The 282,963-nt window shown below is 35.8% G+C and overlaps 31 protein-coding genes and 4 long non-coding RNA genes across 79 annotated transcripts; 20 read left to right on the top strand and 15 right to left on the bottom strand.

The window, feature by feature from the left end:
• Positions 1-81,933: 81,933 nt before the first annotated feature.
• On the top strand, positions 81,934-83,352 carry LOC117243608 (jerky protein homolog-like). The gene has a single exon (XM_033511250.1). It carries the CDS (start codon positions 81,934-81,936, stop codon positions 83,350-83,352), a length of 1,419 nt encoding a protein of 472 aa, XP_033367141.1.
• A 10,878-nt stretch (positions 83,353-94,230) lies between these two features.
• Positions 94,231-96,198, top strand: LOC117243630. Its single transcript, XR_004495484.1, has 2 exons — positions 94,231-94,552; positions 95,580-96,198. It is a non-coding gene; the product is annotated as an uncharacterized LOC117243630 (long non-coding RNA).
• Positions 96,199-115,867: 19,669 nt separating this feature from the next.
• On the top strand, positions 115,868-121,660 carry LOC117243524 (cAMP-dependent protein kinase catalytic subunit PRKX). 3 transcript variants are annotated; one of them, XM_033511090.1, is made up of 5 exons: positions 115,868-117,048; positions 119,058-119,220; positions 119,571-119,834; positions 120,305-120,635; positions 120,991-121,660. In XM_033511090.1, the coding sequence occupies exons 1-5, from the start codon at positions 116,958-116,960 to the stop codon at positions 121,135-121,137; spliced, it is 996 nt and encodes a 331-aa protein (XP_033366981.1). In that variant the 5' UTR covers positions 115,868-116,957; the 3' UTR covers positions 121,138-121,660. The 3 variants fall into 3 exon arrangements, with proteins under 3 accessions (XP_033366981.1, XP_033366982.1, XP_033366984.1); XM_033511091.1 differs by lacking the exon at positions 115,868-117,048 and adding an exon at positions 117,976-117,997; XM_033511093.1 differs by lacking the exon at positions 115,868-117,048 and adding an exon at positions 118,848-118,989.
• On the top strand, positions 121,653-124,296 carry LOC117243523 (sodium channel protein Nach-like). 2 transcript variants are annotated; one of them, XM_033511088.1, is made up of 9 exons: positions 121,653-121,760; positions 121,881-122,556; positions 122,632-122,889; positions 123,003-123,147; positions 123,234-123,311; positions 123,372-123,599; positions 123,671-123,837; positions 123,921-124,021; positions 124,093-124,296. In XM_033511088.1, exons 2-9 carry the CDS (start codon positions 121,973-121,975, stop codon positions 124,266-124,268), a joined length of 1,737 nt encoding a protein of 578 aa, XP_033366979.1. In that variant the 5' UTR covers positions 121,653-121,760; positions 121,881-121,972; the 3' UTR covers positions 124,269-124,296. The 2 variants fall into 2 exon arrangements, with proteins under 2 accessions (XP_033366979.1, XP_033366980.1); XM_033511089.1 differs by lacking the exon at positions 121,653-121,760 and having other exon boundaries at positions 121,780-122,270; positions 122,340-122,556.
• Positions 124,297-125,531: 1,235 nt separating this feature from the next.
• Positions 125,532-126,788, bottom strand: LOC117243525. The gene is made up of 3 exons (XR_004495469.1): positions 126,239-126,788; positions 126,022-126,179; positions 125,532-125,850 (listed from the first exon to the last, which is right to left on the bottom strand). It is a non-coding gene; the product is annotated as an uncharacterized LOC117243525 (long non-coding RNA).
• A 1,137-nt stretch (positions 126,789-127,925) lies between these two features.
• Positions 127,926-133,357, bottom strand: LOC117243649 (carbohydrate sulfotransferase 11). Of its 4 annotated transcripts, XM_033511308.1 has the most exons (6): positions 133,214-133,352; positions 133,060-133,122; positions 131,147-131,550; positions 129,593-129,880; positions 129,269-129,504; positions 127,926-128,807 (listed from the first exon to the last, which is right to left on the bottom strand). In XM_033511308.1, exons 3-6 carry the CDS (start codon positions 131,468-131,470, stop codon positions 128,642-128,644), a joined length of 1,014 nt encoding a protein of 337 aa, XP_033367199.1. In that variant the 5' UTR covers positions 131,471-131,550; positions 133,060-133,122; positions 133,214-133,352; the 3' UTR covers positions 127,926-128,641. The 4 variants fall into 4 exon arrangements, with proteins under 4 accessions (XP_033367199.1, XP_033367197.1, XP_033367201.1 ...); XM_033511306.1 differs by lacking the exon at positions 133,060-133,122 and having other exon boundaries at positions 133,214-133,357; XM_033511310.1 differs by lacking the exons at positions 133,060-133,122; positions 133,214-133,352 and adding an exon at positions 132,828-133,028.
• A 217-nt stretch (positions 133,358-133,574) lies between these two features.
• On the top strand, positions 133,575-136,299 carry LOC117243650 (inactive hydroxysteroid dehydrogenase-like protein 1). Of its 3 annotated transcripts, none has more exons than XM_033511312.1 (6): positions 133,575-133,725; positions 134,087-134,125; positions 134,702-134,918; positions 134,982-135,218; positions 135,371-135,714; positions 135,792-136,299. In XM_033511312.1, exons 3-6 carry the CDS (start codon positions 134,762-134,764, stop codon positions 135,999-136,001), a joined length of 948 nt encoding a protein of 315 aa, XP_033367203.1. In that variant the 5' UTR covers positions 133,575-133,725; positions 134,087-134,125; positions 134,702-134,761; the 3' UTR covers positions 136,002-136,299. The 3 variants fall into 3 exon arrangements, with proteins under 3 accessions (XP_033367203.1, XP_033367202.1, XP_033343137.1); XM_033511311.1 differs by having other exon boundaries at positions 134,087-134,508; XM_033487246.1 differs by lacking the exon at positions 134,087-134,125 and having other exon boundaries at positions 133,577-133,725.
• Positions 136,300-136,765: 466 nt separating this feature from the next.
• LOC117243648 (activating transcription factor of chaperone) lies at positions 136,766-142,631 on the top strand. 2 transcript variants are annotated; one of them, XM_033511304.1, is made up of 3 exons: positions 136,766-136,934; positions 137,554-137,871; positions 141,279-142,631. In XM_033511304.1, the coding sequence occupies exons 2-3, from the start codon at positions 137,649-137,651 to the stop codon at positions 142,121-142,123; spliced, it is 1,068 nt and encodes a 355-aa protein (XP_033367195.1). In that variant the 5' UTR covers positions 136,766-136,934; positions 137,554-137,648; the 3' UTR covers positions 142,124-142,631. The 2 variants fall into 2 exon arrangements, with proteins under 2 accessions (XP_033367195.1, XP_033367196.1); XM_033511305.1 differs by lacking the exons at positions 136,766-136,934; positions 137,554-137,871 and adding an exon at positions 139,059-139,765.
• A 1,919-nt stretch (positions 142,632-144,550) lies between these two features.
• Positions 144,551-147,062, bottom strand: LOC117243646 (probable E3 ubiquitin-protein ligase RNF144A). Its single transcript, XM_033511303.1, has 5 exons — positions 146,467-147,062; positions 145,763-146,332; positions 145,493-145,655; positions 145,097-145,419; positions 144,551-145,011 (listed from the first exon to the last, which is right to left on the bottom strand). Exons 1-5 carry the CDS (start codon positions 146,533-146,535, stop codon positions 144,775-144,777), a joined length of 1,362 nt encoding a protein of 453 aa, XP_033367194.1. The 5' UTR covers positions 146,536-147,062; the 3' UTR covers positions 144,551-144,774.
• Positions 147,063-148,756: 1,694 nt separating this feature from the next.
• LOC117243644 (putative uncharacterized protein DDB_G0282133) lies at positions 148,757-157,894 on the bottom strand. 6 transcript variants are annotated; one of them, XM_033511296.1, is made up of 14 exons: positions 157,734-157,894; positions 154,596-154,917; positions 152,517-154,520; positions 151,423-151,784; positions 151,080-151,340; positions 150,670-150,993; positions 150,443-150,596; positions 150,176-150,363; positions 150,015-150,089; positions 149,860-149,914; positions 149,720-149,793; positions 149,530-149,629; positions 149,287-149,456; positions 148,757-149,214 (listed from the first exon to the last, which is right to left on the bottom strand). In XM_033511296.1, the coding sequence occupies exons 2-14, from the start codon at positions 154,858-154,860 to the stop codon at positions 149,119-149,121; spliced, it is 4,128 nt and encodes a 1,375-aa protein (XP_033367187.1). In that variant the 5' UTR covers positions 154,861-154,917; positions 157,734-157,894; the 3' UTR covers positions 148,757-149,118. The 6 variants fall into 6 exon arrangements, with proteins under 6 accessions (XP_033367187.1, XP_033367191.1, XP_033367188.1 ...); XM_033511300.1 differs by having other exon boundaries at positions 151,423-151,781; XM_033511297.1 differs by lacking the exon at positions 157,734-157,894 and adding an exon at positions 155,878-156,190.
• On the top strand, positions 149,212-150,024 carry LOC117230125. Its single transcript, XR_004492714.1, has 2 exons — positions 149,212-149,382; positions 149,504-150,024. It is a non-coding gene; the product is annotated as an uncharacterized LOC117230125 (long non-coding RNA).
• A 30-nt stretch (positions 157,895-157,924) lies between the features above and the next one.
• LOC117230126 lies at positions 157,925-158,497 on the top strand. The gene is made up of 2 exons (XR_004492715.1): positions 157,925-158,060; positions 158,138-158,497. It is a non-coding gene; the product is annotated as an uncharacterized LOC117230126 (long non-coding RNA).
• A 1,336-nt stretch (positions 158,498-159,833) lies between these two features.
• On the top strand, positions 159,834-164,463 carry LOC117243645 (striatin). Its single transcript, XM_033511302.1, has 11 exons — positions 159,834-160,392; positions 160,985-161,088; positions 161,155-161,340; positions 161,445-161,634; positions 161,752-161,910; positions 162,002-162,122; positions 162,205-162,326; positions 162,503-162,681; positions 162,754-163,091; positions 163,177-163,488; positions 163,565-164,463. Exons 1-11 carry the CDS (start codon positions 160,126-160,128, stop codon positions 163,732-163,734), a joined length of 2,148 nt encoding a protein of 715 aa, XP_033367193.1. The 5' UTR covers positions 159,834-160,125; the 3' UTR covers positions 163,735-164,463.
• Positions 164,464-164,885: 422 nt separating this feature from the next.
• On the top strand, positions 164,886-166,723 carry LOC117243641 (lysM and putative peptidoglycan-binding domain-containing protein 1). 5 transcript variants are annotated; one of them, XM_033511290.1, is made up of 5 exons: positions 164,886-165,183; positions 165,256-165,542; positions 165,635-165,775; positions 165,843-165,970; positions 166,073-166,723. In XM_033511290.1, exons 2-5 carry the CDS (start codon positions 165,366-165,368, stop codon positions 166,311-166,313), a joined length of 687 nt encoding a protein of 228 aa, XP_033367181.1. In that variant the 5' UTR covers positions 164,886-165,183; positions 165,256-165,365; the 3' UTR covers positions 166,314-166,723. The 5 variants fall into 5 exon arrangements, 4 of the variants coding, with proteins under 4 accessions (XP_033367181.1, XP_033367183.1, XP_033367182.1 ...); XM_033511292.1 differs by having other exon boundaries at positions 164,899-165,043; XM_033511291.1 differs by having other exon boundaries at positions 164,900-165,063.
• A 2,392-nt stretch (positions 166,724-169,115) lies between these two features.
• On the bottom strand, positions 169,116-170,605 carry LOC117243643 (trafficking protein particle complex subunit 3). Of its 2 annotated transcripts, XM_033511295.1 has the most exons (3): positions 170,446-170,605; positions 169,717-170,232; positions 169,116-169,144 (listed from the first exon to the last, which is right to left on the bottom strand). In XM_033511295.1, exons 1-2 carry the CDS (start codon positions 170,482-170,484, stop codon positions 169,735-169,737), a joined length of 537 nt encoding a protein of 178 aa, XP_033367186.1. In that variant the 5' UTR covers positions 170,485-170,605; the 3' UTR covers positions 169,116-169,144; positions 169,717-169,734. The 2 variants fall into 2 exon arrangements, with proteins under 2 accessions (XP_033367186.1, XP_033367184.1); XM_033511293.1 differs by lacking the exon at positions 169,116-169,144 and having other exon boundaries at positions 169,659-170,232.
• A 188-nt stretch (positions 170,606-170,793) lies between these two features.
• LOC117243474 (decaprenyl-diphosphate synthase subunit 2) lies at positions 170,794-173,431 on the bottom strand. The gene is made up of 5 exons (XM_033510992.1): positions 172,269-173,431; positions 172,055-172,183; positions 171,768-171,969; positions 171,272-171,694; positions 170,794-171,181 (listed from the first exon to the last, which is right to left on the bottom strand). The coding sequence occupies exons 1-5, from the start codon at positions 172,604-172,606 to the stop codon at positions 171,026-171,028; spliced, it is 1,248 nt and encodes a 415-aa protein (XP_033366883.1). The 5' UTR covers positions 172,607-173,431; the 3' UTR covers positions 170,794-171,025.
• Positions 173,432-173,536: 105 nt separating this feature from the next.
• LOC117243473 (ATP-binding cassette sub-family B member 7, mitochondrial) lies at positions 173,537-180,971 on the top strand. Of its 5 annotated transcripts, XM_033510987.1 has the most exons (13): positions 174,274-174,413; positions 174,659-174,932; positions 176,439-176,672; positions 176,731-176,938; positions 177,047-177,213; positions 177,283-177,561; positions 178,327-178,501; positions 178,569-178,726; positions 178,795-178,958; positions 179,029-179,158; positions 179,262-179,537; positions 179,603-179,877; positions 180,777-180,971. In XM_033510987.1, exons 2-12 carry the CDS (start codon positions 174,675-174,677, stop codon positions 179,852-179,854), a joined length of 2,301 nt encoding a protein of 766 aa, XP_033366878.1. In that variant the 5' UTR covers positions 174,274-174,413; positions 174,659-174,674; the 3' UTR covers positions 179,855-179,877; positions 180,777-180,971. The 5 variants fall into 5 exon arrangements, with proteins under 5 accessions (XP_033366882.1, XP_033366879.1, XP_033366878.1 ...); XM_033510986.1 differs by lacking the exon at positions 180,777-180,971 and having other exon boundaries at positions 179,603-180,189; XM_033510991.1 differs by lacking the exons at positions 174,274-174,413; positions 174,659-174,932; positions 180,777-180,971 and adding an exon at positions 173,537-173,672 and having other exon boundaries at positions 179,603-180,189.
• LOC117243472 (uncharacterized protein PFB0145c) lies at positions 180,888-184,611 on the top strand. Its single transcript, XM_033510985.1, has 9 exons — positions 180,888-181,021; positions 181,270-181,379; positions 181,588-181,739; positions 181,851-182,069; positions 182,140-182,259; positions 182,321-182,556; positions 182,616-182,685; positions 182,775-183,214; positions 183,283-184,611. The coding sequence occupies exons 1-9, from the start codon at positions 180,960-180,962 to the stop codon at positions 184,394-184,396; spliced, it is 2,523 nt and encodes an 840-aa protein (XP_033366876.1). The 5' UTR covers positions 180,888-180,959; the 3' UTR covers positions 184,397-184,611.
• A 669-nt stretch (positions 184,612-185,280) lies between these two features.
• LOC117230191 lies at positions 185,281-189,582 on the top strand. Its single transcript, XM_033487337.1, has 6 exons — positions 185,281-185,576; positions 186,216-186,596; positions 186,677-187,059; positions 187,129-187,240; positions 187,456-187,900; positions 187,986-189,582. The coding sequence occupies exons 1-6, from the start codon at positions 185,528-185,530 to the stop codon at positions 189,415-189,417; spliced, it is 2,802 nt and encodes a 933-aa protein (XP_033343228.1). The 5' UTR covers positions 185,281-185,527; the 3' UTR covers positions 189,418-189,582.
• Positions 189,583-190,916: 1,334 nt separating this feature from the next.
• LOC117230192 (protein-cysteine N-palmitoyltransferase Rasp) lies at positions 190,917-193,614 on the bottom strand. Of its 2 annotated transcripts, XM_033487339.1 has the most exons (7): positions 193,178-193,614; positions 192,917-193,098; positions 192,407-192,838; positions 192,185-192,325; positions 191,900-192,117; positions 191,495-191,829; positions 190,917-191,361 (listed from the first exon to the last, which is right to left on the bottom strand). In XM_033487339.1, exons 1-7 carry the CDS (start codon positions 193,293-193,295, stop codon positions 191,258-191,260), a joined length of 1,530 nt encoding a protein of 509 aa, XP_033343230.1. In that variant the 5' UTR covers positions 193,296-193,614; the 3' UTR covers positions 190,917-191,257. The 2 variants fall into 2 exon arrangements, with proteins under 2 accessions (XP_033343230.1, XP_033343231.1); XM_033487340.1 differs by lacking the exon at positions 190,917-191,361 and having other exon boundaries at positions 191,543-191,698; positions 193,178-193,612.
• A 194-nt stretch (positions 193,615-193,808) lies between these two features.
• Positions 193,809-195,689, bottom strand: LOC117230197 (exodeoxyribonuclease). Its single transcript, XM_033487349.1, has 8 exons — positions 195,611-195,689; positions 195,414-195,470; positions 194,958-195,218; positions 194,757-194,883; positions 194,540-194,683; positions 194,325-194,468; positions 194,057-194,237; positions 193,809-193,974 (listed from the first exon to the last, which is right to left on the bottom strand). Exons 1-8 carry the CDS (start codon positions 195,650-195,652, stop codon positions 193,857-193,859), a joined length of 1,074 nt encoding a protein of 357 aa, XP_033343240.1. The 5' UTR covers positions 195,653-195,689; the 3' UTR covers positions 193,809-193,856.
• A 2,257-nt stretch (positions 195,690-197,946) lies between these two features.
• Positions 197,947-198,914, top strand: LOC117230200 (UPF0449 protein C19orf25 homolog). Its single transcript, XM_033487353.1, has 2 exons — positions 197,947-198,361; positions 198,531-198,914. Exons 1-2 carry the CDS (start codon positions 198,175-198,177, stop codon positions 198,734-198,736), a joined length of 393 nt encoding a protein of 130 aa, XP_033343244.1. The 5' UTR covers positions 197,947-198,174; the 3' UTR covers positions 198,737-198,914.
• Positions 198,915-199,325: 411 nt separating this feature from the next.
• LOC117230194 (transmembrane protein 268) lies at positions 199,326-204,845 on the bottom strand. Of its 4 annotated transcripts, XM_033487344.1 has the most exons (7): positions 204,694-204,844; positions 203,556-204,148; positions 203,049-203,429; positions 202,701-202,868; positions 201,237-201,432; positions 199,835-199,918; positions 199,502-199,611 (listed from the first exon to the last, which is right to left on the bottom strand). In XM_033487344.1, exons 2-6 carry the CDS (start codon positions 204,141-204,143, stop codon positions 199,860-199,862), a joined length of 1,392 nt encoding a protein of 463 aa, XP_033343235.1. In that variant the 5' UTR covers positions 204,144-204,148; positions 204,694-204,844; the 3' UTR covers positions 199,502-199,611; positions 199,835-199,859. The 4 variants fall into 4 exon arrangements, with proteins under 4 accessions (XP_033343237.1, XP_033343234.1, XP_033343235.1 ...); XM_033487343.1 differs by lacking the exon at positions 199,835-199,918 and having other exon boundaries at positions 199,331-199,611; XM_033487346.1 differs by lacking the exons at positions 199,835-199,918; positions 204,694-204,844 and having other exon boundaries at positions 199,326-199,611.
• Positions 204,846-205,147: 302 nt separating this feature from the next.
• Positions 205,148-207,271, top strand: LOC117230198 (tetratricopeptide repeat protein 19 homolog, mitochondrial). Its single transcript, XM_033487350.1, has 4 exons — positions 205,148-205,616; positions 205,731-205,993; positions 206,094-206,401; positions 206,464-207,271. The coding sequence occupies exons 1-4, from the start codon at positions 205,317-205,319 to the stop codon at positions 206,658-206,660; spliced, it is 1,068 nt and encodes a 355-aa protein (XP_033343241.1). The 5' UTR covers positions 205,148-205,316; the 3' UTR covers positions 206,661-207,271.
• Positions 207,272-207,359: 88 nt separating this feature from the next.
• On the bottom strand, positions 207,360-209,173 carry LOC117230195 (protein catecholamines up). Of its 2 annotated transcripts, none has more exons than XM_033487347.1 (3): positions 208,017-209,173; positions 207,859-207,940; positions 207,360-207,787 (listed from the first exon to the last, which is right to left on the bottom strand). In XM_033487347.1, the coding sequence occupies exons 1-3, from the start codon at positions 208,980-208,982 to the stop codon at positions 207,612-207,614; spliced, it is 1,224 nt and encodes a 407-aa protein (XP_033343238.1). In that variant the 5' UTR covers positions 208,983-209,173; the 3' UTR covers positions 207,360-207,611. The 2 variants fall into 2 exon arrangements, with proteins under 2 accessions (XP_033343238.1, XP_033343239.1); XM_033487348.1 differs by having other exon boundaries at positions 207,865-207,940; positions 208,017-209,172.
• A 122-nt stretch (positions 209,174-209,295) lies between these two features.
• LOC117230190 (kinesin-like protein KIF14) lies at positions 209,296-220,805 on the top strand. Of its 2 annotated transcripts, XM_033487335.1 has the most exons (12): positions 209,296-209,689; positions 209,767-210,318; positions 210,402-210,948; positions 211,033-211,260; positions 211,342-211,470; positions 217,372-217,532; positions 217,771-217,971; positions 218,180-218,452; positions 218,947-219,019; positions 219,089-219,258; positions 219,339-219,801; positions 219,874-220,804. In XM_033487335.1, the coding sequence occupies exons 1-12, from the start codon at positions 209,583-209,585 to the stop codon at positions 220,591-220,593; spliced, it is 3,624 nt and encodes a 1,207-aa protein (XP_033343226.1). In that variant the 5' UTR covers positions 209,296-209,582; the 3' UTR covers positions 220,594-220,804. The 2 variants fall into 2 exon arrangements, with proteins under 2 accessions (XP_033343226.1, XP_033343227.1); XM_033487336.1 differs by lacking the exon at positions 218,180-218,452 and having other exon boundaries at positions 219,874-220,805.
• On the bottom strand, positions 212,141-215,447 carry LOC117230199. The gene is made up of 2 exons (XM_033487352.1): positions 214,898-215,447; positions 212,141-212,704 (listed from the first exon to the last, which is right to left on the bottom strand). Exons 1-2 carry the CDS (start codon positions 214,998-215,000, stop codon positions 212,412-212,414), a joined length of 396 nt encoding a protein of 131 aa, XP_033343243.1. The 5' UTR covers positions 215,001-215,447; the 3' UTR covers positions 212,141-212,411.
• Positions 220,806-220,934: 129 nt separating the features above from the next.
• LOC117230193 (pyridine nucleotide-disulfide oxidoreductase domain-containing protein 1-like) lies at positions 220,935-223,420 on the bottom strand. 2 transcript variants are annotated; one of them, XM_033487342.1, is made up of 5 exons: positions 223,248-223,420; positions 223,050-223,185; positions 222,884-222,981; positions 222,680-222,810; positions 222,120-222,598 (listed from the first exon to the last, which is right to left on the bottom strand). In XM_033487342.1, the coding sequence occupies exons 1-5, from the start codon at positions 223,311-223,313 to the stop codon at positions 222,472-222,474; spliced, it is 558 nt and encodes a 185-aa protein (XP_033343233.1). In that variant the 5' UTR covers positions 223,314-223,420; the 3' UTR covers positions 222,120-222,471. The 2 variants fall into 2 exon arrangements, with proteins under 2 accessions (XP_033343232.1, XP_033343233.1); XM_033487341.1 differs by lacking the exons at positions 222,884-222,981; positions 223,050-223,185; positions 223,248-223,420 and having other exon boundaries at positions 220,935-222,598.
• Positions 223,421-223,838: 418 nt separating this feature from the next.
• LOC117230301 (uncharacterized protein DDB_G0284459) lies at positions 223,839-236,983 on the top strand. 5 transcript variants are annotated; one of them, XM_033487592.1, is made up of 10 exons: positions 223,839-223,945; positions 224,060-224,240; positions 225,303-225,368; positions 226,060-226,244; positions 226,566-228,451; positions 233,645-233,871; positions 233,966-234,122; positions 234,222-234,539; positions 234,653-234,812; positions 235,124-236,983. In XM_033487592.1, exons 3-10 carry the CDS (start codon positions 225,366-225,368, stop codon positions 235,962-235,964), a joined length of 3,777 nt encoding a protein of 1,258 aa, XP_033343483.1. In that variant the 5' UTR covers positions 223,839-223,945; positions 224,060-224,240; positions 225,303-225,365; the 3' UTR covers positions 235,965-236,983. The 5 variants fall into 5 exon arrangements, with proteins under 5 accessions (XP_033343483.1, XP_033343482.1, XP_033343484.1 ...); XM_033487591.1 differs by having other exon boundaries at positions 224,060-225,129; XM_033487593.1 differs by having other exon boundaries at positions 224,060-225,224.
• A 13-nt stretch (positions 236,984-236,996) lies between these two features.
• Positions 236,997-252,730, bottom strand: LOC117230304 (zinc finger C4H2 domain-containing protein). 5 transcript variants are annotated; one of them, XR_004492746.1, is made up of 6 exons: positions 252,379-252,730; positions 252,035-252,206; positions 251,783-251,964; positions 251,484-251,708; positions 250,689-251,281; positions 236,997-237,289 (listed from the first exon to the last, which is right to left on the bottom strand). XR_004492746.1 is itself a non-coding variant. In XM_033487598.1 (5 exons), exons 1-5 carry the CDS (start codon positions 252,435-252,437, stop codon positions 251,152-251,154), a joined length of 759 nt encoding a protein of 252 aa, XP_033343489.1. In that variant the 5' UTR covers positions 252,438-252,730; the 3' UTR covers positions 250,831-251,151. The 5 variants fall into 5 exon arrangements, 4 of the variants coding, with proteins under 4 accessions (XP_033343489.1, XP_033343490.1, XP_033343491.1 ...); XM_033487598.1 differs by lacking the exon at positions 236,997-237,289 and having other exon boundaries at positions 250,831-251,281; positions 251,493-251,708; XM_033487599.1 differs by lacking the exon at positions 236,997-237,289 and having other exon boundaries at positions 250,831-251,281; positions 251,484-251,693.
• LOC117230305 (calcium load-activated calcium channel) lies at positions 237,457-238,610 on the bottom strand. Of its 3 annotated transcripts, XM_033487604.1 has the most exons (5): positions 238,429-238,610; positions 238,259-238,336; positions 237,983-238,141; positions 237,822-237,886; positions 237,464-237,745 (listed from the first exon to the last, which is right to left on the bottom strand). In XM_033487604.1, the coding sequence occupies exons 1-5, from the start codon at positions 238,487-238,489 to the stop codon at positions 237,653-237,655; spliced, it is 456 nt and encodes a 151-aa protein (XP_033343495.1). In that variant the 5' UTR covers positions 238,490-238,610; the 3' UTR covers positions 237,464-237,652. The 3 variants fall into 3 exon arrangements, with proteins under 3 accessions (XP_033343493.1, XP_033343494.1, XP_033343495.1); XM_033487602.1 differs by having other exon boundaries at positions 237,457-237,745; positions 237,822-238,141; positions 238,429-238,605; XM_033487603.1 differs by having other exon boundaries at positions 237,457-237,745; positions 237,822-238,141; positions 238,410-238,547.
• On the bottom strand, positions 239,052-244,872 carry LOC117230300 (DNA (cytosine-5)-methyltransferase PliMCI-like). Its single transcript, XM_033487589.1, has 15 exons — positions 244,527-244,872; positions 243,876-244,446; positions 243,418-243,781; positions 243,012-243,338; positions 242,789-242,941; positions 242,235-242,694; positions 241,554-242,165; positions 241,146-241,472; positions 240,924-241,075; positions 240,513-240,847; positions 240,333-240,444; positions 240,068-240,217; positions 239,814-239,980; positions 239,479-239,719; positions 239,052-239,415 (listed from the first exon to the last, which is right to left on the bottom strand). Exons 1-15 carry the CDS (start codon positions 244,645-244,647, stop codon positions 239,182-239,184), a joined length of 4,326 nt encoding a protein of 1,441 aa, XP_033343480.1. The 5' UTR covers positions 244,648-244,872; the 3' UTR covers positions 239,052-239,181.
• LOC117230306 lies at positions 245,692-246,085 on the top strand. The gene has a single exon (XM_033487605.1). The coding sequence runs from the start codon at positions 245,740-245,742 to the stop codon at positions 245,983-245,985; it is 246 nt and encodes an 81-aa protein (XP_033343496.1). The 5' UTR covers positions 245,692-245,739; the 3' UTR covers positions 245,986-246,085.
• Positions 246,829-250,639, top strand: LOC117230303 (major facilitator superfamily domain-containing protein 8). 2 transcript variants are annotated; one of them, XM_033487596.1, is made up of 10 exons: positions 246,829-247,384; positions 247,663-247,828; positions 247,909-248,056; positions 248,127-248,316; positions 248,450-248,538; positions 248,610-248,829; positions 248,911-249,010; positions 249,075-249,209; positions 249,277-249,386; positions 249,472-250,639. In XM_033487596.1, exons 2-10 carry the CDS (start codon positions 247,797-247,799, stop codon positions 249,963-249,965), a joined length of 1,518 nt encoding a protein of 505 aa, XP_033343487.1. In that variant the 5' UTR covers positions 246,829-247,384; positions 247,663-247,796; the 3' UTR covers positions 249,966-250,639. The 2 variants fall into 2 exon arrangements, with proteins under 2 accessions (XP_033343487.1, XP_033343486.1); XM_033487595.1 differs by having other exon boundaries at positions 248,127-248,370.
• A 1,048-nt stretch (positions 252,731-253,778) lies between the features above and the next one.
• LOC117243505 (solute carrier family 22 member 21-like) lies at positions 253,779-272,632 on the top strand. Of its 4 annotated transcripts, none has more exons than XM_033511056.1 (11): positions 253,779-254,195; positions 263,325-263,404; positions 264,799-264,946; positions 265,864-266,077; positions 266,164-266,270; positions 267,950-268,104; positions 268,841-269,030; positions 269,437-269,569; positions 269,644-269,956; positions 270,107-270,291; positions 270,882-272,632. In XM_033511056.1, exons 1-11 carry the CDS (start codon positions 254,170-254,172, stop codon positions 271,056-271,058), a joined length of 1,728 nt encoding a protein of 575 aa, XP_033366947.1. In that variant the 5' UTR covers positions 253,779-254,169; the 3' UTR covers positions 271,059-272,632. The 4 variants fall into 4 exon arrangements, with proteins under 4 accessions (XP_033366947.1, XP_033366949.1, XP_033366950.1 ...); XM_033511058.1 differs by lacking the exon at positions 253,779-254,195 and adding an exon at positions 259,641-259,899 and having other exon boundaries at positions 270,882-271,137; XM_033511059.1 differs by lacking the exon at positions 253,779-254,195 and adding an exon at positions 260,855-260,981 and having other exon boundaries at positions 270,882-271,137.
• Positions 272,633-282,963: the final 10,331 nt, after the last annotated feature.

Genomic DNA, 282,963 nt, shown 5'->3' with positions numbered 1-282,963 from the left:
TGAAATTCTAATTTTTATGGCCTTCACGATGAAATATCTTCGTTGCTTGAGAAACAGCCGCGACCATTAAGAAACACGTGCGATCGAAACACGAAACTGGAAACGAGTAGAAATTATCGAGTGTTTACGATTCACGTCGATATTTCCTCGGATTTCTTTAGAATTCTTGTTCCTTCCTGAATTTCTTTCTCCGGCGTATGAATACCAAGAACATCGAGGAAGGATACGAGAAACATTTGCAAACTTGCGCGATCGAGTCGATGCGATCGAAGAGGAATTTATTTATAGTTCAATAAAATACATTTTCAAAGTGGATTTGATTTTTTGTAACGGAGAATTATTCTTCGGTTTTTCCTGTTGCCCGAATTCCAACATTACGAAACTTCCTTCACGAGACGTCCAATGTTCGCCATTTTTCTTCAACCGCGCCGTGTTACTCGCGGAACAAGCGCGTTATGCGAATTGTCGGTGGTTTTTGCATTTCGTCGGAATTTTACGCGCGACATCTCGCCTCTGACCGGCGAGAACAATAAAACCCGCATCGTTATTATTCCACCCGTTCCCCTGCAACCCTTATCGCACACGCGCGCGCATAATACGCGCGTAAGTTAGCGGCGAGAGTCGGTTGACAGATAAAAATCCTGACGACTGAAAAAAATATTTTTATTTCCACGAGACGATGTTTAAGGATAAAGATAATCGCGATCGATCCACGAAATTTATGGACCTGTACATAATCGTTTGTCGTCGCCTCGATAATCTGCTCTCTGCCGGTGATATATAATTCACGAGCGATCAGTGACGGAGAAGAAGGAAGAAAAGAAATAAGGGGAGATGGCGTAAAGCGAAGCAAGCGGTTTAAGGAGTTTAAGAGTGGTCTACGTGGCTACGATCTTATTCTACTTCGACCACTATTCAATGAAACAGGAGAAATTTAGAAGAAATACCGTGGAATTTTTAGAAATGACGAGTGATTAAGAATGAAAGGAATATCGACGTTAAAAGACCTACTGCTACTGGGGAAAGATTCGGCGAATGCACGTGAAGGTTTTGCATGTATGACGCCATATGGAGATTTAGTTGCGTTTGGTAAGAATGTATATCCTTTATGCTGAATCTTTAACAGTCTAATAAAATTCAAAATGCCAAAAGATTATATGCGAATTGTGTGAAAATTAGAGAAGTTTCTATTACCTTTTTAATTGTTTTATATTTTACCATATTTTTTTCAATAAAAATCCTATTCATATACGTGTTTCCATGGAACACTTCTCAAAAATTCACTTGAACTTCGGCAAAAAACAGAACTCGTCGATGCAAACGCTTCAGCAGCCCGTGAGCCGGCATCGTCACGCGATATCGGAACAGGATGGAACCGCGAACGACTTATCGCGAATAACGCGCAGTAAAACTTATCATCCCATAATTGTGGAATCGCGTGTTCATCGTAGAATGTCGAATAGTTGGAAACGTCCCCGTGTACGAACCAACTTCCTCCCGAGCACGTGTTCTCTACACGGTCGCTAGAAGTTTCCCCTCCCTTTCTTTCCGTCCCATCGCGAGGAGGAACGAGTTTACGAGATCGCGGAGCAACAGGGCCCTCGTTGCAGGGAACGATAGCATCGCGATGCTCAATCGACCGCTCGATAAGGCTCGTGAGGAGGCCGCTGTCGGCAACCTGTTTATTCTAATTAGCGTGCGTCACAAACGGCCAAAGGGGAAGGGAAAAACGGTGGCGGGCAAACGAGCTTGCGTATTGTGTCAGCTACAGGCCGATCCTCGCGTACACGGTTAGTGTTATCTGTACAGCAGCGTGGAATTTTTAAGAGGAAGCTGATGGTTAACAGGCCGCCCCTCCGGCTCACTGGTTACGCGTAATTGCTACGGGGTTTCGTTCGGTTATTCGTGTTTTAAGACCCGACCCAGAGTCGATGTTCTCCCGGAATTGTGTGGTAATTGGCGTTTCGAGGAATGGTTTATGGGAATTGGCGAGATTGTTCTATAAAGGTGGTAATAAGGGTGGAGGAGGAATAGAAGGGTGCAAAGTGTCGGAAGTAAGCCAAGAATATCGTAAAACCGGAGAAAGGGGAAGGTGAGAACCTAAATTGTTCCAGGATATCTCCTTAAAGGTAACTCTTTTTTTCTGTCTTAAAACGGAGATTACAAAAATGTCTGCAAAACTACAAATCGATACCGTTTACCGGTTTTGACGTCAGACACTATTTTCTTTGTTCTTATATCCCTTTCTATCTTTTTTAATAGTTCTGGCTTTTACTTTCGGGTTTGCGAGCTTTGTTGATTTTAAAAGCACACTGTATTTCAATTCCTTCCTTTATCGTCGTTATTCCTACATCACTTTTAACATCGCGCGGGATTTCTTCTACATTCTTCTATTTTTCTCGTCATTTTAACTTTAGGCGTCTCTCCAACCAGGTGCAGTTTTAAACAAAGCGTATCGAGAGAGTTCAGATATATTTCCATTGTTTCGCCATTAAAAATTCGCCAGTGTCTTCTCGATATTCTTCGAATCCTCCATTTGTCCGTTGGTAGTTTTTCTTTCCAGAGTGAAACGTGCTGACGCGACTAAGCCACCGGTCAAAAGCGAGACAACGACCGAACATAAACTCTTACAGTGGTAAACGCGTGCCGCTCAAAATATTGATGTACCGGAAAATATTTCCAAGCTAGAACTGCGCAAAAGGTCTAGAGACGGGGAAGGTACTTCCGGCGCGAGGAAAGTGAATAGCGTCGTGCTCGCGCTCGTTGGCCGTCTCTCGTCTTCGTATGGCTCGTTTGCATGAGTAATTATTAACGTGCCCCGGGACAAAAGACGATTTTCTCTCCTGCGGCGAACCGACGACGTCGCGACACCGGGCATTCCTGGGCGCTCGTCGCGCGCGATTTATGGCAGCCAGACGCGAGTCCACCGACCAACCAGGCGAACCACCGATGTCCACCGCAATGAAAAGACTGGTTGGACAATGGATACGCTGGCCAAAAGAGTACCACGAACGGGGTAAATAGAAATCCGCTTGAAAATTGAACGTTCGCCGCGCACGGAAGCTGGTACGGGCAGTTTCAAGCGCGTATAGTCGCGTGAGTGGCTGGAACCGTCGAGGTAAATAATTTTTTCGTCGGTCTTGCTAGTTTTTCAGAGGTTGGTTTACGAGCTTACGTTGCCAAAGTTGGAAAGGGTGATGAATGTTTTATGGAAAACCAAGTGAAACGTGGCTATTTGCTGGGATATTTTATGAATCGAAAGGTCATTTGTCCGCATTCTGTTGTTTCTTTCTAGATCGCAACTGTTTTATAGGTGTTTGATTATATTGTACACGTGGAATTTAATGATTCTCCAACATAGTAATACGGCTAATACGAGAAGTTATAGCGATAATTGAGCAAATAAAGTACGAGGTAATTAAGGAGTCAGGCTACGGTGAAAGTGCGATCCATTAGGAATGACGTATGATATCGAACGATCGGCAATTACAGACGTTGAAAAGTGGAAGCACGCCATTGAAAACTACCCACACGTTCGCATTCGCCGAATACTTCCATCGGTCTAGCTAAGTCCGATGGTATACGATAATCAAATGTTACGTATAAACCTCGAAGAGCAAATTATAATTTTTTCTCCCCATTCTTCAGATGAACTCTAATTGAGGCGAATTTTTATCGAGAAACTACTTTTTCCCGTATAATAACAAACAAATTCTGATCTTTCAAGATCTCCACTTCGAATCCTTAAATTTTTAACATACCAGGAGATTCTAACATAGCGCTCCAAAATGTACTACCTACCTATGTATCTTCATAACACCACAGTCAAGAAGTTCCACGAAATGGGACGTTTAAGTCATCCATTATGCCATCAACCTGTCCATGACTTTCTATTAACAAAGAAAGGAATCAGCATAATTGCGTTCAAATTAGAACAGAAAGCCTCTCATTCAGTAGGTCATCGTTTCACAAATTGATCTATCTAGTCGACTTCCATCTCCTCGAGCATTGAAATCAAAATATCCAAGAGACCGCCCACGGATGTGCGAGAACGGCTTTCGGAGAAAATTTTGCTGCTGGCTACTAAACGATCGTAACGAAGTTACGCTCGCTCGCGAACGAACAAAAAGAGAACACGGAATAAAGAAAAAGGAAGTGGATAAAAGAACCATCCTCTCGCCGAGTGTTTGAATAGAAAACGTTCGAACGGTCATAAATGGCCGACAGAAACGACTTAATTCCCAGGCCAGGCAAAATACTGTCTCTCGACCGACACGACTGCTCAACGTGTCAAACAGCATAGAGAACGAGAGAGTAAATAGAAATCCGTCGGAAATTGAATGTTCACAATTCACCAGGCGTTTAGAGGCCGCTCCATGTGGCCAGGTATCGAGTGGACGTTTTCCGCACGCGTTTCACCGTCGTCGATCTGCAAAACGATGTTAAGGATGCACGTCAATTGAACGAGCCACGCTCGACGATACACCCATTGTTCCATCCAATGTTTGCTGTTACACTTCCGGCTTTCGTTTTGCGCCTCTCGAGGGCTAGTCTCTGTCTCCGGCACCGGAGATTCGAGCTTGTAAACGCGCCATCCGCGGCCATTTCGATTGCCCATTTCAGCCTCGATGGAGATTCGCGCCTATTTGCGTGAACCGTATCGATGGATTAGGTATATCGAGCATGATACAAAAGGGGCAATAAAAAGTAGAGGAATCTTCCAAGTCCTCCATAGGAATCTTAAATCACACATAGCGGCGATAAAATCTAATTTATTCATCGGGCTGATTTGTTTATTAGATGTTAATGAAAATAATCGATAATAATAAAATAAATCAATGAAATTGCAATGATGAAAATTACGCAACTAAAAGAATAGCACCTTAATATCGTAAAAAAAAGTATTGCAATTTGAATGTTTTATATATCTTGCATCGTCCAGTGATAGAATTTAGAAATTTCCCATATAATTTTTAAGACCGCAAGCAAACTTGGATACGTGAAACCGCGACTGCTAGAATTTTCTAGTAATATCGAGAATAACACAAAGTGAAGATACGTGTGGCGTTTCGAGAGAGGCGTTTCGTTGCTCGCTAGAAGTTAACGCTTGAAACAGGTTATATTTATGAAACAGCGAGTATCTAGGTATCCCTTTCGGTTACTGAGTCTGGTCTTGACGCGATAAGTACGTGTTGAAGTACAACGTGCATCCGACATGTGAGGATTATTACAGAAATAATTCTCACGAAATGGCGAGGATAAAGCCTGCGGGGGTGCACCTGTAGGCCGATGTGTTTAAAGAGAGAATATTCTAATAGAGAAATTGAAGATTCGTTTCGTTAGTAATCGACACGTATTTTTCTTGAACGAGGAAGAAAAACACACACGCGAAAAGTAGTCACGAGAAGTGAAATATTCTTGGATCCTCCGACTTTCTCTCCGGCGTGTGTTTTTCGCCTATTTTTAAACGAAAAGGCATCCCCCAGTCGCGTGACTGCGTATCACGTCATTTTCGTCGGTGCTTCCAACTCGTTCGATAGGCAGCCAGTGAACGTGTTCACACGATGCATCGAAGAATTTCGTGCCGACAAAACGTACACGGGCCTCGGATAGCGGGAAGCTGGCTCGTAATAACCCACTGGGAAACCGGTACCACGGCGAGGCTGGTGGTCCCTAACAGAGGAGTCGGTGCACGTCTCGAGAATATTAGAAGTAGGAAGAATACGAAGTGTTTCGCTGATTACTCGTGCCCCGTTGATCCTATGCCTCCAACACGACCGAACGAATCGACCCGGAGCCGGAACACGATCGCTCGTTTGCATGGAGCCGCTATCGAACGAGCGTCACGAGAATAAACGACGACTTGCTAGGAATTCTAATCTACGATGATAAGGTTGTGCGATGGAAGAGGATACTTTTCTAATACGTGGATGACTACATTACGAGAACAGTGGAGAAAGAGTGAAAATTATTCATGAACGCATCCATTGTCGAGGAAGTTACGAGGGAAGATATAAAAGTTTTGCAAGGAGTTCACACAGTTGTTGATCATTAACATTGTATTGTATTGTTTGGTGAAAAATTTTTATTAAAAGATTCAGCGACAGATACTACAAAAAGAGACGTAAAAATTCTGCGAAAGTGAAATTTGTAAGTAAGTGGAAGTTCGTAACTAATAAATTGGATTTACGTTATCTTTGACGAAAAATATCTACCAACAAATTCATCGAAAAAAGACCTACGAAAGAGGATACAAAAATTCTGCACACCTTGATTTTTCAACCTATGGAGGAAACTGCAATCAGTTATCGATAATTAATGAATATACCGATAAGTAGATGATCAATTAATCGAATCAAGGATGAAATTTTCATCGGACACGACGTATTAAACACGGAGAATAAAAAAGTGTTCAACGTCGTTACAGGCTGACAGTCGCGACTAAAATTGAAACGTGGCGTTAGCAGTTCATCGATCAATCGGAGAGGGAGAGGCGAAATGATTTTCAAAAACGCTCGATCACTGATCGCGACGGGAGGGTGCAACGAATTAACAATTACACCGAACAAAATGCACGCCGGCTAACCAGCCGGCGAGTTTTCAATCGATAGCGTTTTATCAGGACTCAATTCACCGGCAGTCCCGCTCGGTGTGGTTTCGAGGGTCGTCGGCTGAGTGCTTTCGAAAGTGACCACTCTAAATGAGGCTCGTGTTTGCAGTCGGCTCCAAGCAAGCTCGCCTCATATGTAAATGATAGAATAGAAAATCGAGTGGCCCGTTCTTTCGGTCCGATTAATTTCGAATTTTATCGGGAGCTGACGCTTTTCAACCCGATGTCACACTCCAACGCGTCCACGAGCACCCATTCGCCGATAATCATCGTGTGTTTTATTTAGTAGTGACGCCCGTGAATGCGTTGAAACTTCATCTCCAATGCTCAACCAAAATACAAAATTCGTTCCTCCCTTTTTTCGAATTATGCACATGATATTAATTATATCGTAATTAGTCCGTGATCTGCGAATTTCGATGCATTTTCAGGAAATTTATGGGTACAAAAATGCGCAAAATATTATGGAAAAATTTATATACCTTTCCATATTATGGAAAAATATCCAAAGTAGTATATTCATTCTAATATGATATTTAACAAGTAAAACAATAAATCTTTGCTTAAGTTTTGCTTCTTAAATTTGCTACCCAAATTTAATTATTTCTCCACCAAAAGGTGTGAATCACTTTTCCCATACGTTTCAAGTATTCCAGAAATATAACTTTAAATTCAATTTCCAAGAAATCAACGAAAACGTTAATAGATTTCCAGAGAAACGATCGCGGAAATGAATTCCTTCCAAATGACAGATCCAGAAGGAACCAACCACGTGAATTTCCTCCGCGACCTCATTTTCGATTTCTCCACAGCTATTCGAACGAGAACGTCGTTCTCGAAATCGACGTCCACCATGTGTCGAGGCGGGCTTTAATTTCGACTGGGTTTACAATCGGGTGCGAAGAATGAAAACTCTGTGACAAGTGCGAAACGTACCGTTCGGGAAATGAGATTTTTATTCCGAGCGGCGGCACTTCTCTCTCGCCGTTTGTACGAGCGACCATGGTAATTTAACGGTAGGTATTAAACAGGAATTTCAATATCGTTTTTGCTGGTCAACGTCGTCGCCTGGTTGAATCTGACGTCGATATTACCACGGCCAGTTCGTTTAAACGGCACGCTGTTTACGAATGTAATCGTCGGACGAGAGAGGAAAGTTATCTCAATAATAACGAGCGTCGGTGTTATGCGAGATATGAATAAAAGTTTCTGCAATAACAGGGCCGGCTTTTAGCGGACGCTGTTCGAGAAAGTTGCCACGGAGCAAATGAGAATACGTTGATGGGTCTGACGCACGGAATGGTGATTCCAGCTAAAAATCACGTTTCGTACGGTTAACGAGTAGCCTCCACGTTACACCGAGCTCGTAAAATCGGTCAAGCCTACCTACGGTGTTCGTTACGTTGCATGCTTACATGTTTCGAGCCGTCTCAGCGGATGAATTGATAAAAACTTGAGAAAGTTGAAATACGAACCGCGTGTTGTTCACACAATCCGAACATGATAAGTATTTGAGTTTGATTCAGTACATGGCTGTATTTTCTATCGGCAATAATTCTGTGTTCTGTGTGTATGTATCTTCCTAATGTTTAAATTCCTCTTTTAACGATCTTCTTTGATTATTTTCTTCTTCGACGTTCTTGTATTGTCTCCTTTTACTCCTGCAAATCTCTATTTTGGCGTTCTTGCGGTGCTTCTTTCTTTTTATTTGTAAAATTCCTCCGCTCGATATCCTTGCTGCGACTCATCTTTTTGATATTCTTACTTTTGCCTTTTCCTTTGCTTATTATTCTTTTAAAAAAGCGGAATGATACAAAGCACATAGTCGTTAAGGCATCATCGATTCTTTTTTATCGGTGGAAAGTAGCAGTAGCTCGACAAGGGCGCTCGTATAGACAAATTTAGAACTGCAGACGTTTCGGGAGTTGCCTCGTATATTTCCGTAATTAATCAGCATAAATCGAAGCCAACTCGTTTAAAACAACCAAAGTGGATGGAATTCGGCAGGGGAAGCGAGAAAGCAACCGTTCACCGTAAATCTTTCCAACTAATGGCTCGTAAACAGTATAACGCTTCAAGCAGATTGTAAATCACCATTATTATTGGTACCATCCAATAATTAAACGTAATAAGCGAAACGATATTTCAGCAATAAACGACTGGCCCTTATTTCCTCTTTCTTTCCTTGTCTCTTCCGTCCTCTTCCTCCCACTACCAGATATTTCCTAGTAGAGCATATCGAGGCACGGTAACAAGACCACATATCACCGGCAATAGTATTTACATAGATTTCCGAATGCAGTTTGATTTATCGGCCGCGTAAATTGCCAGGCGCCGCAACCAGCCAAATAATCGTTCGCAGAACGAATTTCTCATTTGGGGGGCCGGGAGGTTCCGAAAACCTCGACAGTGTTATGCGTTTCGACGCGGCATTATCGAGAGCATTATTAACGGGGAATCGAATTTTCGACATTGTAATCGGCCAGACGTTGCCCGATTTTATTTAACGTTACGATCGTATCGTAAAATTGGAAATCGGTGCGCGCCCGTTGTTCCATTCTATCCATACTGTGTTCGCGCCACAGCTATATCGGTAAAATTCTATTAAGCTTTTTGCACGTAACGAAACCAACTTTCCGCTGTCTGGAAAACGAGAAAATAATTTCGCGAGGATTTCATAAGCTCGTCATCGTAGCTGGGACGCGTGGGTTTTTGTTAAAATCACCATGGATGAAAAGGAGAAACGAAATAACGAGTGACATGCGGGTCTTTATTTCTAATTATTTTCCTGTGTTTACGACTCGGGCTTCGCGCTTTTCGGACAGTAATCAACTGCGACGGTATAGAGGCTGAGCGTCCTGCAACTTTTGCTGCTTCGTCTTTGTCGTGTTGTGACTCGGCCAATTTTTAATTGGCAGGTAGATACATTTAAACAAGAATTTCAATTTAAAACTATATGTAACTTCTAATTATTTTTACGATCTGCTGGTAAAAACCTGTGTTAACACTGTGCTACGAATATCAAAATCAGCGTTTCTGTCTTTATAATTTCCTCGCCGTATATTAAACAAAATGACTTTCAATTTAAAAAAAAAACTACGTAGAAAGATTTCACTGCGGGATCGAATATAAAAAGGATACTAAACCTTTGCTCAAACCGAGTCTCTAATAAATAAACCAAACCACTCACATATCACGTATAACGAAGCAAAGCCCTGTAAAAAATTCGTAAAAACGATAATAATCCCTGCCTTTCTCCCACACAATCTTACGAACCATCAGACACAAGCTCCATTACCATTACCATTACAGTCACCATCGCTATCGTCGAGGCTAAAATCCCAGCCGATGTCCACGAAACGACACTGAAACCAACCAACTAGACTAGCGTCACTGGACGAGGAAGTGGCGTGCGGTCGTCGCCGCCGAGAGCCATTTAAAACTCATCCTCGCGCGTTTTACGCGACACGATAGAGCAACGACGATACCGCGACCGTGCTAATTAACAATTACGGCGACGAATCGTTTCGTTGGCGCCGGACGGTACGTCTAGCCGCGCGTTTATCGACTGGCCAGCCGTATCGGTAGCTATCATTGCCACTGCGGGCTAACGACATCGTTATCGTCATGACGATCGCGGATCCCCGCGGTGTGTCGCACGCGATACGCTGCAACCCGGCCCGATTTCCGATTTCCTGCCGATCAAACCGGCGAGATCGCTATATACGCGAATCCTGCAGTGAATTCAATGCGTACCATGCTCGATATCGTAGTAAAAAGAGATTTGTATGGAGGAAGAGTGTGACGAATAAAATGTACGAAGAAATGTCGAAGAATAAGATAAAGATTTGTCCTGGTATTTTAATAGAAATTTAAAATCGAGAAAAGAACTATTTCAAAAAGACTTAATGGAAATTATAGAAAAATTGTAAAGCGATCAGTAGCGAATTTATTAAATTTTAATTGAAAAAGAAAATAAGCAAAGATTGGAAAAACAAAAGGAAGAATTACCGTAATAGAAAATTCATGAAATCCAAAATTCTAGAAAAATTGGAAATTAGTTTACTAAATTTCAATCAAGAGCAAGTGAAAAGATCGCAACAACGAGGAAACAGAGATATAGCGACAATTACTTAATTTTCTTGCCCCGAATAATTTAATTTAATTTAATGAAATAATTTGATTTAATGAAAGTCTCACGTGCCAAGATCTGATCCTCCTTACTCTCCGATTCTTGCCAGCAATAAAGTCAAGAATATCATAATCAAAGTGTCATTCTCCGATCGTTATCATGACTCACCGTACCGTTTAACAAACCATAAGTCTTATTACGATAAAAGTAACGAGCGTATTCCATGATTCATATTCCGAGTGGCTCTGGAAAGTACCAAAAACAACCATCCAGTGGTATTGTACACGGGACAAGGAAACACCTGTACGAGCTTTACATCATGCTTTTACGCCCTTCGTAATCTCTGTGTCTCCTCTTTCCCACGTTCTGGCCGCTGAAAACAGGCGAAACGCGAGGCGCGTCGTGATATACGGGAAGGGTCGCCTCGTCTGAATACTAATCCACGAAATAACCGACCGATTACAAACAGTCGCACAACGATGAAAAATCGGCGGAATACCAGACGATTCGTAACTGCTCGCTCTGCCAACGTTTTCATCTGCGACACCCTTTACATCGTCGTCGCGGTAGGAATTCATTATGCTTCTCGATACAGCCGTTACAAGGTATTATCGAGCGTCAGAATTTATCGATGGATGAAATTTCAGGCGTCGTGTGATCCGCGGCCCTCGTAATTCCGCCTCACCAGCTTGATGGCGGCGTTAAATCGTTCGCCTTCTAACGCGACCGTACTCCGTTCCTCATCTTCGTCGCTCCTTCTTGGCATTGCTCGTTCCTCTTGCTCACTCTGTACGAGGCTGTACACCTTACCAGTTTTACTGTCATTCACTTTATCGGCGGGAAATCGGAACACGTTGCCGGGGGAACGAGCGCCAGATCGCCGCGGCGATAATGCCTCGTCTCGCGACGCGGAACGCGCACGGTGGCGGTTACCTGGCTACGGGGGAATGATAATGATGATGGATTGGACGCGACGCTGAAAAACGCTGTTTCGTTCAAACAATCTTGTAGGCCGGAGATTACGGTCCGGCGGGGAAACAGCCGGGAAAAATTGGCGACGTCTCGCGATGAGACGACTTCTTTCATCAATCACGAGCCACCCGTGAAAGCCTTTAATTAGCCGGACTACGTGATTTTTTCTTTCTTTTTCGAACCGTCCCAGGCGACTCGTGATCTAGTCTGTAATTCAGTGTCGTGGACAATTTTACGGCAAAAGAGAAGTGGGAGAAGAGCAGAGGGTCGTTCCTCGCTGGACAACCCATCGAGGTTTCGTGTTTGAACACCATAGAGATTTAGAGTCTGTCTCTGTCTTTGCGGTTCCCTTAAACAGGCCCTTTATTTTACATGGGAAACTCTCATGTTTAAGATACGGATAGCTTTACTATAGAGCTGCTAATAGTCTCGCGGAGAAACACGATTCTGCTTTGATAACTTGTTTCTTACGTGCGTTTTAGACGTTTTTTTTATCAGCGTAATACTCGATACTTTTATGACAAGCTGCAGTTTAATGTGCCGAGAAATGAAGTTAGTCACTCAAAAAGCTGTCGTTCGTAATAACGTTAGATCTAGCCGACTATGTACAGTTGTCCACGCATCGATGCTGTTTGTTGCACAGCTAGTGTGTCGACATATGTACGACGTTAGATAAGACACATTCCGTAGACAGGATTACATTGGAATTTACTATTGAAAAAGTTGCTGACTTTGTGAAGCTTGTATTATAGCGAATGTATTAATTAGTGAAATTAATAAAAGAAGAAAATATTAAATAAGGAAGAATCGTATAGTGTACCATTATTTCACGGCAAGCAGAAATTTGATCGATATCATCGAGTAAAAAGAACATCGGTGAACGACAGCCTTAATTCTCTGCTGTTATCTACTTAAAGCTACATTTACATGAAACAGAGAATGTATGTCTGTCACGTGAATTTGCTGCAACGTATAAACACGCTTAAGTACGGTTTGTACCACCTAGGCGTGTTCTTAGATGCTATCTTTCTTATAACTCATTGTTCCTAATCCGTAGCACTATACAATCACTAAACTCGTATTCTCCAGTCGTGAATCAAAAGCAAAGTACACAGAACCAAAACTGTGTGTATCTCCATTCATGATTAATCTACTATTATGATCGTCGATCGAGTCTTCGTATAATTGTGATAAGACACGCGGGTAAAATCAACAAAAGTAAATCATCATCTTCGTTACATTTTCATTTGGTATTTATACTTTCATTAACTCGTCCTGAACACGAGAGTTGGCTCATCAGCGGCGTTGACTAATTAATTATTTTAATTGGGAGTCGCGGATAAAAATAAATCCGTCGAGCAGGTAGAGGCGGTGTCGCGACAATTATCAGCGGCTGAAGGGAGGGGGTTGTTCGGTAAATCAGGAACACGTAATCCCGCATGCAAATAAGTAATACCTCGTCGCGATTGCTTCGCGTGTTTGTATTTAATTAATTATAAGTTGTGCCAACGGTTTTGTTTGATTGCCTTCATTGAAAAGCGACGACGGCTGCCGCGAAAAACATCCAACGAATCGCCATGACAATCGAAACCGCGTGCGCAGACCCGTTCCCTTTTAATACCTGCGCCAACAACGCATCCTTTTCACCAATAGCTACGTGACCATCAGCCCACCAAACGTGTCCGTCCACGATGAATCATTCCGCCTGATTTCGAAACGTAATGAATTTAAATGTTTACCCGTGACGCGGAAACAAATCGAGAAGCGTCGCGAATCTGCCGATTCGTTATCGGTTGCCACCCATTCCCGATCGTGGCTGCTCCATCCGCATTATTTCGACGCTTTTGCAGGACGATTGCAATCAACCTTGTTTACCTCTGTGATAAAACCGGAGGGCGGAAAGAAAAAGGGTAGACGAACAATTGGACGGTGAACGAAAGTAAAAAGATTCTGGGTTTCGATTAGGTCTGAATACTTTGCCATGAAATGAGAGATACCTTCCGATAGTTTGGAATCAACGCATTAGGGAAAGAATTAGATACCCAGTAATTTAACTTGTACATTGTTACCGAAGCATGCAGTGAGTTGATTTAATTATTTGCTTCCGCTAACACAACTGTTGCACGAAGCTTTACGTTTCGATAAAATAATTTAATGAAGCAAACAAAGTAGACACCGAGGTAAAACAAACGTTATTTTACTTCAAATATGAATATTTCTGACAAAAAGTATCGAAATAAATATCCCTAACTTTATTAAAAAATTAAATAGTCCATTACTAGCGATTAGCTACAATACTTGCAAAGAAATGTAATGGGTAATTTTTCCAATAAGAAAGACAAATTTGGTAATTATACCTAGGTATAATTTCGAATCGTGCCAGCGTAAAATCTGTATAAAATCCTCCATCTGTTATAAACACGCGTCAGTTTAATGAAACAAACCAAAATTTCCAGCAAATTTCCTCCACTTTTCAGACGAAATATTACAAACTAATTAACGCTGTATCATAACCCAGCATTCAAATTTACCTCTCACGACTCAGCTCCCCTATATCAAATCATACACTGGCACAGGAGTCTCGAATATACACGCTGTTTCGTATATAGCATCGGTCGGGAAAATCACCGAGCTGCAAACGCAAAAATCATTACCGCGAACAACAACGACAACGACAACAACAGGTAGCCGCGGTGAACTCCCGTGGCGCGTTCCTATTCAACCGGGTCTCGCGGCAGATAACGGGTCGCGTAAAGCTGCTTCTGTTGCAAACACGTGTCACTAATAAACGTCATCCCGGCATGTGCGGCGAGATTGATTCTATTAATACGAGTAATTACCGAGTGTACTTGGCGCCGCATGCATAATGCAATTTCGAGCCCACCTCTCAGTGTGTCTCACCTCTTGCAGCTATCCCTCTTCCATCGCCTCGCTATTCTCGTCTTTGTGAGCGGCTGTTAGCGCACAATTGTTGCCCCAAGAGCGCGGTGGCTATGTTTGAAATTCAATTTAATCTTCTCGTCATTCATTCTCTCGTTTTCATCAATATCAAAGTCGATATGTCAAGAATGGTACGTCTCATTCAACTTCTTCTTAATTTTATAGAAAATTGCAAGTTTGTGCAATTAAGGCACGAAAAAGAATTCCAAGATTGTGCTGTCACATATTAAGCTTTGTATGTGGAATTAATTGTCCCCCCCCCCCTTCAGAGTTATAGATATAATTGGCACACTTGGTGATGCTTTAACGACGAAGGAGCGTAATATCGCATCGACGACTATTAATGCCTTAAAACTGTCGCGCTGTCGGCGTTTCCTCTGACCATGAGCGTGTTCTCTGAAATACGTCGGATTTGAGCCACTCGAGGGTCGCATTCGAGATTCGTCGTGACGCCTGTAGTCACGGTAAATCGCGTCTCGCGATCTTAAGACGGTTTCCTTTAAGAAGACACCGATACTCTTCCTCGCAAAAGACGCTCCAATCATATTAACCGGGAGTGGTCGGCGATGGACAAGCGAGACGAGGACGGAGCACGGTGGCCAAGAAAGAAGTCGAATTCCCGTGACTCAGGCGGGCAGAGGGAGAACACTTCGAGTAGAAGAAAAGAGACGACGAGACGCGGGATCAGGCAAGTAGGCGAAACAAAAGAGTGGAGGACTGCAGTCGACAAGTTATGCAGAGCCCCTGAAGCGTGCATTTGACTAAGCTCGCCTCCTCTTTGTCCTCTTCCTCCGCATTCCTCTTCCTCCTCTTCATCTTCTTTCGTCTTGTTCCCTTCCATCTTCTCTCTCCCCTTGTCGACCCCACCGAACCCACCCACCGGGTCTGTGACTTTATCTCAGCATAGCAGCTTCTTTCTGCCGGCTGATTACGTATGCGTGAGAGAGACCAGCCCAAGCTTATGAAAGTGCAAGGTGGAGATGGGCCGAACCTTCCCTTTCACCCTCTCCCACGCCCTCTCGGTAAGCCACCACCGTTCCCTTCCACGGCGAAGGTAATAAATAAGACGTATACTCAAAGAGAGAAGAGAAAAGGAGAGAGTGTTACCCGACAAGCGAAACCTGGCCAAGCTTTTCGCGCGAGGCTCTTCTCTAAATACGCGCCGTGGGATTCGCGTCCACGGCTCGCCATCAAACCAACCTTTATTGCCTCGTAAACGAATACATTGCTCTTTGAGGATTCGGATATTCCTGAATCGAGTAGCATCGAATTGGGAAACGACACTCGTGAAAGATATTTTCAACCGGCACGCGTTATCTTCGAATACGATAAAACGGAGGAGTGTGGGGGTTGCATGGATTTTCAGTTATACGAAATATTGGCATCTGATAAAAAACGGATAGCAGACCGAGTGAAAAGGAAGGGTTTTTAAAAGACCGGAAAAAGAATGAGCACGATAAATCGAAATCGCAATATGCGCTTATATAGCCTTTATAACCCTCGTTCGCTGCTTTGTTCTCCAGGAAATTGATTTTGAAAATCCTCCTCTCCCTCCCCTGCTTTTTCGAGGGACGAAAAAACAAACGGGGAAAAATACGAGTATACGAATTCCCCGTCACAGGTGAACAATGATCTGTGGGAAGTTTCGTCGCACAAAAATTCACTCGAGTTTGGGAGAGGGAGATGGGATGGGTTGGAAAACTCGTGGACAACGTTATCAGCAGACGTAGAATTTTAATCGACTTGGTTCGATTGTGGGAAATGGCGTTCGAGAGATTCGCAAACGCATCATCAAACGTCCATTCGTCGAGGCATTTACATGCCAGCGGCCACTCTAAGCCGGTCGTTCAGCTCATTAAAAATTACGACATGCCGCCTGGTGTATCCAGCGGCGTGGGACCATTAACGAAATCGAATTGCGTATCCGATTCCGCAGTCGGATGTCGCTCGGTCGTACACGCGTAACTTCGATACGGGCAGCATGTGCAACATCACGCGCGAACGACTGCGTGTGCGTGCGTGCAAATCGCGCGCACACGCGTCGTATGTACGTAATGCGCCTCACTTTGCGTCGGGACGCGATGCATTTTCCTCGTACGAGGGCCGCATTTCAATATCGACTGCGCTCTGCCACGAGCCCTGGCTAATATACCGAGTCGTATTTAATCGCATGCCAGGTGATAAGGGGTTGGGGTTAGAGCCAAGGGTGCTAGAGCGGTAGGAGCGTGAAGAGAGAAAGAGAAAGGGCGAGAAAGAGAGTTAGAGTGGAAGACCCGAGACCTCGATAATCGTTAATAACTCGACCCTCCTCGCTTCCCGGCTTCTTCCTCTCTAGACCGACGAGCTTCGATCCCGGAAACCCCTCGCCGCTTGGCTGGCTGATCTTAAGAATTCCCACCGAAGAAATCCTCGGATCGTGGCGAACGAACGGCTCCTCCAAGGAAGAAGAAGCAGTCGGAACATACATTCACTTTGCTTCTCTTCTCCTCTTTATCCATCTCCGGAGACGTTGGCTGCTCCTTTCTCCACGATATCCTCCCCCTTTGCTGGCTTCTTCAAAGGTCGAGATATTTCATCCCTCGGAATTAATATGCACCGACTGGTTAACATCCACGGCGAATTCCCAGACAGATACGTGAATCCGGTTAGAGGAGGTAGAGGGATTCGATGGCGCACCTTTATGAAGGCGAACGAACCACTCGGCCAAATAGACTCTGCTTGCTTGTAAAGGGGAACTTGAGGTTTCTGACGCTCGGTTTCTCTGTTTCGGTGAACGCTGAAGAATCGTTTCGTTGGTTATTTGGATCCAACGGTGAAAAAGGGAACTTTGATTTTACGTCTTTTCGGCTATTTCAGTAAAGAACACGCGTTAGTTGGTTTCACAAAGGCTTCTTTTACATATCTTCCACATATCTTCTTACTTCAAGAGAGTATAATTGTTGGGGCTGTTGCAAGTAGAATGATCACGCTTGCTGCTTTGCGCGAGGTAAAGGCCTACAATTTTCGTAACAAGTAATTCGCTTGCAAATGAAACGAGCTGCCCATTTGAATACGCGAGATTGTTGCAGTATTGTACTCGCGAGTGGGCATTGAACGTGAAACACATAATTATAGCGCGTGCGCGGTGATAATGTATCGAGGATAGTATGGTAAAAGTACGGTATAAGTGCGTATATGGATAGTAGGTACAGGTATCTGATTTCATATGCTGCGTATAAAATAAGAATGGGAAGATTGATTTGTAATATGAAGAAGATACTAGTTGCCAATCTATATTAAAAGTAATGCTTCGAACGTTGTACAGAGTGTTCACGAATCAATTCCGAATAATAATTCATGTTCCACGTGAAATTTCTACGCGTTGCTAGACAATTGACAGTGAATGGTCAACGACGAAAACTAATCACTGTAAGGCAATATTTTATAATTAATTCTAAATTGAAAAAAAACAAAACACGTTGATCACTAAAAACTACAAAAAATGGAAACTTTCGATAAAATAAAAGAACGGAAACTTGGAGTATTCTCGGAAAACATTTGGTACTTAGAAAATACATCGAAGATAAAAAGGAACAAATTCGAAGAGTTTATACGATAATAGATCTCGGTAAAGAACAAATATCAAGAAAGATCGAAAAAGATCACTAAACGCTATCTGTGGAAGATGAAGTAAAAAGGGAAGATTGAAAGTAATACAAGGTCAAAGGACTGAAAAAGAAGATCCGTGTTCTTACAACCAAAGACTACAATTGCAAAATCTCGTCTACGAGCAGACACGATCAAGAAGATCATCCAAGCTTTCTTATACCTTCAACGGCTACAAGCTCGCGCCGTTACAACACGATTTTTCACTGCGAGATCCCTTCTCTCCCCTGTACCGGTTAGAACGCTCTGACGATCGAAGAGGAAAGTCGCGGTACGACTTATCCGCGACTCGCGAGCATTAACCACCAACTGTGTGCATACACGCGAACGCGCATCGGCACTGGAACCTAATCAGACAGGCCGCGCATCGTACGGTTCCAGCGAGCGCTCATTTGCGTCTACTTCATAGTTTATGCCGCATGCAAATATCGTCAGGCAACAGAGAGTGCGCGGCCACAATGTAAAGAAGAAGCGGAGAAGAGGAACGCGCTGCGGAGGGATCACGAGCACGTCTCGGCAACATTTCACCGAGATAAACAGGTTCTCCGGAGGAATTGCAATCGCGAAAGGGGAAGGAGGAGGGAGGGGGAGAAGAAAGGGCAAAAAAGATTCGTTAATTATGCAGATTCGACGGGGCGTGAGAGGTGCGCGCGCTCGCAAATATGCGTGCGCTCCTCTGTCTCACGATTCTTTATTATTCGACCCACGCTAACGAACGATGCGGGGATTAACGAGCAATGGACAAACGGTTCCGCGGAGTAGTATGATCGCTCGAATTTCGGGAGATCTCCGCGAAACGTTTATACAGAGAGTCGGAGGAATTCGTAATTCGCGGGGGTGGCAATAGCAGAGGCGGCCTATGGCACCCTCCTCTTCCCAAGGCAAATCATCCAGAATTATTGCGGTCTGGACGAATCATTTTCAACCGTTCGTGCAGGTTCGTCGGCAATTTCAATATATTTCTCGGGATTACAAACACTCGGAGGGACTCATCAATTTTGCATTATCTCACTGCCCCTACCCCTGAGCAAGCTATTAGAGGACTGATCGATCGCCATGGATAATCCACATTACCCGCTCGAGGCTGACGTATAGTATTGGTTCGGTCGGCCCGCCACCGGAACTCAGTTCCGTTTACGTGATCCTGCTTGCAAGATCGGTCTAACAACGATATTATATCAAAAATGGATAAGGTATCCATGATTCGAAATTATTATTTCGTAATATCAGAATCAACTTATTCGTCGCTTTAATTACGTTACAATTTAGTTGCGACCCCTTAACCAAACAAGATTTTCTTTCAACTTGGTGTTTTCTCTTCATCGCGCCAAATTACAACGTCCTTTCGCGCTTTTGCCTCGTTCCAACTGCTTTCATCTCGAACCAGGTTTCCGTAACGCGAGCTATCCTCTCTCATCTGTTCATTTTATATACTTTCTTCTTTTCCCCTTCTTTTTCTCTTGTAAAGACCACAGCGTATTCGGAGTCGCGTTTGACTGCGCGTCGAGCGTGGCAAAAAGCACGATAAGAGAGTAGGGGAACACCGGGACCAACCAACTGGTGGACGAGCAGACACAGAAAAGAAACTTCGTGGTATGGATAATTAACGCGAGCCGCTTCCCGTAACGTTCTATGTTTGCTCGAACGAACGAGAAGCTTGAAAGGGAAGCAAGAGGCTTGGCTGGCTGCTTGACTGGTTGGTTGGTCGGGACGTTCCTTCCCTCCAACCCGCCACAGAGAAATTAGGGATGCCTTGTAAGGATATTTATAAAAGGGTTAATTAAGCGTGGCCGTCTCATCGCCTCTCGTGGCCTACGGCAGAATTGACCCAAGTACACCGTCGATTCCACTTCTCGCCTCGGCGCTGTCTCGTAAAGCCCGCTTTTTAATACGATTCCGCGACTTCTAACCGGCCGTAAGGGCCAAATTAATTTTCACCAATGACCTCTGTGCCTCCGTGTAAACCGAAAGTGAGGGTTCGCGTTTCAACGCGAGAGATTCTGTTAATCGAGTGGGACTCGACGAGCCCCTGACCATCGATGACAACGAACCCGTCCCACTTGATTTGTTTCGATTATTCCCAGCGGGCCGGTGCAAAAATTCGTTAACTCGCACACGGGGACCGGATATGCAGGTGTTTAATATGTTTTTTGAAAGAGGTCATAAAGCAGAGCATTCTCTCGTGATAATTCGGTGTCGGCCCACGAATTGAATTTCGCGAATTACCGTGTATAATTCGGCGCGAAAGACGGTTAAAAGAAGCCGGTTGAAACCGACTAACGATATTAGCGTTTGTACTTACAGCTCGCCGTCTCTAAAGTTCCCTGCCCTGTCGTCGCGACATCTTTACGGACTTCATTTCTCAGGCTCGCTCAGGTAAAGTGCGGGAATTATTTTTCCGTTGTGCTTCCTCGATTCACGATAATAGCACTGCTCATTAAAGGACAAGAAGCAAAAGTGGAAGTCCTCGCAAAAACTGTGCAACAACCCCCCTACTTATATACTTTTTCTTTACATACGTTAAATCGAATGATCAAAGATTCCAATATCAGTGGTCGCTGAACCTATCCGGCGATTACGTTCTTTCTCCCTTGACGTTTTCACCTTCCAAAGGAGCTATAAACCAACGGTCCAATCCAGAAATTCCTGCATGCAACATACGATCGATTGGAACCGCGTCACCGCAAAGGATGTTGATCTCTGTCCAGTTTCACGGCGCTAAGCGCTAATTTGCCGATATCCCGTAGACGTTGCGACATTTTGTATTGACAGATACCACGTTTTTTAACGGGGATAATAAAAGTAGCAAAAGACACATTCTACGTGATCGTTCTGTATCTCGCAAGTCGTGTATAGGAAAGTAAGAGATCGGCAATACGTGTGGAATATGTACTTACATTAGACGCTTGTCGTTGTACGTTACGTAAAAACTGTTTGGCGCCGAGTCGTTAATATGCGTGTCGTACAATCTGTAGCTTTCAGTGGACCGACAAAACTCATTAATAATGCCCACTTAACTAATTTTCCGTCACGGCTCGATGCACCAGCGACCTACTACAGGCCGCGATTTCAATCGGCCGGGAATCTCGTAACCGCTCGGACCACTCCACTTTTTCCCTTCCCGTTTTATCGGCACCGTGCCCCGTCTGGAACGACATACACTTCGCTCCCGCATATTTCAATCGGTTCCACCCGCCCCGTTCGTTTGCGCCTGTCCTCGCGTCGACCAAATTTTATTGCCGCTGAATCTCGTCCGGGATATTATACTCTTCGATCGAGGCAAAGGAATGAGACAGCATGCTGTGCGAGGAATATCGAACGTAACGTGATTTTCGATGAATGATAGTGATATTAAATTTAGCGACTTCGTTCGATATTTAACAGTGTAGTGTGGTCAGCTCAGTTGTGTGCTAAATACAAATTTATTTAAGAACGTACATGTACGTTTCTTATTGCAAATATATAGCCTCGTCGTAACAATCATTAAGAATAATAAAAACCTGTCGCTTCATAGTTTCATTAAATCTACCTTCTGCGATAATTACTCGATATTTCTAGTTCCCAATTACTGTAAGTTGAAATCTATTTTACTAATGCAATTACGTATTTCGCATAAAAAGTCAAAGAAGCAAATTCAAACCTAGTTCGAGATCTAAATTCAACATCGACCACCGAAATCTCTAACTCGACGTACCGCCAAACAGCAGGGGTACGCCCACTCGTGGCGCCACTAATTGCCCCGTCAATTATGCGCGAATTAATTGCTACTGGTATACGGAACAGAACCACGAGATTTTCACCGGTCGATAAATCGCACACGAATTCGGACGAGCACGATCGTCAACGACACGGTAGCTCATTGATCTTCGTCATACGTCACGTCCGTCTCCTTTCCGTTACACTGTCAGCTTCACGGTCACGTTTGATCACGTTTCAAAGCCGCGTGCTTTAATAAAGGAACAGACAGAGCGTTATTCCCTATTCCTGGTTCAAACGACGTTACCGTCCCTCTCGTTCCGTCCGTGAAACGTGGACGCGTTCATTTTCCCCGCCTCCTCGGCCGCCTTTACTCCGGGAAACGACGTCTTCGAGCGCGCAATCACGCCGCGAAGCGCTCGTTACCGGAAACAATCGTCCCACCGACACGTTCCTCGCCCCGGAACGACCGGCGACGCCGTTCGTGGACAATACCCGGCGAGGTTTCAGCCAACTTCGCCCGCAGGATCAGCCATCACGGTCCACTCGGTGGATACGAGCGCGATGGACGAGGCCAGATTGCTCTTTTAACGATGCAAAATGCTGGCTCGTGACACGCGTCGTTTGCCGACACGCGAAAACACTCTGCGTTGAGATGTCATCTCTCTCTCTTTCTCTCTCTTTCTCTGTAGATAATATTGATATTAGCTGGCAGAATGTTGCTTCAGATAGAGCGAATTTGGCTACGAGGATATTGACCTCTTTAAATTAATTAACCGCGGTAAAGGTATATTAAATTAAGTGCGGTGTTACGGAATATTTTTATTGCACGAAGACTGGTAAGTGGAGAGCAATTAAAACTGATGCTTAACAAAATTATACATTTTCGATATATTACGAGGAATGTCGCGTTTCGTCTTTCACTGTCAGAGCCTGCCGACATGATGTCTGGCATGTTACGATATCAATCAAGAGCAATTATAACTCATTGTCGAGTAATGAGTGGCAGGAGAGGTTTCTTTTATTAATATGCGAAATAAATTAATTTTCTGCATTTAAATACGAACAGCAATAAAGAATTCAATAATGTAATAACCTGAGAGGATTAATGATCTGCAATCCGTAACTTGTACAAGAGAGCCCTGCTCTACGATATATTAAACCCAACAAGATTTATTATACTTCAGAAATAAGCAAAATTTCAATCGAAAACTAGAGAAAAATTTAAAAATTAACGTATTTCTCTGGCAGCGACGTGCGTAGAGATTTGACGTGCGACGGGGAATTGGCAGATTTACAATGTCGGATGTAACAATAATTTTTAATTACCCGTTACATCGACGATAGTCGGCCATCGCATCAGGCCAGCGGGAATTGATATTAATTCGTGTGTAACGTCCGCCGTCGCGTAATAAAAGCATACTAATGGAGCGTGTTTTATGCAGTCAGTGTCGCGACCAAATAAACAACAGGCCCATAAAAATCGGCCTCCGCTCTTGGGACATATTCATACTTGTCCTTTGATCCTGGCCACCGGCAAAATGCCAAGTTCCACATATCCGTGATCAAGGTACGAATCGCGTTCGAAGCCAAAGAGTTAACATTCGCGAACCGGAAACACGTGTCGCTGCGCGCGTAAAGGCCCGATCGTAAATGATGAAGGCTTTTCCTTTGCTTACTGAGTTCGGCCTCGTCCGCTTTGAGGCGCGCGTGAAACGAAACTCTTGGAAAGAAAGGAATTCTAATTGTGGCTAGAACGTTAGAGGGAACTTATTACGCTAACAGTTTCCAACAGCGTTTCACCATGTAATTCTTTGACTTTAAATCGCGCCTCGGCTCTTTGACTTTGTCGAAACTCACAGTGAAATGGATCGAACTGTTCGATTCTGGGAATCTCGTTAAACAGAACTTCTCGTGTTTTAACTCCGCTTGGATTCCGCTGAGTTTGTTCTCGAATTCGATGGCGTTTTACGACCCTTACCCCCTCCCCCTAATTAATATTCCAGGAATGCTGTGAAAAGTTGCTAAAGAGATACCTAATTGAAGAACTTTGTGAAGAAAGAATCTACTTTCAGGTACCGAGTTGAACTATTTATTAGGAAATTTTTATTTATTTCGTAAATGTAATTAATATGTAAAGATATATCTATTAGTCAATAAATTTATATTGTTACAACCTTCGATGCAATTTACTAAATTCACCACTTTGGCTTATGAACGTTTTGTCCAAAAAAACGCCTGAATTAATTCCGATGGAAGCTTCGAAAGAATCTTCTGGTATTTACATTCAAGACATGTTGCGAAGACGAAAGAAAGATACTGCCTTTTTATTCGTGAAAAAGAATATGTTGTGCATGGAGCAGACTATATAATTTGAAGCTGATTCGACGCGAGGTCGAAGAATCAGGAGCGTGCGACAAGCAAGCATAATTTAAATCGCAATGACTAGGAACGTCGAGGTACAATGGACTTGGTTCCAACGAACGGACGTTCCTCCATCGTCAATGGAGGCTGAAACAAAAGAATGGTTTTATAATTACATCTGTGCAGGGAAGAATAGTAAATGCTTCTATTCATTAGAGTTCTTTGAGAAGTCGACTTTCGAGCAGAACTGACGGAAGCCACGAGAGGGCCGGACTCTTCAATCAACAAAAAGCCCTTTTGTGTCTTCACCGAGGAACAATTGCAAACCGAAAGTTCTCAAGTTTATACGGCCGTGTTTTAATCGGATCGACGATCCAGTTGCGTGCAACGAATTCCTCGTGACCGTACAGAGGAACGATACGACTTATTGTCACTCAATTTCAGACACGCGATCGCTTTTCCGATTCAATGCACATTCTTTTCAATATCTTTATTGCCACTAAGAAACGCGAAATACGTCGACATTCCTACTCATAGAGAGATTCCTGTCTTACATAGAAACAAATCACTAATTGCATAGTAATTGAATAACAAATAATACTAAGAAATTGGCGGATGACAAACATCTTACATAATTCTATAATTTTAATAGTAATTTGTAAAGTTCACTTGTAGAATTTTTCTTCTTTCCTAACCACACTCATCATTGAGCAAGAAAATTTATTAACGTCCATTGACTTGTAAAATTTCGTCAGCAATATCATTTCTACTGCGTAAGAAGACCTTCGTACACTCATATCTTAAAATCAAAGAACCATTTAGAAAAGCCAATAACTAAGCGAAAACGTGCGTGGAAATTAACTAATGGGAGAATCAATTTCTTAAGGAATTCAATCTTTCTTGAATCATTAGAGCCGATTATCGTCTTAATAAAACTGTATATCCAGCTTGTAATGCGATTTTCAGCCTCAATCAACAGTAACGCCGCTATAAAGCCAGAAGAGGCGAGGGCAAACGCAATTAACATGATATGCCGACATCGGGAGCAATTGCATATGCAAGGAGTCGACCAGGGCCAATAACCAAACGCGGGGACGCGATTAGATCGAACCGGCTGTGTATTAATCAATCATCGATATGTTTGCTAGCCTCCTGTGAAGACGAGACCGCTCTGTTTATTTTGCATCTGTACGCTTTGAGTCGGCCTCGACTCCCCTTTACCACGAATTCCCATTTCTATTAGCAGGCAAGGGATACCACCATCGAGTTCCCGTTTCCAGACATCCCGGTGTGATTCTCGCCTACGAACGTTGTTTCCACCACGTAGACGACGAGTAGAGTTTCATGTACCCGAGGAGAAGAGTTCTCGACGACGTCCGTTTCCCGAATTCGCGTCCTCGTCTGACGAAGCCCGTTGAAAGTAAATCGACCGAGCTTCCTAGATCCAGCAAGATCCATTGATTTATCCATAGAACATTTCGGTCTAATTTCATCCATTTCAGTCCAAGTTCTTGATTCTAGCTCGTAGACCAGAATCGTCGTCGAAGATGATGTTCAAAGGCGAAACCACGCAAAATCTCGACGTCAACGAGGCTGATGGGCAAACCACCTCAATGGCATTCAGACACTCCGACTTCCAAGCGGAGAAACTATGGGCTGTCTCGTGTATTCAATGGAAAGACGAGTAGACGGGACGGTAGTAGTTGATCGTTTCAACGATCGATTCGTCTCGATTCAGCCAGGTTACACGGTCAGACGATACTGGTATGGCGAATCCACGCCATCTATGTCCGCTTTATGCTTGCTTATTTAACCAGGGATAGCCTTTGAGTTCCAATTATACGAGCGACGATAGACCAGTCACTCCGGGCCAGACAGACTGTTTCATCTTGCTATTCCGGGCCTTCCTTCGATATCCATTGGTCCACGAAGCCCGCCAAAATCGCACCAATTACACGCACTCGCGAATTTGTTCGCACGAAATAAACGCGTCCGTTGTCTCTTTTTGGAAGATGCCGACCATCCGTGGAAATTGTATCTCCCGCCGATTCGGCCAATTAATGGTCCTCCACCATGGCTTGGTCATCAGCACGTGCTCTGCACTGCGTTCCTCCTGGATGACGGTGGCCTGTTTGTAGGCTTCAATTCTCGTTCTCACGATGTTAACGACGCAAAAACGCGGCCCCACGAGCACTTTAATTAAAACCCGCTGCGCATTTTGTTAACACCGCACGTTAGCCGACGCGAGCATCGTGTGGTACTTTCTTCGTCGCTCGTTCTTTAACGCGTTCTCTTTTTTTTTACTCCCCTTTTTTTTACTCTCGGGGGACAGCATCGGTTTTTCTTGTGGTTGAGAAGGAAAGATCGATGGTCGGCCGAGTCCAACGGAGGCGGTTAACTGCTATAGGAATTCGGTCAGACCTCCCTGAACTTCACCGGCTAATTAAAACCAACACAGGGAGCTACGGGGCGTTTATTAGATCGTCGATGGAAGCTTTTGTAAGTAACGGTGTTATTGTCATTACGTGGAACATTTGCGGCTTCTTACAAATTTTATTCGATTAATCGAAAGATACTACATTTTGTGGGGAAAAAAGAACGTAGATTCGACGCTCGTTTGTTGTGCTCTGGCTCATCTCATCATCGCGTGTAAAAAGTCACAGTTTGGAAAAGTTATTATGCCTGACATTTCTAAGTAGGTGATGACCAATCCAACTAGATTTAACTTTTCTGAGAGGTGAGAGATTTGAAATTTCCAGGTATGTAGATAACAACAATAAAATCAACGAAAGTCTCTTTCGTTAGAAACAAAGTTCAAAGATTAAACAACTCAATTGTTTCGTCTCGAGCGACGGAAATTTAGTCTAGACTACGTTCCATCTATGAGTGGACGTTAATGAAACGGTAACCGTACACGGTAGTCATTAAGTCATCGTCTACGACCATTACCGTGAAACTGGACGAAAAGGAACGAATACGCGAATGGCCCAGAGAAGATTGCACGCGCGCGTTCAATAAGAAGCTTGGTTGGAGTAATTAGTAGAGATGCCAGGCTACAACCACGGTTACCAAATACCTTTCGAGCAAACGACATAAAAAGCTTTCAGCGGCGACCAGGCAAAGCAAACATCAGCTACAAACGAACATCCCGTTACTATTTTTCTTTACCAGCTCCTCTGAGTTCATCTTCGTTTCTCACCGAATTTCTCGCTAGTTTTCGTTACCTCTCACGCCTTTTTCCCCTACGTTCCACGTTTTTCCCTTATGCTCAATGCCTGAAACGGACAGCACGTGCAACCACTGCAGATCGTCTTCCAAAGAGGAGTGTGGCACACTTTCTCCATCGTCTGTCGTCTTTCAAGGACGTTCGACGAGAATCTAGCAAAGGGAAGAACGATCTTGACGACAATTTTATTTCCTCTTATCGTGGCGCACGTGGCGACGATTTCGTCGCGGCTCCGTTCCCTAAGTTTTCCGAGACTGATATATCGCCACTCTCGCTTTCGCGCTTACGTTCTGATTAATGGCTGGGAGAATGGTCCTCCTGATCGATTTTCGATCAGGCGCTATTCTTGGGAACGGAGTCTGGAAAATTCGTGCCAGAAGGCTAAGAGAGATTTATCGAGATTCAAAGGTGCGAAGTTACTTAAAGAATCACGGTCTTCTTAAAAATGTATAAATCTTCTACGCGAGGAATGTTTCCTTGGTCGCTTAGCTTTCAATAGATCGCAACGTACAAATTTATCGAGATAGATTACTTTTCCGCAATGTATTCTCCAGGTAACACTGTGCAAGAATTTGCGAATGAAATTCTCCAAATTTATAGCGTAACGATAAGTTTTTGTTATCACGGAACAGTCCTGTCAGATTCAATTCTTTACTTTTTAGGTTTATCCTTTGTATTTTATATAACCATAACTGCTGCGACAATTGCTGTGATATTAAGTATTGTCACTTATTTGATCTGCCTAAAATATATTACCCTGACTCTGTCGTTTCTCCCGGCTCGGTATGATATACTAAAATTCACCAAGAAATCTGTGGAATTCTTTCATGTAAGATATAAATCGTATAAAGTACGATCGATGTTTCTGAAGTCCAACACTCTCTTTGGTCTTCGAATCGTAAAAAATAGAAATTTCTGAGAACATAGCGTAACCATACAATTTTATCATGGTCCCAATTTCCTATTTATGAAATGGTCCACCCTAGCCTTCCACCGTCTCATCACGAAGGATCCTACTCCTTCAGATTCATTCCTCAACTCGTCGTAAATTCCTCTGCAACCTTCCTCCTTCCAGGTTCCAATAGCTCGTCACAATCATTAACCAGGTTGGTCAACTGCATCTTTACAACGGTGAATTAAATACGTTTGGAATCCGTTGAAGCGCGAAATCGGCACAGGAGACTCGGTCGGTTTAAAAGCGGAGGGCACGCGAGGGTAAACGCATTATAAACGGACGATAAATCGGGACCACCGTAGATTATCCTTGTACACGAGTCTGCCGGGAGAGAACTTCATTACCGCTTCGTTCGGTCTTGCATAAACCATTTAACTCGAACCTCCGCGGTTTCTAGGCGGAGTCGACGCCTCGTACTAAATCTGCCGCTAAGCGAGTTCCGGTACCAACGACGAGATTTACGTACTCCGGAGGCGAGCGCGTTACTTACACCCGCTCGCTCGTACGCTTATTCCTCCGTGTGTCCTAGCAAGCAGCGAGCACGCCGTGACGTTCAATTTCGCGAACGCGTCAGGGATGAATGTCATGGGAACTGATTTAAGGTGCTACGAGGCTAGGAAGAATGCTGACCGATCTTTCACAGACTAGTTTCTGCTTAGCATCTTGCTTTGAGTAATTAATCATAGAAATTGAGACGTCGTAACAGAAAAAAAATTGTAGTTCCTTTTTCTCTGGATTTCCGGATGAGTAAGTCCTTCTGGTTCAATTTATCTGGAATATTTAGGATTTTCTCTTATACAGTTAATTATTGGAACTGTTAAAATAGGAAAATCACAGTTTTTCTTTTTGTGCAAGTTATGTTGGAGTGGAACTAAGTTATATTCTTGATATATTCTGTGTATTAGCTTCTTGAAAGGAAAAACGATGCGAGAGAGATTCAGTGTTACGCCACTATTGCCCGGAAAGTCCCCTTTGGACGGTGTTAAGGAATAAAGATTGATGCACCTCGTGTAACGTAGAAAACATTGAAATTGAGGAGCCAGAAATAGAGTGAAAATTTCTTCCTCGCGGTTGTCACTGTGCGAATTTTCCTTTCTGAAACATTTGATGCGGTAAATTCCACAGCGAAACAAGAAGTTGCCTTTCGAAGGATGAATCCTGTAAATCTCTTTCCCTCTTTTCAATGTTCCTCGTTGCATGTTCGACTCAGTCGGTGGTTTTGTTAGCTCGAAAATGTTCGTGTACGCGTTGCGGCGCCATTTGGAAAATTGGCAAGCACCGGCGCGTTTTCGCATTTCAAGGGAAACGAACGCGAATAACGGCGTCAGAACCGTCTCAATATGGAGGGGAGGGAAAGGCAATCCTCATTTCCTGAAGGTCCGAAGGCCCATGTAACAAATCGTGATACAGGAAGCAACCCCTTTTAGTACTGAAGCATGGCCAATATCTCCACCCTGCTTAGCCTGTTTCACGCTCCGAGTGGTACAGGGTCATTTCGAGGTAGATCGGTCTACGAAATTGAACGTCACTGTCGTTCCACGTGTCATCTACCTTGCGTTTGAGAATCACCAGACAATCCTCTAACAAGATTATTCCAACACTGCTCTAATATACCAATAGGCATTACCGCTAGTTTTGTCACAATTTCTTATTCAACGATAAATCATCTTTGTATTTTTAACAATATTCCATATGTATGTATATATTGAAAGTTTCTTCATTTTCAAAAATATTATCCATCAATTGCTAGATCTACTTTTTACAATTTGTCCGCTAGTACATTAGCTTATTATCTACTAATTTAATAATTTATACCAGATGCAATATTAAATTTCAATATAATTACAGTTCGTCTGTATTATCTGTGATCCATTGTCCATGAATATACGTGATCCACTATCTACGACTTTGACTCGATGCTATAAAAGCTTATTCCAAAATCCTGTGATATACCTCTCCTTCGAATCTTATATTTAAAATATTTTCTCCCCCTGTCTTCTACACAACCGAGTCGTCATCATCCTTAATTATACGTTGTCAATTTTATCGTGATAATTCTATCATTTTAAACGCTATCGCATATATCATCGTTGAAACACAATTCGAAATTTCTATTCCTCGAATAAATTCCAATATCCCGGCCGTAGGAGGCAATAGTTGCTGCCAATGACCTCTGGGATCCTGTCTGCAACATCAGACAGCAGAGTTTCCGAGAAAATCGGTGTCGTTCTACCGTGACTATCCCGATGTATTTAATTCCCGCTTTAAGACGGAATATCCAGTTTCTCGGAAAGCCGTGTTCCGTCGACGTCAGGACCGACGTCTCGCGGACGAGGGTAGTCACAGCATGTTTACACAATGTCAGCACCCGTGTTTGTCCTCGTCGCCTTGAATTTCCTATTCCCCCCACCATGACGCGCAATACTCCCTCTTGAATCTTGTCGTCGGTCTACGCTCTACGCCATCATTTCGGTGCTTCAAATTGATCTCAGATGCGTATTTAACGCAATAATTGGTATCGTCGCAACGACAGATTGATGGTGTACGGCGAAGCCAAAGAGTCACCCTCTAGGGGAAGATATTTACGCAACGCGTCCGCCGACCGAGTGTTATCCAAACAATGCGAGATATTTCGAGCATCCAGTTCGAAATGAACTCCGTGTGTTAAAAAGCTGACGCTCCGGTGACGTTTGAGCGAAACTGAATGTTTCCTGAACTCATCGAACCGTTCTCTTCTAATCGAGAACCTTGCGACATTCTGTCAGCAAGTGCACGACGATGCATGGCATATTGCGTCAAGATAATTTGAATCGCGAAGAAGTCTAGACTTTTTGTTAGCTTCGTAAAAAAATTAAAACGCCAAGAAAGAGATGTCAATTAATATATTTCAGACAACTGTCAAGTGTGATAATAACGTACTAAAGAAACGTTGGAAAAAACAGATACAAATATATGTATAAGTGAAATGTCTAATGAAAAGTTATCTTGACTCTTAGCAATTAGCCCACAGCAGGTGTAAATTCCAGCTTCGACGAAACAATCAGAGTAATGACTAACATCTTCCCAAACTTTACAGTCAAATATCGCTAGAAGCCCGTAATCTAACTCTAATAAAAGTCTCGCTATCCAGCAAATATTCCTAGAATCACGGCTCCCCTACAACTCCCAAACTCCTTTAGAACTTAACATCTCATCACCCTCCACCTTTGCATACCCAGACATTGCATCAGAGCTGCGCTTTCCATTCTCATCCCGTTAAACCAGCCCCGGTGAGATCGACTAACCATTCGCCGAAGAAAGGCGTCGTCAAATAAAACGAGCACTATCCACGCGCACGAAGAATCTGTCGGTGGAAAATACCGACGCGTGCCGATGTAAAGAAAGTTGAAAATCCTCGTCGTTGGTCCGACGACGCGGGTTTATCACCAGAATGGAGGAAAGGGGGACGTTATCGGGTACAGGTTATCCCTGAAAATCCGCGGAATAGACTCGGTCCGTAAGCCGACTGGCTGCACCAACCCGTAGCCCGTAACCTTAACGGAAAATCGAAGCTGCTTACCATAAAGTCACCCTAAAGCCCAGAATCCCACGCGTCCTTCCGCTTTTTCCTCGGTTCACGGGATTGAAAAAGCGTCCCAGATCCCTCTGGATCGCTCTATACCCGGCCAAGGTTTCGGCCAGTTTTTGTCACGTCGAAAAGATAGCTCGGACGCCGACTAAGGTGCCTTCGACGGCAAAATATCGCGGCCAGACTACGCTCGATGGACCTCCGGTTACATTCTCAGGTAAACCATCGTTTTCGATAAGCACGAGATACGAGAGAGGTTTACGGTGACCGCAACTTACCCGAACAGTAAACCTACCCGTGGGAACCCGGTACGGGACGTTGAGAATAAAGTTCGGCGATGTCGTTGAATTTTGTGAATCACGGCGTGAATGGATTGTATTCGTGCTAAAGTAACCATTTATGATTACAGTCGTAATAAAAACTTTTAGTATACCGTTGTATTTATCATAGCATCTACATATTAATTGATTAAAATCAAGTACATTGAATTTCGTATAGTTTAGTAACACTTTCGTACGACTGCGAAAGTGAAATGTAGAATCTGATAAAACAATGTTTAAACGGAAAAAAATAGTATGTTCCAATACTTTCTGTAGCTGCTGTATAAGATACAATAAATGTACTGTGTAAAGACGTGATAATTAGCTGTCCTTAACGGAAAACCAAAAATTAAACGAGGTATTTAGAAATAATAAAAAAGCTAAATATGATTTCATTAGATTAAAGTTGAAAATCGATGCCGCGAGTTTGGTAAGCAAGGAATTTAATTACGAAAAATACAGATAGAAATGCGCGTATCGTAAAACGTCCGGTAGTTGCCGCTAAAATATTTAATGTCCGATAATGTAGCAACGAAAACTACCAACTAGCGAGACCGGTGGCTTCCGTGCAAACTTTCGTTCACTGGAAAAGCGGCCGCCTGTAAAAACGAAGCTGCTGTTGGAACCACCAATGGCTGAGCGGATGGTCGGTTGTAAAAGTTCTGCGTGCGTGAATGAAAAAAAAAGAGAGAAAATCGTCGGTCGAACGCGTTGCTGGGAAAACGAAGGCGAAACCGGCGGAAAAGTTGCGACTATTTCGTCGGCGGAGCAAGAGCTCGAGAGTTACGTCGGTTTCTACCCTCATTCGTGACTGCCGCGGCTACTAAACCGATGTAATTTAAGTGCAATTACCTAAGTGTCGTTAGCGCACGAGAGAAACTTGGAATTACGCTCTGTGTCTCTTCAACGACTCCCGGCATGCGAGGACGCAGCACGGAAGAATAAACACTCGGTGTGCCTACAGAATTTTTACAGGTCGGCTTCAGAGACCTGCGCTCTATCGAAGAAAATTTCCAAATCCCTCGTGCTTTAGCATGTTCGTTGCTTATAACATGGATTTTGAAGTTGTTGCGTACTTTCAGGTTATGTCATAAGATTACGCGTATGATGACAACTTGAATATGGGGAATGTAAGCTAGCAATTAAACATTATTTCAACTCTAGCTCTCTTGAAAATCGAATCTGCGATTCAAAATGACATAAAATCACAGAAAATTACCATAAATGGTAAAAAAGCACGCATGGAGGTAATACACGAAGAGCCGAGTCCGGCCAGTTGGTAAATATTAATTTACTCCCAGTCCAGTTCGTCTTTTCAGAGCGGCGAGAGAACGTGGACGCGTCTGGCGTTTTCGATTTGACGAGGTCGTCTAATTTCGAGGCACATCTGCGGCGGTGGTCTCGATTCGAAGGGGCTTGCTTCTTTTCCGGAGATAATGAAAGAGAGGGGGCGTGCAAGGGGGCAGGAGAGTGCCGTGTTCAAGAGGGTTGCTGGCTCCTCACGCGTGCACGGAATAATCCCCTTCCAGACCTGGCGAGCGTAAAAAATGCTCGAGAGAGATTTACGTTCGTCGTACAACTGTCGCGAGGATTTCCTCCGCTACTCGACACCGATCTCTCGACGTCTCCTCGAACAGAGGAGAAGCCGTATGGTCGGACGATGCTCGATATGAACGCGTCGAAAAGGCCGTTTTTCCAACCAGCAAACAATCTTTGTATATGTAACGCCTCGCTATCCATTATTGGCCCTCCTTCGAGGACCGTCGAGAGCTATCGAGGACCATCGAAGCCGAAAGACCGCGAGACACCCGGTACGATGGTTGATTTCATAACATCAGCAAACATCGAGCGATGATACAGGCGCGAAAAGATATTTACCGATGTTAATTCCTGACCCGTACGCTTCAAGAACGATTTAATAGAGTTTGTCGAGGAAAGAAACGTTCAGCTGCGCGCTCCTCCCCAAAAGCGTCGTTCTTTATCCACAGGCAAGCCTTTGTACTGTGCATTTCGTCGCTGTGTGCATTGGGATTTTATCCGACTTCTCGAGCAAACATTGTTACATATTAGGGGTCGTGGCAACAAAAGGGACCTCCAGTCCGACGCGTTTCGAGAGTTATGACCGGGCTCGAAACGTATAGAGGATTTTTAAAAAGATATGAGATTCTTTGGTACGAGTATCGATTTGTCTGTTCGTTATTTGTATGTACAAGTCACTAAACTTACACGAATTTACATTATAAATGACGTTTGCTGTGTAAATATAACCGTGAACGAAATGTGTCGATAACTATGTTTAATTTATGTATAAATTATAATAATTTATACATAATTTATGTAACATTGTTTCGTCACCACTTGTCATTTTCTGGTAATTAAAGTCTTCAACTATCCTCGATAATATACAATATACAATGTACATATTCCATGAACGTCTACTTATACAAGTGAGGCGGAGGAAAGATTCTATCTCAAAATATGAAGAGTAACAAAACTGTATCCGAAGAAACTAACAAAACGCATCTAAGAATTCATCGAATCACATATTTACACTCACGCATATACTTGGCTCAACTGATATATAAATGATATAAGCACAGATTGTGCTCAGGTGCCCATAACATCTAATTAATACAGCATTTATGTATACTCCTATACAGTACTGCATTTTCTCCTTGATGACCATAGCGAATCATATATCGTCTAGCGAACGTTTCTGTCTAAAGTATCCTCACAAGCAATACTCATAGTACCCAATAAGGAGAGGATTAAACAAGTATTCGCCTTATTCTAAAAGAAGGTTTCGAAATCGACAATCGACTCATCGAACGATGTACTATATTTTGACAGATAAAGACGGCGATGCGAGAGCGACCGGGGACCACGCAACAATAACTCACGCGCATAGGTATACTTATGCAATGACGCATATACACTATACACCTATCGCGCAGCGTGCATTACGGCCAGGTGCGGCGGGGAACCGGTGTGCTCGTGTTCCTGACGTGCATGGCTCCCCGTGACGCGTGTTTCACCGGGTAGTAGTTGCACTCGGGAGTCTGGTTTACATCTGAACGTGACAAGGCCGCCCTGCGCGCACGGTTTGTCTTTATGCATGGGAAAGTCTATACCCGGAGCCGCGGCGTGCCTAGATCCAACCAGGCATTATCGAACACGTGCATGCTATCCTCGCCTGAATGTCGGACTAATTGCGAGTCGCGCGGGAGACGTACACATAAATCCCTTTGAAACGGAAGCGACACGGTCTGGCCAACGGAAAACTCGTGTAACGAGCGCCGGCCAACCCCCATACTCATAATCACCTGTACAACCGCCAGCAGGCTCGTGAATTAATCAAGCAGCCCGCTGTATTTTTTTTCAGGCTGGACCATGCGAAACGACTCTCTTTTTTCTTCGAGATAGCGCGGCTTCGAGGAATTTAGTGGCTTCAAGTTAGTGATGACGAAGGTTTCGCATTTTTGGAGTTACGACATAGAAAGATTAACTCATGTTGATAACTTAGGTGGTAACTAAGAATGATGTATGATATATAGCATTTATGAATAAATCAGGCAATTTCGCCTGTCGTGTGTAATATGTTACGGTGGAGGAACGAAATCGGCTGGTATTACTGACAGTCAGCTTATAAGTAACTTCGCAAAGTAATGAATTTCCAGTTTCTTAGGCTATGTGTACATTTAGCAGAATTAAATGAACTTCACCCTTATGAACCTTTACCTTTATAAATGAACTGTATATCTCTAGACAGGAAATACTAGTGACTAATATATTTGAATCTAGCCGACGAATTTTCTTCTTATCTAATAGATATCTGTTTAAGACAAAATTGACAATTCGCTATGATAAAGCTGAATTACTTAGAATGTAAATTTTTTGTATCCTTCTTGTTACGCCGCCTAAAACATCTGCACGCCAGCCCGCGCGACCGGACAACAACCGACCTGCGTAACGTCACTTCGACCCCCAATAAACCTAAGGACCCACCATAACTTTCACTTCCCTGCATTGTTTCGCCATATGTCTTCAATCCGTTGTCTTGAAGAATTTCTAAAGCTTAAAAATATGCTCGAAACACAGTCGGTTTTAGAGGTGTCCTTGGGTTTATTAGTCGCCTTTAAAACACGGAGAAAGCGGGTATGCACCCATTAGGAAAATCCGAATAGCCCTGTAATAAAACAAGCTAGGTTTTTCTCACGCACACAGTCATCTACGCACCACGATGGTAGGAGAATTCCTACTCATCCCTTCGAGCAGTAGTGCAGGTCATGACCAATCGACACCGCGGTTCGTTACCCTCACTTTTCCTAACGAAAGTGGAATCAACGAATCCGCGTTCTTTAGGCACAGGGGCACACCCACACCGAACTTTTCTTCCGTATTAAAAAAAAGAGCGACACACAGTCTATCAACTAACGCCTAACGCAGCAGTCGACACATAGCGCGAGAGTCGCATACTTCACGCACATCTTTTATCGGTTCTCGGTGGTGTCGAACATACATCTTCTCTCCTAAACATATCATAGTGCTAAGTCCATTGACACGTTAATTTCCATTATAAGAGCCCTGCTCTAGCGTACATATCTATCGCATCTTCGTGCGACAAGTTGTTAACTATTTATTTCTCTACGTCAGTGTAATCTAAGTGTTGTAAATATATACTTTATAATACTGTGAATCCCAGTGTTATACAAACTCAATCATCCCTTATTATCTCAACGGAAATCAGGGGATCGATCAATTCGTGGTGTCGATTGTTATAATCGTAACGGGGATTTACGACCCCCGTTGACGTCTTTCCTCGCGATTACGTCTCCCCGCGATTGGTCGAAATTACACTTCTGAAACGATAAAAAATCTTGTTTAAATGGAGGAAAAATCAGACGCTTTCCGATATTTTCTTTTATACTTATCAAGAACGGAATACTCGTTCCTTTCTATAAGATATGAGGTGAAAACAACAGCAGAAGGTTGGAGTTTAAAGGAGCGACGTTACTGGGTACAATGAAAATCTGTAAACATTTCTGCGAGGCAGCGCTAATCCTTCGCAAGGTGAAGATTACACGGGCAACACAGTGTAAATCTACATAGCCAAGATCGCGCTTCCATTTTTCCTTTTAACGAAGAAATCGAGTAAGGTGTGAGGAGGATCGACACGTTCTGGCTCGGAGCGCCTCGAAAGATTGCCGAAGGAACTGGGATTGAAGTTCTACGAGGTCTAGGAAGACGAAGAGGAAGATTTGCAACTTCGCGTAGAATCTACAAGAGCGAAAAAAGTTCGTGAATCTCGTCTTCTCGTGTAATAAGCAAAATCACGCAATATCCTCGTGCCAATCAAACATCCAATTGTCAAGCTTAATTGCTACTGTGTGAATTCCTCCATTATAAATGACATTGTTGGAATTACGCTCTCAAACAACACACGATGCTAACTAGCTGAGAAATCTTCAATTAGGTTAAGTCTCATAATTAGGAACCATAAAATCATACTTAAAATTTTTATCGAGGTACCTCGCCAGACAATTAGCGTATATCCATTCTACGGTAGTAGTTAAAGGTTAACGATGACGATAAAAAGTTCACCAAAATCCTCTTTAACGATGATCAAAAAGAGAAACGAGAAAAAAGGATATCGCAAGCCAGCAGACATTAATTAAACAGAACACAGACAAACTCCTATATAGCAGCGTGAAAAAGCGACTCGTCAACGCGACATAATTACCGGAAGCCGCACAAACTTTCACTACCCGGCAACAACAGATTCGGCGATTCGACTAGCGCCACCGAATTACCGGTTCGTCTGGCTGCGTGCTCATTAGGAATTCCTGCAGCTTGTTATCCCGTCGTGGCTCCCGAAATTCGGCCTGTCTCGTCTCCGCTTCGGTTCTACGACGTTTCGCAAACTTCTTATATTCTCGTATGCTTATACATACGTATACATACGCATATTACAAATTCGCGGGCTGATCAGTTGACGAATAAAACCAGCCGCGGCCAAGCATTCCTCGAGCATAGTTCCCTGTGTGTTTCACATCCGTGGCTCTATCCGCGAGCTAGCGAGAGCACGAACCTGACAATCGCGTACCGGCGACGCGGCAAACACCGTCGCCGGCAGACAATCGAATTTCAATTTAGACCCGTCGAACCGCTGCTTCCCGCTACACGCTCGAACAAGCAATCCTTTCCATTAATACGACAATGCCGTCGCCCTCTCGCGTATTTACTTCTGCCCGGGCGTTCACGCAACCGGGAAACAGAGGAGGCCTCCAACGCTATACACGAGGCTGTGCTTTATAGCTGGTCTCATCCGCGTCAAACAGAGGCGAGATCTATTTTCTACGAGTGTCGGCGCTCATCGGTACCCGATCGCTTCCTCTTCGTCAACGGAATACAGATCGAGACACTGTGAATCGCGCTGTCTCGTTTCCATGTTTGGCGCGTACATAAAACGTACCCCTTTCACGCATAACGCGCGGCCATTGCGGCGATCCGCGCGAGTCCCTCGAGGGATGAAAGTTTGCCAGTAACGCGCCACACGCGTGTCTCGCCTGTCCCCTGTTCGGCTTTATACGCGCCACCTGTTTTCCCTTCGTCTGACGCCTGACGGCCCGTTCAGACGCTTCCTGATTATCGTTGTTTAGAATGTTGCTCGTTGGATCCCGTTGTTCTGTAAGATTATTCGGGGAGTGCTGGAAATTGAGTTGATTTTGAGGTACTTCGTGTCGGAGCGCGTGGTGGAGACTGAATGAATGGAGTTTAGAAAATAGATTGAGTTTCTAAGATACATATGCGTGTACGCTGATTGATGAACTATTATTAATTCTTTTTCATAGACGATTTATCGAACTATCGAAGACTAAACTATAAAATTTGCATCAACCAAATCACGATGAAGGCTACATATTGTAAAGGAAGAAGCAAAAATTTATTCGTATTCTTTACCATTTAAGTAAATACAACTTAAAATCTTCACCGCGTTCTTTTAGACCAATCATCGAAGCAACTAATATTCTTAGACAACGTAATATCCAATTGACAAAATAAATCGTGAAAAGAGTCATTCTCGAACCTTCCAAATTCTCCATCGATCCTGCCACGTAACAACGTTTCTGAAGTTTACCGTGGATGTTCCAATTCGAACGCGACGATCAAGATAAGGGAGACTGGAAGAAGCAGCGAGGCTGTAGGCGAGGTGGAAGACAATAGAATTTACATATTCATCGGACCTTAACGGTGCAGCCCTTCAAACGCATACAGCGTGGGTAAACGTCTTCCGCATCCGATGTAAACAGAACATGCTTCCAAGAGGCACTCGCGCCGTAATTCACGATAGAACGATGTGCTTCTGCCTCCAACATCGAAAGACGAGCAAAAACTTCAGCCTCGAAGGAGGAACTGCTAACGTGAAGAAACTGGAAGAAAAGAAGCCGTAACCATGGGTAAAAACCGTGGCCAGGAAATGTTAAAAATGCAAAGGATTTTTTCCGAAACTTGTATGCACTCAGGAGTCGTTCTTTGTACGATTATTTGGTCCAACTCTCCGAAGAGAAGAAAAGATCCATCTACATATTCATCGATTTCGTCGAAGAACCAGCCACCCTACGAACGCCGGCTTTGCAAAATGCCAGTCTTTCATACGTTTACCATTCTTCGTCCGGCTAAAATGAAAACATAACGTGGCCGATCGATGAAGAAACGACGATGGAAGGAGCGAACAGTAATTGCTCTCATGAAAACGATATTAATTGCCACTTGATTCTCGATCAATGTCGTAAACTTTAATTTTCGTATCAACTAACATGCAATTATATCGTTCGAGCGGCACGATAAACGCTTTTCGTCTCTCTGTCGCTCGTATACACATGACACGTTCCCTGGTCTCGATGTCGACAAGATCCGCCGTTACGACGCGAGATCGCTCATGTTCCTGGTCCCATGTTCCTCGCCCAAACGAGAAATTTCCTTTTCTGAAATCTCTATCATAGGTAGTTACGAGACAATCATAAGAGCGAGGATTCGAGGCGATCGTTAACGCGCGTTAAACGGCACGTGAAGTTTCAAATTGGCTCTGCAATCTTCATTTCGAGTGAGCTGATTTCAGCCTTTTGGGTTAACGAGTGCCGAATCATTTACGGGCATAAATGCTACTTTGTAATAAAAAATTCCAGTACAACTACTACCCTGTTAAATTTCTGACTCTCTGCAATAAGAAGGCTCCCACCACGTATTTCTACTTTAATTCACCGTAACTAACGCGCTCCTCTCCCTGGGCTTTCGCTCGAGAATTCGCCCCTCGAAATGTTGACACGCGTTCAAGAATCATCCATGCACAATAGACGCGTCCCGAATCGCCTCGAGTGCCGCGAAAGAACACTTTCCGGCGTCGTTGACGCGAGCAGTGGCTTTTTAATCCGTCTCCGGTCTCATTCGACTGCTCGATCGAAATCGACACCCAGTATTGTTGAAAAGGATCGACGAGCCCGGCCAGGATCATAGTTGAGTCGAACCAACCAACCAACCAACCAACCAACCAACCAGCCAGCCGGCAGCCAGCCAGCCAGGCATTATTTATTATTAACGATATTCATACGCTTGTCAATAGCAGAGATTTCCACTCCGCGCGATGATATCGACTGACACACGGTTAAAGCGAGTGACAAGCGGCTGCCGACGCCGACGCCGACGCCACCGCCGTCGGCGGCCTGCCTGCCTGCCTGCCTGCCCGCCTGCCTGCCTGATTGCCAGCCGGCCAGCGTCCTTTCTCTCTTTTCTACCCTCTTCTACGTACATTGTAAACGTTCGATGGTTTATTTGCACGGGCCTCCCCACGCTACTAAATCGCACGAGCCATCGATTTCGATTAAGCCGTCCAACGAGTATCCCGCGCGTCTGCCCAGATCCACGGCCGCCATTTGTGTACACACGATCTAAACCTAAGAAGTCTGAGATACGTACGTGATAACTTGCTGGTGTACCAGGGCGCTTCGCGTTTTCAAATCGACAACTTTATAGCTTAATTTAACTTCAGACCTTATTTTACATCCTTGCAACACAGTTTTCTATTACCAAAAAACACTTCGATAAATGTTCCTAAAATTTTTCTCATTACTGAAGTATCTTCTTCTTATAATACCCTTGCCTTAAATTTTTTGTTAGTCAACTTCTTTATTTTTATATCCTAGCGTCATTTTTCCGTTACCAAAGAACGTTCCCACCCTTTATTTTCGATAAAATGCTGGTTTATTTGCACGAGCCATCCCTAAGCCGAGAAAATCGCACGAGCCATCGATTTCGATTAAGCCGGCGAGAGAGTGCGTCCGGTCACGACCCAGTCGTCTTTTGTGTGCACGACGATCTGACGCTGGGAAAGCTCCATTGCCTCGGTAAAGAGAAAGAGAGAGATCGCGACCGATTAAGAACACAACGGATCCTCCAACGGCAGCAGACTGTTGGCGAGTCAATTTCACGCACGATTATCTACAAGGTTTTTTTTTTTAAGGGGCGTTCTGCGGTTCCGGAAAGGTCCAGGAAGCCCGATCTTATTAAACTTGACCTGCTCTCCGCGAGTTAGCAAGAGGAGTCGAACGAAACCGCCGTACACGTGCGAATACGCCTGCTCGAGACAATAATTTCTACTGACCCGTTGCCTCCCGTTGCAACGTGTCCCGTTCGCGTTCGAATTTCACGAGCCATCGACTTCAATCAGAAATCCTGTCTACTTCCTTTGAGAAATCGGACAACGGCCAAACTCGATTTTAGACAAGATGGAACCCACCGTCTTTTACCACCTACTTTAGCAAATTTCATGAAAATTATATTTTTAACGCCCTTCTATGGAAATAACTGGACTATGGATATTCGTGAATGCATGGAAAATTTACAGGTGTAAAAATGCACAGGAATCTCATATACAAAAATATTTTAAATATTCGAAGCAAAGTACCCGATTATTTCTTTAGTTCCAATCACAAAAATACAAATTCCATATTGTAGCCATAACAATTTAAAATATAAATTCTTCCTCTGAAAATTATTAATAACTGTCTCCGTATCACACGACTTATTTCTCTTTTCACACTTTAGCATTCTATTTTCCATTCAGTACGCCAGATTTTCTCATACATTTTTATAATTGCTCTCACGGAGTATTCCAACGAGATGTTTTCGTTTCTCAAGTTCCACGGATTTTTCCACTCGTTTCGTTCGCGTTTATTCATCGAAACAGAGTTTTCGCATTAGTTGGTCGGACTCAAAGAGCGCGGAAACAACGCGAATGCCATAAAGCCGGCCTCTCGAATCGAAATCGATCGAGAAGTTTCCTCAGATGCCGGTCTCGATTGATTCCAGACTTCCTTTTCAATTTAGGTCCCGCACCGCACCAGAACTTCTTTTTCCTTATTTTTCATTATTTTCGTTTCAATCTTCGATTTTTTCTGCCTTCCACGCCTCGACCATCGATCGACTCGTTTCCAAGCATGTCGGCTTAATGACTTGCAAACAAAACCTTCCGTACACTCAGACCAAGCGCAGACCAATAATTACAGAGAATACTTTGAGTTTGCCTACTTGGCTTTCACTCGATTCCACGGAAACGAAATCAGAAAACAACAGGAACGTGTAATCGTTCCTCTTCCAGCGTCGATCTCCGTCCGTTTGCCAACGTTCGATAGTAGCGAGCTAATAAATTCCATCGTCGAGCATCGGCTCGATTGCTTGTTCGTTAGCTCTCAATCTCCCTACCTGAGACAGTCAGTCATAAAGCGAGTCGATCAACGAGTGATTATATAAAGAATATCCGATGTAAATGAAACGCGACTCAAACTCGATCTCCATAAATTGTTTCCGTTAAATTGCAATCGGACAATTTACAAAGGTTCTTTGCAACCTGGTCCTTTAGCAAACGACGAGCCGCGGCTCTTCCGTCGTCTCGAGTTTTTCTTCGAGCATCTATCTTGGGAAACGAATATCGTAAAAGGGCAAAGCTTCGTCGATGGTTCGGTTTGCATTTTAATCGATATAGAAAAATCTGAAGCATTTATCATATCATATCATCTGGAGCATAGATTTACAAAAATGCAAAACTTGTAGAAGCTACGATAATTCAAGAATTTTATTTGTCAAATATTTTTAAATGGAAATGGAAATGAAAATTTGATTTCTCTAAAATTTGCTATATTTTTCGAGGTTGTGCTTTGAAGAGGAAGAACGATGTTCGTCATAGGAATAGGATATTTACCAACGATAGATCCACGAGACATAACTGGATCTATAAAATTTTGAAATTTGAAGAAACTACTGCTACCGATCCAATTTAAAAATTTCCTTCGTCGAATATCTAGAAATAAAAGTAGAAATTTGGATTCAGATATGGTTCAATGCCACCCGTCTAACAGAACACGACTCATATGGTACCACTCACTTCTTCACATCCATGGAAAACTCGCATGGAGGTGAGGTGAGTCGATTTGGCTGGAACAGGCACTCCACTTCTCTGAAGTTCCCCACGCTAGTCAGTTCTAAGCAAAAGAGGAACATCAGCTCCATATCGGTTTTCCATCTAATCGAAACGAATAGAAAATCCTGTTCAGTCTAGCTGGCTATAGTAGAAATCATAGAAACGAAGTTGATGAAAAGAGCAAGTTCTTCCCGATGATTTACTGATTTTGGACTGATTTGGAAAAATTCTAAACTTATAAAAACTACCGCCTTCGATTCAATTTAGGAATTTTCAAAATCGAATATTTAGAAATAAGGCTAGCAATCTGGTTTCCGCACAGCTCGAAATCTCTCTCAAAGTTCTCCTTAAAGACAAAGGAGCAACGTTCGTTGTAGGAATCGGATATCGACTCGAGGAGAAACTCGTATCGATACCAAGCAACGCAGTTACGAGACACGGAAACGTCTATCCCGGTATCCGAATCAGAAATTCAAAACAGTAGTGATTCCCAGAAGCGAACAAATGCCAGGAGCGAAGGAAAATCGAAATCGCGCCGGTTTCCGAAGCCAACTCGATCGCGCGGCACCTCGTATATCATAGTGAAATCCATTTTTCTCGCGACGCATCGTTCACTACTGAGCGCATCGTTTCGAAATTCGATACAAAATATCTATTCGCGAGATCCCAGCGAATATATATTTCCCGCCAATCTGTCGGTCTACGTGAAGTCAGTCGAAACGTATTCCCGTTTCATGATGCGCGAACGCAGTGATACCTTCGATCCTTAACAATGCGATTACAGCTCGTACGAAATCAATCTGTCGCTCGAGATCATTGCAGAGCAACTTGCACACACATATATCTTCCCTATCTTTCATTTCTATGTGTACATCTCTAAACTTTTCTGTTTTGATACTGAAATGATTTTAGGAATACTTTATACGTTATCCGCATTTTTAAGTTCTTTTTGGAAGAGTAAAGAGAATTTTGTTGTTTTCCAGAAATAAATTCTTTATATAAACTAGTGTTTTTTTAATGTATTTTACGTTAACTTCTTGTACAACAAGTTTATCCCGTATGTATAATAAATGAATATAATATAATATAATTTAGTACATAAATGAACATCCATTATAGAACCGTAGAAGCTTCGAACGAATAAAATTCGAGTCTCGATTACAACCTGGACGTGGCTCGTTTGTAGACTGGCAGTCGTTGGCGAATGGCTCACCTTTCGTTAATTGGAATTTTACGACTGCCTTTGTGTCTTCCATGGCGATTGTCAGCTCCTGATAAAAGCATCATCGGGACATTGAACCAGATTTTCCCCCTGCCACCGATACCAGTTGCAACGAGCCAGTGCTTTCTCTCCCTCTCATGCCCACCCTCTCTCTCTACCCCTCGATCGGACCACCCCTTTTGTTCGCAGGCAGCGCGATTACGAGTCCTATGAATTCTTGACGGTAGCTGGATGCCAGACGATCCGATAATGAGACCACTCAAAATTCATGTCTACCTCGTTGAAAAGACACCGGGGCTCCTGCATGCACATCCCTCGAATCTATTGTATTTGCAAACGCCGGATGGCGTCTGGCGTTCTAGCAGAATTTTCTCCTTCCAAGAGACGATGAAACGAGCGGCCGTTGCCGATTCTTCGGCAAAAATAAATCAAAACGAAGCTACGAAATTTCCGAATGCGAGTCGTGAGACGAGAACGTAATGAAATTGGGAAGAAGAAGAAGAAGAAGAAGAAGAAGAGGGAAGAAAAACGTCGCGTGGTATGGTACACAGGGTTGTTTCCATATTCGTTTGCTTTTCATCGAACAATGCATCGAGGCAGAAAACCTGTTCTAAAAATTTTCGAAAAATTCCATTCTTCGTGCTCCTTACAAACGGCCAGACGAATTCTCTTAGGAACGCGTTTCACGCGCAAGCGACGTGATTCCCTCTGCCCACTCGAGCTGAAAGATCGAGAGACCCCCTTCTTCTCCTCTCTCACGGACGGACACGTCGGTTTCCCAGTTGCAGAAAGTTTAGGCATACTCGAACGGAGGAACTTAGGAACGATATAGAGTTTCGCCTGCTCGTCCAACAAATCATCGTGCACGCGTACACCGAGCACCGATGCCGGGGACGACGCGAGTTCGAGCGGATCGTGTAACGAGTCGAATCGATGCATTCCGTCTTCGGCTATTCACACTCCGGCTGGAACATTACCCGGGATCGTTTCCACCGATAATACGTTAACAGACGATTTACCGTTTACCCGTGCATTATTTACCGCGTCTACGTACGCGCTAATGCACTGGCAATGGATAGAGGGAAAGTCAAAGAGACTGAGAGTAACCGAGAGGAACTGAAAGAGAAAGAGATACGAGTTACACGGAGGAAACTCGGCGAGTTCGGTTTAGTACGCGTCGTTTCTCGTGCAGAAACGAGCCACGAGACGATGAAATATCTCGTTCCGTCCGGCGAATCGATAAATCCGCTCGCCTCGATCCGAGGCGGATTTTACGGTTGCCAAGATCGGATTATATCAGGCAGCCGATTGCATTCGTCACCGTGCGGACGTCGCGTGTACGAAGACATACAGAAAGAGAAGAGACTCTCGAGAAAGCTCGTGTTTCCAGGAGGAAGTAATGAATAGACGGAGAGAAATAGGTCACAGGCCATTCTATAGCGATGGCCGACACGAAGGGTCACACGGAGCCAATAGGACTCTAATAAAAGGCTAGCCAGCCCTCGACAAAGCTCCATTGTACCGTTGTTATATCTCCTGTAACACGATATCGCATCCTTTCTCGCGCGTACGATGCTTTTCTTCCTCTTGCGTGTATACCTCGTGTCCCTTTCTCCTGGACCGAGCTTCTGCTTCGCGCGCGCGACAGGTGAGCCTTGCACACCTGAGACTCGTAAGAACTATTGTTTCTCGTGTTACCCCGTGGAAAACGACGATTCCAGAAAGAAGAATCCTCTTCTGTTATTCAAATCTCAAAGAACTCTGTTAACCCCAGTATCGAATGGCTTAGAATGAAAGAGGATCCGTATCGCTAAATTCTGTTACCCAATAGACCGATAAACGGAGTTTACGGTTCCTTAATAGGCAAACCCTCATCCCCCACATGGTTTTCAATCAACCGTAGCAAACTCTTCATCGGTGTAGCATCATAGAATAACCCAATCATCGATGATTACCGCAACACCCTTCCAGCAGAGTCACCATCGTGAATGGTATTAACGTACACGTAATCAAGATCCCCTTTTTATCAGTCCGTTCAGCATCCATTCCATACACGAGTTTTCGATACACACCTCAAACGGGACGAATTTCACGCCCAACATATGGCGAACAGCTGCTGTTCACCTAACGCGTGGTACGCGTTGATAATCCTCGCAGAGGATCAGCGCCAACGACCGACAAAATGTGTGGCTTGCGAGCTGAAATCGAAACCGAAGAAACGACTGTACAGCTATTCCAAGCAGAATCGACACGGAACCGGACGATCTCGCAAACAAATTGGAAGCAATATGTATGCGCGTACGCGAGCTCACCGCGACCACCGCAAACCCATAAACACGACACCATATAAAATACAATATTATGTCGCCACAAGCCGTCATCTGGCTGTGACGGTAACAACCTCTTCGAATCCGGCGCCCTGAACCTGATTAATCGTTACACGTGTTCGCAGCGGTATTTTTCTCAACACCGATACCACCATTCTTTTTCAAGCGAGTCTGTGGTCGTCGGTCGGCCTCGATGGCCGTCTGGTCCTCGATATATACGTGAGATAGCTTTTGAAACGAAATAAGCCAATTTTCTCAAATTTTCTAAAGGAACTTGGCGAGTGCGAGCGAAGGAAATGCCTGCGTGCGAGAATAAATGCAAAGATGCATTCTCGAGACTCCAGAATCTTCGCAATGCGCGGTCGTGAATGAAATCGACATACATGATAATGAGATTGCGGATGCAAATATACATTTTTGTAAACATAGTTGTAGAGGATGGGTCAGTTCAAATATCCCTATTATAGTCTAAGTCGCGAGCACTTTATTAAAGTAATGCCTTGGTACAAAGCACAAGTCCTGGTATATAATTAATCGGAATAAATACGCGCGTGTGTCGAGAAACTTCGTATACACTTTGATGCGTCGATATGCTTACTCTTCGATTGCTGAATTCTCTCGCTCGTCAATTCGCTTGTTTATTTACACTGGTCGGGGGACAGTTGGAAAGTTTGAACTCGACCGCGTTTGACGGTTGAAAGTAACGGCGACATTGTTTTGCTCGGAGTTTGATTATTAATACAATATGTGTATGTCCTACGATATTGATGCTCCGAGGCAAAACAACAATAAGATTTGAATTTATTAGCGTGCCGCTACATAGTTAAGAAAATGGAATCTAAATGATGATTTTACTAAATATTGTAGTTTAGTGATTTTGAATATTATATATGAAGTAATCTCTATAAATCTCAAAATACGTATATAAGAGTTTCTTTAAAAAATTTCTCTATCTCTAGATTATATTATCTACTACTTTACTTTTTGTATAGAGAAGGAAACACTACTTTTCAGTGTAACCGGTAAGAGGGTTAAGGCTCTTAAGGACAAACATTTCTTATGGATGAAATACAAAAGGAGAAAATCGTGCTAACAGATACGATAATACGTCGGCAAATATTTCAATTAAAGATAAAATTGTAATAAGAAAAGATTCGACTAACGTTCAGCACAACCCCTCACCAAAACTTTAGTAGAGAATCAAGATTATCTCGTAGATAAATTTGAATTATTTAAGTCTCCCAGAAAGTTGTAGCTACATTGTAGCAGACAGGGTCTGATACGGAGAGATAAAGAAAGGAACAGTTTTCGAACATACCGGCGCAACGTGAATTATACGAGACATGATTTAGCAACATGGTCCGAAACTGCACTCGACTGGAACTACCAGCCATAATATTGCACCGTCGGTGGTTGCTAATGTTCAAGTTTTGATGAACTCCCGCAACACGAGAAATTCAGATACGCAGCCCTCGTCACTCGAGGCTGCAACAAATGTTGGCGTTAAATATCGATTTACAGCTGGACAGAGCGTTTGACAGGGCGACAACGTTTAAAAAGGAGTGAGGTGAACACGAAAAAGTCACGGGAGGGTAGCGAGAGAGCCTGTGCCATGCAAATTCCTAACTTTCAGGCCGAATCGAAAATTCTAATTGCAACGTGTCAGTTTTCCAGGCCTCTATCTTCCGGTTGGCGTGTCATGAAAGGGCAAAAGTGGAAGGAGAGGCTAACAGAGTGAGAGGGAAACAGCATGGAAAGGGTCGGGTCCAGGAAAATCGACGACCGTTCGTGTTTATCGACATTAACATGGTTTGTCCCCTCTGTCAATTTCTGGCTGCAATATCAGAGACACGTTTCCCTGCACGGACACGCCATGGAAGCCCGACAAAACGTCAGGGAAAACGGAAGACGTCTCTGTGACAGCCAGTCAGCCCCGTCCGCTTTGGTATTTTTCCTACCTCTTATTTCGTCTCTTTTCACCCGGCTCCCTATTTTTTCTTCCTTCCACTTTCTCGTCCTTTGTTTCTCTTTTTTTCGGGCTCGGTCGTTTTACTTCTTCCTCCGTGAAAATATCACAAGGCCGAGACTGCATCGTGGAGAGAACAGAGGCAACGCGACGCCGCGACGGGGAGAACAACGGGGTGCATAAATTTCAGAAAATTGTTTCTGCCACGCTGCAACGTCAGGATAAAAGGGATGGAGGTTAATACGGAAGTGTCCTCGCGGTCGAGCTTCCTCGAGTTTTCTTTAACCGGTCGCGTGACTCGAAAATTGGATGGAATCTCTTGATCACGCTCGCTATATTTAACCTTCCCTCTCTCTTACTTCCAAGAAATCTCGTGAAAAAGTACATTTTATCGATACCACTCTCTCCACGATCACCTGGAAACCGTATTTTACCAGGAGAACCAGTACAAATAGAAATAAATCAATCAAACCTGCAATTTTCTCTTTCAAAGAATCATTCCCCTTCTAGCGATTACTAGTTCCAGGTGATTTCTAGTAACAACCCAATCGTCTCAAACTTGTTAATCAACCCTTAAATTACATCCAACAACGCTCCAACAACGCGGCAAAATACAGGAAACGAGTGGTGGACCGGTAATATTCGAGCGACGAGGCGGCAAATCTTCTGCTAAGGTCCTTTGCCAAGGATACACGACTTTCAGTGAGTCCCCGCGAAAGGAACAGGTTCAGAGGGCTGCGGCGACTATCTCGATCGGGTCCGGTAATTTCCTTCTCGCGGTCTGCTTACCGTGCAATCGAGTCGGTCAAAGGCGATGCCCATCGGCCGCCAATATAATTACGCGTCTATCGCGCTTGCATACGCGCCGCTGTAACATTGCGTTTGAAGTCCGGCCGGGATTGCCATTAGCCCCGACCGACACAAGGGGTCTCACCCTGACGGCGCCGAGAGACGCCAGCATCCAACTCGAGCGCGCCTGTTCGCCCGACACGACCGGTTATTGAAATTCTAAAATGATTTTATTCCGAGTGGCAGGTAATAACCTACGCTTCACAGCTGACCTGCGTGAATATTTAATGCTTCATCGTTTAGCATTTAACGCAGATCACTGGATTGCTGCGAGGAAGGCAGCGTATTGGGCCGTTTCGAATTATTTTATACCGAATTAATTTTCGGAGTCACAAGATGTTCAAATTAGATATATAGATATCCTGGAATAAGAATCTATGCCAAAGTGCTTCGAGGGTTATTTAAAGAACGGAAGGGATAGGATCTTTTTCACAAAAATTTTTCAGAGTTTGAAATTCTTCCTTAAGAATGAGAAAAATAGAAAATTGTGAGAAATATGAGAACATCTATTTTTATATTGTGAGCAATTTCTACCTAGGTCTCTAATAGAATTCTTACATGTATTTTAAAGCGCAAACGTTTTAAATATTTTGGTGTAAAATATCTGCCAAAGAATAGAAGACTCTTCCTTTAGAAGAAAATTAAAGAATGTAACAAAATTCTTTCTCGTAAAACTTGATAAGAAATTGGATTCTTTATCTTTTGAAAAGATGAGAATAGAAAATACAAGGAGACTCATCCCTTAAAGAAAAATTAAATAATGGATTAAGATAATAGAAAACACAAGAAAAAATGAACATTCTCGTAGTGACTGATTTCTATGGAGAAGAACGTGATGTTTTTACTAACTTCGCGAAATTTTTTAGCGAAACTAATTCGGCAATTGTAACAGGCAATTGCACCGATTTGTCTTGGAGAGAGAGTTGCTTCGCGTAGTCGCTGATGAAGTTATCACAGTTACAAGGCAGACTAAAATACCTGCGGTTTACATTAGCCACCTGTCCGCTTCGGCATTAGTTCATAATTGCGCGACATTGTCGTGCCGCTGTAACTCCATGCGCGAGGACATTGAACGCCTGATTGGCGTCGAACCGAGCTCTCATGGTTAACGCGCGTGCTACGCTGCGCCGATGAATATTTAAATTTAACGTGATTACGTGGACCGTTTTGCTCTACCTGTCGTTCGTTGAATCTGAAACGCTGTCAAAGGGACGACCAACCACTTCGGCCCACTATAATGCAAGATAATCCAGCCTTTAATAACCCTAGCCGCATGGTATCGGAGAATCGGCTTGCGATTCTCGATGCCGAAATACCGACGGAACCTCTTTCGATAAACTGGATGTTCCACTCTTCTATAAAGTGATTGAACTGCTTAAACTTTGCTTCTTAACCTCTTCTCTCATCGTTCCTTTAATACCTCTTTAATCCTCCGACAGCGCAATATGTAAACCGACAAAGAAGTAAAAACGAAGAATGTAGAACATAATTGTAGCTTTTAAGATACGAAATGGCTAAATGAATTTAAGATATGATATTTTGCGGCTCGCTTAAATCATTCTCAACCTATACTGTTAAACATCGTGATAAATATGGTGAAAAAATAAAATAAATATTACATATGTATTCCATGTGTTTTTGTGTGTATCTGAAAAACTGGAGTAAAAATTACATTTCAAACTAAATTTTTATTTAAATACAACGCATCACTGTCGAATAGGAACCGTAATCCATATCACGAATATGACTCGATATTATACTGAAAGGAGTTAATGATCCAGCAACGAATGAAATATGATTCGAGTTATAAAACCCTCATGATATTCATTTTTAAATAATCCTCGTTTTTTACGCACTTCCAATTCAAAAATTTCGAACAATCGCGAACCGAAATCCAGTCTATTGAGCGCGAGTTAATGTTAACCCCGCGTGTGCACGGGGCTGACAAACAGACAACGACGAAAAAAAGCGAGCAGGGACAGAGATGGACATACACACATAGCAGTAGCCAACGACCCGTCAAAAATGTGGGACACAAACGCGCGGGTCCCTTTCTTTTTTCGCTGCGAATAGCCCGCATGCATCGCGCGGAACCGGGCTTACCATTTACAGGGGAGCCAGGCCTCTGGAAATGATGGCCTCCGCGAAGGAGAAGAAAGACGAAACCATATCGCGGAGGGATATGCGTACAACGCTATTTATTCCCTCATCCTCCACCCTCCCTACATTGGTCCTTCCCTCATCCGTGAAGGTACACACGAGCTCTCCTATCTCCTTCTACCCTTTTCTTCGTTTCCCTTTGCTCGACTCGTACCACTGCACCCCCTTTTCTACACGTTGACCCTCTAGCGCGGATCCAACCATCGTCGTACGTACTATACATACGTTTCAACCGGGAAGGTTTCCAACATCCTGACCCAGAAATACACTGTCCAGAACGCCATTCGAATCCTCGAAAGGTTAAACAGAAATTCACGGACCGTTCCATACATACGAACGGTATAAATTTTCAGGATGGCGTAGTGTCGAACGGTCGTGAAAAATTTTAACCGAACGGCTCTCGAGATCGCGGTAATGGTCGTCGATGACAGTTAGTGGCGTTAACGAAGGTGTTACCGTCGGCATTACGGTGGCCGTTAAGGGCCATGAACGTCAACGGAATTGCCGGCCACGTTCGTTGAAATAATATAAAGGCGAATATCAGAGGACAGTCACAGAGTGAGAGAGACTTTATTAATAGAACGCGGTGCTCGAGACTAACGCTGGAGTAGCTTAATGTCCGCTGTAAATTCGCCAACGAGATTGACTTTACTCCACCGAGACGGGACACTCTCATCCTCCCTGTCGCGCCTCGAAAAAATATCCCCAGAAAGTGACGCGGGGAGTAAAAGGCAATCGAAACGCCAGTCCGAGGATTGTTTGCTTCCGCGAGTCCCCTTCGAATACATTTTCATTCGTTATTAGAAAAGATAGCGACTTCCGTTAAAAACTTTCCACCCTCTTCTGCTACCGACTCGCCGCTTTATTTTCACGCCACCCCCTCGCCTTAAACGAATTCCATTCGCAAATAGACGCGAGAGTTTACCTTCACCGTAGGCTTCCTATTATTTACCCGATTTCTCCTACCGGGCCAGCAATTTCCTTGATTATTTTTCAACTTCCACACGTCCTTCCCCCACCCCCCACCCCATCCGCCCGTTCCCAAGGATGAAAGGCTACTTCCGCGAGGAACTTCGCTTTTTCATTATACGCCCTTCCTGGATTCAGCAAGTTTTACACCCCACTGGCTGGAACCGAGTTAAACTGCGGTTATAAGGTCTAATTTCTAGCACGGTAGAACGAATTATTAACTCCTTCAACCAACAACACGGGGAACAACAACTCTCTCAAAGTTCCGTGGCTTATGAGAACAGAAATACAAGTCCTGTTTTCCTTTGCAACACGCCAAGCTACGTTAAAACAGAGTTTTACTCGGCTTTTTTCTTCCCCTCAAGAATTCACTCTGTAACGGTATCGCGAGACCTCGTAAAAAGTACTCTAGGTGACTGTAGATGCTGTCGATAGCGTTCCCTATTATCGAGGGAACCGTTGGTAGACGCCACTTCGTCGCGTTCATGGAAGGCGGTCGAAAAACAGGCTGGTTGTTATCGTTGAGATTCAAAGTAGCGCGACAACGAGAGAAACGGATCGAAGGGGGATGGTTGGTGGAAAAGGGAAAATTTTCGCGAAAGAAAAGCCGCGAAGAATAATAAGTGAGTGAGAGAGATATTTCTTCGGTTGCAGGGAGGGAGGATAGGGGTGGATCGCGAAAATATTTTTCCAGACATCACTGAATTATTCTCGCGCCAGGGCAGCCCGCTCGACGCCGATAGAATATTTTCTAAAGAACTCATTATCGGAAAAGTTACTCCTTCGTGGTCGGGAGGGTCGACAGCAATGGAGCTACAATCGAACGGACCTCCCTGGAAGATGGTATTAATAGTTGATTCGCACGGAAACGATTGGAATCGAGTCGACCAGAAGTTTTCTATCGAGCCACCAATACCATCCTCTACCCGATCGGTCGAGTCTCTTGCGCTCACGACTGGGAAGCTTCTCAATCGAATTACGGAAACGGTTCTGGCGCGATGCCCAGGCCACCGACACTCTCTTACTCGGAATCTTCCGCGTGATCCTCGACAACGTCCACCTTCGTATTTTTTAATAGTCCCTCAGGAATGCCGGAGCGAGCGACCATTTATGACAGATGGAACCACAAAAATCATGAAAATTCGTAGAAAGCTACTAATACATTTTTGGCACTCGATTTACCAAAGACAAAACGATGAGTGTTTTCTTCTATTCGCATAAAATCTTGAAGTACGTTGTCGTTATTTTTTTAAGATTGTTCGAACAACATGTCATACTCTCTTATGGTCATTAAAATATAAATGACAATAATTTCAGAAAATGTAAGATTTGAATAACTTAGATCATTTTTGGTTTCATCAAAAATATTGCTATTCTGTGAGAATCAATCAAACCTTAACAGCGAACGTCTTAAAAAATCCAACGACATGAATCATCTTAGGAAAACAAAAATCATCTACCATATGCATATTAGGAAACTTCCTTTTCGCATAACTGTAGTGTCTCTGAATGCTTGTACCATTTTATATCTCTGCAGAGAACTCGAAGGAAATAGACTTACGAGTCCTAGCTGGCTTTCAAATATATTTGCTTCCCAACAGTGCTGTAATATAAATGCTACTACAAAGCACATATCATTAAAACATAAAAGGCACTACACCCTATAAATCCTAAAGACGCACGATATGAGGAGATTCTGTATGGCCTGTGAAAAGGGGCATTATTACGAGACGGTGAGATATTGATTTTCCATTTCTTAGGCCTAGACCATCGTAGGTAGCCCATGGTCGCTGCGTACAACGAAGAAAAAAAGGCTTGTTCGACACTACCCTCGTGCTCTTCGCTGTCTGTTCCCCTGACCCCGGTGTGCACGGGCCATTACTTCGCCCGTAACCCTTCTTTAAGCGCGCGGTTCGCCCGCAGACCCTCAGACTCGGTCACGCCCAGCGCTATCTTAACGTCCGTTTTCGGGGTTTCGGTATTTTTAGCGTTACGCGGATAATATACCTGCGCCGTGAACGAGAGAGAGAGAGAGAGCGAGAAAGTGAAAAGGAGTCGGCTCCCGAGCCGCTGCTGATCTATGGTTTCGAGGAACAGAAGGGGCAACCCACCACCTACCACGGAATAGAACCCAACGCCTCGCGTATAAAGATAGTCATCTCTCGCCTCGCGAGTTTACATAGATTACTATTGCGTCGAACGAACCCCTGTTCCAGTCCAAACTTCTGTGGACCCTCTTCATCACTTTGAACTCTACCTGGACTTTGGTAGCGGTACGGTATCGCGCTATGGTATTTCTGACGGAGGGGACTACAGTATGAAACAAAACTGAACACACACATATATCTGACATGAGTAACAACTCATTCAACGTTTTCATACAGAATATATATTAAAATAAATGGAATATGTAGTGTTACGTAGAAAGTGAATAAAAATTGTATGCCACGATTATCATAATGGGATTCTCCATCTTTGAATCGGCGTTATTTGTAAAAAATATGTAGCACGTGCACGCATCTGAATTTCAAATGTAAAAGTGTAGAATCTCGCTATGATAATCGCGACATACTATTCTTATACATCTTGTGCAAGATCTTGTCTTTCCAAGAAACCCACTTATGTTACGTTCGTTAAATATTGGTTAATATAAATATTTTTCGCACATTCAGTTTTGCACTGTGAATTATGTTTGATAAATAGATATTTAATTTTTATTGACTTTTGGAACACTTGATATTGGTTTCACGAGCCTCTGGATTTAACAGTGGCTCGAATACGCTTCATTTCGTATTCCGGTTTAACGGAATACCACTGCTTCTGCACCCATATCCTCCTTGCTATGCTGCAATACATATACATGTATGACCCGTATGGTCAGTATGGTCACTGTGGATATTGGGCTCGAAACGCGAAAACAGGGGAAAATTAGTTCGATAGCGCGACACTAACTACGTTGACAGGCGGCATTAACGGATGATTGAGATGTATGTAGTTTGGAACAGTGTATGGCGTAACTCAGTTTGATCACACGTCATGATATACTCATACTACTACTTATAGATGGTAGAGTTTCGAAGATATAGGAGATTCGTCGAACACTCGATTATATACGTTCAGTAACCTATCATCGAGAAAATTCCTACCGTCTCCTCAACAGAAGAGCGACAGAAATGGAAACAGAAATGCTATGATCCGTACATTCGTTTCTCTTCGCGATATGTAATTTCTTTCCCTTCCAAACTACCAAATCATTGTAACCACCGTACGAAAAGTGGTCGTACGATACCTCTCGCGGTACGACCCCTTCATCAAATATTCACCGTTCAATTTCATTTGCAATTTCGATCTGACTGAAATATCCACAAGTCAGCTCTATATATACACAAATTCGATCCTAAGAAATCTTCTAGTTCTTCGAAGAAATATTTTTCTTCCGTGTATCACCATCTCTTCCAATACCTGCTAGCCCCTTCGAATTCATAATATCAAATGAATGTGCACATATATGTATACGTATATTTACGCGCGTGAAAGAAAGCCGGTTACGAGTCAGTAAATGTACTAATTGATAAGAATAAAATTCCGGTAGAAAAAGATCTATCCATGCTTCATCAAAGTACGCAACCATAGCTGTAAACGTGAAGCTGTGTGCGTGAATAAATGAATAAGGAGATCGCGCGTTGCCAGTCGTTCAACTTTGTCATTCAGATTCAGAGCTCGATTTCAAGGTTCCTGTCCTCGTAGATCGCTATGGAACATGTCGTCGATCCGCACGAGGCAAGAAATCGCGGCAACAAACGCGACCAGCCACTTCGGTGATTTACGAGAACGTTCAACGTGCCAGGTTGGTAATGGGCCGATATAGCAGACCAAAGCAGCCTCAAAGTCTGGCGTCGCGGGACCGTGAAACGGACAGAGTCTTCTTGAAAAACCGCCGCACCACGCGAGAGTGTACACCGCTATCGGTCTTACCACGCTCGAACGCATCCGCGCATCCTGTTTGCTTCCTCGAGCCCGGAGAACCGTATATGTATATATTCTCGGCGGCCAACCCTTCGTCTCGAGCTCTTTCGCAACATTGTACCGATCTACGGTGGTAAGGAATAATGGTAATCGGTATACTAACGTGGGTGGCTTTGTTGCATCAAGATTTTCTGCTACCTTTAAAGCGGAATTTTAGGATTTTCTGTGGATTTTCTCGCGGTGCTTTCAAGCTACGATCTTTTACGTGTCTGTGAATTGTCTCCTGTTACGAAAGTTGAACTCTATATACTTTTATAGATTTTCTGTTGTTACCTCAAATACAGAATTTTAGGTTCTCGTAGATTTTTATGAGTTCAACGGTGAAGATGAAATTTTAGATATTTTTTCAAATTTTATGCAATTACTTCAAGACTGGTATTTTAAACATTGTTATATATATTTTTATTACTACTTTGAAAGTATCGGCGATTGTCAATGAATAAATAGATGCTAATTTCCTCTTCGTACGATGCTTTAAATTAAATCTAGATTTGGTTTGAAAGACTTCGTGAAATGTCACGTCGTTTTGAGAGACAGGAAGCGAGCGAGGCTTCCAAGGATTCAAGTTCTGCAACTAATTTGTACGTCGAACTCGTCCAGGGTAATAAAATGTAGCACATAGGTGGCAAAAGTGCCTGAGGCCTAAGATATACGATACCACGGTGTTGCTTCTGACGTCTTGTAAAAAGACGAAATCCCTCGATTTATACGGTACTTCTTGATCACGGTGGAGATGTTTATGGCCGAAGAAAATGCAGAATAAACATGGAGACGAACGAAATCTTCTCCCAATTTTTTTCTCTCGGTTTTTTTATTGCTTCTTTCTCGCTAGCGCGAGTTGCAGGCAAAAGTTAATTAAGGCAAAGGCTTATTCTGAAAAAGGCGCAACAGCAACGTACGGAGCGACCGTGATCGATCTTGCGTTCATGCTCGAACGAACCGGTGCATCCGGTTCTCATGCCCGCGTAGAAGAATATTCTGACAAACGGCGGCGAAATATCGTAAAACCGTCGATCGCTGATAATTAATAGCGTCGAGGAACGCAGCGGCCCATTATCAATGGGAAGCAATAAATAATGATTCTCTTTCAGCGACTGTTTATTAGAGGCTACCACTCTTTATTGTCAGTGCCACTTCATTGCACTTGCCGATACTCCACCTCCATTGTCTCTGTGATCGTTTCTTTCGAGCCTTTTCTCCACTTTTTTCGTTTTTCCCCTATTTTTACCTCGACCAGACAATAAATTTATTCCACTCGTTACCTTCCCTCTACGGAGAAACGAAACTCGATTTCACGTACACCAGCGATCGATACACCAACGATATCTCTAAAGTGTGCTAAAACGTGATACAAATAGCGATCTAGTCATTCTTATAAGTAACAATAAGGATAATAAGGAAACGAAAGAAAATCCAGAAAATTATTATGTATCGAATAAACGATTCAATGACTCCTAATTTCTCTAATCGATCGATACGAAGAAACGAAGAAACCCTATACCGTTTCCTATATGTCGCTGAATCGCTACAATTTAATTACGAGCAGATTTTTCATCTTTGTCAAAAACAGTCGCGACAAATTGCTCGCGTGAAAGCAGCACTTAAACCGGGTCGTAGAATTTAAACGGATTACAGGCTCCTCGGGAACGACGGATATACCTCTCCTCGCTGTCTGAGGGACTTCTGCTACCCCTCGATAATCCTCAAGATAAGAAATATCAAGGTACAAAGGCGAAGTAGAAACTGAGAAATCCAAGATCATATTCCGTCCGTCAGGAGCCAGCCGGAAGGGTTCGTCTCGCGTTTCCCGTCGCGCCTAAGTACTCGCTCATTAAAAATAACGAAGGCGGCGGGCAGGCGGGTTCGGTAATTGAATTTCCAATATCTATTTACCTTTGCAAAGGAGCAGGTCCTCTACCTTTTCCTTGGCGATCGAACGATTCTCGATGGCTTATCCTTCAAAGAGGCTCCTTCTTATTTCCCTGCCAATTGTTCGCCACCATCGAAATAGAAACGAACGAGAAAAATCGACGGTCTGACGAAAATTTTACAATACAGTACGGTGTAACTCGTCTCTCGAGGTGATAACGAAGACGGTACGAAAACGGTACAAAAACGTGCGAGAAAACGTACTGCGAAAAATGTAGCCCGGCAAGTATACACCCGGGAAACCGGACGATCGTTCGCAAGCTTCGCGATATTTCGGCCACTTAATGGAAAGCTGGAGAGCTGGAGCTCTGGCCCAGGCAAAGGCACGGGCCATTCTCAGTCGCACATATATTTTCTTCGTTTCGACGGAGGGAGTGGAAAAGCGAAGTCGTAGTCGGAACCGCCCCTCGTTTAAGAGCTAAAGAAAGAAAGAACTGACTCTGCCTAGCTACAGAGGAGGGAGAGCATTGGAAGAAAATAAGGGCGGACTGAGAATTGTGGGAAATAAGTAACGCGGAACACGGCGGCAGCCACGACTATAAGGGTGGACCTTAAAACCTGCGAGCGTCCCTTCGCTGGTGGAATTTAATTTCGACGTTTTAAGAGGACCCTCCCTCACCGACTCCTAGAGTTCGTCTCTCTGCCTGTCTCTCTACATCTCCCCTTTTCGCCTGCCGATAGATGAAAGGGGTTTATTGACCTGTCCGCAGTAAACTCCGCGAAAAGTAGCCTTCCTCGTTGCGATACCCCCTCCTCTCCGCTTTGTACCCGTTTAGATCTTCCGCTTTGTCCTTCTGTGCCCCTGTCGAGATTCTTTCCGGCGTGCATCTCGTCGACTCGCGCCGGCTACCAAAGGCCAATCAATTAATAAAAGGTAAATTAACTCGTCCCGTCCATTAGCATTCGTTATTGTCAATCGACGAGCTGGCCCATGCATCTTTCCGTTCCTCCACTCGCCTGCCCGCATGCGTGTAACCCGAGATCGTTGGGAACCAGGCGTTCAGCAACGAGCCTTGATCATTGCTTGCCGCGATTCTTCTCTCGATTCGTACTTTGTATACGTACAACGGTTACGACCCATGCATGTATATACTATGGATATAGATGTAAATGTACTATGGATATAGATGTAAATGTACTAGAAACGTGTGCGTGCACGCGAGAACCACACAGGATTCAATGGCCAGGTCCTTTCACGAGGGTGGACGAACGTCACTCTTTGATCCAGGGACAATCATGCCTCCGGAATCGATGCCGCCATTGTGCAAGGTGGTCGACTGCTTCGTTCATGTCCGAGGGTGCACGTAACTCTGCCTCCAGAAAGTGACAGGATCGCTTTTGTGACTTCCTAGCCGACTCGTTAGAGTTTCCGACGCTTTGACCACCGACGCCGTTGTTACCTGGAGACGTATGTCACGGGAGAAACGGGTATATGTGTCTTCAAGTCACGTGATTGGGCGACAGATTTTCAAATAGTAATTTTGAATACCTCTTGGAGGAAAGAAATTGAGATGTTTGGTAATATCGGAACAAATATTGAAAAAGCGAAATATATGAACACACGAATAAAACATATCTAAAAAAAAAAATTCGAAAAGTGACTGTTAAAATACGTTGAAACGTCGTCGAAGAAGGATTACCGTATAGCCCACGAAGAACATGGATGTAAATTTATTGAGGAGTTTTACCGTACTGAAACAGAATTGTTCGTTAATAAATACGGAAATTTACAGTTCGAGGGAAATGAAAGAAGGAAGCTGTCAGTGAAAGAACACCTTGTTTGAATACGCAACGAGTACAAAATTAATAAGTTCAACTGTCTCATACATGGTGGCGGAAACTCTCGGGAAGGGCGCGATCTCATGGAAAAGAATCTTATCCATAAGCCACGGGCTTTATCACGCTGAATGTAAGAACGCGATTGTGCCTGCTGAATACTGACTCGTGGTGGCGAATATAGAGGGAAAGCCGTCAACCGGAGGAACGAAAGGGGAGAAAAAAATCTCAGGACACTTTTCTTCCCGGCTGATGAAAGAGAGCGAAGCGAGAATCAATGGTGAGAAAAGAGAGAGGAAAGGAGGAAAGGGAAGTCTTTAATCGAAGCCACGTCGAATCGATCGGCAAGCCAGTTGTCGAAGGGGATGGAGAGGCTAAAGTAGCGCCCCGTCGTCGAAGAGAGATCCGGTTACAGATGGCATAAAACGACTGGCAGCTTTGCATTAGCTTCGGTAATGGCGTACGTGACCGCGAGCTTAATATCCCAGAATGGTTTCACCTTTTTCCATCCTTTTCAACTTTCTTTCTCCATCTCCCTTCATCTTCTTCCTTTCTTGCTTTCGCTTTCTTTCCTCTTTTTTTATTTCGTCGATACACTTTCTTTCTGCCAAAAACAAGTTGCACCGTTTCCACCGTTTCTTTCCTGTCACGGTTTTGTTTTCGGCAACGCGCCGAAAAACTTGTACATCCGAAATATCCGCGTCACGCAATACGACCGAAGGACCACGAAATCGAACCGATATCCACCAGCAGTGCAGCCAATCCCCATCCCCTGCTGGTGCCACCATCAGCGCAGCAACGCGCCGCGTCACGACTGCCTTCGCTCTCTTCCCCGCAATGAAACGAGCCGCCTGTCGAATCCCGATGGTCCGAAAGGGGATGAAACGACGCAGGATACTACGGGGTGGACAGAGGTGGCGTATCAGGCGGCGCGATACGAATTTATATTCGTGTAAAATTAAATCACATAGGCGGTCTGCGTAGCCGTCCACCGGGCCAAAACCAACCAACCAGCGACTCATATGCATAAAGAACCGATTGTTTCATCCTATCTCCCGTTCTGCAACATTAGCGGCAACCGGGCAATCCGGTTGATTATCTTTTAATTAAATGTTTGCGTTTTATCGACGCGTTCGACCTCGGCGCAACGAGTTCCGCCACCAACCAACTTCCAGCATCGCCGTAAACGCCAAACCACCTCCATCCGCCTCTCTCCCACGCTCTCGCTGAATTGCACCGTCTCTCTGTATAGATACCACCTCGAAACAGCCAACGGAAGCGGCTGGAATAGCACCAACGACGTGTCACGCGACTAACTCAATTATACTCGATATAGGGTGAATGTACATACACGCTACTCTCCTCTCGAATCTCCCTGTCTACTCCTCATCCCTGTTTCCCTTCGTCGTCTTCCCCGCTCCCTTGGGAGATATACGTACACGTTCCGCGTCAAACGGAAGCTTCAAAACGGTGCATTATGGTCTTAATCACCCCCCGAAGGATGACGAGCTCCGTGGATGACACGGAGCGGTAGACAAACGCAGACAGGTGTCAGGGATTTGATTTTGTCGAAGCTATGTAAACATCGACGAGCTAGCACGAAAATGTAGTGAATAATGTGAAGAAAATTTTCTTTCATCGAAAATTTCTTTCGTCCGCTAAGTATGATAATAAATACTATAGTTTAGATATTTTATTATTTATAGTTTTGCGTATTTGTGTACATCGTATATATTGCTGTACTTACTTTCGATAAATGCATAGACTACTTTAGTTATAGCAATTTATTCGTAATTACAATAGAGATTTTTGTTTAGAAATTTCCTTTTGTTGCATAAATTCGACACTTCTTAAGAAATGTTCCAGCAAAAGATTCTGGCGTTCGACGAATGTAAAATGCGGATCGATACAAATTATCGACGGTGTCCAGTTTTTCTGGAAATGCTAGAGGGATTTATCCGTGAAAAGCTCCGCGACAGAATGAGTACGTGCAAGAACAACCGGTTAAAAAGTCCGATCGATTCTACGGGTGACAAAAAAAGCTGTGGTGACACGTGGGTTCCCGGCATTGTGTGTTTCCCCGCGTGTTTTCGGTGTTACACGCGGCTCAACCCTGAAACTCGCAGCCGGGGCCGCGAAATTCAATAGCTGGCCGGAATAAATTCCGCGATAAACGCGGAACCGTAGAAAGTCTCTGGCATCGCGCGCGACAATACTATCTATCTTCCGCGTAGTCAGATTCCATTCGATCCAGCGAATCCATTGTCTCGCGATAAACGACCCATAACAGCACCGCGTAATCTGAATCACGTCAGGATTTCGCGCGCGCGCGATCACACACGTATTATGCAGTCATTCACGAAAGGCTTTGTACCTATAAAACGACTATTCTTATTCAAACAAGTTATACCCTCGCCTAATATCATTAACTTATTTGTTAGAATATAAAGTAACGATAACTATTACATAGTAAAATACGTTACTTTAAAATATCTCTTAACTGAATTTGACATTAATACGTAGCATTCATTATACCGGCTTTACGATAAAACTTAATTAAATTTCATTTTAATGACACAATAGTCTTGTTACAAGGTATACAAAGACTTTCGTGAATGACTGTATACGTATCACGAAGAATTCATAGGAGACAGGATGCAACGAGAGAACGAGAGACGAAACCGCGTCCGGCCTCTCTTTTTTCGTGCTTTTCGTCTTTCGTGCAACGATATGGAGCGCTCGTCCTGGTGCAGTCGCGCGCGTCTAAGACGCCTCGTAAAGTTCGTAAGAAAAGCATAAAGTTAACCCGAGGATGCCGTAAACACGTCGTACGAAGATCAGAATTGATACTTTATGCACGGCCCGCGAGCAATAAACGAGCCCTCTGCTAGACCAAAATCCTGGATGACGACCACGGACCTCGATGAAAAAGGTCGCCCACGGACAACTCCTTCCTTTGTCGTGCAAAGGATATTCCCGTGGAATCGAGAGAAATCGCTTGCGACTTTGGTGGTGCTCCGCATTTTTGTAATGTAAGTCCGTTCTTCCATGTCTACTGGGTGATCTAAATTTTATAAACATGTTACATATATTGAAGACTGCTTTTTCTCGGGCATCGCTTTCTTCAGTACTTTAACCTACAAGTAGACATTCCAAGTCGCCATAAATTTCTTTCGAGTTGCGCTGCTTCGTTCCAAATTGAATCGTTCCTTTATCGTAACTATTTCGTTTTCGATCAATGAAAAATTAATTCCGTAGAGTCGATCTTTTTTACATAGAAAACTTTGTAAAGTAAGGTCTCGTTTAATCTTCAATTATCTAGTACATTGCAAAAATAACTAGAGATATTTTCTATCTGAAATTGTCAATGATTAACGTTCAATAGTAACCAAGAAAGAAGAATTCTTCATTGGACTGTATTATTTGGTAAGTCGAGAGACACCTCTTTCCTTGAATACGGGCACTGACAAGGAAAATAAAATTCCGCGAAACTCCTCTCGAAAGCAACACGATTCCCGTTAAACGATTCTTGCGGAACACCTTGTAGGCATGCGTGGGTACTCAAGCTTCGACGTCTCCGCGTATCTTCATCTCACGAGCCATCGAGCACGTCGACGAGTCGTAGAAATTGGATTTGTACTTATACCGCGAAACATACCGGAACGCACCGACATCGTTGCTCTTTCTTTCGTCTTGCGTGAGTTCCGGTTCGGTGTTCGTGCTCTCAAGAATCGTATTTCGTTCTCATCGCAGGAGAAACGCGCCGATACTCAGATCGTCCATGCGAAAGAAACTTTTATTGCAACGTGTAAAAAAACATTATGCGCTATGTATCGCAAGTATACTCTTCCCAATCTTTTTCTCGCATCTATAAAATTCAAACGAACCGTAAAGCCATGAGATTTTTATCTAAATTTGACTAAAATCACTTCGTAGTCGTCCCAAATGTTTTACGCGGTAGCTGTTGCATAACGAAGCACGTTCTCACCGCGTCGACGGTTTCCAACTCGAAACCAAGAATATTTATCGAGCCACGCAAGCCAATAATTATTTCGTTGGCATCCACAGACCGACGACCGAAGAAACACGACTTCCTTCGTGCATGCCACGTGTTTCCAACTCGCACACGGGCCCCTCCCTTTCTCAAGTTCCTCGCGTCATTGGATTTCTATGGACAGTAATGATTCGATAAATAGTCCGACCATATTTCTTCTTTTACTTCACAAGCCTGGCATAACTTCGGAAGGTTAAAAGGATCGAGGAAACAACATGCTCGAATCGAAAACGAGGCGTTCTCTCGTAGAAAGTAACTTGTAATTACCTCGGGGACGCTCCTCGTTTCTCCGCAACGTGTTCCGTCCTCGTACGAATGTATGTTTTCGGATAAAACACACTACTCTTGGGACACGCTCGCCTCCTCTTCGTTCCTCTCGTCCAAGAAGTTCGTAGTTTATTGCATCACGTTCGTTTATGGTTACCGTGTACGACGTCATAATAACACGGGCCATAACAATCGCGAAATTCGTCTTACCATGGCGGGGCTAACAATGCTGTGTAACAATTATTTATAAGGGAGAACAAAGCAGCCGAGGGTCTCTAGACTGGGGCCAGCGTTTCCCCTGATTTAACGTCCCGCGTGTATGGTTCGAAGACATCGGTGTTAAATTAAAATCAGTGTACCATTGAATACCGCTTGCCGTACACATAAGCGGACTAGCTCGCTTCTTAATCCTACCTTTGCCGCCGCTGCGATCCCGTTCCATTCAAACGGGAGATTAAAAAGTACGACCTCGTGGTAGTTGGAATACGTTCACCGTTGGGGATGAGACATTCTATTGTGTCTTTTGCCTGCGAAATTCTACAGAAATATGAAATCAAGCGACACGATCTTCGAGCAACCTCTCTTAAACGTATTCACTGTACTCTCACCAAAATCCACCTTAAATAAGAAGCTAAAAAATCCTAACTAAGAAGATACAAAACTTTATTTCAAGATCCATTGTGTTTGAAAGAAACAAACGTTTTAAGAGGCATATGGAGTAAACTTTCCTTCGGAGAATGACTCGAAAGAACTCGAAAGATAATCGCAGGTATTTCATGAAGCACGGGACGCGGCCCGTTATTCTTCAAAGAACAGGCATCGAGAGCGGCAGCGGCACGGTTGCGGCCGTGATGAATTATTAAACGAGAACCCTTGCTCGTAATGAAGCTATAAAACGAGCAGAGGGCTAGGGAGCTAGGGACAACGAGGTTTCAAAGCCGAGACCGTTAAACTTCTCCTCCATCGAGTGGAGCTCTGACTGAATTCCCGAGATTCATCGAGTATCCTCCGGAACCTTTTCCAACCAACGATCTACGATGAGGAACAGGCAAAATTATTACAATGACGAATCGTACACCGCGGACTCCCAGAGCAACTCTCGTTTACACGCACGACGATCCGTTAACGTCAACCCTTGCCGACGCGAACAGTTTCCAACCGTAGTTCGCCTAATGACAATGACTCATCGGTCACTCGGCCGGCAGCGCTTCTGTTGGCTCCGGCCGCTTTGCCTACACTAGCCTCTGTGTAACATTAGTACTAATTGGTGATTTAATCCTAGCCGGAAGCATGGGAATTATGCAGCAAATTACCGCGTTATACCATCGATGTCCGAACCCCTTATCGCGATACAACCCGATGCTTTTATCTACGGAATCTTCCTAGGATCCTTGTCGATATGTTCATTAAACCGCCATTTTTTCTTGTTCCGTAGGTTACTTTGGTCGGCTTGTACCGGGTACTTTACTTGTTGAATGCATCGGCGGAGGAAATTACAATCACAAAGAACGTATTAAGCAAGCGTAAAACCATAACATACTCCTCTTCTGACTGTAATCTCGAGATACTTTTACATCCTATTCTCTAAACAACCGAATCACCATGTTTATTTCGTTCTTCAACCAGCTATCCTTCATCTATGATTCCTGAAGATACGCGTTCTCCAGAATCTCACGAATTTGATCATCTTTACCCATTATCTTCTCTGGACGCCTGATTCTTTACAACGCTTGACACGTTCCGGTGAAACAATTTTAGTTCTAGAAATGAAAGCATTTGCAACCACCGTTAGTTATAATTCTAAGTTCACCTCCTTTCTTTTTTCTTTTCTTTTAATACTTCAGCCAGTGGTGGTTCTGGGGTTAACAAAATAAAACGTGCTAGAGACGTAACAAAACAATATTGTCTATCATTTAATCGATCGATCGTTACTAGATTTATGGAAAAACTTCTCGTATTTTCCTATTCCAACTTCCCATACCTATTTGGTAGGCAAAATTGACGCAATCCTCAAACTAGGCATTCGAAGTTTGCACGAAGCGACCGAAACGCTTGTCGTTAGCGAGTTCGTTAGGGGAACCTATTCGAGAGATTCGACTATTAGCACGGCAACGTGATTTAATAATGGCTCCCCCCATCCCGGCGAAAGGTGACGAGGCACGAAGTAATGCAAATTAAATATTGTCACGCTATATTACCGAGGCAAGAGCGTTTCTAAATTGTAAATGGAAGTTTCCAAGTTTGCCTCGAATTATCATTCCGGCTAAATGCATCGTTGAGCTTTAACGAACAAACGCGCGAGGAAGAGAGCAAAGGTCCTGCCGGAATTGATTCAGCTGGACCAGGGAACCACCGGCACACGGCTCGAGAGAGATGGGTACCATGTGTGCACGTGCCTATAGATCCACGATGAAATACCACGGAGGCGTTGGGACAGTAAATTCATGTAATTTGATTCGGTCAAGTTAACGAACCGTGTCGCTCGCGACATTCGTAGTTCAACTTGACCAAACAAAGGCCCATTAAGTATGCTAATGCATGCTTGGGGACGAGTTCGTCGCTACGTTCGTCGCGATAAGTGTGAATTCGAAAAGCAGCAACGGTTACAATGCCAAGAACATCGCACACGCGTCTTGTTAAAATCGAACATCTTAGACGAAGTTCGAAGCAACAACTGTAGTGCTTTCTCGAACGATCGAACGTACTCAGAGAACGGCCTAGACTACAGGTTTCGGAGTGATGTGTAGACTTCGATCCATAAGTTATCGGTAAGATAAGAGCTGTCCAAATTATTCGAAATTGCTGCCTATCGCCGGACAGCGATATATATTTCCGCCGTGCAAAATAAACGCGAACGGATTTCTATTTACGACCTCGTGCCACGTTTCTCTCTGGCAGCTCTTCTCTCCTTTTCTATCTCTGCGGTGAACGCTCGCGCGGTTAGTCGCGACCGGCTAACTCTCGTTATCGCGGTACCATCGAAATCGTTACGCCAATGGCAGGACGACTTATCTTGGGCCGCAACCGCGTAACATCCATCAGTGTTCCCTCGCGAATGGTACGTCGCGGAGCGTGGACGCACCGGGCTATTAACATAAAAGCAGCATATCGTATCGTAGCCGTGGCATTAATTCATCCTACTATTCGGTTTGCATAGACGACCACGATATCTGTGGATCGTAGTCCGCGCGCGCTTACCCGTCACTCCACTTGGAACGGAACTCGGTAGCGAACATCAGCCTCCCCTATCGTCGATCGTGCGCCTCCTTCAACCTCCGTGCGCCGCGCGCAGCATCCCGTGCAACGTTCTCTCCTTGCAGATATAAATCTTTGATTACCGACAGGAAGATCCAGTAAAACGGAGCCTCGGCTACGTACCTACTACCTATTGATTCGTATCTATGCGTTCTTCTCTTCCTACGCTCTTCTTCCTACACCCTCCTCTCCTTCTTCTTCTCTTCGCGTTTCACCTCACCTCACCCCCTGCCGCCTGTTGTTTGATTCTACTTGGTCGTACTTCGATCCCTGTCCTTTCTATCCCTTTCTTCCCTTCTATCCACCCGTGCACAGCTCGGTCGAGGGCAAGTTGACTCTTTGAAGAGCCGGCACACGATGCTTCCGCTCGACGATAATGCGATTCGACTTTTGCTCTTTGCCCATCGCCTACGCGAGAGGGAGAGATTCACTTCAGCGTGACTTCTGTGCATGGCTGGCCGGCTCTCTCGTTATCGATTTCAAATCATCACAACATTAAGCGCACCGCGTGTATTCCTTCATCCACGGATCCGTCATCTCTGTCCTTCCCATCGCCGATTTCTTCCCCCTTGTACCATCGGACGCGGGGTGGAATAACGTTAATTTTTCAGGGGCTCCCTCCCGAGAACCTAGACCGCCTCCGGAGACGCAACTAAGGGTATTTCAATTGTTCGCCATTACTCGCGGAATAATTCATCTCCTCTTCCTGGCATCGACGTGACGAGAAATTACGTCGCGGCGGAACACGGTGCATACCACCATTTACTACTCTTCTGGGGGTGCATGGAATATCAGCGAAAACGAGACGGAGAAGGAAAGACAGGGAGAAAGGGAGGAAACGATGCAAAGTTCCGAGGCATCTGGTGAAAAACGATTATCATTCGTCTTGCAGCGCGGTTCGAGGGTGGTTGGTCATCCGTTACGGGACGAGACCGCGGTAATTGATTCCGCGAGAATTACCCGAGGTACATTCACAGGCTTGGCTATGAGAAATCGTCAAACTGGCGAACGCGGTAACTGGCGGCGCGGCGGCGACGCTCGGCTCGCGGCCGAGCGCAACCGGCGGATTAATTCCGTGGAACTTGTTACATCGTTAAGCAGCGTAACAAGTAGTCTGGCCTGAAATTAAATTTACCGACGACGATTGTACGCCCGTAGCCCTCGACTAATTGCCGTCGATTAATTTGTGATTTGTCATCGCTCTAATTGCCTCTTGCTCATCGTCTCCTTCGCCGAATTACCGTTGTTCCTCGCTTGCCTCGTGTTCTCCCAACTCTTACCGATTCACCCTTCTCGCGTCATCCTTGCAATTTGCACATTTCCACGTCCAAAGTATTCCCCGATCGATGTGACGTTAGATGAATCACTACATCCCAAGAGTACCGAGAGATCCTCTTCCTTCTTCTTCCTTTTTCCCTTACACCCTCCGAGGGTCTACGTAACGAAGAAACTAGATTTCCAGTTATCCCCGGCCACTTTGTACGTGCCTCTCGGCGTGGTCAGGCTCTTCGTGCCTGCGCTTTGTATTGCGACGCCCCCGATTGATTCGATTCGACGCGCAATTCGATACCGTTCAGTGGCAAGAAATACTTTGTCGCGCCACGACGTAGACCCTCGCGTTCGCGTTCGCTCGATTATTCGATGGAAGAAATCTTGCTCGATCCTCCAGACCTTGGCTGAAATATCTCTTCTAGTGATTCACGAGATATCACTTCGTGTGATTCATTCGTCATTTTGCCATCTTCCATATAGAATAATACTCCCTCTTTTCTTTGGCCGACGTTGTTGTCATCATGGTGATATTTTCGCGAGGCATACGAGGATCCCGAATAGCATCGGCCGGAAATTCTTTCTTAACGACTTGAGCGAGCTTCCTCCTCTCCGGAGAGAAACTTTTGTTCAACCGTAAAAGGCCGATACGGCCCGTCAGCTCGTAACTATTAATAACTTTTTCCATCGACATTGTTACCGCCATGGATCCGGAACTGATAATGGATCTCTCCCACTCTGTCAGCCAGTCCGTCACAATGGCCGTGAATCTCTCCCTTCCACGATTTGGCTGATTGAATTATTATCAACCTGTCTTTTGCCGTAAGTTGTTACTGCATAGCGCGCTCTTGTATGACGAAGATGTTGGAGAATTAATAGAGAAATTCGTAGTAAAATTAGAAAAAAATTCATACTATTCTTTTCACTGAGCCTAAACTATATTGAGCAATTTTTGAAGAAGGTTTCTCCTCGAATAGCATTCGTATATTTCTATGTATTCCATTTCGTGAAATTAGAAAAGATATCTAGAGACAAAATATATTCGACGACTGGGATTTGTTTGGAATTTAATATTTCAACTAAGCTTCAATATTCTTTTCCTACTTTTCATCGTGTCACAAGATACCTAATATCGTCGCCTTCTTGAAAAATATCTCCCTTAATAAAGAATTCCGAATTTCTTCCTACAATCATCGTGTTCAACAATCCAAGCACTATTTGTTCAAATTCACGTTAATTAACCTTCCCTTAATTTCACCAAACGCACACCAGAACGCAAATAAATTTTCAAAAACCCTACATACTATTCAAATAACCCGGTATATTTTCTCATCTTACCAAATGAATAAATAATGTTCCATTCGCTATTCTCGTTGGCTTTATCCTCTTGGTTCCCGAGTTCTGAGGTTTCATAGTTAACGCGAAAGGAAACGGTCGGAGAGTTCGAGGAATAATCTCCTTTCTATTCCCGTTGTTCGTCTCGACGAGCTTCCGGCACAGAAAGGCGCAGCAGCGTGACGCAAACGAGACCCGCGATTCTCTCCCTTCTCGCTCTGGGAAACTCGTGAAAAACCATGAAAGAAGCAACGTATGCAAAGCAGCGAGAGACAACGACCTTGAAGGAAACCGAAGTTAAACGATAAATTTTCATGCGACGCCGGCAGTCGCGAGTAGCGGGGCCAAAGGGGACGAACCTGGTGTAACTTTCGTGCACGTTGATTATAATTGTGATTTATGCCGGTTTTCTACCTAACCCCGTTCGCCTCCCTCGACGACACGCCGTACACCTCCTCCTCGTTCTCTTCGTTCACCTTGTGTTTCATCGTCTTTTTCTCCTTTTCTTCTGCTACATCCCCATTCGAGGGCGCGGGCGACGCCCGTTAACAGAACACGCGTTAAAGTGTTATTAGTGGTCGTTGTATTGTTCGAAATTCGCGTGAAGCCGCTCTGAGAATGAATGGATTCGTGGGGAAGATGAAGCTCCGAGTAAAATTGGAAATCGATAAAGTTGAAGAGATTCTTTCGAAGAGGGTGAGAGTTGTAGTTTCACATAGGGCTATTTGATAATTCAAGGAATTGAAACGTTAAAAGGAAATAAATGCTACATCGATCGAAGTGATTACAATACATTTTATTGCTTAAAGGAATACTTGTACATACATATGTAAAGATGTAGTTTCTGTTCAATTCAAACATAATCTTAAGTGAAAAACAAGCATAATGGACATAATATGTGTACACTACTTTTCTGAGGAATTTAGAACTAGTTTCAAATGTTAGCTTTTTTAGTACTCACTAATCGTTTGTCTGATCTCTGTCCCTTGACACAAAATCTCAATATACATATATACAATATACAAGTATATACAAGTATATACAATATACTTAATATACATATGTATAATATTTAGTATATTTAATAAATTATCTCTTTCCAAAATATATCAATAGACACCTTATGAAATTCGAAGGAAAATCTCCCTACTCAGAATTCTTGTAACAAAATTGATTCTAATACCTAAGAAAATCCTAAAATATAGATACACAATTACTCTATAAAAAATAAATCAGGGAAAGCACAAGGAACCATGAAAAGTGCAGTGGAAATTCTAGTCCCCTTCATCACAGTTATTCAGATCGCGAAATGCTCTAAACTGGGCGATCCCAAGGAAGGCCAGGCGTACATTCGCGTGTTTCGCTACACTGTAAATTGATTCCTAGCCACGAGTGGGTGAGGCGGTACTTTCTGAGAGAGCACGGAAGCAAGAATAAGACTGCGAATTCCTGGCGGGTTTTAAGGAAACCCCGGTTAGAAATGCTCCTCGACGATCCCCATAAATCTAGACGAACGTACTTGCACGCTCTGTGATGCATTTCTTCCGCGCGATATGCACTGTATCCTTCTGTAAATCATCCCGATAAGACGGTACGTTGCGTAGAGTGTTTTTCTCTCCTCTCGCGAGACCAGATACGCTACAACCCTGTCGCGGAATCAATGAGGCGAGCTTTCAGAGATCGTCACTTTCGTCTCTTCAACTTCCAATCGATATATGGATGTCCGAATTAATTTCCGACGAACCAGGCTAAACGACGATGGGCAGGACCTGTCGAGCGGAAACCCGGGTCTCCAACTTCGTTAATTCCTCGATCCGATATGAGCATCGAAAATTACGCGAGCGGAGTACCTGGCGCGATTAGATTCCAAAAGTTTCGGAGAATAAATTACTTGTTAATACCGCGACTATGGTGCATTGGCGATTACTTCGATTGGAATTAAAATGCAGAACACCGATTCAGAGCGAACGGTAGCTGACGATGGGGAGAAACTATACAACTTTGAATAATTAAGCCAGAATTAAAGGAACGGAAGAATAAATTGCAACTAATTGATATTTTCAATGTTTTCAAACTTAGAAATTTGTTTTTATCATTAGAAAGACTGATGAATAAGATCAATTTTAACTACTAACGAATCGTTAAAAGTTATTCTCTTCACTAACAAGTATAATTCGAGAAAAGACTACTGTCTTTTCTTATATTGTGTTTAATATAACAACGGATTGTTGTTGCATAGCGATCGACGAATATTAAAAAAGGAAATTACAAAGAAATTTCGTATATTTTATAAAGCATCCACTCGTGATTACGCATGAAATTGTAGTTCATTTATAAAATTGCATCCTAATCGTCACTCACTTCTCATCAAGATCCGCACCTAATGACGCCCACACCCCTAGACTCAGCTTCCCCTCGAAAACAAAGTTCGTAGTGATTCTTTCGTGTCAGTGGGTCGCTACGTCGTCCCTTCAGACGCGTGATGAACGGCTTTCTTCATGTTTATTTAATCAAGATTCTACGGCGAATGTCACGGTGTCTCTCGTCTCGTCCCTCTGGTGTCACAACCTGATGTCCCTCCACGGTTTCGTATCCGCAAAATTAGGGTGGCGAGGACGAGAACCCTCGTTTCCCGTCAGACAGTGCCGTAAAAAATAGGTTACAGTAAATTCATCAACGATTCGTCAACGACTCATTAACGAAACATTACCAATATATTTTCTGGTGTACTATTAACTTCCATAAAAAAAAGTACTCAACATAGATGCAAATCGAACACAGACACGTACCAAAAATACCCAAAGTAAAAACGAACCTTTTTCAGTTGAAGCAAAATCAACACGATATCCGTTTCAAACGGCAGAAGTTAATTCCTCGTTCCACACTCGTTTCGTTCTCTACTCTCAGAAATCAAACGTGTCCCAGGGATTAGAGATCCTACCAGTTTTGCCCTGGTAACGAACGTTTCAATCGGAGAAATCGTTTTACACGGGGATCGGATTTTTCCACGTTGGGATCGGCCGAGTAGCTGTACGTTCCTGGGATTCATCCGGTCGACGAACGTCATCCCCTCGAAGCTGTCTGTCACTGCAGACTTCGGGGATGCCAGACAACGAGAGCACACGCGCGTCGAGAAAAAGGAAGAAAGGGAAAAAGCAACCGAACGAGATGGACGAAGACGAAACGAATCCGGGGGTTGGCGGGTATTGTCCGCAGGAAATAGAACGAGGGTAGCACCGACGGATTCGTATATATGACGAATAGGAGTCGCGGTTGAACCGATAATCCTGAGGAAGAACGGCTTAGCGGCTAAGTTGTCGGGCTTATCTGGCCGTTGCTTTTTGCTACGCGACGCGGGATGAGTTTCTCTGCGATTTCTGATACTTAACACGCTCATTGCGTTCATCTGAATTGACGTGTACTTTTAATTTATGTACATCTTGAAACGCGAATTAAAAATCAGAAAATTCTGAAAGAAGTTCTTAAAAATTCACATGAAATACGCAAGTAAAGTTTTCCAATATAGGTGGAAACAGATATTACGAATAAAAATTATTGAATCGAATTTACAACGAACGTGTTAATAATTATGTTGTTTTTGATTTTCAATTTGTGAAAGGGAAGTCACGTTTTTTCGATTATGGAAGAAAAAGAAAACAGAAGGCGAAAAGGAATATGAAGTATCTTAGAAAAAAAGGATTCCCTTCTTATGTAGCTGGTAATCGAAGAACTTTTCTCGTTTGGTCTTCTAATTTCGGATGATAAACTCTTGCTTAATGCAATTATCCTCCCTTTTCCTCGGGATACACCCCCGTAATCGAATAATTTTCCCCCTTTTCGCCTAATACACCAACGATAATAAGTGTCTTCATTGTCTCTCGTTGGGGCGCGAGTTTATCGTGCGTATATCCCTAATTCCAGCAAAGCAATCATAGAACGAAGAATATATGTTCCAGGCGATATATGAATCATAATCTTTCGATAGCTGTTTCTTGGTATTCGAAAGTGAAGGCGGGATATTTTAGCGGAAATATCGAGAAGAAGACATTCCGAACACGTCTACGATCTGGTTGACAAATCATAGACAGAGGCATAATAATTCTTTTGCTTCCTGCCACGCTATCCGATAGCGAAGAACCGTGCCAAAAAACCGACAAATATTCCCGGGGCAAAACGAAGGAACTACGCACCTCGTCGAGGACGCAGTTTGCATTTTTCAACGTCGAAAATTCTCGTTCGCGGTCCCTGGGGATGGCACACGCGAGAATCGAACGGAAAATGGAGGCACGGTGGAGATTGCGTCCCTCGATGTCGTCTTGCTCGTACGTCTCGAATCGGTTGCAATCTTTGCTTTTCTCCATGATTCCTGGGAATGATTAAAAATGTCTTTGCCTCAAGACTTCGATTATTAAGTGTCACGTACACGTTCCACAGATTGCAAACTTCGAATTCTTCGCGTGTTCGTATGCTTAGCTTTAGGTGCAGACGCGTCATAGGGAGAAGCAGTCGTTTCTGTAGACACCGTTTTCGCCACTCACTTTAAATACAAGTAAGTACGAAACTTAAGTTACAGACTGAATATTCTTTCCTCTGGTACATCGTCCGTTTATTTCTTATTATACGAGTTTGCCTCAGTAGCCGCTAGTTTAGATAAGAAAAATTATAGGGTTAAGGATTGAGATTAAGCTAATAAAAATATAATTATCTTAATGATGTGTACGAACCGCATCTTTTAATGTAAAATCGTTCAAAACAACCGCGATACACGATTTCCTATAACCATCTTTAATTATCAATTACAATCTTCATCCCGTATCTACTCCACTAGATACATCCCATCATTTACTTCTTATGAATCAGTTAGTCCTAATTACGTACGAAAAATTTCAGGCGCTCTTATCCTTCGCGAGATTCTAAGCACTGAATTCTAGTAAAAGGATTTTCAAGACCGTAAAAGACGTAAAAGAGGATCCTAGGCACGCATCGATATTCGGTTTCGTGTGAAGTCTCCCTCAAGGGCCGTCGCGAAAGGGATAGCCAGCACGGGGGCGGACTGCATAAATTTGGAAGCTGCAATTGGAGGCCGAATACTTTTACAATTCAAATTATGGAAATCCCGCGGGTGTACGTACTAGCGGACATCGTTCCTGCCGGCGCGTGTACGTCGAGCATGAGCGGATTTATTCCTCGGAACCAAACCCCTCCCCCTTTCAAACCCCTTTTTTCGTTCAAACGCGTTCCGTTCACCTCTACACCGCCCAGTGTCCTCTCTTTCTCTCTCCTTGTCCCTTTCACCGCTTCATGATTCTTTTCACTCGTCCACCAATGGATAAAAAGAAAGAAAATAACATCATCCCCTCGAAAACTACGCGACGCCAGTGGTGGAGCACGATAAAGGGATATCGCGATCTCGTCGATTCTAATTCTATAATTCCGTGCTTAAGCTAGCCCCGGGGCCGAGCCTACAACACTTTTATCTAAATCTGTGTCACGCGCCTCGCTTCATCCCCTTTAATGCTCGTCGCAGCCTCCGCAGCCGTGGAGCGTGAAAAAGCGATGCAACCGAGAGCGAATTTCTACGCTCGCGTGTTTCAAGTTCGATTCAAAACTTGAATATAGTCGGTCCAGCGTTAGACACAACGAAACTCTAGCTTTTGATTGAAACGTGGAAACCAGATCAAAGTTCTTTTTAAAAGAGTTTGTAGCGGCACATGAATCAATGGAATATTCAAATTGGAAGAGACTCAGCCAACGTTGTTTTAATTTGCTAGGTTCAAAGGTAAACAAACTCCGGAAAAATATTATCGCCGTTATTTGTAATCGTCAACTGGAGTCACATTTGAACTTTTCGTAATAACACCGATCGATACAAATAGACGAACGTGCTCTCTAGGAGAATCGTTATAACGAGTCATACAGTCGAATAGTGAGCGTAGAGTTGAACAGAAGCATTGAGCGAGCGACGATTACGACCGACATACACTATCTCTGTACTTGTACTTAAAATGATTTTAATATAACTGATAATTACGAATTCCTCACTTGTCTCTTTAATAAACCAACCAACACGTACCTCGGGTGCATATATGGGTTGTTCTCTTGGGATATATTTCATAAAAATTTCTGAAATCTACGATAGTTCTCCTATTCTTATTCTCGTCATCGTGCTTTCAAGTATATTATATCGAATTTCTTCGTGAAATTTGAATAAAGTGCAAACTACAACCCTCTACATTCCTCTCTACACACGACGAATATTCCCCGTACCGACGTTTATTATCGTCATGGTTATGTGCGAAATTTTCAAGCATCGCAGCCAGTACATTCATCTGGAGCGGCTTAACGCGGATCAAATTAAAAATGAATCATGGAGATCGGATCGCGCGGTGCATCGAACGTCCGTCGTTCGGGTAAATCATATCGCGCGGCGGATTCCAGAAATTGAATTCTCACGTGGGAGGTAAAATGACATCGGCGGCCGGCTAATTTTCATGAAAAATCCAACGTGTCTATCCCTGGTCGCGCGCGCTTTTACATTAATTCGTGGACCCCCGTAGCCGCTTTAAAAGCATCGACCAAAATCAATATCGCCTCTACGGGATGGCCTTTTAATCAAGCCAGATACCGTAATCGCGGCCTACTCTCGTCTCTCCCTTTCCGCTTTTTCTTTTCCTTCTATTTTTCTCTCTTTTCTTCTTTTACCTTTTTTTACTCTCTTGCAACGTGTTCAGTGGCTACCTGGGCAACGCCAGATCATCCTTCCTGCGGACACGCAAGACGTCAGGCTGTTTAAAATTGAAATTTATGTGCCTGCTCGATGAAACTGTGAAGCGTCAGAGGGAGAAAAAGCGAGAGAGGAGAAAAGGTTACGCTGAAATGTACGTGAAAAATGATCCTGTTAACGGGTCGAATGAGAAACCAGGGCGGTATCTAAACATGTACATCGTTTCGGGATAGTAATTTGGAGTTTTCAGAGTGAGATGGACGAGTCTCGAGGATTAGAAGGTAAATTCGAGAAAATTGAACATGTACACGCATGGAGAGGCGATTCGTGAAACACCAACGAAGCGTGGCTCGTCGATCCACGTAATGAGCCGGTGTCCAGCGAGCAGAACGAGTTAATTAATCCTCCAGAGACCGGGCACGCTCTGTATGCGTCGCTCGATAATTACTCGTGCAAGTGCGCTCACACTTGCACTCGTCAAGTTCCTATTCTGACGCGCGATTTCCTCGCCAACCACCTGGCGTACACCATCGAACCGTAAAAGGGGATCGATACAGTCGATTGTCGTCGTGCACTCGATACAATGAAAAAAGATTCAACTATGGCTGGGCTTCGTCAGAAACGTTAACGTTTACGACTGACGCCTGTTGGAACACGAAGGTAAAACTCTAAAGATATTCTTTACGATGATTTACAATATCTCGAGCTTTTTCGAAACTTTTTCAACGCTGTGTTGTATAGAAATAATTTACAGAATGGTGGATTTCGAACTATATGTATAAATTATACGTAACACCATAAATTTTTTAAACATGTTGTTCCTTACATAGAGGGATTCTTTTAGCAACAGGAATAAAATTTGTTTGTAAAAAGCTACGAATCTCTGAGAAAATAAATTATTATTCGATAATCAATGTGGTTGAATTTGCCATTTAATCCTTTATAAAAATAATATGACATCAGAAAATTTGCCAATAGCGGAAGAATGGGAGATAAGAAAGCTTTAGATTGGAACACGCCCGGCGTTAAAGCCCGGTTTTACTCGTTCCCTTTAACGAACTCAGGTAACGAATTAATTAACGAACTCCAGTGCAATTCCGAAGTACCCCGTACATTCCTGATACATCGGCTAATGAAGATCCCGACTAATAGTAGTTCGAATAATCGTAGAACGATAAAATCGAGCCCGCTTAATCGAACATCCCACTTTCCTCTATGCCTTTGGATCCGCTGTGCGATTAAAGCAAGCAGCACCGAAGAAACGAAACAGCCGAACCTCATTTCATGCCATGAATCCACGGGAAAAAAATCCTCCAGAACTACGCCAAGAAGTGTTTTACGTTACGCCTGATGGCGTCGGAAAATTGCTTCCGTCTCAAAGGTGTCTCTGACAACGATTCACACCGAGTGTTTCAGCTTCTTCAAAAGATAACCGGTTCCTTCGTCTGACCGAAATAACAACGTACAACCAATCGTCTGCTAGATAAAAGTTTTTAGACTAAAAATATTCTTACTTTCCTTCGACTTGGTAGAAGATTAGTAAACAGTAATTAACAAATAGGAATAGGATAATGTTTGGATGGTATAATGCAAAAATGATCGCAGAATCTTCTCAAAATTTTATCTCTGGTTTTTCAATAGGATTCAGATCATAAGACTATGAAATTCAATATGTACATTTCTTAACTTACTGTTTATCTCCAATTTCTATAAATAACTTTTACAATTTTTAACATTTCACAATATAGCAATTTCTGTTATACAGGGTGGTTGGTAACTGGTGGTACAAGCGGAAAGGGATTCTACGCGAAAAAAGAAGTCGAAAATATAGAATAAAAATTTTTCGTTTGAGGCTTTGTTTTCGAGAAAATCGACTTTGAATTTTCGCTCGGTACGCGTGCACTTTATCACGTCTCGTTATAACGGATCTCACTGTAGATCGTTGTCTCGATGGAAAAATATAAAAAAAAAATTAAAAAAAAATAAAGTTACCGGTACTAGTAATCGGAACAACTAAGGATCCATGTTTAACATCCTCCAGAGTTCTGCCAACTATCTACAAAGCAAACACCAAGCCTATCATGGACAGTAAACTTTTCAATGAATGGTTCGATGAATGTTTCTTAAAATCAATTACAGAAAGACAACAGAAAATCGGGCGCAGAAAGAAAACTCTGCTGTTGCTGGATAACGTTGCCACTCATCACGAAAGCGGGATAATAAGTACAAAAGATGAATTAGTTAAAATCATGTATCTTTCATGTGACGCTGCACCGCTCACATAACCAATGGGTCATGGAATAATCGCACGTTTCAAGCGAATGTACCGAATCGAATTGCTGAAAACATTAACTCCATGTACTAAACCCTATACAACGGAAGAAGTGATAGTCAACCAATATCACTTAAATATGTGGGATTGTTGACGCATGACAGGTAATTCTTGGATCAAATGTCAAGAATCCAATACTAAAAAACGCGTGGGACAAGCTTTTGAAGGATGAAAGCGAACAGAGTTCGGAAGACCCCGAAACAATAAAAAAGGACATAGATAAAGCACTTAAAAAACTGAATAAAATACCAGGATGCAGAGGGTGCGACAGTATGTGCTGTGATGAACTGGTTTGAAAGTGATAAGAAACATGATACCGACATACAAGTCGATATCAACAGTACTCTTATAGATTTTATAAATGTAGCTATGGATACAGAAGCGAACAAACTTACTGACGAGAGCTTTGAAGACATACTTGATGATAGCTCTCCATAAAAGGTCTAGATGATTTGAACTACAAAATGAAAATAACTCGGAGAAACTACTTATATTAAGACATATACATTAAATATATTAAGAAATATAATATGTTTTAGTGTCAAGTAAGGAATGAGATGGGTAAGATTTTATTTAGCGTTTAATTGTTTGTTTGTACCATTTTTTTTTTAATATATGTCACTGGGTATACGAAAAGCTGTTTTCCTACTATCCGGATATTTATTATTATTAGTTCCCATAATCAAGGTTCTGCAATATAGGCAAAACAAGAATAGACGCAAAATGGTATTCTTGTATTTACGTTCTCTTTGACTTTCATACTTTCAATTTGATAAGTTAGAGTTAAAGTAACTGTTAATTTAAACCTTTATAGCGAATATCGAGATGGGCCGATTAATGTATTAAAGAAATATATGGTCCCACAAAGAAATGATGATGACCTTCAAATCTTATTTAAAAAATAACTTTCGAAAAAAACATGATCTATCACTGCGTGTGCTCCTCGAAATAGCATAACTTTGTTCTGTGTAATCTTTTCCACACAAGCATTAAAAATAATCATTATCATTATCTGTTGCTCTTACAAAATTACGTAAAAATACTCAAAAATAAAACCATGAAAAGAAGCTTTGCAATATTCGCAGAAACAATGGATTATTAGTATTCTTGAAAATGTTACCGTTTATAGAATAGACAGAAATATAAATTCAGTTACAAAAAACCATTTATTAGTAAACTATTTACAAATAAAATTATTTTTATTATTCTCATAATAAATTCACAAATTTCATGGTGCTTGCTTCTATCAACTCTATCAACTCTTGGTCGAATATTATTTTATTAGTCGAATATTATTTTGATATACAATATATAACCTCATTATACGTCACATACATACATTATCCGAACGTTCTATCATCAGAATGTTGTATAATTCTCTATAGTGTATCTCATATACGTATATATCTATATACATACGTTACATACGTATATATACCTATATACATACGTTATATACGTATATAATCCATATAGTATCTGTTTCCCCCGATCAAAATTATCGACAACTATATAAAATCTCGTCACAACATTTCAGTGCGGTATTTACATTAGAATACGTTCCACACAATAATGGCGACAAAACGGAAACGGACACCGTTGACAATTGCCGAGAAATATGATATCCTTCAACTGATAATAAATGGTGAGACTCGGAAATCCATAGCAAAAATTTACAATCTTTCACTTATCACTGTGAGCAAAATAAAATCAGACCTGGAAGAGGTAAGAGTAAATTTCGAGGGCACCTCAGCGGCTGCTAGTAGTTCTAGAACATATTTGAAAACGTCACAGGATATACAATTAGAAAACACTCTTTACCGGTGGTATTTACGAAATAGAGATAAAAACGTACGAGTGACAGGAAAAATGATATCCCAACAAGCTATGGAACTTAAGGAAAAATTACAGATAAAATCTGGTTTCATAGCCAGTGCCCGTTGGGTGGAAAACTTTAAAAATCGTTACCATCTCTGTGAAAAGGATATCGATGAACATTTTCGAATCACAAATCAAGCTGAAGCGGATATCGCCAAATCTAACTTTGAAAAACTTCTGTTAAGCGAGGGATACTCATTGGACAACGTTTACAATGCCGATAACACAGGAATATTGTGGAAAGCACTACCAGAAAAAACTTCGATCTTCCATCGTGAGAGAATGATAACAAGCAAAAAAAAGATGAAAGAAAAGGTTACTACATTTCTTTGTACAAATGTCACCGGAAGTCACATGTTGCCAATACTAATAATAGGCGAAATTAATCACTCTCGACGTAACAGAAATTATTATTCAGATGATCTGTCAGTTATGTACAGAGCTAACACCAAAGGGGTGCTGGACAGTAAAATTTTCAATGAATGGTTCGATGAATGTTTCTTAAAATCAATTAGAGAAAGACAAATGAAAACCGGACGCAGAGAGAAAACTCTGTTGTTGCTAGATAACGCTGGCTCGAGTCACGAAAGCGGGTTAATAAATACAACAGATGAATTAGTTAAAATCATGTATTTTGCACTTGACGTTACACCGCTCATACAACCAATGGATCATGAAGTAATCGCATGTTTCAAGCGAATATACCGAAAAAATTTGCTGAAAACAATAATGCCAATATCTGATTACCGTACAGCGGACGAAGTCGTAATAAATCATGACAAATTAGAGTTCAGGGATTGTTGTCGCATAATGCGTGATGCTTGGTTAAATGTCAACAAGGTAATACTGGAAAACGCGTGGAACAAGCTTTTAAGGCGTGAAGACAACAAGAGTATGGAAAACATCGAAATAATAGAAAGGGACATAGATGAAACATTGCAGTTACTGCAGCGATTACCAGAATACGAAGGGTGTGACAGAGTCTCTGTAATATGTTGGTTTGAAAGTGATAAAAGAGATATCGACAAACAAGTAGGTACGACCGATATTCTTGCAGATTTTCTACAGGAAAATATAGGCAACGAACTTAGCTTTGAAGAAATAATTGAATAATTTATGATGCCACTGAATCAAATGGTTTGAGCTACAAAATGAAAATAACTCGAAGGAATTACATATATTAAGACGTATATATTAAAAAATATATTAAGAAATATAATATGTATTATTGGCAAGAAAGGTATGGGACGCGTAAGATTTTATGTAGCGTTTGTTTCCTAGTACCATATGGTTCCAAATATATGACACTCATTACAGAAAAAACTATTGTTCTATAATTCAAACACATTTATCATTATTAGTTCCGATAATCAAGGTTCCTCTGTATACCGAAGACAAGGAAAGGCGCGAAATGGTATTCTTGTATTTACATTCTCTTTGACTTCTATACCTTCAATTTGACAAATTAGAGTTAAAGAAACTGTTAAATTAAATCTTTGTAGGGAATATCAAGATGGATCGATTAATGTATTAAACAAATATATGGTCCTACAAAAAAAAAATGATGACCTTAAAATCTTATATAAAAAATAACTTTCGGAAAAAACATGATCTACCACTGCGTGTACTCCTCCATATAGCATAACTTTGTCCTGTATAGTTTTTTTCATACAACCATTAAAAACGAAGATATTTAGATATTCCGCTTTAGGTGTTCCGATTTATGTTCCCCACTCTGTATATCAGCAGATATTTATCAGTGCGAGTACCTACCAAAGCCGCTGGATACGTAAATAATCTGTGCAAAACTTAATTTGGAATTAAATTTATATTTATAAAATCATATTATATAGAAAGAAATACAATATACAAATTAGCTTCTTTTTTTCCTCTTCTATCTCGTATTCTTTATAATTTGTCTCATTAAACGAAAAAGGTACTACAATTGTAATTAATTAACTAAATATAATTATTAAGAGTTTAATTATTGGGAATGGCGACCTCGTCGAATTAAATGACTGTGAAATATATTATCAAGATTTTCATTCTCAATAACCTTTCGTCGGTTTTGGTTTTCAAGTTATGAAGCAATTTGTTCATCACATACATACATTATCACAACGTTCAATCATCAGAATGTTGTATAATTCTCCATAGTGCATGTCATATACATATACAGGGTGGTTGGTAACTGGTGGTACAAACGGAAAGGGGGTGATTCTATGCGAAAAAAGAAGTCGAAAATATAGAATAAAAAAAATTTTTTTTTTTTTTCATTTTTCCATCGAGACAACGATCTACAGTGAGATCCGTTATAACGAGACGTGATAAAGTGCACGCGTACCGAGCGAAAATTCAAAGTCGATTTTCTCGAAAACAAAGCCTCAAACGAAAAATTTTTATTCTATATTTTCGATTTCTTGTTTCGCGAAGAATCATCTCCTTTCCGCTTGCACCACCAGTTACCAACCACCCTGTATATAGAGGGTTTTGCGATAATCTAATATTCTGAGCAATTAATTTCTCTGATAACGTGAAGAGTATAATGGAATCTCGCAAAAGACTTGATTAATAATTGGCTGATCGACTAACTTTAGTCGAGAATCGATAATCCCCTTCTCCTTTCCTAAATAAATCCAACTTTTCAATGAAATCTACTCTGCTTTCACAGCAATACTTCCTCGTCTATGATCGAGAAATTTAACTGAAAGCCAATCAACGCGAAAGAGCAATTAACCCTAGCTAATTATAGGTGCCTAATCCCAAAACCAAGCAGATTGCGAAAACGGAAGTAGCTGTTACAATGAATCTGTTTGATTCACGAACATCTATTCGTCATTCTTGACTAGCGTTAGTGAAGCGATTCCCTGTTTAGGAAGCTGTTATCGTAGTCAGCCGCGGAAGATCAGAGAACCGACGAGTAATTATCCTCGAAACGGAAACACACCCTGATCCTTGGGTCCTTCTCCCTGACGCTAGTTGGTGGTCCCGCGTGCACATTAACGGCATGTGTGCCGAGTGCGTGCGACGTGATTGATTTGCTCGGCGTGTGGCTAACTTGAATCAGACCCGCGGGTTGAGTTGCACACTTGCAAGAGTGAAACACACGCGTGGTTCGTGGGGATAATCTTGAGAATAGCAAGAGTTCGGGAGGATTGCGTTTATTTATTCACGAGCTCGATTAGTCGAAATACCTATAATTGTTATCGATCAGTGGATACGCGTTAGGGTGGAGCATATTAAATGTTTTCATTACATAAAGCTTGAACTCTTTCATGACCAAAATTATTTATATGTACTTTAACAAGCCATTAATGAATTATTGACTAAATTAATGGTAAATTTAGTTAATCAAAATAATGATTCATTATCTTTTCCAATGATCTGAAATTAGAAGATTCTTCGAACGGTATTTTCACAGTTTCTTTATTCTAAAGTGATTTGTTGCCCGTTCAAAAATAGTCCACGAGATTGTTTGTTGATTCTATATGGATCATCTAATTAATAGTTTTTAGGTGGATTAGATAATTAAAGAATGTAATATTGACAGTCGATGGCAACTGAGTTTAGAAATTTACCGGATAATAGTTTATAGACAAAGGATAATTCATTACCGCTGATAACATTTTATATTTGAATTTCACCGACGTAATATTATTTACCCTGCATTAGTATTCGCTAGTGGAACCGATTAAGACTTTAAAGGTAATGTTTAATATTCCCTAACTTTGTTTTGCGAATGGAAGAGCGCAATTTCATTGCGACGCTATCGAATACCCTACACCCGAAGATGACAAGAAGTTTCGAGTTTAAACGATGCAACAACTTCCGAGTTTCGTCCGTGCAAAAATCATTTAGGTAACCGCCGCACCGTCGCGTCGTTTTACCTCACTGCTTCTTCTAATGATAGGTATAAAAGATATCGCGAGACCAGCTGGGAGATTAGATAGTATTAAAGCATTCTCAAGCGGTAAATTCCGTATTCCTTTTACTCAGCGAAGGCAAATTCCGGTGTTCGTCAAAGGTAACATTTTGCGTGAATGAAGTCTATGAATAGATAGACATATTCTTAATAACACATATCAGCTTTTAGAGATTTATGTAAAATGCGAATTATACGTAAATTACGAATTAAATACTGAGATTCATGGATCGCTACGGATGATATGATTGTTTTCAGTGAAGCAGAAAAAGGGTCGTAGTATTACTTAATACATCATTCACCAGTTAATATTTGCCTCATAAGTAAGACACAAAACATGAAAAGATGTGCTTCCCGACGACTATCTACGCTTTTTATGGTTAAAGTACAGAATGCGAATAAAGAGCAGGACGGTTAAAGCAAAAAGTCCCCTTCTAAAGTTTTTATGACTACAATTCTGATTCTGATTGCTGCAGATCTCTTTTCTCATTTATATATGTTAATTACTTTGTAGAAGGATAATTTTCAGTGCAATACGTTTTATAATTTCTACATTTGAAGATAACTGTTAGCGCATATTTTTGGAACGTATACGAGAATGATAATGATTGTAGACGTAATTACAAATGCTTGTAATGAATGAAAATGAGTTTGAAACTTCTATTGGAACATTTGAAAATATATACTAATGTGTTTGAAGGTTGTATTTGGAACTGAAGAAAGTTTACCAAAACTGTGTGGTATCATTGTATGATAATATATCACTCGTTGCCCAGTTACCGACAGCAGATAACGTATATGAGACCTGGTAATTGGCATAGTTTTCTAAAAATTAATCTTTACATTGCTTCTTTACTTTGTTCTTATATCAGTTAATTAATCTTTGGAAAGCGGTGCTAAGCTAAAAACTAGGCAAACAGTCCAGGTTCCAATCCAGGTTCCGATCCAAAATTCTTTTAGAAACTTTTTTAGCAGTCTAAACTGAAACGACAAACTCGTAGGATGCCGTGGGATATTTCAAGGACATCGTGGCAAAAACGTGTCTTAGTTTAAATTAATTATAAAGTAGATATACGTAGGCCATAATCTATGTTTTATTGCATATTCTTTGTAATAAAGTATGATCGTTTCGTGAAAAATGGATATTGGTGCATCCTTACTTTTCATTTTTAACTCGCATCGTTTGTTTTAAGCCTTAGTTTTAATATAATTGTGAAGATCAAGTACTTAATTGATGTATGTATTTACCCACAGAAGTAAAATTTTGGTGATCTTTTAGTCTTTTCATTCCTTTTTGCTCTGTTCATTGGTTTTTCGCTTTTTCCATTGGACGTAATTTGTCCTTTTAATTTACCGATAAATTGTGTTGACTGTATGTCTGATTGTGAGTCACACTATCTATATTTCATAATATAGTATAATTAATAATTGATTTGAGAACACAAAGATTAAAATATGAAAAATTAAAAAATTTACATTTTTATATTTCAGATATATGGAATTACAATTTTGTTTGAAACTAATTAAACGAATCATTTAACTATTATTGTACAATAATTTATTATTTTGATAGTGTACAATGCTTTCTGAAGTATTGTAGAAGGATAGAATTCTATATTTCGTTGTAATTATAGGATATCTTGTTTTATATTTTATTTATAATTTTATAGAAGACTTTAGTTGTAATTCAAACCAGTACTACGCTGCTTCGATAACGTCGCATACAACACGAAAATGGAATGGTAGGAGAGGGTAGGTAACCCCCAAAAACCTAGAACTCAAAAAAGCAAAAAGCACTGAACTATTCCTGCCTCGTCCGTGGTTTTAATTCAAACTACTATTATATTCAATCGATAACGTCGCATGTGACATAAAAGTGGTAAGGGATCAAGTGACCCCCAAAACATGGAACACAAAAAAGTATTACATGTTACGTCTATTCTGTACTTAGTCAATGAAATTACGATCATAGATTACCCTTTGTTATCCCACGAACTTAACTCCTCTATCATTTTCGTTTCACATGCGACGTTATCGATTCAGTATAGAATAAGACTATAGCACTAGTGGTTGGAATTAAAATTATATGTAGCTATGGAATTAAAACACCCCAATGAATACTTTAACTACCTACATAGGACATTATGCACAAAAATTTATTCATTCAAAACACTAAACAAATTTCTAACAACTGCCTATTACCCATAAACATAAACCTGACTTGACTTAAAAATAGCCTAACTTCCAAATCGTCATAATCATAAATTTTATTCAACTTAAAGATACCTCCTAACTAATTCTACATTTAAGTTAACTTGTCTATCAAAACTCTAAAAATTTTTGTAAGTCCTACCTCAATATCTAATAATATATCTAATATATCTATATCTAATAATAAAATATAATATATCTAATAATAAAAAATAATATATCTATATCTAATAATAATATAATTAAGGAAAAAAGATGTTAATGTAATTGATGTTGTATGGAATGAAAATAATTTTCAGGATATTGAGATTGTGCACTTCTTTTCATTGGTTCTATAAAAGGTTTTGGAACAAAATTCAAATTCCAATTAGTTTAACTAAATCTCAAAGTTCTTTAGAGCCTACAAAAAATCTAAGAGTTTCTTATTATAAATCCTACTTGTACAAAAACCTAAAGATTTATACAAACTACCCAAATGAAAATCTGAAGATCTAAAGACCTAATTAATGCAAAAAAGGAAGAAGAATGGATGCTTTTTAGGATATAAGACTTCTTCCAATGATCTCAAAATATTTTATCCATTTTCTATAATTAAGCCTCATTATAGATAAAAGAATCAAATTACCAAACATCAAAATCAAAATATTCTAAATGTGAAGCAATCTGAATTTGAATTTAATCAGAAATTGAAAATTTGGTTTAAATACTACAAAATGAAAGAGGAATTGACTAAAACCATATGGCTCTTAAGAACCAAACAACTTTACATTGAAGTACACTTTATGTAATTTCAATTATTTCCATATAATTTGAATGTTACTCAACCATATATTTTGAGTATTGGGTATTTAATAAAATTATTTAAAAATGATACAAGTTTTAAACAATACGACAACAAATTAAAAGTGTTTGTCAGTATCAAATAAATACCAGCAGTATTTTCAAAAACAAACGCTCTGGAATCAAGGAGTGCTGAAAAAAGACACTAGCCAGAAGGGCCATTCACTTGATATAAACCCGAGCAAACTATGAGTGAAACAACTTCTTCGTTTCGTAATACTAATTTATTAAATTCAGTTATAAAATAGAAAATTTGAAAAATAAATCACGAAGAGTGCTTCATCTCACTTGCAATAATAATTTACCACTGAAAAAAAAAAGAAAAAAATACAAAATTCCCGGAAGCTAACACCACATAAGGATGTGTTAATCATTTCACGCAACGCTAGTAAATGCTAATCTATGCACTCGTATTAAAATATACGCAACACTAATGACGGGAGATCTCAATGCAACCGAATGGGAGATTGCTGATATACGATCACTTTCGTGCAACTATATCAGCTGCATCAAGTGATCCAAAAGACTGTTCGTCAGTTTCAGTAGGAAGATATTCGCGCACTTTATCAACGCAACACTAATGAAAGAAACCCGACCATTCATCGACGCAACGCTAATTGTAAAAATAATCAAGACGGCCGCGATTGAATAATTATCGCAACACTAATTCTTCGAAATAAATAAAATAAAATTAAATTAAATTAAAATTACTATTTCTGAATAAATTATTGTAAAAGCTACTTCAATTACTCGCAATAGGCAAAATTCGCAACATTACAGAATTAATTAATATTCAAATACAGAATAAGTGTATTCTAATATAACACCATAGGATTCTAATAACTGATAATAAAAAGTGATAAGAACAACCGCGGCATCTTATAGTTCGCAACGCTAAAGCAAACACTAATTCAATCCGACATTACCACTCTTTCGCAACTCTAATTTATAACGCGAAATTTTAACTAGTTCGCAATTCTAATTCACACCGATATTAATCATTCGCAACACTAATAAAAAAACCGCGATTTGCCCAATATAGTGATGAGCCGACATGTAAATCAGCCAAAAAGATACTACATACTACTACTATAAATACTAAACAAGAGCATAGTGACAAAATGATAATAAAAATGACTTTCCATGCTCTGGATAATCCAGAGAATGGAATGCCATTAGTAGTTGCCCTCTTCTATGGCAATTGCCGGGCCTCTTCGGCTTGTAGCCTCTTCTTTCTTTGAGCGCAATGCTCGCTAAAACTTAAATCTAGGCTCGAGACTTTCTAATCACAAACCAAAAAATAACTTACAAAGATGAAATAAAAATATAAATCACGGATACTATTCCCCGTGCACATGGATGAGCAAGGATCATAGTGGTCGTTGCCCGTTCGCATGTGCATGCTCGAGCATACGTTCGTTTCGAAAACTTTTCGCGATCACATCCGCGAAATTCGAAAGATCGATGGTCAAAGACGAGTTTTTCTACTTGTGCCAGCTTCACCGTCAATTTTTCAAATGAAATTTCCTGAAACAGGTTGAACCTACCCGACCAGAGACTGTGCCAACCTGCCCGGCCCTACCTACTTATAATTAACATTCACACCAGAAAGTATACTACCTATCCTACCTAGTCCTATATTTAAAAAGTGGCAAAACAAGCACACCAACACATTCGCTCCACGGTTCTCACACATAACCCGGGCGCAAAAGCCTACACTAGAGAGAACGTCCCGGGACGTCTTCGACACCCGAGTTTGGCACACAACTTTCACACTCTAATTTACGTACGTACCATTTTACTGAAATCAACTGACGATAAATAGCGACCATTGCGTAAAATACGATAAAAATACGTATACTCGTACGTCTTAATTTCAATTAGAAATAGATTTACAATTGAAGAAATAGATTGCATTTTCTAGAGAAGTAACGTTATTTGAACAAATGATATGAGATTTGATACCATTGTTTTGTAATTTGAATATTATTGTAGAATCAATAGTGTTATTATCTATATTAATATTTGTGATTTGCTTGAATATTAATAAGAACCGAAACGACGCAACTCCACAGCCTAACCACACACACACACACACAATGTGGAAATTACGTCGTGCACGATACATTAACTATCGTCAGTCGCTAATAAATTATTGAATTAATGGTCATCGTGCCCATTGCCTTTCTTTCACCCAAGTAGCACCTGGGCACGTGAATGAGATCCTGACAATGGTCACGGAAGGGGTTAAACCTGAAAATCCTGAGCTAGAAGATGATTAGTACTTATCTGTTTTGTATGCATCTAACGCACTATTGTTCTGTCATTTTGCATTTATTCATTTTATTTGAAATTATTCTGAATCTAATATTAATTTACTGAATTTAATAATGCAATAGATTATTGAGATTCTAATGTTGCAGAAAAAGTAGACAGCGAACACAGAATTTATTTGTGAATGAGGACATTAAAACAATCTTAGGCGATCCCTTCATCAAAGCACATTTCCGGAATCACGAAAAAATGTTCAAAATTTGCTGCTTTGAGTTCAGAATCTACCTGCCGCGAAGTTTCTTCTTGCACATAAAAAGATACATTTTTGTACGGAAAGAATTGGACTTTAATATTTTTACAACAATGAAATTATTCAATATATTATCATGAAACAAAAGATGAAATAAATTACTTATTATAAAAATTATTTTTGATATGTACTGTCATCATTGTAATTACAATTTTTATTGCAACGAAGTCGAAGGATATCCGACTTCTCTACTGCAAAATAATCTATTCAAGTAATTTCAGTATTTATTATTTATTAAAATACTATTCATATTTTACTAATACGCGTACTTATATCCGAATGAATAAGTCTCTTTTTTATAAGTAATCATATTAAGTATATTCTAATCTTACAAGTAATTGTATTAAATAGATTTTCAATCATAGATACTCAAATTAATTATTATTATTAGCATATAATCATACATAAATGGTTAATCGATTATTAACATTTCATTAACGTCATTCGTCTTAATAAAAAACATGATATGCAAGAAGGCCTATCCTGAACTAATAAATAAAACATATTAAAAGTCATTATGTATTATCACTCACGAGTATAATAAATACCCGCGGTCGCTATGCTCGTAAAAAGTTCTACGTAATACAACCAGTCACCCGTGTCGATTCGGACCTTTCATCCTACGACATGATTGAGTGACCGGAGGGACAAAAATGCATGCGACTCACGGTTAGATGCGAAGAACGATGTCATCAATGTTGGAGTAGCCCAGAAAAAGCCATCGTGAAGGCCGTCACCAAGGAAAAACCATCAAGCCCTATGGTGGAAATACAGGCTTTGAAATATCTGTAACGAAACATAGAATATTACAATTTATTCTTAAGGACAAAACCTTTTTGTTTATTAATGTAATAAGCAAAAGTAAAGATTTTTAATCAGATTTTACTTCTTGACTAATTAATTACGTTTAAGGAAAAATACAAGAAATAGAGTTAACTGAAGTACGATACTTACATTGTTGGCCTTTGAAGCACTATTAGATGATCTCCACAGAACAGGAAGAAATAGAAATTGTAGAAACCTTTAATGAAATACTTAACATTATAATTTATTCTTAAAACAACAGTGTTGATTATTTCATATATTCAAGATAATGAAACACAGAATTCTACTTAGAATTCTAATAACAATCAAAATTGAAATTCTAATACACTCTAATTACTATAAGAATTGAAACCTCTAACATAACAATTTGAAATTTAGATTTTCAATTCAATATTGAAATTTTAAGGTTTCATTCGAATAAGTTTTAACAATAATTCAAGCAAAACACAAGGAATATATTAAATTGTTGCAAAATACATGAAAATACTTACATTCTTGAGCTCCAGAAGAAGCTATGTCTTCTTGAACACTGACTTTAACATCGCGAACGAATATTTAAAAAAAAACATATATATATTTTAAAAAAAAGAAAAATAAAAGACTATTAACCTGCCCGTTTAAATAAACCGACGAACAACCACTGATTCTAATTTCGCGTATAACTATTATAATTAGTATTAATAAAAGGTATTATATTCTGAGAAATATTGAAATTGCAATTCCGAAATAAACACTGTCTCTATTAATCGCATTGCGCGCGATTGCAAATATTCTCTTAAAGTAGAACTGTGTTAGTATTGGGGGAGGGAAGGATTTGCGGAGGAATAGAGAAGAAAATAAAACATGTTTACATATTTACGTTTTGCCCTCTAGCGAGTGTTTGTTTTGAAAAGTATTGCTGTTTTTATGAAGCTATCAAGAGGATGTATGAATAAGCATAAAATATTATTTGTGAATTTTATAAAACATCTCTAAACTGAACACTGACGAATATTGTAAATGCAATTAATTGATTTCGAGGACTATACCGTGACTGCGTGTTACTGAAGGCGAAAATATGTCTTGCAGTGATAAACTATATCACATTTTATAAATACTCGAAAATCTGTGTAACATATCAAAACTTCCTTGGCAAAAAACTTGCTTAAAGAGCACGATAATATTACGCGCCAAAAGCTGAACGTATTGTAATGGCGTCGTCTTTAGAAAGAATAAAAATTATTGTTGAAAGCGTGCAGATGGCACTACTATAGAAAATTTGCGCGGGATATGCAGCAAATTATATGCATAAAATCTAGTCAATCATGAAAAGTTGACAAATTGGCTATTAATCATTATAGAGTCCAAACCACGCTATTTTGAATTCCCAGTTGTTGTCTCGCTATGATCTAATAACCTGTACAAAAGAAAATCACCAATTTAAAACAAATGTATAATATTCAAACAACTAAACTAAAACAATAATAGACTTTAAATTCTACCTCAAAAGCTGATAGTATATACAAGCTACCGATAATTCTAATAACTGAACACACGATCGAGAAGAAAGAATAAAGAAGAATTTGAAATACTACTTAATTTTGTTAGAATAAGCTAATTAAATTAATAAGTGAACAAACGTTAGTAGAACAAACCTAATAGTAGTATGTAAAGCGGTATAGAAGTAGAAATATATATTACGCAATTAACACGTCGCGCACTACGTAAATTAATACATCTTAACGTCACGATTTTCGACACCTGAATGACGCCCCCCGCGGCCCGGTTCGCCTTGCACGTTTCATAAGGGTGGGGATGAATGTTTATCCCGCGGTAAATCGACCGTGCCCGAATCAACAAATTCTTGGAAAACTCGCTTGATGTGGTAAGAAATGTTTCCAACTACGAAGTTATCATGTTACACGTGGAAGGAAGGAAGAGGAAACAAACACGTGAGTTCGAAACGCATATATGTAAATACGTATTAGTAGAGCATTTGTCGAGTATGAAAATGAACAGAAAAAATGATATTTTTTAACATTTCCATATTTAGAAAGCTTAATTATTTTTGCATATATAATATTGATTTACTGTAGATAAATTCCATTATCACTTTAAAATTTTAACATAATTTTATATTAGAAAGTAAAACAGGGTTGTGTGAAAATACATTAGGGTTACATATATTTAGAATTGAGTTATGAAAATTATAAATTGTTATAAAATATTATCACAGACAATCGTTTGAGATATTATAGCAGATATTATAATTAAACGTTTTATAAAAGAATTTCGGAAAATCTTTAATCATTACAAATTGAAATATTATTCAACATTATCGATTAAATATAGAATAAGACAACAACACTCCTAGTGGTTCAAACTAAAACTAAATGTTGCTACAAGGTAAGGACAGACTGTGTGACAGAAATACGTTACAATACCGACACAGAACGATAAAACATAAATCTAAATTACCTACAAAGCTGTCAGAAAATGAAACAAATAACAGTATGCATATATGTATTCCGTAGATTTATGAACTGAATGTACATATCTCCTTTAAATTTAGCTAACAGCGCATTTACTAATAAAATTTCGTTTTGCAATAAGTGAATCAATATTAATCAAAATATGTACAAATTAATCTTTCTGAATAAAACCACTAATATTATAAGGATTCTAGCATACAAGAGAAGCTTTCTACTACGTTATCTGTATCTATTAATTATGCAGTCCTATTTTATTTCCAAAAAATTTCTACAAACAATAATAGAAGGAAACAACAAGCGTTCCATTAAAATCAATTGTTCTTCTTTATTGTCCAGTGATTCCATTTTAAGATTACCTCCGATCTATCGTAGTCCTTTCTGAATTAACAGTTAATGAAAAAAGGGCGAACTGAAACGTGAGAAACCGCGCTCTCTTACCGGAGCACGGCGATCAAAGTACTTTAATTAAGAGCATCTCCATTCTCAGGTACCGGAGGGCCCCGTCTCCCTTCGCTCTCCTCTTTGACTTTAAGTCAGTACACCGTGGAAAGGAAGGATACTTAGGAAATCAGCGTTACGAAGTAAAGCCAACAGAGCGTGAAGAGGGGTCCTACGACACAGGATGTTCTCCTACCTTCCGTGTCGTTCGCACTCCGAGCCCCCCTACCGTAAAATCGTCTATTCGTGGAAAGATACTGACAGTGCCGTTCGAAACAATGCTACGTGCCCATAGTTATCTACGTGCGAAACACCCCGATCCACCGTGCTCCAGACAACACCAGACAGTAGAAAAACTAATTTTACTCTTTCCCCTGGAAAAAGAACGAGACGGGAGGTGTTAACAACCGAGACATCTCCGTTCCATTCTCGTTTGACCTTTTCATCAAAGAATTTTCTAATTAATAAGTCGAAACAAAAGACGACCGTGCATCGTGGCATGAATAGAACAATTATCAACGTGCTTTAAGCACCACACAATATGTCATTAAGCCTTCCTGGCAGCTTTTATTCCGTTCAAGCTGTTACATGCGGGTCGTAACGGTACCGTCCAAATTAGGCGACCGTTGCGCGAGCGTACACTCTAATAAACGCGCTTTTTGTTAATATCGGCCGTCTTTCCTCATCGCGAACCGTGACTCCTCACGGACACGGTTTGCTGGTGCCCATTACCGGAAACAGTAAATCGTTTCCTCCTAAATTACGAAGGCGAGAAACCGCCGCCGCCTTGATCCCGTCCTATAGATTACCACTCGGAAGAATCTGTTTACAAGTCGTACCTTCTCCCGCTTACGTTCGTCAAATATCATCGAAAACGGTATATCGTCGCGATCGAGAGTATTCGTTATAGTTTACAATAGAATTTGTTAGTATGGGAAAGAATTCTTTTCAATTACAATTGCAGATTCACGGCGCGAGCCAAGAAATATCGCGGCGATGCTCACGATAATCGACGTTGTAACGCGCGCGTTCCACGCTCCTTCGCCATAATGGCGGCGCCGCGGCGGTAAAACAATTCCCGCCGAGCATTCCATCAAATTCCTACAAAGAAGCTCCAGGAACTAATAATTCTCTTCCTGGACGTTGTCAGGCTATGAAATTCGTATGAAAAAAAGAGATCTAGATTATCACGGGGGAAAACTGTTCTTGTCAGGGAAACGTGCATGCCGTGTCAAAGCCGTGTTTCGAGGCACGAGCTATCGCGAGTCGCTTCGGTACCCCCGAGTGGGTACGCGGGTACTTGACGAGATATAAAAGAAGAAGAACACTTGGGAGGAAAAAAGATCGAAGAACGAAGGTGCACGCAAAGACGTGGAAAGGAACAATGACTCGCGGTGGTAGCGGCGTTTATAGGGCCGTATCGACCGACAGTGGGGTGAGTTGAGCTCGTAATTAGTCATAGTGCGATGCGCTAACAGCGGCACTCTGCAAGAGTGAGCCTCGCTCGTTCGTTCTTTCGTGCTCGATGCTCCTACCGCTGCGACTCTGGGACGAACCTCGGAAGCTCGGCTAAATCATACACAGGGTGACTCGAAATTACCTGACAATTCCTCAGAATACGTTCCTTACAGTTTTCTTTAAACGTTTCTTCCTCTTTTGTTGTTATCTGATTATTGAGCGAGCGCACGAGAGATAAGGATCGTGATAACTTTGCAGCGACGATTGTTTGATGCTTCTTCGTAACTTTGTGTAGGTACTTTGAGTTATAGTAGATACTACGAGGTGATTTAAGAAGAGTGGAAATGGTATTTTATTACTCTGCGACAGATGCTAGCTGCAAAATACTACAAATAGGACGATCAGAAGGCCCGTGGTGTACGTATAACGGAAAACGGCAGTTGCATCTGTCGCGAAGACCTGATTTATGCTCATCGTAACTAACGGATCACAGGAAATTTCATAATTGCGTAGGTAGCTCGCGAATCTTAGTCGCGGATTCATCCTCCACGTCGCCGTCTTTTTAACGAGATCCTGTTATTGCAACAAAGTGACTACATCGTTAACAGATTAGCTATCGACGTGCAAATTGTATGAATAATGGCTCTAAAATAAAATTTGAAAACTCTTTCTCTGTATTTAGCGGAAAATCAAATAAAATATTCTCAACGCTTCCTACAAACATAACATAGGCGAAAAATAATTTTATCAAAGTCAGTGTAATACGATTGACTTTTCCATTAAACGTTACTTCACCACATAATTGCGTTGAAGACTCTCCTTCTGAAAACTTGTCATCGAAGACAATAATAGTGTCAAGCTTCTCGATTTTCCAACTTATTTATAGACCGTAGAACTCATCGTCGATTCATAGACAAGGAACGTTCTCTTTTAGGTTCCATTTTTTCCCACCGCTTTCCTGTGTTTCTCGTTTCAAGAACACCCCGTAGACGTGCACCTGCAACATGGTAGACACCACCAGTTCGTTTCATCGTGCCTTAGCTACAGAGGGTTGCAGCCACGGTGGTGTACAGTACGTTCGCGGCAGAATCTGAAAAAGGGAAGGTGGTAATCGTGAGGGAAGAGGGAATGGTCTACGGAATGGGAGAAAAGGAGAGACGAAAAGCGGCAGAGCGAAGCCACAGGCGGCCAGCCGTGTCTCCGGCGAACTCGGTCGGCAGCTCTCTTGCCAATCCTGGCATTTCCACTTCTATGTGTGTTTATGCACCTCTAACGTGCCCGTCGTACCCATCGACCATGGGCTCCACTTACGTCGCGCACACATCACGCGCGATATGTGTTCTACCGGCGAACAAATGACGGTACGCTGACCTTTTCCTCGCTAGATAGAAAGCACGCGTCGGAAAAATCGTTTCTAGGCGCTACTTCCTACGTTTTGAATTAATTGGGAAATAAACCGAGAATAATTTTTTGCAAGTAAGAAATGGAAAGCTTTCGGAAGATTGGCGAGGTTTCGTGTGAAAACGAAGGAGAGACGTTTCAAGGGTCGTATGCTAAGAACGTTACTTGCTCTAATTTTATTCGATAATAGATAATGTATTTTGCACATCTACCACCTATGATACTTGCTTAAACTCTACTTACATTAAAAATTTTACTTTTATTATCTGTTGAACTTACACTATGAAATTTATGACGCTATGTGACCTATGTGTTATAACATAGACTTTAGAAGCGTATAAATGTTGTTGCAGAATTTTTATCGAAAAATTGATGACTAGAATTCATTACACATAGTAACGCGAGTGATTAGCATTAGGATATCTCTTCGGTGTTAGAGAATTTTCAAGAGATCTAGTTCTTCAAAGATCGATTTCACGTAGAAACATATCAAACTGCAGAATCTTAAAAATTACACCAGGGATTTTCTTCGATCGGTAATGACGAGAGGTAGTGCGGATCGTGGCTGTGATTCGACGATGTAGCTGCTAGGTATTACTAGTACGGTTTGCCAGGTCTCATCAATCGAAAGCATCAAGCGAGAGCCGGTTTACTGACAAGATTAAGATATGCCACGGCCGCGAGCGTCGTAATTTGTAAGAAGGAACCCCGTAGACACTTTGGTTATGACGATGAACCGAGATACGTATCTGGAAGCTGCGTACATCGATCGAAATTATTTGCGTTCTCTGCTATGAATATAAAACTATTATAGAACAGCTAAACACATCCTCTGTGTATAGAAATAAGCGAGCATTTTTTCAGAAAGTATTTTTCATATTGCGTGCTTTCTGTAAATTTGTACAAACTTAAAATTCTCTACAAATGCGTAAAATATCTGCAGTTCGCTAATAATAACATCTCCTAACTAACAAATGAATTCGAATCGAATAAAGATATTGGAAATCTGAACTATGAGTTCTATTGCATGACGTACAAAGATAAACAATTGGTTGGAACCTATTGAATAAAGCTGACGGAAGCACAGCGTGTCAAGTAAAGCGATTTCTTTTTCCCGTGGTTCTTTCTCTGTCTTATTTCGCAGCTGTGGGCTTCACCTGCGAAACGGTCCGTTGCCTGTGAGCCACCGCCACTGCAGGTCTTACCTGTTGAAGCGAGCCAAACACCGCGCCATCGTCGTCCAACACCTGTTACGAAGAGCTCACAGCTCTGAGTCAGGTTTTCCCTCGACTACCAGGTCGTCGAATATCGACGAGTCAAACAAATGTATCATAATCACCTCGGATGTTGTCGCTAACGCCACGAATTATTAGATACGTTCTGAAGGCACTTGCAGACGTTTATACCGAAGAGACCGGTGCGGTGTCTCGCTATAAATACGCAGCAACATGCTACGAAGTGTTAACGCGCTACATAACTGGAGACAATCGAGGGATCGTGTTTCTCAACTATTTGTGAAGGGACTAACAACCTTAGATAGGAAATAGTACGGTGAAACAGGGGACGAAACGACCCTTTATCTCGTAGTATCAAATTATGTTTATAATCTAGATCGTGGATTAAATTTTATTCGATGAAACTTACAGCTTCAATTTTATTCTAGCCTAGTTTTAACTCCGAATTCCAAATTCCAGAACAGCGACTACAAACTGCGTAAAATATTTCAACGTTTTACTTTAGAAATAACTACATCTTCGTACATGAAAAAATCATAAGATACTACTACCACTCAAGCAACCTGTTGAAAATCCTTTTATTCGGAACCAATTTTTAAACGAAAGCAAATTGAAATAGCGAAGAAAGATATCTGCGTAACTGAAGGGTATATTTGTCCAGGGATTTCAGCAGTACGATCGTTGGGTCAGGGTCGAGAACCAGCACGATAGTCGACTTCCGTCAGCCCGTACAGTCGACAAAGAGGAATTTGTAATGCGGCGGAAATGTTATTCCCAGAGGGGTAAGCGCTGTAAACGTGGCCGTCACGTACGTGGCTGCTCACACAAAGTACAAAAAAATATTCTCTGAAAAGCATAATGTACCAGTGGATTTCGTTCGTTTCATTTCGTTTCGTTTCGTTTCGTTTCGTCCTGAACGGCACGCCAACGAAGGCATACGCATCGTTTAGCATTCAGAACGTATCGCTTTAAGGTCATAAAGAAATTACAGCGATCCAAGCTACCCGCCACCGGCCACCGATTCAAGAATGAGGCGAACAGAAGGATTCACGGTGAGAACTGATATTATTTACAGATACGACAGGCAGAAACTCGTCGAGCCCTAAATTAAAACAACGAGAGACGCACTCGCCGTTGAGTCCTTTCCTACGTGCTACACTCAATCAGTGCAGAAGATGAGGATGGGTGTCAAGGATTCTTATCTTGACGCCCGTTAAAAGATGTACCAAAGAAGCGGTAGACAGCGTTCTCGTGGTTCCACACACAAGTTCTTTTGACCGTACCGGTACCAACGAAAACCGAGAGAATGCTCGGTCACTTTTCGGAGCCGCGGCCACGGACTATCTGATAAAAGATAGTCGTTAGATAAAGCGACCATCAGACTCTCTGGGAAACCAGTTTTTCGTACGTAACGATTATAGGCCGACGAATCAGATGACGTGAACTTGCGAAGATAACTCACGCTCGGTACCGTCGTTTCTCTTTCCACGGTTGCATTGTCTTGTGGAGCAGAAATCGGGGTTAAGCAAGAGGTAAAGGTTGATCTTTATGCATCGTTATAACAGATACTCGCAGATGATTCTCTGTAAAATTCTCCTAGAGATAGAGAAATCTTTTCTTTTCCTCTCTGATCGAATTCGTTTAAAGTCGGTGGGAAGGACGCGCGTCTCATGTTGCATCTTCGAGCATTAAAGCCGCATTACCCGACTCCCGTGAGTACAGCGACCAGGTCTCGAGAACACGGAGCTCTGTTCGGCCTCTGCGATACCGGGATCACCACGGTGGCGCGATGAAAACCAGTTTCTCGTGAAAAGCGACTACGGAGCAGTCTCTTCGTACGAGGAACGATGCTATGGAGACTATAGGCCACAAGGAGACTCGGCCAGACACGATATTGCGTCTCGAATTCCCCCAACTTTATATTTATAACATCAACTGCGACTCTTCTTCTTCGTAACTCGGCATATGGCCCGATCGATCGACGCGAACCAACAACAGCAAAGAAACTGCACGAGACGAAGCACCTGTCTGAAACCTACAATGAGGGTCAAGCCGCTTTTCCTTTGGCTGTACGACGCGGCTCCGCGAATTGGCGAGCCGCCAGTGTCGCCAGGCTTTCGACGCTTCTTCATAGGCTTGCATGGGATATCCCGCATGCCGTTTTGGTGCAGTTCCAAATTGTCACGGATTAATGTACTCTCGTTTCGGGAACGCAATATCGCTAGCAACTCGAGTTTCGAATTTCTTCAAAGACCAAACACGACAGATTCTTAATACAGGTTACGGTGCATTGTATACGAAGCGTTAATACACAGCGTTCGGCATGGAGTAATTCCAATTTGACCCATTTAATTGCCCGGGTTCCAGAGTAACGAGCGAATCAACTTGCCAAGTACGACAAAGATTCGCGTATTTATTTCGACTGGCATCTTCCACCCTTTAAATCGTCGCGTTAAAAGTTCCGTGTCTTCGTGTTACGAGTTATGTAAAGCAAGACGAATTACGTCTAAAGCATTAATTCATGAAGATAACGAGGGTCAGCTGCGCGATGAAGCGTAATACGCGAGATATCCAATGGTAACCGAAGTCGTAGACGGGTACGCGGCACCGTAGTCGAAAGCAGAGACATTCCAGCGCGAATAAGCTGCATCGTTTGCTGGTTCGGTCTCGACGTCGGAGGGCAGCTTTAAGGTTTAAGCCTTCGCGGTTTAGAACGGGGCGACCGAGGAATTCGAATCCCAGCCATCTGCTCTAGCAGCAAACTCTAGTACTTAGGTGCCCCTCTCCTTACTTTCTTATATACTTTCTTCGTCTCTCTCTCCGGCCTTACTCGCCCGTTTCTGTCTCTCCTTGTCCCTCGTTCCTCTGGTATCTTCCCGTCTCTAAGGCCAGCGTTACGGTGCTGAATGTCCGGTTAATGCACCTGCGTACTCCGTGGCTCGTGAGCGGAACACCATGAAGCGAGGAGGACAGAGAGATGGAACGAAGAATAGAACACGGAGGACAATCATGGCGCTACAAGTTGCTACCGATGACGATGACGAGAGGTGGTACACGATGCCGATCCTTGAAAGATGCCAAACGAAGAAAAAGATAATGGAATCCAACACGTGAACCATGTGATCCTTCTTCTATCGTGAACCAAGGAGAGCGAAAAATGTACAAAACGACATGGCGATGAAGCGAGTACTGTGTCTTCTTTATCGAAACTAGTAACAGTCTTTGCTATATTCGCTACCGAAAGAATATAGTTAACCAGAAAAACTTTGAGCAAGTATTGGGAAAGATAAAACCAACGAGCAAGTTCTTGTTGTTAAATGTTATCGACTCCTTCCATACGTATAACTTTCATAGTTTATGCTGGTCATCGTTTCCCTCGCGATTCTTTTTCGACGATTTCAGGCTGGCCGGTCTAAATACGATAGAACTCTTTCATTTCTAATTCTTGCGTCTTCTTCCTCGATGCTTCTTCCTCCTTCCACACTGCGATCTTTGCGCAGCGACCATGCACCAATTCATAAAATCCCTGGAGCGAGCCTAAGCGCTCCACTAACTCCGTCGACGAGTCGCTGACCTCGAGATTCAGCGGTGCGCATCAGCTGCATTTCTCCATGCGCATAGACCAGTTGCGCTGCGACGGTCATGGTAATCCTCCTTCGAAGGAACTAGAAACGGCGATGCCCAAACCACGCGAAACAAGGAAATAACCACCGAAAAACAACCTCCGGTGAAAAAATCACGAGCTGCAACGCGGTCCGTTCCATGCTATCTCGGTTTAGCCATCCATCGATGGGCAACTATGCGAGCGATAATTAAAAAAGAGTACCGTAACAGTCTGGTCGACTGTTCGTTCCGAACGGAATCTCTGCAAAGTGTCGTTGACCCACCTTCTAGCGATGATTTTGTTCCATATAGAATATATTGAATAAATTCAACTTGACCAAGATTGATCAAAGGACGAGTAATTAGCGAGAAGTATTTATCATTCCCCCGTTTGTACGCCGCGAAAGGATACAAGGAGAATAATCCCTATACACGTAGTGGTAATTACAAGGGGGTAATTACCGTGTTGGTAATTTGATAAAACGCGCGAATAGAATCGCACGGTGAGAATGGATCGGAACGGAGGATACTCGTTCTCGTATCTCTTTCGGGACATTTAATGGCAAGTCCTTTTAACGCTGAATAATAACATCGTGCACGAAAGGGAACAGTGATGCGAAGTCGCTAGTGTCCAGATAAATGAGCGAGGCGAACCGACCAAGTCCACAGAAGGACACGGGTTATGAGGGGGAAAAAAATGAAGGATTACCTGTCGCAATCCGTGTCCATCGCGGTCTTTGCATCGCAGAGGTTCTTGGCTCTGTTCGAAGCCACCGTGTAAATTCTATCAAAGTCTATCTTACTCTACGCCGGGCTACGATCATACCCCACTCCAGCACGACTACACGTGAAAAGTCACGCTCTGCTGGATTCAGGTATAGTTAGTCTCTAATATACTGGGTGACTGTTCGTCTACCATTTGCAATCGAATCGCGAGTAAAGCCGAACGTACGAACCGTTTCTCGATTTGTTTATTTATCGTGACGACAATTTCCCTCGATCGAGGATTTTGTCAATAACGTACAAAATATATGTATGTATAAACCTAATAGACGAAGATTGTCGGAGGTATTATACGGGTAATTTTAAAGTAGCTCGTACGATCGGTAAAACGTTTCATGGAGAACCGAACGGCTCCGGTTCAATCACGCGATCGACATTTTATTGAGAACATAAACGCGCGGAGCGGGCGTCGTTAAATAAACCGTGGAAACGCATTCCCACGAGGTACGGATGGAATCGTTGGAGCGGCAACGTATTATGGTTCGGTGCACGTGAAATCATCGGTACCACGTAAATCGTCCGCGTTATTAATACCGCGCTACTAATACGACACAAATCCCATTTCAATTTAAAAAATGATCGTTTCGTTTCCAATTTTTTGCTTCTCTTCTGAAGACGCCTGTATTCTGAACCGTGGAAAACCCTCGTGCAAAAATACAACGCTCTCGAAGTATCTCTAAAATAAACTCCTCCTCCCTGCCTAGTTTCGAGTATATAGAGATCTTTATGCGGTACATCCAATTTTTCTGGTCGACGAAACACGACATCGACGAAATATAAAAAAAAAGAAGGATAAAAAGAGCAGAGAGAAGAACGATCTAGAGAACAGTTTGACAAAAATCCGGCGGGCCGGTGCCACGTGCCCGAAACATCGGCGCCATTCGATCATCCGCACCGCTTCACCGGAAGACCATACCCGGACCCTTATTTCTCGATCACTCTGTACGCGTATACGTGTGTATACCCCGTGCACACAGGCTACGGGACACAGCTTTTGCTATGCTGTTGGCCTATTCGTTCATTCCGAGCTGAGTCACACACAACACCACCACACCAAGTTTCTCTCCTTCGTTTCTCTCCCACCACCTTTTTCCTTCCCCTCCGTTCGTTCTGGCTGTACTTCCCCTCTTTCCCCTTCGACCCCTTCCCGACGAAATGTTAACCCTCTCCACCACGTCCCTCACCTGTGGCTCGTTCCTGCGGCCGCAGGGGCCGCAGGCTGACTCCCCAGGTCGACTGACTGAGCTGACTGTCTCTACGGCTGGCTGGCTCGGCGTAGCCACCCAGCCACTCGACCAGCGAGCCACCTTCCTTCTCTTGCGTGTGTATCGCAGGTCGGCTGGAGTTTACCTGGCGTTACCTGCCAGCCTGCAGCCTCAGTTCACTCACGTCACTTCGAGCAACCGGTTCGCGGAGTCCTCCCGGCTGCGCTCCTACGACTTTAAAAGCCTCCTCTCAAACCTGCCTCCTTTTTTCCTTTGTATACGCACGTAACCGCCGCTCTTCTTCTTCCTTGGCCAACCATCCACCGGGGCCCCTTTCTCTTCCCTTCGTTTGCTCCTTCTTCTTCTTCAACGTCTTGGTCTTAGTCTTCTTCTTCTTCATCATCTTCTTCTTCTTCTTCTTCATCTTCTTCTTCTTCTTCCTCTTCTTCTTCTTCTTCTTCTTCTTCTTCTTCTTCTGCTGCTGCTCTTACTGCTGCTTCTTCGCGTAATCGCGTGACGTTTTCATCGGAAACAAGAAATATACCGCCTCGTGGTGACTCGCTGGTTCGATCAACATGGAACATTAAAACTTGAGAAAGTCGTGTTCCGTATAGTCTCTGAGGTTTTGTATAGTTGTTCGGAATATATCGGGCAATGAAGACAGATAGGAGACTTGAATGTGGACGCTGAAACTGGACAACAGTGAAATGTTGATGGGAGAAGAAGGTATTACCACGGTCAGTGAGAGAAGGGGAGGTACCAGAGGAGAGGTTGTTACCAATGGCGATCGGTACCAAGCATCATCCTCGTTCGACGACACGGCTGAGGTATCGGAAATTATCTTTCCACAGGTATCGAATAGAAAATCAAGCGTTTATTTTTCTAACCACCCGACATCCGAGTTTGCTTACTGGTCTATCTCAAGGTATTCGGTTAGAAAATGTCACGTATGGTTTATGGTGTGGAAATATACTCGATGTCGATCGAAAACCTCTCAAAGGCCGACGTCATTGGGGATCGCGTACAAAGTGCATAATAAAGATTAGTCTTAAAAAATAATCGCGCGATATCGAATTAATCATCATCTCTTATCGCTTGGCATTTTTCCATCCAACTGTTATTACTCGGGAACGATCGGTTCTCGTTCCCGCGTCCAGCGACTTAAATGTCGCGAGCTTTTTATCGATAGGAACGATCACCGGTGAAATCCATTTCGTTCTAGTACGATCGATGGGGGCACGTTCTCAACGGTTTCTCTTTCTTATGTACCTAAGATTTTCATCGGGTCACTGTCCTCGCTACGGTCACCGTTATTCCTCGGCTCCGACCTCGCCACGAAAAACATCGTCGCGCTCAACGATTGCGCAATGAGAATCGAAACGATCATCCGGGAAATGAGCTTACCATTCGTACAATTTGTTCAACTTCGCGAGATCGTACCGACCAAGTTGTTCATAGATCGAGCTTTGAATACCATCGATCGTGTTGGTTATCATTCCTTGATTATCAATGGAGGATTGAGTAAGAATGAATGAGGCGTCGTTAATTACTACCTATCATCGCATGGTGTATCGTGACTAATAAAGAAATCGATAATATATAAAGCGATATTTGCATACCTTCTCGCGTTAACTTTCACGCGAAGCGTATCCCGGAATGCATAGAACGACGATCTATCGATTTATCACTTGGCAAGAATTCACCCACGTAATACGAACGAACGGGCACGTTTCTCGGGGAGCGAGAATCTATGTCATGATTTAATATGGTTTCGAAAGTCGCGAGCTACGAACGTTATCCAGCGCGGTTTCAGGCTTGTTTGGTATTTTATTGTTTTCAAGCTGCCGCTCTCTTTCATTATCCACCGTCTACGGTTCTTCCTTGATAATCATCCGTGCCCTTTCTTTTTCACTGTCTCATTTTCTCGTCCTAAATTATCGTTGCCATTACGGCGAAATCTTTTCGAATCTTTTTGTCGTGGCTTCCAAGCGCTCCTCTCCGGTCGCCCTTTTTTCTTTTTTTATCGACACCTTTCCTTCTTTCTTCCCGGTTCGTTTCTCTTCTCTTTTTCGTTCACCATAATATGATCGACGAAACTCGATAAGATAGGAAAAAAGATTTGAATTTTTCGTGTATCACGCTCAACGTCATTGACATTCCACTGACTACACTGGAGCCATACGAACCATCGTTGTTTTCGCGTTGGTCCACCGTATACAATCGCCGGCGTTTTGTAAGCGTTACGCAATAACCGACGGAAAATAACTACGAATAAGAAACGCAGCAGTTTGACGAAGGTCAGTAAAGAAACGCAACAGAAGTGTGCAATGCAATAAACAATACGCGTGATAGTCGGACAAGAAAATGCACGCTAACGCTTCGTCTGCATATTCTGTGCCATTATTATCGGCCACGATGCCGTGCTGTATAGTTTCCTCTCTTTATGTCTCCTTGCCTCTCTATCCAATCCATGGTATCACGTGCCGTCGATTCGATCCGAACGTCAATCGGAAAACGTGGAGGAACGTGCGGCAAATCGCGAGTCGTTCGTAAAGCGGCACGCCAAGACGCGCTCTGATCGCGACGAGAGAGGAATTCGCGATCGACGTTTGACCTATTTGAAGAGAACCGCAAGATTTAGACGCGAAAACGGCAGAATCACGTCTGGTTTGTTGTTTCTCGTAGACGGGCCTGTTCCATTTGGAAAATTATTTGATCGAAACGTTGTCTGGTGGAGAGGTGGATTACAGAGAACGATCATTGTTGATCCAAATTGATTCGTTTATAGAATAGAAACGAGAATATCGGGTTAAGAGAGACTACGTGTTTGACGAGTAGCTAGAATCTCGCGAAAAATTCCTCCTCCTGGCAAAAAAACATCGGCGGAAAGCCAAGATATTCTCTTGGGAACGGGTTGAAAGATAGGGGTACCAAGTGAAACCGGCAGTTTTCTATACAACTCTACCGTATAACCAGTTTCGAACACGTATTTATTACAGCTTTTCCTTATTTGCTTTCAGTCACAGGAACCGATCTTCGTTATGAACGGCCTGACACATAAGAAACTTTAGTTTTGTCTCGGCGTACGATCGTGGACACCGCGATTGGAACATTCTGCACGTACCTTTGTTTCTCGGACTAATTAGGCGATCTTCCAGTATTGAAAAAGCTAAACCATATGCGAAGAAACGATTAAAAATTGACAAAATTAAAGATGGACGTTTAAAGGACGGTACGAGAAGCTCAAAAATAATCGAACTACTAGAGAAACTAATATTAATCATCATGTGTCTGTTAAACGTTTCAACGAATGCGTCAAAGGCTAGGAAGACCAAAGTTCTATGTTTAAAAGATACAAGAAGTATCGAAAATTGTAGAAGAACCGTAGAAACGTAGTAAATCATCGCGTATCTGCGAAACGTTTGAACGAACGCGTCATGGCCGAGAAAAACCGTAAAAAGTTGCTACATAGCTCGCTCGAAAATTATCGATAACGCGACGCAACGTGACACACTTGGTATTCCTCCTTGGTTTTGAGATAATAACGCGTCTCTTGCAGTCAATAAAAATTATCTCTCGCAGTTCCTAGTTTCCTATAGTTTCAGTATAGTACAGTAGCCAGACAGTAAGAAGTTTCTTCGAAATATGAACCCGTCCAATTGTAATTACCGTGTTTCACCTTTAGAGACTTTAGAGACGACGAATAGACGATACGAAGGCAGTTTAAAGATATTGTCGGGGAGAGACTATTATTTTCCATAGCATGTCCCGATGTTTCGAAGCCAGGCGTGAGAACCGGAATGATAGCATGACCGGAAGAGCGGCTTGAGAACTGAGGAGACGCGCAGATAGTCGTTGAAGAATCGCAGGTATATACGGCGCACTGAGAAGATTCGAATCGTGAGAACGAGACGGGAAAACACGGCCGCCGGGTTCCCTTGCATACCACACCACCGTTTCATCTTTATAATAAATCACTGGAAGCCGCTCTCTGATCGAATTAATGCTTGTAAATTAAGCCGCGGAACGATTCTACACGCGTTACGTTACCGAGAAGAAGAAGCAACTTGGAGAACTCGAAGGAAAGAAAAGGAAAAACGCAGAAAAAGGAAAGCGTCTGATCGGACGGAGACTCGTGTGCGTCTAGCAATTTAGTCCCGTAATAAGTTTCACAATGAACCTTCCTGGACCATTCATAATCGATCGTTCAACGCAGTGACAGTGCGTTATCCGCTATCGACCTCGATATGCTCTCGATTCGAGCTGCGTAACCGTGGGAAATCGTGACTCTTCGTGGAACGAAGCGGACACAAAAAAGGAGCAAAAAGATGGAAACGAATAAAGAGAAAGAGGTTAGAGGAAAAGACGAAGCTTGTCGAATTCGAGGAAGAACAATTGTTAAGGAGGAACGAAGGTGGTAAATCGAAAATCCGTAGGGGGGTAAAGCGGAGAAGAGAAACGGTGGGAAATCGGTGGAATCGAAGGACGAGAGCCGCGGTGAACGCTTGGCGAACAAATCGTGGCAAGCCACGGTAGATACGGCGGACACGGCTTCCGGGAAGGATCGTTGTTCCGTGACGGAAGAGGCAAGAAGAGAGAAAGAAACAACCGACAATGCCCCGGCCGTGAATTATCCGCGAAGAATTCGTTTCTTTCCCGTCGGTTCTTACGTTCATCGTTCGACGATTCACGAAACGTTCCTCATTTTTACAAGTTCGTTAATACGTATATACGCGATACGACACGGTTCGCGAATCGAACAATTAATAACGATACCTGTTCAATTACATAATGATACCGGTCATTGATCTTCACGGTGGATACCTCCTGTTTCTCATCTTCCGCGAATATTATTATTTTATGTTATCAAGGAAGAGAAGCTTCACGGAGAATAAACCTCGTGCTTGGACTCTGTAAATGGCACTGGAAGAATTCACGGGGGATTTAAGAAACGGGCCCGTGGAGCTCCCGTGTCATACACAGCGTCCGGCTATGCAACGCGGTTTAAGCTCAAGGAAAATTATCTTTCACGACTTCAATCCACTCACTGCGAAACGTCGTCGGCGTTTTTTTATCAATTTCTAAATATCAAGAACAATCGTGTTCGAGTCGAAGGCAATCGGTCACGATTCTCACGAAACAACCGGAGAGTACCCGAGGAGAACCCGGAAATCGTCGACGCGCTTATGTAACCAATATCAACTTGGTAATGCGTCGAGAAATCAGGCTATGTCGAGAGATAAGAGATCGTTAATGCTTCGTAGGGAACGTGGTTCGCGTTCCTCGTAGGCAGTAAGAAGCTCTCGAGGCAAGTTGAAATCGTGAATCAGCAACGATAGGCGGCTCGTTCCGCCGCCGAACGTTTAATGGACGGGCAAAAACCGCGAAAAGGGACTATTTAGCGATAACGTTTTATGTTCATGCCTGATTTTCTCGGCTATGGTCGTCTACATGCACGTGGTGCACGAAAGCTTCGCTGGTTCTCCTCGCCACGACTTGGCAACAAGCGGCGACCTTCTCCGATGAAAAGGCGACGCGATGGCGTATATAGAGGGACACGAGGCAGAGGCGCACATTTGTCGGGCGAGAAATGGCTGTCCACGTGGAAGAGGGGACCGGGGAACGCGTACCTAACCGGAAATACAGCTCGTACAGGCAAAAGAAGAAAGTGTCGGAGAAAAAGGATGCGGCCAGGGTCTCTGTGTGGATCGATTTGCGACGCGACTCGACGCGCAACACCTGTCACACGAGCCGACCAAGTAAGTGCATTCGCCCTTTTCATTGTGCGCAATGAAAAGCTGGGGAAACGTACGAAGAATATCGTTTGAATCCTGTTCTCGCGCGTCATCCTATTAGCGGCGACCGGCTAATAGCATGTAAGATGGGGTTTAGACGAGTTTCGAGCGACCGTACAACTCACTGCTTCGTACATTAGTTATACATTCCTCTGAAAGTTCAGGATCCAAGGGAAGTTTAATTGGTTATCCTGCAATTAAGGGTCAGACTTACCGCCTCTCCCCCAAGACAAGAATATTCGCCGTTCAGAAGCTACATTAATTAATTCCACAAATTGGAAAGTACAGAAAGGTGATGATATCACTGTTTCTTAATTCACCTTATGACCGTAAGTAATCTGTTTCTTGAGAATCAAGAAATTAAAAAATTAGTAAAAAATGGAGTTTATCGGTTTGGCTTCTGAGAGGCTCGTCGTAAGACACTTACATTATTGTAAAATGGGATTTTTCTTAACAATCAGCAATAGCACGGTTTCGTATGTTGCATGCCGAGTTGCACATTTCAAAAAATCTATCGCATAATTTTAAGCAGTATGAGCTCTCGAGTTTCTCCGGATTCCAACAAGTGGAGATCGTTTTATCGAAATTTTTGATACAAAGAAATTCTCAGCAAAAATTGGGATATAGAGTTTATCTGTACAATAACAAACGAATCATAATGACTGCATTTGATTACCTGTTGCATCACACCTGTTGCTATCCGTACACGAATCACGTGACGGCAGTGGCCGTGAAAAGATTTTCTCATTGTATTCCCGACTCTTATATCGATCGTGTGGACGAGCCCAGTCGGACCGCTGCCATCGTTACACACCGTCTGCTGAAAGCGACCGAGCAATATATCACAATTATACGCATTATCTCCTGTGCATACACGCATGAGATCATAGGGGTGACATACGAAACGATACTCGTAATGCAAATTGTTTCCGTGCGGTTGATCAAAAATTCCAAACCGAGAAGCGGGTGGATAAGCGAGTAACACCATCGATTCTAGTCCATTTTCTAAGCTAAAGTTAGGGTAAGCTAAACTTATCGCCATGCAGGTGATACCATTATCTTTCTTACGAAATTACACGCGTTCACATTGTACGATATCTTCCTCGTGAATCATGGATACTCTTTTTTTCTATTTATACGCCATTACACATGCTGGTAAGCTGACTCAACAGTTACACATTTTTCCAGATACGAATATTTTATATGGGGACATCCAGGCACCTAGCAGTCTTGTTAAACAGATTCACGACTTCACCATGGTGGATCTTCAACCCTTTCTTCGAAGGGAATATTCTTGATGCCCGGTGTCGATAAAACACCACAGCGTTTGATCGTGCTCGCGTCCTCGTTGGAATCTCCCGATCTCATTGTTCGTGGGCAGCAGGGCAGAAAGCGGCGCTTCCGGTTTCAAGTTGACTCGAAGCACGACGGACGGGTACAGGGCCTGGTTGCATCCTGATCGTCCAGCTAAACACCTGCACCACATTTCACGGGTAAAAGGATCAAGGTCAAAAAGAAACACTCTCCCAGGTTATCAGTTACATCCTCCTTTCCAAGACACAATTCGTCGTAACGTTAAGATCGCGTGTTTTACAGAACTCCAGGTACATATATGTCGTTATACAACACCGGGACAAACCCGAGTAATTGGATGGATATGATTCTACAATAAATCAAGGTAGAAATCAAGGCGAGGAACGATTGCACCGGCGAACCGTTTGTCGGCGCTCGGGCGTGAGTATAAGAGAATGAGTAACTGTTTCTACCATCTCTTTTTTTCTCTCCCTAAACCGCAGATTATAACGAAAGAAAATCGTAACAGATGATAATGTGATGATAATGGGGAATAATTACTTTTACAGGCACACTCGACCACGCTGCCATTACCCACATGCTTCGGGGAAAAATGTCGTCGTACCGGAAACCAGCGAACGCACCGCAGTACCGGAAGTCGCCGTGGGACCGCACGGATGCTTGAAAATATCGCGTACCACCTTCGTGTTCCATGGGAACCGCTAACTTGACACGCACATATAAATGCCTATGTACATACACTCCGTATATCGCGTGTGATACTTGTTAGAGTTAGATGATATAGGTATCGTGGAGGATGTTAGTAACTCGCTCGTGATGTCACCACAAACGACTTCTTTTTAGGCACCGCAGATACGTGGTTACCTGTACATACCTACCGCGTTACGCTATGTTATTAGTATTAGATAAAATAGGGTATTGGACATTGATAATTCGAATTAGCTATTCACGAACGTACCCATCCGCTTCCGAGTACGTGTGCAACCCACACACGCCTGTACGCCCATGCTACACCATCGGAGGATGGTTAACTTTATGATTCATGAAACTTATCTTTATGGTCAGGTGAGTAACACCGTCGGTCCCATAACAATGGGGAAAGGTGGACGACAGATGAGTCCCTCTTTTGTCCGAGCAACATTAACGCGTAAGATCCGTGCTCGGTACTAGCAACATTTTATCACGTACGAGGTTAACGTGTCATTTACTTCGTGGCCTTTCACCATGATCGTTTCGATGTATCGAAGCATCGTAAAACATCTATAAAGTAAGAGGAATAAGATACTCGTTCTTCGAATAGGAAATATCGTTTGTCCAGTCGATGTTCCCAATCGAGCACGTGTCACCTCGTTCTCTAAACGAAGAAATACTGGCATTGATTCGGATCCAGAAGTCGTGGGCGAGCACGAACGTCATTTGGATTTGCAACTTCCTCGTCCTTGAGAAGCAAGCGATATTTCTGCGGTCCGAAGAAACGAATTGTCCGCGCTTCCGTGTCAGTGTCGATGCTTGGACGGTAGGAAATTACTCGTGGAAAAGGCGCGCTGCCGTCGTTGATCCAGATGCTCCGTTAACGCTTCAAATATAAAAATAATCGAAAGAATCATATCGCCGTCTCGCCAACGCGTCTCGTCTTTCCAACCGAAAAATACTTGAATAATTTTGATTTTATTTATCCCCGAGCTCGAACGATATGTATTATTTCCGAATCCTCTCAAAAGCCAACATTCGCTTTTTAACTATCAGCAATAAAGAAGATAAATATTGACGCGCGGCCGAGATCAGACGCGCGTTGGAAATACATCATCGACTTTATTGCCGATTCTCTGCTATGTGCCGGGAATTACAGTAGGAAAAACGTTCTATTATCGTGTCTGAATAAAACACAGTAGTCGTTTGCCTGCAAAAAGAGAAAGAAAGCGCGAGGTCTTGTAAGGAACGACGCGTGATTATATAACTCATGCTCTAATCGCGTTTCTTCAGGGATCGTTTAATTGAATCTGAATTGCGTCGATGGTTTTTAAGGCAAACGACAGGCCGAATGTTTGAAGTTCTTATAAAGAAAACAACGATACTGACGGAAGCATAGAGAAGAATCTAATTGGAGTTCGTTGGCAACGAATGAGTCTGTAATATAAGATTCCCGGAAACCATTATTTTCATTTTAGTTATTAGTGACAGTCAGCACAACAGTAAAAACAACAGTAACATGTCATCCTATGGATACGACAATAAGTTTAGTGAATAATTACAACCATTAATATAAATGTGACGGGTTTTGATCGAACGGTCAGACAAATTGATCGTCATGACACGGTCAAGAATTATTACATAATCGATCGAACTTTTGCGTTTCATGATATCTACTGTAAATCGTACTGGTTTGCCGATAACGCGTCGCCGTGTTATTATTAGAAACGTAAATATTAAAGTACCAGCATCATCTTTATTTATAGGATATTGCACGTTATTCGTAACAAGAACTACAAATTCGTATCGTATCCGTGGGATTATACTCGTCCTCCGTCAAGGCTAACGCGAATCGCTCCAATTTCGAGGCCCGCCTACCGAAAGAAACGCGGGTCTTCAGCAAAGTCGCGACTCGAATCGATGATCAGTTTCAAAGATGTAACGCGACTAATGTGCAAAGATTTACTGAAATCGGTGACGAATCGCGACAGCTGATAGAGAGGTCTTTCATCGTCAGGCCGTTCAACATTCACAGGCGAAATGTGTCTGGACGATGGCCAGATTCAAAAATAAGCCGAATTTCGTCGGATTTGTGATCGCCCGCGACCACTTGGCGTCTCCTCGCAACACGAAGCCATCAGGCGTTTACAACCCGTTCCTCTGTATCGTTTTCGATCGTTCGATCGCAATACACTCGCCTCGAAGAACGCTTCTCAATATCCGCGATCATTCCGAGAATCATCACTATTTCCGTAATGTCCGCTTGGCAAGAAACGATCGTGTGTCCTACGCTCTGTCTCATCCCCCTTGAAATAAAGATATATTTCACGCAAGAAAAATGACAGGGTTCCTATATAAAAATTCTGAGACAACTCTCTCGTCCTACTCTCATCGGATGATTCACAAGGTCCATTTAAGAAAATCCATGAACTCGTTTGTCTATTACTCTCGTCGGAAATCTCGTTTTCAACAAATCTACCGAGCTCTCGGAGAAAGAGGAGACTGGTTTCGAGTCTCTTTTATAATCCGCAGCGCGTTGACGCAACCGCGTAACGGGTCCACGATGACGATTTCGTTCCGCGGCTACAACCCGTATTTTTAAATGCCGCCTTTTATCTTCGCGGCCGGCCGCGAATCTTCCGCGATCGCTGCCTATAAATCACTCTGCTCTCTCGTTACTACAGAAAAAGAAGAAAAATAAAGGAGAAAGACCTGGGGCCACGAGAGATGTGCTCTCAGTGAGAGTTCTCCCGGTGGCGGCACGAGAGGTGGGAGAGAAACGCGATGAAAAGGGATGGAGGGGTGAAGGGGCAGGAGGGAGGGGGCAAGAGAAGGATAGACAGCCTTTTGAGACCCCTCGGTGACCAGTTTAGTTCTGCTTGGCATTCGAACCGCACCAGAGATCATGTGACAGAAGACAAGCTAGGATCCTCGCGCACACTTCGATACAGGATCTGTTTGGAGCAAGTTAGATCGTTACGAGATACAGTGGCTTGCCGATCGATCGCGATCCACAGTTTACGAGTAAGGTGCCTGAGAATCTGTTACTGTGAATCTATGCGCGTTTTTTCGCGCACGTGTTAGCCGAGCGTTAATTGTTTATTTTCTCTTTCCTTTCTTCTTTCGAAAAAGGTATAGTACGTTATCGAATGTCACCTGTTATGATTGAATCGGAAAGGAAGACAGTGTGCAAAAACGGTCGATAATACACGTACAAGGACGTCGCTGAATAGATATCGCATTTCCCTTCCGTGTTTCAACAGAGTATCAAGGATGACCGCTTCTAAAGCGGCAGAGCTGCGATCGTGACGGCACACGCAACACGTGCACTCTGTTTAAATCAACAAACGTCAAGCGGCCACGTAAAAACGGGCAGCATACATTAACGAAGAGGAAACCAGGAAAGTGCAGGACCACTGTTCTCTTTTTCCCTTTCTTTCTTTCTATCAACACGGCTCGCGGTACATGCTCGCCATAAATGACACTTGTGAAATCAACGCACACATTTTCACCGCTCCGAGCGAGGAACTGTAGAAAAGAGGGTCGTTGACAGCCAGCACGCGTGACAAATATACCAGTGCATCCTTTAGTGTTTCCTTTCTCTGTGAAATTAAAAAGAAAACGTTCCATTTTTTCGCGTTTGTCCCGGCTCGTGATCCGATTTACACACCTGTCACGCGTGAAAATTAAATTCTCGCTTCCTCGGCTTTGTGTGTCATCTGTGTTCGGACTTCGTGTTCGTTAATTTGGCGAAGAACACTGGAAGCCGTCACAAAGAATTGCGAAAAGCAGATATGAGGTCGACCGGTCGCCACGCGATCTAATAATATCGCGAGTGGATCGTTGAACCTCGCTTCCTTTCTTTCCACGTGTCCATCGGGCGCAGAGGGAAATAAATCAGCAACTTTCACCGAACACCGTCGACAACAGTAGCTCATAAAGCATGTCGGGGGACACGACGTCCGACGAAGAGGGATCGCAGGAGGATTCGCCGCGATACGACATCGACGATCTGGAAATCATCAAAACCATAGGTGAGCGCGACGCTATTCATCCTGACGCCTTTCACTGGCAACTCCTACTGTTCATTGCAAAACTTTCTATTCGTCTCTATATCGATACTCGAATAGAATACCGTTCAACCACTTATATAGAGATTCGTTGAACTCGTAACTTTATCTCTATACGACTAGCAGATCGAATTAATACTATGTACTATCGGATTAATTGATAATTGCTTAAGAATCCTTTAAACAAGATACAGATTTGTTAAGATCAATTGAAAACGCAAATGTTACTCGTTACGTGCTGTTGATTCTCCGCGAGAAAACATCAGAGACGAGGCGAACTACCCTCGAAGCAAGGAAGTGGGCCACTGGAGAGTGAGAGGCTACCGAGTGTATATTTAACTGCTCGTTAAGTTCGAGTTACACGGCAAGGTGCAGGTGTTTCGTAGCTGATTTTTCACTCTTTCGTCTCTTGTGTAACCATTCTTCGAATGACCGACGTTGGCTAATAGAAACGAGAACTGGAGACATTACGTTGCACGATGAAACAGCATGAAGCATCCATAGACCAGTTTCTTTTAAACGTATTTTCAGGGTGTTCCAATTTACGTGTGAAATATAATAGCAAACAGGACGTCCGGGTTCTAATCAGCGAACCATCGGATCTGGATAACCAGGATAGTAGAATATTACATGATCGGGCACGTAGAAGAACGATAAGCGATCGATCCCATATCGTCCCATTTACTTCGGTCATTGTTGAATTATACAGGTAAAGCAATGGCTACACGCTTGTAAGCGGTGATCGATCACGACAGATGTGCAGGCTGCTGCTTTCGAGACGTAGAACAAGTTTTGGACGCACACCAAAATCCTCTCTCGAGTGTCCATACGGGAAAAAAACGACGTGTCGAGGGGAAGCGTCTGGCGCGCGTAATTCGAGCGATGTAGCCACAGCCAGCGTGATGAATGAACGATATTACCTAAAACATTAACCTTCTCCGATCGAATCTATTCTCGCTCGAAGACTTCCTCTTTATTCGCACAGGATCGATGTATCTGTCGTATACACTTTCGACGCGTCAGAATCAACAAAGTAATTTGAAAATCATATCGGATCGAAGGTGGACGATTAAGTCGTAGCAGAGTCTTGGGCCAAGTCGATAAAACAAGCTATTTTTCCTCGTTTATTTTTTATGTCACGAGAAAAGATTCAGAGACGATCGATTACGCAAATTTCACGATATTTAAAGCGTCGTTTCGCTGGAAACTGTTCGTCTTTCTATCATTGACACTTGTTTTCAGCTGTCACTGGCAGTCACCGCGATCGTTTCACAGTGTATACAACACGGTTTCGCCCTTTATTCGCACCGTCTGCCAATTTTACCGCATTTATAATAATGCCACTCTAAAATACGCAAAACGCCCGTCCGTGATGAGAACACCTCGTGCAAATGCAATTTACCGGTTAATTTCGGCCCGGCAGCCATCGCTGTTCTGTTAATTGGTCGCGGTACGTTGAGCAGACCAACTTTAGTCACCAGCATTCGTGGGAAAGTGCATTAAACAGACCGCGGACGACGGATTATGCGACTAGAGAGAGCGTTGATAATTGCCCATTGCCTCGAATGATCGATAACACGAATGATACCTTCTTTTTATTTGCGCCATTACCTTGAACAAGGAACGTTTGAATAATTGACACATACTGCCAGATGCACATTTCTGAACGTAAGCGATCGATAATCTCGATCATTAAAGAGCAATTGATTTGTTATGCGCAAAAGGTGTAACAGAATTCAACGAAGATCATTTATTATAAATTACAATAGGATAGATCGTGACAGGTTATTGATTACAATAAGACAGGAGTTTCTGATGAATGTTTATCTTCAGGCACACCCTTAGCCTTGAAAATCATATGCAATCTTGATCATTAACAAATAATTGATTTGTTACAGGTAGGAGGTGTAACAAAATGTAATGCGAAACATTGATTGACGAATTAAATGATTCTAATGAGTCTTTATTCTTAGGTACAGGCACTTTTGGCAGAGTGGTGCTATGCAGGCACCAAGGAACTCCCTTAGCGTTGAAAATCCTCTCAATGGTAGACGTGATCAGATTGAAACAAGTGGAACACGTACGAAACGAAATCACCGTATTGAAAGAGGTCAAGCATCCCTTTATCGTGAACATGTAAGTCGGATTTGCTTTCTCCTTTCTCTCGTTCGATCGCTGACAAGCTGTAACATTGTTCCGTTGGTTACGATCGAAAACTGTCGCTTCCAACGCGAGGAAGTGCCTTCGTACGATCAAGAAAGTCGAACGAAGGAGTTTCTGAAAAAGAAAGCGTAATTAAGAACGACGAGAGTGATACTTAAATATTAATCTTTCGTGAACGATTGTACATGTATTGTAAAAGATACAGAGAAAATAGCTCGTTCTCTTGTATTAGATTCGAAATTACATTTTTGCATTACATGCTTCTCAACTATGGAAATTTCTACTCTTGTACCATTACCGCTTTAACATCAGCATGGTTTCAGGCTCTGGAGCGGAAGGGACGAGGCGAGAGTATACATGCTGTTAGAATTCGTAGCCGGTGGCGAGCTTTTCTCTTATTTGAGAGCAGCTGGCCGATTTTCCGGACCCACCAGCTGCTTCTATGCAGCAGAAATCGTCTGTGCCTTGGAATACTTGCACACCAAACATATCGTTTACAGGGACCTAAAGCCTGAGAACCTTCTCTTGGACAGCCAGGGCCACCTGAAAATTACGGACTTCGGTTTCTCTAAGAAACTCACGGATAGGTAAGAGGATATTATTTCTAATATATTAGTGGTCGTAATAATGGTTAATACAATAATAAACGATCGTAATATAACGATCGTCTATTTATTTTTTTTTTACCCGATTAATAATAATTACATTACAGATGTTTTTGCAAATTCAGATGGAATCTAAGTGGAAAGTTATTAATTATTCTTAGTTACTATGTGCCGTCTGTACACAAACATTTGTTCAATAATAATATGTGCAGCTGTCTTGTTCAAGCTAGAATCGTTCATGTAGGAATGTATGGATTTCATACGTATTTAACTATTAAATTACAAGTTTTTAAATCGTATCTTTGCTCCGGGAGGTCTTTTTTATTCTTATCTACACATTAGCAATTTCAACGTTGCTACATGTAATCATACGGCAAATTTATCGATAATTGCTCGCGATAGGACAACGTTTCGTATCTCGAAGAACAATTATTTTAAATTATCGGTTGTAGGACGTGGACTTTGTGCGGCACTCCCGAGTATTTGGCGCCGGAAATAATTCAGAGCAAAGGACACAATAAAGCTGTAGACTGGTGGGCCCTCGGTGTTCTCATCTACGAAATGTTAGCGGGCTTTCCGCCATTTTTCGATGACAATCCCTTTGGCATCTATGAGAAGATATTAAGTGGAAGAATAGAATGGCCAAAACATATGGATCCAATCGCCAAGGATCTGATCAAGAAGCTTCTGATCGCAGATCGAACGAAGAGACTAGGGAACATGAGACAGGGGGCTGATGACGTGAAGAGGCATCGCTGGTTTAAATTAGTCGAATGGCCATTGGTAATTAATTAATGAATTTCACAAGTAAATCGATAGTGTCAATGTGAAATTACTTCTTTTTTTTCATTAGAGTAAGAATAGTTTTTTAAATAGTATTAGTTTCTTACTGAAGTATGAATAATTTTCTCAGTAATATTAATTTTTGTATTAAAGCAAGGATAGTTTACTAAATAATACTAGCTTCTAGTACTAATAAATAATACTAATGTAAGAATCGTTCTCTGAATAATGTTAGTTTTCCATTAAAGTAGAGAAATATTTTTTTCCAAATGATCTTAGTTTTCTAAACGATATTACTTTCTCTATCAAAGTAAGATTTTACAGATTTTATATTACACTTTTTTTGTATAAATAGGTGCCGCAGAGAGCCCTGACACCACCAATAAGACCACGAGTAAAAGCGCCAGGTGACCCAAGCTGTTTCGACGATTATCCTGAAACCGATTGGCGTTCCCAGCCTCCCTTGCCACCGGAACAACTGGCTCTGTTTCAAGATTTCTAAAAGAAACGTCATGGACAATCGTTCGAACATTCGAACCATGCCAGGCATTCATTGACGCAAATTCATTCGAAGAGCTTCCGTGTCGTGATTAGGATCGTCGAGTTAACAGCATTGTGACGTGTATAAAGTTTCTCTTACGTTCAAGCGTAAGGGAGTATCTTTTTATTTTGTACATATAGCAGCCCTCTTTTGTATTATTTGGTTGTGCACCTCGTTTATTTATTCGTACTCGCTGCGTAGGCTAGGCATTTTTCTTCGTTGTTTTACGTTGTAAATAAAAAAAAAAGAATGGAAAGAGAAGAACGATGTAACACGAAGGAGAAACTGTAATCTCAAATCAATTTTCATCTCATGAAGTGAAATTGCTTGAGAATATATGTTCCTTCTCACACAAAGAAGTGATAAAAAGTGATGACAGAAATGGTCATAATTTTGTAAGTTGTTATATGTAAAGTATTGTAACGATGTATCGTGCGGCTGTACGCTACACATCGGAAGAGAATTAAATCATGAATTTTTTAAATTTCAACTGGTTATTCCTGAAGATAATAGGTATCGCTATTCGAACCTTGAACAGAGTACAAATTCGATATTTCAGTATGTCATTAATCGCGATAAGATCGGTAAGCATCCACACCGTACATGTTCTATTAAATTTTCAAATAGTTAGTGAATAATTTACATGAACACCAGACACGCGATCCTGTCGTGCTATGATAAAACGCATTATTCTGCATTTCAAGAATCAGTATCGCTTCGTGAACGTTACTAAAGCAACAATCAACTAGGAACATACTCAGAAAGCTTGTTAAACCGTAAAAGTGCCACGATAACCATGTCGAAAATATTCAACAACCAAAATCAGAACTTCTTATATCTCGATACGAAGCATAATGACACGATTCTGAGACAATCAATTGCTAAAATTAATGTGAACGTCAAATCGGATCTCACGAAGGATGTAACCGAATCAACGAAGAAAGAGGGAAAAAATCCAACACCACGAGAAGTTTTAACAGATTATCTGGAGAGCACTTCTGTACATGGTTTGCAATATTTCGGTAAAACGAATATAGAAGTCGGAGTTCTTGGGAAGATCCTGTGGGCCTTTACCATATTAACTTGTTTCGTCTGTACTTGTCATTCCTTCGAGGTACATCATCTAAAAAGGTACACGCGACTAAACGCGCGTCTCGTTTCAGGTTTGAGCTTGATGTTAATGCAATTTTTGCGTCGTTACAACGAGAATCCGACCAACACGTACATACAAACCTTCGATGCCCCGATATTCCGCGCGCCATTTCCTGCTGTAACCATTTGTCCATCTATACCAATTCCTCTGAAGAAACGTCTGGCCATTTTGGAGAACTCCATCTTACCCGAGAACGTGAGCAGAGAACTCGCGTTAGAGATGTTGAAGTGCGTATATATATCAAGTAAAATTATCAAGAAACATCAAGAAATATAGATGAAATAATTTCAAATTGAATACAGCTACGGACATCTTATAACTCATCCGTACATGAATAAAGAGTTTAAACAAATGGATAAATTAAAAGAATTTTTGGATGCCAATAAGTGGAGCGTGGCGAGATTCGTGAAAACTCTAATCAATTGCGAGGACATGTTCGAATTGTGTTGGTGGAGTACGGAACGCATAGATTGCACTAAATCCATTAAACATTCGTATAGTTCTTACGGACTATGTTGCTCCTTTAACTATCTTCTTGAGAATTACGTAGGATCCCAGAAGCAAGTATCTCGATAATATCCTAGAAATCCGAGAAATTTTATTATTATAACTAGAATGATTTCTTTCGTTTAATTAATGTAACCAAGATCATTTCCTTCTGGATAATTTAAAGGGGACAACCAAAACCGAAGCCTTTGAGTTCCGCTGATTTTGGACTGTGGAGCGGCTTAAAGCTCGTGTTCAATAAAGAAATGTTCATGATCACCCAAGACGACATGCGTAGTTCCACGAGAGTCGTGAATAGTAATGGCATGGTGGTACGGAAAAACGACTTCGCGGAACGATCGATTAAGTCGAATTTTAAAAAATATTAATTTACTCACGCCCCTTTTTTTCTTACCAGGTATTGATACATCACAGAATGGATTATCCTGGTCTTAATACTAATATGTACACCTTGCAAGTGAACCATAAGTTGGAGGTAATTTATTCGATATAAAACAGGTAGAGATTACTAGAATGCATTATCGTTGAATTGCAGATCGCCATAAAACCGGAACTCATTCAAAAGCCAGCAGGACTTCAACATCGTAATAAAGAGAAACAGTTAGTCCCCGTATGCATAGCGGAGGATCAAAACACTTTGGAATATTTTTCTGTTTATCGCTACTCGAATTGTTACGCTAATTGTAGAGTCAAGGCCATGATACAGCTATGCGGATGCTTACCATTCATCTACGACAACATAGCTGAGTTCTACAACATCTCAGTAAACACATTCTGTTATCGTAAAAAGATATTTAACGCGAACATCAAAATTACAATTCGATCGATTTTTAGCGTTGCGAGATAGAACATTTGCCTTGCATCCAGAGGAATACGAAATTGATAGGTATCGTGAAGGACATACAGAACGAGAATTTCACCTGCTCTTGTAGAACACCGTGCGAGAACATGAACTACGATAATTCCCCTAATTTGATATCTCTGACGAAAGCCAGCTTGCCGTGAGTTAAATTCGCATTTATTGATTTATTCTCTAAATTTTTATTTAGACATTTCTTTTTATTTCGAGCACATTTACTTTCAGGAATACGACGGACAAAGGTACTGCGATCAAAGTTTACATGTATTCGCAAACTTTCCAGATGCTGCTAACTCTATCAGCCGCCGACGAAACTTATCTCTTAGGTACCGAGCTTAAACATTCTTGTCATTTCGTCATTAAGATAAGTCTCTTTAAAAGCTATTTTACGTTTCAGCATCAGTCGGTGGAATCTTTAGCTTGTTCCTTGGATGCAGCTTCCTCAGCGTCGTGGAGATAGTTTACTTCGTTTACCTATATTGTCGCGCAATCTTCGCGCATAAGAGGCACGAGGTTCAAACAGACCACACAACCAACGAGATCTTTGTAAACGGTCGCCGACGTGTTTATTAAATCTCAATAAATTCCTCGAACAGATCTAGCAACGTTCTCTCTCCCTGCGAGAATACTTTTGTATCGAAACTGTGGATTTTTCCGATACCGCAAGCTAATAATTTGTCCGAACGATTCGTTACGTGGATTCCACACGCGGTTTATTGTGTAACTCAGGCCAGCACACGTAGTCAGCGAGAATCTGGAGCAATTAGATCTATTTCGAGCGATTACTGGAACGCCAACGGAGGCAACGTTTACCACCCATCGACCAGTAAAAATATTTGCCACGCCGTGTTTTCGCTTTGATGTTCTATCCTCGTGGTTATGTCACTTGGTCGGACAGACCTTTAATCAACAGACCCAAGAACTACGAATTCCTGGATTACGTGCGAGGATGGTTAATTGCTGTCTCGGTGCAGCCTACTTGTCTCGATCCGTGTCGAAACCGGAAGTCACGCTTCCCCCGTTGCCTGCCAGAGTAATTAATTCTCGTCATGGCCGTGTAATACGATAGGAACGTTTTGAAAGCGATCTAGAACGGCCGTGGAAAGTTCTGTAAAATTATGCGACGAGAGATAGGAAAATGTACGTTTATTCGATGGCGGAGGAACAGGAAAGACGGAGGATAATGTTTCTCGTTGTGATACATTGAAGGAAGGGAAGGCGATTAACATTCCTTAAGGGTATTCTATTTATAAGTAAAAATATTCGAGACACTCGAAATCGACGGCAGAATCGGTAACACGATCCACGACAAATAGCAGCGAATAAGTTGCGCAATAACCGTGGAAATTCGGTCAGTATCGCGTGGACGTGTTCATATCGTGGAAATATTCAGGATAGGTGAGGTGTGTTCATATCGTCTATTTTCGGAAGTGCTATCGAAAATACCGATTTAGTTTTCTGTACATTGGACGTGTTAGCACCGTCGTGTAGCGACGAAAAGAGCTGGAACCATCGGTTGCTATTTTCGACTTAACACCCACGTATTTCTTAACCATCGTACGTATACCCCGAGATGTTTTCTATCTACGCGCGAGCACTCGATATTTTTTCCTCGATTTTTCAGCCGAGTATTTCTTCCCCCTTTATTTGGTTTCCAACATTTACACACAGAGTTTGGCTCGCCATCGGGCGAACGCGTTTCCACGTGTGTAACCAGCCCCGATAGTCGTCCCTGTGCGATACAATTTTTCAAATTTACGAGAGAAACATATACGGGTCCCTTTGATCATCGTACTAGTACAGTCACGCCCCTGTTTCTGACGAAACCACCTTAAATTTGGCTATTCCTTTTATTAGAAATAGAACTATCTCTTTGACGTCCAATTATCGTGTCCGTGAAATACATAAAATCGTAGGGAAAAAGGGTAGACGAACATGAAACTCATAGAGAACGTTGAAAGAGCTTAAGTGGATTACGCTTGTCTCCTTCATTTTGAAACAGGTATCGTCGCAAATGCGACGCGGAGAGGGAGCAGTCGTTAATTGGATGAAGGAAAAACTGGTATCTGACATATCCTGAGTAATCGTAGATCTATCAAGGATATCTGGTTATCGACGAACGTGTGTAGTACTCTTCGTGCTTCTTACTTCACTCCTAAAATCAACAAAAATAAAAATGATAATATACAACACTTTACTATGAAGCAAAGATTTTGTTGTAAAGTAACAGAGTGCACCATTGTTGCGGAGACTTCAACGATCATTACAATAGGAAGCAGGCGTTACGTAGCAATTGTCTACAAGGGATAATCGCAAGCGAACTTACCATGGCGAGGAATGTATTCTAGAGTTAAAACAATCCCGAGTACAACAACCAGAGGCAAATCAGCAAGAGGATCAATATAAAGTACGTGGTTAAGATGTTTTTCGTTTCGTGGGCTGCCTGTGGCATTTTTCGGCATTCACAGAGGATGATTCACGACACTAAAGAAAAATCAGTATCAGGTGTAATCACGATATACATATACTCAAAATATTAATACCCAAAATATTAATCGTCGTGTTGAATATTTCTTTTTTATTCCTTCTGGCGCCTCTTCCGTCAATCGGTCGATTAAACGAAAGTTCGAAAAAAGATCGCGGAACCCTCAAAAATTCGCTCGACGACTGAAAGATTCAGCTGATTACCGGAAACGTTGGAGTCAGACGATGAAATCTGAAAACGATCGAGACGAATAACCAAGCACCGCGCCACTTTGCGTACGATCTCCGACTAGATCACTCAACGCAGGATTCACGATACAATGAAGATCCCGAAATTCCTCCAGGAACCGTGTGAAATCCCCACCAGTTCGATCGCGGATACCGACACGTTGCACCTTCCCTTATAACATCTGATCCAGGATTGGTAGGCCGAGGTCCCACCACCGTCTTTTACTGGTGAGAAACCAACGAGTTCCGCCACCTCGAGTTATATTAAGCATCGTGAATATCGGATACAACTTCGGTGGAAAATATTCCGAATCGATTCATGATCATCATCGACGTAAAGATATTCGAGGGTTCAAGGTCATCTGGGTGACGATTACGAATCGTTAAGAGTCAACGATCTCTTAGAGGCATCATGGCAATGTGAGAAATTAACCAAACCTGAAGCATTAAAATACGTCATAAATTACATTGTCTCTAGTATCTCAAATTATGAACTTTTCTAAGAAATATTTGATTTAAAATGTTTTATATACCTTTCATACACCTTTTGAGGAAAAATGTCAGAAGCAATGAAGATACAGATTTATCCACAGTTCTACGTACAAAACATTCTGCAGTCTTTTTATTTCTTTTTCTTTATTGAATGATTTATCAATGAATCACTCTTACTGATTTTATCTCTGTACAAGTTACAGATGGCTCTAATGGTTTGATGTATTAAATAGGGCTCGCAACGTAAATGGCAAGTGCGTAAACGTGCGTATCAGCGTTACGGCCAATACAACACAAACCAGCCGTACACCGTCGGTGCGTTAATTTAATTATAACACGTCGCAAGAAACGGTCGATGTCATTTAACTATATACTAGAGACCAAAAGGAATCAACTCTTATTTTTAAGCGAAAATTACTCCCGCCCACGCGTCGAACTTGGAATGTTGACAGAATTCACGTGCTGGCGCCACGGTATTTCCCACGTGACGAAGTATAACAAAAATATAAAACCTTTTCCGTAAAAAAAAAAAACATTCATGATTCACAAAAATATTCCAACGCGACGATCTATTATTTTCTTCCAAAATGATAGCAATCTCTTAAAGAGAACAAAGATAATGGAAAAGATAAAGAGAATTTCTAATCGATCTTTCTTGAGTAATAGCGTTTAGTAGAGAGGAGTCTTTCGATTTGATTGATGGCTACGGCTATTTTAACCTCCGACGAAACTCCGTTCGCGTAGTTTTAACATTTGATTAAGCTACGCAGAGCAGTTCCTCTTTAGCTAATGTACGCTAACATCGTTCATCATTTCCAGACCTTCGGCTAATTTTAACTTGAAAATCAAACATTAACCTTATAATGGACAAAGCTCGCGAACAGGTCCGATCTAAACTTCGGACAGCTATTTACGTAATATTTGCCAGAGACACACCTAATTCATCGATTTTCATCAAATACAGACTAATACTACACTTTAGTCTTACCACGTGTATTTATGTATAGTAAGTAGGACATTACACAATTTTATAAAATATTTCTTTATTTCGCTCGCGATGGAATTACAGTAGTGTATCGGTAAAAAGAAAGGCTTGGGTGGTAACTTATAGTATACGCTATACAATTGATTAATTATAGGAATGTGTGTCGTACAATTTTTGTATCCTTATTACTAACATACGTAGGTACACAAATATGGCGGGAATTCTGTTACAGGTTTGCTTAAGGCACAATCCACAAGATCTTCTGTTAAGTGTCTACATAGGTAAGGCGACATTTGCATCAATAACATCCGTATATTTAATACCTATAGACACGAAGAAGATCATTCTCGAAAGTAATTATCAACAGTTGTTTCATTGGCACAAACAATCTATCAACCGGTTTTTATATCCTTAAATTCTTGGCACGGGAGCTTCCGCGCGTTTTAAAAATAAGAACAACGACAAAGGAGGAAAAAGATCTTTTTGCTCGACTAGCGGCTACCTTAAAGATTTGTGAAACGACCGATTCGATGCTGCTTCAGCATTGTTCTCTGTGACTCAATTGATTAATTAATAACTACGAGCATAAATACGATGGAAAGACCCGTACAAATGATCGTACGCGAACTGGTTATGCTTGCATATATTGAGAACAGAACATATGGAAACGAACAAATACCAAACTATTTAACCGTTAGCGCATCTCTATTCATAATTTAAAGCGTATTATTCACAAAAATCCTCGATGAAAATTCAGTCATGCCAACGAGAATCCCAGCACGTCCTCCAATGAATAATCGAACAGCCTTAGGTCTAATTTGTACAAATCTGCCAACTTTCGAAGTTGCTTGTACGTCAACGTAGAATAATACTTTTCTAGTTTCTTCGCGGTTGGTTCACTGTTCACTGGTTTCGTTGGGAAACTATAAAAATAATTAATTTTGATTAATCAGAATCAAAAGGAACGATGCAAACGACCGATTTTGTTTCGCGTGTTGATCAAAGAACAATATACACGTAGCAACGAAATAGAAAGTAATGGATTAAGTAGGAATATTTCTTTGAAAGGAATGAACATTCATAGTCGGACACTTTGATTGCGCCAACTACGCGATATTGCTTCAATAAATATCGCATATATTTCTAGATAGGAATTGAATTCTACAAATAAACACCTAAAAAGTATATACATTTTCTTATATAATCCAATAGATTGCTGGAATAAATGTGGAATGCTAGCGCATGTAATGCTCTCTCGTAAAATAATCATGCGTGTCATGTTTATGCGTGAAATATTCTAGCGTGTAATAATCGCGTGAAATACTAGCATGAAAAAATTCGCTCATCTATATCGGATCTAAACAAGGATAAAGTAAACGCTTACTTGACTGACTCGACTCCCATCCGTTCCAAAACTTCTGTGGCATCTTCAACTAAGCTCTCGTACTTGCTGACGAGATTATAATTAACCAGGCATGGATGACAGAGCTCGTAAATTGGCTTCCAGTGCTCGTTTCGTGTCTCATTCGACGAATCATCTGTGACGAACTGTACAAACTCTCTAAATGTCACGTCATCACCATTTCTCAGCGATTCTACAGTGGCGTTTTGTCTGTACCTCTGCAAGAAAGAACGTTCTCACTGTAATTTCTTTGATATCTCTCTCATGCGAGACAAGAGGGAAAAAGAAACAAAAATTAAGCGATACCCTGATAATCTTCTTCCCAAAACGAGTTTGGAAGTATCTCGAACTCTTCTCGTGTTTCGCCTCCAGCTTGTTTCTATAGGCGGACAGTAACCTTTCCAAAGGATGCCTGACGACGATCAGCTTGTCGTAAGTCGCCAACATTCGTTCTATTTCGGACAAGGTATAGTTGGTGAGCCTTTGAAAGGTACCTGGAGAATGCGCCTGATCAGCAGGTATTTCCATAGGATCATTACCTGGCCATTTCCCCGTGGCCACCATCAGAACTCGTTTCCAGTTCGTGCACGCAACCTGATACACGAATCCGTCGATTTAGAATGAAACAAAAGAACCACAATAATATAACAGATAACGTCCGTAATGATCGTGTACGAGTTGTAAAACGCTCTGCTATACAATTTCCAGTTACTTACTTAATATGTTTGAAGAACGACATTATTGGAAGTATTGTAGAGAAATCAAGCTTTTTGTTAAAGATCAGGAAAATATATTATTATTAGTTAAGTTTAAGAACGAAATGTGTGATATTTTGCTAAACATTATGAATCTGTTGAAATCAAGGGTCGAAATAAAGAGTTATCTTTCGTTTTTAAAAAAAATTCTACACAAACTTATATGTTTCGTTTAAGATAATATTTGTTCCCGTGGAGTTTTTATGCAAAGACATGTTACCCTTAGAGGCTTCTTTAAAAAATGTTCTAATGGAATGTACATTTTTGAATGTGTATAATAAAAGTTCCATGGTAACAAGTTATTTTAAACCGTGTATTAAAAAAGATCCATAAGATAAATAAAGCTAATAAACTATTTAGTACTAATTATATTTAATAATAGTACTAATTTTATTAAATAATAATTATTATTATGAATATGTTTATTGAATAAAAGGTATGAAAATCATAATATAAGTAATTAAATATTTCATAATAAGTATTGAGCAAAAAAGAGGATTTGTCAAGAATTATTATTCTTAGCTAGATAAGACTTTTTTATAATGTAAATAATCTGAAATACATAGCAATTCTATAATATAATATACATATAAATAATATATATAATACCATGTATGTATTCAGTAACATTCCTACCATCCTAACTGTTATTTTCATTACAAATAAATATATCGAATTGAATTGAAACAAATATTATAAATAAATAAATAACATATTCAGAATATTCAAAATATAACTGTAATAATTAGTTAATATTGTTGTACTACTATTCATTGGATGGTATTTGTTACACTAATTGAGAACCTTTTAATGAATATTGATTTAATATTGACGAATAAAATATCTCTTCTTGTTATAAGAAAATCTTTATTTTTATATTTTATAAGCTCTATCCAAATTAAAACTTTTTTTTCAAGAACTTTTCTTTATCTATCCTCATCGAAACTTATAATGTGAGAACATTTTCTAAAAAAGTTCCACGGCCCATGTTTTAAATAGAACCTATCAAAAGGTTCCATAATTCTTTCGATTCTTGGCTGAAATATTATTTTCGTAAAATTACCTACTCCTTTTCTTGCTTCCTTTATCTAGAATTTATTTGTACCTTGGGAACGTAACAATATAAAAGTTCGTGTTGTTCGTCGACGAGAATATTCCTAAAGGATTCTGGATTCAGATCCTCATTCAGAGAGTCTCTGACTTCGAAGATCTCCTCGCAATTGTACTGTAATCTCTCCTGACGTTCCACCAAAGCGGATCTCGCCAGGGCGTTCGGTCCTGTCCAAGAGTATACAGAATCCTCCGTCTCGAAGGATCTTCCTTTCTCATCGTTCGTCGAAGTGCGTCCCCCAAATGCGCTCGTATCTACCATTAAACTTGAAATATTGATAAGAAACAGAACTGTCCCCCAGACACGGCATTCTGTCATCGTCCTTTCCGTCCACCCGGGACATTGATTTATCTTGATATAGAATTATTTATCAAGCTTTTTTATTTGTTCAAATGTTCCTGCAAAGTTCAAAAATACGTTCCATTACAAACGGAATTTCTTACGTATGAAAACATCGTTCAAAAAAAAGAAAAGAAAAAAGAATGAAAGAATGTTATTTTGAGGTACGTAAAATGTTTGCTTTCGCGATCGTGTTATATGCTTTGCCGAGTCAATTTTAATCGCTTGAGAAATACCAGCAGCTCAGCCACCTTACTTCAATTAAACGTCATTGATGTCAATTCTCCCGATTCCAGCCATGCATTCACTCTTCGTAAATCACGCACAAACTCAACGAATTATTTAACCATTGCGAAAAAGAAAACAAGAAATAAGTTAAATACATTCGATAATTATCAATGCAGTCGAAGCATAGAACGATCTATATCGTAACCGGAATCCAAAAGACACGATAATCAGGTCAAGCGCCACCGTTTCGAATTCTTTTCCAACTAAAGTCCTTTAAAGCCGGTTCTGAATGGACAGCGCACGGTACATTTGACATCTAGATATCTAGAGCATACTTCTCTAACAAGCTGCAAAAGTGGGCTACGTTTAATTCGAAACGGCTTGAAGCTATACCACTTTTCCGCAAAGAAAAAATTCTCCGATCTCTCGAGAGAAGACCTGTTCTAAAATTTCATAATACATACATATCCCTTTTAGGCCATGACACCATTTCTTTGCAAAGATTAAATTTAGATTAATTTATTAAACGTTAGTATGTAAATTTAAAAATAGATTACGATAACAGAGTATCAATTTCTGTTACGTAACGATTTTCTATGGAATAAAAAAGTAGACAGCATTATAAAATGACACTGTATTCATAAAAATTGAATAAAATGCTCGATAGACTGGCTAATAAATTTTTGCACAAAAATTAAATATTTTGCACTCATCAAGATAATTTTGTCATCGTACGGCATCTTTCTATATTATCATTTTACTTATAACATCCTACGAAGGTTTAAGATAACAACTATGGGAACTGACAAGTTTCATGCAAAAAAGCATCCTGATCTAAATACCTTCTGGATTCATGAATGGAGACATCGATATTCATGGCTATGAAATTACTATGCCCGTTATAACTGATCCTTAGTTATCGGTGACGCTTCAGCTGTTAACGCCGACTCTTAACGTCAAAAAGACCACAGAAAAACAAATAGACGACATTTTTACAATCATACTAACAATTATCGTTAGATTTATTTCGAAATTCCCTTATCCAAGTAATTATGAACGAAGGATTAACGGCGAACGAACGAGACTCATTCAATATAAATGAGCTAACCTCTCGATAACCTTCGACCATGATATCGGTTGAAACTAAAATACGAAAGTGAACTATGCTGCAGATGGAATAATAGACATTAAAAATTCATTACGTCAATAAAGCGGTCTAATAATCGAACGACATTACCAATCGAATCTCGTATTCCATTATGCAATGGCATTGGAACTCGTTCTTGACCGTATCGTGCGAGTCCTCTTTCTGATTAAGAACCATAGTGATAAATACTTACGTTTATCTTTTGCATCAATAGAAATTATCGATGCCACGAGATATCGATATTCGTCGTGCTTAACTGTCAACACGAACACGCGAGCAGTCGAGCCGGAAAATTACTCGAACACGCGTCATCGTCCTCAAATAGTCGAAAGATGAAAGAGACTCACCTGTTAGGCGTCAACAGATTGGACCATGCGCTGTCAAATTCTACGTGGCATGTTTTGCTGGCTCGTACACCTTCGTAAAAACTTTATCGAACGTCCCCCCAAAATTCTTGGGAATTCGTTCCAAAAAATATCGCAGACAAACTGCCTCTTAGATAAAACGACCTACATTTAACTGAGTTCACATCCAGTCAAATTTTTTAATGTAATTTGATTAATCGATGACAAACGCGTGGCGCGAAAAGTCACTAGAAACGCCGAAGATTTCGAGATAGACACGCGACATGAAATACTTCGGACGGTCGAGCCGATACGATGGACAAACGGCTATTGCCTTGACTCGGAGGCCCCTCTGACATAAGAATGGAACGTGGTGCCAGTTTGTAGAAGTGAAAGAAACTGTGCGCGCGCGTCTATTACGTCCCATCCTCGTTTCTTCGCTGGCAAACGTGACCATCCTTTTTCTTCACCTGTGTACCCACTTTCCGAGGCTGGGGTTGCCACGAATTCGTCTGGTAGATGTTGCAAAATTTGATTTCTCTTTATTAAGATTCCCTAAGTTTGTTAAGATAGTCATAGAAAAATTACATGGTATAGAAAACATGCATATCATAGAAGGACAATCTTAACCATAATATAAATTGTTGGCTATTTAATATACAATTCGTTCTTTTTTCCACTTCGTATATAAGGTGAAAAAAAATTAAATCTGAATAAATAAGTGCAATAATGACTTCAACCTTGTTAATTACTAGCATTTAGGATTTTCCATTCGCTGCAATCGAATAACATGTGATCAATAATTACAAAGAATAAAAAATTAATGAGATGCATAACAAATGCAAGAGTTCTAATCAAATATATTTCTACCGACAGATCTAGCGTGAGTCGACAACAAATAGTCGCCCAGAGAAGGTAAAACAGAAATAATTCTATCATTTTGCACTTCGTACACGTAAGGAACCGAATTATAGTCACCTGTTGGTCCGTCACGTCATGTCGTTTATACCAACTGGAGAAAGTGTTTAGCCTTCAGTCGCCTTTTGTACCGTCAACCTATCACAAGTAGCTTCAGTCTCGTTTCGGTCTTTGTTGACTAACCATCGCCTCAAAGTAAATAAAACAAAGTATCGTAGGCAGTTAAAGAGATTATCGTCGTTAGCAATATTGTATAAAATCGAGTAAACCAGTGAGGAAAAGCAGAACTGGGATTTTGTGAAAATCATACCATGCCATGGTCGTAACATATTATTGCTATCATATTTGTTTACGAGAAATATAACAGTCCAATAATTTAGGTAACATAACACATTAACAACGCGAATTATGCTTGTAATTCTATATATAGAAAATAAATTATAAAATATTTTAAACTGATGAACTAATAGTTTAAAGATTCTTCATCATCATCGAAATTATTTTCTTGTATAAAAAATTCATATGATCAATCTTCTCGATTTTATTTAGATTAGAACATAAAATGTTTTGCAGACAACAACCTCCTATCATTTTGTTCGGAACTATAAAACGAGATAATTACTTCAAAGGGAAATGCTACAAGTTGTATTCTGGCTATTCGTCATTGTGCTGGTGTTGTGGTCGTTTTCAAATTCTGCAAGCAGAATTTGTGGCGCGCTATGGGAGATCCTCGTGCCGATAATTAATTCGAAACCAGTCGATCTACGAGCAAAGTTCGGCGATTGGGCAGGTAAGAATTACTCAAATATATAACGTATGTATTCGTCAAATATTGAGAAATATTTCGTTTAAGTCGTAACCGGGTCCACCGATGGGATTGGCAAAGCTTACGCAAAAGAGTTGGCTGCAAAAGGAATAAACCTGGTGCTAATCAGTCGTACTCTAGAGAAATTGGAGAAAACAAAAAATGAAATTATGGAAGAGAATCCGACGATCAAAATAGAGGTGATCGTGGCGGATTTCAGCAAAGGCAAACAAATTTTTGAGGAGCTTGCAAAACAACTGAAAGATATTCCAATTGGTATTTTAGGTAACTGAGACATCCTCATCATTTATGTATCATTTATGAATCCGTTTATAAATTTTGCTTTTTACGCAACATGATATTTATTTGTTGGAAGTCGTTAACGTAAAATAAAATGCTCGTCTGGTTATAAATATAATCCTAGTTCAACGTTGTAGTAAACAACGTAGGTATGCAGTATAGTTATCCGATGTATGTTGGAGAAGTCCCAGAAGACACATTATGGGATATCATCAATGTCAACGTTGGAGCTACTACATTAATGACACGAATAGTCATCGGACAAATGCAAAAACGTGGAAAAGGCGCTATCGTTAACATATCATCCGGTTCGGAATTTCAACCATTGCCATTAATGACCGTGTACGCAGCAACAAAGATTTACATCAAAAGCTTTTCTGAGGCGCTCAGAGCCGAATATTCCAAATGTGGAATAACTGTACAGCATTTGACCCCGTTTTTCGTAAATACAAAGATAAACGCGTTCAGCGATCGATTACAGGTAAATCGAAGATAAATACGTGAAAATAAGTGAATTAATTTGCAGATAATGGTTGTAATTAATTAATAACGTTACAGGTATCTAGTATTTTTATTCCCAGTACGACGACATATGCCAAAAATGCGATTAACACGCTTGGAAAGACAAATTCCAGTACAGGCTATTGGAACCACGGGATTCAGAAGATCATTGTACTACTTTTACCGGTACAAATAAGAATAATATTTGGAATGTTTATGAATAAGACTTTAAGGAATGACTATTTCAAGCAGAAAAGAAGTAACTAACCACCAGACAACGTGTAGTTGTCAAAGAGTTGTCAAGAGTATATGTATATTTGATAATTGTTACGAAGTTGAGTCCTAATATACATAGATATACGATGTACAAGATGTACGAAGTGCAAAGAATTATCATTATTTCATGTATTTGATATGATTTCTTATTAATTACTTGACTAATCACATAGAGGAATATGAAATTCATTGTCAAGGATTAAAATTCCCGCGTATTTCGAAACAACCACTCATAAATGTGTTTTAGAAAGTATGATTACATAATAAATGTTTTTTATCAAATTGAAAATATCTGTTCGTTATTTATGTTAAGTATTGCAAAATATCCCTTTCATTCTCCATTTGTGTTGCATTGCCTTAAGAGTTGCCATCTCAATCTCTGCACTAAGTCGTATTTCTTTTTCGAATAATAAAGTTTAATGACTATAAAATAAAAAATATAAAAAGATACGCGTAAACATATTTTATCGAGAGATAACACGTATCCTATAAATCATTAAGCCACAGTTCTTTTAATTTGCGACGAAAACATTTAAATTACAATGTATTTTATATTACATTTAAAAACTACCACTAAATTTTTAATAATTATATATAGAGTTATAATACTGTCAAATCAAAGTAGTAATTATAACAATACGCATAAAAAGTAAAAAAAAGAGAAAATATACAATATCGCAGTGACATAACCTGCGCAGAAAATCCATGAAAATGATTCAAACTGAGCACCTTTGCGTACGCATTCCCTAATCACGTGACCTCAGCGGTCAAATTCTCCGAAAGAGACGCTCATTCGCCATCCATGTGTCACAAAGGAAAGACGTTTGAATATTTTCTATATTTCGCATCACGAGCAAAATGAGTCAGTAGTTCACGAAACAGCTTGCACACGCAAGTGTGCTGACACGACTAATTAATCATGGAGTAAGTAATATTTATCATCCAAAAAAAACTAATTTTGTATTCGATATTCGGATCATTGTACGATATGTCTGCCATTTTGTGGATCGTATCCATGCCCGAGGTCCGGGACTACCATAGATCGCTTAAACTTAAAAAACACTCCTTTCACCAACTAATATGCATCTTTTTCCCTCAATGTTACGTTACTATTACACATTACGTTCCAAAATCAGGTTATGGCACGATTAAGTCACGAAACATGATCAAAAAATTTGGCCAGATGACATGATCTAATGTTGCGTCATGAAGATGTAATTGATCATTTTTCTCACATTTTATATTTTATTGTTTTAACTTATGTAACGAATAAACGATACAATTACGTGTATAGATGATGTAATTTATTAATAGTCTCCGATTAATAAATAATTCATTTTTCATGTCTCACATTATGTTTCCATTATGTTTTTATTTTCTTCTGTTTTAGAATTTGCAATTCAAATTTCAAATAATAAGGTGTCTCCTTATATCATACTTGAAATATTTAATAAGGAACAAAATGCATTTAATAACACAGAATTATTCAATTTGTCATATGTATTTGTTTACATTATCCTTAATACATATTTAATATTTCCAGAGCCAATATGGCGCTCATTTTGAGCTACGTCGCACAGCCGACACAAATTTCTTTTCATCTTTTTTTAACACATCTTGATTGGGACTATAACGACAATGACATCCAATCAGGACCAGGAAAGTTGGCTATGGAAGTTCGAGCCAGTATCCCCTAGTGGGACACTGTCGAATGAATTTGAAGATGATTGGTTTTTATTTGATGATAAATCTGTAGATCCTACTAAAGAAGTTGCTACACCTGCTGCATATGAGGACCATCCTACTCGTGCACAAGTGGCTACAAAACTTCTGGAAAAATTAGATGAATGGATTAAAGAAGGTAAGAATATTCATATAAAATTCTTACAAACTGTATTGACCTTATAATAAGCCTATACACATTAATTTATGAACAAATGAATTAGAAATATTAAAAGTTTAGGATCATATTGCTCGTATATCTTACGTCTCATTTTTGTAATCAGTTACTATATCAAAATATTTTTTTTAGATTTAGATTTAGACATTCTAAACATAAATGTAATCTACTAATTCAAGTTTATAATCAGTACAATGTAAACTACTGCAACTTTCATTTTAAGTATAATGGAAAGACAAAATTGTTTTATATAAACATCAAATTATGTACTTAAAAAGCACATATTTTGCAAGCAAAAATATTTATGTAGAGACCTATATGTTGGTTTAAAAAATGCATGTTTCCTCAACTGTATTTTAGACTTTTTTATGCTTGAATTACTTTGAGGATAAGTAGAATTGACATAAATCTGAAATTACTGTAATATGCTATGTCCAAAACGAACCATATGTGAATGTGAAGAACGAATATTTCTAATTGATTTTTATATATATATATATATATATATATAAACCGTCTAATTGCAATTATTGCATTTATTAAACTAGTGTCCTGTAGTTTTCAAAATTGTGTGCACTTAAAGCATAGAAATTAAATGTTAGCATTTTATCCGGCTGCATTGTCGATGTATTCCTATCGCTTTCGTTCTTCTCACTTCCTCTACCATGTATCTTATTTTCCTTTCTTTTTTTCTGGAAAGGAGAGTGGGACAAACTGGTTAACCTCTATACAAACGGCTTTGGTTGAAGGCCGATAGGGGAATGACGTGTGTTTTAACGGTGTTGGAGTAGGGGCGTCAGAGGGGAAAGTCCAAAGATAAGCAGGAGTGGTCTCTCGCAGTATTGCAAGCTGATCGTACGATTCTGTCTATTAGTTTCATTACAAGTCAATTTCCTATCGATACTCGATCGTTTGACAAACTTAATACATTTTGTTATTGTTTTATATTTATCAATAGTCTGGCAAAAATCGTTTTTCTATACGAGTTAAGAAAGATTTCTATCTCTCTCAGTGTAGTAGAATCTGTCACGTTCATTATAATTTGAAACGTGAGTCGTCGACGATGTCAGTGATCTAAACAGCCGAGAAAATTGACTGTTTAATACTTTATTGTGAATCATATACAGTATTGTATTTAAGTTTTAAACGTCTATAAACATTATTCATTTGAAAAAGACAAAATCGAATTCATTTCGAATGTGAGTTTTTCATAACATACGTTAGCCTATTGCACGTGCTCACAATATTTGTTTCGATCGATAGTGGAACTCCGAACTACATAAACTGATAAATATTAAATTTCAAACCAGTTTCCGTCGGACTGAAACCATCGTTTATGGTGATTTTTAATTGATCATATTGATCGATAATCGATGACAAGTGATTGGTGAAGTGCGTAGTATCCCATGATCGTATAATTTAAATTGATCGCAAGGAATACAACCAACGAAACTGGATAATATGCATATAATAGTTAAAAAGATTCGTGTCTAGAACAAGAATTTTATCAATACTGGCACCTTTAAAAGTGAACGGAGAAAAAGGCCTAGCTTCTCGATGCTGGAGTGTGCTAATGTTGTATAATAGCATGCAGTTCGCATATCGCTACACGTGGAACCGAGAAATCATTGTCAACTCCCAAAAACTTGTAAAAAGACGTTGAATCGGTACGATTCGCGTCCCATTGGTGGACTTGGCTGCTTTACGTCGACGAAAACCACCATATTTATTAAAAAAACAGTTTTTTTATTTCATTTAATTATAACACATGTATACCCCCCCTCTTTTCTTTCTTTTAAATAAGAATTTAGGCGAAAACAGACACACGTGATAATGGCTGCTATATGTTACAGTGGTACGTTTCCTTTCGCTTGTTTCATTTCCTCTCTCTTTCTAGCATTCGCTCCAATGAAAAAATATCTTTATTACGCATATCAGAACGCTGTTGCCACATTGTTCTTATAATCGAATAACAGAATTGGATCGAATCTATCGATGTCTACAAACAATTGTTATGAAATTACTACATTGTTAAATTCGTCTATAACTTAAAATTTCTTTAGTTATACATTATGTGTAACGTTATTGACCGCGCGTAACTATAAATTTATTTTCGATGATTGACTTTTTAATTTGGAAAAATATATTTTTGATATTATACACAACATTTTCTCAAGTCTCGGACTTATATTTAAATTAGTATTTATTATATAGCGTAAAAAAGAAGTATGCCAAATATTTAAATCATTTATATTCGTATTTTTAAATCATTTAATACTTTATCATGATAATATATAAAGGTGGAGAATAATTTATGCTATTTTAAAAACCAGAAATCGAACTTCAGAATTTATTTTTGAATAAATTTACTTAAAGTTATTTTATTTTATCATTTTTTAGTGGCAAAATAGTAATATTTACAACAACTCCTTACAATAAAAAGAGGACATTCTTATCTAACCCCATGCCCTCTGTATTTAAATGAAGATAACATTTAAAGTTAGACTCTGATCCAAGATCCAACAAGAATTAGGAGATAGGATTTGTTTGTAGACTAAGTTTTGATGTAGAAATTTTTTTGATATTTCCCTTGACAATCGAATTTTACTTATCTGGAAACTGAACAAAAAAATTGAAATGTGACAAACAAAAAAAATCGAATCTGGCTACATCTCAAAACTTTCCATTGATTTTTTTATTTACAAATTTAATTTGTAAACTTAAATTTCAAAGAAAAAGTGGATCTTTTTTTCAATTTTTGAAGACACCTTCAGACATTACTGAGAAGTATATTATATCTTCGATAACAATTATGCTCTACATAACCATGCTACTAATGTATTAGTATTGGTTGTCGTGTTAGAAGCCAAAGAAATTGCAAATCAAGAACTTGTTTTTCTAGTTAAACTAGTAACGTCCATGAAATTATATATACATCAATGTACCACTCCTACTTATTCTTTATGCAAGATACAAGTAAAAGTACTGTTAACTCCTAAGTTAACAAGTTACACAAGTATTGTTTTCAATGTTTATCTATTTACTTTCATGTTCAGAAGATTAATAAGTTGTTAATATATTTGCTTGAGACATCTTTCATCATATTTTTCTAATAATTTTGATCACAAAATTACAAATATATTTGATAAAATAAATTCATGTAAATACTGCTATTTATCAAAATTTAATATGCTATCAATATTTTTAATGATATAAAATTCCTATGATTCAGATCTGTAAAAAAAAAGAGAGCACAAATTTACTGTTATCTGTTCTCTCCAGTTTCTGTTTTTTATTTGTACATATAAATTAATTACAAAACTAAATGGTATCTATTTGTATTTGATAAAATGATTCATTTTTTACAGAGCCTTTTTCAGATTGGTTAGAGGAGAAGATAGAATTACCTATTTTTGAGGAACTCTCAGTTGCTGAAACTGGACAAATCAAAACAACAACATATAATGAAATTCCAAAAGCTCCTCTCCATCATGATGACACACAAACTCTCTTACAAGAGTTTGAAACCGTTTTGGAAGATGTAGAAGCTTGTCATCAAATAGTCCCTTCATCAAGTTCCACACTTACACCTCCTCAATCACCTCCACCACATAAACCATTAAATGTGGATACCCAATTACTTGTTACTTTACAACCTGTACAACCATTATATCCTAATCATCAACCCATATATGACATAGCAGTTCCAGAGGAAAAATCGTATGTAAATGAAGTACCTGTACAATGGCATCCAAAAAGTGTACCATTGGAGGATGTTGCACATGACTTAGCTGTTGTAGACGAATATGTACGGTTGTATACAGAAGATATTCCACCATCTAGTCCTTGTACTAGCTCAGGTGGTAGCTACATTTCATCGGAAGATTCCGTTGACGATCCAGATTGGATTTTAGAATCCGAAAAAAAGAGTGCGAAACAATCTACATGTGCTTCAACGAAGAATCGTCAGAAACCTTATTCCCGTCCATCGATCGAAGATAAAAAAGTTCGAAAAAAAGAGCAAAATAAAAATGCGGCAACACGGTACAGGCAGAAAAAAAAGCAAGAAATAAAAGATATATTAGGTGAAGAACGTGAGCTCACTGAATACAATGAAAAACTGAAAACTCAAGTAACAGATTTACAACGAGAAATTGGGTACTTAAAGGGTTTGATGAGAGATTTATTTAGAGCTAAGGGTCTTATCAAATAATCTATTTTTATCTATTATAGTTATATTTACTCATTTTTATTAAATTTATTAATCATTCTTTTGACATTAACTTTACAATAATACTAATATGTTGTAGTGTATAGACTTAGATTACTGATTGTTATTTCCTCTTCTTTAATTAGCCCACATATATGAATATCAATCTAAGATCTATCACAGCTTTTTAGTAGGACTACAGAACTATCATTGTATAATTCATGAATTATATACCATCTCCAACTCATTCACGATCCGTTAAAAATTAGCAAACAAGATGCATTAAATAATGACAGAATTTTTTAAGTATACAGCCCTATGAAACTCATTCGAGTGGAAATTTGCTGTTACTAAAAATTCTATTTGTAATTTGATGCATCTTAAATGATGCAAATGTTTCATTCCAATCAATTCTAACCCAAACAAGTTTCGAATTTTCTTACAAAAAATATTGTATTAAAAAAATAATAAATGGGTTATTGTGTAATAAATGTTGACATTATTCTCAAAATTGTCCCTGTTTTGTTAATTTCCTAAAATTTTACACAAAATTAAGTTCTATAGTAATAAATCCGTGTATGCGTTGATTTTGAATATCAATTATTTTAAAGATAAAAGAATCACTTTTATTGTTATTTACATCTATGTATATATATTTCATATCTAAAATCAAGACAATAGAAAAACTGAATTTTAATCCTTCCAACCGTGCGTCGTTTCAATTATTACACATGAAAGTAAAAATAACATGTACATTAATGTTAATTGATTTGAAAAAAATAATATATAGAACGAAGATAGATGTAATTATAGGAAGATCATAACTTTTTTTAACATTAATTGCTTATGTATCATATTAGAATTAATACGAAAACGTACAACTAATAAATCGTAAATGATTTATCTTAATCATTTATTTAGCTTTTAATTTGATATATTCTTTATTTTATATTTATATTCGACTTAAGCTGACTTCTGTGCAAAATTGCACCAACACAGATACAGGTATTTTTATATATGCATTTTATATATATATATATATATATATCATGCGTATATTTACATATCATGATCAATAACACACAGTTATACATGCTCAAATACAGATTATATACAGTTATTCTCAATGATACAAGAGAGATTGTAAATGTATGTCTATTTAGAAATTTGCACGTTTACATAATCTATTTCATTTTTTATTTAATAATTCATTGTTATTAACTAATCACATACTATGATTAGGCAACGCTAACTTTGTGTATGATACATATGTATATGCACTGTATGTTCATTGTACATGCATTTGTGCACGTGAGATTACATGTATATGCACATATAAAATGAGGAAAATCATTCTTACATTGTAATGCCAATTATATCAAAAATTCATCACAACGGATAGACAAATTTCTTAGGCAAAAATGAATATTTTGATAGACCTGGTATTATTGTATATAATTATAGTCAGAAATTGGATGATTTCTTATATGCTTTATAGTAATCTAATTTTATTGTTTATATATTATAACATAATGCTTTTACTATTTTTGCTCTATATTCTATTATCAATTCAAAGGATTGCTTAAGACACACACGGAATAATATCCCTCAAAATCGGGAAACGGTATTTATAAATATATCATTAATAGTAAATATATTAAGTATATATTAATAATGGAATTTTCACAGGTTTTCGTAAATTTGATGTTTTTAAATGTGGTAGAGCTTAACGATTCATGTAGATTGATAATAAATATACATACAATTAATTATTTGCCAATCTAAACGAAGTAGCACTGATAAAACAAAAAGGTCTACAATATAATCAACAATTTATAAGATTTTGAAACAATCATATCTTAATTTTACTGAATTCAGATATAGATATACATTGTTTATTATTTTACATTTATGGATATATTCATAAAACTTTTTTTATATATTAGTAAAAGCGTAAAAGTACATGAACAGAATATTGAGTATTGCTAAAGATTATAACAGCAAATCACATATATATATAACAATTATGAAACAAGCTATTATTTGATGTATACAAAAAAACATTTAAAACAATTTTGAATATGGCAGTCAATCCAATGCAATATAAATATAATTTTCTGGAATGTCATAAACAAAAATTATGAGTATTTACGATACATAGACATTTTGAAAATGAGAAAATATTACTAGAATCTGATAACAGTAAAAAAGTCTTATTAGCTTTCGAAATTTAAATTGTAACTATTAAATATCAATTAGATATTAAGTAGCTTTTAATAAACGTAAATTTCTTATATATATAAAAACAATCATACCATAAATATATATATACAAATATATTGATCCTTTTTAAGCTCATAAGTTTGCAATATGTCAAAGTAATGAAAATAATTATTGATTATAAGTAACATCCACAAAAATGATTGAAAACATAATATTATTAAATTTCGCTTCATTTATAAAATTAAATGTTTCGCAATATAGGTATTATATTCCCTTTATATTATTTTTTGTCATACAATTTATGATGCACCAAATTCAATGTATATCTATATAAGTCGCCAATTACGTGCACGGATTGGATACACTAATTTAATTATTTATCGTAGTGGAGGGGAATTATACAGGAATATTGAAAAACTTTTAATGTTTTCCTACGTTGCAGTATCACCTTCTTCTTGTTCAAGTCTAGATGAACCACATACACGACATTTGCAGCATACAATACATGGTGCGGCCAATAAAAGTAACGGCGATGCAACGAGCAAGAGTAATCCAAATCCAGCAAAAATTCCAATAACTTGTGTTCTGTGCCAAATAACTGATGCTCGTGAGTGACCCAACTTATTTTTGCACGGTCCTTTGTCGTAATGTCGCAATAGAAAGTCATCCTATATTATTCAATACATTTATAAAATTTTAAAAGTTTTTGAAGAAAATTACCATTATTATACAGCTATAGGCAAATTTACTTACATCTAAAGAAGCTAAACAGTACCAACAAAACACATGTTTACATCTTTTACACATCATTTGAGCACATCCTTCATCCTTTTCAATAGGTACAGAACACATAGGACAACATTTGATATGATCACCATCAAATGGTATACCCAAGGAAATATCTGAACAAGGACCAGTATGCCAAGATTCCCGACATATAGAACAGAAATCTGTAGAGCAATTAGGACAATGAACTGGCCCAATAGGAGTTCCATTTGAACCAGTAGCATTTATAGAACATATTGTTTCACAACCTGCACGTGGACACCAAGCACGTGCTTTATCCATGGATACGTCTACATATCATATAAAAAATAGTTAAACTAAGTTATACTAATGTTTGTAGCAAGTAAAGTACTGTTTACACACCTCTGTTTAATCGGAATTTATGATGTTTTTCCACAAGTTCAGCACTAACAAGACTTGATATTTCCTTCATGGAAAGTATTGCTCCATGTTCACATTGTGCATCAGGACAACTAATTTCATATGCACCTTCTTCAATTTCAAATTCAACATATGCTTTCATACACTAAAACATGTAAAATACATATGTATAATAACTATATGTATGTATAAATATATTTACTTTAAATAATTTTTCATATGATAATATGTATCAAAAAAGATTGCACATACATCTTTACAATAGGAACAACCACAGCCTTCTATCTTAAATGTTTTAGAAAAAGAAGTATCAACAAGACATAATTTACAAAAGATACGTCCAAGTGCTTGTTGAGAACTTGCAGGAACAAAATTGCCTGCAGCTAAACTGTAGCGGGAACTAGATGCCAATGATAGTAAACTGGAGCAGCGAGAACATACTCGACTGCGATTTATAGGTCTGCCCTCTAAAGCAGAAGTACTTAAACCCACAGTAGTTTCACATTTTCTTAATCCTGTGGGGCCTAAACTCAACCAACTATTACCACGAGCTTCCAAGCTTGCACTACTTTCAGGTCTAAGTAAAGGTGCATCTACTCCTTTACCTACTACAGTTCTCTCTGTCAATGAAAGATTTATAACACTGGCTTCTTTGCGCAATAATGGTAATCTGACTCCAGTAAGTTTGTTAGACTTATCAACTTTTTTCTGACTTGTAGCAACTTTGTTAGAAGAATTGACAGATGTCACAGAACTGGTGGCAGTACCCATATCCATCAGTGGAGCTCGTCGTATGACGAGCGAATGTAGGCTGGGCATCCCCTAATTATCAATGTAGATTTCACTACCAGTTACAGACAAGAGCTATGCTTACTGACTTCTTTTAGACAGTTTGCAACAGCACTTGCCATGTAATGGAAGATATATATAAATTATGAAATTGAGAAATGTCACACCCATGAAACAATTTGGCACTGCATATTTTCAATCCACTCAATCCAGCATAGTTTTACAATATTTTTCATATTTCACCCTCTTAGTTGGCATTTTCGAGTTTTCTTTCATATAAGCTCAAGGTGATTGAATATTGATTTCTATTAGAAAGTTGCGAAGTTGCTGTTTTTGCAATATAGTTGTATTTTGACATAAATTTGCTGACATATTACATTCTTGACTTAATTTCAAAAAAGCTCAAAATCCGAAACAGTTAATGAAAAAAGCGTAAAACTGGTAACCAAACAACTATATAAAAATAAATTCTTCGAAACAGATTATGCATTGCAACTAAAACGGTTGAAAAATATTCCTGTCTTCAAACGTTATTTGTGTTGTGGTTGTCATTTCAAGATATATCGCGAAAGTAAGAAAATTGCTACGTAATATTTCACACATATTAATATTCGAAGAAATAGACATCCATTAATATTTTGAATATCAAACTTTGCAAATGTATGATCATCCCATTAGAATATTGCTCGATTTTATAGTTTTTTTTCTAGTTTCACGGGCTTTTTATATACTGTGTCACAAAGTACAGCAAACAGTATACACAAATTACCGACTAACTACTTCCGCCCCCACTTGCTTATACTTTTTTCTTACAATATCGGAAAAAATTGTAGCTACATTCGTATTATGATATACATACATCGCAAAATCATAATTATACTTGCTTTGATGTATTTTCCTATATTTTTAAGAATCATATATTTTATAATATAGAAGATAGTTTATTATACAGTGAAAGTTTAGAATTTTAGTAAAGCATGATTCCAAATACTAGTAAATTTTTTATATGGAGTCGTGGTGCAGTTTCATGCAATTTCAAAGTGGTTTTAAGTGTTGGTTGATGATAAGGGTAAATGTTAAACTTAAAACTTTAAACTTTAAACTTAAAAACTTGTTAAAACGTATATCAATTATATTTTTCTCTTTACAATAATTTTTACTATAAATCTAATATATTTCTATATATCTTCGTAAAATTTTGTTCCTTTTTTTAATTTAAGATCTTTATTTTATCCTGTAAATCTTTAGATATAGAAAAAATTGTAACTGACATTATTTTTACAAACTACATCTTTGAACTATAGAATTTTTATTTAAGTGATAACTAAATTTTGAATATTATTTGTGTATAATAAAATTTAAGATTTGTACCAATTGATATTTCTAAATTAATTATTAATTAATCAATTATAATACAATTAAAAGAAATCTGTAATAAAAATATCATATAGATACTTACCTATGTAAACTAACAATCACAGAATTTAACATATCTGTTACCAAAAATGCGCGAAATTTAATTTAAAATTACATTAGTAATACGGGCAGTATATATCCTACAGTTCCTATATTCGACTTTTTCCCATTGTTGATTAAGAAACTTTTGTAAGTTATGTTAAAATTGTGATAAATAAATATTAGGGAAATCTCACATTCATATTGCATAAAAGAAATAGCAAAAAATTCTGTTTTTTATATGTATTGGTTCATTTCCTTAAAAAAACAAACGTCTTATTTAAAATTGTATAACAATTAGGAATTTTTTTATTATAAACTCATATAAAAAATGAGCAATCATTTTATTATACATTTTTGACACAAAAATGAAAATAAAACTTAAAAATATGATATTAGATAATTATACTCTAGATCATTATATTTTCAATACAAATATTAACAGTCACAACATATAAACATTAATATTTACATGAATTTAATATGAAGTGATTCGCATAGTTTGTCTTATGTTAAAATCTATGGAGTATTTTATCATTTAACATTTAGAATTTATTACAATTGTATCAAAATTGAGCAAATCATATATTAGCGAGATTCAATTACAATAAGTAACAATAAAAATAAAATAAATTTAGAAAGGGAAAATAAATGGTATTTTAAGTATAAAACACAGGAAGCAATATTTGTGAACACTTTCAATGAACAATAGTATTGATAGCAGATTTATACAACAAATATATAGTTTTTAACTGTAGCAGTCTTTATGAAAGGTAAATATTGAATTAGTACAAAAATTCTTTTTGACTAGAATATTTTTTCCTGTTTTTGTCTAGATGCTATACTATTACTTAAAGTTCAAAATACGGAATCTAAAATGTTTAATAATTGCTTATTCCACACTATCAAATGATAATACTTCATGAAACATGGCACGAAATTGCATGGAGCCTTCATGCTCCAATTTTGTGAGCAAAGACATAAGGATGTAAACTATATGTATATTGTCAAAATTAAGATTTGTATTTTTTGATTTTATAAATTAAGAGGTGTATAAAAAACGACGGATAAAAATACGTTAGCTACAATTGTATCATAGTTACCAAGGATTGTACGAATTACTTATGATTAAATGGATATTTACTACTATACAACAAATTCGTTTGTAATGTAATCTATACATCATATTTGATCATTATAAACACTTCTGTAATTGAATTAAATATATTTTACATGTAATAAATGTAATAAATTGAACGATAACGCAAAGGACTGTACGGAATTTGTTGTTACATGAGTCATGAACTGTTATAACTGTGCGTAAAAATAATATTGATATAATAATTCAAAATTTATCATATACTTTATAAAGAAATGTTTCCAGGTATACTATACTGTCCTTTTCGGGAATGTATATCAACTGCTCGAACTGCGAAGTGATAATTATTTCCTTCAGAAAACTGCAAAAAGGAAGACATTACAAATATCTATGGAATATACTCTAGTGTTTAAACACAATCTGTTCAAATTACTTGCGTAAGTGTGCACGCCATAGGTAGTGGTAAAGCTCGAACATCGCCTACTTTCTTCCACAATGACGTGTTAGGAGGAACACCAGCAATTTCCTGGTAGGCATACAACTGGTAACTAACAATATCTGCATACTTGTCCGACAAATTCATATTCCAAGATAATACTATTCCTAGATAATAATAATAAATTTTTATATTCTATTAACATTTTTAATAGGTATAAATTTGCAAGTTGTAACATACCATGTGCAACTTTAGAAATTTTTAATGATGGAGCTGGTGGTGAAAGTTTCCAAAGAGGATTTACAGCATAATTACGCGTATCTGGTAAGGGTGCTGGATGCTGAAACAAATACAATTATAAACATACAAGCATAAACATAAGTACCTGTATAAATAAGTATTAAAACAAAACTGTTAATTGAAAGTATACCTTATTTAACTGTACATTAGAAGTAGCTGGAGTCGTCAAAAATCGAACCGTTCCATTTGCAATAGTTGATATTCCTATAAATAAGATTGTAATATATCTATATATTATTTATATTGATGATTTAAACTGAAACTACTTACCCGTTTTATACGTTAAAGTTGGAAATGAAGCTCTACACGAAGTCACAGGCCGTATCTATAATTAGAAATGTTTATTATAAAACTGTAAACTAACTACAAAGCCTTATTTTTCAACTTCATTTTATTAAAAATATGGCAAAAAATATTCATTTTACCGGACTGGAATTTGGTGTTATTAATAATTGCCTTGTTGGCATCACATATGCTAATCGAGGCGCATTCATATTATTCTATAAAAAAGTATGTAAACATATAATAAAATTATATAAATAATAGATGAAATGAATAATATATGCATATCTTACTATACACTTACCACTAAAGCAGTAGGTGTTGGCTGACTAGCAGGTTGTACTACTCTTATACTAGGCGGTTGACTTGTTATGGCTACATTCCCAGGAATAGTCTGAATTACTCTTTGGAAGCAAGGTTGTTGTGTTTTTTGTGTTAAGTTTACTTGTTGATCATTTACTGTAGTTGTTACAACTGGTACACCAGTAGTAGCTATAAATTACCAAAGTCCCTTAATATGTTCTTATTCATTTAATACGAAAATATATAAGAAAATTATGAAATTTAATACCTTTACTTTTCTCTTCTTCATCCGTAAGATCAATAAGATCGTTTGCACGAGACTTTGCGACGTTTGTTGTAGTGGATCCTTGACAATTTATCTGATTCGGAAATTTTCCATTTACAATTATAGCTTGCTGTGATTGTTGTGGTTGTATCTGTTGCTACAGAAACCAATAATAATTTTTTGTCATTAGATTTGTAATAAAAATAAGAAAATTCGAATGAAGTACTTACATTTGATATAATTTGTTGAACATTAGACTGATTTGATAATGTCAGAGGGTGCTGTGAATCTAGGGGTTTAGCAACAACCAAAGCTGCAGGAGTGATAGTAGTCATAATGTTTGGAGATTGAGTATGACTTTGTGCCACCACAGAAGTTTGTCCAGTTATTGGCTCAGTTTTCCTGGGTGATCTTGTTTTAATTCCTCTCCTTGGACTGGTTGCATTATTTGTTTCATTAACAGAAGTATTTGATGCATTATTACTACTTGAAACATGTAGAGACTTCATATTAGAATTCTGTTGTAATTGCCTTAAATTTTGCATTACATGATCCTATATAAACATATATTACAATAAAATAAAATTAAAATAAAATATTATAAAATCATATATAACTTAGCAAAATGGTTCATATATACCGTTACAAAATTAACTTGTAATCCAACAGATCTATTGATCTTAATTGGTGGACTGAATTTATCGTTACTCGCGCGCCGATCTGCCGCATTACGGCTTAATACCATTTCAAAATCTTTAATTTGTTTAGCTAATTGTTGACATTTTGCACGCGTTACTTCTTGATTTTTTTCTGATATACGTGCTTGTTCTCTTAGTTTACCAATTTCGTCGCGCATAGTAATCGTTTCAACAATTTTTTGTATCAAAAGTTCTTCTAATTCCTTAAAGAAATTATCATCATTGAAATATATAAAACTTTTATTATTAAAATAATTAATTTAAATGTTTATATTTTTAACATACTTCCTGTTTTAATTTTGGCAGTTTTTCATTCAAGTCTCTTTGGAAAAATTTATGAATATAGTTAAGGTTTTTAATGTTGTCAGAATTATTTTCTTGTGTTTTTAATTCATTACATCGTTCTTCAAAATTTGCTTTAATTTTCTTAACACCACCATTCATAACAGGAGTATCAGTATCAGAACAGGTCCTTTTTAATGAAGGTGGCGATGAAGGACGTGCATCTTGATTCATTTTAAAATTTATAGCTACAAACTTTTCTGAATCATCACTAGATTCTACATCACTATGAAGGAATTTTGTTCTTATAATCTCTTCTGCATTTTTAGCTGTTCGTCTCTTCCGTCTTCCACTTTCCCTCACTGCTACAAATATTTTAATAAAAACTTAGTAATTTACAGAACTAAAAAATAAAAAATAGATATAACCAAATTGTTTAACTCTTTTCAATTATTAAATATATATCTTTAGTTTACAAATTACAATATTTCCAAAAATATAATTTATTTTTAAACCAACGAAAGTGTGAACAAAAAAAGATAATGCCTAATAGTTTTATAATTTTTTAACTCTTCTTTAAAGATATATTAAATATTTTATACTCATAAAAATGTAATACATATACAAGGTGATCCAATAGGAACGAACTAAGAAAGTCAAAGAGAACATAAATACAAGAATACTACTTCACATCTTTCCCTGTCTCTCATACATTATATTTAACGAATTAAAGTTATAATATCTGCCAAACTAATGGATTTCGGTATAAATAGCTGGATACTTTTTTGTACGGAATGTCCAACTGTATCGATTATAAAAAATATATGGTAACAAATAAAAAAACTAAATGTTAGCGTAATATCTCAAAAATTATAAGTTATTAAGAAGTCAAAATGTACTCATTTTCTCAGGCTCCTTAAATATAATACATTTCACTTCAAACATTTTTTGATACAGCCAATATATAGCCAGTTATGTTAGATGTTCGTTCTTATTGACTCAAGTTGTATGTGGGAGAACATACTTTTGTAGAGGAAAAGTGATATCTTTTCATTTTTAAACTAATGTGTATCTCATTTATTCAATATACATCCTACCTTGTTTTTCTTCTGTGCAATTCATTTGCTCTACTACAACATTCTCTCTTTTTGATCGTCTTTTCCTTCTTTGAGTAGTCACAGGAACTTCAACAGTTCTTTTATCACTATCATCACTATTATTTTTTGTATTAGTAGCAAAATCTAATGAATCATTTTCTGTGATTACACTAGATTCTAGTTCTACACTAGGTAAACTATTTTTACCCGACATCAATTCAATGTATTCACTTAAATTTTTTTTACTTGCAGAACTTATTATTGAGTTTTCCTTTTCTGTAGTTTTTATATCTTTTTTAGTAACGTCCTCATTTTGTTCCCAAAGATCAATTATAGGACGAGTTAATTGATTTTCAGAAGCATTGGATTTACTAATTTCGATAGAATTTGTACTATTATCACTACTTTTTAATTGATTATCACATTTTACACTCTTAATAACCGTTTTTTCTGGCACATTACCATTTTTGTTGCTAGTTACATTATTTAATACAGTCGTTGATTTAAACTCACTGTTTTCACAATCTTCATTTGATTTCATATCTTCAGAAGAAATTTTCTTTTTTTTATTCCTAAGAATTTCATCTGTTTTATAATTTGTTACTTTTCCATTTAGTATTATATCATTATTTACTATTTCCTTTTCTTCTAAGAAATTTAAAACAGTAGTTTTACAATTATTTCCAGATAGTTCTATCTCTTGACTGAGTTCTGTTAATTTCTTATTTCTATTAAGATCTTGTTCTTCTAATTTATAGACTTCTTTAATCTCTGTACTTTCATTTGTATCAGTTATTTTAGTTATTTTATTTTGTTCTTCATTATTTATACTTTTATATTGTTCTTGATTACTTTTTTCTGCAGTATATTTTATAGCTTCATCTTTATCAGATTTACATTTTATATCAGTTATTTTAGTTATTTTATCTTGTTCCTCATTATTTATACTTTTGTATTGTTCTTGATTACTTTTTCCTTTAGTATATTTAATAGTTTCATCTTTACCAGATTTACATTTTATGTCTATATTCAATGCTTCCACTTTGAAATTATTAGAATTACGAAAATCACTAAAATCAATATTTGCATTATTCATATCATTTTTACTTATTTCGTCTTTTTGCTTACTATTATTATCATTCTGAGAATCAGTTTCAGAATTTAGAGGATTTTCACTAGAATTGTCATTCAAAGTATGGATCGTAGTATTTTTACATTCAGGATCATTAGATACTTTTATTTTTGTATTTTCTTCCAAGTCATGTTCTAGTTCTAATGAATTATTGACAGAATCAGTGTTAACAGAATTTTCTTTTCTAATATTTTTAATAGGAGTATTTTCAACTTTTTCACTCAATGATTCATTTGAATGGTCATTCTTATCGTTATTAACTACAGATTTGCTACATAATATACTATCTCCATCTATTGTTGCGTCATTATCAAGTTTTATAGTTTCAATATCATTATTAACTTTAGCTTCTAAAGATATGTTTTTATTTGATGGAGATATAGGACTTACATCAGATTCTGTTGAACTATTTTGCTTGTGCATTGTATTAGAACTAAAGCCTTTCTTTTGACGTCTACCACCATAAATCGTACTATGTGAATGAAATATTCCATTGCCTCTTCCTCGTTCGAAAGGACCAAATCCATTATAAAATCTTGTATTACAGTTATATTGAAGTCTATAACGTCCTCTAGGTGTTAAATGACGAAATCTTTGATTAACCCAATGAAAAGAACGACCATTGGGAGTTCTAGGATACTTATATTGTGATCCATAACTTTGCCATAGACGAGAAACATTAGCTGTTCGTGGTTTTCTCATCAGTTCACTTTCACCTTTCTTAACAATTTTTTCATAATCAATTAGTATTTTTTCATCTGAATCGTTATCTGAACTGTGTTCCTTCTTCTTTGTATCTGCTTCTGTATTAATTATATCTTTTTTTGGAATAGAAGAAATTTCCATATCTTCAGTTCTTGTAGATGTCATTTCTGTAATTTAAATAAAACAGTTGTTCAAATTTTTCAGATCATAATATTACAATTAGTGTAATGTATTATGATTACCAATTTCATTAGTTTTTGATGTGTTTTCTTGATTATCTAAAACAGGTGTTAAAATATCTTCTGTCTCAATTTCATCATCAGAGAGTCTTAAACGCATACTATCATCTGAGAGAGCATCTTCTTCATCGCCATCATCACCTGTACTATATAACAACTCCTCTTCTTTTTCTTTTGATAGTTCATCAATATTATGTGTGTTAATACAAGACAAAGAATGTATAGAGTCAGGAGTATGTAATATATCACTTCTTAAAGCTTCCATCATAGAAAATATGTAATATGTAAGACAATGTCACAAGCTATTCATGTAATAATTTTTAACCTGTAATTAATAATTTTTAACTTGTAATTCCTTTTCTTCGAATAACTTTATTTTAAAATATCATATATTAACTTTATATACTTATATACACCAGTATACTTGGTTATATACACATACAAGATATCTCATAAATATTTTTGTACCCCTAACTTGACTTAACTTGACTTAACTGACTTTTTTAATCAATTTGAAGTGATAATCAATTTTATTGCAAATGCATAATAAAATACATATAATAGTTCTTATCATTTAATATGTATTGTTAATAATTTTAATTTTTACCAACTTTTTACTATTTTAATTTTATAATCGGTAAATATGATAAAAGGTTAATAATAGAACCTTTAGTATTATAAACTATAATTTTTTGAAATTGAAATAAAGTTCAATCAAAACCAAAAATAAAGTTTATTTTATATTTCATAATTAAATAACAGAACATTACAGTTTGGATGATATATATCTTAAACAGATTTAATTTTTAATTTAACATTTCCACGATAATAACTAATTACAAGTGTATTAAACCTATATGAACTATAAGTCCTTATTTTCTGTGAATCAATGTTTTCCGTCTGGTACTACAATATCATTAAGCATGCAATGCGTACAAGGAATTGATGACTAATATTAGTAGTAAAGATATCATGTAAAAGTACATAAAGAATTTAGACTTCCATACAAGCATTACAGATAATAAAATGTGGGCCCTTCGATGCGCGCCAACATATACCATCCCTGGCCCATGAGTACTCAATTAACAAAAATGGCGGATTGGAAATACATACTACATTACTAATACTCGTCATTGTGTTTCAAATAACAAATATACCTTATTGTCGCAAAAATAGAATTGTTGTTTTAAAATAATTGAATGTAATTTTTTACTTTATATCAATAATATACTAAAAAAATAGTTTAACATAGTAGACTAAATCAGTTTGTATTTGTTACACTAACGTTTTAAAACTTTAGGAGATTCAAGTCAATAATACTGTTTGTTTATAAAATTAAATACAAATACACGACACAAATAGCTACAGTTAATACAAAATGATAATATATTAAAATAATTATGATTTAATCTACGAAAAATGTATATTCAGAAAGGCGGGCTTCTTGACAAGCTTCTCTATTGAACGAATACTGCTGAACATAGGTCCCGACATGTGTCCAAACGAAATTCAACGACTGCACACGAAGTTTAGCAATATGGCGTCGCATTTCACTACCGATAAATTAATTCTTGATAAGTGATGGAAATAAAAATTTTATAATAAAAATATATATTTACATAACATGTAAAATTATACCAATTATCTTACTCTTGAATTAATACTGAACAATCTGAAATATTTAAGAAGTTCGTACTCATGTACCCCCACTCCCTTCTTACTTATGCCGCACTTAACAATACTTAATGTTTCACCATAGTAGCAATATTTGTGCAAATTTTATCAAAATTTCATCAAATTTAATACATTGATGTAAGTGTACAAATGTACATGTTTGGGTACTTTTATATAAACATATTTTCAATACAATGTATACTAAAAAAAAATAGTACTATTAAAATGTTTGTACACTAAAATACTACCTGTGAGCATTGTTTCACAATTTGCAAACATTTTTGGTTTAGATATATAGTTTAGCATAAATAATCCCACCGTTTTCTCTTTCAACTCGCTGATGAGATCAACATTCGTCATACTGGTAATATAATGTTAAATTTATTAAGTGGGAGAAGTATTGTACTTCCACAACTCATAAAGATGGGGCCTACATAGATTCAGTATTTTTATACTCATAATCTGAACTTTCAATAGATCATTATTAAAAGCAATGAGATTTTTATTAAAGATTTATTAGATATTTTTAAAAACAAAAATTCCATTACCCACCCTGCTTCAAATTTATACTATCTCATAAAAGATGCAGTAGCAATACGATACAACGTATCGTAAATAATAAAATAATTATTCCATTTTATAATTTGAACGTGTTGTAATTCAATATAAAAATAGGCTTCATTATAGTATCAAACTGCGATATATTCGGCTAGAATGACATTTGTAGGAGTTTTTGAAATCGTTGAAACCTTTTTAAAATTTGATACTCTTAACCTACTATATAGCTTACTCTGTATGTATTTGAATCGTAAGTATTGGATTAAGTTTGGATTACTTTTTATTTTCCGGCCTCACGGTCGTTTACGCGGATTCCTAAATATAAGATCTTTATTGTTTAAATGTTTGTTTAAAACTGTTTATTTCCGCGAGAAATGACCTTCATATTTGGCTTTAGTGACCCAAAATATCTCCGGAAAAACATATCCAGACCAAAAATTTTGCAATTTGAATACTAAAAATATCAATTTATCAACTTTCATTTTGTATGACGAAACCACAAAATGGCGTATCTATGCTCTATAAAATGGCAGCTATTTATATGTATATAGTTTGATGTCTACAATAGATTCGATCTTTACGTTTGGGACTTGAGGCCCACATTTTTAAGTGCGTTATAAACAGTTCAAAATAAGGTTTTATTATCTCAAATGCTCATTATTATACAAACGAAATACATACATATATAACAAATTAATTAAAAAATCCTTTTAATTTTTAAAATTTAACTAAATATCAAATAATTTATTTCCCTTTCAAAGCGTTTACTATAAAATTAAAAAAATTTTAATTTTTTTAGAATTTTAAATAAATATATATTATTCGGATCGTGTAATAATTTAGATCAAAAAATCTGAAGTGACCCACTCCTGAATGGTGACATGTAATTGTGTATGTAAGTGAACTTACGTTACGTTATAATGCAGCCAGTCTTCAACCAATGTTGAACATGCTCTTTGTCTTATAAAAATACGTTATATTTACGATAAATGTCAGAAACGAAGATACACACTGTGATACTCGTTCATGAAGTATCTGCAACACCGCAACCTAAACAAGCGACAGGCAATGTTGCCACTTTTATTCGTAACCGCTAACATACTCAATGTTTTTGGATACGATTAAAGATGAAGTTGAATCCAGTAGGTTTTCGAATTGATTACATTTAAAAAATACATAAAATTAAAAGGTCACAGGCTACCAATTTCGTGAAAAGAAATATACAAAACTATCGACGTAAGTACACAAAGAGATGCGATAGTTTGCATCTCAGACTTTAGTAACGCATGCGCTATAGTATAAAATACTTTCAGAACTTATGATATTTGTTGAAGTACACTTTTGTGTACTTCAACTTCTGCTTAGATACCAAAATACTCCTTATTCATAAAAATGTATACAAATATGTGAGATCAATAATAATCATGTAGTCGTGGAACATTTCTTCTCAACATTTGGAGATTTTCTTTTCAAAAATTATTTCAATGTTATTTCAAAGTGTACATAATAATCATACTGTATATGCCTCGTCTCGTTGGCCCATTTTGTAAGATATGTTATTAACAGTACAAGAAACATCGCGTATTATTAAGCATGGGTTAAGGTCAAATATCTTTTTTTGTGATATTTTCTAAATAATTATTAATAAAACATGTGTTATACTGACTACAATTTATACCAAGATTAATAAATGTCATATTAATGAAATAGCTACAAAATATTGCTAAACTAATGTATAATACTAAAAATTACTTTTCTTTGTTAAGAAGGAGAAAAGAAAAAAGATGAATGTATAAGTGATAAGAAAATTCTATGTATGTACATACTAATGTAATAAAAACGAAAGTAAAATGAAACATATCATTTTATATTCATAATATGTGCTTCAAAAATATATTATTGTTAGTTACATAAATTATCTTTCTATTGTATTATATATTATGTACATACATAAGAGGAGGAAACAAAAACACTGAAAAACATATATTGTATATATACATATATATACATTTCTGAAGACACAATTTTTTTCAAGAAGGACTAAAACGATATAGTTATATCATATATTGAAACTAGATAAACTATGTAAAATAATATAAAGTATTGTAACTAAAACATAAGATATAAATGCAATTAAATTTAACAAATAGCTAATAATGTTTATCTAATCATATTATTTAGTGTTATTATGGATGTTATTTGCTTAATCCATTAAAAATTGGATTAATATCAGTGTATTTGTAGTATTCATATTTATATAGATATTCTCAAATAAATGACATTTCCATAAGAATATTTGTTATGTTGATAAACTTTCCTTAAACAATTTTATTGAAAAAATACAATTTTATTTAAAATTACATAATTTATTTTATCCTAAATTGTTATAATATTTATAATTTGATGGCATAATAACCTTTAGTTTACTTCCTAATATATAATTTCTAGTAAAATAATTTATGTAATTAATACTCTTTCAAATCACATTATACAAAAAAACACAAATTTTTACACTGCAACATAAAATCTTATATTAGTCATAAAATAATACTGTGTTAGCAGCTGATTTTCACTGTCAGTCTTATCATTTAGCATGTAATGAAATATACTACCGTGTGTTTGTATAGTCTTTTAATCTTGAGAATCAGCCTTACAAGCAAAATTAGAAATGTATTATATTTATCATTTGTATATATCATACATATTATATTAAATAAAAATTTCTATTATATTTTAACTAAGAATAAGTAATCATTTATGTAACATTTAGATTTTTATGTTTTTATATCAACTGAGGTCCTGATACTATTATTTAGTATAAAGCAGCAAAATTGATGTCATAGTATGCAGAAAAAAAATGAAATTTTACATTTTTCTTGTTTATTTGATTATATTATGACATGAGTCAGTAACAGATACTTATTTTTTACTTATTTATTCTTTACCAATTTATATTATAATTGGTGTAATATTTTCTCATAGAAAGTCAGTATAAGGTTGTAATATACCTGAATATACTGTATGAGGATGGTGAAGAAAAGTACGATTCCGAAGATGTGCGAAGAAGAGAATGTTTGTTTGCTATTTCGGAAGAGTTGAACAATTAAATAAATTTTGATAGATAAGCAACGAACCATAATATTTTCTACACAGTATATTAGTTACATTGAAATTAAATACGTCCGCATGCGTATTAATTACTTCTTTTCGTATACTCGATCGAAATACATTATCCGACAGGAGAGCACTCTTTAGGCTCCAGAGGAAAGAAAAGTTGTTGTAATGGCTGCCGTGTCATGAAATGAAGGTACCGAGCCAGTTTTGTGGTTCCACGATGGAGGAGAACTCCAGTTCTGCATCTCAAAATCATAATGGACAATTATCTAGTGGTGCAAATGTTCCACTGACAAATAATAAACATCAAGGGAATGACAATGGCACTAATGGCGATGCTAAGAATGAAAGGCCACAATACTCTATGCCTGGTATTCTACATTTTATTCAGCATGAATGGACTCGCTTTGAACTTGAAAGATCGCAATGGGAGCTTGATAAAGCAGAATATCAGGTATAATCCTAATTTCTTTGGAAAATTTTCAAAATTTCTGTGTATACTTTTCTTTAAAATACTCTTTTCTTATTGTCACTTCATCTGTCATGTGACAGAACGTTGTAAAAACAAGATTAACTTAAATATGTATAACATTAACACAATACAATTTGTGTATATATTTAATTTTAAAGTTATTTTAATTTAAACTAAGAAATATTTTATAAGAATATCCTTTTTATTTATTGTAACATTATGCTTTAAATTTTAATGTAACAAATGATACACATGCCACTGAAGTACGAAATTGTTGTATTTAAATAGTTATGTCCCTTATATTGGAGTGAATGCAGTATTTACATTATTTTTAGTTGCATGTATATTATATTTATGTTATATTCTTATAAAACTTACTGAAGTTGTTAATACTCTATATTTTTTATATTTTTTTTGTAAATTCTTTATAATATAAAATGGATAATTCTAAAGGAAGGCTACATTGCAATATTCATAATATATATAAAATATAAAATAATTACATTAGAGGCACAACTAATTCTTTAAGAATGATTTGAAGAAATATAATATGTTTATTATTATTTTCCTGCAGGCTAGGATAGCTTTTTTACAAGGTGAGAGAAAAGGCCAAGAAAGGTTAAAGAATGACTTAGTAAGAAGAATAAAAATGTTAGAATATGCACTTAAACAAGAACGGTGAGATATTTTTTTTTTAATTTCGACGTTAGGAATATATTTGCAATACTTTCATAATTTTTACAGAGCAAGGTATCACAAACTAAAATATGGCACTGACTTGGTAATACAAGGAGATACAAAACCTCCTATTTATGAAGAAGGTATTTGTAATTGTCCTAATTCTGATGTCGGAGGTGGTGGTGATGGGGAAGCTCCATTCACATCCGTCAGTAACATCAGTTGGAGACAAGGCCGCCAAATTTTAAGACAGTAAATAAAATATAACTTTTATAATTTTTATAATTATTATTTGCATATAACAATAGGTATTAAGTACAGTATCATTAATAGTGTATATATAACTGTAACTTTAGATACTTACAAGAGATTGGTTACACTGATACTATAATAGATGTACGATCTAATAGAGTGAGATCTCTACTTGGTTTAAGTAATAATACAGACTCAGAAGATATGAATACTCCTGCATTAAATGGCAATGAACCATCAAACAAACAAGCATCAGAAAACAGTGTTCGTAGAGTCCCAGGAAAAAAGGTAGAGGTAAGTAACTTTGTTGGAATTTAATCACTTTGTTTTTTATTCAACTGTTATATGTTTATGATATCTATCAAATTTCTACAGTAACATATTAATACTTTTATATTTTTATATTACTAGCAACCATCTTCTGTAATAGAAGCAATGATATTTGATACAGAAGCAGCTGTGATGGCAAACTTCGAGTTTTTGGCACAAACAGGTATGGATATGGAAGAAGAAGAAGGGGATGTAGAAGATGATACTTATGATACTAATATGGATCCTAAACCAAATAAAGTAATACATATATATGGTCATATTATATATATTGTTATAGAATTCTATTGAAGTAATATAATTAATAGATTATTTCTATTTTAACTTTTAGCCATCTATGCTTTTAACAGAAGATGTTGATGCAGAAGCTGAAGAAGTATTAAATGAATTAAATCTTCTCACAGAAATTGAAGAATCACCACAACGTTCTATTCGCTATTCATCTGAATGGGGTTAGTATTCATTTTACTTATAATTTTATCGACAAATTCCTATTTTATTGATATTTTAGTAATATTAAAATAAAATTTACAGATGCAATACGTAGGGGTGGACATCCAGATCAAAAACGTCTAAATGAGGAAGGTGATTCGACATTAGAATTGGGTGAATTAGAGCAATTATGTGTAAACAATGAAGCAGAAACTTCATATGATGTGAGTTACATTGGTTATATTATTGTTATTTTTAATGCCCATAGATGTATGTAATATATGTATATTTATGTTATGTTAATATATGTATAATTCTTATATTTTTATAAAATTTATGTGAAAGCTTAATTTCATTTTTAGTATAGGATATATTTAAATTAATTATATTTTATATATAGATGGTAGCCACTACAAAGGAAAGTTTAAGAAAAACATGGAATGCAAAATATACATTGCGATCCCACTTTGATGCTGTTCGAGCTCTTGTCTTCCATCCCACTGATCCCGTTCTTATAACTGCAAGTGATGATCATACACTTAAATTATGGAACCTCCACAAAACCTTACCAGCTAAAAAGTAGGTTACCTGTATTCTGAAATTACGAACTATTATAAGGACTATTGAAAAATGTTCATTCTCCCATTTCAGGTCAGCTTCATTAGATGTAGAGCCATTATATACATTCAGATCACATACAGGTCCTGTATTATGTTTAGCTATGTGTAGCACAGGCAATCAATGCTACAGTGGTGGTTTAGATGGTATGATTCACTGTTGGACACTTCCATCAGCCAATATAGATCCATATGATTCTTACGAACCAAGTGTCCTTAGTCAAACATTAAAAGGACATACAAATGCAGTTTGGGGTTTAAGCATGTATCAACTGCGATCACAATTATTGTCAATCAGTGCTGATGGAACTGTAAAACTATGGAGCCCACAAAGCAAATCACCATTACTTCATACATATGTTTCTGAACAAGGTATATTTTTTAGACATAGATTATTAAAAATATGTTTTATATAGTTGCATCTAGAATTATCCTTTTCTTCTTATGATTTTTACAGATGGCATACCAACGTCGGTAGACTTCATTAGAGATGAATCAAATAAATTAGTTGTAGCCTATGACAGAGCTTGTGTGGTATTTGATACAGAAACTGGTGAAAGTGTAGCTCGTCTTGAGGCCAATGAAACGAAGGGAGTAAATCGCGTAGTAGCGCATCCTACATTACCACTTGTTGTTGCGGCACATGAAGACCGACATATTCGATTTTATGATCACCGATCAGCCACCCTTGCTCATTCCATGGTTGCTCATTTGGATGCAGTTACTAGTCTCGCGGTAGATCCTCATGGTTTATACTTACTTTCAGGAAGTAAGTAATAGCAAATTAAATAAAATGAAATGTCAATATATTAAGAATTATTAAATAACTAATTTCTCACTTTTAGGCCATGATTGCAGTATAAGATTATGGAATATGGATAATAAGACTTGTGTTCAAGAAATAACAGCACATCGTAAAAAGTTTGACGAAAGTATTTTAGACGTAGCATTTCATCCTTCACGACCTTTTATAGCAAGTGCAGGGGCTGATGCTCTTGCTAAGGTGTATGTGTGAAATGTAAATTAAGATACACATTTCTACTATCAACATACATCAGGTGGAACAGATTTTGTACTCATTCTTTCTAGATAGTTTTACCTATACGTGTTACACTTCCAATTTTGTTGTAACTTATATTGCTCTACCATTTGAAGTACCACTTTAGGAAATCAAATTGGGCGTATAGATATCCATGTTATAAAACCAAAATTTGCACATAACCCTTGTCCGCAACAATTTATCAAAACAGTGATTTCAAATATAAATGCTGCTTATTGATGAAATTTTCACTAAGTAGCAATATTAATTGGGATAGCGGAAGGGGTCTGTCTTGTAGCATATTAGTTGATATAGTTCTGATAATTAGATCATGAAATACCCCTTACCCAGGATCCAGGAAGCACACTGCCGCAGTAGCATAATATTTATCCCTATGTTAACTATTTATTACCAATATTACAGTTACTGTTGCACAGCTACTGGAGATTAAGACATACTACGCGAAAATAAAGTTGTCCTACATCAATTAGTCTCCCATTATATGATTTTTATGCTACCTTATGTATTTATCGAGGTTGGCATATAATAACAACAAAAAAGCAACAACAACAATAATAATAATAATAATCGTAATAAGTTAATTATAACGTAAGAGACATAATATTAATAACAGTAAATTATAACTGTGTGTTTCTCTGTAATATATTGTATTTAAAAATAGATGAACTGTGTAACGTACTATAATGAACATGTTTTTATTAAAATTTTATTCCACTTCTATTATTTTTTTTCCTTCAACAAATTTATATATATATATTATATATATATATATATTATAAAAGATAAAATCAAAACGTCGAAATAAAAATACAATTTTTTATTTAACAAATGGAGATAAAAAATGTAGTTTATACTTCTTAATATGTATAAATCTATATGTAATGTATCATGTAATAAGATTTAATAATAAAATAATCTGCATTATTTATATTATGTTGACAATATATATAAAGTACAAGAACGTTTTACGCTGTACTATTATATTTATATCTGTATAATTTGTTTTAAGTGAAGCTTTTTTAAATTAATAGCAGCTAGTACTGATTTGACTTGCGCGCGTGTGTGTATGTGTGTAACGCCCTTTGACTGTCCAATCAAAACGAAGCATATATTATCATTCAGGTTAAAGAATATCTATAAATTATTATCACGTTGATCAGCTGAGAGAACATTCTAAGTGTAGTTGTAATTAGTTACATATTGTAGCTGAAATTATAAATTTAGAAAATACAACTATTATAAAGAAAATATATCGAAGTAAAATATATGTCTTTCAATGATTTTGTATGTACTCATATTTTGGAAGATATTATAATTTGTTAGGCAAATTAGAGTTCAGATCCTACTAATAACAATATTTCATATATTTTGGTAAATTACATGATATCTTACTTGTGTCAAAAAGTGGGTGATATTTATTTATGTTACTAAAACGTTTATAAGATGTGAACTGAATCCTGTTAAATATTCATATAGGTTATGTGATTATGTTGTTTAAAGTATATCCAAATTTCTTGTCTATAAATATTAAAGAGTGATATGGTTGTTGCGCTTTATAAGCGCTAGTACTATTTTAAAAATTAAAAATGGAGCGAAATGGGGCGAGGGAAATGGAAGAACGAATGTGCATAAGAGATACTGGGAAGACATTGAAAAAATATGGTAGTACAGCTAAACATATTACACGAAATGAAAATTTATTAAAACATACTGTATCAACAACTGATACCCTTCAAGGAATTGCTTTAAAATATGGAGTTACAGTATGTATCCTTTATCTTATTTCATTATTGTATAACTGACAAGGAGCAATTAAAAATATATAGTACATTTCATGTATTTTTATTTTTTTTAGACTGAACAGATAAGAAGAGCTAACAGATTATGGGCTTCTGATAGTTTATTTTTACGGGAACATTTGTTTATTCCTGTCAATCCAGAAAGCCCATTGTCATTGGACAATACTGACGAAATTGAACACAATATAGTTCAAAATGTATATACCTTCTTATATTATTAGTAAGATATTATTTAATATTGCATAAGATAAAATATATTTTTAGGTTTCTAGTCCATCTTCAATAACATTATCTATGGATGATGATAGTTCAGTTAATGACTTTTTAGCTAAAATGGATTCTTCTATAGCCAGTGCTAAAAGAGATGTTAAACGTACTCAGGGGAACAGTGAGTAAGTCATTTACTAATATTTAATGAATAACATTAATTGTACATTTACAATTTATACCACAAAAAATTTCGTATATAAATTTACTAATGAATTACACTTCAGATTTTGCACTGAGGATAGTGATATCTATGTACAATCACATAGAGCATCTTCTAAATTACGTAACTCGCTTCCTATAACTTCAAATACACATACAATACCACCTGCTTCAGAACCATTAAGACCATCATCTTCTAGTGATATGCATAATTTTCCAACTGCTGTAGTTATGACTCAGGGCAGGAAAGTAAAAACATCATTACAAAGACTTCAGCAGCAACAAGATGAAATATTCCAGTTGTAGCAACTAAATTTTATTAGACTGTAATATGTTTAATATTGACAATGTCATTAAAGAGCTTGAACAAAAGATATATTGAATACCAAATGATGTACTGGAAATAGTAGAAGACTATTGCATATTTAAAATTGGTTGATCCAATATTAATGTAAGTTGTATTCATTTCTTTTTTCATAAATTTTTTATGATATTTTTATCATATATTATAAATATTAGAAACATTTATAAAAGATAATTGATCGTTTCTATTCTTGTAGTCTGAGTACGATCAACAATGGATCAACTAGCTCTCGTATTGTCCAAGCATATTTTTAAAATAGTTCAAACTATATTTCTTAGTGAACCATATGTGCCTTTAATCCAAGTCGATTGTGTACTATTTTTGTTATTTTTATAAAACATCTTATGTTTTATATATGACATTAAGTTTATGATTTCCCAGAGGTCAATTTATCCAATTTTATTGCGAATGATAACATGTACTCCTAGATTTTCTATAATTTTGCTGGGCATAGAATTTTATTCGATTATGTCTTTTTTGTGACCTCAATTATATAACAAAAGTATGAGGGCAGATTGAAAAGTTTTTGGAGTGACAATAACAATAACAAATGAAGCAATTCCCAGCGACGATTCTGAAAACTTTTTGATCTCACCTTGGAACTCTTACAGAAATTATAATTTAAAATATTAATATAATTAAATATTATACTCTCTTACAGTACAAGTCCACTTTCTAAATTATTGTTTGATCTTCCTTAAAACGTTGTCGATATTATTTATTTAATCTATTTTGTTTTTAAAAACATTAAATACAAAATTATATAAATAAATACAGCTTGGTTAACAAAGAGTTCGTTTGTGTAGAAAATATTCTAATTATTATTTTAGGGACAAATAATACGAAATATTATTAAAATTAATATGAATGCTCAATCTTTAGTTACAATTACATAATAAATGATATTTATAATTCGGTGATATTTATAATCAGCAATCTTCATTACAAAATTTAATAAATCCAAGAACTATCGTCGTTTGAGAATAGTTTATATATAATGCACAAATGACTTTAGTATGAATTATATTGAAATATTAATAAACTGGTTTCATTAAATTTAAAAGATAAATTTTTGCTTCTGAAATTATCATTAAAATTTTTAAATAAATGTTAGTGATATAAAAATAATTATTCCATTTACGAAAGCTAATAAATATAAAATTTATATTGATTAAGTTAATATAGATCATTTGTAATTATTTTTGGAGTTATATAAATTTATTGTTGATGCCATTAATAAAGATTTTACAGAAGAAAATACAGTACCTGTTAATATTGTCTATATTGTGTAGTTAACATTTTGTTCATTGTTATATAATAACATTATCTATCCAAATATACATTATATGTTATTATTGTTATATTATTTATACATATTAATGTATTATATACTATGTAAGAGCAACTATAAATTGGTATAGCAAAAGAATCGAAGTTCAATGAACAAGCGATAAATTTAATTTAAACAGTTTTATATATATATATATATATATATATATATATATATATAGAGAGAGAGAGAGAGAGAGAGAGAAACAATAAATTTTACAGTTTATATTAAACACATGTATGGTCTAACTTATTTTTTCACTTTGTTATGAATACATAACAATCCAAGTGATTTTTAATGCTATGCATTAGTAGTTAATTATAGATACTTTAAGTAAAAATTGTTTAATGTGTATGATATAATTTATTCATTGTGTAGCATAAAATACTAATTGTGCTGTATATAAAATGTACACACTTAGCATTTATATTTATTTAGATTTTTAGATGCATGTGCATGTATATGTGTATGTATATATGTTTATATATATATATACACAATACATATTAAAAAGTATTCAATTGTTATGTATAAATGTAAAATAGAAATTATCTGTTAATAAAGTAATTTACATTTAAATATACAATCAAAAGTACTTAAAACAAATATTGCAAATAAATCAAATAAAAATAAGGAAAAACTTAATTTGCTTTATGTTTCTATATTGTAGAGATAAAAATTGATGAGTGGCAGTAATTATTAAATTATTCATGTAGTTAAGTACATTTATAATACTTTATTTATTTATTATATTAATTTATTTAATTAATTATTATTGTTACATTTATTTATTAATTCGTTTATTTATTTGTATGTTATTTGTGAATAAAATTAATATGTGAAATAGAACTCAAGATTATATAACTAGTATCAAATAATAAAATCATTATTTGAGATGAATTTGGAATGTATTAGATTTATTTAAGGTGAAATAAAATATCTACTTTGCTATTAGTTATTTTGACTGGTAGTGTAATAAATGTATTGCAGTTACATTTTAACTCATTTATGAAGTTAAATGTACCTATACGATTATTACAATTTGGACAATGAAGTCTACCTTTCGTCCAAGATTCCTGTAAAAGATGCACATACCATTTTATATAGATTTTAGATAAAAGTTTTAAAATTTACCTGTATTATTTTCATTGATGTGATATTTATTTTTTATGCACTATTAAATATTCTGAAGAATATTTAATCACATATAGTAATACTAAATTGTCAATAACATAGTTTTAAAAGAAACTTTACTTGATTTATAGCATGTTCAATCCATTTAGGCAGCTTTTCTATTGAGATATATGAACAAGATTCAGAATCATTTGCTTCACATCCAACATCCATAGGATTTTTCTTGATTTCATTATGGGAAGTAAATAATAAAACAGATTCATTATTAGAAAGATTTTTTCTACAACGTTTGCACTTCACTTCCATAACCTGTAAAAAGAGAATATGTTATATTACAAATGTTTGATGCTTTTGTCAATATTTGATTCATTAATTAATTTAAGTAATTTTACATAAGTTAATTTTACTTCAGTAAATATTATAAAAGCAGAACGTGAAAGGTTATGAATATATAAAAGAAAGACTTTATAAACAAATTATTAAAAAGAAGTCTATATACTAGAAATATATTAGTATAGGTTAAAAACTGACGTAAAAAATGATATCTACACACAGTTTAATTATATTTTTTCTACCATAATCATATATACTCAATGTAAAAAATTAATTTAAATTATTTTATAATATTCTTATTATTAAATAAATAATTTAAATAAAAAACGTATTTTTAATTTATATACTTATTAACAGATATGTATAAAAAAACTTTTCTATATAAAGTATTTAAGCATTAAAAATCACATTATATATATATATATATTTATTTTTATGCGTTGATTACATTATTATAGTTATTTACGAACATTAAATTAATAAATTTATGAATGTTATAAAATATATATATAATGAAAAATGTGCATAATGTATAACTTTACATATACCTTTAATAACAAGATTATTTAATCTTCACCTGCTGGAATAGCATCTTCTAATCTTTTAATAAATTTAACGCGTAATTCAGTTACATTATCATTTTTTAGTTGATCTTGTACAAACCAACAGGCAATCTCCATTTGTACCATTTCACAAGCTCCCCTTAATACTCCAATTAATACATTACAATATTTTAAATTTAAACAATGATCTGGTAATTCAACAAATTCTGTTAATGGGTTTGCTTCAAAACATAAAGAAAATTCATCACCAGCAGCGCTCCAATTTGTGATCGTCGGTGTTATTCCCAAAAATATTTTAAACCCAGTTTGTATTTTCTCAGCTGTATCTCGAAAGTCATAACACCGACCAGATCCAGTTCGAGCTAAGAAATCTTCTATTAAACGAATTCCCATATTGTAACCCATTCTTTCCAGCTGTTTGTTTACATCTTCTACATTTTCATAATCCTTTAGTAATTGAGCTACCAATGCTCCATATGTCAATGTAAACAATTCAGAATTCTGAAATTTATTATACATAAATTAGCATCATATCTTAATATATCTTTCACACAGAATGAAATTACATATAACTACACATTAAACATTATTCCTAACCTCACTTATAATTTAACATCTATTTTTTAATGATTATTTGTCAACAGAATAGAATTTAATAATATATAATCTAAATGTTTTGTAAAAATTAATAAAGCAATATAGTGATATACTCACAACTTTTTTTGAGTCAAGTTTTGTGCCTGCTCGTGACATATTTATGTATGTTGTGTACGGTTCTTCAATCGGCTATGGTTGACAGAGTCGATATTCGCCATTTAATTTTTAATTTATTATCAAATTATTTATACATTTATAATTATACTAAATAATTACAAAGATCTAAACTATTTTAAATTATTTAGCGAAATGTTTATATAATATACAATAATTTATTAGAAATTGGAATATTATTAGCTTATGTACACAAATACATCGTTTCTTCGTAAATATGTGTATCAAATAGTAAATTAATAATAATAAAAATAAATACGGTATTGGGTATTAAATGTGAATAACACATTTGTTTAAACATTTGTTTATTATAAAATGTAACAATCTTATTATATATATTATACATATTTTATCTTAATTATATATATATATATTGCAATTTAAATAATATTTTGTTCATAATATAGAGAAAATATAAATTTCATAAGTATATTAAAACTGAAAACTTAAAATAGGACGGAGTCCTCAAACTGATCTTTGGGCAATTATATAAAATATATTACTTTTTAATTGAAATTGTTGTTCAGAAATCCCCCATAGCTGCAATAATATTATATAATGCTGTTCTTGCATCATTCTTTTCAAATACACTTAAAACTTCCATTGCCCTTTGTGAATGTCTTTTCTGTAATTGTTTTGTTAATTCTACTCCAGGTCCCATCATAACAATTTTATGAATCTGCATATTAAATTGTTAAAATGATTTATGTCATAAATGGAAAACAAATTATTGCACATTCAAAAATATGTTTACATTTAATATGCTTACCTTAACATAGTCTACATTATTTACAGATTCCAAACCTTTATCAATTTCTGTCAAAATTGATGGGTCATGTTCAATATGAAACATAATTGGTGCAGAACATAGATTGAATGTTACATTTTGATCTTTTGTAATAAATGGACCTAAATCTAAGCAAGCTTGCCAAGCCAATGCTAAGTGTTTTCCAAAATTGTAACCTTGTTCCTGTATTTCATTGTTGTGTCCTGCTAATTTTAATGCACCTTTACAAGATTTTCCTAATAAGGCACCAGCACTTAAAACATTTCTAAGAGTCCATTCCTTTACTGCATAATCTTTACGATCTTCAGGTGGTATAGAAGGTAAAGGATTATTTTGGTTATCTCTACGTCCTACAAATTCTGCCTCTGCTAAGTCTCTCACAGCACTTGACATTAATTCAACAATCTAAATGTGATTATAATATAAAATATAATACAAATAATTTATATAAATCAAACTATCTAATTTTTATACACACATCTTGATTGCGAAGATTTGCTAATTCAGCACAAGAATTTGCTAATAAATAATCCCCACTTAGTAGTGCAATTTTATTACCAAAATTCATATCATTCAATTCTGATGTTTCTAGATAAACATCAGATTCTATATTTACTAAACCTTTGTGAACAAGATGACTAGTACGTATCATTTCAGTTACTTCTGCTAAAGCTCTTTGACTAAATAAAAATTCGTTTAATATTATTTTTGTTACAAATTTATGATGCTTTAAAATTTTATATTATTAAGAGCTATAATAAGTACCTGTGTAATACACCTGCAGCTTTGTCTTCCTCCATATCATCTACGCCTAAATGACCAGCAGCTTTTGAAATTAACAATACAATAAGACCCCATGCTTGCATGTTGTTACGTCCATTATAAATAACACTTCTATAATAAATTTAAATAAATGTTAATATAGAGAAGAACTAATAGTACTGTAGGTTTATAAGAAATACATTAATAAAATTCTTACTTGGCTGTTTTTAACAAAGGATGATTGGATCCTACTAGTTTTCTCAAGTGCAAAGCTACATTTGCTATTTCATCGCTTAAGAGCCACCGTAAACTTAAAAATGATGTTGGATATCCAACAATTTTCTCTGCTTCTGAAACAGCTCTGTTCCAATCTGGCTTTTGACTTCCTGTAAGCTTTGCTTCAACCTGGTTGGATTGATGTAAATGGAATCTGTTTTGTGTAGAAATGTGCATATTTCTTTGTCTTTCACAATTCACATTATGATCACTGCATAAGATTCCTCTGGTTATATTTCTGTTTCTCAATAAATTAAATGTAATTTTGTTCGTAGACATTTTTGTACTGCACACACCCGTGGAATTTGTTTTCTCTCGACATTAACATTAGTCACACATTCAACAGGTATAACGCACATGATTAACATTTCAGGCTTTCACTTTTGACCTTATTCTTAAAAGATATCATGTGATTTGTCTTCAGGTATAAAAAGTTATTCATTTTTCATCATGGAAAGTCATTAAACAAATATATATCTTATATATTTGTACATGGTTTTATAATACATTTTATTGAGATCGTTAAATAGAGCAATGTACATGAATTCTTTTATATAAGAAGGTAATGTTTTAATCATGGATCGTACTCCTATATCTATGGTTTAGTATGCAAAGAGTATGTAGAGAGAATATGTAGAGAATTAGGATGAAATTAGTGTTGCAGAAACGTTTCTATATTATGTCTATTCTCATGGTATTTAAACTTATCCACAATTATGCAGTTATATGAAATTGTTAATTTTATATTGTATAAGTTAAGAAAACAAAACAATAAGCGGAAAAGTACAAATGTAATGCAATAGAAATATGGAAATGAAACACCGAGAATATAAAGAAAAATGAAGTAACGTAGAAAGTTACTAAGGATTAAAGATTGAGAAAATTATAATATAAAGATATAGATATGGGCATAGCTCTATGGAGACCGATGACCGAGCAATAACTAACGGTGGTGATGCTGTTTCGGGGGAGCAGAGAACGTGATACGTAGGGCCGCATAGATGATTGGTTGTGATTGCGCAAGCGCAATCTTATTCTTATCAAGTAAAAATGAATTAGTATAACTAGTTAACTGATTTATTTTCCCCTTCTGATATACATCATTGAGTGAGTGACTAATGATCAATGCGGCTCTAATTATCACATAACTTTGTCTCCCGCTCCCCGGAAGCAACTAAGTTTGCACTCAATCATTATATGAATTCCTGTGTCAATATACGTAGCAATCGTAATATGAAGCAGGGAATTGCACATTAAAGATTGTATTCATCGAAACAAAATGAGAGCAAACAACTCTCCTAAACGCCATCTCCAGATAGAATAACGTACTTTTAGGATTGAAAACGTAAGTATTCGATACATGCCGGAGAAGGAAATAAACTGAAATTGAAACTGTAAAATTGTTTTGTCAAATTATATAGGTATCAAATGTATCTTCTTAAGAAAGTTAAAAAATATTGTTTAAATTACATATATATGATTTAATGTTCATTTTAATATAAAATGTAATGTAACTTTAGTCAATTTGGTTCAGAAAAGAAAAGATGTATCATAGGTATATGTATGAAGGCAATCATGTGTAAATATAAATCATATAATCTAATAAAAATACCATCTTAATCCTTAGCATTACCTTTCTAAATATTACCAGAGAGGAATTCCCTCTCTGATATTACCTACATACTACTTGTACGTATGTTGAACATATAAATGGTAGATGGATAGTATCTCTCTCTGATAGTACATATATGTATATTCAATCAGAGACTCTAAATGCATATATAATAGCACACTTGTATAGCCAATAGCCGGTGTGGGTTATTAGATTTGTATTTTTATCATGATCTAATAATCTAATTTGTGAATTTTGCTTTTGTATTGCCATTTGTGAATAAATATTTCTAACATAATGTTAAGTATTATTCTATGTCGTCGCATGTTACGGACTGGATATAATGAAAATAATCTCTGGACCAGATCATTTGTAACGTGTTCAATTAAATCACGAAGACAAATTACTTATCGCGAAGAAGTTTTATCTCACATTTTGACACGTACTCTAATATACCCTGCCATTGGAATTAGGGTAATATTTTTAATTTACATATTCTACCTTCATAAAATATTATAAACATTAATCAAGGATTTATAACAATGTTTTTTTGAAATATTGGGTGTTTACTAATTCTCCAATTATTATTGTATCAAGTTTAAATCATGGAAATTAGTTAAATGTTTATTAATTAATAATAAATAAATAACATATAACATGTTAAGTAATGTTAATTAAACAGGTATTTATTTCAAAGCATTTCTTTATTGCTTCTGCAGATATAACATTTACATAATGGGTAGAACTTCAAGAAAACGTCATCAAAAGAAGAAGCTAAATAAAGAAATAGCAGAAAATACAGAAGACAGTTTGATGCATCTTAGATCTTGGTTATTAACAAAGAACTGTTCATCAGTTTATGATCTTGTTCCATTTAACTTTCTTATTACAGGACGAGGATTAAAAACATTAAAAGACATTAAAGTTAATGATATATTGATCAAACTACCTTATGAAATCTTAATAACAACATGTACATTATCTCAAAGCAATGTCAGTGTTTTATTTTCAAACACTGAACATTATAGTGCTCAATGTTTATTAGCTGTATTTATTTTGTACGAATCACATTTAGAAAGTGCTTCAAAATGGTATCACTATATTAATAGTTTACCACGAAATCTAACAAATCCAGATTTTTGTACACAAAAAGAAAAGAATTTGTTACCAACATTAATTACAGATTATATGAATGAGTTCCATAAAATACATAATGATTTTCGATTATTAATTAGATCTATGAATAATTTGAAGTTAAATAGAGAATCTCATTGTCCTCATTGCAACTTACATCTTAAGAAAATAATTACATTTGCAAAATACAAATGGGCATATTATATTGTTAATACAAGAGCTGTATACATAGATGCAGCTGAAATTGAGAAAAATCGAGATATTACTATTAATATAAAACAACCAAATAATTTAGCCTTAGCACCATTTTTAGACTTATTTAATCATAATATACATACCATAACACATGCATCTGTAGTTACAAATAAAAATGGGAATAAATTTTACCAAATTGCTACCTTAAATTCATTTAATTTAGGATCACAAGTTTTTATCAATTATGGTGCACATAATAGTCTTAAATTATATGTCCATTATGGCTTTTTTATATCAGATAATCCATTAGATGAAATTTATTTTGATATTTCTGATGTAAAAGTTTGTTTTGATGTCCCAAAATTTAAATTGGATTTCATTATTTCTAATAATTTACAACAAAACATGGCATTTACAAGAGATGGTTTAAATTATAATGCACTCTGTACATTATTCATAATGAATACAAAATTACAGAAAGATCATTGGAATGCAAAATTATATGGAAATTTATTTATGTCAGAGGATATAATAGATGCATATAATATAGCAAAACCAATTTTAAATTTGAAAAAAAATGGACTATTAAATCATTTGACTACTATGAAAAAACTGAAATATTATACACAATGTTTTTCAATTGCAATAAATCTTGTAGAAGAATATATTACAATATTAAATGAATCACATAACAGTCTATGTACATTTCATTAATTTGATGAAAATATATAATTGATAACATAAAGATATAATTTGTAATATATATATAGGAGAATGTTTGTTGTAAACGAGTCATTTAGAAACTAAGTTTATAAACTATATAAATTAATAAACTAATATGTACTGAGAATTTCTTAATTTTTCCAGAATACATGATTAGATTTCTGTTTCAGGTACCAAATGATTTTGATAGAATTGATTATTTTGAGTTTTGTATGACTCATATTCAAACAATTTATACCTTTACACTACTTTAATAAAAACAATAGCATTATTCATTACATTTTATTTGTTTTTCTACCATGTGAAATAAGATATATCTTCATTTATTTATAATTTTGAACAAAATATTTTTGCATTTGACAAATTATTAATAGTATCTAAGGAATCTTTAAAATGTTTAATAATATTTTTTATTAATGTTCAATACAAGTTTAATTATTTTTATAGTGTTGCAGTGGAAATGTAATTGATCGTACACAGAAAAAGAAATCTATTATAAGTTCTGTTAAATTTCCATTGGTAATACCTGGATTTACTGGGGGAAAATCAGGACAACAAAAAAGAAATTGTTTTCATCCTGGTGTATCTAGTTTAAGCCATGAATGTATTGATGTTCAAGAAAGGGAGGCAATTAAATCTGCAAATATGATTAGAGCAATGCTTAAATATATTTGGCCAAAAGTAAGTTATCTTAGAAACCTAATTAATATTGTAATAATATAGCTATATCTATTCATAGGATGATCCAGATATTCGAAGAAGAGTTAAAATAGCCATGGGTTTACTTGTTGGTGCAAAAGCTCTAAATGTTGGCGTTCCTTTCATTTTTAAATGTGCAATAGATACTCTTAATACCCAACACATGGCAACTACTGGTAATGCCATTTTAAGTCTAGAAACTGGATCAGATACGGTTGCAACAGTAGCAACATCATTACTTATTGGATGTATGTACAAAAATCATATAAATTATTATTATAAAAAGAATATTCTTTCTGATTTATAAGTTGTTGAGAGTAGATATTTTCTATTAATATTATCATATTGAAAAACAGATGGAATAGCACGTGCTGGTGCAGCTGGATTTAGTGAATTGAGAAATGCAGTATTCGCAAAAGTTGCTCATCATTCTATTCGTAAAATAGCTAAAAATGTATTCTTGCATTTACATAATTTAGACATGGCTTTTCATTTAGGTAGACAAACTGGAGCATTATCTAAAGTAAGATAATTTTATTATTCCTATTTTTATTATTTGAAATAATCATTTATTCAATACAAATTGTTGTAGACAATAGATAGAGGGAGTCGTGGTATAAATTTTGTATTAAATGCTATGGTATTTAATATTATTCCTACTGTCTTTGAATTATCATTAGTTAGTACAGTCTTATATTTAAAATGTGGAGCAGAATATGCAAGTATTGCTCTTAGTTGTGTTGGAATTTATGCATTATTCACATTGGCTATTACTCAATGGCGAACGAAATTTAGAATTTTTATGAATCAAGCAGAAAATGAAGCAAGTAATAAAGCAATAGATTCACTTATCAATTATGAAACAGTAAAGGTATATTTTGTACTTTATTCATTTTTACAATTGAATGGGTTACTGTAAGAAGGAGGCAGCTTCACTTTATATAAATATATAAATTTATGGTCAATCTATATACATGTTAATGTACTCTTAGACTAAATATAAAATCTATACGTTTCTTATTGTTCAATAAATATGATTTTCAATATTGGAGCTACTTTCCTTTTGTGCCAAAAATAGGAACAAAATAGTAAATTACTAAAAGAATTAAAGAAATTTAAAAAGAGATTATATTTTATTATAATCATGACTATAATGATTAATGCATTTAAAAAGAATGATATTTGAAGTATATGGTGTAGAATCATCTTCAAATAACTTATCCTCTCAGAAGCCTATTGTCTGAAGTTTTTTGGTTTTGTTATAGAACCATATCTTATTTTCTGCAACGTACTTCTTTGCAAGTTCTAACGGGCCTTTATATTTTGAAACTTTTAATGGTAAGAAGTTTTTATATGTTGATTGAAGATTATTCATTGTTATAAATGTTTGTTTTTTGATATTGAACATTTTTACTTGTTCAAATTCATTCTCAATGTATTTAGTTGTGCCTCTTTACTTAGAGCTAATTCCTTTTTCCACTAAGTCTAAGATCACATTTTTTTTAATGAAACGAAATGAAAAAAAGTAGAGCTGCCTCCTTCTTGCTACAAATCCTTCAATTACGATATCTATATTTCCATACAATTTTAATATTTGTACTGTATAAATAATTTATTTTTATATCTTTTATGTTAGTATTTTAATAACGAAAAATTTGAAGCTGAAAGATATGACGAATCGTTGAAGAAATATGAAATTGCATCACTTAAAACAAGTACAAGTCTAGCAATGCTAAATTTTGGACAAAATGCTATATTTAGCGCTGCACTTAGTTTAATAATGGTACTAGCATCTAATAATATTATAGAGGGTAATTTTTTAATGTTTACAATGTACATAACATAAAGTGTAAATTTTAATGTAATATTTAAATGTAGGTACCATGACAGTAGGAGACTTAGTAATGGTTAATGGTCTTTTATTCCAACTATCAGTTCCCTTAGGATTTTTGGGTTCAGTATATCGTGAAGTTAGACAAGCTCTCATCGATATGCAAACTATGTTTACTTTGATGGCAATGAATACTGCTATTAAGGTACTTATACATACTTTCTAAGATTTATTGATTATAAGTAATTAATACAGTTTATGATATAATACCAGTCTAAAGAGAATGCAACGCACTTTCATATAACTTCAAAGAATTCGGATATTGAATTTAAAAACATTAGCTTTCACTATGTTGAAGGCAAGCCTATTTTTAAAGATATTAATTTTACTATTCCAAGTGGTAAAAAGATAGCTATTATTGGCGGATCTGGTTGTGGGTAAGTTTTAAATATAATATACATAATTTTTAAAAAAGTAAAGTATTGATTAATAATATATGCTTTTTAGTAAAACAACATTAGTAAGATTGTTATACCGATTTTTTGAACCACACTCTGGAGCTGTTTTTATAAATGGACATAATATTCGAGACATTGATTTAGATATCTTAAGAAAATCAATAGCAATTGTTCCTCAGGTAATTTTATCATTTATTATCAACTTAAATCATAAATTTTAATTAAAAAAAGATTTAGTAATATACATATAATTAAAATATTAAAATCAACAAATTATTCTAGGACACTGTTCTCTTTCATGAAAGTATCTTTTACAACCTTCATTATGGTAATTTATCTAAAAGTAAGGAGGATGTTTTTGAAGCTGCCAAAATGGCAAATTTACATGATTCCATTCTTAAATGGCCAAAAGGATATGATACACCTGTTGGAGAACGTGGTTTAAAGTTAAGTGGTGGTGAAAAGCAACGAGTAGCAATTGCTAGAGCAATTTTAAAAAATAGCCCAATATTAATTTTTGATGAAGCCACATCATCTCTAGATTCTATTACAGAACATGTAAGTTCCTATTATATGTTAAATGTTATTACTATAAATATTTAACTCTGATAACATACTTTCAGAATATTCTTGAAGCATTACGTAGAGCAACTATTGGCCGGACTTCCATTGTTATAGCCCATCGATTATCCACTGTTATGGATTCAGATGAAATTTTTGTATTAGATAATGGTAGTTTGATTGAAAGAGGAACACATGACTCTTTATTAGCTGTGCCAAATTCTTTATATTGCAAATTGTGGGAAACACAACACATAGGAATGCTCAAATCTAGTCAAGAAAAAGATAATAACTGTAGAACTCCAGGAGTTTGAAACAGAAATTGTATAATGCACAGGTAATAATGTCATACAATCTTGAACTTGAAATTAACCATTTGAACATACTGAGAAGTCTATATATATCTAAACAATAGATTCTTATTTCTATAATTTTTTTTGTTTATCGTAATCTATCAAAATGAACCAAAAATATTTCCAAAAAGTCGATTTGATTCTAATTGAACATTTCCCAGTTTTAATACAAAATTAATATTACGTAAGATTAAATATTTATTATTTAATGTATTATTATAAATGTATTATTGTAAATGCAACTAGCAATGGTAAATTAGGCAAATTACTTGTAATAATAAAAATTTGTAACATAATAATATACATGTGCATTATATATAATATTTTTAATTTGTTACACAATTACAAGTCTGTGGTTAAATTTCCAAAGTATAATTATTATCACAATTAATGTTTGAAAAGTATAGTCGATAGAACGAAAATAAAAAGATAAGTAAAAATTTATTATTATTACTATTCCTCTTTATTCTATGTATACAGGGTGGTTGGTAACTGGCGGTACAAGTGGAAAGGGGGTGATTCTACGCGAAAAAAGAAGTCGAAAATATAGAATAAAAATTTTTCGTTTGAGGCTTTGTTTTCGAGAAAATCGACTTTGAATTTTCGTTTGGTACGCGTGCACTTTATCACGTCTCGTTGGAAAAATTTTTCTAAAAAGAAAAAAAAATTTTATTCTATATTTTTGACTTCTTTTTTCGTGTAGAATCACCCCCTTTCCGCTTGTACCACCAGTTACCAACCACCCTGTATATAGATTTATCACAAAATAGTAATATACGATATATAAATATTTTTAAATAAAATTGAAATATTTCATTCCTTATATATATACATGCATTTGTCATTTACAAAAATATGTTTTTAAGTATTTTCATTTGAACAGATTTCTTTAAATACATATAACTCTAAACAACATTGATTAGAGAAATGTTGTGCATTGGTTACCTTGGAAACCGGTTAAAAACAACTATGGATGCTGATTAGTCTTGAATAAGTTTGGATAATGATGTAATAATTTGTTCTTATAAAGCTATGCTAGTTGTGATGTAGAATTTGCAAATAAAACATGCAAACTGAAGTTCCTACGTTGCCTGTAGTACACTTTAATGCCCATAAGAATCTCAATAGGTAATCATAGTAGTGTCAAGCATTTTATAAATATTTTGATGTATATTTGTGATGTAAATTGAGAACTGAATACTTTGACGATGTGTCTGTAACAAACATTTTAGTATATATGTATATTGTTTTACAATTTAATTTTTTTTTATTTAATTTTTTCACATATAACAAATTTGTGTCATTTACGTATTCATTATATATTTAAATTGTATTTTCTACTATAGATCTTGAGAAATCTTATGTATAATTTACAGAAAACAAAATTCTAACTTAGGAAGGCCATCAGTGGAAACAAAAATTAATTCATCTCACAAAAATATAGCATATCTCTCCTATAAGAAAAAAAACCTACATCCTCTACTTGGTTTGTATTAAAATTTCAATAAGAATTAATACATTAATTCATAAAACATTAATTAATAGGCACTTTATTCTACTATTAAAGGATTTATAATATTTTATTTTTAATGTTTAAATTAATGAAGTAATTATCAATGTCTTTTAAACATACATGATCCACATGATCCCTGGATGTTTAAAACAATATTTTAACATTAATATTTAATATACAGTACGACCATATCAAAGTAATGTTCGACAATGTCCTTCTTTGGAACAATCAAAACCTAATAAGAGTAACATTGAACAAAGAGTTCTGTCTGCAAAAATGTTACGTATTAAAGAACTACAAAATCAGTTGGCGGATGCTCACTATCGATTAAATGTAATGATTTCAAATTGTATCACATAAATTTACATATTTCTAAAATTCATGTATATATCACAAGTATATGTTAATTACAGGCATATTGAATATAATTATATATTTCCACAGGAATTAGCAACTGAAAACAAATTATTACGAGCATTACAGAAAAGACAAGATTCTGCATTAAAACGTTATGAAGGAACAAATGCTGAACTTCCGCGGATTATTAATTCACATCATGAGGAATTGAGAGTACTTCAGATTAAATATAAAAAATTAAAAACTTTACAAAAGGAAACATGTAATTTATTAAAGGAAAAAGAAAATGAGCTTCAACACTTACAGGTAGATATTAATATATATAACGTTTTCAAACAAAAAATGAAAATATCAATAGTTATATATTATCCCTTAGTCACAAAATAAACATCTATTACAACTTAGTAAGGATCGTAATTTGGGAGAGAGAGAAAAGTTACAAATAGAAGTTTCTGATTTAAATCATAGAATACAACAACAACAAGATACCATACAGGTAATCTCATATTTGTAACTGATTTCTTACATAATATTTATACATTTCATTATTTTATTAGACACTACATAAAAAGCTAACTCTTGAAACTAAAAGTTTAAAACAACAATTGCATCTAGAAATTTCTAAGCGTAGAGAAACACAAAAACATTTAGATGAAACAACAGAAAAATTAAGATCTTTAGAAAATTTACTAGATAATAGAGAACGAAGATTATATTATAGTGGACAATTATTGTTTCCTGATAAGAATCGACGTTTTGGCACACAGTCTCTCACAAACCTAAGAGATATTAGGTATGTGGAAAATATAATACTAAACTAATCATTTCTTCATATTCAGTGATTTCTTCTAGCTCATCAAATCCATTAAAGATACCAAGTAAAAACAAAAAATGGCAAACAGATATCCAAAAAGACAGTTTGGTAAAGATAAATTTTATTGTATAATTGTGTATACTATTTATATCTTCTGAAAATAGATATTATGTTCATCTCATATTGATAACTTTTAGCCCATGCTTCATACATCTGAATTAAATGAAAAGAACATCAAAACAGAGGAAAGGATAATTTCAAATCAAACTTTAGACTGTATAAAATCTGAAACAATGACAAACTTGGAACAAGTACGAAGATATCGTCTTCAAAAATCGCCATACAAAAATACATTGAATAATTCAGAAGAAAAATCCAGGGAAATAGATTTAGCTATAAACGAGAATTCAGAGTTTTCAATAGGTTTAGAAAAATCAGAACAATTAGAAAAACAACATAAAGAGGAGAAGGAATATCAAATAAGCGCAGGTAAATTTAGAAAAATATATAACAACCGAAAATGTCAAAATTTTATCAGTTCATCTGGAGGTAGTGAAAGCGAAAATGAAAATGAACATGAAAATGATAAAAATAATTATACGAATGCAACTAACAATTCTAAGCAACTGCATGCAAGGTTTGTATGATTTGCATTTATTTTTATTTAAAATAATTATTTAATTGTAACATTTTATTATTTTTCAGATTAATTAGCAGTGCAGATGACACTTCAGATTCAAAAGATTCTGATTGTAAATATAGAAATAAATTGAGGGTTTTAGTAAGAGAAAGAAAAAATTCCTATGTAAGTGATTCAGAAATAGAATCTGAAATAAGAAAACAATCAATTGAACATTATTTGACAGTGAATCGTCAAAATGATACACTCAAATTAATTTCATCTGTTTATGATAATCAAGCTCATTATGACTCTGATAAAGAAACAGAAAAATTTACATCTTCAAAAAATATATTAAATGAATCACAGAATGTTTATCAATCTTTAATTGATGAAATGTATATAAAAACTAAAAATGTAGAAAATGAAAACATATATGCTCAATACGATATACACACAGAATATAGAAACTCAGGAAATATAGAAAACTATATGTGTGAACAAGCTCCACCTAAAATACAAGAATTTAATAATGTAAGTATGAAAAAAGATGATTTTAAAAATGAATCATCATTACAAACATATTTTAAAGATGGACATGACGTATCATTCAAAACTAATAATATAGAGCCAGTAGATATTGAATCAAAAATATCACACGCGAATGAAACTCTTTTTAATGGTACACAAAAAAGATCTTCTACACAAGATTTATTAAATTCTTCACAGAATTTAAATAAAGCAACAATAAACAAAGTAGGTACAACAGAAGTAGGAATATTAAGTGAAAATATGCTGCTACAGAACCATAGTTTAGAAACAAAAAATAAATTAAATAAGAATGAGTTTCAAAATGTTAATATGATTTCACACAATGTACAATCTCATGATAATGATTCAGTTCATGATATATTAACTGATGTTAGTACTATGTCTGAAAGCAATATAAAAACAAAAATGACAGATTATAACAAAGAAAAGTTATTAGCATCAATGAAAGCTATTGATAATAATGAAAACATTGAATTTCTAAACCAAGATTATGAAAAACATAATGTAACAAGAAAAAAGCAAATGATAGAAAATGTGTTCCCTGATTTACCATCCCACATGAAGAAAAAGCAAGAAATTATTAAAGATATATTTGATACTGATGTAATTAAAAATGAATCAACAGATAATTGTAATAAATTACACTGAAATATAAATGAAAAAAAGAAAAATACTAAAATATCTGCAAGGACAAAACATAGATTATATAAATAATTATAATATGTATGTAACTATATTTTTTTTATAATACAGATATTACTATACATACATGTACATCTCTATTTTATGAGAGGTTAGGAACTTCTTATTTAATGTAATAAATTATTTAAGGATATGCTATTAAAAGCTTTGTACATCTTTTACCCTAATTTTAGTTCTTTAATAAATATTTATATTTTATTTTTATAATTTATTTATAATTATATTTATAATTTAAGTGTCTATAAATTATTAGATTTGTTTTATGGTTCTCAGTGTCAATATATGCGGAGTGTACATATATGTGTATTATGTAATTAATGTTACATCAATTATATTTATATTTATTTTGTATATTTGTTGGTAATAAAGAAACAATAACATCTAATAAACAAGGTATTCTAGAATACATTAAATTACATATATTAATTAAAATTATACTCAAATTCACAACGCGTAATTACAAACTTGAAAATATAACTATATCAATACGTATATATATATATTCTTTAAATTACTCATAGTTACCTACAAATTTTGAGTTTTCTACAGCAATTGAAAAGATAGTTCAATTAGACACAATGGTGACATTATGTAGATATAATATAATATCACTTATTTGAATAAAGAAACTGATATAGATAATATTTTATTCAAAAAGATATGGTTAACAATAATATATATTAAAAACATGATTATTAAAAATAAAAGGATACTCATATTTAATATTTAGACTATATTTAATTTTACATTACATTTAATATTACCTGTAATATTGTAATATGTACTTAATTATAAATGATAACAAAATAGAAATTTTTTATTTGTAAATTGCACAATCTGTTACCTAAATAAATAACCATCTTCGGAGATGTAACATTTTCGGTTATATAAAAATAAACTACAAATTTTTACATCAAGTTTTACATGCGTATACAGATCTTTGTTTCACAGATTGGCAATACTGAACTCAGGACTCAGGATTGACAAGAAAGGAAGCAAACAAGGAAGCAACAAAAAGGAACTTGTTGTGCACAGAAGGCAGTGGAATGAAGATACGCCGCGAATACAAATCCCATAATGAACACCAAAATAAACCATGAATATGCTTCTAATTCATATAACGGAGGTATTTGTTTATTCGTTTTAAGTAACTGATATTATCATCTCCTGAATGTAGTAATATTAATAAAAAATATACATACTTTGTTAAGAACATAGTAAAGAAGAATTGAAAAACCGTCTGCTGGGCGTCCTTATGGCGTCTGCTAGAATGACGCTTGAAAAACAAATTTGATTTCCATATGTAAAAAAATAAAAATTAATTTTTTCATAGTATTTTAATATTTTGCAATATTAAAAATGTAACAAATTTTTTATTATTTTTATAGAATAACAAAGTTAATATTTAAGAATTTTTTCGAAGACCGTCATATGTCATAATGTTAATAAAGATTTATACATTTATTGTTCAATAAATATTAACATTTGGCACGATGAATAAAATGAAGATATATCACTGAAACTCCTTAATAAAGAATCGAAAATTCATTCCATAAGTTTATGTATTCTTTCACATTGCAAAATTTGTAGTCATATTTTAAATAATGAAAAATGTAAGCTTATTAATTATTAACTATTAATTTTTTATTATATAAACTGGTTTGTTTTATTTACGAAATGAATATATATTAATTTTTTCTAAAAACTTTTTAAAAATATACCATAATAACAAAATCATTTCATTTTGCAATAATGACCATTTTAGGTATTATGGGAAATGATAGTCCAGGTGCATTATTAGATATGCTTGCAGAAGTTGCATCTCAGACGTTACATTCAGAGAAAAAGCGTAGTAAATTATTATTACCATCACAATGCAAGTCAAAAACAGATTATGTAAAAAGGAAGGCTCATGAATTGACCTTTAATGTGCCACAGCTTCTCTCTATGCCTGCATCACAATTAGTTAAACAATTTTCTATTTTCACAAGTGATGAATTAAAAAGGCAATACTCATATACATGTGCTCTTGTCATTGGATGTGTACAAAAATATACTAGTTTTGCAAGCGAAGGAAGAGCAAGAATGTCTATTAAAGCACATTTAGCAGAACATTTAGAATATTTAAAAACTAATAAAGAAGCGTGTAAGTAAACATAACATTTACACCTGCTTATAAGGAAAGAAGTTATCTATTAATTATAAAACATAAATTATATTTTATAGATAAAACTTTTACTGCAAAGTCAGTAAGTTACAAAAATTATAAAATTACTCCTCAAAGTAAGAAAAGCAGATTGCAACAATCACGGAAACCACAGGAAACATTAAATAAGGAGAATAAGAATGTTATTACAGAAAAATCAACAAATTACTTAAGAAATATTCTGTTAAATGATTCTACTTTTAATGAGTTAGATAAAAAGAAAAATGTTGAAACAGTAGAAAATTCAAAAAAAATACATGATTCTGAACAGAAAGATACAGAAAGAATGGATTTTAAAGTTCTTGGAGATCATAGTTATTTTGAACGTTTAAAAGATGAAATTCCTAGCAAGAAAGAAACATCACCATTTAACAATTCTCTTGAAAATGTGACAGATGAAAATGTAAGTAGTAAATATGAAATAAAAATATAATTTGTGTAATTTTTAAATACAATCTTTTTCCTTATGTAGATTGTACTTATGGTTGTTGGTGCTGATAGTGTTCATATGAAAGAATATCCACGTATTAACAAAAAATTGTCAGAAAAAATCAATCAAAAATCTGATACCGTTTATTTGCCAGGTAACTGGATAAAACATTTATAATACTTTAATACATGTATTATATCCGAAAACATTGAAATGTACGGATGGTACAATAAATACAATTTTCTTACTTACTATAATACTTTATATGTGTCATATTATCGTGTGTCTTATTTATATAATACAAATACATACATTTATGTTTATTTTTCTTTATTCATATGTAATATAAATATTTTGGTTTATTTCCAGAAATATCATGGCCAACTGAAAATGGTGACAAAAATACAGAAATTATAACTAGTAAACCCAAAGGGAAAGCAAAATTTATAGGTACTAGTAAAGAGGAAAGAGAAATGGCATTAGCTTTTATGGATCGTATAAAGAAAAAGGGAAATCCAACTGGAAGTAATCTCGAATGTCGAATTTGTAATCCACCACGAAGTTTCACAGCACCTACAACATTGGTGTCTCATTATCGCAGTCATGCTGGAATAAAACCATATGAGTGTCGTATATGCAGAGCAGTTTTTACGAGAAGACATAGTTTGAAATATCACATGTTAATTCATCAAAATCAAACGCGATTTACATGTGCTGATTGTGGAAAGAAATTTAGACATCCATCACATTTCAGAGAACATAGACGTAGACATACTGGTGAAGCACCATTTGGATGTGATGATTGTGGACAACGGTAAGCAAAATGTAGAATACAATATATTAAAAATATTTATAATATAACACTTTTTTATTAAAAAAGATATTTTTATATTAATCAGATTTAAAACAAGAAACACTTACAAACGTCATTTAAAAACAAGACATGGAAAAGTTCTAACAACTACTGGAGAGTTGCTGTATCTGTCGGAAGAAGATTTTCAAAAAGTTCGAACTAATAGAAAGAAAAAGAATAATACAAATAAAGATCACATGATAGATGAGGGCATAATTGCAACAAAAACAATCATGCATTGTCAAAATGATAATGACCAATTACAAAATACTGCAACTGAGGAATATATTATAAATAATGATACCACTGATAGTGATAAAAATTGGAAATCAAGTGATACAATACAAATTATTAAAAATTGTTTTGAAACTTACGAGGTGTGTTCAGAACCTCATTTAAATAAGACTGAATCGATAGAGACTGAATTATCTATAAAAAATAGAGTTTTTAATAAAGACGAAAATAGTTTATCAGATGAATATCCAGATAAAGTAGAAGATAAACTGCCACAGTTGCAAAGTGGTTCTTATATTAAGTTAGAAATAGTTAAAGATGGAAATAATCAAATTATATGTCATGATAATGTTGGTCAACCTGAAATAATTTATCATAATATAAATGAAGCACCATCATATATTAAAGTAGAATATAGCAACTTAGTTAATGACTTAGAAAATGAGAATAGTATAGAATTTCAAGAAAATTTTAAGTTCTCTGAAAATCAAATTAAGAATCCTATACAAATAATTAATGAAACTGAAAATTATTTTGATGAAGAATCCAATAATTCTGTAAGTAAACAACAAACAAAATTAATGCAAGCAGATACCCATATTAAAACGAAGAACAAAGATAGCAATAAACATATAATACTTAGTCAAGAACATATCAAATATGAAAAAGAAAATAGTGATATTACTACTCTTAATTGCAAACCTTTTCAAGAAATGGAGACCCATGAGATTGTTTCAGAAGACTTAATAGATTTAAATACATTGCAAGGAATTAATCAAATTACTAATAAAACAATATCAATTACGGATACCTTAGCGAACCAAAATGAAGATTATCTATTACAAGAAGATAAAAAATTAAGCAATTATCAAACAGTTATAACAAATTTGATAAAGAATCGAGTGATTGTATCTCCAAATTATGTTTTTGAAAAAGATCAAAAGTTATTAAACCAAGTTGAGCAACGCTTATATATTCATAATGAACCTTTAACTAGTATAGTAGTACAAAATAAATGCATTAATATATTTCCACAAACCCAATCAAAAATACAATTAAATAAAAGTAAAAAATTTACACTCTTGAATAAACACATGCAAGCTATTAATGTAAAGCAAAATGAAAATCAAAATACAATTTTATTGTTGACCAATAATACGTTACAAAATAATATCCTCAAAATTGATCAAAATAATACTGCTGATACTGAAATTAAAGAACAGATATTTGAGAAAAGTAAGTAAGCATTAAAAGTTTTTTAATTTTTTCTGAATCAGGCATTCGCATTAAAAAAGATATAATTTTAAGATAAATTCCCTATTTCTATAGATACAGTTTTAATAAAAATACACTTGTAGTATAAATAATACTACAATAACGTTTTGAATTTTTGTATATGTAAATATTGTTAGAAGAAGTGTAGATTTAATAATTTTTTATTATTTGAAGAAAGAAAGTTCAATATATATAATAATAATTCTTCAAAAAAGAATGCATTTAATAAAATATTTTTACATGATTTCAATCATATAAAACACAGTATTAGCATAGCTTTGATATATAATAAAGTTTAAAAATTGAATAAAAATGCATTTATATATATACATACACATATATTGTTTTCAAGTGACATAAAATTATTTCTTAAACTGTTTAACCTATAATTTCTGGAAACAAGTTATAGATGTCACAAAGTTTTTATTAGGCATTCCAGATGTTAAAGTTGAAAAAATAGCGTTTATTAAATTTTCTATAACAATTTTTTATGTATATATTAACAAATCAATTATACAAAAGTTATTATTAATTTACTTATTACAATAGAAATATAGATACTTAATAACAATTATATTTGTTTGTGTGCCAAATATTGGAAAATGTAGTACAAATTCATAATTTGCTTAGTCAAACAGAAATTTTTAATATCACTGGTGGTTGCTTTCTAAGTTCTCATATATTTTGCTTAAATGAATTACAAAAATATTGTTTATTATATTTTATATTTATTTTAAGCAATTTATGGAGAATGTATTACCTGTTTCTATTTGTAGCACACTTTCTTCTTTTATACATATAGATCATATTTTTATCGCAAAATGTACAACATTTATAAACAGCAAATAATCATTCATTGTGCTATCTTTTTTAATATTTTGAAATACTTATATTTCTTCAAATATAGCTCAAAAATGTCTTCCATAAAAATTTAAAGTTTTCTTGATATTATACATATTCTCAACGTTTTCTTATAAAAATATATAAACAATTTATTATTATTATCTTCAGATATTAATGTTCAAGGAATAATATAATATATTGAATATATTTTCTGAAAATAGTTGAGTAATTTATATTGCAGTATTTCATTACAGAAAAATAAATTCTAAAAACTCAAATTATTATACGTAGGTGACTTTTAAAAATTTTCTTTCGCTCAAAACAATGATTATAAATATCAATGAATAAAAATGATAGTGAAATTAACATGCATAAATAACAAATTCGGGTTTTTTACTGCTTGAAGCTTAATATTGAAAATTTGTACAAAAATTTGTATATCTTTTCTAAAGATAAAGTACAACTAAAACGTTTTAATGAAAATATATTTTAATGTAAAGTTTCAAAAATAAAAATGTGAGTGTCTTAAGGTATATGAATAAGACAGAAGCATTTCCTGTATCACTGTAGAAACATGTAAACAAATGAATTGATTAAATATTATATAAAACATAAAAGGAAAGAAGTAAAAAATTATTTTCGCAAAAATTTATATATTACGAAATATAATGTGCCTTGCAGGTATGATAAAGTTGGTTATTAATAGTATATTATAAATACAATAATAATTACATAAAAAATATTCATACATATACTTTGTACTAATTTTTTATTATCATTTGTAATAAACGTTAAAGGTTTATAACAATGTTAATATAAAAAGTAATTTTAGTTATATATTGTATTTTTATACTCATTTTGTACTTAAAACAATAAAATGTTTAAAAGTTATTTGATAATATAATTATGAACAAAATATACATTTTCTCAAAATATATTGTATAGTGGTGTGTAATTCTCAGCTTTTTATAGTTTTGAATATTTTTGTAATTCCCAATTTTTTATATCTATAGAAACTTGACAACAGCAATAAAGGAAGAAGAGTAATACAAATGTACTATACCATGTATCTGTAATGAAACATGCAAAAATTTAAAGTAAACAACTCTGTGAACTACACAAAAATTATATAATACATATTTGTTCACTTTTATTTGAAATAATAAAGTTGTAAATAAGTTGTAAAATACAATAAAATAGTACCATGTAGTATTCTAGAGATGTAAATATTTCCAATTTCTTCTCCAACAAAAAAGTAAAAATTAGATATTACAGAAATTGCTAATAGAGGACTTGCTAAGATGCAATGAAATCGTCTCGCATTTGTTTCTGACAGATATCTTTTTCGTACATTTAAAAAATATTTGTTTTTACCAGTTAATTTGATTAAACTTTCAATATTTAATCCTACAAAATTTAAAAATGCCCAAATAAAAATGTTTATCTGCATCCCATGCCATAAAAAAACGAATGTAAAACATAAAAACGAAGCGAGTAATTTGTTAAAATTTGATTTCAATGAAGGTACATAAATATACCTGAAAAATATTTTGTGTTTTGAAAATTTTCATTATAATTACATATCATATTTATATATTTCAATCATACCTAATAAGAAACTTGTATAAGCCTTGATCAAAATATTTCCACATGTCAGAATACAAATGAATTCTTGCTACACATTTAGGTTGAGGGGGAGCTTTTACATTATCTATTGCACATAAAGTGTGATTGAGTCCATATACTACGACATACTTAATTAAAAAAAATTGCCCCATACAATATCCTAATCCATATAAAGCCCATGGATTTAAATCCTTAATAACCTGTTTTTATGAAAAGAAATAGATAGATTTTCAGTGAAAAATACTATATGTAGAAAAATAATTTTACCTCTGGATGATATTGTATTGCACTAAAATAAAGAAAATGCAAAAACAAGTTAGCGAACAGTATCCAGAAAATGTATCTAATGACATTAAAAAGAAAATTTCCAAGATTTGCAGGTCTCAAAAATTGAAATGATCCTTTTACCTGTAAGAATGCAAAAACGTATTTCTCATTTGTTCTCAATAATTAAAAACAAACACGATTTTAATAAAATATGATACATACAGAATTAATGAATTCCTGATATAAAACTAGTGGTCCTAAGGATAATGTAGGCAAATATAAACAATATGCCAATTTGTATAAAAGATTTTGTACAAAAAAGAGTATATAATCACATTTATTTTCTAAATGTGATTTTATATTATCCATACTGTAGCTAATGCTTCTTAGTTGAACCCAACATAATATATGAGTTAAAATGTAGTGTTCTTCATCATTTAATTTCAATGTATTTTGGAAGAAACCACCCGGAATTTTAAGAAAATGTATTATAAATAAAAATAATATATTTATCATCCATATAATAGATTTGCCATGTTTGTATGTTAAAATATAGAGTATACTTGGATGCATTAATGCACATAACATACTGAAGGTTCCAATACAATAATACAAAAATAATAAAGATATAAGGATGTACCAACAACACAATAGCTGCAGAAACATATAACATTATTAGTAAAATAATTAGAGAAAAATAACAAAATATAGAATAATACTAAATTGTCACACCATAGAATTTGATATAATCTTTATAAAATGACTGATAAAGTGATGCAGAAATAACCAAGGTATTAATTTTATCATCAATGGTACCCATATTCTCCATTCTTCATCAGAAACATCTTGTTTCCTTCCAATCCATGTCCATCCTGGTGCAAAATCACCATACAAATCATCATAATTAGTAAAATCTAAAAGTTATGTATATAGTTTGAAATATAGATATACATTTATAACAGATAGACATAAAATAAATGCTTAAATTCTTACAAGAATTAATTAAAAATACTTCATAAATGGAATATAATACTGCACCAGTCCACAGAAGAAAATATAAGAAACTTTCATATTTATATAATTTAATAATCCTGTCCGTTGCCGAAGTCATTTCCAATTACAATTAAATTTATCGATTCGTTTTTGTTACAGTTATTGTTTTTATTCTTCAATCATTATTGATAAAGGATCGTAAGATTTTTACGTTATACATTTTGTTAAAAGTTGATTTATTGAGGTTTGAATGAAGGTACTGTAATTTATTTCAGAACCGTCGAAAACAATTATTTAAAAAACATAAATGGTAGTAAATACTAGAGGTAAAATGTATCAAGTTTTATATCTGAGATTAGGTTAGGCCTCAAAAGTATCATTTATGTTAGGTTAATAATAAAATTATATTAATTCAATATATTGAATACTACTTAGAAATGTATTTTACACAGTGTAGTGAAAAATAAAAGGATTCAGATATCCATTATCTGTAAATATTTATTTCTATTAAAAAAATCAGATTTTATGTTGTTACTGTAATAATAAATATGAAATGATATTTTTCAAATAAAATTTTATTTTTAGAACACGAAATAAATAGGTTAAATACAACAAAGTTAGTAAAATACTCGAACACATAATATAATTATAAAATATGCATTCAGTTATACATATTTAATTATATGTTAATGTAAAGTACAATAGGACAATGATCACTGCCATACACTTTATCCCTTATAACATTGTCACAAACATTATCCTTAATTTGTTCTGACACCAAAAAATAATCTAGTCTCCTATATAAAAGATTATAAAATATAAAATGAAGATTACATTTTTAATATTTAAATTCATAATAAACAAATTTTTTATACTCACCATCCTATATTTTTACTACGTGCATTAGCAAAATATGACCAAAATGTGTATGCACCTTCCTTATCAGGATATAAAGCTCTAAAAGTATCCACAAATCCTGCATCTAAGAAATCTGTCATACCACTTCGTTCCTCTTGTGTAAATCCAGCATTTTTTTTATTCGTGTCTGGATTTTTGAGATCTAAACGAATTATGAAAGTAGTTTTTATAATTTCATTAATTTTCAAAAATTAGGAAGAAATAATTTAATGAATAAAAAGAATTCTACCTATTTTTTGATGAGCAACATTCATATCACCACAAATAATAACAGGTTTCTTTTCATCCAGATTCTTTACATAAGCTTTAAAAGCTTCGTTCCATTTTAATCTTTTTGGCAATGTTATTAATTTTTGACCAGCATTAGGAACATCTGTATACAGTTACAAAATTTAGTACATAATATCCACAGATTTTTATCCACATAAAGTCCGAATAACTTACAAACATTAACTAAGTAGAAATTTGAATATTCTGCAGTAATTAATCTTCCTTCGCTATCAAATTCAACATTATCTAAACCATATTTTATATCAATTGGTTTTTCTTTTGTATATAATGCAACACCACAATATCCAGGTTTTTTACCTATTTATAACATATATATAATTTGTTATTTTATAAATAAAAATTTATAATAGATTATAAAAAAGATCCTTACTCTCAAGAAAATAATAATGATATCCATTTAATTTAACTTCTTCAGGTAACTTATTTTTATCACATTTGGTCTCTTGTAATGCAATTATGTCTGCATCTTCTTTCAACATATATTCCATTCCATTTTTCTAAATCAATATAATATCAAACTGACATAAAATTTCATTAAAAGCTACAGAATATAATAAAATTGTTACCATACTTTAATGACTGCTCTTATGCCAGAAACATTCCAACTGGAAATTTTTAAATTATATTTGTTTCCTTTTGCATTTAACTTTGAACAACCAAAATCAATTTCATTTAAATTTGTATCTATTCTATTCAAAACTGATTTTTTGTCTGTTTTGAAACGCTTTGCAGTAGGTTCTTCGTTATCATCTGTATTAGGTTTAGACCTTTTCTTTGTTGCTTCTGATTTTACTTTATTCTTTTTTTCACTTTTAATTCCCATAGAATTTTCCTGATTCAAAATAAAAGCAAAATAAATATTTCTTTTATAAATTACTCAATATTTTGCAGTAACATATTCAATAACTGAATTACACAAAACATCTTGAACAAAGTGTTGCAATTACATTTATAAAAATATATATCCTAACACAAAATTATTACACTGATAAAAATATTTAAAGTATGATTTATTTAATTGTCTAACCTTTGGAGTTCGAGTTTGTTTTGGAGGCATGTTGATTACGTTGTTACACAGAAATCGCTAAAAAATTATTTATATTATGATATCAACAATATCGAAATGACTTTTTTTATTCTATTTTACTATGTCATAAATGTTTGATCTATTTTAATATATCTAAAACATATAAAGGATATAACACACAAAGAGTAGTACGTTACCGGCACGATCCTGAAGGAAGTTTGAAAACTGCGCGATATCATGAATCTAATTCAATTGACTGTTTAACATACACGTATACTAAAAGAGAAAGATTTACATAAAGACAGACAACGTATTTAGGAAGATGAATTATTAATTCTTAAATTAAATATCTTGCATATATTGTTCTTTTATATTATGAATTTTTTAATTACCATAATTGAATTATTAAATTTATAGATAGAATATTAAAATTTATATTTAATTTGAAACTTAGAAATTTATAAAATGATAAGATACATATTTAAAACAAATGTATAATAAATGTGATACCTGGTAATACGAAATGTGAATGTGAAGTAATAGTAATAGCAGATAATAGTAGAGAGGAATTTCCTCTATGATAATAGTATATAGCTACGTAATTTATTTCTGAAAAAAATATATTTATTAAGAAAAATATTATGTGATCTTAAATTTAATACAAATTTCTATAAATTTAAATAATATCAAAAATAATTTATTGTTTATTTCTCTTTCAACATAGTACACATTATTTACATCGAAAGATAGTGAAAATGATTTATATTTCTTAATCTCAAAAAATTTTCATTTTATAATTTTTATGCATCATTTAATATGTATACATAATTTGCATTGATGATACTTTTTCCAAGAAGGAGCTTAGTTAAAGGAGATATATTTAAGTTGGTACGAGAGTATTCCAACTTTAAACATCAGTAACTTTATAATTCATTTGATGTAATCTTAATTTTCTTCTTAACGACTATATGAGAGCTTATAGGTATGAATAAGTGGGCCTAGACCCTAGTATGCATGTCAAAGCATCGATAGATGTAATAGCTGGTGACTGGTGCCTGTGTGGTCAATTGGCTATACCTGCCTATACACGCCATGATCTGTTTAAGGTTAATTCGTACAAAAAAAGGCATGTTTTGTGAATTTTTTCTAACGATACAGTTAAAATTTCTTTTTTAAAACCAATACATTACCAGTACATTAAAATATGACATTCGAAGAATATTGTATAAAATTTTCACGGAGGAATATTAAAAAATACGGCAATGGCAGCAATTTTTCGGACGTGTCTCGGAAAAAAGTATAATTGCGGTGCCCCTCAGAACGTGGTGCTGGGTCATCAGAAATCAAAAAATTAAAGTTCATTCGTTAGGTAACAGCTTTCCCCAGGTAACGCTGCGAAGATTTTTTCGAAATTTCAATTTTTCACTTTTTTGGAACACTTTGAAGGAAAAAACGCGATTTTGTGCGAAAATTTTCGGCTAATTTGTTATTTTAAAATAAAAATAATTAACAAATTTGAAAAAACTCTACAGCATTACCTCGCAAATTATGTACAGAAGTAGTTTTCAAAATTTCAACAGGATTGGTGCAGTAGTTTTGAAGTAATTGGGGGCACCGACTTTGAAAACGTGAGTTGTGGGGAAAACGCTTTAAAGTTTTGAATACTAAAAAATCTGGTATAAAACGTTCATAAGCGAATTTTATCGGTTCACCTCTTCACTAGCGTAGTAATTGTTGAAAAGACTAATAAAAAATCAATTATCCTATAATATTTTTTACGATCCTTCGTAATTTGGTCTTCAACAGTCACTTTTATTTTTTTAGTTGACGCGCTATTTGTTGAAGTGCCTTCGTATTTACGTTTATGCGGAGGTACAATTTTTCTAGGTCGATATAATCTCGAACCAGTTGATTGTCTATCAGATCTAGTAACTTTTTTAGGCATTTTAGTAATAATTTAACACAAAACTTAATGAAAATAGAATATTTACTCCTACACTAAATTTTTTACTCTACACTGACAAAATATACAGTACAGGTATAAGGAGGTTTGTACTTAAGTCGTTAAGTACTATAAATAGATCTGGGGGTAAGATTAGGTATTATATAGAGAAAAAAATGTCTGCGAAGTAACAATAGCACGCTCGGGTCGAGTAGGTAATATCATCCGACATGTATAAAAATACTCGTAACTTCGTCAATTTTGCTCCAATCGACTTGAAATTTTGACACAATATTCTTAAGATGTTATGCATTCAATTAAAATAAAAAAAAAATGCAAAAAAAATTTAAAACCTTACCCCCCCTTAAGGTTCCGTCGTACGATCATATAAATAGATCTCGATCACGTTTCGGCATTCGCTAGGGTAAACCGACCGAATATTGAGTCTTAAAAAATCAATATGGAAGATCAACAAAGTTTGCGTTCTTACGAGACAGACAGAAATGAATAAAGTGCCTGTGTTTTGTGTAATATTCATAGCATGTCACGCATGCGCAGAACGAGAACCTTGTTGTCCTCCATGTTGATTTTTCATAAATAGTCACAGTTTAATTTTCGGACGGTTTTCCCTAGGTTTCGGCAGTATATAAGTGTAGTACCGTTTATATGACCGTGATCGTGGGTTCTGTGTTGTACTTATGTGTCTTATCCCTGTAAGAAAAAATTCCAGCACAGGGGAAGAAGGAAGGATTTGAGACAGACGAAATATCTACCTTTCTATTGATCTTTCTGATACAGATTTGCTTATGCTAAGCTCGTATGATATTAATGTTAATAGACTTAAGTGATTATGTGTACCTGTATGAATACATCATCAAATTAAATATGTTTAGTAATAAAAAGAACAATTTACCACCGAGACCTCATATTCCGGATTCTGAACATATATTAGAAGACCTTAATAATGCTCCTATAGATGACATAGCATTTAAAATAATTAATAAAGGTATTATTTACTTAGTTACTTTACTATAAATAACTGTAATAAGAATATTAAACTAATGTTTCAAGTCGTAACTTCATTGTTTGCTTAATTATATATGTTTACTTCTTATAACAATTGTGTCATTATTTATTAATATTAATCTATGCGAAAATAAAAATTTTGTTCCCAGATAAAACTTTTGGAGAACATTCAATTAACACAAATACTTCTGATACCTATCAGAAGGTAAAGATGTATTTAAGTATAAAACAACAGTTAAGATATTTGGAAACTACCCTTGCAGAAAGAGAACAACAGCTGAAAGCTGATAACGAAGAAATAAGAAAACTTGCAGACAATATTAAGAAACAAGCACAAGCTGCATTAATAACATAAATTTTTTATATTTATAAATTCTACTGAAATCAACTGATTAATCCTTCATATGAAAAAAATTTTAATATATAATCATTATCAATTTCATATTGTTTTAATTATTAATGTAATGTACTAAAAATTAGCTAATTATGCAAAGTAATACTTATCATAATACATATATTTATATTTTAATTTATACATGTGTGTGTAGATATTTTTATATAAAATATTAATACCCCCTCTATTATACATATAATTAACTTTTTATAAAAATAAATATACATAATTATTCCTCTATATTATTTGTATATCAAAATATGTATATATTTATGTATGTTATATATTATGTATATATGTATATATTTGAATAATTTAATACATATAATTAATTGATTTTTCTTAAATTAATCTTAATTGTAAATCTTTACATATTCTACATGATATATTATAATAATAGTATTATAATAATATTGTTATAATAGTTATAGGCAGTTCATAGGCACTACAGTTACAATAGTAAATATCATTAATTAAATTCTATCTAAATTTATTATATTTATACTTTGTAAATATTTGAACATGTACTTCAGAATATGAAATAATAAATTAATTTCAATTTTTTAAATGTATTTTGTTTTTCTTTATTATATTATCTGGATTATCTATTATATCCATGATATGAACTTCGTTGTGTTTATACTCGAATATAGTAAAAAATAAGTCAGATAGTAGAACAATGGATATTAATATGATTATCTTTACAAATCTCTTAATAAATACTGTTGTGCATTCATTCAATCATTAATATTGCTAATTAGGGATACCTGCTGTAATATCATACCTAACTAATGGGTCATTAAGATAAGCACACCATGTAAAGCCAGGTGGATATCCTGAAAAAATCATGCACAAAATTTTAAATTAATATCTTTTGTTAAAAGTATGAAAATATTATGTAGATGAAATAATTAAATATGTATTTGAAAAAGACATTTCCTATTTTGTGTTATGATATTTTTATGGTTATAATGTAATTATATGTATAAACGACATATAAAGCAATTACCTATATCATGTTTGCATATATGATAAGAATTCAGATTTAATAGTACTTACAGTTATACTATTTAATGAATGATTTTCATGTGCTCACAAAATATGGTTGAAATGAAATATCAAAATGTATTGCCTTTTGTCCAGCTGCATGCAAGTAACATCCCTGGATTAGTCAGTGGTTAGTGACAAATACCTATGTTTTAGGAAAATATTTATATACATAAGGTATATCTAGATATTTAAGGCTAGACAAACGACTTACACAAAGTAGTTAATTTACTTTCATGAAAAGGTTTTTTACAACTGTACCTCCACCAAAAAAAACATATATATTATGTGTATATTTTTATTTATAACATCTGTAACAATAATATATATATATAAAAGTGCTTTACATTTGTTTTATATAAAAGTAGAACAACTCTATTCATTTATAGGTATTAAGTATTTTTTAAACGGAATATAAAAGTATACAATATATTAATTATATTTTTTACATAATGCATCGATATGTTCAATTAGGACGGAATTCAGAGATATATAAGTTCAGTGTTGTATTTTTTTTACAACATTTATAATAATCAATTATTCGCAATTATGACAAATTGCTTTAAGCTGTTTTAATATCATTTCTACAATTGAATAAATTGTGTTAACTTAAATGAATACTGGAACTTTTTTTTTTACAAGTCAAAAGATATTCAGTTTTATGATATTCAAATTCCTCTTAATCACATATAATTTATGTAGTATAAGCTTCCCAATATTACTATGGGAAAATTATATAGCATCACATATATAATATATATATATAATTTCTCTATAAAATTCATTATAATTATAAAAGCATGTATTAAATGTCTTTAGAATTTTAAAATAATTTGATTTGTAGAGAATAATGTAACAATAATGGAATGGTTATAGCTTTCCCTTTTTTAAGTGTTAACAATCTATCTCTTTTATCACTTTTTTGTGCTTAACATAATGTGTCACTGTATTTTGTAAAATGGTGAATGTTATTTGGATTAATTAAAAATAAAGCAAAATGAAACAAATGAGCTTAGAAAATTTGATATCATATATAAAATATATGAATTCTGATTATATAAATTAGCATATTTTTAAAGTACTGCTAGATTAAACAAGAGTGTAATATAAATATCTGAAACAAAATTTTTTATAATCTCAAATCATTAGAAGAAATAATACAATATTATAGAATATGTAGTTTTGTGTATATATCTAATAGTTACTAGTGATAGTAACTACCTATGTCGGTTAATTATATAATATTAATTAATTTCAATTTGCTGTTTCTTTACATAATGAAATATAAGTTTCTCATATGTGTAAAAAGTAGATCTAACTATCTCGAATTATGATTACATTATAATTATGACTGATTGTAGCTATTTTCCACCAAAGTTCGGCATCAAAAAAAACGAACGAAATATTAACTTGCCTCTAGGCTTGTACTTAAGATGGTCCTCAATAAATTGACAAGGACAACGGGCGGAGACACAATGTCGTGGTGGAACAGATAAACCCGCGATGTCTCTATTACGTTCCTGTGAGTCTATAACCAGATCAAGTCTGCGGCGCACAAAGTGATGTGCCCATCGAGATGCATACCTCAGCAACAGCAACTCCGCCCGTTCCTGTCAACACATACCATCATCATTCAGAAACCTAGAGTCAAAATAATAGTAATAATGTAAATCCGTTTCTTAAACATCAATAGTCAGTCGATGAAATTGAAAAATCTGTTATGCATAAGCGGTAACATTATCAAACATAAATGCATCCCAGATTGTATTATATTTTAAGAAAATTTTTACCATTTACCATTTTACAGAAATATTTCCTACATACATGTATATTAAGCTTGCAATTCTGAATTATTTTAATTTACATACTATGTACAATTATATAAAACACTAAAAATAAAGCTTGTAGTACATACACATATACGTGTAATTATACAAGTTTTATACAAATATAAAATTTAATAGTAATATCATATTTAATATCATATTAGTCAACAAAAAATATAATCAAGAAAAACAATACCAAGTGTATCATTAAAAATCCAAATCACCAAAAAATAATTCTAGAAAAATATTTCACTTATTAATATCATATGTAAACTTAATTGTAATTAATATTGTTACAAGTAAAAATCTTGTATAGTTAAGTACATAATTATGAGTAGTTTTCATATTTCGTATAAGTTAGTTTCTCTAGTTGTCATTCATCAATATAAATTTTGATTTGTCTATTTTTAATATAGCTATTACACTTTAATATAGCTATAGATCTATTTGAATTCTTTGACTTTTAAAATATCTTTTATTTAATGTAGATGTCTTGCTAAAAACCATTGTAATGGTGATATTAAAATTAATTTCAATAAGTTCAAAATAATTATTAAATCTATTAAAATTGTTTTGAACAATACTGTTTTTAATTTTTATATCTATCAAACAGTTTTGCTTTAAATGCCTCTATCTTTAAGAAAACTACTCCAGCTAGGACAGAAATCTCTGCCTTGAACATGAGGCTTGTTGCGTAACCATTCTTCTATATATTGACACGGACATAAAGCCGATGCTAAGTGACGAGGTGAAGAAGGATTTCCACCTTCTTCGTCTACTGTCCAATCCAATCGGCGACGTAAATAATCCTTTGCCCAACGTTGTACATAGCGGCAGAATACTTGTTCGCTTTTACCCTGATATATTTTTTTAGTTTATTTTATAAAAACATAAAATATTGTAAGAATGATTATAAAATTGAGGAAAATACCGTTCATTTTTGTAAAATGTACTTTACAAAAACATCATATATACTATAGAAAATATATGTTAAATAAGTGAATATAAATTCAACTTATATAGTACAAGTACTTAAAATAAAAATAACATACCTGCTTGCGAGAAATTCTGGTGGTTGTATTGCCTTGTATTACAATATCACTGTTATCTATATCCATTCGCTGTTGCAATTCTCTTTTTCGTCGCATTTCAGAATTTCCATCTTCGCCAATTACTCTTCCTTCGCGTTCTTCACGTTCTATAACTTCTTGTAATTTTTTCTATTGTAAAATAAAATAAGTTCTTAAATATATTATATAAATGATATGTAACAAAATATAAGCAATTTTTTAACAAAATTGTTAATTTTAATTGAAAATAATACATATAACAACATACAATACATATAACAATTACATTAAGCCTCGAAGTATAAATTAAATATATTTAGTAACACTTACGATGCAATCTGTAGTATCAAAGTATATAAAGCAGAGATTAACTTTGTGACATGAAATTTTTCCTCTATCATCCAATCCAAGCAATATTTTATGTCGAAGTAAATGTTTGTTCACTTGACCCATACATTTCTCAAGATTGTGGTTTAATTTTATCTTGATGAACATGCAAAAAAATATTGCAGCAGCATTGAGGACTAACCACATGACGCCAAGCCCAAATAAAGTAAGACCAGTTACTCCAGAAAACAATAAGCCAAGTAATACAATAAATGCAGTAAATATCCAAAGCACAAGAATTCTCTTGTAGCACACATTGTACATATTGAAACGTACATCGTTCACAAGCAACTCCATTATATGTACGTAATCCTCTACTGTAAGCTGTAAAAATTTAATACATTAGCTTATACATAAATATACATAACTTTACATACAAAAAAATATAAAATAAAATTATTGATTATTATAAAACAGTGTAAAGGAAATAAAATATAATCAAACAATTACCGTTAAACCTTGAGCCATTAATTCTTCTGGTACTAATTCTGGACGAAATTTAGCTGGAGTAATCCATGGCCATCTAGTATTAACTGGTAAAAGAGTAACTATAGTATCCCCATTAGCAAAACCTTGTCTAATGTTTCCAATAGGTGTACTTATAATATTATTAGTAGTACTTCTGCCATTAGATACATCTCGGAGATCAATGGTCTTCAGAGAAGCACTCTTAGGATCAGAAACTCTTACATCAGATGGTAAATTCAGATCTGGACTTTCAGATGTAATGGAACGACTTAAACCTGACCTATCTAAATTAATTTGGACGGATTCAGTTGATATCACAGCACCTCTATATTCATGATTTTTTGATTGTTGATTATCTGAATTATCAACAGATTTTCCAATTTTCTCAACATTTACTGTTACTGACTCCGGCTTTATTACAGCTGGTGCATTTGTTTTAGTTTTCTCTTCTAAACTATTATTATCTTTAACAGGTGCTTCATCTTCAAATTGGACCCAATTTTTTGTTCTTGAAGATATGTTAGGTGAATTAACTGCTGACACATGGTCAGTTGTATCTTGTGAGCTCATTTTCACTGAAGAAATAATAAAAAATAGAGCAAATCATATATATATGTAATTAACATTCAAAAATATTAAATATCTATATTTCATATTCTATTACTTTATAGAATGTCTTTATTTAAACAATTCACATAAATTACATTAAACTAATTTTTATATTAAAATACATTAAAATATATATATTTGCAAAATATGCTAAATATGGTGATAAATGTTATTAAACAGTGATTTAAAAAAAAAAATAGGGAGTGTCCATGGACATGTAATTTGCAACATAAACATAAACTGGAAATATATATAAGGTTCTCTAGAATAAAAAAAGGTAAGTCATCATGTTAAGTAATACCTATATCAACATGATAATAAAGTTTCAATGAAACAAAAAATATGATACCACATATAAAGTACGAATATGCATGGGATCCAAACTTCGAGAAATATTTATATGTAATCCTTATCATGAAGTTAACGTAGATAATATCATATATAGATATATATATACTTTATGTTTGCTATGTTTGTATATAAAAAAATGATACAACTGAAACTTTCTTACCTGTTGTGATATGACCTATCTCATATCCGTAAGGTGAAAAGGTACGTAATGCATGAAATCAAGGTGTGCAGCATTGCTATACGAAAAACAAGGGTGGGGCGAAGAATACTATAACGACATTGTACAATATCGTACTTACATATAATTATATATACAATAGTTTGTCATAAATGTGCATAAATCTTTATTTCTATATCGTTTCTGAATACTTAGTAGAACATAAGTAAATAATTATACATATTAATTAACATAATAATGTGCGCTGTTTTGTAAAAGTACATACTACGTTTTTGGTATAGTTTCATACACGTGACACATCTCATACATTTACCAGAGAGTTTGCATCTACTTATACACATAATGTGTATTAATTTAAATTGATTTCCAATTCACTTGTTACAGTTACTACTACTTTGTAACTTACAACTTTGGATATACGTGTGTATATATGTAAAATTGAGAACAGGGTATTCACTTAAAGCAATTGTTTTTCACAAACATTATTAGAATTTGTTTTCATCCATGTGTATGTAGATGTATATAGTTATCAAAAAATTATGTAATGAAAAGTATATGTAATTCACCATCACAAAATTATATTAAAACAATCACAGTTCGATATAATGTATTGTCAAAAGATAATGATAAATACATTCAAATATTTTCAAGCAGTTATAAGGCCTAACTATGATATTGTATATTTCTGTCTATTGAATAAAAAGAGAAGTACATTTATGATATATTCGCAACAAATTAATAAGATGAAAAAATGTTATAGTATTAAACAAAGGAAAAATTTGCCACAAACTAAACATTTTATTCTATCAGGTAGCTTTTTATTTAATTTATTTTTTCCTAAAGAAGAAAAAGATGATGTTGAGGAATTAACAATGACAATTAAACGATCAATTTTATTAATTCAGGTTAGGCATAACACTCTTATATTATCATTAAAGTGTTAACGATGTTACATTCTTATATTAAATGTAAACTTCTTATTTTAATATAGTTTTACCAATAATTCTCAAACTTTATAGAAAGAAGAATTTCTGAAAGCAGAGCAAATGCTACATGTTGCTTTACGCCAAGCACAAACTTTACAGCATTATGATGGTATAACTTATGTGTATGATGTAATGGCAAATCTAGCATATGATACAAATGACTATAAAAAAGCAGAAAAGCTATTTAAATCAGTTTTACAGAGACTAATAGCTAAGGGAGTTCCACAGGATGATTTAGCAATTATTCATATTAGTCTTAAGATTGCTGATACATATGATAAAATAGGAGATAAACAGTAAGCAATCATGTAACAAATTCCATCTATTTTTAAAATTTTTATAAAATACAATATCTAATAATTTAAAGTAATAAAATATTTTATTCTGTTAATATAGAAAAGCAGACAATGGTTACAAATTTTGTTTACAACATTTACAAAATCATTTAGCTAAAGACAGTGAAAATCTAGATGTATTACAATTGTTAGGCTTAAATTTAGAAAAATATGCATCTATGCTTTTCTCACAATCGCAGTATAACAATGCTCTCGAATACTTTACTAAAGCTTATGATATATCCATAAAAATAAATGGTGAAGAAAATGAACAAACTGTTATTCTATTAAATAACTTAGCAAGTGTCTGTTATATACTACAAAAATATGATGAAACTATTAAATATTTATCTAAAGCTGCAGAAATAGGTAATATCAATACAAATATTGTTGTATTTGAATTGCTCCAAATTAGATTATTATATTTTTAGGAAACAAGTTACCAGATATGGTTGAATTAGGTTTCATTCATGTCAACTTGGGACATGCATTTATTTCAAAAGGACTTTATGAAGAAGCAAAAAAAAATTGTAGCAAGGGAGAAGATTTAGCAAAAGCTAGAAATGACAATGAAACTGTAGTGGAAGCTAAAAAATGTCTTGAACAAATAGAAAGTTTAATATTGTAATATAAATGTAAATATTAAATTGCAGTACTTTAACTTGATTAACTTATAGGTATATTGAAATTGAAAATGTATACAGTGAAAAATTATTAAACATATTATACATATTTATAATATATTCGTTATATATCCACGTTTTATTTAAAAATTAATTGGTAGAATGAAAGATAGTTCTATATCATATATAAATATTATTGACTTTAATAAAACAAATTTGCATATAATTTTATGAATTTTTACGTTGTGTTTAGATAAAATTAGAAAATTCTTATTGTAATATACAAAAACTGATATAACTACAGAAAAACGTATAATATCTTGATTGAAATTGAAATTATGATTCTTGTAATTATATAGAGAATATGTTTTTATGTATACATATAGAAAACATACAATGTTTATTTTCATTTACAGTAGTTACATGTTTATATATGTGTAAGCAATATCTATAAAAAAATAAATTTAACGTGTAAAAAATATATCCTTTCACAATATAAGTGAAGTTCTAACAATTTTCGTAAAAAACATCGTTGCCAATAATTAAACATAAAATGGTTTGTAGAAATAAACATGTAATGTGTTTGAGAAAAATATATTGAATGTGTAACGGGTGATTGTATGTTTATTATTTCTTATGAAACTAGTAATAAATTATTTTAGTGTTTCAGTATATTTTAATAACGCGTATTTTCACGATCTTTCTATTTTTGACGTGAATGATACCTAAAATGTACCAATTTTTTTCCATAATGCTAATATTTATGATAATTATACAGTATCGTTTTCACTGGTATTTATGTTATACAACATATTAGAATACTCACTAGCATTCATTAAACGATACAATTAGAATGTTGTAAAAATATAAACTCTAATTTTGAATTCTTATTATAGCAGTTAAATGAACTCTTATTAAATGATCACAATATGTTGTTAAGAAAATTTTATATAAAACTATTCATACTCTGCTATAAGTACCATCATATATACACCTAAGAGAAGCGCAATAATTTCTTTTACAGACTGCCTAAAATTAGTATCTATTAGAAGTTCTGGTATTACAGAAACAGTAGCTATATAAATAAATCCACCAGCTGTGAATGGAAGAATCCACATAGTTGCAAGATCACCTAAAATATTTAATTAAATTTTAAGATGAATATAATATTTATTTAAATTTAATTGATGTATTGCAACTTACTCTTACCCATGCCTTCTGCAAGTAACGATACATAAGTTCCTAATAAAGCACCTACAGCAGTTGTAAGTTGAAGCATCATGGCCTAAAATCAAAATCACATTATATAATTCTTATCATAACAATTTATTCTGCTAACTTCATCTTTTTTTAAATCTTACTTTTCTTTTACTATAACCACTTTGTATTAAAATAGCAAAGTCTCCTATTTCATGAGGTACCTCATGTAACAAAATTGTAAATGTGGTAATATAGCCAATATTTTTACCAGCTAAATAGCTAGCTCCAATAGCAAGACCATCTGTGAAATTGTGTAAAAAATCAGCAACTAAATTTAAATAACCAGCAATTTTTATTTCATTCTCAGAATTTTCTACTTTTTCTTTAAAATCTACATCAGATTTATCAGAACCTTTCTGTAATTTCTTATCATTTTTATTTTTTTTTGACAGGTTTTCTGTGACATTATGTACATGTATATGACCATGGTCTGTTTTAATAATTCTCACTGCTTTTTCAACAATTAAAAACATAATGATACCTAATAATACACATAAACCAACAGACATATCATGTCCATGTTCTGATTCTTCATCACCTTGGTTATGAGAATGTGAATGCGAATGTACCTCTTCGGAAGACAGATGTGTATGAGGAACCAAAGCATGAGGAATTAAATGTAAAAATGCATCTCCTAATAAACCACCAGATGCAAAACTTAATAATATCTTTAACAGTGGTTCACTTTCTTTAGTATTATCTAGAGGTACAAAGAACAAAATAAGGAAGGGTGCTGCTGATATAATTAAGGTAGATGCAGTAGCTCTGAAAATCACTTCTTTGTAAGTCCTGTCAGACAAAATTGATTTCTGCCGATGGTCATAGTTATCGTCTTCATGTTTATGTTGATGTATAATTTCATTATGATATATAGAATGTTGTTTTTCTAAGTACATTTCATTAGCTTCCTTGGAATACTTAAAACTTGGTGACTCGTCATGGTAATGAGCTTGACAAAGAGTCGGCAAGTTTAGAAGTATAAGTAATAAAAACGTCCCAAGTGCTATTCGTGAAATCCATTTATTCGCATGGCTTCTTCGTTGGTTATCCTGTGCCGTCGTGATCATTTCTATAATTTTGCACAGACTTGTTAAAACACAACCGGTTTACGTATCGTTGTTGGTGTAATCTTAACATCCGTGCAGAAGTGTAAAAGTGTAACAATTTTGATATTGTAGTTATGGTGTTAAACAGAATTAAAGAATTGTGTCATGATTGCAGCCACGTCAGAGGTTGATGCGTTATCACTTTTGTTCTTTTAAAAAATAACAGATTAACGTTGGCAGCATTGATTTGTTAATATTGGCTATTCTGGTAATTTATAAATTCAAAATTCAAAAGATTGGTTACAAAAATAGTTAAGATATTATATTTTAACTAAAATATTAATAAATCAATCAGTTTTAAAGCCAAAGTTTGTTGTTAATGTATGAACAATCGGTGTTAGTATTGAACCATTAAGCATAATATAATTCTTAAAGTTTATATCATTTTTATATTGTTATTACGAAAAAATTCGTTACAAAGGATCCAAACTGTGACGAACTGGTGAATATCCTCCCAAATAGTCCATGTGAACTGTCAAAGAACAGAATTTGAGGAGGTTAGTTGAGAGGAAAGCAAATCTTATCGTACTGATGGTGTTTAGTTAAAGAAATTCCATCATTATGTCACATAATACTTTAAAATCTATGGGACATGGATTTTGTGATGCCATTTTTTCAAGTTCGCCTATTAATTTCGATAAGGAGAATATAAACTCTTTAAATGAGAAGTGAGATTTTTTTTTATATTAATACATTTAAAAAAATCAAAAGCTATTATATATTAATTTTTTTTATTATTTTGTAGAGAAGGAACATGTTCTGATATACTTGATACACCTCAAAGAGGAGTTCAAAATGTTACTGAAAATAAATGTTTAAAACTTGAAAAGCGTAAAATATTACTTGACAATGATACTGAAAATTTGAAATCAACAAATATACCTTATACTATAAATCTGTCTCACTCAAAGTCTATAAATACATTTCAAAGAAAACAAGTTTTATTTCCTGAATATGCAGCATCTGATTCAAAGTATAAAACCTCTACGAAAACAATGTCTACAACTTCACTGAATGAAAAGACTTTAACCATGCATTCTTGTACTCCCAAACAATATAAAATTCATACTACTACAAGCAATTCAAAAATAAATATCTTGCCTCCAAATAAAACACCTGTAAAACGTTATTTTAGTGACAACATTTTATCACAAGCTACTCCTGACTGTTTTAATGTTGTTCAAGTTGAAACACCATGTGGTAAATCAAACGATATTGGTATTGAAGATCAAACTGTATATGAAGGAGAAAATAGTAATTTGACTGTAGGTATACGTGTTAGACCTTTGAATACAAAGTAAGTTATTAAATTCTTATACCAAGAGCTTTTCTTTAGGTAGTACTATGATTTAATATTTTTTCTATTCTTTATTATTTCAGAGAACTAAATGATTCAAAAGTTATATCAGTCGTACAAGTAAATGGTCAAAATATTATTGTCACTTGTGAATCTGTTCAACATACTTTCACATATGACCATTGCTTTATATCACAAATAGATGCATCAGAACCTAGTTATGCTAATCAGGAAATTGTATTTAAAAATATGGTTTTACCACTAGTACAAAATGCTTTTGAAGGGTATAATGTTTGTTTATTTGCTTATGGACAAACAGGCTCTGGTAAAAGTTATAGCATGATGGGTCAAGAATCTGCACAAAATAATATAATACCACTCGATGAAGCAATTGGTATTATTCCAAGATTTTGTCAAGAAATATTTACGAGGGCATCTATTAATACGAATACTAAAACTACAGTAGAGATTAGTTATTTTGAAATTTATAATGAAAAAATACACGATCTTTTAACAAATGTTAACAGTGGAGTAAAAAGGGCTCCTCTTAAAGTAAGAGAACATCCTGTATTTGGACCATATATTGTTGATTTAAGTCAACATTGCGTGCAAAATTACAAAGATTTGCAGGTATGTTTATAATATAAGTTGTAATTGCGTCTGTTGTAAGATTATTTGTTGATTATTAAATTGTTATAAATATATTTCTCTTAGACTTGGCTCAAGGTAGGCAATTCACAACGAGCTACAGCAGCAACTGGAATGAATGAAAAGAGTTCAAGATCTCATAGTATATTTAGTATCATATTAACACAAACCCAAAAAAATAATCAATTAAATAATGAATCTGTGGATGCTAGTCGACGTAGTAAAATTAATTTAGTAGATTTAGCAGGTAGTGAAAGACTGAGTCAAACTTGTGCAAGCGGTGACAGATTAAAGGTATGTCATATTACATTTAATTGCTTGATTATAGTCTGGTAATTTTATTCATATAATAATAAAATTAATTGTACTCCAAAGGAAGGAGTGTCTATTAATAAATCATTGCTTACATTGGGAAAAGTAATCGCATCCTTGGCTGAAAACACAAGTAATCGTAAACGAGGTTTTGTTCCATATCGTGAATCTGTTCTTACATGGCTGCTAAAGGTAAGTGTTATTAAGTCACTGACACAAGATTCGACATAAGTAAATAATTTTTTTTTTATTGAATCTTCAATGACAAAGTTCTTTGTTGTAACAGTCATTAAAGCTGTTATGGCTTTTATGGCTTTAATGATTAGTGAATCATTACTTATGTATATGATTTCTTTTCTTATACAATATACAGAAAACTTAAGTTAGGTTTACTTTATTTTTGAAGATGTATTTTTTTATATAACTTTATGTACATATTCAGTCTTATAAATTATTCAATTCTTCATTGAATATCTAGTTAATCTACTTTTTTTAAATATTAAAGCATTTCTGGAATAGTATAAATATATGTCAATTTATAGTTTAATGCAGTTCATATTAACTGTAAATGCAATTATTGGTTATGCTAGATTTTGGAAAAAAAAAGATAGATAATATTATCAGTTACTTCATAACCTTGTCTTACTCATGTACAGAATAACACATTATAAAAAATTGTTAGGATATACATATATTATGTACTTGATTGATGATTTTTTGCGATATTTGTATAAAATATTTCAATATATGTATCATTTAAAATAATACCTAAACTACTAATTTCATTAATATGTAGAAAATGTTCTTTTTAATATTATTTTAAAAAATCAATAAATTGTGCATTATATCAAATAGCAGAAGAGATATAAAATAACATAAATTATTCATTATACAGGTTTTGAACATGTAAAATTGTTACAAATACAAATATAAACTTAAAATTTTTCGTTCTACGAAAAAAGTATTTAAAGGTAAATAAGATTTGAAATCATCACATCATAATATGATACATGTATCATAGAAGTTTGGTACAATAATTCTGCATTCCTTATATACGAGGTACGTCTGTTTCGGTATCAATTTCTGGAAACCATATTAAAATGCTGAAACATGAATAAGTAAACATTCTATTTCTATTTGACGTTTTTTGTTATGTTATCCATTTTTATACATCCGTTATTTTCTAAAACTTTCTTTGACGTTTTCTTATCAGTTTTCGTGATTCCTTCTTTAGTGTCTGTGCAGTCACGTTCTTCTTCTTCTTCGTGAATTTCTTGGCAAGAATTCCTTCGCGATTTCTCTCGTATATAGGCCGCGAGACTTCTTCTCTTGTTCTCGCGGCACAAGTAACAATTTTCTTTCGAAAATGCTTTTTGTTCATGGTGTTGTTGTGGCAATCGTTGAGAATGAACTTGTGTTGTCTTACCTGAAAGATAATTTTCTTTTTCCATTGTATTCTATTTTTATTACTTTATTTTCTATTATTATTTCATTTTAAATTTTATTATTTCGGGAAAAATAAAATATTTGTTAAATACGCAACATCTTTTTTTTTTGAAACTAAGATTTCTTTTGTCAACTTTTTGTCAACTTCTATAATCAATGGCGTTTTCACCTCAAAATATTTTTTTATTGTTAATCCTGGCTAAGGTTCAACGATTTTTTGAAAGGTAACTCCGTGCGTTGTTGCACGTAGCTAATCTGCTGACCTAACTCGTGGTTCTTGAGTCATTCTCAACCCGAAAGATATGTTATAATTGTCTCCCGTGAATGAAGTAACGTGATGCGTTACACGTATTGCATGAAACTCATGTGTTCAAAGAAAACTATTATGACGAAAATTATGTTAGTAAAGTATAACAGTGACGAAAAATAATTATTGAAGATAAAAGAACCGATAGATAAAAATTTGATAACCAAGATCGTAATATTTTGTACGGGCAGTAAAAAAGATGCCTTGATAAGATAAAAGTAATGCAGAATCATCATATATCTTCCTAGTCCTATTCGAATTCTATTATTGATTCTGTTATTTTTTCATTGCATTGATAGATTGCTAGAAAAATTGATAGATTGAATTTATATCAAAATAGATGTCCCTTCCGGTAAGTTCATTATAGCATTTCGTAAATCAATTGCATAAGATTTCATCTAAAAATGCGTGAATAATCGAGAGTTTCTCTACACACAACGCGAAGCATTCCTGCACATACAAATGCAGAATCTGTTATTGCAAATAGAATAAAAGGATCATTCATCTCTGTTTATTCTCGTTAATGTGTCATGCTGGTTTCAAAAGATATTTTTAGATCTATGTATCTTTTTACCTCCATGCATATATAAATATATATATTAGACTATTTTATTCAATAACAAGCCGTAGCAAAATATAAGTAATCGCAAGTATGATAACTATAACGCTATTATTATATCTATTACAATGGAATTGATCTAGCATATTATATTACAACCTTCACCGTATTTGTTATCGTAATGACGCATACATGTTTTTCGTGTTTACTATTTAACTTGTTTTGATGCTACGTTCTTCTTTTGATCATACATACATATATAATTTTCAGAAATATGTAATTTATGTGCATTTCCAAAATTTCATTAAGAGGACAATTGACGCAATGAAATAGAATACGAAGCTTTTCCGATGATACCAATTCTTTTGTACTATTCTCACTATTTTACGTTGTGCGTAATATGACGTTTTTCGAATTGCGATAATGATAGTTTCAAAGCCTAATATATGATAAATAATGCGGAGGACTGCCTTCAGGCAACCAATTCTTCACAACGATAACGCAAAGGGAGGGGCAACTACGTTGCACAGAAATATCTAAGAGTTATCTTACACGTATACACCGGCATCGATTAAAAATATATAAATCATTTTTCTCAATTGAATCTTGAAATTCCTTATTATCATATTAATTAGAACGCCGAACAATCATTCGATAGATGAATTGTAACGATTTTATGCAATCGATTATTTGTTATTATTGAATTGTTTAATTGATTTATGTTTTGATCATTTCTGTTGAAATCTTTATTTTACTCTAAGAAGAAAAATAAGCATTTGTTGAAACATATCACAGATCAGGATAGATGAATGCACGTACATTTTTTTGTCGCATATTTCGAAGTTTTTAAATACGGAAAGTAAGCGATAAAAATGACAACGTACATAAACATTAATCATTGGTGTAGTATGATATCATATGAATAAGGGACATAAAGGGAAAACACCATTCACGAGATGTCAGCAAATAATATTAATTTCTCGAGTTAGATTATTCAAATGCTGAGAACCGTGGAAAACAATATAGCATATACCAGTATATCATACCAATATATCATAGCAAATACCAATAATGATCGCGTGAAATTAGAATAAATGAAGTTATATATAGTAAATAACGAAATGATATTTATCGTGATGTTAATTAATGAAAATTTAATTATAGTATCTGTCTAGAGAAGAACGATAACAAAGTGATCATCATAGATCCTCAATATTATCTCTTCTTCCCTTCTTTTCTCTTTAGTAAGGAAGTTGTCATATGTGAGTATATAAAAAGTGATTCATTTTCATATGATTGAGACGTACCACAATTAAAATAATCTTTATTCCACGGCTGCTCGTAGTCCCGATACTGAGGAGCTCTAAAGAAACCATAGGTCAAGATTTCGGGAACGTAGACTAAATCCATCGTTCTAATCCGAGGTATCTTCGAGAATAATTAGATTCAGAATTTATTCTCTTCGTAGAAATTTCCGTATATATCTTCCTTCCTTCTTGATACTTTCAATCAACTCTTGACGTACGTCTTAATCCGCTTTTTTTTCTATCCTTTCAGTTTATAATGAAACCCGCTGACGTGAGTTTGCACTGATTTTCTAAAACGTAGCTAAAACTCGTTTTACCAGTAAAATTTGCTAGGTATCCTTGTTTCCGGTTTTCTTTCTTTCACCAGTTGAGAACAACTTATTGATAGACTATCGAATTCGTGTTATTACATATTACTCAAGAAGAAGAAAGAGAGGAAAAAGCAGCGACCGCTAAAAAACAAGACAACGTTGTGCTCGAATTGCTGTGGTGTTTTACTTTGAACTAAAGAAGTACTGACGCTGAGCATGCAATGTTTATGAGTCGGTTATTCCCTCTCCATCGGATCTTGTTTCTCCTCTCCTCTCAGTTGTTACCGCGCGCCCTTCAACTCAGCGCTTTGCCCCTCCTTTTTCTCCAATCACCTTTGCGAATTTCTTGTTCATTTTGCGATTGTTGAACGCATTTCCCGCGCTTATTCATCTATGACATTGTCTCACGAATTTCTTAATCTGATCTTGTACAACTTTAACACGGTCTATTTCTTGTGGTGGTCAAGGTATGACCGTTAAATAAGTTTCTCTCTAGTTTCAATTCTCTACGCCGTTTTTTTTATCGTTCATTATATATGTACATATACTTGGCTTTTAGGATGTTATTTTATAAGAGATAAGAAACAACGTTGCTATTGTATTTTTGAAGGCTATTATTAGGAATCGTCATTAACACTTCAATAATACCTTACTATGTACTTGTGGAGAATTGTATAACGGTAATATTAGCTAATGTTTATTTTATGCCTCATCATAAAACGCAGTACGTCGTAAATGCTTACTAATCTCCAGAATCTTGTTGAAAGCGTAAAGAACTGTTTTTCCGATAATTCTCCTATGATATAAGCATATCTTTCATGTTATAAACGCAAGTTCGTATAATAATACAATTTGCTCGTTTATTATCAAGCATTTAGCGATTAGAAAAGGGGAGGGGGGGATATTGAAGTATATTTTACGTAAAATTTTATTTTATCGTGAAAACAAGATTATTTAAATAGTTATCACCTATGAAAGCATTGTTGTTTTCAAAGTAGCAAATATGATCCAATAATTATTATTGTTGGATAGAATGTGTTTTATAATGAGATTTATGTAATTAAGTGAAACAAATATATACATTGGTAATATGTAGGTATTATTTCTCTAACAAACAATCGTATATTGTGAGTTATTTTTCAAATAATAGCAACTATGAACAGAAATAAAGTCTCCTTTACTGATAACATTGAATAAGGTGCAATAAAAAGTTTTTTGCCGTATCAAACCTTGAAGAAAGATGCGCAGTTAGAAGATATTAATTTTTTTGTTATCTTAAGAATAAAATGAAATGAATAACGTAAAAAAAGGATTGTGACATATAGATATTTTATGTATAGATACATTTATTTTGTCATAATTATAAACTGATAATTATATTTTGATTATATCTTGATTAGAGACTTTTGTTCAAGTGTAGTTCAAGTGCGGTTCAAGTGCTTAAATTGATAATGATGAGATATGAAAAATAGTACTCTAACAAATTCTTTAAATTATTCGGTTCTGTCCAACATCGTCGATTAATTAACGATGCATGTTGCTTCAATAAGTTTTATCGACAATGAATAAAGCCTTGCAATAAAATCTAAAAATTAAATAGATAAATAGATTGAAGATAAAGATGTATAAGACTTTTTTCACTGTTGAATCATTGAATGATGACTTAGCACGTCCTTGTGTATACGTACTATTGAGGAATTTGATGTTCTATCTGATGTCTTATCGTTTATTAATTATATCAGGATAACATTGAGAAACATAAACGTCAAGGTGTGATCGATAACAGTGTAAGTATTACTTAGGAAAGATTAAATCGCAATCTGTCTTAACCGAGCGTGTGTTGTCTTATCATGCAGAATACTGATAATGATTATTTATGCGCAAAAGAATCGAGATTAAGTTAGATAAAACGAGTAAAACACGACGTGCAAAGCTAACAATGTCATTTCTTTAGCTCTACAATTTAATTACGACGAATCAATACAACTGAGATTTTACACTCGTTTAATTAAGTATTATGCAGTTCAATGACTTCATTTTGTTTTCTATGTACATTGGAACTTGTCTTTTTCAGAGTTTCTACGTTCCCTTATATTTACTAGAAACTGTTAGGTTCCCTTTTTCCAACATATTTTTTGAACTTTTATCCTTTTTTAAACATAGGAAAGCCTCGGAGGAAATTCAAGAACAGCAATGCTTGGAACAGTATCACCAGCTAATATACACATAGAAGAGACACTTGCAACACTCCGATATGCTTGTCAAGCTCGAGCCATTGTTAATCGTGTTCGAATCAATGAAGATCCACATGAGAAATTAATTCGGTAATATATTCTTCATGAATGAACAACTAATAATTCATTATTACATTCAATAAAATATAACAGATTTCTTCCCAATATGAATATAATAAATCGAACGTTCGTGTATAAAATAAGTCTTCCACTTCGGGACAGATAAACAAAAGAATATCATTAAATATTATCGATACAGTTTTTCCAGTTTGCAACAAGCCTAACCTAAAGCTTTTAATTTTAAATATAATTGTGATCTCTCTCTTAGGGAATTGAAAGCGGAAGTATTGCGATTGCGCGGTGTACGTGAAGGATACGAAAAGCAACTTGGTATTCTTCCACGTCGTCTTCTCGATTCCGTTCCACCGGTTAACCAAAATAACGATGAAATTAAGCAGAAACAACAAGAAATTGATAAATTAAGGCACCAGCTAAAGAAGACTGAAGAACAACTTGCGATTACTGAAATGTAAGTTAATATCAACGTAAGCTGTTATAGCTATTTTAGAGCATTGATTACAACAAGTCGGGACAATCAAATTGTTTCAATGAGTAATTATCTATATTATTAATATAATGTAGTTCCTATAATAAATGTTTCGTCACATTGTTCCGGAAACAGATCGGAGGATGTTTACCAATTGAAGATTTAAATATTTAGCTACATGTAATTGCAGGACTTGGCAAATGAAATTGCGGGATACCGAGGAAAAGAAAAATTCTGAAATAAAGTACTTACGTCGCTGTGGTATCGCTATTGAACTCGATTTTCGTGAGAAGGATAAGCAACCTTGTCTTATAAATCTCGCGGCCGATCCTATGTTATCTGGTACGCTTTTGTATCTCATTCCTCCAGGACTTGTTCGTATCGGAAAAAATTCAGGTTGTCAGAACTTTTCCGAACATTTGGATATCATGTTGGATGGACCACTGGTTAGGCCTTTACACTGGTTAGTTATTGGATTGGTTGGTTCGATGACTTGAAAGGATGCGGTTGTTGGTCTTGTTTCTGTTTTTCACTTTTGTTCCTCTTTTTCCCTTCTGTGCTCGTTTTTCAGCTTGACGCTTATGAATTATGTTGGAGGAAACTATTTTACTTTGTTTTTGTTCCCTTCTCCTATCTACCTCTCACGAGTGCATGTTCTTCACGGGCTTTCCTCACGATCTATTTAACATCGTCCAAAATAATATTGTAATTAATCTGTTTGGTTAAAAAAATTTGCATGGCAGTATTTAATTATTTAGTTGTCACTGTATAGTATAATGATCCCGAAACGATTCCAAATACATTTTCATCGTGTTTATGAGCATGAAATGCTAATCATTTACGTTTGATGGAAAAATATGTCAAATATAATTGAAATTATTTATATATGCACCAATTTTAATAAATTATTTTAGATAGATAATTTTAATGGTTATCGATTTTTTATACGTTCAACAGTACTATTGAAAACAATAATGGGAAACTTATATTATCATCAGAAATGGAAGGAGATACGTTCGTGAATGGACAGGTATAATATATTTTATGTTTATGATCTTATTTTATTTTTATCATTATTAAATTATTTATCATATCGTAGGTGGTAACTGGCAAAGTTATTTTAAAACATGGTGATCGATTAGTAATTGGCGGCAATCATTATTTTAAAGTCTCAAGTCCTTATGATGAACATAGCAATATACAAATTTCAGCGCAGGCTGTGGACTATGAATTTGCTCATCAAGAAATTCTAAAAGTGCAAGAAGAAAAGTACGAATTTTTAATAGCTCTTTTTATTCAATGTGCGTGATTAAAAGGTATTTAACGTTATATTACTTTTCATTCAATAGATTAAGGGCAGAGTTAGAAGAAAGTAAACAGAAAGCAATAAAAGAATTAGAAAATGCTAAACGAGAAGTTGAAATGCAATTGGGATCGCAAAAATTATCGTATGAACGTAAAATCGAAATTCTTGGTTCCACGGTCCAAGAGCAGAAACTCGCATTGGAACAAATTCATCAAAAGAAGAAAGAATTAGAATTGGAAAAAGAATTACTCGAAAACGAAGTTGAGACAAATAATAGATTAAAACAAATACAAATAGATCAAAAAAAAGTTAGCGTCGCGCCATATAAATCTAATTTCTTACAAGAACTGGAAAGCATTTTAAATGAAAGGGCGGCAGATGCCGAATTCGCTCTCAAAATGAAAGCTAGCGCAGAAGCAATAAGTGACGGTGGTATTAGCTTACATGAAATGCAAATATTGGTAAAAGAAGCTACCGAACGGTGTAGAGAAGTTGGTCTTAATTATGTAAGTATTTATTGCATAGATAGTAGTTAAAAAGATATATCTTTTCCATAAGTTTATTCATTACATTTTTAGGAGTTTGATCAACAACAAATAATTGTTAATAAGAGTCTGAAACCTGTAGTTCGTATACGTAATAGAGATAGCATGAGAGAGACATTCTGGCAGCCAATGCGTTTTTTAGATTGGGTTCATCGTTTGCGAGACTATGATATAGAAGATTCAATAAAGGAGCTTTGTACATCAGAAGAAACTTGGGAACCCTATGAAAATACAGAAACTTTTGAGGACTCCCTAAATAATAGCCGAATTTCAATAAACATTACACCAGTAAAAAAGCATTTAAACGAAAGTCTACAACAACTCTCATTAGATACGTCCATACTTGGAAGTACATTAATTAACCAAACGTTTGATATTTCCAAAGATCAAGAAACCATAAATACGTGTCTTGTTCAAATGGAACTCGCTACAAGAACTTTACGTAAATTATGTACTAGAAATGGTGGAATTCAATCAGTTGCGGAATCACTTGATAATATGCAAAGTATCATTTGTAGTTTACGTGAAATTTTAGAAATAGAAGATATAAATAAATATTCCAATGAAAGTGTAACTCCTATGCAGAGTTTCAATAATAGTGTAATAGAAGATTCTGACACAAATTTGGCAGTTTCTAAAAATTACAATATAAAATCTGTTTCTCTGACAAAATCTACTTTACGCAATAGTATTAACGGTTTTGATAAGAAAAGTGTTAGATTTAATGATAAATTACAACAAGAATTAACCTAATGAAAATTAACATCATTACATAATATTTAACGTAATTAAATAAGATAACTATTTGTAGGGAGACTTAAAGCGTATATTAATAATATACTTTAAAAACATTAATTGGAACAAAAAATATATTTAGCTGCATTTATATGTAACTGTACCATTTTATTTCTTATTACTCATAAGGCGTTATGTAATATTTATATACATACATCCGTACAAAATATTACAATATGAATATTTAACTATTAATTAAATTTTTATATGATCTGTAAAATTATAATAATATTACTCAACCAAAATTTAAGCAAGCATTTTCTAGATAAAGTATATTTTGTTAATATTAAGTTAGTGAAATATACCATATAGGTCTATTGTTAAGTTGAATTCCTAGATACGGTTAATCAAAATAATCTTCGATATCAATATCAGGATTTAGTAAATCTTCTCCATAAATACTTAAATCCAATTGATTAAGTATTAAGTTTTCGCACATTTCTTCTAAATCAGTGTCTCCAATTAATACCGCTCCTTGCATTTTACCATTTTCTAGGATAAGTTTTATGTATTCTGTTCCCTGGGTCATTCGTAACAATATCTCATAATTGTTATCCAACTTTTGTCCATTATACAAACCAAGTAAAACTACTTTGTAACCAAAAAACTTAGTTACGTGGGTGAAAAGTTCAAAACAGAAATCTTGCAAAAATTCTTCATTTTTTAATTTAGAAACCATTGATTTTGCCGCATACCGTCCCATTTGATGTGCTTGAGTCCACAGCCTCATTTGAAACCAATGTTTTGCTAATTCCCACCCTGCACTACACACATCTCCAGCGGCATATATATCTTGTTTTGAAGTTTCCAATTTCCAATCTACCAGCAGCCCCCCATCTTCACTTTTTTTTATATCCTCCAAACCTACTATATCAGAATTTGGTATTACACCTGTTGCTGATACAACAAAGTCACAGCCAATAATTTTTCCATTTGTTAATTCAACATATATGGACCATTCTTCCATGGGATCAACTTCCTTTTGTTCTGATTTACTAAGAATTTTAATGATCTCACATTCATATTCTATTTGTACTTTTGCAGATTTAAGGAAAGTACCTTTTACATCAAAATTATTATGCCAATCTGGACCTAGAGCTGGTCCACCTGTTACAACTGATGCATTAGAGACAGTGTACCTCATTCTTTTAGTTAATGAACTAGCATTAGTATTTGTACATGGATCAGTTTTGTATACCTTATCCATAAAAAATTCTGCAGCTCCAGGATCAACAAATGTTGCAGAAATATGTTTATCTTTAATTACCCATATCATTTCAACACCATCTACTTCATTCACAAGTTCAGTAGCAATACCTCCATTTCCAACTATTACAATTCTTCTTGAATTTTTTATTTTTTGAGAAAATTGGAGAACTGATTCTGTATCTCTTATCCCTAGTATAAAATTATTATGTTCTTCTATCAGTTTTGGTCTAGCACCATTACAAAGACATAACATTTTATAGTTTATAATTCTTCCATTTCTAGTTTGCACTTGTTTATTTAAGCTATCTATTTGTATTACAAAATCGTTAATAATTTTTAATGAATCATGTGCTTCCATCAAAACTGCTGTGTCCTTTTCTTCTATATCAAACTGCATTAATGTTTTACTAAGTGGAACTATATTTGTAACTGCTTTTATTAAGGGACTTGCTGTAATTAGGATGATTTTTTCCTCCGGAACAAGAAAGGCTATACTTTTAGCACAGGATACTCCTGCTATACCTCCACCTACTATTGCAAACGTACAGTTTACTTCTTCTTTATCCATTTTGCATGTTTTATTTTTTAAATGCAAATTCTTATAATTACAAGTTAAAGATTAATACATTAATTTTTCCATTCTGAGTAATCATAATATCTAAAGGGAACATCATATGAAAGTAAACCATATTCTTTTGCTTTCATTATTGCTACACATAGATCTTTATAAGCCTTTTGACATATACCAGTATAACTGTAAATAAAGCAAAATAAACAATATCATTATATAGATATTCTCTTGCTGTACTTCTAATTTAGAAGAAGTTAAACTTACTTGTAACTTAAAATTTCTCCACTATGTTCAGAAATAAATTGTTTTAACAAATCAATATTGCGGTAATCAAGAATTAGATATTCATCCCTACATATGGGACATGGGCTACCAGTAGAAATTACACCACCTCTCTAAAAAATTTGTAGAATTATTTCAAGAAATAAAATAATAGAAGTTTTTTATTTATTTCTTAAAAGTACATACAATGCAAGTCCTTCGTGTTTTTTGGGGAGGAATTTGAGCTTTGAAATTTCTTCTATAATATTTCCAAACAGGATACTCTCCATAGGTTTTCTTATAAGCTAAACAAGAAATTATAAATGTAATTAAAGTCATACTGAAACAAAACTAATGTTACGTAATTACGTACCACTACTTTTTAGATATTTCATGCTAATTTCTACAGGAATAACTTTAGTTCTATCTTTTGAAATAGGAACTGGTTCATCATTAATATCGTTATCATATTTTATAAATGTAGGATGTATAAATTTCACGGGTATAACCTAAAAAATCGTTTAAAGCATTAAATGACCTCTAACAATGATTATCTCTTTGTGATCCTTACTTTCGGAGTTAAATTACTTCGTAAAAGAGATGCAGCAAATTGCAATTTATTCAATACTAATGGCATAATTTTTATTTTAAGCTAATTTTCCAGTTATATTATAAAGTATATCGCTGAACTATATGCTATGGCGTATGATGCACGTTCGTATATACGACCGGAATTCCTCAACTTAAAAACGCTCAAACACAAAACATTATAACAGTTACTTAAATACTTACAAATCTATTAAATTTATATTATAATAAATTTATATTACATATTCTTATCCTTGTTTAAAATAGTTTGATATTAGTTGCTAGTAGTGACAAAATATTTCAAAAGATTAAATTATATAAATTTAATATAAAAGTAAAAATAATTTTGTTATTTCGAAAGAGATATATAATATATATGTGTAGTATTTCTTATTTATTATCAAAATTTGTTTATAGAAGATACTAATTTGACTAATTTTTGAATTAGTCAAGTTAGAATCTTATATATATACATATAATATAAAAATGCATTGATTGCTTTATGAGACCTGTATATTTAATTTATTTTCTAACTTTAATTAAATTATATATTTTGTATATTTAATATTTAAATGTGAGTAATCAATAAATTTTGGTAAATGAAATAAGCTTATACTTGACTCGCTTACAAAAAATACAGCATTTCCGGTTTGGGAGTAACGGCAGCTTCTACGTAGTTAGGTGAGAATAATTTTACTCCAGTTAAGAGTAGATTTTGGAATCGTTCAACAAGATATTACAAGAAAACCGACATTAAGGTAATAAAAATAAAGTTTAAACAATGTTTGATTGCAGATGGCAGATCAACAAGAAGATATCTACAGATTTTGGACAATCTTGTAACATTTGCCGATGCGTAGCCTATTTTCATCAGAGCGTAGGGTCACATCGTTTTTGTGTATAGGAAATGTTAAATTTCATATACACACCTGTGAACATATATTTTCCATAAAAAGGATTTAATTATTTACCAAATGTGAGTGGCTTTTCTGTCGTTCAAAAAAGCCGAAGTATACATATTTTTTCTACAATTTCTGATCGAGAACGACTGTCTGTTCATTAGTTACTATTATTCATTTATCAAATTACTCCTATATAATTTTACATATATTTCATAGAGGGTATAATAAAAGATAGAAGAGATTAATACGAAGATATTTAAGGCTAAAATAAGGTGAAAAGAAATAATGTATTAGTGATACAAGTTGAGGTTTTCTTGGGATTGCCTGGTTTTTACAATAGAAATTGCATGCAAGCTATCGACTATATTTTGAACATGAACAAGTGATAATTGGATATTATTTAAAGTATTATTAAAAGTGTTAGTGATTGCATAATCCTAAAAAAGAAACAATTTTGGTAAATTTTTAATGTAGCACAAATGGACAATCATGGTGTGCTATAAATAGCAGTTGCTCGGTGATGTCAAGTGAAAGGGGTGGGGTTGCTTCGGATATTGGTCGACGAGAAAGAAAATTCAAAACGCGTGCGTGATTGGTTGGTTGTGTAACCATCTTGGGTGGGACATGCGCGAAGGTATTGCGCAGAAGAAGACTCGCCAGTTGACCATCGAGTGATCGCCGTTGACTAAGAAGCTTATATCTTAGATTAATAGTTTTCCTATTTGTAGCTTCTGTTGCTTAATTTCTGTATTTCAAGTTACCTCTTATTAGGAAATGAATATAAATATTGAAACCATAATTTAAATAGAAAAGATTTGATATAAAAATCCTTTTAATTGGTATTTGCGATTTCGTGATATAGATGATTCCTATAGAAATGAAAAGACAATGAGAGGGTAGAAAAGCAAATTAGAAATATTACATTTTGCGAATAATTATTGGTGGAGATATATTTAGATATAGGTAATAATCTTTGACAAAATAATTTCGTATTCGTAGATAGAAAAATCTGTTAGCTGTATTTTACGTGCGTGAAAAAGATTCAACAATATGGCGGTGTACGTGTATGCTTATCCTTGAAAAAGTACATTACTTGTATCCATGAAAAAACCGAATATCTTTGTGTTTCATTACAGATTTACGTCATGATCCTATGTTTGTACTTCAATATGCGTTAAATCATCAAGAATATCATCAAAATGGTAAGTCAAATTATTTATTGAAATCCAGTTACTTTCCCTTTTCTTCGTAAATTTTTTGAAAGAGGGCGCCATATACGACAAATTACGACAAGATGTAATGGTAGGGGAAAGCGGTAAGATCAATAACCTTCGCTCGTTTGACCTCATATCCTATTTTTGGCTTTGCTAACTTTTAATGATCGTATAATACGAACGCTCATGTAGTTTAATTAGAGTTTTTTAAAACTAATTTAATACGTATTAGTAATACTTATATATTGAGTAGCAGAATGGGCAAAGTAAATGATCTTCGCGTTTCTCTCTTGTGCGCGACGACTCTATGTGATGTTATCTTATTTGATATTTAAATTCTTATTTTATTTATTATTCTAGTTACATTTTTTGTAACGTACAATTTATTATTATTATAGTGAAGGCAATTATTCATATGCAATGTGATATATGTCTTTAAAAATATTTTTTCAGTAAAGGTTAAATTTGAAGAAACACTAATAATACTTGAACATACAATTATATAAATACCAGTTGATTACAATTTTTTTTTCTTGATATAATAGACTATTACATTTTGTTAAGTCAATCAAAGATGGGCTAATTTCAATTTGATTGATCGAGATTCAATTTTTCTATATTATTATACATAACCTCACAAAAAGTAAAAATTTGTAATATTTTGCATATGCTTTTTCAGCCACGTATAGATCCTCTATCTTTATTGAAATGTCTTAGTGTCTTATTGGGGCCAACTGGAGGTATTAAAAGTAAAGAAGAAGTTCACCGGTTGGCTAATTTAATGACAAAGTTCTCAAAGAAACTTGTTTCAAAATGCATTTACATACAAATATTAAAAACTACAAATACTGATTTGCTTAGCCAGTAAGTACACTTCTTTCATTAAATCATATATAAAGTATTTTTTGTAAAATAAGTAATTAATTATTTATATGTAAAGCAAAATTATGCAAATTGCATACTGACGTGCACGAATACTTATAATTTGTATAATCGTGTAAAATATAAAATGTATGCTACAGTAAAAAAATTAGGAACTCAAAACCATTGGACAGTTTTACTAATGAACTGTACTCACTGATGTGAGTCCCATAAGATATCTCTTTAACATAGTTTTAAAGCATAATGAATTTATAACAGAATAGTTAGTAATTTGATCAATTTATTATTTTCTTCTTTATTTAGATTTATGGGGGCTGGAGGATGGAATCTCATTCATATGTGGCTTACAGATGGGATTCTTGCAAAAAATTGGGCTTTAATTCAAGAACTCTTAGAACTTTTATTGTTATGCCCAGTAGATATAGAAAGATTGAAAAGCAACAATTGCCCTAAATTAATAAAAGGTCTATCAAAAGAAGGTAGTCATCAAGGTGTTAGAGTATTAGCTAGTCGATTGGTTGAGCAGTGGTTAAAAATAGTGAAAGGAGAAGCTGCACCAAATTCTGTGCCAGCACAAATCATGACTATTCCAGCACAAACTACTGGAGTTTTAGGGCAAACTTTGGTACCTCAATCAACACAACAGTATTCCATTCATTGTGGTATCCAACAAGTCTCTGATGGTACGGAAAATGCAACAGTTCAAGTGCAAGATTTGCAATTTATTCCAAATTCCACATCAACTATTGCAGTATCCCACATTCACCAGCAACAACAACAACAACAGCAGCAGCAACAACAATCGCAAGACCAGCAACAGGTCCAGGAGAGAACAACTGTGCAACCATTACAATTGCAAGTTGTTAGTAAACCGCAGCAAATGCAAATACAACAACAATTGTCAACCCAGCAATCAAAAAAGCCAGCTTTTGTTGTGGTATCTGCATCTTCACAATCTCCAGTTCCTGTGTATAAAATTACAATTCGTGAAGGCAAACAGATCCTTACAAAAGTGGAGACAGATGCTACAAATATTAATAGTGTTTTAAATACAAATAGTACAAATGTAGAGGTTAATGGAGATGTTGTGGAAGATGCTCTTCCTGTGAAACAAACTCCCGAGGAAGTAGTATCTGCAGAACTTAGTGGTGGTGTAGTCAGTGGTCAAGATTGTGAAAAGGACATTGCACAATCTGAAAAATTAGACCAAGTTTCAAGTGAAGTGAAACAAACTGTAGTAGATTCCACAGATAGCCCTGATGTGGATGTTAAAAGTAAAGAAAGCAAAGACATTAAAGACCTTAAAGACAATAGTAATAGTGAAAGTAGTAAATCTAGTAATAAAGAAAATCGGGACTCTTCTAAGAAAGATGAGAAAAAGTCTAGTAGTTCAGATAAGAAGAATCACCATAGCTCATCTTCATCCTCCAAAAGTTCTTCTAAACATACCTCAAGTTCCAGTTCACATCGTTCTAGTTCCATATCTTACAAATCTAGTAGTCATCGCTCTAGTTCTAGTAGTAGTAGTTCAAAAAGTTCTAGTTCCAAGGATAAGTCTTCCAAGGACAAGGAAAAACATCACTCATCCAATTCATCCAGTAAACATAGTTCTAGTAAGGGTAAATCTGATAAAGAGCGAGAAAAGGAGAAACAGAAAAAGGATCAGGCAGAAAAGGACAAAGCAACATTAGAAAAGGTTCAAGGGCAGGCACTGAGTTCAAAATTTGGAAAAATACCCAAAAAGAAGTTGGAAGAAGAAAAATCTGGGGATGTAGTTGTAAGGAAGTCATCAACAGACTCTCGAGATAGTTCTAAAGAAAATAAGACTGATTCAAAGAAAGCTGTCGTAATGCCAGAGAAGAAGAATATTTCTATTTCCATTGAAAGTAGAAAAAATTCTCAAGATTCCACAACACGGCCGAAGACTGTGAAAACATTTAACTCTAAATTCAGATCAACAGGTTTGGAAGAAGAAGTAAAACCACCACCACCAAGATCAGCAAAGAAACCACCTGTCATTGACAAAAAGGTCATACCACAGAAATTACCTGCCTTGAAAAGGCCATCCCCACTTAGAGAAGCTATTCCATCAACAGATAAACGAGCAAAGTTATCATTGGATTCACCAACTACACCTCCAAGTGAAGAAAAGAAGGGAGGCATCAAATTAATACCACCTAAACCAAAACGTAAGTATTACACAGTGTCTCAAATATTATATTTAAAAATTTCTTTTTGCACACAAATATGTATATATATATTTTTTTCAACAAATATAATTTTGATTCTTTAGGGAAAAAGGTACACACTGTCTTAAATTTTTATGAAATTCTAATGTTCAAAGACTAGAAAAAAGAAATTGAAGATATTATATGTTAAATATATAATAAACATAAATATATCTCTTTTCTTTAATGAATTTTAACAGTTATCAAATGTATTTTAATAAAAATAATCTAGAATTGAGATGAAATTATATTTGATATTATATTAAGTTTCAGTCTAGGATTATATGTGTTATATGTGATAAATTGGTTCAATTTGCTTTGTTATATATTATTTTTGTTTTTTAATTTCTCTAATTTTTAAAATATAAAATGATATAAAAAATAATATCAAATATAATAAAATGATCTCAGTTGAAGATTGTAGTATTAATTCTATGATGAATTTTTTGATATAAAGAGCATTGCAAATTAGGAAAAGAAAACTACTAACTTTATTAACTTTAACTGGTCTTTGAACACTAGTTTTTTCTATTGTATGTGCTATTACTAACTTCTTAATATTGAGTTTGCAGGTGGTTGGGTCCAGGAGAAACACGAGCAAATTATATACTTCTATACTTTACGTATTGCGCGAACGTTAACGTTTTACTGAATTGGACAAAATCTGCATAGATTTCTTGTCTATCTCATTAATTTGCAGTTTCTTTCAGGCATATTATATTTTAGTTTATAGTATTTATTAGAACCCTACGCTGTTTTCCTAAAAGTTATTAGAATATTATAGAAGGTAAAAGAAAACCTGTATCGATTGACCCACGTGGAAGTGGATCGAGCGGATTTCTCGTGCTTGCCTCTATAATTAACGTCACATTAGAAGAATGAAGAACATTAGGATCGGCTCTTTCAGCATCGATTTATTTCCTATATTAAGAAGATTCAGCAGGTAATCTTCGATAAAGTATTAATTAAATCGTACGGTTGAAATGTTTGATAACTAGTGCCATTTAGTAAAAAATAGAGTCAAATATTTTTTGATAACCAATACATCGAAAGTAATCGTGCAGTTTCTTCTAAAATTTATTCGGATAAAAGAAAAAAGGTGTGTTTTATATCGATATAATTTCCCGGGTGTGTGTTTTACCGTTCTCCGACGAACGATACACCGATAGAAGTCACTATGGATATTACTAATCTACCTAGGTAAGGAAACAAACCAACTCTTGTCTGTCCATACTTCTTCCCTTGTACATGTACACCCTATTAAGCATTTAAATAAATTGATCAGAAATCTGGAAATATTTAACTCTTGGGTTTCTGCTATACATCTTGCTCACTGAATGCTTGATAAAGCAAACACTCATACCGTGAGCCCATCCAGATTTCCATCCTCTCGGTGACTAATCGCACATATCTAAAGTGCAAGTAAAATCAGGACTCTCAAAATGGTGGTATTATACACTGAATTTCTAGACAATAATAATGATAAAGATATAACGCTTAAAAAATTAGTCGTTGCTAATTTTTGATCAATTGTGAGTTCATTCTTACGAAATTATAACATTTAACGCTTATTCGTAGCGAAATCACATTTTTATTTAGTAATTCCTCTTGCACATATTTGTATTGCTTGAATAGTTATATTAAAATTATTATATAATACTTAACATGATAACACCATTTTGAGTGTCACTGCACAAGGGAACAAATTCTTGTAAGCGATATGTTATTTTTCAATTTTGTATCATTGTTTAGTTCACAGTGGATTTGCAGAATGATTCGAATACGTTCGTGCGTTCATCAGAGAGAATTGAAATTTGCGGGCGCATAGTCCCAAGATATCCTTATGAAAGTGAGAAAGAATAAAAAAGAGCGCGAGAGAAAGAGAAAAAGAACGCGTGAACGAAAGTGAGAGAGGGAGCGAGAGTAATAGTATGTATGAACGAGTAGATGGAAAAGCGAGAAAAATATGGCACGACGTTTGAAGAAAGTTTGTCAAAAAAAAGAATGCAGAATTTCGTGGAACGAAAGCACTTTCGAAAATGCATGAAATACGACGCTGCATATCGACTCGACGTCTTCGAGCAAGCCGCCCCTTAGGATCAGCGGGCCTCTTCTTACGACAGATAATCGTCTAGTTGCAATGACAACGTCGACATGGCGAAGAAGTCTTCTTCCTTGCCAGTAGTCGCGGATTAACAATCGAGTGAAAAAACATTACTGGAACGAGAAAAAAATATAAAGAAGAAGCCGGGAAAACGAAACGAGAATGATCATGTTGTGCTCGTCATTAATTGAAGGAAATTGTTATTTTCTTAAAGTGTTATTCTCTCGAGCTTACTATATTCTTTTAAATAATATAGGTTTTATTGAGTTAAAAAGTAATTTCGAGATGGTGTATCTTTGTATACCTGAACTTTCCTAAATAAGAATAGTTCGCTTTAGTTTGCAAGAATATCTTTACTCGATCATAAAAGTTTTTCTTCTTAAAAGTTTAAAATAAAACAGAGCACAATTAATTCCTTATCTAGTCATTCATTTGAAAGAAAAAAGCAAAAGTTGTATATGATATTGATGCATTAAAAAATTCAATAATTTAGATGACTTAAATACCATGGAAAAGATAGCATTTGGAAATCATTTGAATAAGACGCGTAAAGGAGGATAGGTGGGAGTTAACGACGGAGTTGCGCAACAGCGCACTTCGTGGTGTGCTCGGCGGAATACCGAGGCTGATGTTTTTGCGATAGTCTTTATGTCGACACTCGTGTATGGGGTCAGATTCTGTCTCTCGTAGTAGTTGCATTACGCTCACATAGTATATTAACCATTCAACGTATTTAGGTCCGCGCCATTCGTGGACAATGTTTGTCATGTGGTATTTACCTCACTTATATTTGAATTTGAAAAAGCGATGGAATGGAAAAATAAAATTTACAGTAGTTATACATTATTTAAACTAATATTATCAAATTAGTTCATCTTCTGCCTATCAGAAACGCTCTTTTACTTCGAGAATAATTGTTTTTGTTCGTTCTAAAAGAAATATGCACATTCTTACAATTTATGATATACAAGGTATTACCTTAAAGAAAAAAAGTTGTTTTTTTATTTATAATAATTTTTATGCCTTTCATGAAACATAAGATACAAAGAAAATAGTTACACTAATTTTAATGTTTAATTATCTTTTGTTTATAGTTTGCTCAAGTTTAAGTTGTTATTTGTAATTACAATTATACTGTTATAAATATTTTATCTGTGATTGCATATCGTTAATGATTATATATTCACTTTTATATGAAACAAAATATGTAGGAGTCCCTTATGTAAAGAAGATGAAAATTATATAATTAATAATAATAGACTTTAATCTATTTAGGCATTTGCACAAGAAATAGAAAACCATCGCTGTTGATACATTGCGCAAAAGTTTAATAATAATTTTAGTCAATATATTAATGTGTACTATTCGATCGTAAAGATCTTTTTTACAAATGAAACGAAATGTTAACAAAAAAATGCGTCTTGATTGTTACGTATAAGATAATACGTTAAGAGTACTATTACGATTTGAAACATTTTAAAACGAAGTAAACGACTCTTGAGGATAAATCAAAGGTTTATGGAAATAAAATTGGAGCCGTATAATTAAAACCCGCATATTATTCCCCAGTTTACTATTATCACTTTTATCGAATACATTCTAAAAATATTGATATGTTTATCAATGCGACTTATTATCGATTTGATATATCTTATATTTTCTTCCTACATCTATAACGACTTTTGTTGTTATTGTATATTTATTGAATTCGACATTAATTTACTATATATGAACACAGTCTGATAGCAAGCAATTTTTGAACAAAATTCGTATTTTTTACAGCAGTTAGGTATCATCTAATGAATAATTATCAATTTTTACAAAATTCAAGACATATTGTATTAAATGCCAAACGGATGTACAAAGTCTTCGTTTTTTGTGCGTTATTGAAATGCATTTATGAACAAGCTGTATTTGACACAATAATTAATATATTATCTTCTATATAACATTATCAAAAGATACTAAATAAAACGCATCTATTATAACGTAAAAATGAAAAAATTTTAATTTAAATAAAATATCTTGTTCACTTAAAAGATTTTGAATTAGTACTTAATTAATCGTAAAGAAAAAGATTTTATATCTTAATAGCAAAAAATATAATCTTATATCTATATTATGTAAAAGGCTTCACCTAAATTAACGTTTACTTTTCTAATTCCTTGCACTTTTACAACGTTGAAATACTCGATATTGGTCCTAATATGCACGCATTTAGTCTCAGTTTTAAATTTCATTTGAAATTTCGAATAAATAAAATAATCCAGTGGATCAAATCTAATTGATCATGATCGATTGATAAATTTATTGATCCATCTGTCTTAGAAAATATGTAATGATGTAAATGCTTTTTATAGTTATATTTATAAATGCATAATAAAATTTTATTTCTTTTCTCAACATTAAATGCGAAATTGTCCCATTGTACATATAACATTCTTATAAAAAATACTCTTTACTAATAAATCGCAATGGCTTCTAACATGTTTTTAAAATAAAATATTTCGTATTATTAAAAGGCAATAATTGTATTTTTGTTGCAGATTCATTACGGATGTCTTTCTCATTCCTTCTTCACTCAATATTTGTTAGAACGTTATCTGGTTTCAGCTCTACCAAGGAATAAGTTTAATTTCTGTCTTCGTGCGATATACATTCTTTTTCTTTGCAGGTTGATGCTGACTATATGTGATAAAATTTTGTACAATCGAATAAATCTAATGTTTGCTCTATAGGATTTTATCATGGAAATATTTTTAATCTCTATAAGATCATTATCATTAATTCGAGCTGGTGAGGAGCAACATTATAAATGTTTTCTTTCCGCGGCGTAGTTCCTAGGATTACTTAACAAAATATTTTATTATAATTTTTAGTCTAATTCGGAGTTATGATTTTTGTAAATCAGTCATTTAACGCAAATGTTTTATTGCATGTAATTATTAAGACAGTGTTAAATCTTTCTCCCAATTCAAAGTAATATGTTTTGATTCATATTCTTGCATTTTATTTTATCTATAAATATTTGTTATTTTTCTTATTTATAGCAATGGTTTTACAAGAAAGCGATATGTTTATGGATGCTTTAACGGCGTCGACGAAGAGTAAAGAACCAAGGAAGAGAAAGCGAAGAACATCTATCACGAAGGACGGTCCCACAGAAGCTAAGAAACAAGAAACTGCCAGTAATGATAATCGTGATGTTACACCTCCACCGACCTCACCACCAAGTGCCGATGAAAAATCACCCGTAGTTGTCAAGCCTAACTTTAAGGTGTACATAACTACGAAATTTCATCGCCGATAGAAATTAATACATTCTTTGTTTATTTATACATTTATTACACATAAAAATATTTATTTTATAGTTTTATCAAGATACGTTAGAAACAGATGAAGATAAAGAGCAAAAGGAGAGGGAGAATTCAGATGAAGATGTGAAGAAAGATAAAGAAGAAATTCTGGACGATCAGAAAGAAAACAGAATATTCAAATCGGATGTTGATGATGACGCTAGAAGTAGCAGTAAGTACTTTACTCTTATTTACCGATATCTGTTTATAATTATATATAAATATATTACTTAAAAAAAAGAACATTGGAAAATATTCTGTTGCTTTTTAGCACCAACACCGGACGATGACGTAGAAGAGAAGACATCCGATTCCCCGGAAGACACATCTTCCCTATCTGAATCGATGAAAAAGGAAAATATCGGTTCTTATCCCGAAATACGATACGTTGATGGTCTGAGAAGCGTTTTATTGCTTCAAAAACGCAAAGGACCGAAGAAAACATTAAAATGGAAAACAGATCTAGAATCGGTGCGTTATTTCGAGCTGGATGAAACAGAAAGGGTAAACGTTACGAAAACGTTTACCGATATGAAACAAATGGAAAAACAAAATGAAAGAGAAGCATTCCAAATGGCCAGAAAATTGAGTAAGTAGCAAAAATATAACTTTTTGTTGCTAACAATAATATCCTTATTATTTTAAACATCAAAGAACTATTTTAACAATTTAATAAATGATTGATATAAACTAATCTTGCAGGTAATGAAGACTTAATGGAAGAAAGAACAAGATGGAAGCCCTTGATTCCAATTGATTTACCACCACCTTTAGTAGAGCCTGGGAAAGACAGTAGAGAAAAAGATATTCAATATGCCAGAGAGAAAGGAATTTTACAAGCACTATACTTCAACCGAAGCATGTATGTGTATATTTTAATCGATTGTTTTCTTATTATAATAAAGTTTATTTATCAAAATAGAGTTTCATTTATTAAAATAGAATTTAGTACTGCATGTTAAAATACACGATTATTAATAATTTACATATTCGTGCAAAAATGATACGCATGCTATATTAAAAGCATAGGGACATCGAACCATTGAACAGTTTAACATATAAACTGTACTCACTGATACGAGTTCTACAAAATATATTTGTTTAAAAAATATTTTGTTATAATTCAATTGCTAGAAAAGCATTTTATTTTATGTATATATATATTAATTTTAGGATTCCAGACTCTGCGGCAGAACCCGATGAAGAACGGCATCATGTATATAGTGAGCCTAAAATCATTCCTTTGGATGATCTTACGGGAAATAAGGAAAGCGAGAAAGATTTCACGTCCCTGCCTTGGCCAGAACCAAAACCTCAGTTGCAACCACAAACACCGGCAGTTTCAAATTTCCATTATCCTACATTTCCACATAATCAACAGCCGGTAATGGCACCTATGGGTCCTCAAACTTCAATGGGTCCAATGCCACAAATGTCTCAACAAATGATGGGACCTTCTCATATGGGTCCAATGGGTCCGGAAATAGGAGGTCCATTGACTGCTGGAGGAGGAGGCGGCTGGAGAACTGGAGATGGAAAAGTTGTTGTACCTGATGGAATGGGAATGAATCCAATGGGAAATATGCCAAATGCATTTCCACCAGGTATGGAAGGTGGTCCAATGGTACCACCTGGAATGATGGGGCCACCACCTATGTATAATCAACAACAAGAAGGTTATGGTATGATGGGTCCAGAAGATATGGGATTCAATAATATGAATCCAAACAACTTCCAAGGCCCTCCTGGTCCTTTATACGGCCCTGGACCTAACTTTCAAGGTCCTAGAGGCGCTGGTCCAATACATGGTAGAGGTAGAGGCGTTCCTGGACCTGGCTGGTATAGAGGTGGTGGGGGGCCGCCAGGAAGAGGCGGTTGGAGGGGCGGTGGTGGTGGATGGAGGGGAAACGGGAAACAACCACCCGTATGCAGACAATTTTCAAAAAACGGTTATTGTCGTGTCGGTGACAAATGCCAATATCTACATCCCGGAGTGAACTGTCCACCATTTTGAAAGAAATTAACATAATTATTTATTTGAAATTTCTGCAGTAGCACGATATAAATGTTCATTCTATTTGAAATGAATCAATGGAACTGAACGATCCTGAAATTTTTAAGTCGTACTAGATACCGGCTCACATTAGCTACAAGGATGAATAATAATGTGCAATTTTTTATTAACGATACAAAGAATTAAGCACATAATATTTATACAGTTATATTTTCACAAGATTTAAATGATATTCGGTAATTTTCAATTTATTTGCATCACATTATGCTAAAGATAAATATTATAGAAAGAATATGTGATAAATTTATTTTTCGTAAATTATTCCCGCAGAATTTCAAGTATGGAAACAGTCATTTTAAATTTAAAATGACAATAAAAAAGAGAACAATAGGTTCATCAGCTGCTGGACAGCAAGAGGTTCCTATACATCAATTTTTATTATGATTTTGAATAGGAGTTTTTAAAAATCTCTGAAAATATGTCAGAACTATTTTTATTGGTCTATTTTCAGAATATAATGAAAATTGGGACACGTTATGTAAAATGAACTCTCGATTATGTCTTCCCTTTACGTTCACGGTTTACAGATAGCCACTGCCGAAAGAATGATTGATATAATCAAAGAAATGGGATTTTGCAAGTTTTAATCTTATTGGCATGACAAATAGTGATTTCAAAGTATGACGCTAGTAAGCAGGAAGTGCAGATTCCAATTTGAGAAGCATTTGTCTTTCATGATTGCCAGTTGGATGTTTAATCGCTTTCTACTAATGAATATATGTAATTAAACTGCTGTTAAAACGAATTAAACGTAATATACCATGGAACATTATAACACCAAAAGTTCAAATAACGGTTTAAATAACTTTTTATTAAATGAAGATATCTTACATTTAATCGTATATGTAGATTGATTGTAAATATCATAATTGTATCATTTTGTATAAAGTGTCGCTAGTTCTAATAACAAGAGACTGTTTTAGGCTTAAATGGTATGTAATAATATTAAAAAACAACAATTTTTAGTAAAAATGTGTATGTATGATTTAAAGTAGTTAAATTCAAAGAGATCTAATATTCATAGAGTACATTTTCACTTATAAATTCGGTCATGTGCTCCATGAAATAGATCACTGATATACTATTGTTGTATTAAATATTTTTTATGAATTAAAGGTAGTGGTTATTTTTTTGTATATGATTGATCATTATGTTTGTATATAACATTGTTGTATAAGAGCTGCTTGATGGAATACATGAGTCATACCTATTTTCTAAAATATGCTGCATTATTAAATTGAAAGACTTCCTTTATAACATTTTTTCTCCATTTATTTTTAAATATTTCTAATTTACCTTTTTACTGTAACATCAAAACATCGTTTTTGTGTTTATAATTGTCTATTTCGTTAATTTTGTCTGAAACGTTAATAATTTTATAATGTTCATTGATATAATGTATCATATAAAGTTTTATTAAAAAACAAGCATCAGTATTGAATATATATTCATTATATATGTAATTAAATATACTTAACAAATATAACATATACATTAGGTTTATATTTATCATATATTGGTCATTCATAAACATTTAAATATTTACCAAGTATGGTATCAAAATTTAAATAATAATTACACAATGAATCATAAAATACATGAATTTACAATATAATATTGATTTAAGTTCATTTAAATTGTTGAGGTGGTGGACCAAAAATACTTCCACTCTGTTTACTTGCAGTTCTAGAGGGTGCAAATCCAAGCATTTTTTGAATATTCTGCAACCAACAGTACTTCTTGTAAATAAAGTTAATAATAACAAAATCATATCAAATATGAAATGTATGAATTTACCTGTCTAATACTCATGGTGCACAGTATATATAAAAAAATAAATGAACATTCTGTATAGTCATCTCCTGGAAGGTTTCTATGTGATAAACCTTGTATCCAACTAATGGGTACAAAAGGCAACCTTGCCACAACTCTGCCATCAAAAATGCTGTTAAACATACTTAGGAGAGCTGTGAATGCAAATCCAATTGCAAACATTGATTTCATTTTTACAAGAGACAAATCCCTGTTATTGTTTTTTAATCTTTCTTCTTCCCGTTCAATCTTTTTTTTTTGTTGTTTATCTAATGAATCTCCATGTGCTTCTTTTCTTTTTTCCACTAAAATGAATTTAATTTAAAGATAAAGATTTAATTTATTAAAATTATGACCAGTTTTCTTCATGCATGTTTAAATAATCAATGTTCCTTCATATATAATCATGATTAAAAACTTACGTTTTTTACTTTGTTTTTCTACTTCAGCTTTTAATTTTTGGTATTTTTCTGTTCTATAAACCATCAACCATGTTAAACCTACCAATAATATCAAAATTAACCGAGGATGTATAATATAGAAATAAATATAACCTTAAACTTAAAACAATACCTTAAAAAAATAGCATTACCTTCTCCTAATAAAGCTGTACAAATACTAATAAATACGATTAAAATAGTATCAGCCCACATGATAAAAGAAAGAATTCGTGAAATACTATTTAAACGTTTAAGCTATTCGAACATACAATGTGTACATTGAAAACACCATGCCTATTCTCAAACTTGAACAGTTGTGAATGGGGGAGAAACTAATCTTCATTATCTTTTACTATACATGCATTTGTGTTTGCTATGAAAATTTGAAGAGAAATATTTGTTATTAGTATAAAAATAATTTATATAAGCTTAAAGATTACGAACATTTTTTTGTTATAAAACTTTTATTTTATAATAAATATTTTTTGCATTACTTGAACTTTATTTGTAACTAATAAAATTATATTGGTAAACAATATTTTAACATATAACTGAAAAGATACAATATATACATATGACGTAATAAAATCACAAATTTTTTTTTATATAAAATGGCTTTTAATACATACAAAGTCTTAAATATATTGAGAAATATTTTGATAAGTTAACTTAAAATACTGCTATCTATTCTCGGAAATTATTTTGTATATAGAAAAAAATGTAGTATTTTTGCGACTAATATTACATAACAAATATGCATCACAATACTTTTGGTTATGTAACTAGTAAAAACATCCACATATTTTTACTGAACACATGCGGATAAATTTATATAGATAAAAGAAAATTTGTAACTTAGTATATTCTTATTAATTTTTATAAAGATTAAATTTATAATATTCTTATCAATCTTGAAAATCTTCCACCTTTTTTTCTATATGATCGGCATCGTCATCTTCGAGGCATTTTCTAATTTCGAAACCCAAAGCAGCACCCAATGGTGGTGGAACTGCGTTACCAATTTGACGATGTTTATCAAGTATATTTCCGTAAAAGCGAAAAGAGTCCGGGAAACCTTGTGATCTAGCACACTCTCTTACACTGACAACTCTGGTTTGTTCCGGATGTAGGACACGGCCCTATGCATAAACGATAGAATTAAATACTTATGAATAAAATTTTAAAAGTGACATAATACGTACCTGTTTGCCCATAGGTTCAGGATTAGTGATGGTAGTACCGAAAAATCCATCCCATTCTAATCTACCGTATAAGCCTGCCCAATGATTATGACGTCTTCCAGTATGAGGTAAACACCACGGGATCAAAGTATTATACTGTCTAGCCATTGGATCACACATCTTGCCCGCGCAACAACTACATACGCCACGATGTGCTCCAGTAGAACTCTTACCTGCTTTCTTATCATGATACAGATATTCTCTGCAATATATAACAAAGAAAGAATAAGTTATTTATTCTTTAAATTAATCATTCTGTTCTAATATCTAAAAAATTATAAATAAAAGTTATTTACAGTTTTTTTGAGTATGTTCCATCACTTAAACGCAATGCAATATTTGGCAAATCTCGCCAATCAGATCCACTCGCAGTCGGAATATGTGCTATGCGCGCTTCAACTAGTGGAGCCATATCTTTGCAAATATGGTCTCTCAATATTGCATCTGGTTCTTTAGGTCTTACCTGTAAACAAACATAAGGAAAATTATATAAGAAAAGTTATGTTAATATTAATAATGCTATATTAGCAGTTACTGTTATTTTGTTTACTTTTCTTTGAAAGTGGGATATTGGCTCATCACTATAAGCCATTTCTTCCGTATTCCACCCATTCCGGATATTAGGTAAATCAGACATTGCATCACGAACACTAATCGTTCTATATGGTGCTGACTCTATCCAATCACAATTTGATGAATACTATTAAAAAAGACATAAAATATGTTATCGAACTTATGTAAATGTATTAATAAATACATTAGGTAGACGATTTAATTAATTAAATTTATGTAGACATTAATACTAATTTAATTACTTTTTTATTATCAACAATGACGCTTAGTTGGCAAGCCCGTTTGCTAAATACATGGGTTGGTTCAGGGTATTTTGGAAGTACTTCTCCAGGTGCAGCAGCTAATATTATTAATCTAGAAACAAATGAATAAAGAATATATATGCCAAAACAATTAATCGATATAATTTAAATGTTATATACCTCCTTCTTGTTTGCGGAATACCGTAGTTTCCAGCTTGCAGAATACCAAATGTACATTGGTAACCCATTCGTACAAGGCACCTTAACGTTAATTTGAGTACCATACTTCTTTTAAAAGATACAAAGTTTCTAACATTTTCCATAATAAAGAATTTTGGTCTATAGTAATCGCAATAAGACAAACATGATGCAACTAAAGAATTTTTAAATAACGAATATTGCCGTGAATTAAAACGATTCATGCCACTAAAACCTTGGCAAGGTGGACCACCACATAATAATTCTACTTCCCCTTTCTGAGGTAAACGTTGTCCATTATTATCGCAAAGGTCGCCCTACAAAAGATAGAAATATATTTTATATTATATATATCGTATTTTTTTATAATTTTGCATTGTTAGTTAAACTTACTTTCATAACTTTCGATAAAAGTACATTGCAATCTTCACAAAATACTGTTGAATTAGGATTATTGAGTCGATATGCACATGCAGCTGGTTCATCTCTTTCAATTGCCCATTGGTTATCAACAATACCAGCTTGTCGTAATCCTTCAGATAATCCTATAACGCAATTTCAATTTTAGGAAATTTTCAACACCTCATGCAATTAAATTTTAAGGGTTATACTAACCACCACAGCCAGCAAAAACATCTAACGTTTTTAACTTTCTTATCACCTTACAATAACCTATAGGTTTATCAACTATTTTCTTATTACTATTCTCTACTTTTTTACTTTTGCACTTTGCTTTTCCTTTCCCTTTCCCAATCACAGATTTTCCAATATTCATAGCATAGTATGGTGGATCAACAAACGTCTTTTCTAAGGCGTTATATGCTTGAGAAAAATAAAAACGATTTGGACCAGCAGCAGTCCATTCTTCTACAGACTGATCTAAATTTTCTGAATACGCCAGATAACATTTTCCGGCTACATCCGAAAATTTAACATCACAAACTGAAATTTTTTAGTTAAAAGATATGTTAATTGACTTATATTAATGTATATAATTTCTGAATTTTTTAAGTAATATTTTACCTTCTTCACTCCAATATACCGTATTGAGATCAACTTGTTGCATTAATGTGAGTCCTTTATGTGTGTTTTCTGGTCGATACAACTTATTTATTTTAATCCATATATCAGATGATGCAACTAACTTATTGTTAGTAGTTGCATAGATTGAATTTATGTATCCAATATGAAATGGTTCTGGTGTATCATAATTAGATCCTTTCACATGGTCTGATGATTTGCGATAATATTCGGGATACATATCTTCATCTACTTTCCCTTTCTTTACTTTGGGAGAAATATGATACGTCGATGTAAATTTATACTTTATAGCCGCTGGCATTAAAAATACAGTAGAACCAACTCTAAATTCTTCACCCTTATATTTTGCCATACTGTATGTCACTTCCTTGCTGCTCTTCTCTTCTTCCCTATTAAAGACTTTTGGTGTGTAATAACATTGCAATGTAGTAAAACGTACACAGGCAGGACAAAAACGATGACTGATTTCTTTCCGTGGACATTCAGGATCTGAAGCACAATCTTCAAAACGAGCTGTTTCTGGAGTATATTTTTTTTGATAAAAGAATGTCTTCCCATCTTTATTTTGTATTTCATCTTCTGGCAATACATTTCCTGAAATATAATCAACTAATGTCTAAAATTGATCATTCTATATTCCTTGAGAGTAGATAATATAAATACCTAGTTCATTCCAATTTTTTGGGCAAGTTTTATAAATGACAGTAGCTTTGGATTTAACTGAAGTGAATGGAACATTGTCACATTCATCAAGTAAAAACAATTCTAAAGGATCTGATGTTTCACCAAGTACGGTGTCACTACCTCTTCTGAACCAGTTAGCATGACATAGTTTTGCACCATTTTTATCTTCCCACATATAAATGACTTTAGCTATTTGTAATGGTACAGTAGGATCGTTTGATTCAATTAAAACACAATCATTTCCTTTTATTTCTTCATCAACGACTATGACAGAGTTATAAAATGTTCTTCGTCCATCGTCTATGATTGGCTCTCCCACCCATGTAATTTCTTTCTCTACGTGTTTAAATTCTTTCAAAATCATTTTTTGAGTAATCTTTACATTTCCTACTAATGTATCATTAAAATCGTCATCTTCTTGGTCTGAATCATCTGCTTCCTACAATTAATTAATAAGTATTTAATACGTATATTTTACAAAAGAAAATGTTCTATATTAATGCCATTATTAAAATATTATTAAAATATCTTACCTGTATAGCCATATTTGGACATCTTCTTCTGTTGCAAGCTTGCTTACTTCTTCCAGATCCACCAAATTTAATCATATCTTTGCAAGCTGTACAAATTCCACAATCTGGCTGCTGGCAAGTTTCACATACCCCACACCTCTGTCTTTTAGGTCCCTATAACAATATATTATACATAGTATATATACATATAACATTATTTATTATAAGAATCTTGATTACATACCGATACTTCTTTGTCATTATTTGTAGCTATTTGATCAGAGAAAAATGTTTCAAACATATTATTGACTAATTTTGTAGTCGTAGCTTTCGTCCAAGTGACTTTTTTATTTTTTGGATCTCTAGATTGCGTTCTGCGTAGCGCAATCCTCTTATTTAATGTTACACCAGCAAGAGTTATTAACGCACGCATACACGGGCTTGTAATTAATAAAGGATCTTCTGGTCTTGCTGATGCATCAAAAGAAATAACTTGATCACAAATGAATTGTGCATACCGTAACAAAGAATCTTCTGTAAATCTAGCCAATCCTTTTGGTGGAACTATCGTCTAAAAAATATGTTTTGATAAAAGTTAATACATCAAAATGTGAAATATCTTATGTTAAAAAAAGTGAAAAAATTTTTACCTGCAGTTTATTCAATAAATCTTCATATGTAGGGTTTATTTCATCTAATAAAAACTCTATAACTATTTTGCTCATGTAAATTTTTTCTTTTACGGAATCCATAAATGGTGCATATGCTTCAGCAGGTTCCATCAGTATATATTCTGCAAATGCTGTGGTGAATCCCACAAGTGCCAATTCTCCACCATCAAATCCTGACACCCACCATTCATTTATTGGTCCCATGTCTTTTGTAGGCACACCTCCTTCTGGACACGAGTTTTCTTCATAAATAGGTTTCATATAACCAGAAAAATAAAGCACCACATTCTTTTCGATTAGACCAGTATCAAAAGAACATAAATGACCATTCTTATCATATACACTATAAAAAGAAAAAAGAAGACAACATACATAAAATGAAATTTAATTAAGAGAAAATAGATTTATATAATTTTTCTATTATAAGGAATGCCTACCAGAAGTGAGTCAATTTATTTTGTGGCCTTTCGTCACTTTCATGAACCATAGCTTCTTCTCCTGTGAATAAAGATAATCTAGGATCTGTTAATGCAATCATTTCTTCTACTGCACCATTAGGATGCCCTGGATATATTTTTATATCCATGTTTGTTAACTTTTGACAACAATAATCACATTTTTGATATACATTGACAGGTTTCTGGGGCAATATTTTGGATTCTTCTATATTCGTTGTATCGTTATTCTCAGTTTTAATTTTCTTTAGGATGTTCTCAGCTTCATCACTTGAATCTGATTGTTTTTGCTTTAATTCTAAATCAGTGTTACCATCACATATTATTTCTTCTTTTTCTATTAACATAGGAGATTTTGCTTCGAACTCTTCACTTTCATTACTTTTTCTTTTAACACATTTTTTTGACTGGGACCTTTGTTGTGGTGATGGATGTTTAATCACATCTGCATTAATTTTATTCAAATCAGATGTGGGATCTATACTAATATACTTCCCACTACGTAGTTTTTTCCTATCGTTACCATTTTCTTGAAGTATCATAGCGTCAGTCACTGATGAATATAAATTAAATTTAACCCTTATGGTTTAAACTACAAACTATGTATTTTTGTAAATTATTTTTATTTCTTACCTGTGCCCTTATTTTCTTCGATAACTCGACTATTTAAGGGTATTTCTCCCCCATCATTTTCATCCTGTATTTGTTTCTCTACCTCGTAACTTTCTGCCTTTGGTATAATAGCGGATATCATATTGTATAAAATCGATTATTTTTATCGAATTTTTCTACAGAAGTTATTACTCTTAAAAAAAATACGAACTTCTTATATTTATGTCCAAATAAATGCGCTAGGAATGTATTTGTACCTTAAAAAATAATTACAAATGAACACGTTTTCTCGTTCTTTCAATGTATAGCGTACTACAAAATTCAGCTGAATAGCATACATATAACTATAAGTTAGGACACAACGCTGACGGTTGTACCGCCAAAATCTTTTAAGCCTAGTTCACATGAGAATACCATGTTTGATGCCATATCGATATGTATATACATAGAAACGCTTTATTTTCATTTGTTTTATGTATTTATTATTTATTATTTATTATTATTAAATTTAAACTTTATTTTATTACATTTTATTTTTATGAAATATAAATCTTATGTTTCATATTCATTAATATGTTTTAATATTCATACTTTATATTTAGTTCGAATAAATTATCCTTTACTTATTTAAAAGCCGTATTATATTTTGAAACATGATTTATTAATTATATAATTCAATATATTTATTTTATACGTAAAAATAGCAAACATACTCAAATGTTAGAAATAATTATATTTACTAAAAAATATAAATGTTATTTATAAAAGCATCATGTCTCACAGATGATGTAATCGATGTAAAATTGCAATTTCTGTCTGTAAATATAAATATAACCTATAAAACTACATTAGATCTTGGAGTTCTGAATTTGTACGAAGTGACGAATACACAGTCAAAATTTTAAATTAAATAAACATAAGAAAGGTAATAATAATAATAGATATATAGAATTGCGTGACATAGAAAATTTTTAAATACATATTGAAAACTAATATTTCCGTTGCATAAACAGAACAAAAAAATTTGCGTATTATTATATTGTAAGCTATTTATAGACATCAAGCAATGAAGAATTTTAGATAAACCAAATTTACTTTTATTTTCAAAATTATGATAATATTTTTGGTTAATATTTTTTAATATTGACATTTTTGTATATCTTAAAACTGTTTAATTATTTTACAGCTATATACTATTGTTGTTATCAAATTTACATAAACAAAAGGAGATGCTATGGGAGAAAAAAACCTAACTGATGAACAAAAAAAATTTTTAGAAGAATGTGAAGAGAAATTTAAAGATCGATACACTGAGAAAGATACAGAATTTATGAAAATTAAAAATATGGAATTAAAAAAGCCACCCATTGCTGACCCCTGGTATCCCAGAAATAAGAGATATAACAATGATAGAAATGAATATCGACATTGTGGTAGACATTATTCTAATCATCGCTATAAACCTCATCACAGATCATGATTATTGAAGTTATAAATAAATTCCTACAAATATCTGTTCTATAAATTTCTACAATTGACTGTAATCATTTATTGGATAATAAAATATTTAAACACATAGATATAGGTTTAATAATATAAATAATATAAGTTTGTACATAATTTCTTCATAAAAACATTAGTACTTTTTTTTTACATTGTAATATAATTTTTATTAATTATTGTACAATTTAATTTTTAGGAGAAACTAATTTGATGCATGTTGCTTAAAATAATCCAAAATAAAATTAGGTAGTTTATAGTTGAACCAAATGAACATCTTATTACAATTACATATACTGTGCACTTTTATATTAAATTTTACTTTTTAATTTAAATGCTGTTTTTAATGGAGTGAAATTAAATTTGACATCATATTATCATGATGACCTGATTTCAATGAATACTGAAATAAAAGAAAAATAGAAATTAACTATTTCTTTTTAAAAAATAACCTATTTGAGATATAATCTAAAAAGTTATTTGTCATAAAAGTCACGAGATAGATGTCAAATTGTTAGAAACTTCTCATGATGTATAATCTAATTCAATAAATAATTTTAATTATCCAATCATCAATTTTTCTATTGTAAAGTGATAAAGCATCTAACGTAGATACTTATAACGCAGGACTAATGCAATAAGACTACAAAATACATATTTGCATAACACATACATACAAATATAGGTACATATTTACAAGATGAAGATGAAATATTATACAGCAAAGAATGTAGCACTTATGTAGCAATATAAATTTATATATATATACTATATGTTCATATATGTATACATGTATTAAATGAGACAATCAGCTGTTATATTAGTAGGTTTGAAACACGTGTTCTTTTTGTCTTCGACAGATATCATTAAACGTAATTGAACAAAGAAGAGAGACATGTGGATATGTCACGAGTTAACTATCCATTTTTAGAGATATATGTGTGGAATTGAAGCAAAGGTTGATAGTTAGAAAGTAGTCGCTTCGAAACGTGATTAGTGATTAATATTCATATGTAAATGAAAAGCGTATGCTCCACAATCCATGATAATAAGTGAATCAATTGAGCGTTCGTTTGCATTCGTCTATACATTAATCTAACTTGTTGTAGCAGTACATTGTTTGGTATATGAGAGAGGACATGAATAAATTCAACAAACACTTGCGATGACGTAGGACAAACTTTTTTTGAGCCTACAGTGATGAATTTAGCCTGTTTGTAATATTCTCAAGTGACATGCGTGTGCGCAAATTTTTAAAAGGAAGTAGCACGCGCAAAATCCTGTGTTCTACTATCTTTTATTTTTGATATATCGAAAATGTTCATTTAAAATCCGATAATAAAAGCATAATTTAGTAGTTCAGTTATTCATTAAATAGAGTAAGTAACATTTCTTGTTCTTTATGTATTTTTGAGAAGGTAAATCATTTTATATCCATAAAATATTTTTAAATACCTTTTTGGCAAGATGAAATTGGAATGTTTAAAAAGAATGTCACAATGCTTTTTTTTTATAACAAGTATTTTCCAATATAAATATAAATGATATAAATGCGATTTATTTGTTTTTGACAAAAGTTTAATGATGTGAGAGGGGACATATGTATTATCTTTAACAACAAAATATATATTTAAAATTATATATTATCATTTCTTAGGTTTGTAACATTATTATTGAAGTCAGCTAACGTTAAAAAGATTGTGAGAAATTAATATTTATATTTATACTAAATTTATAATTGTAAAAAGAGAGTGTACTTCATTGTTTTATGCAAATTTTATTTGACTTTTAATGGAGTGGTGTAGGAAATTACTTCACAAAAGGTATTATATAAAAGTACATTAAAATTCTGAAATATTTAATTACTTTGATATATTGATATATTAATATTTTATTTTGGCAGAAATATTATTCCTGTGGATGATGAGTTGGAAACTGTTGATGAAAGAAAAGAGCGATGGAGAAGCATCTATGCAATTTATTTTACTATGTTTCTTATGTCGCTTGGATTCAGTATTATACTCACAGGAGTATGGCCATATCTTGATAAAGTAAGTATGATAAAGATATAATAAAAATGAACTTTGGTATGTAAAATATTATTATGGATTAATGTTGTAGTTGGATAAAGATGCTGGTAAAGAGTTCATGGGATATGTAGTTGCAGCAAATCCTTTGGGACAAATGTTATTCTCTCCTTTAGTAGGATGGTGGGGAGATAGAAGGGGATCTATAAGACTTCCACTTTTATCAACATTAGCTCTATTTACATTTGCATCAGGATTATATAGTGTCCTTGAGATTGTACCAGGTGATCAAAAAATGTACATGATAGCTGCTAGATTCTTGGTTGGAGTTAGCTCTGGTTAGCAGTTTATTTAATTTTAATATCACCAGATAAAAAAGAATTGTTGATATTTGTTTATATAATATGATGTTTTTAGCTAATATCGCAGTAGCTCGATCTTATCTCTCAGCAGCTACAAAATTTGTAGAAAGAACACATGCTGTTTCAATGGTGTCTCTAGCTCAGGTAATGTGATTTAACATTTCTTCATATGTGTTAATAGAATTTTATATATAGCTTGTTTTAAAATGTGTTAGGTGTTAGGATTTGTAGTAGGTCCTGGTTTGCAAGCTGCAGTTACACCTCTTGGAGAAAAGGGCGTATATTTTATAAATGTACCTATTAATATGTATACTATGACTGGTTGGATAAATGTTATAATGGGAATCCTTAATTTTGCTTTATTCCTTCCATGGAATTTCACAGAACATCGAATTGCTATTCGCGAGGCAATGAGAAATGAAGGAAAACAAACTGGTAAATGTATTTAAATTAAATAATATTCTAATTAAATAGATATGTTAATATTTTATTGAAACATTCATCTATTAATTACAGAAGAAGAAACCCTGAAGTCTATAAAACCAGACATTCTGGCAGCAGTGACATTAATATGTGCTTTTTTTGTTTTAGTATTTAATTTTGTCCTCCTTGAAACGTAAGTACAATTTCAAAATATAAAATCTTTTTATGTCATATTTTATACTCTTATTTCTTTATAGACTTGGTACTTCTTTAACTATGGATCAATTTGCATGGTCGAAAACGGAATCTCTATATTATATGGGTCTACTAATGAGTATTGGGGCTATTATGTCATGTATCACATTTGTTATGATCGAACCTTTATGCAAAAGGTATCAATTTTTTGTGGGGATATGTTGCAGGAAAATGACTCCTTATTTATTTCTTAAATATTTTCAGATTTAATGAACGTAAGGTAATGTTGTGGGGTGGATTTTTGTTTATGGTAATAGGAAGAATTTTATATATTCCATGGGGGCCAGACCCTCCGAAAATTGCTGATTACGGACGTATGTACAGAAATAAACAGAGCATCTCATTTATATTCTATATAATATTTAAATCTAGAGACATTAAAATTATTTTATTTTATAGCATTTAACAACATTACAAAAGATGCCGATGGTATAGACATCGTAGGATGTCCACATACTCAAGAATGGTGTACCTATACACCGCAACTTACCGTCACACAGTTTTTCATTGGGTACGGATTCACTACTATAGGATATCCATTAGGTGTCACTTTAATACAAACTATCTTCAGTAAAGTATTAGGACCTCGTCCTCAAGGAGTTTGGATGGGATTTATGACAGGTGCTGGATGTGCTTCTCGTGTGTTAGGTCCAATATTTGTTAGTGTAATTTATACTCGTTTTGGAACATATCATACGTTTGGTGTTACTGGTTTAACATTGATAATATGTATGATATGGTTACAAATTGTAAACGAACGGTTGGTTCCGCCAAAAGTAATAATTCCATCAAAAGACGCGGAAATTCCATTAGTTCACTTCAAATCTAATGATGCTCAAGGATCAAATGATTCACATAAAAATAACAAAAATGAGGGATGTGATAAAGTGTAGTGAGTACTACACTCTAAGTTCGATTTTATTTTTTTCGAGCTTATATACATAACATATGGCTGCCATTAAGAGTTTAATATAAATGCAATTATGATATTACGAAATGCAAGTATATTTTTTATGGATATTTACAGGTTTCTTAAAATACATATTTTATATACATAAATATGTAGGTAACAATGAAAGAATATAACCAGGGTCGTGTAATTTTTAGAATAATATAATGTAAGTAATGAACTTGTTCAGTTTTAGACTCAATCTTATAAAGTAAAATTACAAAATGAAAATGATATATAATACAATATGATAAAAAAAAAAAGAATTCTACAACACTTATTACGATTTTATGATATGATTCAATACATGAAAATTATACAAGTATACACACGCAAGTATATTTTTTATGGAAAAATTTGTTTAAAAATATTGTGTATAGTTTTTAAATTTATATGAATATACCTATCATAATAACATAGAAAGACTGATATTTAGCTCAATTTATATAAAAATAAGAGTGCAATTAAATTTAACAGTTACAAATGTTTTTCACAGAATAATCTGGATTTGTAAGTACTTACCATAAATAATTGAATGATGTTTTGTACTACAGTTGAATAAACTCAGTGAGTATTATGAATGAAAAAAGTTGGGTAAGGTTACAAATTAAAAAAAAATTATAAATTTTTGCATTAAAATAATTGTAGTTAGTGAAGTACGTTTTACTAAAATGTATATATATTTGCTAAAATAATTATATAAAACGACGTGTGCAATAAAGGATGCGCCTAAAGCAATATGTGTTTGTATTTGAAGAAATGATCTTTGCATCAATTACTATTTTATAAAAATGAATATAAAAAACTAATTAAAATCTTAAGAATCGTGCAGATTTATTTGTATATCTTATTGATGGTAAAAATTATTTAATTATGGTCGCGAAAATTCAGTGTCTTACAACTGGTTGATACAAGTATTATAAAAATCAAAAATGAATTTCTAAGAAAAGTTAAAAACATTACTATAAATACATACATTTTGCAAACACTTTTATACACTTTGCACGAATGCATGTTTTTATAGTAGTCAAACTATTTTAAGTTATAAAAAAAGCATTAACACATACCCTTAGAATTATGTGATAGAAATGCTTGATGGTTCATAGTATAAATAACACTTATAAATATAATTAGTCTTTTTTCTTTGGCTTCTTGGGATTACGTGATCGCGACTTAGCTTTACAAAGGGGACAGATTGGTGCATTTCTATGAATTTGTTGGTGACATGATAAACATGATTTCATAGGGGGTGGTTGTTGCCTAAAAGCAAAGACACAAAACATAAAAGCTAATATACTACTATATATAGTATATTTTAATGTATCGTAACATATAGAGCACTTTTGTTATTTGTCACTGTCAATAAAATTTTTATAAAGTTAAGTATATTGGATACAACTAACTTAGTTGGCTAATGTGACTTATGTATTATATAGAAATATAATATAAAATTGCGATATACCAGTGGTACCTGAATGTTGGAGCAGGTGGGCCTGGGGCTGGTGGCAATGGTCTTGGTTCTGGCTTACTTGGACCTTGAAGAGGTTGAGGAGCAAGGAAAGGTGTGGAACCACCTGGGTGACCAGGATGGTGCAGAGTAAGAGGGGGTAATAAATCTTCTCCCCTTACTTCAACCCTCCATTCTGCTTTTTGCATTGGACGGTCAAAGTAGCTATGAACAAACAATCTTTGTTATAATAATTATAATAGTTTAATAATTCAATTCAAGACAGCTTATATTTATTTTACATTTCAACTTACTCTGGTGAAATGAGATCAGATTCTGTTTCATATAATTCTGGTAACCTTTCCAATCCTAAAAATTCCCTACGCATACGATCAATATCATGTTTTAGAGGTTGATAATCGTTATTATGGATTAATTTTGCTGTCTCTCTTGCTTTATTTCTAGCTTCTTCTGCTTGTTTAATAACAGCTTCCATCTACCATAGTTACATAAATAATTACACCTATAATCTAGAACCAAGATATTAGATCTATGTTTCATCATACCGCATTTATATCCGCATGTATTTGACGTAATTCTTCGACATGTGCCATTTTTTCTTGCATAAGAAGATCCATTTCTTGTTTATACTCCAGCAAACATTTTTCTTCTTGTTCAGTTTGTTCTACTTCTTGCAAGATTCTTTGCTTCATCTTTTCCAATTGGAGTGTTTTCGACCTAACAAAGTACACAAAATATTTAGAAGTTTTGTTTTAGAAGAAAATAAATTGAATCATATTACAGTTCACTATAGTGACGTTGCACAAAGGCACGTTAAACTTTTCGGATTGTTTAAAACATTTCATCGTCTTTAAAGAAAGACTTTGTATATGCAAATTCGTATATGTACTTGATGTCTTTCAATGCTTCCAGTTTTGCGAAAATGACCGTAGTTTCGGTGGCTGACATTGTTAAATGTTTCCCGATACTTTTGTTTAGACAAGCCTGTCAAACGAAAGATAGCTTGTTTATCAAATAAATGCAGCGAGTTCAGAAGCCAAATTCCTTTTGTCAAGGCATTACGGGCGAGATATTTAAAATATAATTATAGGAATCTTATTTGCACAGAACTTTCATTGAGAAACGAACGAAATCGTCGGACTTGCAATTATGTATTTTCCAGAATTAACTAATATCATTGACATTCAACACAATGAATATAATTCATACCATAAATTACAATGACAGGCATCTCTTGATAGATCAGAAACAACAAATTCTAAGATGCAGTCGAATGCGCGCGCCATGTAGCGTTATATCGACGAACTAAAAAAGAGCGGTTCATTTTGAAACAAAGTATCATGTCAGATAGATAGATCCAAGAACGCTTCTCTGTAATCTGATAAGGATAACTTATGGAAATCGTATATGAAAGTATGTCTAAGTTTAAGATACGTACGATGATTAAAAATTATCAACTATGATCGTATTTTGATAAATTAATTTTACTCCAAGTGTTATACTTGAGATAATCTCTATTGCTGATTAGAATCAATATTCGCAAATGTATTCTCGTAATATTTGCAAATAAACGCGTTTTAGTTATATGACTGTATAAAAACCCAAGCAAAACCGAATCGATAACTCCATCAAACTTTGCGATCGCGACATAATTCTATTTACGATTTTAATAAAGTTTTTCTGCGAATCAAAATTGCGTAATAACGTTCGATACTTCTTACGAGCTAGCAGAGAATCTAGACTATTAGCATCTCAAATATATAATCTATATTATATTTACACAAATGTCCACTATATCTCCTATGCTGAAATTACATATCGAGCATTACATATACCTACTACATGTCGCGTATTTCTCTGAAAAGTTTTTTTTATGACGGTCCATCGGGGAAATGCGACGGAATCGCTACGGAATAGTCAGAACTCAGTATCGTTTAAGCGCGATCGGAGGTGTAGCAATCGTTTATCAGTTGCATCTGGAACGCAGTCTATTAAGTTAATGTCTTCTGTTATCTCTGATGATTTTACAAAATTTTGAAGATGATACTACACGGCCATGATCAGTACTCCGTAATGATACAGAGTAAATAAAGAAGTGCTACTTTTCTTTTCTTTGACGTATCAGTGAAAGAAATGGTGTTAAAAAAAAAAAAAGAAAAAAAGAAAGAAAGGGAAACGACGAAAGCAAACGTATGACCTCATTTAAGAAATCATGGAGATATACGCGGTAGTCCAATCAGTCTCATAGAACGTGTCTCATATTCCTAGGAGTATCAAGAATCGTTGATCTAACTTTTATAATAATCTAGATAAGAAAGTGTGATATTAGAGTGAGAAAAATGCCGCGGTTTCTGGCCACGAAGGCCTCGCGTCTCTCTCCCGACTTTTCGTCACATTCGTCGGCCACTGTGCACCAGTCCACCTCCTACTTAGTACTGGGTACAAACTTCTGCCGTCACTGTACGACTAAGCAACGACAAACTTTCGAGTGTCTCTGAAGCTTCGCGAGTTGCGAGAATATAGGACAAAAGAGAGTGCCGCGCGAGAGAGGCGTCAAGTCGAGCGGTTTCGACAATTTTCTCGTCGCGCGTCCGCGGAGGGGAAAATATTTTTCCGCTTTAACAGCAGCCACTCTTTTCACGACTCGAGTACATTAGACGAGTTTCGACGTGACAGGATCATGGGGTCCAGGATGGGCTCAAGAATGTAAGTAATTCATAGGGACGCGTGTTTCATGTTTATTTACGAGCATTTATCCTTCTCCTTGGTCATTCGTTGATCGTAGCGCGTTGTTTCACGTGCAACAAGCATGAGAGGCCAGCGATCGACTGGTTGTTACTCGTGTGAATGATCGTGCGCGAAACGACGCTCTACGGTTTCATTTTGTATTCGATTCTTATTTTTCTTCTTTCGCTGGTGGTTACAATTTTTCTCGTATTTATAGACAGGTCTCTTACGTCACACTGGAACAGTCGTATCTGGAGATACGGAGAAATTTTTAGTCATGAATCGTCTAAAGATAATACGGTCGTTACACTTTGCGACTTACACTCGGAATGGATCAACGTACAGCACGCGCATATTTATTAACCTCGCATACGAGGACGACTCGCGGCTGAAGTTTTATGTTGTCTTGTCGATTTTCTTGTTTGCGATACACCATCATCGACCGGAGTGTTTAATTAAGCATTTTGATAATTTCGCGGAGCAAACAGAATGAAGCGGTGTGGCGCGTCCTACCGTGGTTGATAATTTCCTCAAAAAAGAAAAAAGAAAAAGGAAAAGAAACATCATTGCGATGATTATCGCGAACTACGATCCGCGATGACCTCTTGCAAATGATTCGTTACATCCGACGAATGTGCTGTGCTAAATTAATAATTACAGCGCGTCTTTGTTGCGTGTATTTGACGCAAGGATAAATAGGAAAATATGTTGAGAAACTAATTCTCACACAAGTCATTCATATGCTACTTTAAACAATTTGAATAGCTCCGTATATAATTAGTATAAAGGGCAAACAAACTATTCCCAATTTATTTATCACAAAAAGATAATAAATTCGAAGGTAAATATTAAGAAGGTATATTTATCATCGTCATTCTTCTATTCATAGAACCAATCAACATTTCATAAACACGGCTTCTAAGCAACTTGTATCTTCAAACGTAATTTATTTCACATTAACGAATATTTGAGTTTCATATTGCCATATTCTTATCACGATATCTACATGTAGGTACTTTCTTATGGTACTTTCCTTGAAATACGGTTAGTAGTAGTAGCAAATGAGCAAATAAAAAAATAAGAGCGGATTGTATGTCAGCCGTAAAAAGAACCTTCGCGGTAGCAATAAGCTGGTACGTTTTTGGAAATCGTTTAAGGTTTTCTTTAAGCGTTAGGCCAGACTCTGATCCGATGCAAAATTAGTCAGACTTCCACAAGGTAACCCGGCGTACTTGAGCGTTTTGTTTCGTGATTTACATTTTTTTAAACGCACCGATTTTTCTTTTTCCGACGTTCGATTATCGTCGCACAACGTAACGGAGGTCGCTTGTACAGACCAGGGTTCGTCAACCATCCGGTTGAACACACTGAAATTGAATGGAAATTACTCGGGGCTGCCGCGACGCACGGCCTGGGCTCATTTACCTTGCCATTATGCTTCGCTGACTAATTCGCGCGGGGAATCATTAGTGTCGCGTCGAAACCGACCTTCGAAATGTTTGCAGAATTTAACTCCTATTTACGGGAACGCTTAGAAGCGGCGCGATTCTCGTAATCAATGCCAATTCACGCGGCCAATTTATGCTCTCCTTTTCTCACCTTTTTTTCAAATCTTTTCGTTTCATTTATCTTGAGATCGAACAAGATGACTCGATGTGCAGCTCGGAGGATTTAAAACTCGGAGGTAGAAGCGTTAAATAACGTTATTTGTACGAGTAAATAATTTTTTCCTTCGCGAAGCTTTTGTAACGCGTGATTTCTCGAACATGAATAATTATGCGACCCCGTTTTTCCTTCGTTTGTTTTATTGTACAACCTGTAGATAAGATTTTTCTGTCAGTTGGAGATATTTAATGACGAACATAGTCCACGATAATGCATCGTATGATCGAGGAAAAAAATTGTTGACGAGTAACGAGTGCGCGATATATTTTTCAGTGAAGATTTGGCGATAACTCGGTGCGAATCTTTGGGAACGTAAACCATGGATCACCGCAGGTTTTCATAATTTTCAAATGTTCGGTGTTCGTGTAAAACTGATTTCTAAAGGAAGCGAAAATTATTATTTGTTAAAGATTCATCGGAGGTTTCCTTAACGAGCGACTATCGGCAGGGAATATTATTTGCATTAACGAGATCATGCAAAATCTTGAACAAACAAATTTTAAACAAATCCTAAGCAATCGTCATTCGTTCGATGAATGCAGCCTTTCTTCAACGGTCAAGATAAACGACCATTATCATAAATTTTATTTTTCTTTTATCCTCGTCGATGCAGCTCCCCTTTCGTCTGCTTTTTAACTAGGACAACTAGGTCATGGAACGTTATTTAATTTGATAAACTGCAGTAGTTCGCAAATATTTGTACAGTGAACAATTATCGATCTTCTTACGCTTTCCTTTCCATTGTAATCTTTCTTCTCTTATTTGTCTTTTATTATCGTTGAAAGCTTTTGATCGAAAATATTTAATCGAAAATACTTATCGGCTAAATAATTGATATAAATATGACGTTGTATGGAAGAAATTTCTGGTAACGGTATTCGATATTGTTTTGATTACGAGAAAAACATTTTATCGATATTTTGACGAATCCTTAATGAGATGCGAACTTTTAATTTGAGCCGATAAACCGTGTTTTTTATATCTTGTTTCTTGACTATCGTGTAGTGATAAATAATTCAAATTTCCTAGTTTACATTCCCTTGAGTAAAGAAATCTCGTAACGTTATTCGCATTACGAGATATTTAATACTTTCTGCGATTCTTTATACCGGATTCATCCTTCAGTCACGAGATCCATGGATTAATTTCAAACGCTCTGATTTGAGAATCGTCTGAACGTAATCGTATGTCGATATCAACGATACAATCAGAATGATATATGTAGTAGATTATACCTATCCAATTGAATCATAGTAGAATCGCGCATCGAGAGAGACATGAACACTAATAACAAAATCCACTGAGAAATACGTAAATTAATTTGAAATTTGCTGCGCATTTTCCGTCTTCTGTAATTTTCATAGTCGCCAATATGACGGCGTTCATTACTGCATTCACAGCTGTTTTGCGATTCTCAGGTTCGTCTTATCGGAAAAGCACACTCGATACAATTTCGTTATACCGATACGAGCTCTATCTCTCTAGGAACCAAAATTGTCAACTTTGTTTCTTGAACTTTTCAAAAATTTCAGCCTCAAGTTTCTTAAGTTTCACTTTCGCACAAATACACGCCACGTCGAACAAGTCTAGCGCTATATACGAACGAGCTCTAGTTCCTTAGAAGTGAAAGTAATCAGCCCCATTTCCTGAAAATGTTTAAATTTCCATATCAAAATCTACGCAATTATCGTTCAATTTCGCAGAGATCAAATGATTTAGCTCGGACTTGGAGAGCATTAGTTTGCCTTCTGCGTGGCTCATGGTCATAATTACTCCTATAATTTCGTAGCAAAAATTCAACTACCACAGGTACAATTTCGTCTAATCCGTCATTATTCCGTGTTCCGTTCATCCGGTCGGAACATGGTGGATAAAATGCGGAATCGGGCTAGACAGATCGCGAGAGAGCAGCGAAAACGAGCCACCGATATCGGTTTTCAATTTTGTTCGACGATCGGACGACGGGGAAAACCGATTTTTCCATAGACCCGTTGCATATAACGGTCGATGTAACAATAAACCGTCGCACGTTAGTTGCAACTAAGCTGTCGCATCCGCTCTAAGCCGGCGTAAACCAGTTTTATTTGATTTTTCTCCGGTTGTTTTCGATGAACTGAATAAGACAAAAATACGTACACATGGGCAAGCGAATGCGAACGCGAGCGCGTGTGCTCGTTCGTTCTCTCTTATCTATCGCGTTATCTGTCGGTGTGTCGACCGCGGGAAATCGTGCGCACGGTTTTCTCCGCCCATGTGGATCTAGCGCTGCTCGACCAAGCAAAAACCTGTCACTTTTCAACGCAACGGTGGCAGCGTAAACAAAATAATAGCGCACGCGGGACGTTTAATCCGGGGATTTCCCTAGTCTGGAGCTTCGATATTTCCAGGAGCGTGTTTCCTGGAGCGAGAAAGTGACAGTTTTCGCCACGGGGCTGGCGTTTTTCCGAGGAAACGATGATTCCATCGTTTAGAGCGTTTAGACCATTTTAAGATTGTGTTTTTGGTAACTGCGATCACTTTCGTTTACATATTTCCTTAGCAGGGTGACAATTAAGATCTTCTTTAGATTCTTTCTGACTCAATCGTGTTCCTCCAGCGTTAAAAGATTTTTTAAGATTGAGATTCATGCGAAACGATCGTTGTTAATATGCATATTTGTTTGTTTCAATTCTATGATAAGATATTTTTTAAAACGTTAGAAGAAAGCTTCTGGGTGGTTCTTTAATATTTAAAACGTTTCGAAGTTTAGATTTTAGCAAATTACAGGTTTCGAAAAAATTGCAACGTAATTGCCATTTAATGGTGGCCAGAAGCTCAAGGAGCGACATAATGCCTTTCGTTAAGCACCGTGCAATTGTCAAATACGGTTGACCGTCACATACTTTACGCATACTAGCGTCGAACCGCGAAATTTTAGTAATTAACTGATAATTACTGAACCGTGAGGAAGCTATATTGTTCCAATATTTTACCTAACATAATCATTCGGTGGAAATACAATTTCAGCGTTGTAAATGTCTCTTAAGCGTTGTTCGTCGCACATTAATCACAACGCACTGCAGGCTATGGAGATTTATAATTAGTTTTCTGTCCTTTTTGTCAAACGACTCCAAGCAAAGTGAATTTACGCGATATTCTATTCATCTATCATTCCTTCCATTCTAACATCAGAATTTATCGCGACTCGACAAAGTTGCTCAATATTCGTTAAATCAAAGCTATACTGTCGGCTATAAATAATTAGAACATCCATTCTTTACGTTCATTGGAGAACTTTCACTTTACTTTATTTTTATTATTTTACTTTATTTTATATTATAAGATACATACGTTGCAAATGAAATAACTGATAAAATACTTAGAGAATAAAAACAGTTCAATAGTATCGCAAATAGCGTTCAATTTATGCTAGATATCGATAGGTTGATCGTAAGTATATTCTTTCATTTCGACGATCTTTTTTGGACATTTTATCACTTCTCAAACATTTTTATCGCCAGTCTAGTCGAACCAGCAAGCTCCTCGTGCAGTAAGTTTTCGAAATAGTCATCGGATTATTTTATGGTGTATGCAATTCACGTGAAAGCTACGTGGTACCTGGCCAGCGATAGAGCGAGTGACCTACCGATCGGAAAGGCTAGAACTTTAAGAAGGACCGATTTCCCCTCTCCTTCTGTTTCACTTCTCCCACTGTCTTCACGGGTGATCATTGGGAACAGAACAGAGTCGTGGGCATACGTTTACCTTCAAAGACAGTTGCTGCAGCAACAAGGCGGTCGTGGTCGCTAGACCGATATAGTGTTCTTGGCACGCGTCAATCCGTGATTTTTTTCATTTAACGGTGTTCTTCGTGTCGTGAAGTTAACGAGTCACAAGCAATCGGTGGACACGCAGACGATGGTGTAGGCGTGTTCGCGAAAGAAAACGAAAAGCAGCTGGACACTTGTTTTCACACGTGTTACATACTTTGTTTCGAGTGACAACACGTTGCGGATAGAAACGTGAATTGGTTCTAATTGTGAGTGTAGTTCCTCTCAATCTGTTAAATAAGAAAGAGTTAATTCGTTGCTTGGATTAGCAATTTTTTGAACATAGTAATTTCTTTATATTTTGTTTGCATGTCATCATTTTACTTGGTAATAAGTCACAGCGTAATAGTTCAACACAATTGAAATTCATAAAATTTGCAGTCCACGGATTTTTCCAACTATACATGAGTTTTTGGTTCGTATAACAAGAGTTCGTTTAATCAGAGTTTATTAATGATTAATTAAAATCTTGTTTGACTATATACCGTTCATATAAATGGAGTTCTACCGTGTATTATATTAAAATTTACGCTGACTAAAACCAACTTAATGGAACTTAATTTGCATTTATTAATATCTGATTCTGCGAATATAGAATTATCTGGTTAAAGGATGATTCAGTTAGCAAGTTACAAGCATGTTATATTAAATATAGTAAAATATTGCAAATAGGTTTGGTCCAACGAATATTGATATTTTTATCGGTTCACATTAGATCTCGAAGCGTATCATATTTTCTTCGTCCACTGTTAATCCTGGGAACTTTTGTGTTCTCATAGAACAAGAATCACCAGAATGAATGGAACGATCTAAGATACGCGATCGTAATTACACGAGTACATGGAATTCGATCTGAGGTCGTTTGTCTCTTGATCGAGATAGGTTCTTGATTTAGAGTACCATCGAATGGGTGCAATTATTCTTTTCGTTCAGATGGTAGCTGGAAATTGTTCCGTGTTCGTTGAAGACTTAGGTCCAATTGCACGTCAAGTTAAGAAGAATAGCGATCAGATGAAAGCGTTTAAGTTGATGATTACAATTGATAGTATAACAAGAGTGCGTTTCAAGGTAGACGATATACCCGATATTGTTTGTTTGTTCCTCTTGTTGCGTTTATTTAGTTCCGCCTCGTTTCAGTTGATCGAATCGCGATATTGTAATTGACGAGTCGAGTTAGACTTTAATTCAGTTGACTGGGCGACCTATCCGGATCATCAGCTATTGAGCAGAAAATTTTCGTTCAGTGAAAATTTTAATTGTAAGAACCGTTCGAGATACGAGTAAAACAGTGGTAAGAAGAATTTCATACAATTGCTATGTTTTAGATAATGTAGGATTTCTTTCGACGTGATTTTTAGCGATGTTTTTAATCCTCGTATCGAGGCTCGATTAAATTTAATCTAAAATTAATCAAACGATAAATGTAAATTTTCAGTAAAACTGTTTCTAATTTTAACGCATTATGTACTTCTCGCAATAATGTGTTCTGTTACCAATAGTCAACAGATCTTTTTCACACAGCTCGATGAATATCCAGTCATGCATGAGCTAATAATTTCTTTAAGGCTTTTAAAAACTTCATTACGTTTTCGAGTAACTTTTTTTCCCTAACCATGTGCAACAAAACTAGTTATAAAACCAGCTGCTAATCAGCCGAGTCGTTAAAACTGGTCGGAGCGTAAAGTGAAGAAGGAAAAATTCGAGGACGTAGAAAAGATATAGCAGCCGTAGTAATGCGATACGAACCGCGCACATTGGCGTCTTTATTGAAGAATTAGGATTCTTTATGACAGGTCGTTTATATCGTTAAATATATGTTAATCCCACCGAGTGTCTGAATGAGTAGCAGGCATCGTGGAATTACGCGCGAAGGACAAATGACCTGGATCCATCTGCGATCCAATCTTTACGGTCAATTCAACGAATGTCGCTGCGTCTTCTCCTTGGATTCGCGTTTAGGTAGTTCGTCACGCGTGCAACAATGCCGCATAATATCCCGTATCTCTGCGAGCTATCGTGTGACGAATTTTTTGCATGACGTAAAACTCGAAACATGAAAGAACGTCACAGGCGAACGCTATTATCCTCCTTAGTTAAGACGTTCTAGCATTTTTCCTTTTTTCAAGATCTGTGGAAATACCTTCGTCGAATATTTCGCTTTTTAAATAGGCTTACAAAACAATGATTGGTTATATGTATTTTAAATTGAATGAAAAAGAATCGCACAAAGGAAATGATAAAATTTCAGAAGGACATTTTAGTTAAGAAGGGCAAAGTGTAATTCAGGAAACGAGGAATCTTGGGACGATTAACAAATGTAAAAGATACAGTTTCAAGTTCTGCCGTTCGTTCGTTGTTCCAAATCCTCCGCGTGTGACATCACCTTGTAATAATCACAATTTATCTATCCGGGAACTCGCTATCGAAATGAAAAAAAGGAAGAGAAGACCGAAGAAAAATTACATAGTAGTTACATGTCGGCGATAAATAACAATAAACCGATGATTTACGAAGACAATGCGGAACGTGCTCATTTTCTGTGGTATGCCCAGCTTCCACGTTTATATTTATCGAACGAGATTGAAGAGCAACGACGGATCGTTTCCTCCTTGAAACGTTAAATCGGCATCGTGTAGTTGGTTACGGGAGGATCGTCAAGGAGACGGCTCGCCACGAACTGCATATAAATACAGAGTATCGAGACGTGCAATAGTTTCAGACGCGCTCTTTCGTATTAGAAAGTCAATGGTATGAAAGACCGTCGCTAAACGATGATCATACCGATGGCTCTGATGTCCGACTAGTCTATCAAGATTCCTCTTTTCTTATACAGACCATTTTATAGTCTATTTATACAATGAAATCCTTGAAAAGATTGAAATCGTTTCGATAAAAACGAATGGGAGCGTGCAGTTCCGGTTAGAAATCGGTCAGCTAGGGTCCGAGAGCATGGCTCCATGACGCGCTGATTTTCATGTATATATGTATGGGACGATGTGAACGCCTCTGTTTGCACTGGTTTTTCCTTTGTCTCTCTTTTAGTGTCCACTCGCTTCGATTCGCGCCAGTAGAAAATCGGGATTCGCCGCGAGCAGTTGGTTGCGATAGCGCGTCGAGTTCGTGCGAACACGCGGGCAGCTCGTTTCCCTTTTATCGGGCGTTTATCGGCTGGACCTTGTGTCAACGATTACGTTTTCATCCAGCTCCATCCAACTTCTCTGCCAACAGTTAGTTTTACATCGACGATTTTGCTTTTACGTCGATTACGACAATCTGAAACAGCGATGATAACTCGCGGATACGAACCATCGTGTGTCTTGCACGCATCGTTCGTTTCTTCGCCGCGTTAAGACTAATCGGATGACAGACGACAGGCGTGAAAGTCCCGTTCGCGACTGGTTTCTTTGTGTCTTTTTGTCTTTTTACGTTCTTTCCCTTTGCAGAGCGTCTGTAGAAGCACCTTAGTGCGATCTCGTTGCTTTTATGTAATGTTCGTGTTGAATTGCGTCGTTTCCGCGCGTTTTTTTTTTCGAGCAGCCGACGATCGAACAGCAATTTGATCTTCGAAGCAGGGTCAATGGAGGAGCGTTTCCCACGGATCAGGCATAATTCTCGAATCTCTGTATGTTTGCAGCCTGAGAGGCGACGAGGAGGACAGCATGAAGCTCTTTTCCTCGCAGAACGGCGAATCCTCGACGCCCAAAGATGGGACAGGTAATCGCTTGTTTTGTTAATATTATATGTATGTATCGTATGTAGGTTTATGTCTTAGATCTGAATCGGTAGGTATCTCCACGATATGATGCCGATTTGCCTGTACATGACAAATTTTGCTAGCATGCGGAATTTATTTGTTGAAATATAATGCAGACAACGAAAATAAAATCGTATATTTTGCGTTCGAAGAAAAGGAAATTGAAGAGACTAGAGGAAAAGTAGTACAATACATATTTACATAATTTTTCGTAGGTGATGTATAAGTATATTATGTTACAAATGCAGTACTCCTAATAGAAAACAGATATCTGGTATACAACATATGCCTAAATGCATACGTTATACGACGCGTTAAGAAGTTAGTGGAAAAATCTGTATGCTTGTAGGCAGTAAAACAGGTTATTATATTTTCGCATAAGAATTTTGAAATTCATGAAGAAATAAAATTCTATATAAATGTAAATCGTATATATTTAGAAAAAAATATAGTTCTTTTCTATTGATTTCTTTAATTAAAAATGTAAATATGGCAGTACTCTACATTCGAATGATCTAGTTACAATAGTGATTTCATTCTTAACACTTTCATCTCCTCGTATGTCTGCCTTATTGAATAGCAAAGAATATTAAAAAATTTATTTTTGCATGTCGTAGATCGTAGATAGGTCATGGCATTATATAATTACCACGTCGATTAGTCGCGTGCCCATTTGCAACCCACCGGCGCGATTTGCTTGACGCATCTATTCGTCTTGATTAGACGTAACTCGAGTTAATCGTTTACTATTGTTTGTCGCCTATTGCTGGAATTACAAAGAGATCTACGCGAAGACCGTGCTTGAAAGAAAATCAGTAAGCGGTTTGTATTGTTTAGTTGCGCGACTCGTTAACAACGCCGGCTAAATCAATTAGACACTCATTCTGGTCTAAGTTTGCGTTAACTGAATCACAACAATAACAATGTTCGTTTAGCCGACAAGAAAATAAGGGAGATACAAAAAAAGTTGATTTTAACGATGACGAATAAATCAATGGCTGCTAGACCACACCGCTGTGATTACTTGACTAATAGCAATGAAGCAAGACACTTGATATACAATTTAAAAGGAAATTATCATGATCGCGATTACGCGTATCAGAGGAGGCGGAGGATGTAAAATCACGTTTTCTTCGTCTTTTTTCCTTTCTTGTAAGCTCGTGGCAGAAATATCGCGTGTCAACGGCAGGTGCCGATTTTCACCGGAGAATCTGCTGGCTCTAGGGTTCAAGAGTTTCACGATCGACTCGATTTCCTCTTTTCTCCATGCTTTTCCTCCGAATGATAGAATTTTTAGAGACCAGACGAATCGAACGGTATCGTTTGATCGTTTGGAAAACCGTGTTTTTCGCAGAGGGAAAGAGAGGATCGGACAGGAAGCAGGAAGTGGATCGCTTCGGATACTATCAAATGACCATGTTCGCGATAATCAGCCTGCCTCTGTTCTTGTCAGCAGGATTCACGCTTGCCTACGTATTCACAGCCGGCGAAGTTAAATACAGGTACGTTACCACGTGATGCAACCAGCGATTCGAGCAATGATTTTATTTTTTCTTTTCGTGTTTTTCATTTTTTGTCTATCTCCGTGTAATTTATCGTGTGTATGAGCGCCTCCTTTGTTGTTCGAGCTACTCGGGGCTAGTCGCCTACAGCGAATCAGTGTCGTTTATGGCTCGTGCTCGGAAGAATAAACTCTGGCGAGAAGGCTTGAATAATGCGCGCCGGTCAAGTGCAATCAACGAGGAGCACCTAATGCTCCGCGACTACATGAGTGATCGAACATTGAATTATGTAATCGATGCGACGGATAATCGATTACTTTATTAGCCATCCTGTTAACTTTTTCGCGGTAGACGAGCTTTAGACGCGTATAGCGACCACGTTTACGCAGCTAACTGTATTTTATTGAAGCAACTCACCGCGCTCTGTTAACAAATTTAACGTTATTTTAAGAGGAAATTTCTTCGAATAACGTTCTATAGACCTCTGCTGCTATACTTCGAATAATTATTAATAAATTTGTAAAACGCAACATTGCTGAGATGGATCACTGAACCAGATTTACTTTAATGATTATTTATGTGTTGCGTTAACAGTACAGTTACGTCTTTCGTTCTTACAGTCGCTGAAAATTTTGAATTAAAGCAGGAACGAAGATCCGAAGCAGTTTCGTGATATTTTCACCAGACAATAAAAAATTATTGAAGGAGGTCAATTTCCCATATTAGGATTAATTATAAGATATATTTTACCACATTAAAGACTATCAGTTCTATCGTCGAAAACATTCCGGGATATTTATATAGAACAGAAAAATTCACCTACTCAAATAATTCCCGGAAAGATATCTCCTCCTTAACATTTCGATCTTCATTAAAAAATTCTCATCTTGATAAATGTATGATTATTCAAAAAATAGGTGCGCGGTATCAGAATGCGAGAATCCATTGAATACGAAGTTCGACGAGTCCTGGGTACCGGACTCTGTGCCGAACGTGTCGGAGATGTCCAAGTGCATCCGATACGTCGTTCAGAATCACACGGGGGCGTGCACAAATCAGACTTTCACTAACGCTACCCAGAAATGCGATTCGTGGATCTACGATCCATCGGAGAACACGGTGCTCAGCGAGGTAAAACCGACCGAGCCATCGACAGATCGTAGCTAATTACGGTTAGTTAGATGACTCACGTTTATCCTATCATTTTCTCGATACAGTGGGACCTCACCTGCCACAGCAATCGATGGAAACTCACGCTCGTGGGCACGATAAATAACGTTGGCCAATTCGTCGGACTGATCTTCGCTGGATATATATCGGACAAGTGAGAAACAATCATTAAAATTTGCGATTCCTACGACTCTCGGATTTTTTATGTCACAATCTCGTTTTCGTTTTAATGTTCCAAAGAAACCTTTGATACGAAATTGAAACTAGAAATCACGCGTATCAATAGCGATTTTTTCACATTGTCTTCAAATTTGGCAAATTTTCTAACGATAGAAAAATACGATTCGATTGGAAATTACCGAAAGAGTATATGTAGCAAAATTGATTAGAAGACCGTGGACGTTTAGGCAAATTATATTTATACAAATATAATTAAACAAATGAAGCCTAAGCAGAGAATTGTTTTACGTAATATAATACGATTACGAGTACTTTTGGACACTGTATGTATTTTTTAATGTTATATGTGTTCTATGTATTTTGGTATTTTCAAATTTCTATTAAACCTACAAAAGTCCGAAATCTATCAATTAGTTCTTGTCGGTTCGAATCTCAAGTCTAGATAATGGAATCTATTGGATTCGAACCGGATATCTAACGACGTTCGATCGAAGAAGAGGGTTGCAACACTTTAACTGAGATTCGGTCGAAATCAACAGGTCGTTAGTGTTCGCTTATCGAAATTATCTCACAAAACGTGGAAAAACGTGTGAGAGATAATTAAGATGCTTGATAACACAGAGAAATCGAACCGTGACGGATTTATCCTGAGGTCTATGAAGTTTTTCTCTAGACTATTTCCTGCAGTACGAACTCGACGATCTTCGAGGTTTTTAGAGCGTTTTATGACACGTGCTAGAGTGTCCCTGGAGAACCGGAACTCCGGTATTCAGACAGACGACTTTCGCGAGTCTGTAGTTTGTAAATCCTAATTCGAAGTCGGGGAATACTTGAGATTGTCCAAAGGGGAAATTGTATTTAAATGAAACTGTACTTTGGGCGAACTTTGAAGATCTATGACAATGATTCGAACTTGCAGGTTGTTTTTCGAGATTCCCCTTTTTGAACGATCAAGGGACTCGTAACGAGAACCATTCTTGTCGAATTTTTTAATATTCGAGATAACAGCGTATTTTAATCGTTAGAAGAGAAATTCATAAATGATCTATCGTCGCATAAAAATTGATTTTCTCTAGAAGAATAACTTTTGTCAAATCCGTTTTTCACCAGAATAATTCTTGCCAAGTTACCAAGGCTATTATTTTTAGTGAGACAGTTATGTATTTTGGACTACCACAATCATTGCTTTCTTAAACGATGACTCACATATCGCCATAATTCAGTTTGATAATAGCCACGAAGAATAAAAATACTGATGTTCTAACTATTCCACTGTTTGTTATTCTGATTTCATAAAGAGAGTATATTGTCCATCGTACTATTCCAGTTTGCGCAACTTCGTGATTATATCGATATAGCTCGTCTTAGTAATTGCGTGATATGATAAATATTTTATTTCAAAAATAGAAATCTATCGAACGAAAACAAAAGACGTTGAAGTATTTTCTCCTTTTTCTGAAAAAATATGAAAATTGACAAGGATAGTTTTCGCTATGAACCTTCTCACTCCTCTCGTTCCTATCAAAAACCTTCTGGAGTTACATCGAGAATATAGTTCGTTGAAGCTTTTATGGGAATCATCGACAAATAGGGAAGCGCTGTCTAGTCGCCAAATCCTCAACGTCCGCTTATATTTCGTTTCGCTACTTTCAGATACGGAAGACGCACGATACTGACACTCACCACATTCCTAAGCGGAATCAGCGGCCTGATACATTCCTTCTCCGTGAATTATTGGATGTTTCTCGTGTTCGAATTTATCGACGCGACTGTCGCGGCCGGTATCTACAGCGCTGGATTTATTTTAGGTGAGTTAATAACGAGGCAAAGTAAGGGAAGATGTTCGACGTGAATAATGCTGATATAAATAACGGCCATGTTTCACATGCCACTGGCCACTCGATGCAGGAACCCTTCGATATCGAAAAACGTAACTGAAGGTAACCATTGCTGTTCTCCAGTTTACCATTGTCACGCTTATAATTTCACCGATATTTCATGTATACGTAAATACAATATTCATATAGTGTATATATTATAATGCACGTTTCAATAATGCCAGCTCCAATAATTCGTCAGAAAAGTCTTTCAATCACCTATCACGATTTATCAGATCAAGCGACTCTGATCTCTTACGGATCTCAGAATCAGTGTTAGCAATACACATCGATTATCATTTATCGATATAGACGTTTGTAATGTTTTCTACATTGCTGGACATTTTTATTAACAAAAATATCGGTGGCTTTCTTTTGCTTCTTTAATTTAATTTGTTCGCAGAGCAATATCGAACCTTGATCTACTAGTTGATAGCTTTCATCTCAATAAAAATGTAACCGATTGAAGCGGAGATTCACTGAGAACATAGTTAGATGCCTGTTCTTTTGAAGTATCTTTCTGACAAATTAAACATCTGAACAACGACGAATTTGAACTCTTATGATAGCATAAGATTGTCAGAGAATGCATTCGCTGTAACCATAATCTAAATTGCTAGCGAATAATCGCAAGTTCACCGTATGAGCAACGTTTGATTATTTTCAGGGATGGAAATGGCAGGAGTAAACGGTAGAGTGCTAGCCAGCACGATCATCTGCTGCATGTTCGCAGTGGGTGAGATGCTACTCGGTTTGATCGCGATGTGGCTTAGATCATGGCGGATGATCCTTCGAATGGTTTACGGTCCGGCATTGCTCGCCATCTTATTGCCCGTCCTGATCCCGGAATCAGTCAGGTAATTTCCTTTGGCGAATGTTTCATTTGCATTGTCCCGACGCCTTGTTAACGATCTCGAAATGAACTCCCTTAAACGCGTTCCACGACATCCGGCTAATTAACCGATGAACTTTTCACGTCACTGCGCCCTTGATTGGACCTCGGTACTCTCTAATTAATTAACACGGATCACGATACCGAGGGATCGTCGAGGATGTGTAGGCTGCTTTTAATCTTTGGTTCAAGCTGTAACTGTATTCTATCAGATTACTTTTCTCATCGTTCCTTTTTTTTTATCTACGCTATAGGTTATCGATAAAGCGTATTCTATACAAAGATACTCTCAATCGTTTCCCCGTTCGAAAATTACTGTAGAAAAAAAAAAAAGAAAAAGAAAAACATACACAATGATGCCCATTTTCAAGGTGGTTATTGGCGAATGGAAAACACGAAAAGGTAGAAAGTATTTATCGGAGAATGGCGCGTATTAACGGACTACAAATCTCCGAGGAAGCCATTGGAGCGTTCAAAGAATTGAACATGGTGAAAACAGAAAAGGTAGGATTAATTTTCAAGGAAGTACGAAGGAAAATATTCGAGTTCGAAACGTTATCTGGCATCGTATTTTTCAGACGGAACAATTGGTACAAGCCGAAAAGAAGTCACCAGCGATGCAAGTTTTAAATAGTTCGGTGATGCTCACTCGGTTGCTGGCGTGCTCGTTTTGCTGGTTGACGAACACTTTCGTCTATTATGGATTATCGTTAAACTCGGTGGCTTTCGCCGGTGACAAATACGTTAATTTCATACTAGTAGCCATCGTCGAAATCCCGGCTTACTTTCTGACCTGGTTCCTGACCGATTACATTGGTCGTAAAGCTACCCTTTCCTCGTCTTTCTTACTGAGCGGAGTGTTCTGTCTGGCTATACAATTCGTACCGACAGGTAACCTGGATTTTCTTTGAAATTCCCTCTGCAATTTACAGCATTTTGCCTTACATCCCTTTTATATTACTTGTTTGAAAATGTTCGAGTGGTGACAGATTAATTTACAAAGGGAACGTCAAGTATCGATAGACAACGAATCCATTGCAGGTTCGCTGAGCTTTCTACCACTGATCTTGTACATGGGCGGGAAATGGTGTATTACGATGTCCTTCTCGACGATTTACATTTACACGACGGAGCTGTTCCCTACGAACTTGAGACACTCCCTTCTTGGAATTTGCAGCATGACTGGCCGCATGGGGTCAATATTGTCACCGCAAACTCCTCTTTTGGTGAGTCTACCACCGCAAGAATGTACATCGTAGAACGATACCGATACGAGCAGCTTGTTGCATGCTTGCGCTTTATTTTCGAACAATACGAGCGAAACAAAGATTCTGATTTATCGATATGTTAAGCTTGCGGATTAAGCAAGGCTTAAAGACCGGACAAAATAATCACAAAGGGCTTTGTGGCTTTTGCAGACGCGAAATTTTACATTGTAGCTATTTCTACACAGTTGTGCATTTGTCCTTCGTTTCGGTGGATTAGTACAATTACATTAATATTATCACTATAAGATACGCTAATAAATTTTTTTACCCGACAGTAATAGATTTAATAACGAAACAGATAACATTTTTGCTCGAAGTAAATTGCGATAATAAAGTACAACTTAAGACTTATCACATGTCAATTTAATAATATCATTAGTTGGTATAGCGTGCAAGAGGACCAATTGCCTTTCGTGTAAAAGTATTCATGCTCAAATAACAATCTATAAATTTTCGCGAAATGAATTTTTCACGGTAGAAATACATGCAATATATAGATATAATGTACTTCGTCTTCTCGCATTTTTACGTATATTTTTATGATACAGGCACAAATAATGCCGGAGTTGCCGTTGATTCTGTTTGGATGCATGGCGTTATCCGCGGGGCTGCTGTCTCTATTCTTCCCGGAAACATTGGGAACCAAACTTCCGGACACGGTGTGGGAGGCGGAGAATATCGGTAAAGTGCAGCAGAAACAGGAACTGCAGGATTCGCCGTCTTAAGGGCGGTCGGAAGCAACGCGGCTCGTTATAAATCCCGAAAAGAACAAAACGCAAGAGACAAATGGAAGAGAATAGGGACAAAGGAAACCAAAAAAGAAAAAAGTGTGAAAATCAACGAGACAGAGTTGAAACGAATAAAAAACGAAACCGAATTGAAAAAAAGAAGGAGAAGGTGGTGGTGAGAAACGTGCAGCAGCAATGACTTTCAGAAGTTTTTCTTCTCCTGGTGCGAAGAAAATCGGTCGTGACTATTCGATTCATGGCTTGAAAGCTCGCGAGTGAAACGCGCGACGAAACTCCTAAAACGGAGGGAGCTTAAACGCGCGCTGTTACACAGTACCCTCGTTTTCAATGCATTGAAATCAACAGAGTTCGCTTGTGATCAATTTGCCATAAAATTGACTGGTCGCGAAACGAGTTGACGAGTCGTTGATTATAGATGAAATAGTCAAGGGAGACAGATAGTCTCCGGGGAGGATTGGCAACAATTTATCAGACCTAGTCGATAATTCGCCAGCTCGTTTGTTCCTTTTTCGCTTGAGCAACCGATAGATAAGGCGCGCGAGATCGTTCCACTCCCGTTCGTGCAATGTCCGTTTAATTTTTAACGTGCTTAATTATGCCTCGTTGCTGCCAGTTAAGGCTATCGTTCGACATGTTGGTGTATCTGTCGTCTAGACGTCTACATATGTACGATGAGTTTTATTAAATACACACGAATTATGCGTGCATTGTCCCATGATGTTTCTTCCATTTAGGAGAGAAAACATAAATATACTCAGGTATTTTCACAGTATTGCTGCATCATGTTCATAAACACGTATTAGTAATTACGTCAGGCTCTTGTCTGTATTTCTGAGTCAAGCATTTTAGAAATGTATATCGGCCATCGTCGTTGTATTTTAAGACGTGTAGAGCATCGTGCCATGATAGTGCATCGTTCAGAAGGACGAGATAATAGCGGTAATTTAATTTCATGTATAAATATATATATACATACATATGTATATGTGTGTGTATGTATATGTTTACGCGAGGATATTATTATTCTAAACGAGTATTCCGCCGGTGGATACTTACGTAGTCGTGTACAAACCGTAGTAGTACAATTGTTTCATGGAAATTATATAGGAGCACACGGTGGATAGGCCACGATGCTGTTTTAGAGAATTACGAAGAGCAATTGTATTACGAACGATGCTCGTGACGATGGGAATATTTTGTCACGTTATTTGCAATAGTTCTTATGATGCTGAATCTTTCGTGAGAGTATTATTAATTTCGTTGCCACGTAGTATTAACTGAAATATTAATGTAAATATCCTCGACCATGGTAGTTCCTCTCCAACGTGTTTTCATCAACGATAACTCATAACCTGTATATAGAATTGTTGATGTCGTTAGAAGATATTTCCATCGTGTCGCGAGTAGCGGAATTTAACGACGCTTCACAGGCAATCGTATTTGTTAAGACGGAGTTAAGAATATTCGTACATAGCAACGCATCATACGTGTACTAAACATTAATGTAACAAGTAAACGTAATTCTGATGATACATAAGCATTTACGAAATCCTTTGGTTGTCGTTGATTTTACCTTTGACGTTTGCAAGAGTTCCCTTGGCATACTTTGAAACAATAGCTTAGGAAACTTCTGCTTAAATACTAAAACGTAGCAAGCTGCAGTGTCTGACTGACGTTTCACTCAAATTCAAACGATTTTCAGCACCTGGTTCTTCCAATTATAAATCATGCTACATTTTGTTTGTATCTTTACAATTCTGTTTATTTGGTGATTTTAGTAAATCCTACGTATTTGAAATATACGTAGAAGCTACCAGAGAAGATGGAAACATTAATTATTACTAAAAATATGACGAGAAGCATCTCAAATCGTATGGTAGTTACAGTTAAAAAAGACCCAATTTCTTTCTTGTCAGAAGCAAAATAGAACGACACGATCGATAAAGCCTAATAGAAGGAGCTTAATAACCACGAATACGTTAATCTTTGCATAATGTTTACGTTACTGAATATTCCATGTTGGCATGTGTCCCTCCACTCGAGTTTTTAAATGAAAGCACGCTGATATTATCTGTTCTCATTTGGAGAAAATGGGGGCCAAAGTTGGCTTTTGTGAGGCATAAAGAGTTAGATGTGACCCGGCATCCAGCGCACAATGTCAAAGGACTAATGTCGCGTAAAGCCATTACCATCGTCGTTGGGATATTTTAATATACACGGGGATTTAGATATTTCATTCTGACAAATTCTCGGTCTCCCAACGCTGCTCAAAGGAAATTGAAGCGAGCGCCGGACTAGCCGACGGGCTGCAATAGGGCCGCGTATGCTGCACGCGATGCGGCTGGTTATTTTATGTTTACAGATGACTCGACGTCTCGCAATAAATATTGTTGTCCGGCCTACAAATCTTCGCGGCTTCGCATTCGTCCTTGTTTCTTTTTTCGTATTCATGAAACTGCACCGGACGTCCTCTCCTTTTACGTATCGTTCTTCGTAGCACCGGGCCTTCGCATTATGAAAATCTCAATAACGTTACCGATACACGCGTATCTTCGATTCGTGTCGATTTCAACGAGAAAGATAACATAAAACGTTCGACGAACACATGTAACCCTGTTATTGCCAGTTATACGTAAAGGAAGAAAAGAAATAATCAATCGTGTGACTAATCACATCCTATCAGACTGATTCTGCACAATACATGCCGCGACATTTCCACGAACATAAATAAATTCTAATACGAATGCGAATGGAGCGTAAAAACAATCCGCGATATGCACTCTGATGTGTTATCGGAGGCGTCGCTCGCCTTTGAAAACAACGTCGAGCGAGAACAAAATCAGCGAACAGCATTGTGACGTTTCCATAATAATGCATAATGGAAATCGATGGTATCGTTACGTTCGAACGAGAACGCGAAAAAAGTTTGCCGACTCGCGCAACGAGGGAAACGCTTCGCTAGAAATACACCTGGCTTGGTAAAATTGTTCTGAAGCGGCGAATTTAATTAATATAATGCACGCAGATCCGTAGTCTCCTTTAACCTCGATCTCTCAGCCGATCGAACGAAATGAATGCTTTGCCGTTCAGCCTGTATAAATCCGGGGAATACGCGGATTCGCGCGTCTTCGAACGCGTATCATGCTCGATGCACCTATGTGCAACCTTTATCCTGGATTATCTACATGCTCGATGGGGTTGTCGAGGTGTGTTGGCGAACGGCATGCTTTCGATCTGGCACGGTACGCGTCCGTTTATCGACGACCGGGAAGGAAGAAGAAAAAAACGAGGACGATTCCAGACGCGAATAATCCTGCGGAAAAGGAAAAGGTGCATCGATAAGCTCGTCGATATACGGCGCGTTCTTTGTTCGAGGGTTTCCGAGTACGCTGCCGCGGTTGCTATCCTCGTTTGAGTTACTGCTCTCTGCCTGCCGAGATGCTGTTATCGATGCTGTTCCCGGAAGGAGATAATGGAGATACGCGGCTATTCATCCCAGAGAAATGAAAGTCGAGTTTCCTCTCTGCTCTTTCTCTCTTGACTTTGCCCTTCGTTTGGCGTTTCAATTCGCGTAACATACACAGCGCGTCATTTAAGTGAATTCGAAGCTTTCAAAGGATTTTTGAAAAATTCTCTTTCGACTTTGCATTTGGAAATTTGGCGTTTGCCTCTGAACTTTCGCGATGTAGCTCTCGATTAAGTGAATTTCGGAGCTTTCAGAGAATTCTACGTTACGATGTTTCACGTTAAAGGATCTTTGACAAATTTTCCTCTACATTTGGAAATTAGTTTATTCAAGAGCTTCTTTTAAAGTCCGTCTTTGCATTCACGGTAAAAAGTATACGATGAATCGTTATTGTGTATTGCTTAAAAAAATTAAACCCCGAAAAATATCAAGTTTACAACATCAGATTACAGAATTGCACAAAAATTTTTCTTCCATTTTACATCTAGAAATTTAACATCCGTCTCTCAATTCGCAATATCTGTAGCATATAGCGTGGATTGTTGTATCTAAGTTTCTGAATGAATTCTGTAGCTTACAGAGTGTCCCAAGTTAAATCGTTTTACGTTATTTTCAAGATGTCTAATATTCGCGACGCTAACATACGAAGTTAAAACTACGGCGGTCAGTTTTCACGAAAGCATTCCCTGCGAGCGAAGTATCGATTAAACGGTTGATAGCAATTTCCTGCAGACGGCAGGTCGATTCGTTAACACGAAAATATGATACGGATTTTATTAGCGGGTGAAATGGAAGCGATTTTGTTTCTCGCGCGGTGGCACACTTTTTTGCCGGAGCTCGCGCGATTAACGCCGTGGTCTGCGTATCGTTTCGCGTTGTTACACGGCGCGGAACAGCTGGCCGAAGAGTTCAATTTTTGTCGCGCCGGAACAGGCGACGATTTAATGAAAACACTGGCGATCGTATTTCCATGGAAAAAAATCTTCCACCAAGAACAATTCCACTGTCACCTGCCGAACGTGTGTCACGTTTTCATTACGATCCAAACGAATTGGATAAGAAACAAGCTTGACAACAGGAAGACAGATTTTCGGATAAAACAGTATATCGGAACCTCTGTGAAACTAAACGTATAAGGATTTCAGAGCTGAAATAATTTACTTTACAGTAATCGTAAAGCACTTATTATTAATCCCAATAAATTAAAAAAGATTTAGTCCAAAGAATGCCTGTCTTCTATTCGTATATCATTTAGATAATTCATTTTAGGATAAAAGAAGCAATAATGTTATAGTAGATAATTTTCGAAGAAGGTGAAGAGACCATAATTGATAAGTTTGAAAGTCAGGAATAAATAATCCAAAATTACAATCTCCTAATTATTTTGTAATTTTCATTTCTTAAAACGTAATTTACGCTATATACGGTGCATATTTAATTTTTTCTTTGGAGCACGTAACATCAGTTGGTGACACGATGCAACCGGTATATCAGACGACAGTTACAGGCTGGTCACGTAAGGGATTAAATATCGTGCACAGGTGAGAATCCTCGTGGCTTGTTGCGCTTCGAGATTCGTCTGTCTCGTTATACCAACGTTTACAACAGACGTATAAAGAACCCGGCGATATCCTCTTGTTTCTCAACAATTATGTGAAAACGTGCGAAATAAAGAGAAGTAAGAACAGGTGAGAAACATAATACCGTCTCACGAAAATATTTCTGATTTATCAGGGTCGTTGCTACGCACGCTTAACGTTCCTGTTTATCAAACTGACTGCTTATCAATCACGTTAGCCGCGAATGATCTGTTCGACGTCATTGTGGCTGCCAGAGAAGCAGGAACAGGAACTTGCTCTATCTACTGTGACCGCGTTAAGGGAATCGAGGATATCTACGCGGAGTAAATCAGCCAGTATCCAGAATTGACGCGGAGCAACGAGGGGGCAGCTGACGGTGACGCTGCGGAACGAAATGATTGGCGTATCGGTTCGCCCGTGGGACCGATTCCGCCAAGCCAGGCCAAATGGATCGTCGATTTTTCCCTGACTACCTCTGGGAACTCCACGATTGCACGGAAAGTCGTAGAAACAGATGGAAACGGAGGCAGAGATTCAGACGATGCCAACGAGCCTTTTCGCTTGGTTGGAAATCAGCTTACGATACGTCGATCGTTAAGTGATATAAAACGGATTCCATATGAGCTATTAAGCGATTAATCGCTCGGATTCTGAGTCATAAACGGATAATTCCATGGAGAAGAACGTATCGCTTTTACGTTTCCCTCGAAACTGTTTAAGATGTATTTATGATCTGGTTCTGTCAGTTACGTAAGTCTCCTTCAGTTCAATCGAGTTGAACTCGATTCGTTTTAAATCAAAGGCTTCAATAACATTAACGTAGATTGATTTCAAGTTTATGTTCTTACACGACTTGAAATCATTTGAATTTGACTAACCAATTGTTAAATTTAAGATGGACAAAGTATACTTGGTAGATGGTTAGAGAAACTCAGGTTATTGGCAATATGACAATATGGGTTATGGTTACTGGCAACTTGGTCAGGAAACTAATTAGCAAGCGCAAAATTGAATTTAATAATTGTTATTTCCTTCAAGATAACAATTGGAAGAATTTCAGTTTCAAACCTGGAGGCATATTTCAAATTAAATTAAACAACAGTTTCACCAGATTCTACAAGACGATATCAAGTTGCTTGAACGTAAACGATTTGAAATAAATTAATTTCACTGATAAGGAGAAGTGTATACATTTATCCCATTTTATACAAATGAAAAGAATAGTTGTTCGAATTAAGATAAATCGACTAATTTGAAGGTTCAGGCAAATATCCCTGAGTTCACTCGGAACGTAATGACAAAGAAGCAACTTCTTTGCTTTCCTATCAGTAGTTTCCTCATTCGTCTGGGGGAATAGCCCTCAGAATAGTTTTGGCGTAGATACAGTCACCGGACTATTGACAAATAAATTAGCAAAAGCTAGGATTCTGGCTATTCTAGGCTTCCATTAGGACCAGCTCCAGCGAGACGGTGAAACGCACGGTATTAGTCCGGTTGTCTAGCCTTCTACGGCCAGCCATTCGTCTCGGCTGGAAGATGGCTGAAAGTAGCTAATTTCGAGGTCCGTAGGTTCTACGGAGCACTTTTGGCGTTCAGGTATTTGGCGGATGTCATCGGGCAACGTCGTTGCCAGCCTGAGTTTCATGAAAGAACGGGATTTGCAGTTTCCATTGCGGCTCCACTACCGCATTTCCAGCGGTCTTATGGCCGGCAATTTTGTCTCTTGACTCTGTAGACTAGTTTGTCTTGACTTTGTTCATTTAAGTAGAAATTGTGCCGCTATAGTGTCGTGGATTTTTGCAATATTTCTCTACAATGTTCCTTAAAGGTTTAAAAATGGAAAATAGTCGAGGAAGGATATTTTCGTCAAGGAGTTAAGAATTCTATGATGAAACGTTCGAATGCCATTTAATGACTCCTGAAAATTTAAAATTCCATTGAAACTCTACTAGATATTTATGGGCCATTAAAATGTTTTAGGAATTTTGTAATTAAATAATCCTTTTTGTGATTAAATATCACGTATCCTCATATTATTAACGAGAATGTTAATAGATGAAGCGTCAAAGTACGAAGAATTTTATAATTAGGCATTCCAATCCAATTATATATGTTCTCGAAAGTTCTATTGAAACTCTAATTTTCTAATATCCGTTTCAAGATCCAATAAACCATTTCGAGGCGAAAGTGCTACTCCTAGCATCCTGATTTCTGAAATGTAGCGGAGTGTACTTACTAACTACCAGAATCTATCTTTATTCGAGTTTATCCCAGCGGACGAGCAGGCGGCTGGCCCAGCCGGCACGTGTAAGCTAAATAAGTTAGCAGCTTGTTCTGTTGTAATTAGTGTGGACATCGTTACGAGTTTCTTCGCGTCAGCGAATCAATAAATTGCCCGATGGAAGCCACTCGGATGATTACGAACGCAATGTCGTATGATGTTCGAGGAAAAATAAACAGGATGGGAAAATTCCGTACAGGAATCGATACGGTAGAATCTGTATCAACGTCAATCTCGTGATTTTTGAAACGAGAGCGTTTCCATCGTGGGAAATGGCGCCAGCCATTCAGTCGATGCAACACGCCATGAATGAGCAAAATGAAATCGTCGTGCGAATACCGGTGCGTTTTGCGTTCACCGCGCACCGAGCTGTAATTAACAACACGTTGGTTCATTATGGGGTTACATAATGTCGATCTATCTTATTACTGGTACCCGCTGCGGCGAAAATTTCGATGATACTCGCGTTACCAGCCTCTATCTATAATTTACTAAACGAACCGGCACACGCGTCGCTATTAATATCGAAACATAGGGCTCTCTAACAATTCCAGTTGATATACAGGGGACGTTTCTTTCATAGAATAATTCAATCAATATGGCTTTTAGGTTTCATAATACCATTGTTTTCGATCATTTGTATTCGTTTATCGTTGGTTCGATCATTCATTCGACGACCGTAATCGTCCATTTTCAAATATTTGAAAAAAAATTAATTTTAAGAGTGCGCTATAATACTAGGATAGTAATATTAATAAAATTATATTACGTAACAGGGACAATGCTACACAATTTAAAGTTTTACCCTTTTAATATTTTAACTGTTAACTTTTAACTTTTCTTTTACAGTAAGCAATTAGAGAGCATCGAAACCCAAAAATTATTAGGTAAATTGTAAAAAAGAAAAATATCGTTATATATGCAGTTCAGTAATTAATAACTCTCTTCTAATCATGCCACTCTCCCAGCAAACCGACGATACGAAAATCACAGGGGGAGAAATATGCTAAATTGGATGTTCCGTTTTTTATGAGGCAATTCTTTAAGAAATATTTCTCTTCTATCGAAAAACTTTCCAACAGATCAGAAAGAAAAATGAACGGATACGATTCTCGAGCCTCCCTATACAGTATTTAGTCAAATTCTCATCAAATTTCCACTCATTCATCCCCATGTAGAAAACACGACGCGTCAATAAAAAGGGACTTTCGTCGCCCTTATAACGAGAAGCTTGGTTGCCTCGTTTGTCAGGCTTAGCACCAGGGATTCGTACAAATATGATAAGCCCAGGAATACGTCTAACGCATTAAAGAAAGTTATCAACCCCCTACGGCTCGCGAAAACATAAATTTTATTGGATAATACGTAACAATGCATCAACATTGGTGCACGCTAGTCTTGCCTACGATCCGTCGATTTGAATTTGATTATAGAAGACGTAACTAAGGGGCTGTATATATCTATCATCTATCCCACGAGAGTGGTGAGATACTGCAATTGAAAAGGTAGTTCCGATTAAATGACCAGGCAGCGAGCCGGCAAGAATAACCATACTGGAATAACGGGGCGTTTGTTATTGGACGAAATGTCAGCTCGTGCATTATTCAACGGGCACACCAGTATTGGTGTTGCTAATTCGATCGTGGATCTATGTACCTTCGTGGCCGAGTTATGGTTCCCAGGCGTTGTTGCTCTGGCTAATTAATACGCTGAAGTCAGACATTATATCGGACAGGTTATTGGCGTAATTTCGGAAAACGGCGCCTGGCTGGCTGGGATAGCTCGTGTTGTTGGCAAGCCGTGTGAACCAGCTTGACGTTTCGTCCTCGTACGTTCGTCGCCGAGGATCTCTCTCTCCGGAAGTTGTCGTGCTATAGACCAAGGGGGCGGTTTCGTGGACGAAAATGTAGGGGACGACAACAGAAACGTCGATAGGGATGGCGGTTAATAGCACTGTGGCGAATGGATTTTTCTTACCGCGCTTCACACTGATTTCGTACTTTCAGAGAGGAATTTTTAGGCTGCGAATTCCGCGCAAATAAATAGAACGAATTAACGTGGGAAATGAAAACGTTGAAAATCGTTTAAAGCAGGAAACAGAATTGCGTACAGTGTGATAATTCAAAGAAGGAAACAAAACGGCAAGGGTGGTGGAAAAAAGAGAAATAGTTGGAAATTCATTGAGGCCATTAAACGTCCGTTCCGATATCAATGAAATTACTTAGGGAACCGATTTGCTTGCTCGATCGGATTAATGCGATCGGATTCGAATACCGAAACGCCGGAACCTTACGCTGGATTTAATTAAATTTTCGTTCGGTGTACACGTCCGACGTTTTCGTTTCACCGTGATTCCATCCTCCTCCGCACACAACCCCCTTTTTTTTCGTGGCTTGGCGATAAACGTTTCAGTCCGCACCTCACGTAATCCGACGATACTCTCGCGAAAAATAATTACACGTCACCGCGAGAATATTTCAAGTATCGTTGCCTCTGTCGTTTGTTAAGGGGTGGCTTAACTAATTAAGAACAAAAGCATTGGGAACCCACGTGCGTGCTCCGAGTATTGCCTCTTAACGTGTCGAAAGACTACGAGACTAACAAAGTTTCCGGCTGTTCGGTGCTTTCATGTGGCTCACGTCTCACTCCGTTGCACTTTACGAGTGCAGTAATTGGGTCATTGCGTCGGCATCTCCGGGATTACCTTCAACTACGTTAAATTCCAAACTTTCGTTAAGTAGACATCATGCTAATGAGCAGCCTTGATATTGTTTATTTGGACTCGTGAAGACTACACCATCCGATATTCGAGGTTCTCGACGTTCTCGAGGATGACCAGAAGATAATGACGACGACATCGGGGCTCGACAACTTTTCGAGAGTTTTATCCGTTTAAAGAGTGCTATTGAGCCAGCAATGATATATTTCAGTTAAAATTTTGGAGCTTTTAACACTGGAATTTATATTCTTTCATTAATCAATTATATCTAATAATAGAATTTAACATTAAAATTTAGAAATTAAAGTCATCAAAGTGACGGATTGCAGGTTATTTAGAATTATTAGAATTATACGGATAGCATATTGGTAGAATTAATACTGACTTCTATGGAGACAGAAATGTGATTAATAATCACTGATTACAGGTACCTACTTGTTATAATCGTATCGCGGTAATTATAGTCATTCATATAGAATATATCTGGATATACATTTTAATGCTTGATAAGGCTGCAAAAATTATAATTCATGTTTAATTATTTAACGCATTCGCGTCTGGTAATTTTATGGAAATTACAAAGCAGAAAATGACAAGCTCCTGTAATTAAAGTATGAATAAGAATTTCAAGAGTATAATTTATTATTATTAATTCAAATATAAATCATCGTTTAGTCATGAAATAAAAAACGTAATATCACCTACGATCAATATACATATACATTATTAATTTATTAAATACTTAATTAATATACATATACGTATATATTAATATTAGAACAGAATAGTCAAAATAACCAGTACATAATTTTATATAAAAATTATATAAATTTATCCTTTGCATCCTTTCTCTGACTTGTTACAAGATCTATAGATAATCGATGCAACATCTCCGTATTTTGTACTTTTTCAGTCGTCACTAGTTCTAACGTCAATTAGCAGAGTTACATTTACACAAAATGAGATGTCACCATCACCGAGTACAAAGAGAATAAATCGAAAGAAACAAGAGAAGGATAAGAGAATCGTCCGCAGTAAATTCCCTTCATAGTAAATTCTTGAGCCCCGTAAAATCGCCAGTCCGTCACGGGGTGGAAAGAGAAATTTTCCTTTCCCGCGAGAAGAGATTTCTGGCTGGGGAAATCTGGCAGGGCCAGGAAAAAGCAACGACCCCGACGATTCCGAAGGTTGAAGCATATCAAACCGGCGGAATCGTATGGGGAATATAGGGATCCGAGGGGGTTGCGGACCCTTTTGCACGCGACATAAAAGTGTATTACATGTCGCGCGAAGGAAGAGGCGTCGCGAGGGAAAGCGGCGAAATTCTCGTGATACGTTCATGCGTGTGCATACATGTACAGGCTGCTTCATAATTAGTGGATAGCGAGCGAAGGGTAACTGATCCCTGACCTGACGGCGAAATAAACGCGAACACGTTGCTTGGTACGATCTATTATTTATGTTTTCCGTTCGCATCGTTTTACTGTTACGTTTTATCGTTTACGAGGATGAGAGTGGTTTTGAAATTTGGCTGGTCTGCTTTTCGTCTGACTGGCAAGAAGAATCGTGAAATTCAATTTTTTAGGGTTACCGCGAGAGAAATAAAATTTTCAGATAGAATTATGGCGGTAATGCTGATTTATAGTTTTCTATCCTGAATGTTATTAATCAGAGAGATTTTTCATTTCAGACTTTCTGTTGTATCGAGTAAAACGGTAATTTTTATATCTCAGTCTAACAATTCCTGCTTCGCCATCACATGGTAACTCACGAAAGTATAGTATTATTATTTGAATACTTAATACAGAGAACCTTTGTGCTATGTTATATGTGTT

Source organism: Bombus vosnesenskii, unplaced genomic scaffold, assembly GCF_011952255.1.
Source record: "Bombus vosnesenskii isolate JDL3184/JDL3185 unplaced genomic scaffold, Bvos_JDL3184-5_v1.1 scf7180000013266, whole genome shotgun sequence".
In the NCBI taxonomy this organism is placed as follows: Eukaryota; Metazoa; Arthropoda; class Insecta; order Hymenoptera; family Apidae; genus Bombus; species Bombus vosnesenskii.
This window is presented reverse-complemented; position numbering and strand designations above follow the sequence as displayed.

Bases quoted from the DNA above. Each gene is read 5' to 3' on its own strand.
- LOC117243608 (XM_033511250.1), top strand. From the start codon at position 81,934: ATGGCGACAAAACGGAAACGGACACCGTTGACAATTGCCGAGAAATAT.
- LOC117243524 (XM_033511090.1), top strand. From the start codon at position 116,958: ATGTCGGGGGACACGACGTCCGACGAAGAGGGATCGCAGGAGGATTCG. The intron at 119,221-119,570 runs GTAAGTCGGATT...GCATGGTTTCAG, and splicing joins CATCCCTTTATCGTGAACAT to GCTCTGGAGCGGAAGGGACG. The intron at 119,835-120,304 runs GTAAGAGGATAT...TATCGGTTGTAG, and splicing joins TCTAAGAAACTCACGGATAG to GACGTGGACTTTGTGCGGCA.
- LOC117243523 (XM_033511088.1), top strand. From the start codon at position 121,973: ATGTCGAAAATATTCAACAACCAAAATCAGAACTTCTTATATCTCGAT. The intron at 122,557-122,631 runs GTGCGTATATAT...AATTGAATACAG, and splicing joins CTCGCGTTAGAGATGTTGAA to CTACGGACATCTTATAACTC. The intron at 123,148-123,233 runs GTACGGAAAAAC...TTTTCTTACCAG, and splicing joins TGAATAGTAATGGCATGGTG to GTATTGATACATCACAGAAT.
- LOC117243649 (XM_033511306.1), bottom strand. From the start codon at position 131,470: ATGACAGAATGCCGTGTCTGGGGGACAGTTCTGTTTCTTATCAATATT. The intron at 129,881-131,146 runs GTACAAATAAAT...TTCGTGTATCAG, and splicing joins TATATTGTTACGTTCCCAAG to GTTGCGTGCACGAACTGGAA. The intron at 128,808-129,268 runs GTAAGCGTTTAC...TTATTTTTATAG, and splicing joins ATGGGAGTCGAGTCAGTCAA to TTTCCCAACGAAACCAGTGA.
- LOC117243650 (XM_033511312.1), top strand. From the start codon at position 134,762: ATGCTACAAGTTGTATTCTGGCTATTCGTCATTGTGCTGGTGTTGTGG. The intron at 135,219-135,370 runs GTAACTGAGACA...TCAACGTTGTAG, and splicing joins TATTCCAATTGGTATTTTAG to TAAACAACGTAGGTATGCAG. The intron at 135,715-135,791 runs GTAAATCGAAGA...ATAACGTTACAG, and splicing joins CGTTCAGCGATCGATTACAG to GTATCTAGTATTTTTATTCC.
- LOC117243648 (XM_033511304.1), top strand. From the start codon at position 137,649: ATGACATCCAATCAGGACCAGGAAAGTTGGCTATGGAAGTTCGAGCCA. The intron at 137,872-141,278 runs GTAAGAATATTC...CATTTTTTACAG, and splicing joins AGATGAATGGATTAAAGAAG to AGCCTTTTTCAGATTGGTTA.
- LOC117243646 (XM_033511303.1), bottom strand. From the start codon at position 146,535: ATGAAAAATATTGTAAAACTATGCTGGATTGAGTGGATTGAAAATATG. The intron at 146,333-146,466 runs GTGTGACATTTC...ATTGATAATTAG, and splicing joins AGTGCCAAATTGTTTCATGG to GGGATGCCCAGCCTACATTC. The intron at 145,656-145,762 runs GTATGTGCAATC...TACATGTTTTAG, and splicing joins GTTGTTCCTATTGTAAAGAT to TGTATGAAAGCATATGTTGA.
- LOC117243644 (XM_033511296.1), bottom strand. From the start codon at position 154,860: ATGATGGAAGCTTTAAGAAGTGATATATTACATACTCCTGACTCTATA. The intron at 154,521-154,595 runs GTAATCATAATA...TTTAAATTACAG, and splicing joins ATCAAAAACTAATGAAATTG to AAATGACATCTACAAGAACT. The intron at 150,994-151,079 runs GTATATATGAAC...ATGTTTATATAG, and splicing joins TACAAGTTAATTTTGTAACG to GATCATGTAATGCAAAATTT.
- LOC117243645 (XM_033511302.1), top strand. From the start codon at position 160,126: ATGAAGGTACCGAGCCAGTTTTGTGGTTCCACGATGGAGGAGAACTCC. The intron at 161,089-161,154 runs GTGAGATATTTT...TAATTTTTACAG, and splicing joins TATGCACTTAAACAAGAACG to AGCAAGGTATCACAAACTAA. The intron at 161,341-161,444 runs GTAAATAAAATA...CTGTAACTTTAG, and splicing joins GGCCGCCAAATTTTAAGACA to ATACTTACAAGAGATTGGTT.
- LOC117243641 (XM_033511290.1), top strand. From the start codon at position 165,366: ATGGAGCGAAATGGGGCGAGGGAAATGGAAGAACGAATGTGCATAAGA. The intron at 165,776-165,842 runs GTATATACCTTC...ATATATTTTTAG, and splicing joins AACACAATATAGTTCAAAAT to GTTTCTAGTCCATCTTCAAT. The intron at 165,971-166,072 runs GTAAGTCATTTA...ATTACACTTCAG, and splicing joins CGTACTCAGGGGAACAGTGA to ATTTTGCACTGAGGATAGTG.
- LOC117243643 (XM_033511295.1), bottom strand. From the start codon at position 170,484: ATGTCACGAGCAGGCACAAAACTTGACTCAAAAAAAGTT. The intron at 170,233-170,445 runs GTGAGTATATCA...AATAAATTTCAG, and splicing joins AACTTGACTCAAAAAAAGTT to AATTCTGAATTGTTTACATT.
- LOC117243474 (XM_033510992.1), bottom strand. From the start codon at position 172,606: ATGTCTACGAACAAAATTACATTTAATTTATTGAGAAACAGAAATATA. The intron at 172,184-172,268 runs GTAAGAATTTTA...AATTTATTATAG, and splicing joins CCTTTGTTAAAAACAGCCAA to AAGTGTTATTTATAATGGAC. The intron at 171,182-171,271 runs GTAAGCATATTA...TTTAATATGCAG, and splicing joins ATAATGTAGACTATGTTAAG to ATTCATAAAATTGTTATGAT.
- LOC117243473 (XM_033510987.1), top strand. From the start codon at position 174,675: ATGGGTAGAACTTCAAGAAAACGTCATCAAAAGAAGAAGCTAAATAAA. The intron at 176,673-176,730 runs GTAAGTTATCTT...ATCTATTCATAG, and splicing joins TTAAATATATTTGGCCAAAA to GATGATCCAGATATTCGAAG. The intron at 179,159-179,261 runs GTAATTTTATCA...AAATTATTCTAG, and splicing joins CAATAGCAATTGTTCCTCAG to GACACTGTTCTCTTTCATGA.
- LOC117243472 (XM_033510985.1), top strand. From the start codon at position 180,960: ATGCAAACTGAAGTTCCTACGTTGCCTGTAGTACACTTTAATGCCCAT. The intron at 182,260-182,320 runs GTAATCTCATAT...TTATTTTATTAG, and splicing joins AACAACAAGATACCATACAG to ACACTACATAAAAAGCTAAC. The intron at 182,557-182,615 runs GTATGTGGAAAA...GATTTCTTCTAG, and splicing joins ACAAACCTAAGAGATATTAG to CTCATCAAATCCATTAAAGA.
- LOC117230191 (XM_033487337.1), top strand. From the start codon at position 185,528: ATGAACACCAAAATAAACCATGAATATGCTTCTAATTCATATAACGGA. The intron at 185,577-186,215 runs GTATTTGTTTAT...TGACCATTTTAG, and splicing joins TTCTAATTCATATAACGGAG to GTATTATGGGAAATGATAGT. The intron at 186,597-186,676 runs GTAAGTAAACAT...TATATTTTATAG, and splicing joins AAAAACTAATAAAGAAGCGT to ATAAAACTTTTACTGCAAAG.
- LOC117230192 (XM_033487339.1), bottom strand. From the start codon at position 193,295: ATGACTTCGGCAACGGACAGGATTATTAAATTATATAAATATGAAAGT. The intron at 192,326-192,406 runs GTATGTATCATA...GCATTCTTACAG, and splicing joins ATCAGGAATTCATTAATTCT to GTAAAAGGATCATTTCAATT. The intron at 192,118-192,184 runs GTAAAATTATTT...TCATAAAAACAG, and splicing joins CAATACAATATCATCCAGAG to GTTATTAAGGATTTAAATCC.
- LOC117230197 (XM_033487349.1), bottom strand. From the start codon at position 195,652: ATGATATCGCGCAGTTTTCAAACTTCCTTCAGGATCGTGCCG. The intron at 195,219-195,413 runs GTTAGACAATTA...ATTTTGAATCAG, and splicing joins AACAAACTCGAACTCCAAAG to GAAAATTCTATGGGAATTAA. The intron at 194,684-194,756 runs GTAAGGATCTTT...TGTTATAAATAG, and splicing joins TCATTATTATTTTCTTGAGA to GTAAAAAACCTGGATATTGT.
- LOC117230200 (XM_033487353.1), top strand. From the start codon at position 198,175: ATGATATTAATGTTAATAGACTTAAGTGATTATGTGTACCTGTATGAA. The intron at 198,362-198,530 runs GTATTATTTACT...TTTTGTTCCCAG, and splicing joins ATTTAAAATAATTAATAAAG to ATAAAACTTTTGGAGAACAT.
- LOC117230194 (XM_033487343.1), bottom strand. From the start codon at position 204,143: ATGAGCTCACAAGATACAACTGACCATGTGTCAGCAGTTAATTCACCT. The intron at 202,869-203,048 runs GTAAGTGTTACT...ATTTTACAATAG, and splicing joins TTGATACTACAGATTGCATC to AAAAAATTACAAGAAGTTAT. The intron at 199,612-201,236 runs GCAAGTTAATAT...TGATTTTTTCAG, and splicing joins TCTTAAGTACAAGCCTAGAG to GATATCCACCTGGCTTTACA.
- LOC117230198 (XM_033487350.1), top strand. From the start codon at position 205,317: ATGTATTGTCAAAAGATAATGATAAATACATTCAAATATTTTCAAGCA. The intron at 205,994-206,093 runs GTAAGCAATCAT...CTGTTAATATAG, and splicing joins GATAAAATAGGAGATAAACA to AAAAGCAGACAATGGTTACA. The intron at 206,402-206,463 runs GTAATATCAATA...TTATATTTTTAG, and splicing joins ATCTAAAGCTGCAGAAATAG to GAAACAAGTTACCAGATATG.
- LOC117230195 (XM_033487347.1), bottom strand. From the start codon at position 208,982: ATGATCACGACGGCACAGGATAACCAACGAAGAAGCCATGCGAATAAA. The intron at 207,941-208,016 runs GTAAGATTTAAA...TTTTGATTTTAG, and splicing joins GTGGTTATAGTAAAAGAAAA to GCCATGATGCTTCAACTTAC. The intron at 207,788-207,858 runs GTAAGTTGCAAT...TAAATATTTTAG, and splicing joins TGCAGAAGGCATGGGTAAGA to GTGATCTTGCAACTATGTGG.
- LOC117230190 (XM_033487335.1), top strand. From the start codon at position 209,583: ATGTCACATAATACTTTAAAATCTATGGGACATGGATTTTGTGATGCC. The intron at 211,261-211,341 runs GTATGTCATATT...TGTACTCCAAAG, and splicing joins CAAGCGGTGACAGATTAAAG to GAAGGAGTGTCTATTAATAA. The intron at 219,259-219,338 runs GTACGAATTTTT...TTCATTCAATAG, and splicing joins CTAAAAGTGCAAGAAGAAAA to ATTAAGGGCAGAGTTAGAAG.
- LOC117230199 (XM_033487352.1), bottom strand. From the start codon at position 215,000: ATGGATTTAGTCTACGTTCCCGAAATCTTGACCTATGGTTTCTTTAGA. The intron at 212,705-214,897 runs GTACGTCTCAAT...ATTATCTTTCAG, and splicing joins TAAAGATTATTTTAATTGTG to GTAAGACAACACAAGTTCAT.
- LOC117230193 (XM_033487341.1), bottom strand. From the start codon at position 222,412: ATGGATAAAGAAGAAGTAAACTGTACGTTTGCAATAGTAGGTGGAGGT.
- LOC117230301 (XM_033487590.1), top strand. The intron at 228,452-233,644 runs GTAAGTATTACA...TCTTATTTATAG, and splicing joins AATACCACCTAAACCAAAAC to CAATGGTTTTACAAGAAAGC. The intron at 234,540-234,652 runs GTAAGTAGCAAA...CTAATCTTGCAG, and splicing joins CCAAATGGCCAGAAAATTGA to GTAATGAAGACTTAATGGAA.
- LOC117230305 (XM_033487602.1), bottom strand. From the start codon at position 238,489: ATGTGGGCTGATACTATTTTAATCGTATTTATTAGTATTTGTACAGCT. The intron at 238,337-238,428 runs GTAATGCTATTT...TATTATTGGTAG, and splicing joins TACAGCTTTATTAGGAGAAG to GTTTAACATGGTTGATGGTT. The intron at 237,746-237,821 runs GTAAATTCATAC...TGTTGGTTGCAG, and splicing joins GCACCATGAGTATTAGACAG to AATATTCAAAAAATGCTTGG.
- LOC117230300 (XM_033487589.1), bottom strand. From the start codon at position 244,647: ATGATATCCGCTATTATACCAAAGGCAGAAAGTTACGAGGTAGAGAAA. The intron at 243,782-243,875 runs GTAGGCATTCCT...TTCTTTTTATAG, and splicing joins AATAAATTGACTCACTTCTG to TGTATATGATAAGAATGGTC. The intron at 242,166-242,234 runs GTATTTATATTA...ATTATATTTCAG, and splicing joins AAAAAATTGGAATGAACTAG to GAAATGTATTGCCAGAAGAT.
- LOC117230306 (XM_033487605.1), top strand. From the start codon at position 245,740: ATGGGAGAAAAAAACCTAACTGATGAACAAAAAAAATTTTTAGAAGAA.
- LOC117230303 (XM_033487595.1), top strand. From the start codon at position 247,797: ATGGAGTGGTGTAGGAAATTACTTCACAAAAG. The intron at 248,371-248,449 runs GTTAGCAGTTTA...TGATGTTTTTAG, and splicing joins CTTGGTTGGAGTTAGCTCTG to CTAATATCGCAGTAGCTCGA. The intron at 249,210-249,276 runs GTATCAATTTTT...AAATATTTTCAG, and splicing joins ATCGAACCTTTATGCAAAAG to ATTTAATGAACGTAAGGTAA.
- LOC117230304 (XM_033487598.1), bottom strand. From the start codon at position 252,437: ATGTCAGCCACCGAAACTACGGTCATTTTCGCAAAACTGGAAGCATTG. The intron at 252,207-252,378 runs GTACATATACGA...GTACTTTGTTAG, and splicing joins GAAGCATTGAAAGACATCAA to GTCGAAAACACTCCAATTGG. The intron at 251,282-251,492 runs GTACCACTGGTA...CTTTGCTTTTAG, and splicing joins CCACCTGCTCCAACATTCAG to GCAACAACCACCCCCTATGA.
- LOC117243505 (XM_033511056.1), top strand. From the start codon at position 254,170: ATGGGGTCCAGGATGGGCTCAAGAAT. The intron at 266,078-266,163 runs GTAAAACCGACC...TTCTCGATACAG, and splicing joins AGAACACGGTGCTCAGCGAG to TGGGACCTCACCTGCCACAG. The intron at 269,031-269,436 runs GTAATTTCCTTT...CCCATTTTCAAG, and splicing joins CTGATCCCGGAATCAGTCAG to GTGGTTATTGGCGAATGGAA.